This window comes from Anomaloglossus baeobatrachus, chromosome 3, assembly GCF_048569485.1.
Source record: "Anomaloglossus baeobatrachus isolate aAnoBae1 chromosome 3, aAnoBae1.hap1, whole genome shotgun sequence".
Taxonomy (NCBI): domain Eukaryota; kingdom Metazoa; phylum Chordata; class Amphibia; order Anura; family Aromobatidae; genus Anomaloglossus; species Anomaloglossus baeobatrachus.
The window spans coordinates 341,050,172-341,338,529 of NC_134355.1; positions in this window are offsets into that span (position 1 = coordinate 341,050,172).

A 288,358-nucleotide genomic window follows, 5' to 3' on the forward strand; every position below is an offset into this window, starting at 1 on the left:
GTGTGTGTTCAGTGTATACATGCGGAGGGCGGAGTGCAGGGGGGGTGGAGCCGAGTTATGCTGGTAAACATGGTACACAATCGGGTAACTATGCAAAGCGCTTTGCTTAGTTACCCGATGTGTACCATGGTTACCAGCATACGCCGACTCCCAGCACGATCCCAGCAACGCAAGGGTATGTCTCGGATGGGTTGCCGGTGTGTGCTCCCGGGAATGCAGCAGTCACTTGGGAGTTGGGGCTCCATGCAGGTGCAGTGAAAAATGTCGGGCGTCGTCCTGTCACGCCGTAGTTCATGCTGTTCACTTAGCTGAGCCGTTGGTCGCAGGCTCTTTAGCGCATGCGCTGTGGCGACGGTTGTCACTGTAATTACGTCATTTTGGAGCAAGACAGACAGACAGAATAAGACAATTATATATAGATGAGATTATCAACAGGGAGAGGGAGGAGCCAGAGGCAGAGGGAGGAGATAGAGGCAGAGCTCCTCCCTTCTCCTCTCCCTCCTATCTAGATATTGTCTTATCAGTAACAGCTTTCATCTCCTATCTCAGTAATGGGAAAGTCTTCACCGAATACAGATTTTACATTAGCATTGAGAATTTTGATCATGACTGATGCATTCTGGCAGAGAAAGAAGCAGATTTGTCTGATAAGATATATTACACAGTTGCTTATTTTCATGTGCACTATTGATTTATGAAATAAAATTATGTCATTTATACGTTAATGAAAATTTCACAAAAGTTTATATCAATTGAGATTGCTTACAAGATTAAGAAATATGCCATTCAGTAAGAGATTTTTTTTCTCAATATAAGCCCCATACAAGATATTCTTAGAAATGTTTGTAGACTCTCCCTGGATGTGTCCTTGCCCATTTTTAAGCTGTCTGATTACATACAGTAGGTGGTTAAACATAGACATTCTAACATAGTGGATGCCAAGTCAGAGATAAACCCTGCTATTATATAGGCTGAAAGCACACCTATTGCTGATAATACCTTATTGTTATCTTAATCCCTTTTGTATTTTCTTCACAGGTAGAGTTTTATGCCTGTTTCACCCTTTTCTTTCCCAGCACATCACTTTAGGAAAAATCAATAACCCAAGCACACATTTTATTCGTCTGACATCTGCATTTACATGTACTGCTCAATACTTTTATATAGGTGTCATTATATTGTTGTCCTTGTTCTTTTTTACTTGTTATAGACAATTGGAAAGTAGAAAAATACATAAAGAGACATTAATCACGTTTAAGTTATTCTCAATCAATGTACTCTAAGCGCCTTTTACTTATCTATAATTATTTCCTCAGGATCTATAGGATTTATACTGGCTTTGAAGACAAAAGAAATCAGTCATAAACCAAAATGCTTGCTCAGCACACCTCCTATCCACAATATTATAAAGACAATTAGATTTGTCAAGATAGGAATCTGCGCTGTCTTTGTGTCGGCTGGTCTGCTTTTATCCATGATCTGTGATCTTTTAAATGACCATATGATGAACTGAAGCACACACTTTTAATAGGCTTTTATAATTACATCAGCACTTGGCAAGTTTATGGACATTTTGTTGAATGGTAAAGTGATATTTCTAAGATTATTATTGATTAGCTGAAGAACAATGTATGTACATGAAATAAAAATAAAATCCTGACTTTATGGGATAATGCAAAAATCAAACACTTATAAATGAGCAACAGTTTAAATTACTTTAAATAAATGCTATTAAGATTACATTAGTAATATTTGCTTTAGCTTTTATTTCAAGTTCATTTTATGAAGCATATGCATGCAGGTAAATTCTATGAAAAAGGTTTAATTATTTGCAACAATATTTCTATTTGACGTACCTATTTCTTATTACTTCTCCGGAGTGGACACAGACAGAAAAGGGCCCTTTATGAAAGATCAATTTATGGGCCCTTTCCAGTCCAATAGCTCTTCATAAGTCAGAATTCCACTCATTTTTTAGCTGATTTGGGTCACCTTATTTCTTTTGCTCCTCTTGCACCAATGGTATGTCCGCCCCTGCCACTACTCATTCCTATGATGAATAATGAAAAATGCAAATCTTAATTAATTGGGCCCTATGTGTTTTTGAAACGTATTAAAAGCTAGCTGTAGTACCCGGCGTTGCCTTGGATAGTAACCATTTGTCTCCTTCCCCGCCTGTCCCCTTCCCCGCCTGTCTCTTTCCCTGCCTGTCTCTTTCCCGCCTTTCTCTTTCCATAAAAATAAAAAAAAATACATAAAAATGTTGATTTTTTAAAAATTATTTAAAATTATATTATCCATATGGTAAATGCTTTAAAGCATTAAATAATTGAATTGCTTGAACTTCCATTATTGAGCTGCAACTTCACAGAAAATTAAAGGAAAGGCAATCAAAACACTTTGCATCTGTGCCTCTTCATACGGATGGAAGACTGCACCACGGAAGACTTGGTTTCTACTCAGATGTCAGAGAATGTCTTGACAAGAGAATCGGCCATAGGATTGTCGAAGGTAAGTGCCACTAGGATCAGGATTCTGGGTCATTGTCCATTATCTGAAAAGGAAACTTGGCAGACGATTCACTGACGTGATTGTTATATGAGAATTCCGCTAAAGGAAGGAACTTGACTCAATCACTGTGATGCTCATTGATGAAGTGCCAGAGGAAGTTCACCAGGATCTGTTTCACCCTTTCCACTTGGCCATTGGACTGTGAATGGTAGGCCGACGAGAAGTCCAAGTTGACATCCAGCTTGCAGGTGGCTCTTCAGAATCGTGAGGTAAACTGCACCCCTCTGTCAGACATGGTGTGGAGCGTTAGACCGTGCAGCCAGAAGATGTGCTAAATGATGATTGGTGCAACGGGCAATCTGGTAAGAGGAGTGAAATGGGCCATTTTTGAAAATCTGTCTACCACCACCCAGATGGTGGTGCAATCGGAGGACTTTGGCATGTCAGTGATAAAGTCAATCCCAATATGCTGCAAAGGAGCAGTGAACCAGCAAGAAGCCTTGTTGCAGGCACATGAGGGACAGGCTAAAACAAACTCCGGGACATTTTGTTGTAGCATAGGCTACCAATAATGCCAAGAGATCTGCTGCAAGGACTTCTTCTGTCCAGCATGGCCGGCCAGCCTGGAAAAATTACCCCACTGAAGAACTCGCCTTTTGTTTGCTTCAGCAATGAACGTTTTACTGGAAAGAAACTTTAACACATCTGTAAGAGCCACCATCACTATCCTGAAAGGTTTGATAAGGTGGTGAGACTATTCCTCCTGATCGGCAAACAAAAACGACCCCGACAGCACATCAGCCTTAACATTCTTCTCAGCTGGGCAAAAATGCAGAATAAAGTCAAAGCAGGCAAAGAACAGCGACCTCCGGGCTTAACATAGATTCAACCTCTGAGCCAACAGGAGATAGAACAGGTTCTTGTGGTCAGTGAAGATGAAGACTTGATGCACCACTCCCTCCAGAAGGTATCACCACTCATCCAAGGCCAATTTGATCACCAGTAATTCTCAGTTGCCAATTAGAGTTGAGCGCGGTTCGTGGTTCGAGGTTCTCCAGTTCGCGGCTCGAGTGATTTTGGGGGCTGTTCTAGATAGAACTAGAACTCGAGCTTTTTGCTAAAGCTCGATAGTTCTAGATACGTTCGAGAACGGTTCTAGCAGCAAAAAGACCAGCTAATTACTAGCTGGCTTTCCGCTGTAATAGTGTAAGTCACTCTGTGACTCACACTATTATGAAATTTCAGTGTATAGTGTGCGGAAACAGCGCATTCAGATCACTGGTGTATGGATAATGGCGATCACCATTTTTTTTTTTTCCTTGTCTTCCTTCCATAAGCACGCGCGTTTAGTGGGGCGGGCCAGCATGTCAGCCAATCCCAGACACACACACATCTAAGTGGACTTTTAGCCAGAGAAGCAACGGCATGTGTGATAGAATGTCCATGTCACATGTCCCTGCATTATAAAACCGGACATTTTCCTCCAGCACGCTATTATCTGACTTCTGCGTCCTTTGTGTCAGTCATCACTAGCACTTTCTATCAGTCCTTTTAAGGGCTCATACCGGCAGGGTCAGAGCCATAGGTGACAGGTCCGTGAAAACAGTGTTTAACAGCTACACAAGATGACAGCGTCTGTGTAGCTAAGGTCAGGGATTTCCTCGCTGCATTTCCCCATTAGGAGGGATAGAAAGGCAGGCTTCCTTTCCTCTACCCAGAGACCCACAACCCTGCCTGTTACGGTTGCTGCGAGCACTAGAGACTAAGTCCAGATTTCTTGCTACTGCACATGTGCGAGCGCTGGAGACTAAGTCCAGATTTCTTGCTACTGCACATGTGCGAGCGCTGGAGACTAAGTCCAGATTTCTTGCTACTGCACATGTGCGAGCGCTGGAGACTAAGTCCAATCTTGGAGCCATTGCACATGTGCGGGTGACATCATCGCTGACACGAGGTCACATGTCTCTGACACCTTCTATGCCGATTGGTCGCTGGTCATGTGCTTGTGACGTCTTGCTCGGTGATAGGCCAGCATGACGTCACTCCTGTCGTTCTGGCAGCGGATTGGCTCTGGTGTCCTCCATCTTGGATGAGACACAGAGTCTATATAAGACCCTGACACACGCCGCATGGTGCTCAGTCCTCTTGGTTCATGCATATGAGTAGACGCTCTGTGCGCGTTCCTCTAGGCATTCCTCTGTCTATGCTAGGTGAGCGCTACCGGCAGGGTAGCGTTCTTATACCTTACAGCTTCGGCTGCTGTCCGTATCCTTACCTCTTAGGGGAGCGGACATAGGCAGGTGCCTGAGGCACATGGTCTGGCTGGGCCTTGTGATTCTACTCGTAGGTGGACGTTGCCGCTAGGGTAACGTTCCTTATACTGCGTCTGGCAGTTGTTCGTATCCTCGCACACTAGGGGAGCGAACAGAGGTAGGAGCTTTGTGCGGCTTACGCTGCTGTTCGTCTCTTTTGCACCACTAGAAGAGCGGACCTAGGCAGGTGCCATATCTAGTGGTTCGTGTCCTCGCACACTAGTGGAGCGAACGCAGGTAGGAGCTTTGTGCGGCTTACGCTGCTGTTCGTCTCTTTTGCACCACTAGAAGAGCGGACCTAGGTAGGTGCCATTTCGCACACATTGCCTTTGTCTCTGTGATTATTAACAGAGATCATTCCACACACCCTCCAAGTAAGGGAGGAATTGCTTTACTTACTTATTATATCCTTCTGTGAGTTAACAGAGGTATTGCACTCTGCCATAGTCTGCAGCAAAGTCTTTGCACGGTGGACCCTGACTGTCTGATACTCCTTTCAGTTATTATCAGACAGCCCCCCGTAACATTAGGACTGAGCCAAGGGTCTGGCAGTTATGGCAGAATATCAGCAGTTACACCGTTACATACAAGTACTTGAGTCACGGCTCAAGAGTATAGAGGATAAACCTCAGACCATGGTGACATCTGCACATGATCCTCGACTTGCTCTGCCAAACAGATATTCTGGCGATGCCAGATCATGTCGTGGTTTCATTAGTCAGTGTCAGATACACATAGAGGTCAACTCTTCTCGCTTCTCTACGGAGAGGTCCAGAGTAGGCTTTATCATCTCCTTACTTCAGGACAAAGCCTTAGAATGGGCGACTCCCCTATGGGAGCGCTCTGATGTGGCTACTCTTAGACATCAAGACTTTCTTGATGCTCTTAAGGCGGTATTCATGGGTCCGCAGGTTACCCATGATGCGGCCCTGAGACTGTTAGATCTATCTCAGGGTTCGTTATCCACTAGTTCTTATGCCATTGCTTTTAGAACTCTGGTGGCAGAACTAGATTGGCCAGAGAAGGTGTTGATTCCTATCTTCTGGAGAGGGTTGGCAGGCTATGTCAAGGATGCCCTTGCTACTCGTGAGGTCCCTGCTTCTCTGGAGGACTTGATCACAGTAGCAACGAGGATCGATGTACGCCATAAGGAACGTAGACTCGAGGTCTCTTCCTCACGCCCTAAGCATCGGGCTATTCCAGTTGTTGAGGGTCCACTACCATCTTCCTCAGCATCTGAAACATCTCCCACTCCTATGGAGTTAGGTCATACGTCCTCCAGACTACGCAAGTCTGGTCCTCCTATATGTTACGTATGTCGTCAAGCTGGGCACTATGCCAACAAGTGTCCTAGTCGTCAGGGAAACTCCCTGGCCTAGTAACCATTAGAGGGGGGTTACTAGAGACGTCTTCTGCACCCTCTAAGTGTTGTATCCCAGGTCAGCTCTCGTTATCTGAGAATACATGGCCTATTATGGCTTTTGTGGATTCCGGAGCTGACGGGATTTTTGTGTCCTCAGGATTTGTAAAGGGACACAATATTCCCTCTATCATGTTAGAGGCGCCTATTCCTGTCCGTGTTGTTAATGGAACTATGTTGTCTGACTCCATTACATTGAGGACAGTTCCCTTGCGCCTTTCCCTGTCTCAGGGTCACATAGAGGAGATTTCTTTTCTTGTTTTGCCTGAGGGTATAGACGACGTCCTTCTGGGTCTTCCATGGCTTCGGACTCATGCTCCTCACATTGACTGGGAGTCTGACAGCATTATTAGTTGGGGTTCGAAATGTCAGTCCCGATGTCTTCCCTTACCACCTAAGGTCGTTGCGGTTGCATCAACTGATCTCTCTCCCATACCTACACCCTATTTGGATTTCGCTGACGTGTTCTCCAAACAGGGTGCTGAGGTTCTTCCACCCCATAGGCCGTATGACTGTGCCATAGACCTTATCCCAGGTTCGGTTCCACCTAAAGGCAGGGTTTACCCCCTGTCGATACCTGAGTCGGAGGCCATGTCGACCTATATAAGAGAGAGCTTAGAGAAGGGGTTCATTCGTAAGTCTGTCTCTCCCGCGGGAGCTGGGTTTTTCTTTGTTCGGAAGAAAGAGGGTGATTTGCGTCCCTGCATAGATTACAGGGGTCTCAACGCAATCACAATAAAGAGCAAATACCCATTACCTTTAATTTCGGAGCTCTTTGACAGACTGAGAGGAGCTCAAGTTTTTACGAAGTTGGATCTGCGGGGTGCGTATAACTTGGTACGAATTCGAAAGGGTGACGAATGGAAGACCGCTTTTAACACCCGAGACGGTCACTATGAATACCTCGTCATGCCTTTTGGGTTATGTAATGCACCCGCAGTATTTCAGGACTTCGTAAACGATGTGTTCAGGGATTTACTGTTATCCTCAGTAGTGGTGTATCTGGACGACATCCTGATTTTTTCTCCTGATCTGGAGACTCATCGTCAGGATGTCGTTCGTGTCCTTTCCCGTTTAAGGGAGCACTCATTGTTTGCTAAACTCGAGAAATGTGTATTCGAGCAGTCCTCATTGCCTTTTTTGGGTTACATTATCTCACAAGAGGGTCTGGCTATGGATCCTGCGAAGCTCTCTGCTGTCCTGCAATGGTCCGAACCTCATTCCTTGAAGGCGGTGCAACGCTTCTTAGGATTCATAAATTATTACAGGCAGTTCATACCCCATTTTTCTACTTTGGTGGCCCCTTTGGTGGCCTTGACTAAGAAAGGTGCTAATCCCAAAGCCTGGTCTACTGAGACATCTCAGGCTTTTGAGGCAGTAAAAAGACACTTTTCAACTGCTCCCGTTCTTCAAAGACCCGATGAGAGTAAGCCCTTCCTCTTAGAGGTTGATGCCTCTTCAGTGGGTGCTGGTGCGGTCTTGTATCAAAAGAACGGTGCAGGTAGAAAAAGGCCGTGTTTCTTCTTTGCTAAAACCTTTTCACCGGCAGAGAGAAACTATACCATTGGGGATAGGGAACTGCTCGCCTTGAGATTAGCCTTGGAGGAGTGGCGTCACTTGCTGGAAGGAGCGAAACATCCTTTCCAGGTCTATACAGACCATAAGAATCTGACGTACTTACAAACCGCTCAGCGTCTGAATCCTCGCCAAGCCCGCTGGTCCTTGTTTTTCTCCCGCTTTCACTTCTCCATCAACTATCTGTCTGGGAGTAAGAATAACAAGGCAGACGCCCTGTCTCGCTCTATGCTTTCTACCCAGGAAGAGATTGACGAACCTCGTCTTATCCTTCCCTCCAGGGTTTTTCATACGCTCTCCCCTGTGACGTTAGACCAAATCCCACCGGGCAAGACCTTTGTTCCGCCTGATCGACAGAATGATATACTGTCATGGGCCCACACCTCAAAGGTGGGTGGGCATTTTGGTATTAGGCGGACACGAGAGTTACTGGAGAGGTGGTATTGGTGGCCACACTTAGCCAGCCACGTCAAGAGATATGTCAGTTCCTGCTACTCGTGTGCTCGCAACCGTCCATTACGGCAGAGACCGGCTGGGCTCTTGCATCCTTTACCAGTGCCAGATAGACCATGGGAGGTGGTAGGCATGGACTTTGTGGGTGATCTTCCATGTTCACAGGGACATAGATTTGTGTGGGTCATTACGGACCATTTCTCCCGGATGGTTCATCTCGTACCGTTATCGAGAATCCCATCTTCCAGGGTACTAGCCAAACTATTCCTCAAGCATGTCTTTAGGCTTCACGGGATGCCAGATCGTATCATTTGTGATAGAGGCCCGCAATTTACTTCCCGTTTCTGGCGAGATCTTTGTAGCCTTCTGCAAATTGAGTTGAATCTCTCTTCGGCATACCATCCGGAGACTAATGGTTTGGTTGAACGTACCAATCAATCTATGATTATATACCTTCGACACTTTGTTGCTGAGAACCACGATAACTGGTCCTCCCTCCTACCCTGGGCAGAATTTGCCCTTAACAATTCGCTGGCTGAGGCCACTGGGCAGACACCGTTCGTACTCAATAATGGGCAACACCCTAGGGTACCAGTACCGTTTCCCGCTGCTGCACCTCCTCCTCTTGTGGCCGACTGGGCAACTAATGCCAGAGAGGTTTGGGATCGGACTCAAGAGTCGATCCAAGCAGCTAAGGACCGTATGAAGACGGTGTCCGATCGGTTTCGTCGCCCGGCTCCTGTCTTTTCTCCAGGGGACTTTGTGTGGCTCTCTGCAAAACACGTGAGACTTAGAGTGAGCTCTGTCAAATTTGCTCCTCGCTTCCTGGGTCCTTATGAGGTTCTTCGACAGGTAAATCCTGTAGTCTATCAATTGAAGTTACCTGTCCATCTTAGGATTCATGACAAATTCCATGTCTCACTGCTAAAGCCGGCTATTTTACCTCACGCTCGTGAAGTGCACTCTCCTGCCTCTGATTCCTCTCGCTCTAGCTATGAGGTACGAGCCATAGTTGGTTCTAAGATGGTTAGAGGGCGCAGGTTCTTCTTGATAGATTGGGAGGGCTATGGTCCGGAACATCGCTCTTGGGAGCCTGAGGAGGCTGTCCATGCTCCCGACTTAGTTGCCGATTACCTGCGTCGCCGGGAGGGGGGCCCTTGAGGGGGAGGTACTGTTACGGTTGCTGCGAGCACTAGAGACTAAGTCCAGATTTCTTGCTACTGCACATGTGCGAGCGCTGGAGACTAAGTCCAGATTTCTTGCTACTGCACATGTGCGAGCGCTGGAGACTAAGTCCAGATTTCTTGCTACTGCACATGTGCGAGCGCTGGAGACTAAGTCCAATCTTGGAGCCATTGCACATGTGCGGGTGACATCATCGCTGACACGAGGTCACATGTCTCTGACACCTTCTATGCCGATTGGTCGCTGGTCATGTGCTTGTGACGTCTTGCTCGGTGATAGGCCAGCATGACGTCACTCCTGTCGTTCTGGCAGCGGATTGGCTCTGGTGTCCTCCATCTTGGATGAGGCACAGAGTCTATATAAGACCCTGACACACGCCGCATGGTGCTCAGTCCTCTTGGTTCATGCATATGAGTAGACGCTCTGTGCGTGTTCCTCTAGGCATTCCTCTGTCTATGCTAGGTGAGCGCTACCGGCAGGGTAGCGTTCTTATACCTTACAGCTTCGGCTGCTGTCCGTATCCTTACCTTTTAGGGGAGCGGACATAGGCAGGTGCCTGAGGCACATGGTCTGGCTGGGCCTTGTGATTCTACTCGTAGGTGGACGTTGCCGCTAGGGTAACGTTCCTTATACTGCGTCTGGCAGTTGTTCGTATCCTCGCACACTAGGGGAGCGAACAGAGGTAGGAGCTTTGTGCGGCTTACGCTGCTGTTCGTCTCTTTTGCACCACTAGAAGAGCGGACCTAGGCAGGTGCCATATCTAGTGGTTCGTGTCCTCGCACACTAGTGGAGCGAACGCAGGTAGGAGCTTTGTGCGGCTTACGCTGCTGTTCGTCTCTTTTGCACCACTAGAAGAGCGGACCTAGGTAGGTGCCATTTCGCACACATTGCCTTTGTCTCTGTGATTATTAACAGAGATCATTCCACACACCCTCCAAGTAAGGGAGGAATTGCTTTACTTACTTATTATATCCTTCTGTGAGTTAACAGAGGTATTGCACTCTGCCATAGTCTGCAGCAAAGTCTTTGCACGGTGGACCCTGACTGTCTGATACTCCTTTCAGTTATTATCAGACAGCCCCCCGTAACACTGCCACTGTACCCTCCTGCCCGTTGCACACTCAAACTCATTGTTACTAAGCCATTATACTAGCAAACACTGAGTGAACTTAGTGGCATCCTAAACGTGGCTGTTGGACTTCTATATCGTCCCACAAGTGCAAAGATATTTGCAAGCACCTCTGCCTGCATTGGACACTCAAACTCATTGTTACTAAGCCATTATACTAGCAAACACTGAGTGAACTTAGTGGCATCCTAAACGTGGCTGTTGGACTTCTGTATCGTCCCACAAGTGCAAAGATATTTGCAGCACCTCTGCCTGCATTGCACACTCAAACTCATTGTTACTAAGCCATTATACTAGCAAACACTGAGTGAACTTAGTGGCATCCTAAACGTGGCTGTTGGACTTCTGTATCGTCCCACAAGTGCAAAGATATTTGCAGCACCTCTGCCTGCATTGCACACTCAAACTCATTGTTACTAAGCCATTATACTAGCAAACACTGAGTGAACTTAGTGGCATCCTAAACGTGGCGGTTAGACTTCTGTATCGTCCCACAAGTGCAAAGATATTTGCAGCACCTCTGCCTGCATTGCACACTCAAACTCATTGTTACTAAGACATTATACTAGCAAACACTGAGTGAACTTAGTGGCATCCTAAACGTGGCTGTTGGACTTCTGTATCGTCCCACAAGTGCAAAGATATTTGCAGCATGTCTGCCTGCATTGCACACTCAAACTCATTGTTACTAAGCCATTATACTAGCAAACACTGAGTGAACTTAGTGGCATCCTAAACGTGGCTGTTGGAGTTCTGTATTGTCCCACAAGTGCAAAGATATTTGCAGCACGTCTGCCTGCATTGCACACTCAAACTCATTGTCACTAAGCCATTATACTAGCAAACACTGCTGCCAGTTTAAGGACCGTAGTTGCATTGTCAGTGATAATTATTGTTGTTTATTCTGCTGTTAATAAAGATAGACCACCGCTGCAATCTACACCACCTCTCAATTTTTACTACCACATTTTAAGTGCACAATCTTGTCGCAATCAAAATGAGTGGCAAAATGACAGATGCTGGTGGAAAGGGTAAGAGGCGTGTTGGAAAAGGAAAAAAAGGGTTTGTCCGTGGGGAAGGTGGCAAAGCTCCATTAACATCTGCTGAAGATAGACCATCTTCCAGCAAAAGTAAGATGTCTACTACTTACCGTGGACAATCCGATGTGCTCCCTTTTTTACGGACACGGACAACTGGAACAAAGGTAGATGATGGCCAAAAAAGGAAAATGTTTGAATGAATCTCAAGTGGTCCAACAAGTGCCCTCTCCGCCACCTCAACTACCGCATCCAAAAAACACCAGTCCTCTGAGTTTTCATCCCAATCAAACTTGCTTTCTCCCAGCTCTGAAGTCTCCATCCGCCTGCACAGTATGGTGGAACTGAGATGGCTGAGTCTGCAGAGCTGTTCAGTCACACTATAGCCTGGGAATCAGAGGTCTGCTCCCAAGCTACAGTGAGTACAGACCAGGAAATGGTCTGCAGTGATGCCCAGAACCTTTGTGACTCTGATTCAGGCCGTGAGGATCAAGTTTCTGAGCATAATGTTGACCCTTTGTCACAAACTGTAACACCTGTGGTTATAGACAATGAGGAACATTCTGATGAAGATGAGACGCAGATACCCGATTGGGATGACAACTTAAATATTCGGTCAGGGCAAGAAGAGGCTCGGTCTGAGGGTGAGGGGAGTGCAAACACAACAATTGATGAGAAAGTTCTAGATCCCACCTACTGTCAACCCACAGTCAGGCACTCGAGGAGGTCAACAGAAGTGGTGGAGGAGGATGCAACTGATGACGAAGTTACCTTGCGCCTTCCTGGACAGAGTCGGAGTACTGGTAGCACGTCTACAACTGCATCCTCAGCGACCACTCTGCCTCTGAGCACTAGTCGGGGTGGATCAACAGGTCGCATGCCCTCTAAGCCTTGCCTAGCCTGGTCCTTTTTTGACATAGCAAAAGATCGCCCAAATTATGTGATCTGTAAAATTTGTCATGATTCTATTAGTAGAGGTCAAAACCTCAGCAGTTTGACAACTTCTTCCATGAATCATCTCATGAATAAATATCATATGTCCCAGTGGGAAGCTCACTGTGCTGGAATGCGGCCTAGCGGAGCGAACCATCCACCGCCTGCCCCTTCTAGTGCATCCGCGCGCTCTTCACCTTCTAGGACTGTGGGGACAGCTGTCACACCTGGTTTTTCATGCACAACTTCCACCACTGTAACCGCAACAGGGACTTTGCTTGGTAGGTCGTCAGCTGGTTTGGAAGGGGAAACAAGTGCGTGTGTACAGCTCTCTCAGCCATCGATAGCACCAATGTTGGATGAAGGCAACATCATGTCTACGCCTGCACTTTCCTTACAAAGCTGCATTTTTCCAGGGACACCGTACTCAACACCGTCTACACACAGCAGCCAGATCTCTGTCCCTCAGATGTGGACAAATAAAAGGCCATTTCCTGCGACCCATGACAAAGCTAAGAGGTTGACTTTATAACTCTGTAAGCTCTTGGCTACCGAAATGCTGCCTTTCCGCCTGGTGGACACACAGGATTTTAGAGACCTTATGTCTGTTGCTGTGCCCCAGTACCAGATGCCCAGTCGCCACTACTTCTCTAAAAAAGGTGTGCCCGCACTACACCAGCATGTCGCACACAACATCACCGCTTCCTTGAGAAACTCTGTGTGTCAACGGGTGCATTTCACCACCGATACTTGGACCATAAGCATGGACAGGGACGTTACATGTCACTGACTGGGCACTGGGTAACTATGGTGATAGATGGTGAAGGGTCTGCTGCACAAGTCTTGCCGTCCCCACAACTTGTGTGTCAATCCTCTGTCTGTCCAAGTTCCGCCACTGCTTCTGCCTCCTCCACCTCATCTGTGTCCTCCACCTCCGCCCCAAGCCTGCCTGGTCAGGCCACCAGCGATCTCACTGCGCAGAAGGAATCACGCACCCCTCATTACTATGCTGGCAGCAGAGCGCAACGGCATCAGGCGGTCTTTAGCTTGACATGTCTTGGGAATAAGAGTCACACAGCGTAGGAGTTGGGGTCAGCTCTGCGGTCTGAGTTTAATAAATGGTTGTCTCCACTCAACCTGCAGCCTGGTAAGGCCGTGTGCGACAATGCTGCAAACCTGGGTGCGGCCCTTCGCCTGGGCAAGGTGACACACGTGCCTTGTATGGCTCACGTGTTGAACCTTGTTGTCCAGCAATTTTTAACACACTATCCCGGCCTAGATGGCCTTCTGACCAGGGCACGAAAACTGTCTGCTCACTTCCGCCGTTCAACCGCCGCAGCTGAGCAACTTGCATCGCTCCAGAAGTCTTTCGGCCTGCCGGTTCATCGCCTGAAATGCGATGTGCCAACACGCTGGAATTCGACTCTCCACTTGTTACAGCGACTGTGGCAGCACCGCCAAGCCCTGGTGCAATACGTCATGACGTATAGCCTGGGCCAACGAGATGCAGAGGTGGGGCAGATCACCCTGATGGAGTGGTCTCAGATCAAGGACCTATGCAACCTTCTGCACAGTTTCGACATGGCGACGAATATGTTTAGCGCTGACATTGCCATTATCAGCATGACAATTCCAGTCATTTACATGCTGGAGCACACGCTAAACACTATTCGGAGTCAGGGGGTGGGACAACAGGAAGTGGAGGAACTACAGGAGGATTCATATGCGCAAGGGACAACAACATCACCAAGGTCCAGACGTTCATCATCACCAACGCGGCAGGCATGGGACCATGGGGGACAGGGATCAACAAGGGCGCATGGTAGCAGGCGAAATGTTGAGGAAGGTGCAGGAGACCATGAAGAAATGGATGACGAACTGTCCATGGACATGGAAGACTCAGCGGATGAGGGAGACCTTGGTCAAATTTCAGTTGAAAGAGGTTGGGGGGAGATGTCAGAGGAAGAAAGAACGGTTAGCACCTCTATGCCACAAACACAGCGTGGACTTGGTCCGCATGACTGCGCAAGACACATGAGCGCCTTCTTGCTGCACTACCTACAACATGACCCTCGTATTGTCAAAATTAGAAGTGATGATGACTACTGGCTTGCCACACTATTAGATCACCGGTACAAGTCCAAATTTTGTGACATAATTCCAGCCATAGAAAGGGACGCACGTATGCAGGAGTATCAGCAGAAGCATTTACTCGATCTTAGCTCGGCTTTTCCACCAAACAACTGTGCAGGTGCAGGAAGTGAATCTCCCAGTTGTAACTTGACAAACATGGGACGGTCTCGTCATCGTCAACAGTCTACCCGTACCAGTAGCACCGTATCTGGTGCTGGTAACAGCAATTTTATAGAATCTTTTCATAATTTTTTTAGACCGTCCTTTGCAAGGCCACCAGAGACAACAAGTCTGACACATAGTCAACGGCTGGAGAGGATGATACAGGAGTATCTCCAAATGAACATTGATGCCATGACTTTGCAAATGGAGCCTTGCTCATTTTGGGCTTCAAATCCTGAAAAATGGCCAGAGCTCTCCAGTTTCGCCTTGGAGATTTTGTCGTGTCCAGCTGCCAGCGTTGTCTCTGAACGTGTCTTCAGTGCTGCTGGGTGTGTGCTGACAGATAAGCGCACGCGTCTGTCCAGTGACAATGTGGACAGACTAACGTTCATCAAAATGAACAAGTCATGGATCCACAAGGAATTTACTACCCCTGTGTCATCCTGGGGAGAGTAAATGCTTGTGGATTTGGAATGTGCTTGATGCAAATCAAAACATCCTGTTTGCAACTAGGGCACAAGTGCTGCCACTGATGGGGTGTCTGTGTGGCCCAATTTTTTAAAAAAAGGGAGACTCCGCTTGGAGTAACCCTTGCTTACAGTGTTTTTAAAAAGGAGCCAAGATAAACAAGTCATGGTTCAGCAAAGACTTTATCTACCTACCCCGGTGTCATTCTGGGGACGGTTAAGAATGGCGTATTTTTGAATGTGCTTGATGCAAATCTAGCTGTGAAGTGTACAACTGGGGCACAACTGCTGCCACTGAAGGGGTGGGTGTGTGTGGGGCCCAATTTTTGGAAAAAAGGGAGACTCCGCTTGGAGTAACCCTTGCTTACAGTGTTTTTAAAAAGGAGCCAAGATGAACAAGTCATGGTTCAGCAAAGACTTTATCTACCTACCCCGGTGTCATCCTGGGGACGGTTAAGAATGGCGTATTTTTGAATGTGCTTGATGCAAATCTAGCTGTGAAGTGTACAACTGGGGCACAACTGCTGCCACTGAAGGGGTGGGTGTGTGTGGGGCCCAATTTTTGGAAAAAAGGGAGACTCCGCTTGGAGTAACCCTTGCTTACAGTGTTTTTAAAAAGGAGCCAAGATGAACAGAGCTGGGATCAGGAAATACTTTGCTACCTACCCCGGTGTCATCCTGGGGACGGTTAAGAATGGCGTATTTTTGAATGTGCTTGATGCAAATCTAGCTATGAAGTGTACAACTGGGGCACAACTGCTGCCACTGAAGGGGTGGGTGTGTGTGGGGCCAAATTTTTGGAAAAAAAGGGAGACTCCGCTTGGAGTAACCCTTGCTTACAGTGTTTTTAAAAATGAGCCAAGATGAACAAGTCATGGTTTAGCAAAGACTTTATCTACCTACCCCGGTGTCATCCTGGGGACGGTTAAGAATGGCGTATTTTTGAATGTGCTTGATGCAAATCTAGCTGTGAAGTGTACAACTGGGGCACAACTGCTGCCACTGAAGGGGTGGGTGTGTGTGGGGCCCAATTTTTGGAAAAAAGGGAGACTCCGCTTGGAGTAACCCATGCTTACAGTGTTTTTAAAAAGGAGCCAAGATGAACAGAGCTGGGATCAGGAAAGACTTTGCTACCTACCCCGGTGTCATCCTGGGGACGGTTAAGAATGGCGTATTTTTGAATGTGCTTGATGCAAATCTAGCTGTGGAGTGTACAACTGGGGCACAACTGCTGCCACTGAAGGGGTGGGTGTGTGTGGGGCCCAATTTTTGGAAAAAAGGGAGACTCCGCTTGGAGTAACCCTTGCTTACAGTGTTTTTAAAAAGGAGCCAAGATGAACAGAGCTGGGATCAGGAAAGACTTTGCTACCTACCCCGGTGTCATCCTGGGGACGGTTAAGAATGGCGTATTTTTGAATGTGCTTGATGCAAATGTACCTGTGAAGTGTACAACTGGGGCACAAGTTCTGCCACTGAAGGGGGTGGGTGTCTGTGTGGCCCAATTTTTGGAAAAAAGGGAGACTCTGCTTGGAGTGCACCTTGCGGTGTTTTACATGATTTTAGAAGGGCGTGCCATGCCTATATCTGTGTCTCCTCCTCTTTTTCCTTGTCTAGCTCTTTTGTTTTCGCATGAGTATATGTCCTTGTCACTTTCCCATGTGTTTGTGTTGTGTTGTGAGTTGTTTGTCACCTTTTGGACACCTTTGGGGGTGTTTTCTAGGTGTTTTTATGTGTTTGTGAATGCCTGCCATTGTTTCCTATGCGGTTTGAGTTCGGTTCGTCGAACGTTCGACAAACCGAACTCGAACGGGACCTCCGTTCGACGAACGGAACTCGAGCCGAACCACGACCGGTTCGCTCATCTCTATTGTCAATCAAGTAATTTCAAAAAAATAGTAACATCCACCTCCTGGATAAACTGCTTGTTATTCTCTGGTCTATACAGTGCCAGGGCCAAAGAGAAGGCCTGCTGAAGTGAGATAAAGGAGTCTACCGTGGGAATAACTTCCTGTACAATTGGCGATGCCAAGAAACAGCGGGATTTCTTTCAGACTATGAGGATGAGGCCACTTTATTACTGCTGGCAACTTGTCCGGATCCACCCTTAGGCCAGTATCTGAGATAACGTAACCTAAGAAAGACAGAGAGGACTGCTCAAAGAGACACTTCTTGTATTTGACATATAGACGATTCTCCCTTAACCTCTGCAGAACCCAAAAGGCATTACCCGGTGCTCATAGTGGCCATCACAGGTGTTGAAGGCCGTCTCTGCCCAACCATATCTGATCCAGATTTGACGCACCATGGAGGTTGAGCTTAGAGAAAATCCTGGAACCTTGGAGTCAGTCGAATAATTCCTGTATATTGGATATTTGTTCTTGATAGTGATTAGATTGAGACCCTCAAGGGACCGTCCTTTTTCTTGACAAAGAAGAAACCGGCTCCAGCCAGAAAGGAAGACTTTCGGATGAAATCTATTTCCAGATTTACCTTTATGTACTCGGACATAACTTCGGTTTCGACCTGAGACAAAGGATAAATACGACCGTGGGTACGAGCAGTTGTATAGTATGTGTTTGGTGGCAGTGTCTCGGCCTCTTTTCTTGCAAAGATGTCCACATAGGACCAATAGGCGGACATACCTGGGAGGTTAGAGGGTCTCACAGGTGGCCAAGTAGGTTGCACGGAAAAAAGACACAGCTTTAATGGCAGGAGTGACTCCTCCTAAGCAAGTCTTCAGATATCCAGTTCAGAACTGATTCATGCTTCTGGAGCCATGGCAGGCCCAGCAACAGCGGATGCGACATTTCAAGTAAAATGTGGAAGGCGATATTCTCTGTATGCCGCATTCCCACACGAATATCAACTTCCTCAGTGACGAACATGATGGGCTTGGCCAGAGGCTATGTATCCACCGACAGCATTATAATGGGAGTTTGCAGCTGAAAATCTGGAATCTGATACCGATCCACAACAGCCAGTTGAAAGAAAATCCAGTCCGCACCAGAGTCCAGTAAGGATGTTTAGGAATTAAGGAGCAAGGCACAATGACATCTTCTCCCGGTCCATCTCTCTCAGTGTTCTTGGAACTGATGGTCGATGCGTATAGCTGGTGATACAAGTCGTCCAGAGAAGATGGGACCTCTCGACTCACCAGCTTGTCCTTTATTCTTCTAGACAAACCTTCCCAAAAGATAGTCTCCTGTGCTTCGTTATTCCAGCCCAGTTCAGAGGACCGGGTGTGGAACCAGATAGCATATTGGCCTATGGTAAGACTCCCTTTGTGGAGTCTGAGCAGTGAGAATGCAGCTGAAGAGACTCAACCAGACTCATCGAACACCTTGCGGAAGCTCTCCAGTAAAACCTGTAAGTTGGAGGTAACTGGACCATCACTCTCCCATAACAGATTTATCCAGGCTAAAGTTTCTCCTTCAGGTGGGACATGAGGAAGGCCACTTTGGCATGATATAAGGTGAAGTGGTGAGGGAGAAGCTTAAAATAGAGCGAGTATTGATTCAGGAACCCTCTGCATAACTTCAGATCTCCATTAAACCGATGAAGTGCCGCGAGACGGAGCCCGGAGGCCGACGCAGGACTGACTATCAGAGCTGGAACTATGCCCTGAATGGGAGTTGGAGAGCTAGTGGCTTGCAGACTCTTCAGGCGCGTATCAGCTAATGCAATAAAGGTCTGCATACGGGTCTGTGTCTTATGTTAGCAGTCAAGCTCCCATAGTACTCTGGCCAATTGGACATCAGTGGGGTCCATGGCCAGGGCAAACTGTTATGTTTTCAAAGTGTACAAGAGATTAGCAGACCTACTGGGCTACAGCACACAGAAAACCCAGAGGGTCTTGACTACGGAACCACATCTGGTTTTCCCCATAATAATAATAATAATAATAATAATCCCCAAGCTTCTAATGGTGAAGGTGTTGGTCTGGAGGTGTGAGACTGTGTGACACTTGGGAAGACTGATGCTGTGATGGCTAGCCCCAGGGCTATAGGGAAAGTGAGTCCCCAAAGGTAGGAAGGGCAGTTTCAGCCGGAGTCGTGTTTCAGCTGGGATGGATATTATAGCACTGGCTGATTAGGATACTTGCGGCAGCGGGTACAGTGGTAGGCTCCAACAGAATTCAAGAAAAGTGTTGTCCACCACCATCCGATTTGACTTTTTAATCCACGTCAGACTTCTTCATTTCATAAGAAATAACTTTCATTGTGTATATTTAAAATCAGGCTTAAAAACACGTCTTATCTTACGCGTTTCAAGCTCCTAAGAGCTCTCACTCATAGCATAGACTAACATCAGGACTGCAAGGAATTTGAAAGAACTAACTTCACTATGCGGGAGGGGTGCAAGACAGCACGGGGATGCTGTTACACCTATTTAGGGATGTCAGGGGATCCATAGGCCAGCAGTAGGTTTTACCAAAGGTCACCATCTTCCCCTTACCCTGTTTTCTCTCTCCCTCTCTTTCACAGTTTGTCTGGTATTCCTTCATACCTAGCATGACACCCCGAGACAAGCCATTTTTACTTTCCCCCTTGGATTGTTTTATTGAACCTGTGTGATGTCTTTACAGTTTTAATAAAGTAATAAAATTAAAGTTTTACAGCATTTATATGTCCATTTGGTCCAGTCTTTCTAGAGATGAAGTTTTGTTCAGTCTTATTAATTTCCAAAATGGGGACAATTGAGGGGAGGTTCTGCTCTTCTGACACCTCATCACTCAGCAAATTGAGTCTGCAAACTATTCTAGGAAAATATGCACTCCAAAAGTCAAATAGCATTCCTTTACTACCAGATCACTGCCGTGTGGTCAAACAGTACTGTATTGTCACATGTGGCATATTGCCACGTTCAGCACAAATTCCATGACAATTTTTTTTTGCCATTTTTACCTATCCTCTTGTGAAAATTTAAAATCTGGGGCTAAAACTAAATTTTTGTCTTGAAAATGTGACGCAACAAATTGTACCATCTGTTTTCTCCCATTAGCCTTTTTTTAAAAAAAACTTGAGGCTAAATCTATATTGCAGTGGAAAAAAATAACTAATTTTCACGGCCCAATGTTGTACAATTTTGAGAATCATCTGAGAAATTAAAAATGATGACTAGACTTGTAGATGAATTCCACAAAAGGTGTAGTTTCCAAAATGGTGTCACTTATGGGGGCTTCTTTTGTTTTGACATCTCAAAGTGTCTTCAAATGTGTCAAGCATGGAGTAGGATGTGTCCGTATACACAGCATGACAGTTGAGTTCAGACCTACAGAGGTCTGGTAAACAACAAAACACACAATGTCCAAGGAGGACAGTGGGGACACTAACAATGGTGGACCCTGTTGCTAGGAAAGGGGAAGATGGGATACTTCTTGCACTCATCTGCAGCTGTACCTTGAGCTCCCTAGCAAGCCCTATAGGGGTTCTTTAACTCCGTCACCGAACAGAATATCTTGGGCGCCTTGTAAGCCCTGTACTCACCTTCACTAGTGAGATGACCAACGAGAAACACTATTCACAACCATGAACTAATAACACATGAAAGGGAGGAAGACAGACAGAGGGAAAAAAGATACCGACACAAACTCCATGGCTGCAGCCAGACTCCGAGGCTGCAGATGGAAGGGCTCAGGTCAGAACCTCAGCAGCTCCTATCACTAAGGTGGTCTGAACAGCACTGAATTTAGTGACCATCAAAGGCTTTTGGGTATTGTGCCTACTTGGTGATAGGCGTGGTCACAGAGAGGCAGAATTTGAAACAGACTGCAAAAAAGCTTCTGGCAATAAAACTGACATTAATTCTTCATTCACCAAAGGAAATGAAAACACATGACAAAATGTCCCATGGTGTTTGCAATCTATTCCAGCCAAAATAGCACTCCAAAATTCTAAAAATGCTCTTCCTTTCCAAGCCCAGGTGTTTGCCCAAACAGTAGTTTCCAATCACATGGGTATTGGTTTCTGAGCCCAACTATGGTCCAAAACTGTAGTTTCTGACCACCTAGACCGTAGAGTATCATTGTACTCTATAGGAGAAATTGCACAATAAATTAAAAGGTCCAGTTTCACCTATTATCTTTGTAAAAATAATAAAATTGGGGTAAAGCATCCTTTTTGTTTAAAATAACTACATTTTCATTTTTTGTTTCCACTTTTTTCATTCTTGTGAAGCACGTGAAAGTTTAACAGAGTTTTTAAATGTAGTTTTAAATACCCTTTAAGAGTGCAAATTTTTAAATAGGGTCACTTTTTGGTATTTTTTGACAAATAGGTCCTTAAAAGTCCCTTCAAATATGAAATGGTACAAAAGAAAATAGGTTAATTTGCTGGAAAAATGATTAATCACTAATAAACATTTAACTCTTCTATATTTCTAGCAAATGTAAAAAAAAAATCAAAATGATGGCAATGTAAAGTAGACATGTAGAAAATTTTACTTACTTTATTTTTAGTGGCATAAAAATTCAAAGTTCAAAATTGCACATTTTTTAAAATATTAATCAAATTTTAAATGTTTCATAAATAAATGCAAATTATATCCAACTAATTTACCACTAGCATGAAGAACAATGTGTCAGGAAAAATAATCTGAAACTCACTGGTATATATGAAAGCATTACAGAGCTATCACCACACAAAGTGACACTAGTCAGAATTGAAAAATTTTGTCTGGACAGTAAACTGAAAACAGGCTTCAATGGTAAAGAGTTAATAACAGTCTGCCCGTAATATCGGTATGGCATGTATAAGTGTAAGTTGAAAAACTGGAAAATTAAAATAGATATGCAGAAAGTAAAACTTGTGCAACCGTGTATAGTTTTCTGTACATTTTTTTGGGAGGGGGAAATAAATATTTTTTGCCCCCCTCCCATCACTTAACTAAAATTGTTTAAAGGGGTTTTCCCATTAACAAAAGTAATTTTAATGAATAGATCTTAGAATGTTAATAAGTTTAACAATTGGATGTGTTTACAAAAAATGTTCCTGTGCTGAGATAATCTTTGATCTGTCTCCCTATTATGTACTGTGTAATGGCAGTGTCTGCCTGTGCAGGGACATGGTCTGATCATACCACAGCTTCTTGGCAGGTTAGGAAGTAAAAAATACACAGACAATACAGCAGAGATCAGCTGATTGCTGGGGTGGATATTCATAGTGATTCCCGCACCCCTGTCTATCCATCCTCCCCCTGTTCTTTATATTACAGAATTCGTTTACTATCTAACTAGAAGGACCTGTGCTGATATCATACTCATGTGACCGGAAGGGGCGGGGCCTCAGCCAACATAGTTGATACCAGGAAGTAATATTTTTTTCTGTTGGCTAAGGCCCCGCCCCTTCTGGTCACATAGGTATGACATCGGCACAGGTCCTTCTAGTCAGATAGTAAAACAATTCTATAATAGAATTAGCACAAATAACAGATAGGGTGAAGAACAGGCAGGTTGGCAGGAATCGCTATCAAAACCCATCCCAGCTATCAGCTGATCGACAACTGCTGTCATTCAAAAAGCTGATCATTATACAAACTTTACTTGCTTGTGTTTCAAACCTATAAATCCGAGCTGACAACTAAAGGTAGATATAGAATCAGTCTGCTAGTGCCAGTATAGTACTGGCTTTAGGTTATATAGGAAAATCCCGGTGATTGATACACTTTAACTCTGCGGCATGATAAATCCTCATCTCCCCCTGCTGCTCTTCTGCTTCTTCCACCTAATCCTTCCATTGACTTCCGATTCACTAAGAAATCTAATTTCAATTACTCACAATGACCACAAGGTTGTCCATAGTTTCCTACTCTCTAAAGTAATCTACTGCTATTCTCATATGCCTAATCTCTCGTCCTCACAAGGCCTCCTTCTCTTCTCTGGTCTCATGTGTTCCTCATCAAAGATTTTTACTGAATATACCCCATCTTCTAGAATTCAGTGCCTGAACATGTCCGATTGTCTAACACATTTAGAACCTTCAGCCACAACCTAAAAACCCATCTCTTCAGAAAAGCCAACAACCATAAACATTCTCGCTGCCACCTCACTACCATCGGAGGTGCTGCCCTACTTTCCCACCCTACTTTATCCTTCCTCATAATCTGAAGATGGTAAGTTTATGAAGACATGGTCCTCTTCCCCTAAGTATCAGTCTCTTTTGATCATGGTAATTCATATGTATTTTATATGTAAACTCGCACAACATGTACTGCACCATGGAATCAATGGTGCTTTAAAAAGAAATAATTAGAATAATTTGCTTCTCTACAAGGAGACTAAATACATTCTTTTTATTCCCTTAGAAGCAATAATGATTGGCTATGCATTTTAACATTGATACAATCATTATTCAATGATGTGTTGCACGATGGAAATGTTGAAATTAATTACTGGCCTTAATGCACTTTTGTGTCTTGCCTAAATCTTTAAAGTTGGTAAAACATTTAATTTTATTGAGCCTCATATTTTTAAATGGAGGAAAAAGATTCTAGACTTTATGTAGTGATTTCTTAAATGAGAGTATTAATGGCAAGGACATTGAGTAAACATTCTATTTTTATTAGTTTATTTTCTGTTCACATTTTCTACAACATTGGGTTTGATGAACAACTGCAGCTTAGTTAAAACGATACATGCAGACTTTCTCTGTAATGAAGACAAACTAAGCTCTACAAAGGAAATTCATTATTTGGATGTTTGTGTGTTCAATTCAAGTTTTCTTCTAATCTAGGATGAAAAACTTATTATAATCATCATCAATGCAGAATATGCTTTATTTATGTGATGAAATGGTGATTTTTTTTAAAGTTATTTTTATTTTGCTGCAATCATAAAATTAATATTACTAACAGCTGGATAACACCTAAATTGCGTGTTCTATGTGATGCCAAACACCCAGGTGTAATGAGACACTACGCCACTAGGTATCGCCAAACACACTAGTGGAGGATATCTGCAGGGGATTTACACTAGGTGTCGCTAGACACACTAGTGAGGGATAGTGGAAGAAGCCATTAGTCAGAAGCTGTGAGGTAATGTCAGTGATGGACGGAGAAAGATAAGCTGAAGTCTAAGTGAGAGCTGAGAGTCTGTAAACTAGAAAATCACGTCAAGAATGAGAAAGAAAGCGGAGCCAGAGTCAGGGGACGAACCGAGGTTGGGAAGCCAACAGGAAAAGTCAGGTACATGGGAGCAAGAGGAGCCGGGGTCAGGAAACAAGCCAAAGGTCAGGGAGACAGTGAGTCAGGTCAGAGTCGGAGAGTAGATGGGATGAGGTATGAAGAACTAAGTAACGGAAAAAGATCAAGTCAGTCACTTACAGGAAACAGAGACGTACACTTCTGAACAAGAACTATCACTGGCAGCGTTCCGGGGTAAACCACTCCCAGATAAAGCAGAGCAATCACTCGGAACAAGGCTCCAACGAACTGGTCCCTCTCACACAAAACAGGACTAAACTGGGAACCAGAGGGAAATATGAGGCCCAGCATATGTTCTGCAGGATAACAGGGCCCCGCTAACCAGAATCATGACATTCTGGTTTTGTTCCAAGTATAGTATTATTTTTCTATTAACCTCGTAAAAACTTCCGTTACACTTTTTTATAGTGATTTCTCCTCAGTGCTGCCCTTTTAAGAAGTTGAGAAATAATTAGATAGAATCCCTGTCAGCTGTACAGCTAATACCCTAGTGCAACTGCCATGACTGGTGAAAGCACTGATCATGATCATGTAACCCCCCTAGATGCTACTGTCAATAGTGTCAGCAGCATCTAGATGGTTAACAGAGAAAGTGGGTCCCCTATTTAGCTCATTAGCAGCTCCACTATGTATTGGTTATTATGGCAGACTGGGGCCAAATAATGGCATCTGAGTCAGCCAGCAACAGAGGCTTGGCCCTGTCAGAAGCATACTGTACACAACAGTTCCAGCAAATTAATTCATATGCATGTACCTACCTGACAGCATAGTTTTTTAATTAATGTACATGTTGCAAGATTTTTAGGCAGTGTTCCTACCATCTGGGATTTGTTGTCACATGTTTCATTGTGGGTGGTAAGAATTAATCTGCTTTACCCAAAAATCTTCGGCAAATTGAGAAATTTAAAGGGAACTTGTTAACAGGTTTATAGACTCCAAACTAATGTCGTCTATCTTAAATCCCTGCAATGTCCCTGTAATGTTGATTACATCCATATTTTATAAATCTGTTTCACTCTTCATATAAATTCAGTGGCAAATTTTTATGCAAATGAGTAAAAAGTGCAGGAGCTTGCCACTGCACTTAAAACTATCTGACCTCTCACCTTGTTTCCCAGCCTGTCACCGGGCTCCTGTCACTAACTGACAGTTCACTCTTTTTATTACATGTTGCCAAACCTGAGATTTCATGACAGAGCTGTCATTACTGAGGTGTATCATGCATACTTTGATTACATATGGCTGGAGGAGATGGAGAACACGATTCTAACAGTGAGGTGTGCTGCTGGCTTTGTAAGCCATGGTGGTAGGAGCAGGGACAGTAGTAGTAGCACTGTTATGTAGGGCAAATCTTGAGGTGCAAATCAGGCAGAAATGGAAGAACAGAGGCATCTACCAGTCGAATCAAAGATAACCATAATGATAATGATGATTCCGTGGTGGAAAAGTTCTGGGAACCAGAAATGGGTACCAAGGATGTGATGTCATCAGAAGAATATGTTATTGTCCTTGGCAAAACACAGCACAAGCGACATATGGCTGAAATATACTTCTGGGGTAAAATCTGCTTGTTCTAACGTCAGCTCTGAAGCATGTAATGTTACACTAGTTGTTGGTATAGAAAGCTCAGCAGGGCTTAAAAGTTGAAGTGGTGGCCATGCTGGTGGTGATTCCTATGGCATCTCAGGTGTGGGATTTTTTTTACAAGATGCAGGAGGACTAATCTACTGCAATATTCTGGATACGACTGTAGAAATTTATGTATGTCCTGGCCCACAGTGACAAGGAAGTACTCCATCAACACATCTATTGTCTTAGCCTGCTCATGTGAGGAAAGCAAACAGACCAGTATGTTGAGCAAAGGTAAAGCTTTCTATCTTCTCCTCATTGTTATAATTTTTACGGTAACCAATTCACACCTGAAAGTAGTGACTTGCTATTGTCAGCAGCCTCATTGTAAAGAAACCAGCAGGGGGACCTGGAACACCAGGAGAGTGCTAGGAAGAAACTCTAAACTAGAAGGCACTAGATTGTAACAAACCAGCAGGGGGAGCTGGAGCACCAGCAGGTGTCAGGCAGAAACTCTCCACCAGATGGCACTAGTCTCAATAGTGGAAGGAGTGGAAGGTCATACGGGCTGAAGTCAGAGCCAGGAGGTCGACGAGGTACTAGGGATCAGACAGAGTCCAGGAAAAGCCAAGTCAGAAAACCGAGAGAGAGTGTCAGAGACCGGGGGAGCGCGGAAATCAGAGTTTAAATACAAGCCAAAGTCAGGAACCGGGAGAGCAAATAATAGCAGAGAATACAGGACGATGGAACAACAGGATACAGGAGGGAGAACAGGTGTCAAAAAGGTACGGAGACTGTTAGGACTGGAAACAGGGAGGACAGACAGCGAGGATGGGAGGTAGGGAGAACGTACACAGTCAAGATGGGAGCAGGGGGAAACAGACACAGTCAGGATGGGAGGCAGGATCAGAACTTACAGGGACCAGTGGCACACTGCAGAGCAGAATTATAACTGGCGCCACATGAAGGGAAATGCCCAATAGATAAGGCGCCGTGATTCTGGGAATGAAGCATGGAGGGGGACCCCTCCCACCGGTCACGCTCCGGGGAACCCTGACAGCCATGAGTCATGACACTTATTATCATCATCTACTGTTTTTCATACTATTCCTCCTCAGCTTCTATTGTGTGGTCAGTTAGGTATTTGTGTATCTAAGATACATCCATCTAGTTGTCTGAACGGAAACTGGACTTCCACATGTCCAAGTTCACCACAATTGATGCAAACCACCTTGATTGTACTGGGGAGACCCCTGCTGTTTTCTAAAAAAATTTCTTAAAATATTTAAAAAAATCAGCTTGGGATCATCTCTATTTTACAAAACCAGTCAAGGTCCAACTGACAGCTGAGGGTTGCGGCCCACAGCTGCTGGTGTATCTGTGTGGGTATGAAGACCCCTCATGATGTTTTTTCTTAAATTATTGATTAACTCTGCTAAATAGCAGTACAAGCTATTTATCCATCTATCTGTCTAGCATTTATCTATCATTTTTCTAGCTTTGCACATCATTTACACATAAAAAAATATTGATTTCAGTATCATGCATTTTATTTCTGTAACACGGATATTTCTCATGGATGTTATATTAAGCATGTGCTGTAGATAAATTACACATATAATGTGCACCACATACGTAGCAAAAAGGCAGAAAAAAAGCGACAAAAATTTCCAGAGTGAACATAGCCTTATACCTGTTGCTTTTTAGAATCCTCACAAATACTATATCTGATCTGGACATTTGTTAACGGCAATTTAAAATGCATAGTTATTTCACTGGATAATATAGGATAAAAATAGCAGTTTCTGAAAATACATTTTGGGACATACACTGACTTTTTATTGATCAAGTAATTCCTAATCTGCTGAATATACTGAATATGCTGCATTGTATAACTTGTTAATAGGAAACTTTTCAGATGAGTGTCAAGATGTAGAGCTGCCAGTCAATGATGTAACATCACTAAGATTTGCTCCTTTGTTGAACTGACAAAATTGAATCACAGATGGAATCACTTGTGGCTTCAAAAAATGTGCTGTGAGAAGGACTTGTGAAGGAAATATAGCCTAAAACTTTTAGGAGAACAGGACAAAGTACATATGTCAAATTGTTCAAAGTACACATGTCATAAGTGTCAAATAATCTGAAAAGAACAGCATTTTGTAGAAGTTTTATTCAGGCTTAGTACAAGAGGGCAGACATAGGGGCTCAGAATAAAACAAATATCAAACAGCATCTAATATATACCAAGCTAATCCACCAATATAAAAAGGGTATGACAGTGCTTGTGCATTTGACATAGCATGTTTGTAAAGGGAGTTACAGATTTAAAGAACATAATAGTGTTAGTAAAAAAAATTAAGTACTCCATATTTTAGTAGTACAAAATTATTTATATTTAACTATTTACAGTATATCAGAAAAGTCAGACAATTTGACAGAGAATGCTTATGGCTGTTACTCAATGTATACTGAGCAGTGACTGTATCCATGTCAGAATGCCTCTATGACTGAAAGCCGGAGGCTGCTGGGAGGAATAAAGTTCATTTCCTCTTGAAAGCCATGCTTTTACTATTGGTGGCCGCACAACTATGTAATGTTATTAACCTGCAGACTGACCCCATTCTGCAAGTTAGTAGCATTAGTGTACATGACAGGGTTCCCTCTAAGTGTTTCATGATCCAGGACCGGTATTCTCCACTCCAGAGTTTCACAGACCCGGCCTGGTCATGTCAGGTGTTAACTCCCATCAGCCTCATGCTGGTTTCAGGAGACACTATATATCCTGTCTGAACCTGCATTCCTGTGCTGGTATAGTTTTGCTCTGCAGCCTGTGACTTGCTCTGGTGAGATTTTCTGGTTTATCTGACTCCTTGTTGTCGTGCCCTGACCTGTACCCTCTCTCGTTCGTCCATCTGTCCCAGTCCCTGACTTCCCGCTCCTGTCTGTTGTTTGTATTTCCCTCTGCATACTTGATCTCCTGGCTTCTGACTTGGTTGTGTTTTCTGTCTTGATTTTGATCCTCCCTTTGCAGTGACTTGACTTTCCTGGCAAAGACCCTGACTGTTTGAATACTCTATTGCCTCCTGGTGGTTCGCCTGGTACCTGCCTGCTGAAGTTACTCTGCTGTACTTCAGCTGCCTTTCTGTTACAATGTTACTGTGCTGCCACCTAGTGGGGAATACGCTGTACTACATCTTACTAGCACTTTGTACAGCGTGACATTGTGTCCAGTTATGATGACAAAATTCAATAAATGATGCAATGCAACAGTAATGTTAACCATATAGCAACCAAGAGCTGTAAATTAACAATGCTTGTTTCTGGGTTCATTTCTTGGGTTTGATTAGTTGAAGGTGAACACTGTAATGTGACCTTTTGTACAGGCAGTGGAACAACACTGATGCCGGGTTGGTAAACTTGTGTTAATAGTTTCCCACGATAGCTGTTTCTGTAAGTCTAAAAAACGCAAGGTACCTTTATTGGACAAAGTACCACTTGGAGGAGTCGACAAAGATGTTGTGAATGTCTATCAGCCCTAAAAGAAAACAAGGTTTGACACCACTTTTATTTTGGTATTGTTTTTTGGCACTCAGACTGTGTTTTAGTAGCAGCAAGCCACTATCTAGGTTCTGTAAGATATGAATGAAACACCAGGATGCTAGGTTGGTGCTAAAACGGTATTTGGCTTCAGGCAGAAGTAGAGCCACTGACACCGTGTATTAATTAAAACTTTAACACTGACACTGTGTTTTAGTAGCAGCAGGCCACTTTCTAGGTTCTGTAAGATATGAAGGTGCCACCACCAGGATGCTAGGTTGGTGCTATGACAGTATTTGACTTCAGCAGAACTACAGGCTGTGACAGCAATTTTTTTTTCTCACACTTACACTATTATTTTATGCAGTAGGATACTATGGAGTTTAATGTGCGCTATGAAGCCAACACAAGGACGCAACTGTGCTGGTATGAATTGAGATGGTGGCTGAAAGGCACTACACTACACCTGAACCCGTTGTTTTGGAAATTTTTGGACCTTTTTTAGGAATTTGCCATACCTATCCCTAGTCTAACAGACACAAGGGATGTAGCAGTGCTGAAATTGTGGATTAATTAGTAGCAGATGTTAGAACAGCTTTAAATCTCTTCCTGCCTTTGAAAAAGCTCTCCCTATATAAGACATTGCACTAGCATACCATATGCAGCACTTATAAGAGGATTTTTTTTTTGTTTAAAGATGGATCGCTCTCACCTAACAAAGCACTGCACCAACACTGGCCCTATAGCTGGGTCCGCATTCACTGTTTTGCAGCCTGGCAATTTATGGATCTGCTAGCAGCTACTGACTACTAACTTCAGTCCTTACAAGGACTATTTAGAAATTTGCAGCAGGAACGCTACTGTGACGCCCTGGTAAAACCAGGTAGTCACAGAAAGAGTTAATCCTCCTTGGCAGCTACACAATCCACACACAGATGTACAGCAGCAAATCAGGTCCTACTCACCCCCTCCCAAGGAAAAGGTAGGGGGCGAGGGGAGTTAAGGAAGTGACAGAGCAGAATTTAGTTGAGTTGTGCTGTAGCCAGTGGAAAGCTGACAGGGGAAGCTTGCAGCTCCCTGGAGAAATTGGTAGCCGGGGTTGTAGCCCTGGACTACTGGACTAGGTAGCTGTGAGGGCCATAGGCAACGGAGATCTGGCAGCGGGGAACCTGAGGCGACCGGGACAGGGTTGTAGCCCGCCGCTGCCAGGAGAGGGACCCAATCCAGAGCCCGTTCAAATGGACTAGTCCAGACAAGAGAGAGACAGATGGAGAGTGTGAAGGAAGGGCCCCTGGCTGTACATCTGGGTGTGGGACCCGAAGACACCTGCCAACGGTGACCGGCCATTTGGCAAGTTGGTTTACAAAGGACTCTGTGTTTTCTGACCACACACATCAGCCTAGTTTCATCCAACACCAAGACAACCAAATGGTGAGTTTCCTGCTCCCTGCAATCCCTGCCACCACCACAACTCCCAATAGGGCCCCGGGACTACAACTCCCCTACCTGTGGAGGGGATCCCACCTTGCTGTCCCACACCATCAGTCCCGGGCACTGTCCCCAGAGGCAGCGGTGGTGCCACCATCTCATCACCGAAACCCACGGGTGGAGTCACAAAAAATCCCCCTTTACTTATTCCCCTTTTGTTGTGGAGCCTGGGATCACAGACCGGGTCACGCCACTGTGATACCTACAGAAGCGACCCCTTGGCCCGGATCTGAGTACCCCCTATCCCTGGGCGACACACTACCACCTACAAGGCACTGCACTAACACTGGCCCTATAGCTGGTTCTGCATTCACTGTTTTGCAGCCTGGTGATTTATGGAGCTGCTAGCAGCTACTGGACACTGTTTTCAGCCCTTACAAGGACTATTTATTAGTTGGATCTAAGAACGCTCTCCCGCACACAAAACAGTCTATCTACACCGCCAGCTCCCTATGACTGCGTGTTCACAAAATGGTCACTGGCTTATATAGCCCTTATGACGCTGTGCGGCCAAGCCAATCACAGTAACACCACAACAAAGATAGCTGCGGCGTTACTGTGAGGGCAAGCAACATCAGATGGGTTCATTGGCTGGAAAACAGGCGCCAGGAAGTCAGAAATGAAAATTAAAGTATCGCAGCGTATGCTGTTATATTCGTCAGAAACTGAATGGTGCGAATAGCCTGTTATCTGTCGGATACCAAATAGTGGCGAATACATTTGCTCATCCCTAATTATAAGCACAAATACCATTAAATCCTGGAGAAGGTCTGTAACAGGAGAAAAAATAAATCTTCTCAACTGACTGAGCAAGAAGGATTATTTCTCCAACCTCAGACTTCCATGTGCAGTGAATTGATGAGAAGATGTATTGCTTCTTGTATCATACACTTTTCTGGCAGCTCATCAGTATGTGTACTTAGTATATAGCTCCTCTGTCAGTTGAGACACAGATCTCAAGACTTTTGATTATTCAGACAGCAACACGTCCTCTCACGTGACTAAGATACATTTCATGATGGGGACTGTTTAATTACATTCTTAGTGAACCACTTTGTGAATATATGCATGCTAAGTATAGTTAGAATAAAATGCTTCAGAAAAATGGCAGGAGTGTTTTTCCTGAAATGTCTTCTTTGGTGTTTTTTTTTTTTAATTTTTGCAAGGAATTTTTTACGGAAGAGTCCATCTGTAACCCATCAGAAAAAAGCGCTAAACAATGTCATTAAGAATGAACATCTGCACAGCAACAACAAACCAACTTGCTGTGTGTATGTTCATTATTTCGTAGTGGTTTTTAGCACTTTTTCTTGTGATACAAAGAGTTTTCTCTGCTGTAGATGAAGCAGAACTCAGAAAGATGACCCCGCTAACACCACTAATTAGCAGATTTCTATGTAGAGTAAATATTGAGAGTGATCTGCAAGTCAGTGGTGGGGGTACGCTTGAACCAGTAGGCACGAAAAGCTGCTAGATAGTCAAGCAGTGATAATTTCATGCTGATAAAACAATTATTGCATTCAAACAGCAGCACACAGCCTTAAAATTTACACATCACTGAAATCAATGTCTCAGCCCCCACCTCATGGTGCCCTCAAATTTCATAACAAAAACCTTCTGACAGATTTCCCTTAAGTCCGTGAACATGTGTCACATAAAATAATAACATACACAATATTTGCAAGGGGCTGGATGTTATATGCTGTTTAGGTAAAGTAAAATAAAAAATGCCCGATTTTGACATTCAGCTATTGTGCAAAATATTAATGTATTGCAAGTCTAATAGAAAGTTTTTTACTGATCCTTTAATGAGAACTACTTCATATTTCCTTTGCATAATTCATGTTACAACATTTGAGTTTCTTTCAGTCAGTGAATGTATTCAATTCTGGAAGCAGAAGACTAAAATTGTCCTATTTTAATTAGTTTTAGATCAGACTTAGTTTTGATTTATGAAATAGAGATAACCACAATGAACTGAAGAAATAGGAACTACAGCCTGCTCCACAAGCAGAAAGTATATTGGTAGTTACTAGTAAAGAGACCATACAGTTATATGATCTTCCTGTCATTTAAAGTGTTTTCTATTTATTTTTGCTTGACTGCCTTATAATTTGGCTCAATTAGAGTGCATCACTGACCAGCTTACTGTGACGCCCTGGACTAGCCAGGTAGTCACAGGTAGAGCCCCGCACTACACCTGTCCCCTAAGAAGGAGTCATCAGCCAACCACAAAAACTCTAGTCACCTCCCTCAGTGCTTAATGGACACACCAGGGGGGCAGAGCAAGGCGGTTGGCATGCCCACCGAGGAGTTCAGAGGGCCTGAGGCAGGAAAACACAGTTCAGTTGGAGTGAGATGAGTTTTGAGTGTTGAGGAGTAAGGAGGTGAGGCCTGTGAGACAGGTCGGCAACAGTCTGTCAGGTGTGGTGAGGATCGTAGCCCGAACACCTTGGCTAGGAGGCAAGCGGAAGCGGTGGCCTCAGCCTGCAGGAGCCGGGAAGACGGCTCGGTGGAACCGTGGTGGACCGGGACAGGGTAGTGGCCCGCCGGTACCGACCCCGGGAACCGACATGGAAACCGGAGCACACAGGGGGGTACTCAGACCCTGAACCGAGGTCCAGAATCCACGGGACTGAGTTAATTAACTGATTGCGGTCTGGACTATAGGTCCTTTACCACCCAAGTCCCGACTGAAGACAACAGCCCACCGAGGGGGATAGAAAGCCACCGCACAGGCAGAGAGATCCCACAGGCCAGCGTCTGCGGGCAAATGGGCTCTCCCGACATACACACAGCCGGGGAGCAAACTACCGTCGTTGAAGCGCAGGCAGTCTACATCTACACAACACGGTGCAGGAGAAAGGCAGAGACCACCACCCGGGTGGGGGACCCGACCGCAGCCGGCTGCGGGCACTGACCACCATCAACTTGGTTTACCAGTGACTTGTGTGTGTCAATACCAGTGAGTACAACAGTGCCCTACGGCCACGCACATCGCCCTGCACCGCCCAGCTATCCCCAACGGGTTCCGGGGGCCATTATCCCTGCCCACAGAGGGGTTAACATCTGGCTGCACTACCATCTCCCCTGGATGCCCGCAAATGCAGCAGTGGTGTCTACCTTCACCACATCCTGTGGGTGGCGTCACGAACTCAAGCGCGGCTCCGGCCGTGCACTTACCTAACCCCCCACCGAAAGTGCCAGCATCCCCCTTTCAGAGCGACGTGACCCCGGGTCCGGAGGCGCTCGAGCCACCCACCAACGAGACCGGATCCGAGCGGCTCGGCTGCGGCCAAGTGCGGGGCGGTACATTACCAATGGAAGACTAGATTAGTCTTAAAAGGAACCATTTATATATATAATGCTATTAACCTGCTGATAAAGAGTTAATCTGAAGCTTAATTGTGTTCTGGAAACATGCGGCCACTGCACTGAGAGCCCCGCTGACTAAAAAATATGAAAGCCTTGGTCTGGCAGTCATAGGGGCCTGACTAGTGTGGTTTCAGATACCATAGTGAGCAACGGCTGTAACCACACCCCCAGGACTGCTAATGGTCAGCATTGTATTAGTATAGTGTTAGTTTTAAAGGGAATCTGTCACCAGGTTTTTGCCACTTAACCTGAGAAAAGCATAATGTTGGGGCAGAGATCCCAATTCCAGCGTTGTATCACTTTCCGGCCTGCTTAGTGTGATTTTTATAAAATCACTGTTTTACCACATTAGATTATCATTAGAGGGCTACTTGGCCTGCTGCCTTGTAGTTCAGCATATTCATGACCTCTGTATAACTGCTAGATTTGCAGCAGAGAAACACTGATGTTATCAAAATGACAGCAAACAGCTCAGTAAGTGACACAGCGCTGGACTCAGGGTCTCTGTTTCTACATTATGCTGCTCTCAGATGGGGGAGCAAAAACCTAGTTACAGATTCCCTTTAAGAGTGGAAGGCTATGTTCACATGCAGCATCTTTGCAGTGTTTTTTATGCAGAAAAGAAGCTACAATTTACAGTAACAGCAAAAGCTATGAGATTTCAGAAATCTCATGCATAAGCTTGGTTTATTCTTCCTTTCTGAATTTGAGCACTATGTTTTTCATATCTACAGTATGTCATTTCTTTCAGCGTATTTGCAAGATTTTTTTTCACACATAGAAAGCAATGTGAAGGTGCAGAAACTACACTGTGTGCAGATTTATTAGGCAAGTTGAATTTTAGAGGATTTTTTTTATTATTGATCAACAACTATGTTCTTAATCAACCCAAAAGACTCAGAAATATCAAAGCTTAATATTTTTGGCAGTTGGAGTGAGGTTTTTTTAGATTTGGCTATTTTGTACAGGTAACTATTACTGTTCAGACTTATTAGGCAACTTAATAAAAACCAAATATATTCCCATGTCACTTGTTTATTTGCACAATGTAAACCAATATAACTGCACAAAATTTCGAAATAAACATTTCCGACATGCAAAAACCAAATCCCCAAAAAATAGTGAGCAATATAGCCATTCTTTATGATGACTCTCAACAGCCTACCATCCATAGATTCTGTCAGTTGCTTGATCTGTTTACGATCAACATTGCGTGCAGCAGCCACCACATCCTCCCAGACACTGTTCCGAGAGGTGTACTGTTTTCCCTCCCTGTAGATCTTACATTTTATGAGGGACCACAGGTTCTCTATGGGGTTCAGATCAGGTGAACAAGAGGGCCATGTCATTATTTTTTCATCTTTTAGACCTTTACTGGCCAGCCACGCTGTGGAGTAGTTGGATGCATGTGATGGAGCATTGTCCTGCATGAAAATCATGTTTTTCTTGAATAATACCGACTTCTTCCTGCTTGAAGAAGTTGTCTTCCAGAAACTGACAGTAGGTCTGGGAGTTGAGCTTCACTCCATCCTCAACCCGAAAAGGTCCCACAAGTTCATTTTTGATGATACCAGCCCATACCAGTACCCCACCTCCACGATGCTGATGTCTGATTCGGAGTGGAGCTCTCTGCCCTTTACTTATCCAGCCTCTAGCCCATCCATCTGGCCCATCAAGAGTCACTCTCATTTCATCAGCCCATAAAACCTTTGAAAAATCAGTCTTAAGATATTACTTGGCCCAGTCTTGACATTTTATCTTATGTTTCTTGTTCAAAGGTGGTCGTTTTTCAGCCTTCCTTACCTTGGCCATGTCCCGGAGTATGGCACACCTTTTGCTGTTTGATACTCCAGTAACGTTGCAGCTCTGAAATATGGCCAAACTGGTGGCAAATGGCATCTTGGCAGCTTCACGCTTGATTTTCCTTAATTCATGGGCAGTTATTTTGCACCTTTTTTTGCCCAACACGCTTCTCTCGACCCTGTTGGCTATTTGCCATGAAACGCTTTATTGCTTGGTGATCACGTTTCAAAAGTTTGGCAATTTCAAGACGGCTGCATCCCTCTGCAAGACATCTTACAATTTTGGACTTTTCAGAGCTTGTCAAATCTCTCTTCTGACCCATTTTGCCAAAGGAAAGGAAGTTGCGTAATAATTATGCACCCCTTATATAGGGCATTGATGTCATTATACCACACCCCTCCTCATTACAGAGATGCACATCACCTGATTTCCTTAATTGTTAGTTGGCTCTCAAGCCTATACAACTTGGAGTAGAACAACATGTATAAAAAGTATCATGTGATCAAAATACTCATTTGCCTAATAATTCTGCACACAGTGTATACAGCATGCCAGAATGCTGTATAAAAAAGCCCACTGGTGGTGGCCGCAGCTTATAGGGCAAAAAAATGGTGACAGGTTCCCTTTATTACCAGCTTTGTATTCTCAGATGGTACTAAGACCGAAATTCATGGTGTCACACCAAATTAGACATGGCCACCATGAATTTCTAATAAACAGTAAAAGAAAAAACCAACACAGAGAAAACATTTTTTATTAGAACTAAAACAAAAAAAACATTTAGAGACTCCATCTTTATTATAAAAAAAATCAGTAGTCCACAAGTACAGCAATGTCATCTCTGCTTCATCACTCTGTACAGACAGTCTATACAATGTGAGACGACTTGAATATAACAAATGGCACTTCCTTGAAATGGAGAATATTGTGTAGATGGAAAGGGGTGCACTTAGTAGGTTCCAAAGCCAAGAAACTAAGTATAGACACAAGGCACTCCCAAAATTCTTGATGCTGTGATTTTATTTATCAGTGGATGTGCATAAATAACGTTTTTGGTCACAGAAGACCTTCATCAGTTGCACTATATACAAAAGATTAATAAATAAAAAAATTTTAAATAAAAATTTCAAAATACATGATGTCAATAATACAAAAATGTATACAATAAAGAGGAAAATGGACAGTGCAGAATACAATATATATACATAAAATGACAAATATATACAAAAAATTAATTTGATTTATTGCACAATTGTGCGGCGAGAATAAGAGGATAAGAAGCAGAGAAAGAAGAAAAGGGGAAAAAAAAAAAAGTAAATGATGAAAGGTATACTGAGGAAGTAGGACTGGAGAGTTATGGGGGAGACAAGAGGTAATCAATGAGATGTGACTAAGTGCAGGAAAATTAAATGTAAAGAAGGGAATAATATAGGAGTAAGGAGGAACCAATATCCCAATTCCAGAGGATAAAACGCATAGTCACAGATCAAGACACTTTACAAATTAGGTTGAATGAAATGGAGAGTAAATTCATTGAGAGAGGCTATCCATCTGTGTTACTTAAGGATAGTCAAAAACATACGGTCAATCCAAATAAGAGAAATGATAAGAGAATTCCGTTCTCACATACATTCCATCCGTTTGCTGTTAAGATACACAGGGCCATCCGTAAAAACTGGCATATATTAGCACAAGGCTACCCCAAGATACCAGAATTTCAGGTACCTTTTCTACCTTGTCATAGGAGACCTTCAAACATCAGAGACAAGCTGATTAGAGCGGACATAGGCCCCATATCTAAAACTCCTAGACAGAGATTTCTGGGCACTCCTAAATATGGCACATTCCCATGCCTAGGTTGTCCCCAATGTAATAATGTTCTAAAAGGAGATTACTTTTTTTTTTTTTTTTTTCCCCTTTTCTTCTTTCTCTGCTTCTTATCCTCTTATTCTCGCCGCACAATTGTGCAATAAATCAAATTAATTTTTTGTATATATTTGTCATTTTATGTATATATATTGTATTCTGCACTGTCCATTTTCCTCTTTATTGTATACATTTTTGTATTATTGACATCATGTATTTTGAAATTTTTATTTAAAATTTTTTTATTTATTAATCTTTTGTATATAGTGCAACTGATGAAGGTCTTCTGTGACCGAAAACGTTATTTATGCACATCCACTGATAAATAAAATCACAGCATCAAGAATTTTGGGAGTGCCTTGTGTCTATACTTAGTTTATACAATGTGAGAGGCAGAGAGAGCAATGAGCAATATCAACCCTGCTACATCACTCTGTACAGCAGCATCTATACAGAGTGAGATGCAGGCTGACATTGAGGCCGGAGCAGCCGGACTGATACTCTCCAGACACGAGCGCCGACCACTCTTGTCAGGAGAGTGTGCGCCATACCGTGTGATGCTGATGCGACACTCACACAGTGATAGTCAAAGTTCAGTTAGCAGGACATTCGAGATGTCATCATCATGTGACCAGTCTTTAGCCAATGAGGTAATACAGCATTTACACATGACTAGGTCACATGGCTATGACGTCATTGAAGATCCTTTAGTAGTCAGTGCTGGATACCGGTCGGCACAGCAATGATCGGACGGACGCAGAAGTAGAAGCGCCGGGAGGCAGAGTCTGCAGGACGCGTCGCGGGACCTATAAGTATGATCATAATGTTTTTTAATAATGTGCATTTTTTTCAGTCCCTGGACCCGATTTAAACCCGATCTGGACCCAATCTGTAACACGCGCTTCTCAGGAAAGCTTGTGATCGGGCTCATATACATGATCACTATGTGATCGGCACGATCCCCGATCTTAACAGATCGGGATCGCCCATCCCTAGTAAAAAGCTCCATGGAGTGTCCAAGTATAGGATCACTTGTCTACTGGGACTAGCCATGGTGGTAGGGAGGATCAGGGTGAGGATGACATGATACAAACTCTTGGCTAGTGTGACTGGACCATGTGGAAGATAGGTGGTGGTGAGAAACACAATGGAAGCATAATCTGCTATGCAACCCACTACCTGCTCCGCCTATTCTGGCTTCAACAGTTGTGTCCCAACCCCCATCTGCAAAGTGGGAAAGGAAGCTAGGTCTAGATGATGCATGTGTTTGGTGCGCTCCCACAGCAGGCTTAGTTTGCCCTCGCCCATGGCCTCTGCATGCACCCCCATCAGCGGGACATCCACTCCACCATCCATGCATTCTAAATTGTGCATTGTAAATTATGTAAGCAGCTAAAAACTGTATTATTAGAGAAAAGAATGTATTTAAATTAGCCCTGAAAAGGACTGTTGTTTATGAGTGGCAGCATCAAGCACTGTAACACAATGTGAACCCTGTCTAAATGCCAATAATACACTATTCAAACTCTATCAGCTAACCCTATGACTCGCCCACCCCAGGGCTATGGGACACCCGGTGCCGGGCCGGACTAGTCCGGTGGTAGTCAGTGGTGGCTGGGCCCGGCTCCGTGGCCCTGGTGGGTGTCAGTAGAATATGTGGCTTGCTTGTTAATGGTAGTGTTCGTGACGCCACCTGTGGTATGCGGCTAATAAGCCGCCGCTGCTGTGTGAGGCCACCGGGATGATGTGATGGCAGCTATGGTGGTACTGCTCCCCACAGGTGGAGCAATGCCCGGGGCACAGTTGGTGCTTGTGAATGTCTATGCAGATGAAATAACTGAGGCAACTTCAAGGGTGCAGTTCCAGTTCTTTACTCACAGTTCTTGTCAGGGCAGCAGGACCCTTGGACCGCTGGAACCTCTGTCAGGGACCTCCGCCTTCTGGGTGATTCAGAGTGTGAAATCCGGTACCCTTCTCTTAGTGTCTCCTTCTCTGCTGTCTTCGCTAGCCTTGCCTTAGTTAGGATGGACCTGGCTTGGCCTCCACTACAGCCTCCAGGCTGGGGGGTCACCTGTCGGCTGATTACCCCTTTTCTGGACGTCCGCTATGGGTTCTGGCCCTGGGAGCTTACAACGTCCCTGGGCCTCGGTTTTTACTGTTTGGAGATTGTCTTTGCACTCCTCCAGTCTCTAGGGACCGTCCCCTGTCGCAGCTTAATCACTCCACCGATGTCAATGTGGAACAGGCCACCGCAGCCTGCAACTACCCGTGGCGCCTCTAGGCCCTCTCTTCGGTACCTAACAAGGACTACTCGTGGTACCTACAGGACTACCCGCGGCCCTGCGACTCTTTCTTTCTTCCTTTTCATTCTCCTCCTTGCCTGCCTCCAGCAGACCTCCTCCTCCCTCCTTTCTCTCGTTCTTCTCCTCCAACTACATGCTCACTCTTTACTCTCTCACTCCCTGAGGTAACCGACTAAACTTGACCTTCCTCTCTGTGTCTGCTCTCAGATGGCTCCTCCCACCTCCCCAGTTGCTAAGCTACCACCCTATGGGAGCAGGGATGGGTCTTACAGCCCCTCTCAGCATGCAGCATGGGAGGGTTGCCTGCCACTTTCCCTGGTCCTGTGTGTCCCCAGCAATGGGTGTAGTATGGATTTACCAGGAGACCGGAGTTCACCCTCTTCCTCTCCCAGAATGGGGCATCACACCGCTGATGGGGTGTAATGACCTGTGGCGACGGAAGCCTCAGGGGCGCCACACCTACACTAATTGCAGCTAAGAGCAGTATTATTAGAGAATATAATGTATTTAAATTAGCAATGAAAAGGACTGTAATACAATGAACCCTGCCTAAATGAGTCTATACAGTATCCTAAAGGCCGCTTTACACGCAACGACATCGCTAATGAGCAGGGGCGTAACTACCGCGGTCGCAAAAGTGGCGACTGCGACCGGGGCCGGCAGCTTAGGGGCCCGGTCTGCAGATCAGCAAGCAGCTCCTTTCTGTGAGAGGAGCTGCGCTGATCTGGCGCAGACTACGCAGCTGATATATGACCCGATGCCGCCGCCGCTGACACCGGGCCCCCCTGCCCGTTGTCAGCGGCGGCACTGGGCCCCCCTCCCCCGTCATCACACACAGAAACAATGAAGAAGCGTGGAGTGGCCCATGCAGCTCCACGCCCCTTCATTCTCCCTCTGTGCCCGCGCGGTGACGTCACTCCTGTGCGTCCGCTGTGCTCAGAGCACAGAGCGCAGGGCGTGAGGTCGCCGACCGTAGCTGCAGAGGAACGGAGGACAGCTGAGGATGGAGCGGAGCAGCGGGGAACAAGGACACGTGAGGACAGCAGCGGGGAACGAGGACACTTGAGGACTGCAGCGGGGGAAGGAGGAGAGAGGTAAGAACTTGTTTGTTTTGGGCTTTTTTTTGTTTTTAAAATTAGTGCATACCCGGGGGCCGGGGGAGCATGGGGGAGCTGCTAGCAGTATACGGGGAGCATGGGGGAGCTGCCAGCAGTATACAGGGAGCATGGGGGAGCTGCCAGCAGTATACAGGGAGCATGGGGGAGCTACCAGCAGTATACAGGGAGGATGGGAGAGCTGCCAGCAAGATACAGGGAGCATGGGGGAGCTGCCAGCAGTATATAAGGAGCATGGGGGAGCTGCCAGCAGTATACATGGAGCATGGGGGGCTGCCAGAAGTATACATGGAGCATGGGTGGCTGCCAGAAATATATATGGAGCATAGGGAGGCTTCCAGAAGTATACATGGAGCATGGGGAGGCTGCCAGAAGTATACATGAAGCATGGGGGGCTGACAGAAGTATACATGGAGCATGGGGGGGCTGCCAGCAGTATACATGGAGCATGGGGGGGCTGCCAGAAGTATACATGGAGCATGGGGGGCTGCCAGAAGTATACATAGAGCATGGGGGGTTGCCAGAAGTATACATGGAGCATGAACCGCTGCCAGCAGTATACATGGAGCATGGGGAGGGTTGCCAGAAGTATACATGGAGCATGGGGGGCTTGCATTATACATGGAGCATGGGCGGATGGCTGCATTATACATGGAATATGGGGGGCTAGCTGCATTATACATGGAACATGGGGGGCTGGCTGCATTATACATGAAGGCCTGGGGGGCTGGCTGCATTATACATGAACACCTGGGGGGGCTGGCTGCATTATACATGAAGCATGGAGGGCTGGCAGCATTATACATGGGGGGCTGGCTGCATCACACATGGATGCCTGGGGTGAATTATAATATATGGAGGACTATGGGGCGCAGTATAATATATGGAGTACTATGGGGTAAATTATACCTGGAGAACTATGGGAAATGCATTATAATACATAGAGGACTATGGAGCTGCATTCTAATATATGAAGTGTTATGTGGGACCTCTTATACTATATAAAAGGCTATGTAGGGGCTATTATAGTATTTGGAGAATTATATACAAGGGGTGACAAAGATACAAGCAGGGGATGGGAACGTTTTGTGCTGAGGGAAAAAGCTCTTTCCCTCAGCACCCAGCTTTCCCATGCTCTGCTATACATCTCTCAGCACCCAGCTTTCCCATGCTCTGATGTGGGAAATCTAGGTGCTGAGGGAAAGATGTATAGCAGAGCATGGGGAAGCTGGATGCTGAGGACAAGATGGATATCAGAACATAGGGAAAGCTGGGTGCTGAGGGAAAGAGCCAAGTGTCAGCGTCATTATCCCATACCCCAAGTGTCGGTGTACATAGAGGGGGGCCCAGGTCCAAACTTTGCACCGGGGCCCATGAAACTCTAGTTACGCCACTGCTAACGAGATGTCGTTGGGGTCACGGAATTCGTGATGCATATCCGGCCTCATTAGCGACGTCATTGTGTGTGAAACGCAGGAACGACCGTTAACGATCAAAATTACTTACCTTATCGTTGACGCGTCGTTCCATTCTCAAATATCGTTGCTGTTGCAGGACGCAGGTTGTTCGTCGTTCCTGCGGCAGGACACATCACTATGTGAGACACCGCAGGAACGAGGAACAACCTCGTACCTGCGGCCGCCCGCAATGAGGAAGGAAGGAGGTGGGCGGGATGTTACGTCCCGCTCATCTCTGCCCCTCCGCTTTTATTGGGCGGACGATAAGTGATATCGCTGTGACGCCGAACGAACCGCCCCCTTAGAAAGGAGGCGGTTCGCTGGCCACAGCGACGTCGCTAGGCAGGTAAGTATGTGTGACGGGTGTTAGCGATGTTGTGCGACACGGTGTTACGAACCGGCGCCGCCATAGCCGCAAGCAGCCTGCTGTGGTTCCTGTTGCGCCCAGGCACCGGCTGCCGTTCTTGGCCGTGCCTCGGGTCATCCAGTTGGCTGTTCCTTCCACCACGTCTAAGTGTGGAGAGGCGGCTAGTGCGCATGCGTGCGCCGATTTACCCCAGCCAAAGTTTAAGCCCGGTGTTTTGCCTAGTGAGCATGCTCAGCCTGATTGTGTTATGTCTGAGACTAAGTCATCAGTTCAGGCTACTGAGCATGCTCCCACAATTAACCCTAACAGCCTCTTTGCACAGGTACTTGGACTTCGTGCTGTGTCTAAGTTCTGGGATGTGCCTACTGAGCATGCTCAAACTGATAGTCTGCTTTCTGAGCCTGTTGCTCAGGCTACTGGGCATGCTCAGCCACTTAGTGCACCAGAGGCTAGGTCCGGTAAGGACCTCACTGAGCATGTCCGTGAGGTGGCAGGCCCTGATAGGGCAGAGGGTGTCAGATGTCCTGATGACGTGGCAACTCCAAACTGGCTCGCAGAGGCCCGCCCCTATGATCTGGCACCTCAGTATTGGTCGTCAGACGATGACTGGTGAAGTGTTTGGGGCGTGGCTGCCATAAGGTCATCAATGACGTGGCGGTTCCGGATAGGTCGCATGTGACGTCACTGATGACATGGCACTCTGCTATTGGACCTTGGTGGTTCCACCCTGGGTTTGGGGCGGACCCAGGTTATAAAAGGGGCTGGAGACAACATGGAGGTGCGCAGTCTTCACTTTTGCTCAGTCAGAGCACACCTCCATGTTAGAGCCTCATTGCGGCATAAGCCTATGTTAGGAAGCGGTAGGTAGGGTTAGGCGAACGGTGCCTGTCACGCCAAGATTCGTGGCTCGGCACATCAGGGTCAGGCGCCGTGCTTCCCTCCTGCCGTTCCAGTCTTGCTATAGCAGCCCAGTGGCGTTAACTGGGCTGCGGCTGCTGTGCTTCCTTTCCGATTGTGCTCCCTACGCACACGGACAACGCACCTGCTGCGCCACCTGTCCGATTGTGCCCCCTACGCACAGGGACAATGCACCTGCTGTGCCACCTGTCCGATTGTGCCTCCTACGCACACGGACAATGCACCTGCTGCGCCACCTGTCCGGTTGTGCCCCCTACGCGCACGGACAGCGTACCCCAGGACCCCTGTGGAGTTAACAGGGTGTTCCTTATCCTCCTCGGCTTCCCGGTCAACGTTACTGGTGTACCCATCTGGCCTGACGTGTCCTACACACACGTGGCCAGTAGAGAAGTGGCCAGAAACGCTAATCGGAGGACCGCTCGGCCTGACGTGTCCTACACACGTGGCCGACAGGGCTCTTTCATGGCGGTCTTCCGGTCAACGCTACCTGGTTACCACCCGGCCTGACGTGTTTCCTGCACACGTGGTTTGTGTAGCGCTAGGTGCACCAAAACGCTAATCGGGTTGTCGTCCGGTCTGACGTGTCGCAACACACGTGACCGGTTCCCAGAGTTCCTGGGTTATCTCAGAGCCATCCAGCTCTATAGTCTCCGCCTAACCCTCAGGTGCCAGTAGCTCCTTTGTCATCTGGAGCACGGTGGGCCCCGACTGGCGATTAGGATATATACCCCCTGGCCCTAATCTGCCGGTCCCCCCGTAACAGTAAGACTGCGCCAGGGTCTGGCTGGCATGGCGGAGATGGAGCAGCTACGTCAGTTCATGCTGCAGCTTGATGCCAGAGTGAGGTCTCTGGAGAAGTCTGCTCTTGCTGCTGATATGAATGATGTGGTGGCTCAAGCGGCTGCAATGGTGTCAGTCACCAAGCCTACTCCAACCCTCCCTCACCCCTCGCTGCCCAACAAGTTTACGGGGAACAGCAAGGCATGTAGGGGATTCGTGAACCAGTGCTCAGTCCATCTAGAGCTGTTGGCTGCACGGTTTCCTACACAGAGGTTGAAGGTGGGGTTTATCATCTCCTTGCTCTCTGATAAAGCACTGGAGTGGGCTACACCATTGTGGGAGAGGAATGACCACGTAGTACAGGACTCTAAGGAGTTTTTGGAGTCCTTGCGACAAGTGTTCCTGGGGCCTCAGGTCACTCACGACTCGGCCCTACAGCTACTGACTTTGGGGCAGGGGCGTACCTCCTCAAATCAATATGCTGTGAGTTTCAGGACACTTGCTGCAGAACTGGGGTGGTCAGAGAGGACTCTCATTCCACTGTTCTGGAGGGGATTAGCCTCGCACGTGAAGGACGCATTAGCGTCGCGTGAGGTACCAACTACCCTTGAGGGCCTCATGACTCTGGCTACCCGCATTGACCTGCGGACCTCCGAACGTCAGCTGGAGCGCAGGTCAGAGGGCCGTTCAGCCACTGTAGTGGTCTCTCCTACTGCACCTCCCTTAGAGGACATCTCTGTCCCTATGGACATCGCTAGGGTTGGTGTTGCTAGGTCTTCGAGACGCAAGGGCATTTCCTGTTTCGCTTGTGGGCAGTATGGTCATTATGCCAACCGTTGCCCAAAGCGTCAGGGTAAGCGACCGCGATTGGTGACCATAGCTGAAGGTAGACTGGACTCTGTGTCATCCATTAGGGTGACGTTTCCCGCGTCCATTTCCTTTAAGGGGTCAACATGGTCCACAAGGGCAAGTGTGGACACAGGTGCTGGGGATAGTTTCATCTCCTCCTCTTTTGCCCGGCGGCATGCCATCCCACTGGTGCAAATGCCAAGGCCAGTGAGAGTCCGTGTATTGGATGGGTCCTTGTTGCCCAAGGTAATTCACCAGCGGACAGTGCCCATTACCCTTGCCATGTCATCTGGGCATAGGGAGACCATTTCATTTCTGGTTCTCCCTAAGGGTGCAGATGATATTCTGCTGGGTATTCCTTGGTTGAAGCAACATTCCCCACATATCGACTGGTCGTCTGGGGTGATTACGCGGTGGAGCGAGTCTTGTAGCTCCCAATGCATGTCTCCATCTTCCGCCCATCGCTCAGTGGTATCTGTGGCGACTATAGACCATTCGAATGGGAGGGCCGCTAGAGGGGGGGTACTGTTAAGAACCGGCGCCGCCATAGCCGCAAGCAGCCTGCTGCGGTTCCTGTTGCGCCCAGGCGCCGGCTGCCGTTCTTGGCCGTGCCTCGGGTCGTCCAGTTGGCTGTTCCTTCCACCACGTCTAAGTGTGGAGAGGCGGCTAGTGCGCATGCGTGCGCCGATTTACCCCAGCCAGAGTTTAAGCCCGGTGTTTTGCCTAGTGAGCATGCTCAGCCTGATTGTGTTATGTCTGAGACTAAGTCCTCAGTTCAGGCTACTGAGCATGCTCCCACAATTAACCCTAACAGCCTCTTTGCACAGGTACTTGGACTTCGTGCTGTGTCTAAGTTCTGGGATGTGCCTACTGAGCATGCTCAAACTGATAGTCTGCTTTCTGAGCCTGTTGCTCAGGCTACTGGGCATGCTCAGCCACTTAGTGCACCAGAGGCTAGGTCCGGTAAGGACCTCACTGAGCATGTCCGTGAGGTGGCAGGCCCTGATAGGGCAGAGGGTGTCAGGTGTCCTGATGACGTGGCAACTCCGGACTGGCTCGCAGAGGCCCGCCCCTATGATCTGGCACCTCAGTATTGGTCGTCAGACGATGACTGGTGAAGTGTTTGGGGCGTGGCTGCCATGAGGTCATCAATGACGTGGCGGTTCCGGATAGGTCGCATGTGACGTCACTGATGACATGGCACTCTGCTATTGGACCTTGGTGGTTCCACCCTGGGTTTGGGGTGGACCCAGGTTATAAAAGGGGCTGGAGACAACATGGAGGTGCGCAGTCTTCACTTTTGCTCAGTCAGAGCACACCTCCATGTTAGAGCCTCATTGCGGCATAAGCGCAATGTTGGGAAGCGGTAGGTAGGGTTAGGCGAACGGTGCCTGTCACGCCAAGATTCGTGGCTCGGCACATCAGGGTCAGGCGCCGTGCTTCCCTCCTGCCGTTCCAGTCTTGCTATAGCAGCCCAGTGGCGTTAACTGGGCTGTGGCTGCTGTGCTTCCTTTCCGATTGTGCTCCCTACGCACACGGACAACGCACCTGCTGCGCCACCTATCCGATTGTGCCCCCTACGCACACGGACAACGCACCTGCTGCGCCACCTGTCCGATTGTGCCTCCTACGCACACGGACAATGCACCTGCTGCGCCACCTGTCCGGTTGTGCCCCCTACGCGCACGGACAGCGTACTTCAGGACCCCTGTGAAGTTAACAGGGTGTTCCTTATCCTCCTCGGCTTCCCGGTCAACGTTACTGGTATACCCATCTGGCCTGACGTGTCCTACACACACGTGGCCAGTCGAGAAGTGGCCAGAAACGCTAATCGGAGGACCGCTCGGCCTGACGTGTCCTACACACGTGGCCGACAGGGCTCTTTCGTGGCGGTCTTCCGGTCAACGCTACCTGGTTACCACCCGGCCTGACGTGATTCCTGCACACGTGGTTTGTGTAGCGCTAGGTGCACCAAAACGCTAATCGGGTTGTTGTCCGGTCTGACGTGTCGCAACACACGTGACCGGTTCCCAGAGTTCCTGGGTTATCTCAGAGCCATCCAGCTCTATAGTCTCTGCCTAACCCTCAGGTGCCAGCAGCTCCTTTGTCATCTGGAGCACGGTGGGCCCCGACTGGCGATTAGGATATATACCCCCTGGTCCTAATCTGCCGGTCCCCCCGTAACACACGGGCAGCGATTTGCCAGTGATGCACAGCCAACGGGGGCGGGTACGCTCACTAGTGATATCGATAGCAATATCGCAGCGTGTAAAGTGCCCTTTACTCTATAAACTAACCCTACACTAACTGTAGACTAAGAGCGATGTTAGAGAATATAATTTATGCAAATTAGCTCTGAAAAAGACTGTTGGTTGTTTTTGGCAGCATCAAAGACTAGAGTTGAGCGCGGTTCGAGGTTCTCCAGTTCTAGGCTCGAGTGATTTTGGGGCCTGTTCTAGATCGAACTAGAACTCGAGCTTTTTGCAAAAGCTCGATAGTTCTAGAAACGTTCGAGAATGGTTCTAGCAGCCAAAAAACAGCTAATTCCTAGCTGGCTTTCCGCTGTAATAGTGTAAGTCACTCTGTGACTCACACTATTATGACATTTCAGTGTTTAGTGTGCGTGAACAGCGTCTTCAGATCACTGCTGTTTGTATAATGGCGATCGCCATTTTTTTTTTTTCCCTTGTCTTCCTTCCCTAAGCGCGCGCGTCTTGTGGGGCGGGCCAGCATGTCAGCCAATCCCAGACACACACACAGCTAAGTGGACTTTTAGCCAGAGAAGCAACGGCATGTGTGATAGGATGTCCATGTCACATGTCCCTGCATTATAAAACCGGACATTTTCCACCAGGACGCCATTATCTCTTCTGCGTCCTTGGTGTCAGATATCACTGGCGCAGCTCCGTCCTGACTGAGTCCTATCGCCGATACTGCTGTATACACAGCGCTGGACAGCATAGGGATAGCACTTTCCATCAGTCCTTTTAAGGGCTCGTACCGGCAGGGTCAGAGACTCAGAGCCATAGGTGACAGGTCCTGAAAACAGCGACAGCGTCTGTGTAGCAAAGGTCAGGGATTTCGTCGCTGCATTTCCCCATTAGGAGGGAATAGAAAGGCAGGCTTCCATTCCTCTACCCAGAGCCCCACAACCCTGGAACTGTACCCTCCTGTCCTCTGCACACTCCAACTCATTATAACTAAGCCATTATACTAGCAAACACTCAGTGTACCTAGTGGCATCCTAAACGTGGCTATTTGACTTTGCTATAGTCCCACTAGTGCAAAGACATTTGCAGCACCTCTACCTGCATTGCACACTCCAACTCATTATAACTAAGCCATTATACTAGCAAACACTCAGTGTACCTAGTGGCATCCTAAACGTGGCTATTGGACTTTGCTATAGTCCCACTAGTGCAAAGACATTTGCAGCACCTCTACCTGCATTGCACACTCCAACTCATTATAACTAAGCCATTATACTAGCAAATACTCAGTGTACCTAGTGGCATCCTAAACGTGGCTATTGGACTTTGCTATAGTCCCACTAGTGCAAAGACATTTGCAGCACCTCTACCTGCATTGCACACTCCAACTCATTATAACTAAGCCATTATACTAGCAAAACCTCAGTGTACCTAGTGGCATCCTAAACGTGGCTATTGGACTTTGCTATAGTCCCACTAGTGCAAAGACATTTGCAGCACCTCTGCCTGCATTGCACACTCCAACTCATTATAACTAAGCCATTATACTAGCAAACACTCAGTGTACCTAGTGGCATCCTAAACGTGGCTATTGGACTTTGCTATAGTCCCACTAGTGCAAAGACATTTGCAGCACCTCTACCTGCATTGCACACTCCAACTCATTATAACTAAGCCATTATACTAGCAAACACTCAGTGTACCTAGTGGCATCCTAAACGTGGCTATTGGACTTTGCTATAGTCCCACTAGTGCAAAGACATTTGCAGCACCTCTACCTGCATTGCACACTCCAACTCATTATAACTAAGCCATTATACTAGCAAACACTCAGTGTACCTAGTGGCATCCTAAACGTGGCTATTGGACTTTGCTATAGTCCCACTAGTGCAAAGACATTTGCAGCACCTCTGCCTCTATTGCACACTCCAACTCATTATAACTAAGCCATTATACTAGCAAACACTCAGTGTACCTAGTGGCATCCTAAACGTGGCTATTGGACTTTGCTATAGTCCCACTAGTGCAAAGACATTTGCAGCACCTCTACCTGCATTGCACACTCCAACTCATTATAACTAAGCCATTATACTAGCAAACACTCAGTGTACCTAGTGGCATCCTAAACGTGGCTATTGGACTTTGCTATAGTCCCACTAGTGCAAAGACATTTACAGCACCTCTGCCTGCATTGCACACTCCAACTCATTATAACTAAGCCATTATACTAGCAAACACTCAGTGTACCTAGTGGCATCCTAAACGTGGCTATTGGACTTTGCTATAGTCCCACTAGTGCAAAGACATTTGCAGCACCTCTACCTGCATTGCACACTCCAACTCATTATAACTAAGCCATTATACTAGCAAACACTCAGTGTACCTAGTGGCATCCTAAACGTGGCTATTGGACTTTGCTATAGTCCCACTAGTGCAAAGACATTTGCAGCACCTCTACCTGCATTGCACACTCCAACTCATTATAACTAAGCCATTATACTAGCAAACACTCAGTGTACCTAGTGGCATCCTAAACGTGGCTATTGGACTTTGCTATAGTCCCACTAGTGCAAAGACATTTGCAGCACCTCTACCTGCATTGCACACTCCAACTCATTATAACTAAGCCATTATACTAGCAAACACTCAGTGTACCTAGTGGCATCCTAAACGTGGCTATTGGACTTTGCTATAGTCCCACTAGTGCAAAGACATTTGCAGCACCTCTACCTGCATTGCACACTCCAACTCATTATAACTAAGCCATTATACTAGCAAACACTCAGTGTACCTAGTGGCATCCTAAACGTGGCTATTGGACTTTGCTATAGTCCCACTAGTGCAAAGACATTTACAGCACCTCTGCCTGCATTGCACACTCCAACTCATTATAACTAAGCCATTATACTAGCAAACACTCAGTGTACCTAGTGGCATCCTAAACGTGGCTATTGGACTTTGCTATAGTCCCACTAGTGCAAAGACATTTGCAGCACCTCTACCTGCATTGCACACTCCAACTCATTATAACTAAGCCATTATACTAGCAAACACTCAGTGTACCTAGTGGCATCCTAAACGTGGCTATTGGACTTTGCTATAGTCCCACTAGTGCAAAGACATTTGCAGCACCTCTACCTGCATTGCACACTCCAACTCATTATAACTAAGCCATTATACTAGCAAACACTCAGTGTACCTAGTGGCATCCTAAACGTGGCTATTGGACTTTGCTATAGTCCCACTAGTGCAAAGACATTTGCAGCACCTCTACCTGCATTGCACACTCCAACTCATTATAACTAAGCCATTATACTAGCAATTGATGCTGCCAGTTTAAGGGCCGTAGTTGCATTGTCAGGGATATTTATTCTTTATTATTCTGCTGTTAATAAAGCTAGACCACCGCTGCAATCTACACCACCTCTCAATTTTTACTACCACATTTTAAGTGCACAATCTTGTCGCAATCAACATGAGTGGCAAAATGACAGATGCTGGTGGAAAGGGGAAGAGGCATGGTGGAAAAGGCAAAAAAGGTTTTGTCCGTGGGGAAGGTGGCAAAGCTCCATTATCATCTGCTGAAGATAGACCATCTACCAGCAAAAGTAAGATGTCTACTACTTACCGTGGACAATCCGATGTGCTCCCTTTTTTACGGACACGAACAACAGGAACAAAGGTAGATGATGGCCAAAAAAGGAAAATGCTTGAATGGATCTCAAGTGGTCCAACAAGTGCCCTCTCAGCCACTTCAAGTACCGCATCCAAAAAACACCAGTCCTCTGAGTTGTCATCCCAATCAAACTTGCTTTCTCCCAGCTCTGAAGTCTCCATCAGCCCTGCACAGTATGGTGGAACTGAGATGGCTGAGTCTGCAGAGCTGTTCAGTCACACTATAGCCTGGGAATCAGAGGTCTGCTCCCAAGCTACAGTGAGTACAGAACAGGAAATGGTCTGCAGTGATGCCCAGAACCTTTGTGACTCTGATTCAGGCCGTGAGGACCAAGTTTCTGAGCATAATGTTGACCCTTTGTCACAAACTGTAACACCTGTGGTTATAGACAATGAGGAACATACTGATGAAGATGAGACGCAGATACCCGATTGGGATGACAACTTAAATATTCGGTCAGGGCAAGAAGAGGCTCGGTCTGAGGGGGAGGGGAGTGCAAACACAACAATTGATGATGAAGTTCTAGATCCCACCTACTGTCAACCCCCAGTCAGGCACTCGAGGAGGTCAACAGAGGCGGTGGAGGAGGATGCAACCGACGACGAAGTTACCTTGCGCCTTCCTGGACAGAGTCGGAGCACTGGTAGCACGTCTACAACTGCATCCTCAGCCACCACTCTGCCTATGAGCATTATTCGGGGTGGATCAACAGGTCGCATGGCCTCTAAGCCTTGCCTAGCCTGGTCCTTTTTTGACATAGAAAAAGATCGCCCAAATTATGTGATCTGTAAACTTTGTCATGGTTCTCTTAGTAGAGGTCAAAACCTCAGCAGTTTGACAACTTCTTCCATGAATCGTCACATGAATAAATATCATATGTCCCGGTGGGAAGCTCACCGTGCTGCAATGCGGCCTAGCGGAGCGAACCATCCACCGCCTGCCCCTTCCAGTGCATCCGCGCGCTCTTGATCTTCTAGGACTGTGGGGACAGCTGTCACACCTGTTTTTCCACGCACAACTTCCACCACTGTAACCGCAACAGGCACTTTGCTTGGTAGGTCGTCAGTTGGTTTGGAAGGGGAAACAAGTGAGTGTGTACAGCTCTCTCAGACATCGATAGCACCAACGTTGGATGAAGGCAACATCATGTCTCCGCCTGCACTTTCCTCACAAACCTGCATTTTTCCAGGGACACCCTACTCAACACCGTCTACACACAGCAGCCAGATCTCTGTCCCTCAGATGTGGTCAAATAAAAGGCCATTTCCTGCGACCCATGACAAAGCTAAGAGGTTGACTCTATCCCTCTGTAAGCTCTTGGCTACCGAAATGCTGCCTTTCCGCCTAGTGGACACACAGGATTTTAGAGACCTTATGACTGTCGCTGTGCCCCAGTACCAGATGCCTAGTCGCCACTACTTCTCTAAGAAAGGTGTGCCCGCGCTACACCAGCATGTTGCACACAACATCACCGCTTCCTTGAGAAACTCTGTGTGTGAACGGGTGCATTTCACCACCGATACTTGGACCAGTAAGCATGGACAGGGACGTTACATGTCGCTGACTGGGCACTGGGTAACTATGGTGATAGATGGTGAAGGGTCTTCTGCACAAGTCTTGCTGTCCCCACGACTTGTGTGTCAATCCTCTGTCTGTCCAAGTTCCGCCACTGCTTCTGCCTCCTCCACCTCATCTGGATCCTCCACCTCCGCCCCAAGCCTGCCTGGTCAGGCCACCAGCGTTCTCACTGCGCAGAAGGAATCACGCACCCCTCATTACTATGCTGGCAGCAGAGCGCAACGGCATCAGGCGGTCTTTAGCTTGACATGTCTTGGGAATAAGAGTCACACAGCTGAGGAGTTGTGGTCAGCTCTGCGGTCCGAGTTTAATAAATGGTTGTCTCCACTCAACCTGCAGCCTGGTAAGGCCGTGTGCGACAATGCTGCAAACCTGGGTGCGGCCCTTCGCCTGGGCAAGGTGACACACGTACCTTGTATGGCTCACGTGTTGAACCTTGTCGTCCAGCAATTTTTAACACACTATCCCGGCCTAGATGGCCTTCTGAACAGGGCACGAAAATTGTCTGCTCACTTCCGCCGTTCAAGCGCCGCAGCTGAGCGACTTGCATCGCTCCAGAAGTCTTTCGGCCTGCCGGTTCATCGCCTGAAATGCGATGTGGCGACACGCTGGAATTCAACTCTCCACATGTTACAGCGACTGTGGCAGCACCGCCGAGCCCTGGTGCAATACGTCATGACGTATAGCCTGGGCCAACGAGATGCAGAGGTGGGGCAGATCACCCTGATGGAGTGGTCATAGATCAAGGACCTATGCACCCTTCTGCACAGTTTCGACATGGCGACGAATATGTTTAGCGCTGGCAATGCCATTATCAGCATGACGATTCCAGTCATTTACATGCTGGAGCACACGCTAAACACTATTCGGAGTCAGGGGGTGGTACAACAGGAAGGGGAGGAACTACAGGAGGATTCATATGCGCAAGGGACAACAACATCACCAAGGTCCAGACGTCCATCATCACCAACGCAGCAGGCATGGGACCATGGGGGACAGGGATCAACAAGGGCGCATAGTAGCAGGCGAAATGTTGAGGAAGGTGCAGGAGAACATGAAGAAATGGAGGACGAACTGTCCATGGACATGGAAGACTCAGCGGATGAGGGAGACCTTGGTCAAATTTCAGTTGGAAGAGGTTGGGGGGAGATGTCAGAGGAAGAAAGAACGGGTAGCACCTCTATGCCACAAACACAGCGTGGACTTGGTCCGCATGGCTGCGCAAGACACACGAGTGCCTTTTTGTTGCACTACCTCCAACATGACACTCGTATTGTCAAAATTAGAAGTGATGATGACTACTGGATTGCCACACTATTAGATCCCCGGTACAAGTCCAAATTTTGTGACATAATTCCAACCATAGAAAGGGACGCATGTATGCAGGAGTATCAGCAGAAGCTGTTACTCGATCTTAGCTTGGCTTTTCCACCAAACAACCGTGCAGGTGCAGGGAGTGAATCTCCCAGTTGTAACTTGACAAACATGGGACGGTCTCGTCATCTTCAACAGTCTACCCGTACCAGTAGGACCGTATCTGGTGCTGGTAACAGCAATTTTATGGAATCTTTTCATAATTTTTTTAGACCCTCTTTTGCAAGGCCACCAGAGACAACAAGTCTGACACATAGTCAACGGCTGGAGAGGATGATACAGGAGTATCTCCAAATGAACATCGATGCCATGACTTTGCAAATGGAGCCTTGCTCCTTTTGGGCTTCAAGTCTAGAAAAATGGCCAGAGCTCTCCAGTTACGCCTTGGAGATTTTGTCGTGTCCAGCTGCCAGCGTTGTCTCTGAACGTGTCTTCAGTGCTGCTGGGTGTGTGCTGACAGATAAGCGCACGCGTCTGTCCAGTGACAATGTGGACAGACTGACGTTCATCAAAATGAACAAGTCATGGATCCAGAAGGAATTTACTACCCCTGTGTCATCCTGGGGAGAGTAAATGCTTGTGGATTTGGAATGTGCTTGATGCAAATCAAAACATCATGTTTGCAACTAGGGCACAAGTGCTGCCACTGATGGGGTGTCTGTGTGGCCCAATTTTTGGAAAAAAGGGAGACTCCGCTTGGAGTAACCCTTGCTTGCTGTGTTTTTAAAAGAAGCCAAGATGAACAGAGCTGGGATCAGGAAAGACTTTGCTACCTACCCTGGTGTCATCCTGGGGACGGTTAATTAGGCCGTATTTTTGAATGTGCTTGATTCAAATCTAGCTGTGAAGTGCACAACTAGGGCACAAGTGCTGCCACTGAATGGGTGGGTGTGTGTGGGGCCCAATTTTTGGAAAAAAAGGGAGACTCCGCTTGGAGTAACCCTTGCTTGCTGTGTTTTTTAAAAGGAGCCAAGATGAACAAGTCATGGTTCAGCAAAGACTTTGCTACCTACCCCGGAGTCATCCTGGGGACGGTTAAGTATGGCGTATTTTTGAATGTGCTTGATGCAAATCTAGCTGTGAATTGTACAACTGGGGCACAAGTGCTGCCACTGAATGGGTGGGTGTGTGTGGGGCCCAATTTTTGGAAAAAAAGGGAGACTACGCTTGGAGTCACCTTGCGGTGTTTTACATGATTTTAGAAGGGCGTGCCATGCCTATATCTGTGTGTCCTCCTCTTTTTCCTTGTCCAGCTGTTTTGTTTTCGCATGAGTATATGTCCTTGTCACTTTCCCATGTGTTTGTGTTGTGTTGTGAGTTGTTTGTCACCTTTTGGACACCTTTGAGGGTGTTTTCTAGGTGTTTTTATGTGTTTGTGATTGCCTGCCATTGTTTCCTATGCAGTTCGAGTTCGGTTCGTCGAACGTTCGACGAGCCGAACTCGAACGGGACCTCCGTTCGGCGAGCCGACCTCGAGCCAAACCGGGACCGGTTTGCTCATCTCTTTCAAAGACTGTAACGCAATAAACCCTGCCTAAATGTCTCTAATACACTATCCCTACACTATGCTAATTGTAACTAAGAGTGATAATAAGATAGAATAGAATCTCTTTGAATTAGCGTTGAAAAATACTGTTTATTTAATGTTGCACCACCAGGAACTATAATGCTATAAAACACTGTCCCTTCTCCAGCAGAAACTCTTCCTACACTATTTCCAGGTACAGTGCATGGTGTCACAGAGTCTGATATAGAACGGATGACGCTATGCGTACAGCCAATCACAGTAATGCCAATATCCAACATGGCTATGACATTACCATGATTGGCAGGCAATCCCCACATGTTTAGTGACTGAAAAAAATCTGCGAAATATGGGGGTCAGGGATTCTAGCAATGGTGCCCAATTTGCAGAATACTCGATCAAGCATCGAGTGTCTCGAGTACCCTAAGGGCTACTTTGCACACAGAGATAAATCTGCGGCAGATCTGTGGTTGCAGTGAAATTGTGGACAATCAGTGCCAGGTTTGTGGCTGTGTACAAATGGAACAATATGTCCATGATTTCACTGCAACCACAGATCTGCCAAAGATTTGTCTGTGTGTGCAAAGTACCCCTAATGCTTGACCGAGTACCGAGCATTGCCAAGCACGCTCGGCAATTGCTAAAAATAAGCCCTAGTGCATCTTTTGGAGCAAAAATAATACAAAACCCTGCCTTATTTTCCGGTAAACATGGTATTAGGCTAAGTTCACATGTCCTGCTATCATCCGTTAGAACAGCTCCTGCAGAGATCCATTGGCAAAATTAATTTTTCCGGATCCGTTTTTTGAACATTGAAATCTATGGAGAATTGGTGCATTCATGAATTGCTATTTATCTTCCATTTGAAATGGATCCTATAAGAAAAAAATGGATCCATTTCCCAATGCAAGAAAAATGGATGACTAAATATCAATCTGTTAACGGATCCATTCTCCATAAACTCCAATGTTAAAAAAATGGATCTGGCAGACATCAAATATTTAATAACGGACAAAACAGTTGTGCTTGCACAACTTTTCACCCAATGGATCTCTGCGGGATCCATTCTAACGGATGATTTCTGGACATGTGAACTCAGCCTTAGCAAGATTGCTACAGTGTGTGTCATGACAGGTGCATTTTAGTCATGAGAACTATATTTCCACTAGTGGTGTGAGATGAGCTGCTGTGACATCATTGCCGTGAATTTGTCTCGAAAATTGCTATTATGTAAAAAATGGGTTTCATGTAGAAAAATGTCCTTCACCTTTTTTGACAACACTAGTGAGCTAAAGTGATGTAAACTGAGTAATGCAATGCTTGTACTGTAACTGTTCAATGTTATCTATTATCAATCATGGATTATTATTAAAGCCTCTTCATTTTCAAAGCTGAGATGACTTCTGATTAACTATTTATGCTGATAAGAGATGTGGAAAATCATAACTGGAAGAACATGGAAGAAAATTGATTCAAGTAAATAATCTAGAGTGCCTAATAAATAATTACAGCTTTGATATGTTTTTGGATGGTATAACTTTTAGCTAAGTGCTTGTAATGGGTGATGTCCAGAAAAGCCCTTAGTAAGAAAGAATATATATTTAGCACTTGGCTTTGCACAAATGTTCTTTATTGAGTGATATTTGTCAACTCAGAGAAATAAAGGCACTCATGCTGCAATCAGTCATGGAAATGTACAAAAATGGCTCAAGTGCCAACAGTAGTCCACTTGTCTTATGATTTTTTAGAAACTTGTAAATGTAAAGTTCAATGTAAATTTGCCCTTGACAAAAAATGTCACCTTCATTGCTTCTTGTGTATTTCTTCACCTGTGTTACTTGCTGTTCAAGAAAAGGGAAATATATACGAACAAAAGATGCAAAAAACCAAGAATCTCAGAGGTGTTTTGCTATTGGCTTTAGCTTGTCCATTAAAAACCCAAAATGTTACCCAAAATCCTTGATTCTGACTGGGTATATTTGGGGTCATGGGCATTTCTCATGATACCAAATAGCTTAACATTATCCTCAGCTACAATAAATACAATAAAGAATTTAGAGTGAATTCTCCAACTGATGAGCTGCCAAGGTCCTGATTCAAGTAATATATTTCTGGAAGAGACAAAGGCGCAAATGGTGTCTTATCCTGGTGGAACCAGAATAAAATGCACAGAAACTCTCACCTGGTGGAGTTATAAGGATCACAACTACCATGGAAGCAGAATTGGTCACCACGTTGGCTGCCGCAGACCCAGATGATAATTGGTGTACATAGAGTAGAGGAAAGGGTTAACCCGTGCTGCCATGTGGATGGAATAAATCACTCCGGAGAAGTAATCTTTGTGATTTTATTATTCAACGCATTTCAGAATCTATATAACTGATTCTTCAGGAATCAAAATCATTGATGTACACCTTGATGTAGATTCAGATTCAGAAAAGGGGACTCCTCCATTCTTCACAGTTGGTGTCATATTATGGTGAAATGCCACTTTGCGTTTCCAAAAACAAATCCTCTGCCACTGTGACCAAGTAACTCTATCTACGGTATGTCTAGTTTGTCTAAATTATAGTTACCTCTGTGTCTAGGGGAACAGTTTACTACCTTCTGGGTAGCTGAATTATCTTTCTAGTTCCCACAATGAGTATTTGCTCCATGTTTGAGGCTTTAGATTTTCTGCAGTATTTTTTCCAATTATCTTAAGTATTTTTTATTACTTTTTTTCTGTATTCCACATGCATTTTTATCTTGCTTTTCAACTGCAGTTTTCGTCTCTTTTTGGTTTTTCATATTTTAAATAAAAAAAAATTCTGTTACCTACCTTTACTAAACCTTTGTTGATAAAGTCATGTGCAGATTGAATGCATTTTTACTGAGTTTAAAGTGGTTTAAAGCACTAAAAACCAATATCCATCTCTTATCTGAATATTTTTTGCATTTTCTTCACATTTGTTTAGAGCTATGCAGCAAGTGGAAGAATTGACTTACCAATGGCTCTTCTATATGCCTCTGTTACAGTGGATAAATGCGCAATAAGAAGAAAAATTGTATTTCACAGATATTTTTTATGATCTCTAGAAGGGCAAATTATGTAAAAAAAAATACATCTGAATATAAATAAATTACCGTACATATTATTATACATGTATCTCAAAACAGTGCTAAGGTAATTATACAATTTGCCATGCATGAAAAAGCCTGATACAGCAAATGAAAAAAATGATGGTTTCTGCAAAGAGGAGAGGCAAAAATGAAAAAGTTTGGCCAGTCATTCAGGCATGGACACTAAGGCCTGATATTTATGTTATGTTCTTATGCAGCACAATTCATTTTCACAGCACTTTGCAGATATCATTACTGTTCCCATTATGGATCCCATTCTAGATTCTCTACCATTATGTCTGTGTGGGAGAGAAAACCTGAGCAAACACGCAGAGGAAATATAAGCTTCTTGTCAATGCTGTTCTAGGTAGAATTTGATCCCAGGACTACAGATCTAACTACTGAGCCATCATACTGTCCTACTGCTATAGTGATGAGATCTACAGCTATGTCCACCGTAACCTTTGTATGAAGGACCACAGTTTAAAAATCTCAGGAATATATAAACTAGATGAAATTTGCATTCAATAATACTCTTCTGTGTAGGTTTTCAGTCCATTGACTATAAAACAAAATGATTGGAGCTATGTTCACAATTATTCACATGCCTATGCTGTGTTTTAATTTTCCCTATCAACAATGGTGTATACCTAAACATTATTACAATGTCCAATAAACTCCTATACACCCTATAGGCAAGGAAAATGGAAACAAAAAAGGGTTGTCTAAATTTAGAAAATCTTGCTTCCCAGGCACAGTTTGTTATAAAAAAGAAACAAAACATAGTTAGGGCTGGGTGAACCCAGGCTGTAAAAAGTCCAGATCCATGCGGTTTCAAAGATGCCCAGGTGCCGGTGTTTGACCTGGATTCGGCACTCGAGAAATTAAAAAAAAAAAAAAGAAGAATGAAGCGAGTGTCATAGATGCTGCTAATACTCTATTACTAATCTAGGGTTTAGTAGCAGCTGTGGGTTGCTATTAACCCTTGATTACCCTGATTGCCACCGCACCAGGGAAGTCGGGTAGAGCCGGTAAACCGCCAGGCTTGTTGCATCTAATGGATGCGACAATGCCGGGCGGCTGGAGGCTAATATTTTTAGGCTGGGTCTGCATCAATTGTTTTATTTTTTTTTTTTATACCACAATACTGACTGTAGAGGCTGGGTTTCTTCCAGTAAGATGTAATTTCAAAACGCCCCCTATCACATGATAGGGGCATGTTCAAAATGCCGTCCGATGTTTCCAGCCAGAATAAACATTCTTTTTCTTACTCCACATGGGCATGGAGCTGTTTATAATTGAAGCGGGGGTCTGGAGGTGAGACCCCTAGATAGGGGCAGTGCAGGGGGTTGAAGCTCCCCCTTGCATAATTATGGTGGACGAGAGGAAACATCACTAGGCCCACTAAACAAGCCAGTCACACCCACTAACCTGGAATAAGCCCATACATTCTAGGCTCACGGTAGATGATAGAATATAAGGGCGCCTTCGGTTACACTGCTTTCCCCGCTCTCCGACTGTCCTGGTACCAGTGATTGAATGCAGTCAGCTGACATTCTGACACTTAGGGTAGGGGTGCATCTGACTGTAATCAGTGTCCCAGGCAGTGAATGCGAGGCCTGTGAGCAGCATATAGCCATGCCGGAGCCTTGGAAAGTCCACCATGCGCACTCCCATTCCTCTATCCCTTCTACTACCATTTTTAATCTGCGGATTCTGATCCCCATAGACTTATATGGGGGCAGATTCTAGACCAGATCCAATATTTTTTAAAAAGAGAGCAGGTTCTGGTGTTTAACGAGTCCGCCCAACTCTACTCATGGTCGCTGATCCACCACTGAGCCTCTGCCACTGCTCTTGGTATCCGGTATTGGATGCAGTGGTGAATAGTGAAGTCATGTCAAAAGTGGGCCAGCCAATCAGTGAGCTCAGCAACTATGAGTTGATTAGTCCCTTACACACTCACAGAGATGTTGAGCTCGGTGATTGACTGCAGTGCTGTCAACATGTCTTCAGTGCCACAGCCAAAACCAGAAAAAGTGAGCAGCAAGGGAGACTCAGCTGTGGATGTGAGTAAAGTGCATTTTTGTTTTTTAGAACAAATTGCACCAAGGGTCCAAGATTTCCAGAAAGGGGACAAGTTGATGACAACCCTTTTCACTGTTAATATATTTGGAAATGTATTTCCAAGAGGAATAATTTAGAAATGAAGACCTTTAAGAAAGATACTGCAATATTGATTTTATAAGTATTTATCAGACATGTCAGGATGGATGGTAGTAGAGTAGACCCTTTTTAAATAAACATTCGCTTTTCTTCCTATTCTCTTTAATATTGTTTTTCACTACTACATCCTCCATTACACTGTACTGCCACTTACATTTTTCTATAACTGCGCATAGGACAATATGTGACAGTCAATCTTTCTTAGTAATGGCATCCATTTAATTATGACTTTTTAGTTTTCAATGACTTCCATTTTAAAGGTGCACTTATCTTAAGAGAATGATATTCCTCTGTCATCAGCCACTGTTCAATAAGTCACTGTCCTCTCTCTGAAGCTCCTCATGGGGTTAGCGCTGTGGTTCCTTAGCCATAAATGATGTGTTGTAAAGTAGCAGTACTAAAATGAGAATCTGCTAAAACAATGACACTTCCATTCTTGGGTTATGAATATAATGGGTAACATTTTAATTTGGTCATAGATCAATAAATGTTAACTCTTACCTCTAAATTAAAGTAATATGCAATGTGTTTACAACCGTCAGACATTTTTCATTGGCCTCGCTATCTGTTACACACACTCGGATCAATATCCTTTGAACACATTGAATAGAAATCTAATTCCCATGGGAAGCTGTCCTTTTCCATTTCACACTTTCTGTCTCTTATGCTTTAGGAGTCTCTAAACAGAAATTAGAAATCAAAGAGGAATCCCTTCAGAATCAATTTCACTTAGAAATAATCTGTAAAGGATGTTTTCAAGTAACTCGGCATACGTCTTCATCCTCTGGTATTTGCACAGTGTAAGATATACTGTTTAATCAGACACTTGACCTGACAATTCCTTCATAAAATGAACTGAATCTCTGTATTTAGTAGCTATTCAAAAGCAATGTCCCAATAGGCATTGGGAAGGTTTTGATGAACCAGATATGTAATATGCTTTTACCTCTATGTTTTACATTGTCAGGATCACTATGAAACTCTATCCTTAAAGGACTGTGCTTGAAATACTTCATATCTCCTAACTTTTGAAGAATGGAAAGAGGGACAATTTGTGCGGCACGCACATCATATCGCGGCAATTTGTAACCACACCAATAGCCAGCGCCACACCCCAAGCCGCATCTTTTAGCAGCGAGGGACTGCAGGATGTAGACCCAAATCTGGCACTGTCCGTCAACATACAAGACGGTTGAGACCGAAGAAGAACAGATCGATTCATAGGACTCACACACGAGTATGGAAGGTTTGAGACAACACTGCATTTGCAGCTGCTCCTGACTGCAGCATTCATTCTGGCTGTGACTATTTATGTCTCTTGGATACTACAGGCCATTATCCTCTGCAGTTACTTAACCCCTTAACGACCGCGGGCCGTAAAATTACGTCCTAAATGACATAATCTTACTGCCCGCGGTCCTCCGGCGGCAGCATGCCGCGATCGGCACACATCTCAGCTGATTTTCACAGCTGAGATGTGTGCCTGCTAGGCACGAGCAGAATCGTTATCTGCTCGTGCCGATTAACCCCTTATATGGCGCTGTCAATACATGACAGCGCCATTATAAGCGCGATCGCGGTAAAGTTTTACTTACCGCCGAAACCGGAAGTCACGTGACACGATCACGTGACTCCCGATAGTTGTCATGGTAGCACAGGGTCATGTGATGACTCCTGTACTACACCTGACTTAGTTTCACTTTCGCTGTGCCCGGGGCACAGCAAAAGAGAAAGAGAGCGTATCTGCTGTTTACAGCCTTGCAGCTGTGATCAGCAGATACTGCAGAGCGATCGGAATGCTGATCGCAATAGCCCCCTAGGGGGACTAGTAAAATAAAAAAAAAAAGTTAAAAAATAAGTTTTAAAAAATTAAAAAAAAACAAAAAAACCTAAAAGTTCAAATCACCCCCCATTCGCCCCATTGAAAATTAAAGGGTTAAAAAAATAAAAAATATACACACATTTGGTATCACCGCGTTCAGAAACGCCCAATCTATCAAAATATAAAATCAATTAATCTGATCAGTAAACGGCGTAGCGGCAAAAAAATTCCAAACGCCAAAACGACGTTTTTTGTCGCCACAACTTTTGCGCAAAATGCAATAAGAGGCGATCAAAACGTAGCATCTGCGCAAAAATGGTACCGTTAAAAACGTCAGCTCGAGACGCAAAAAATAAGCCGTCATTGAGCCTAAGATCCCGAAAAATGAGAACGCTACGGGTCACGGAATATGGCGTAAAACGTGCGCCACTTTTTTCGGACAAACTTCCGATTTTTTTTTAACCCCTTATATAAAAGTAAACCTATACATGTTTGGTGTCTACGAACTCGCACTGACCTGAGGCATCACACCCACACATCAGTTTTACCATATAGTGAACACAGTGAATAAAATATCTCAAAAACCATAGTGCTATCGCACTTTTTTTGCAATTTTTCAGCATTTGGAATTTTTTTGCCATTTTCTAGTACACTATATGGGAAAACTGATGGTTTCATTTAAAAGTACAGCTCGTTCTGCAAAAAATGAGCCCTCACATGACCATATTGACTGAAAAATAAAAAAGTTACGTCTCTCAGAAAAAGAATGGCGAAAAAAAAAAACGGAAAGCGAAAAATCGGCCGGTCGTGAAGGGGTTAATATATACAGTGAGGTGCCATGATGCGTGTTGATTTGGATAATTTTTTTCTATTGCTGCAGTTTTCCTGAATAACCCCACTAGTGATGAGCTGGATACGGAACCCTATTGACTGGTTACTGCTACATTAAAATATCAACTCTACCCGATGCAATTAATTGAGCAAGAAAACCCACTGGAGGACTTTTTCTATAGCATATACTTAGATATAGGTCTTTTTGATATCTCTCCCACAGTTGTTTCTGACCCTCTATTTATTACAATTTTGAAAAATAATTATCAGTGTTCTAGACATACCACATGGAAAATACCCCTGATGAACCTCCAAGTATAGGAGGGGAAACCTGTTGGGTATACTGCCGGGTATATTATCACAATATTCATGTGGCTTGTGTTTTGGATCCCAATAGGGTCCTTGTGTGTGTGTTTTGTGTCTCTTTTGTCTGTTTTCTTGGCTCATTATTTAGGTGTATATTATCAACGAAAAACTGACAGTGATGGAATGACTGTAATATATCCAGACACAAATTTGACTGACTAACATTACAAGACATATCAGACAATCTAAAATTCTCTTTAATAGATATTAACACTTGGGAATTATTGCATTGAATATATGTTAAGTGTATGCTATAAAATTGTGAGATCTCATATAAGTGAATCGGTATAGTGATATAAGTACCTGTTTTTCAGTTCTACCCCCTACCTGTCTACTGAAAACCGGCTGGTTTGTTACTAGCATCACATATGTGTCCTTTCGGTAACTTATGATACCCATTGGGTTGATTTTGAAATGTTTTTAAATTTTGTATGAATAAAATCTGGATTTTAGGAGTTTACATTTCTATGTACAGTAAATGTAGCACCACTGATGCCATCAGGGAGCTACCAGGTACTGTATCCCCACCAGGATGCAGGGCCTACCCCCAGGAACCCAGAAGACTAGTGCCGGTAACAACACTAACATTCCAGTTAATCCCTTTTTTTTCCCAAATTCCCCATAGACTGTTACCAGGCTAGGGTTGGACCAATGGATGTCCGCCTAGAGGAGGAGCCAATCCAGTCCACTAGATGACCAGGTAGGAGGGGCAGACAGTGGACAGTCAGTCAGTGAGTCGGTGACAGCGAGAGAGAAGGAAGGACTGCCAAGAGTGTAACGGTGACCTGGGGGCCCAGGTGTTTGGTTGCCGGTGGAGTATGGTGGAGTACCTCCTGGAGCCAAGCACCAATGGGGTACAGAATCGTAGGTCAGGCAAACGCTCCAGGTAGACCTGATAAAATCTGCACAATGAGGGGACCATCAAGAACCTCACTGACCTTGAAGTTCGAGACACAGTAGTAAAGGAAGAAGCGGGGACCAGGACCAGAGACTCCGACCCCACAGGGTTCACGTTACCATCATACGGACTACCGTTAAGAGACTACCAGGAGGGGACCCCCATCCGCTCCAAGCCACGGGGACCCACCAACCAAAGACAGATGCACCAGGTCATTAAACTGGCACTGGGACTAAGGAGACCAGCGGTTGAGACCAGCCGGCCTCGGTTGACCAGTTTCCAGCTTACTGTGAGTAAAGGAACCAGTTACACTGCAACCCCTTGTGTGGCCTACTTTCTTTCAATACCCATCCCCATCACCTATCCTCTGGGGCTTGGCCCTGCTTGCGGAGGGCCTAACATCCAGGCTTCCACTAACACCAGCCCCAGCAGTGAGAACTGTGCAGCGCCAGCACCATCCCCATAGTCGCAAACCGCAAGTGGCATCACGTTATAAACTTTCCTTTAAACTCCCATGTAAATATAACCTCCTTTTAAAAAGCACCCAGGGCATGGAATTGGGCATCGGCCACCAAAGTGACATTTCCCCAGTTATACACTGCTCGGGACCGAGTACCGCATAAACCTGGGCGACACGACACATAAATGTTTTTGCTTGTTGATACTCCAACTTATCTCTACTTTGGTGATTTATTTACAGTTGTATTTTAATCTTTATGTAGACTTTACTATATGACACCTGGCTTTTTGTGTCTCTAAGGCTGTGTTCATACATTGTGTATTTGATGAGTTTTTCACACTCAGTATATGTAAGGCCACGTGCACACATTGAGTATTTGGTGAGTTTTTTTGCAATCCAAAACCAGGAGTGGAACAATCAGAGGAAAAGTCTAATAGAAACAAGGGCACCACTTCTGTATTTATTACCCACTCCTCATTTTGGCCTACAAATACAGAGGTAAAAAACTCTCAAATACTCAATACATACACTCAGCCTAAGGCCATGTTCACAGATTGCATAAATACTGTGTATTTTTTTATTTCTGCAGGTGACCACACCAAACTATGCAACATTAATCTTCCCTGGTTAATGAATTTTTGCACCATTTTTTATGTTTTTTCCCCTGTATTTGATACATTTTGATGCAGATGTGAAGCTGCGTTTTAATGTGTTTTTTATAGTACAGGAAAGCTTTGATTCTGCACATAAAAAAGTATGTACAGTTTTTTCCATGCTTTTTTTAGACTCCACATAGAAGCCTCTAGAGAAAAACAACACCAAATCCGTTCAGCAGCGTCATTAGACACACAATGGGATACGTTTTCATTAAATCACATCCACTTTGATTGGACAGTTAAACACACCAGATTTTCTGCACAAAAATACACCAGAAACAAATTCAACATTTACACTACATGTGAACATGGCATAAATATGTAAGCAAAGTGGATGTTTTATCATGAAATATCCACCCTCAGGGCATCTTTTTTTTCTCTGCAAACTTCTATGCTGTAGCATTTTTAAACTCGGGATCAAAGCTTTTATGTAGTACTAAAAAAAAGCATTAAACTCACATTCGCATCTTCACCAAAAACACATCAAACAAGGGTGAAAATTCACAAAGACATCAGGTAGGTGCTGTTTGAAATCATGGGTTAGTTCTGCTTTTAAGGCCGGCTTCTCACTTGCGAGTTTCTCGCAGTAGTGCAATGCGAGAAAATCTCGCATTGCACTCGGACACTCAATAAATTAGCTCCCATCTGCTATTTTTTTCTCACTCCAAATCGGACTGAGAAAAAAATTGCAGCAAGCTGCTATTTGAAGAGTTTCTCGCGCGAGTCTCTCCAATGCAACTCTATGGGAGCGTGAAAAAAACTCATGTCACACGGACCGGCACTCACACCATCCTAGTGACAATCGTTTTTCTAAATACATTAATCGCATCTTTCTCAAAACACTGGAAATGAGTGGGGTCTCACAATGTCAGTCAGTCATAGAGATTGACCGACATTGTGAGACCTCACTCATTTCCACTGTTTTGAGAAACATGCGATTAATGTCAGTCGGTCTCTCCCTCTCGGTCTCTCTCTCTGTCGGTCTCTCTCTCTCTGTCCATGTCGGTCTATTCCTTTCCCCCCCTCTCTCATACTCACTGATCCCCGATCACCGGCGCGGCGCTGCACGGCGTTCACACTGCTTCGGCGGCTTCTCCTCTTTTGAAAAAGCAAGCCGCTCATTATTCAATCTCGTATTCCCTGCTTTCCCCACCCACCGGCGCCTATGATTGGTTGCAGTCAGACATGCCCCCATGATGAGTGACAGCTGTCTCACTGCAACCAATTACAGCTGCCGGTGGATGGGTCTATATAATGCAGTTAAAAAAATAAATAAATAAAAATTAAAAAAAAACACCGTGCGGTTCCCTACAATTTTAATACCAGCCAGGGTAAAGACACACGGCTGCAGGCTGGTATTCTCAGGATGGGGAGCCCCACATTATGGGGAGCCCCCCACCCTAACAATAACAGTCAGCAGCCGCCCGGAATAGCCGCATCCATGAGATACGACTGTCCTGGGACTGTACCCGGCTCTTCCCGTTTTGCCCTGGTGCATTGGCAAACGGGGTAATAAGGAGTTAATGGCAGCCCATAGCTGCCAATAAGTCCTAGATTAATCATTGCAGGTGTCTATGAGACACCCCCAATGATTAACCGGTAATTTAAAGTGAATAAACACACACACAGTGAAAAATCCTTTATTTGCAATAATAAACACGAACAAATACCCTTGTTCACCAATTTATTATGCCCCAAATACCCATCCAGGTCCAGCGTAATCCCCAGAGGTCCCACGTCGCTTCCAGCTCTGCTACATGAAGGTGACAGGAGCGGCAGAACAACACCGCCGCTCCTAACAGCTCCATGCAGCAACTGAGGTGAGCCGCGCGATCAACTGTGCTGTCACTCAGGTTACTCGCGGCCACCGCTGGATCCTTCAACTGTGACAGCAAGTCGCTCAAGTGACAGCGATGAAGTCACAGGTGAGTTGCGGTCACGGGGGGAGGACTCCAGCTAGCCGCTAATCGCGCTGCTCACTTCAGTCACTCAGGGGATTAGCAGTCACCGGTGAGTCCTTCATGGGTGACCACTAATCAGTACGCGACACACAGACAGAGCTGCGGGATGACAATGAAGTCGGGTGAAGTACATCCAACTTCATTCTGATCGTGCGGCTCTATCCGTGTCTGCTGTCAGCGACTATTCAGCTCTGAATAGGCAGATGTCATAGAAAAAAGGGATCCCATACGCATCAAACACGCATTACACACGCTCTGCTAGTCATTAAATAATTTAAAAAAAGCATCGCACTTGCATTGCACACTGACCTAACGTGAACTAAAATCGGACGAGTTTTTTTCACGCAAGTCGGACCGATTTTACACGCATAGGTGTGTTTCCAGCCTAATGTGTGAGGCCGCATGGCACCCATTGATCACAATGAAATGTGTTAGCGTAGGACTGCACCACGGAGATTTGCCTTGGCGAGGCGGCATGGCTCAAAGGATTGCAATTTTTTGCCAAAAATCTCCATTTATTAATTAGTACAGTATGGAACAGTGCTGGTTTTTTTTCTATTTTTTTGGCAGGTGGTTAGCCTCCACCAGGCCGTGCACCCTATTTTGGTCATTCTATTTGTCTTCTTTTGGCGAGTGGTGGCTGTTCACACTCAGCTATCAGCCCTGCCTTCCAGGCTATTTTTATCCGAGCAGCACTTGCCTGAGCCTGTCCCGCCCACAGCCATGATTCAGTCATGGGTACAGGACTGAAAAGACATCAGGTAGGTGCTGTTTGGAATCAAGGGTTAGTTCTGCTTTTAATTTAATGTGTGAGGCCGCATGGCACCCATGAAATGTGTTAGCTTAGGACTGCCCCACGGAGATTTGCCTTGGCGAGGCGAGGTGGCTCAAAAATCTCCATTTATTAATTAGTACAGTATGGAATAGTGCTGGCTTTTTTTTCTATTTTTTTGGCAGATGGTTAGCCTCCACCAGGCTGTACACCCTATTTTGGTCATTCTATCTGTCTGCTTTTGGCGAGTGGTGGCTGTTCACACTCAGCCATCAGCCCTGCCTTCCAGGCTATTTGATCCGAGCAGCACTTGCCTGAGCTTGTCCCGCTCACAGCAATGATTCAGTCATGGGTATGAGACTGAAAAGACATTAGGTAGGTGCTGTTTGGAATCAAGGGTTAGTTTTGCTTTTAATGTGTGAGGCCACATGGCACCCATTGATGACAATGAAATGTGTTAGCGTAGGACTGCCCCATGGAGATTTGCCTTGGCGAGGCGGGGTGGCTCAAAGGATTGCAATTTTTTGCCAAAAATATCCATTTATTAATTAGTACAGTATGGAATAGTGCTGGCCTTTTTTTTCTACTAAAAAAAGCATTAAACTCACATTTGCATCTTCGCCAAAAACACATCAAACAAGGGTGAAAATTCACAAAAACAGCAGCAAACACACAATTATCAGAGAAGATTATTATTGCATTGTGTGGTGCAAACACCTGCAGAAAAAAGCAGTAAAAAAATTGCTGCATTTACGCTACATGAAAGCACAGCCTCAGCATTACTTTTTTATTAAATTGTTTATGGATTCAATAGAGAAAAATAACCAATATATGCCATGTTTTTACTCCATTTACCGATCACCATGAATAATCTGATCACTGTGTTGTTCAGTATGTTACAATTAAAGGGACACCAACCATTCCATGTTAGTTGCTGATTTGTGAAATTTATCTATATCTTCTGGCAATAAAAATGCATCAAAACGCGATGCGGTTTTGATATGTTTTTTTTCCCCAAGAGATGCAGATTTGGTGCATGTATTTGTGTATATATACTCAAACTCCAAATCTGCATCTCCTTCCAAAAAAAAATGACAGTTCTCTGCCAGGAAATGCAGGTCCCATTGAACTCAATAAGTTCACTTAAAGTGAGGTCACTGAGTTCAATGAGTTCACTTGAAGTGAGTTTACCTGTGCTGACAGGTGGGGTAGCGTTGTAATCTGCAGCTGTGACCGCAGGAAAACTCAGTGGCATCACTGGTCACAGTTGCAACTCAGTCAGTGTCTGCCTAAAGCCGCAGCAGGCGGTCATGTTCTGTAATGTGCCCACGAGCTGTGACATCGATATGTAGCAGAGCCGGGATCATTCTGGGACATCGTGGTGTAAATTACATTGGACCTGGGTGTTTTGGGGTTTTTCTGTGTTTTATGTTTCTTTTTATTTTTTTTTTTACTTACAGTATTACTAATGGGGGGACTCATAGATCCCTACCTAATACTTATCCAGGGTTTAGTTGCAGAGCTTTGATTTTTGACAAATCACAGCTGTCATTAACCCCTTATATTACCCCGATTGCCACCGCACCATGAAATTCGGGATGAGCTGGGTAAAGTGCCGCAATTGTCACATCTAATGGATGACATAATTCTGGGAAGTTGTGGGCTGCTATTTTTGGGCTGAGAGGGGACCCAATAACCATGGGCCTCCCCAGCCTGAAAATACCAGCCCCCAGCTGTTGGCTTTAATTTGCAAAGTATCAAAATTTAAATAATTTAAAAAAGTTGCATAGGGTCCCTTACAATTTGATAACGTGTACAGCTGGGGCTGCAGCCTGTAGCCGTCTGCTTTATCTGTGTTCAATATACAATCAATATCAATATACAGGAGATCTTTTGTCATTCTTTTATTCACTTATTTTTACACTCCATTGGGGGACCAAGACAACCTCTGTGAGGGAACCAATCAGAGGCTCTGGCACACTGGCAGTCTGACTGCAATCAATCATAGACATTATCACAGACGCTGGGCGGGGAAAGCAGTGAATATGCATGAGAAGTAATGAGCAGACTCGGAAGCAGTATGACAGCAGTGTGCACGGAGACTGGTAAGTTATCTCCTCCCTCATCAAACACCTCCCCCTGTTCATCATGCAGTCATATTAAGGGAGAAAAAAGGCATTCGTGCAAATGTGAAGAGTTACTGAAGAATGGCTGAATTTTGCTGATTTTTTGAAAAGTCTTTGGGAATTCGAATCAGGATCCGAATGGGCAAGGCTTGTGCCAGATTTCAGATTTCCAAACTTTCAAACAATATCGCTCATCTTTAATGTTGAGGACAGTATGGAAATTATGCAATGTGAGGGGACACTGAAGATGAAGTCAGTGTGGAAGAACAGAATAGAGGCAATATTGGAGGGAACAAAATAAGGGCAAATAATGGAAAGGGACATGTGCGTATTGGGGATGGTGTGGAGGCCATAATTTATAAGGGCAGACAATGTTTTAGATTTAATACATAAGAGCAGACAGTGTAAAAGTGATGTACCATAAGTAGAGATAAGCGAGCCTCTGAAGGCTCGAGTTCGGTTCAGTTTGTCGAACGGAGGCCCCGTTCGAGTTCGGTTCGACGAACCGTTCAACAAACCTCTCAAACCCCATTGAAACCAATGGCAGGCAAACACATAAAAACACATTATGAACGTACACATACAGTTAATAAACATTGCCATAACACTTACAGGTCCCCGCGACGCGTCCTGCACTCAAACTCCCGCCGCTTTTCCTTCCGATAATTGCGGCATCCTCCCGGTAACCAGTACTGATGATAGGACCTATCGTGACGTCAAAATAGCATGTGACCAGTCACATGTCTATTATCTTATTGACTACAGACTGGTCACATGGCTAGACGTCATTGATAGGTCCTGTCAGTGCATCTCTCCGGTAAGTGGTGCACGTTTGAGCATGTCCTTTTACCGGCGAGATGCTCTGGCACATGATCGACTTCCCCGTCCATGCATGTCAATGCCCTTTACAGAGTCAGCCCCCATGCAGAGACTAGATGCCACAACCGGTGAATAGCGGCACTGGGAAATCACGTCATCGGAGCACCGTTGCTATGGTAACCCATCTGTCAGCGGTGACGTCACCGCTTATAGCACGCAGCTGCTGCTCACTCACTGAGTAAATAGACTGCACGGGGAGCAGCAGCATTTTCCTTCCATTGCTGTATGATGTAGCAGAGCTGCATGGGTTGAAGGAGAAAGAAGACAAAAGAGCAGGATCGTGGAGGGCTGACAGGGAGTAATAAACATAGAGTCTCTAATGTGTCTGTGTATTTATTTCTATTAAAGTATTTTTTCTCTGTGTGGTGTCTTTTTTTTTTACCAATTTATTGGAGATTCTTAAAAGCCGAGTCAAACTTGGCTGACATTAAGAATCTCTGGCTTAATACTAGCTAGTAAAACAAAGCTAGTATTAACTCATAATTACCCAGCAAGCCACCCCCAGCTGCCTATTTGTACCCGGCTGGGAACCAAAAACATAGGGAAGCCCTTTTTTTTTTAATTATTTCATGAATTTCATGAAATAATTTAATAAAAATGATGTGAGGTTCGCCCAATTTTTGTGTCCAGCCAGGTAGAACTAGGCAGCTGGGGATTGGAATCCGCAGCTCAGGGTGCCCAAGATTTCTTGGCACCCCTGCTGCGAATTGCAGTCCACAGCCCCTCCAGAAAATGGCATCTTCTGGCGCTGTATCCAACTCTGCCCTAGTGACGGGTGGCTCGCTGGGTAATAATGGGGTTAGGGCTAGCTGTATATTATCAACTGGCCCTAAGTCCAAAATTTATGGTGTCGCGCCAATATTAGACATGGCCACCTTGAATTTCTAGTACAGATAAAAAAAAACACAACACACAGAAAGATATTTTTATTAGAAATAAAACACAACACAATTAGTGACTCCATCTTTATTGAAATAAAGAACCCCCCTCCACAGTAATCCTGGGTCAAGGGTCCCGCGCCGTCCAATCTGGATCCAATATCATCTGATCGGTTTGCTGGAAGGCAAAGCGATCAGATGATGTGTCAGGTTCAAGGGCCTGAATCACATGACACAGCAGCTGATTGTATAAACGGCTTTTATACAATCAGCTGATGCATCAGTGCAAAAAAACCCCAAAAAACTACACAATTCTGTGCAGACTCCTGTCCAACAGCAGCAGCTGATAGTTTAGCCGGCCTGGCGGTAAAACTCCGGCCTCACCGCTCGACTTATAGTGTCAGCTGATTCCGTCAGGTGACCGCATCAGCTGATCATCGCCAGGTCTGAGAGAAAGAGAGAGAGAAAGAAGAGAGAGAAAAAAGAGAGATGAGAGAGAGAAAAAAGAGAGAGGAGAAAGAGAAAAGAGAGAGAAAGGAGAGAGAAGAGAGAGAAAAAGAGAAAAAGAGAGACTGAGAAAAAGAGAGAAAAAGAGATAGAGACTGAGAGAGACTGAGACTGAGAGACTGAGAGAGACTGTGACTGAGAGACTGAGAGACTGAGAGAGAGAGAAGAGAGGAGAGAGAGAGAGGAGAGAGAGAGAAGAGAGCGAGAGAAGAAAGAGGAGAGAGAGAGGGAAAAAGAGAGAGAAAAAGAGAGAGAGGAGAGAGGAGAGAGGGAACAAGAGAGAAAGAGAGACTGAGAAAAAGAGAGTGAGAAAAAGAGAGAGAGAGAGACTGAGAGAGAGAGAGAGAGAGAGCAATGCAGACTCATTACGTGAACTGCTCCAATTTTAGGTGTGGCTCACAGCTGATGTCCGGCTTCTCCCCTCAGTACATAATTAAATTAAATTATAATGATAAATAAATAATTCTAATTTAAAATAAATTAGATTTTTTACCTGGACTAGAACTCGTGCATTAATGCTTCTGAGTAAAGCGCTCTAACCATTGAGCTACTGGCTCTAATGAAAAACATAGGCAGATTTAGTAATCTTGACTTCTGCATTGCAGACTGAAGTCTCAGATTACAGCGCGGCTCACTTCAGGTGCTACATGGAGAGGACACAGAGCGCTCCCTGTCATCTTCATGTAGCAGAGCTGACAGTGTCATGTGGATTACTTCGGACCTGGATTGTTGTTTTGGGATTAATAAAGAGGTAAATGAGGTGTTTTTTGTCTTTTATTCCAAATAAAGGATTTTTCGTTGTGTGTGTTTATTTACTTTCACTTACAGTTTAATCATGGAAGGTATCTCGGGGAGACGCCTGGCATGATTAACTCATTATTACCCCGATTGCCACTGCACCAGGGCAATTCGGGATGAGCTGGGTGGAGGCCCAGGACTGTTGCATCTAATGGATGCGGCAATTCTGGGCGGCTGCTAGGTGATGTTGTTAGGGTGGTGGGCTCCCCATAATGTGGCGCTCCTCATCCTGACAATACCAGCCTCCAGGCCATGTGGCTTTATCCTGGCTGGTATCAAATATGGGGGAAACCGCATTTTTTTTTTATTTTACTGCACCATATAGAACTGCCTGCTGGAGGCTGTGATTGGTTGCAGTGAGACAGCTGTCACTCATCGTGGGGGCGTGTCTGACTGCAACCAATCATGGGCGCCAGTGGGCGGGGAAAGCACGGAATAACTAATTGAATAATGAAGTGGCAGCCATTTTCAAAAGAGGAATAGCCGCCAGAGATTTGTGACAGCCATGCTCTGGGGAAACTGATGTCACTTTTCCTCGTGTCTGTCCCTAAATTTTGGAAATGTGTTGACTCCAAGTTGGGTCTCCAATGTGTATGTTGTCTGTAGCAACAGGAATATCCGAACACCAGGCCTACACCGGTCACTCACTCACCTGTTAATTTTAACTTAATTTTAAAGTGGTAAATACTGGCACAGACCCTGTCTCATGCATGGCCCAGGCCTGACTGGTTCACAATTATAGTATTTGTACTCTGGTGTAATTGATGCCACTTTCCTGGAGTCTGCCCCTAACTTTGGTAAATGGTGATGATGACTCATAGTTGGGTCTCCTTGTTCTGTGTTGTCTATTGCAGTAGGACTCCCAGATTAGTAGGCAGCTACCTTTCACTCATATAGCTTTCTTACTATCCTGATTTGTGTCTAGCAATAACAGTCTATGAAGCTAATATTGATGCCCTATGAGTGTGGCTAAGCAGAAAAGCAGTTTGAGCTCTTGCATGAGGAATGAGGACTCCCAGCCAACCAGGCCTACATCTGTCACTCATCCATCTCAGTATTTCTTATGCTAATAGTCTAGGAAGCTAATGGCTATGCGACAACAGTGTAGCTCCACTTTAAAACAGTTTCAGCTGTTTTGGCAACTTTGGCCTCCCTAATGGTGTTGTCTATGCCTTTGTTTTTGCCTCCCATTGAATTTAATGGGATTCGGATATGTTTATCAAACTGTTAGTCGAACTCCTCGGTGAACACAGGTGAATTCGGCAAACACGGACCAATCTGAACCTTGGGAGGTTTGCTCATCTCTATCTTTTACAGCAGATTCTGGATGGATTAAATTTACAAAGTAAGGATACAAATAAATTACCAACTAGATAAGTAGATGCTTCAGTAAAGCCCGCTTTACACGCTACAATATATCTTACGATGTGTCAGCGGGGTCACGTCGTGACGCACATTCAGTATCGTAAGGTACATTGTAGTGTGTGACAGGTACGTGTGATTGCGATTATACGTTAAAACGTTCATCGCATACACGTCGTTGAATCCTGAAAAATTGAACGTCGGGTTGTTCAATGTGATAAGTGAAAACAAAAAAACAGCACATGATGACAAATGGCATATATATGTGTATATATGAAGGATATACTGTATACCATCCATAGTATGAGATAACGTAAGCAATGGATCATAAAATGATGGAAGTGAAGAAAGAGGTAAGGCACGATAAAATAGTAAAAGTTGGTTAAAGAGAATGAAGTGACGTACCCGGTGAGGGGTTATACAAATAATGTGAGGGTCCTGTGTACATGTACGTGGGTGAGAAACGGTCTAGAAGAGAAAATATTGGTTATAGACAGATATCTATAAATTAAGGGCATTTAGAAGGATATATTAAGAGGAAAAAAAATCTTATGACTTACATGTCATGTTAACCCTGAATGAATATGGATCAGAGAATGGTTTTATAACTATGAATGCCTCAAAAGAGGAAGTAAGTATAAAATACTTAGGCTGGAATGAAATAAAAGAAACAAACTTAATGTAAAATCATGATAAATGGTAATAGAAACTAATATGGCTATATATACCAATATATACTATGCCATAATGAATGAACAAAACTAACTCTCCAATATGATGTGGTGAAGTCACACTGGTATTAATAGACTAGAAATAGAGGTATAAACGTGGTAAAAACATCAGGAAAAATACCACCAGAAATTTTTTTTGTATATATATATGTGTGACGCCCTGGCCTATCAGGTCGTCACAGGGTATTGTGCAATCTGCCCTTCTGCACAGTATCAAATCCTCCTTGGTTACGGGTCCTGGTCCTTTGGTGTTGCTAAGAGCTTAGCCAGTCAAAACCCTAGAAACACTTTACATCCTACTCACCAGACACACCATTGGGGGCCTGAAGGGAATAGGGCCGCCCACTTGGGGGGTTGGTAAGGGAAGGTGCAAAAGTGAAAGATGAACTGAAAAAGTAGTGGAAGGAGTAGGAGGTAGAGTGGTGACTCTCTGAGAGGGAGAGGTCACCGGGTTGGAGCAGGGCTCCTTGAGTACTAGGTGGCAGACGTTGGTCTGGGCCTGGTAGGATCTGGAACCCCGGTCACAAGGGATCATGTCAAGGGGAATGAATTGCTGAGGAGGGCAGCCGACGGCCTTGAGACACCTCCAGGCATTGGCCAGGGCACGACGGGGTACGCGGACCCTAGGCCGGGAAGTAGCTTCGAGCGTCCTGGTAATTTACCCGACGGGGGTGAAGCCTTCAAGATTCAACCCTCACCCGCTCCAAAATCGGGCTACTAGCGCACTGATGGGATAGGACTTTCTCTGACACAGTTCACCAAATCCCAAGCGTGAACCCTGAGAGAAAGCTCACTCCGTTAGCCATACGGGTGAGTGGGACCCGACTAGTTCCACACTAAAGGGTCCAAACAGTGAACAAGGTGCCACGGAAAAGATCACAGGCTAACAAGCAACATCAAGGACACGGACCCAAGCGTGCTCCCTCCTGGCTGCAGCGGTGCTCAGAATTCTGGTTTACAAGCTTTCGGTGTCAGTATTTTTGGACTGAGTGAGTACCCAGAAATCCTTCCTTTTCCCAATGGAACCCCACACCTGCACTACCAACACCAGGCTCCGGGGCACAAACCCCCTACCCACGGAGGAGTTAAACACCTTGCTGCCACACCATCGCCACCGGGCTCCCCCTTTTCCCAACACGAGCGGGAGTATCCCACCTTACCACCCACCGTGGATGGCGTCACAAATTTCTAACTTTCCTGTACATACTCCCCTTTTCAAACTCGAGAGTCCGCACAAACCCCCGGCTCCGGAGACACCTCGAGCTACCACGGTTCCGGATCCGAGCGGCTCGGCCGCTGGCACAAGGGCGGTACACCTCTATATACTAAATATATCTCTATATACAGTATATGAATGTGGCATACCAATATAGTTGACAGGAAGGCTTTACTGAATAAAATGGTCCGACCTCAATAATAATAGGATGTGGCCAGGTACATGCAGGAGGTAGATAACCAGATTGATGTGGGATACATTTAGATCATGGGTCCCCAATTCCAGTCCTCAAGGGCCGCCAACAGTGCATATTTTTAGGATTTCCTTAGTATTGCACATGTGATAATTTAATCACCTGCACAGTTGATGATTCCAACACCCATGCAATGCTAAGGAAATCCTGAAAACATGCACTGTTGACGGCCCTCAAGGACTGGAGCTGGGGAACCCTGATTTAGATAGTGAACTTGGCAATGGAAAAACAAACAACATAGTATAATGAGTACCTCTATGTATAAGTATTAAAAAATGGAACATTAAAGTCAGCAAAACATACCTAATGGCTGAGGATAAAGTTGGGAAAGTCCCAAGGTAAAGCCTGTAATAGGGTTGTAATAACATATAAATATAGTATTGTAGAGGAAAATATGTAGAGGGAGTGCCCTTTTTATGCCAGTAACAAATAATGTGTATCTGTTTCCGGCATGATGATGAGTAAAGATAACGTGTGACGCATGCACATTGCGCTGAACCCACACTGCCTTCCGGTAGTTGGAATGCAGGCGAGTGACACGCAATGTACACATGCGCAGTGAGTCATAAGGAGTGAGACAAAAGAGAAGAAAGTCCGTGCAAGCGCGCTACAGACAGGCTGATATTTTAGTGCCGAGGTGCTTGTAGTCAATCAATACAGTGATATTTTTTTTATTTGCTTAAAAAGTTGTTTTTCTCAGGAACTCAGACATGTTTTCCTCATCTTCATGCACTCTGTGTCTGTAAGGCTATGTTTAATGATGAGCGGACTCGTGAATGTTCGGGTTCACTGGCTCTGGGTGGCGTTTAGTTTGGATTGGTACTTGACACTTGACCCCGAACCTATATAAATCAATAAGGACTCAAACTTATTTTCTTAAAATGGCTATAAAATGGTAAACAGACTCTTAGCTGTACTTTGCACATTGCGACATCGCTACTGCGATCTCGTCCCGGTCAAATCGAAAGTGATGCACATCCAGCGCCGGTAACGACGGCGCAACGTGTAAAGCCTAGAAGCACCGATAAACGATCGCAAAAGCGTCGAAAATTGGTGATCTGTGTAGTGTCGGTCATTTCCATAATTTCGCTGCAGCGACAGGTACGATGTTGTTCCTCGTTCCTGCGGCAGCACACATCGCTGTATATGAAGCCGCAAGAGCGAGGAACATCTCCTTACCTGCATCCCACCTGCAATGCGGAAGGAAGGAGGTGGGCGGGATGTTTACGTCCCACTCATCTCCGCCCCTCCGCTTCTATTGGCCGCCTGCCGTGTGACTTTGCTGTGACGCCGCACGACCTGACCCCTTAGGAAGGAGGCGGATCGCCGGCCAGAGCAACGTCACAGGGCAGGTAAGTGCGTGTGAAGCTGCTGTAGTGATAATGTTCGCTACGGCAGCTATCACAAGAGATCGCATCTGTGACGGGGGCGGGAACTATCGCGCTCGGCAACGCTACAATCGGCTTGCGATGTCGCAGCATGCAAAGTTCCCCTTAGGGGTACTGTGACGCCCTGGACCCCAGGGGTCACAGGTCACAACATCACCACATACACCCCCCCACACTAGAAAGGTACCATCAGTCAACCACAAAGACCTGATTGCCTCCCTCAGTGTTAGATAGGCACACCAGGTGGGCAGAGTCAGGCGGAAAGACACGCCCCCCGAGAAGTCTGCTGGCCTGAGGCAGGAAAACACAAACAGTTGAGTTCAGTGCAGAGTGCAGTGCAGGACAGTGGAGTGGAGAGTCGGTCCAGAACAGTCAGGCAGGCAGACGGCAGTGGCCGCCTGCAGAAGATCGGGAACATGACCAGCGGAACCATAAGAAACCAGGACAGGGTAGTGGCCCGCCGGAACCGAACCGGGGAGCTAACAGGATACCGGAGCACAAGGCAGGGTACTCAGACCCCGAACTAGGCTCTATGCCACCACTATAGTCGAATTAACTGATTGCGGTCTGGACCTCAGGGGTTCATTCCCACCAAAGTCCCGTTTGACGGCAACAGCCCAACCCATCCAGATAGTAGCCACCGCCAAAGCCCAGAGATCCAAGGGCCAGCACCGACGGGCAAAAGAGCTCCTCCAACATCTACACACTGGGGAGCGGACTACCAGTGCTCAGGCACAGTGGTCAAACTACAACATAGGTGCAGGAGAAAGGTGGACATTGCCAACCTGACTAGGAAGCTGCAGCCGGCTGCGGGCCCCGTTCATACCTTCGTTTGGTTTACCAGTGACTCTGTGTGGTTTAATCGTGAGTACACTAGTGCCATCAGGCACCGCACCGCACTGCACCGCAACCCTGTGCCCTGCACCCCGGCCCTCGCACAACCAGGCCCCGGGACCATTATCCCCTACCCACGGAGAGGTCAATACCTAGCTGCGCCACTACACCGCTCCCGGGAGTCCCCGTACCTTCACCGCAGTGGTGGTGTCCACCATCACCACCACCCGTGGGTGGCGTCATGAACAATCACCCCAAAACCAAACACCCTCATTCCCCCGTGTGTAACGCCAACCACCTTGCACAGCGACGTGACCCCCGGGTCCGTGAGATGCTCGAGCCACCACCCGTAGAACGCAAGCAGGGATCCGAGCGGCTCGGCGGCTGCAGCCGAGGTCGCGAAGCGGTACAGTACTTTACACGCTGCGATATCGCTACCGATATATTGTCGGGGTCACGTCGTTAGTGACGCATATCCGGCACCGGTAGCGACATCGCAGCGTGTAACACTAATGAGCGACAATCAACGATTGCAACATCGTTCCAAAATCGTGATCGTTGACACGTCGTTCATTTCCTTAATATCGCTGCTGCCATCGCTATGTGTGACACCGCGGGAGCGACGAACATCTCCTTACCTGCATCCACCAGCAATGCGGAAGGAGGTGGGCGGGATGTTACGTCCCGCTCATCTCCGCCCCTCCGCTTCTATTGGCTGGCCGCTTAGTGACGCCGCAGTGACGTCGCTATGACGCCGAACGCACGTCCCCCTTGAGGGAGGGATTGTTCAGCGGTCACAGCGATGTCACTGACCAGGTATGTGCGTGTGACGCTGCTGTAGCGATAATGTTCACTACGGCAGCGAGCACCAAATGTCGCACGAGTGATGGGGGCGGGAGCTATCGCGCTCGACATCGCTAGCAATCACTAGCGATGTCGCAGCGTGTAAAGTACCCCTTAGACTTTGCCAAACCTGCTTCATGTGACCATGCCCTCAAATTAAAATGAGATTAATTCCTTTCTTGAATTTCTACAAGACTGACTGTTTTATGACAATATAGAACATTATGCACACTAACATACTGTGAGGACAACTATATTTTCTGTTTAATTTCCAGATTTATGGACAACTGTTAAAAGATGAAAAATTCACTATGAGAATTTGCAGTTTCTTCTATATATACTTCGTTTTGCACATAAAATCAGTACAATGAATAAACATACATAACCCAAACTTTGGTTTCACAATTAAATATTGGGTCTGACAAATTACAGTAATTCTATAACAAGTTAATTTCGTATTTAAACAGCTAAAAGCAGGGGCATACATAACAATGATGGGTTCTCATATGAGAAGATAAACCCCCTCTCATAAAATAAATTAATTAATATTCATCTGGGTCACATAAGAACATATCTCATAACTTTACAGGTTTTACAAAGTATTTTTCTTACTATTGAGGCCCCTCAATTTCTCTTTCATAGCACCCATAAATAATGATGCCAACAAATGGAGCCCACAAATATTATTATTATTATTATTATTATTGCATCCCCCACAGTGACCTCCACAGTACCCTCCCCACGCACAGTATTATGACTCTACTGTTCCCCCATCTTCCTCGTCAAATTATGGTGACCTGAACACAGTATGATCCACAACTGTGACCCCCATAAAGCCCACCATGCAGTATAATGGGCCTACATACAGTATAAATGCCCCCACACAGGTATCTGCACAGTAAGATAGACCACCATACAAGCCTTCACACTGTATTATTGCTTGCATAAAATATAATGCCCAACAAATAGACCTCCATAAAATCTAAAGATTTCCTCGTTACCCTCCAAATATTATAATGGCCCCACATAGCTTTTCGTATAGTACAATTGGCCCCACATAATTCTCCATATATTATAATACATCCCTATAGTCCTCCATATACAACCCCTGGCAAAAATTATGGACTCACCTGGCTTTGAGGATGTTCATTCAGTTGTTTACTTTTGTTTAAAAGAAGCAGATCACAGACATGGCACAAAACTAGTCATTTCAAATGTCAACTTTCTGGCTTTGAGAAACACTAAAACAAATCATGAAAACATGAGCTAGCCAGTAGCTGTTACTTTTCAAGACCAAACAGGGGGAAAAAATTATGTAACCACTCAATTATGAGAAAAAATTATGGAATCATGAAAAACGAACAAACAAAAGAAACTCCAATACATCACTAGTATTTTGTTGCACCGTTTCTGGCTTTTAGAACAGCTTGCAGTCTCTGAGGAATGGACATAATGAGTGACAAACAGTACTCTTCATCAATTTGGCTCCAACTTTCTCTGATTGCTGTTGCCAGATCAGCTTTGCAGGTTGGAGCCTTGTCATGGATCATTTTCTTCAACTTCCACCAAAGATATTCAATTGGATTGCGATCCAGACTATTTGCAGGCCATGCCATTGACCTTATGTGTCTTCTTTCAAGGAATGTTTTCACAGTTTTTGCTCTATGGCAGGATGCATTATCATCTTGATAAATTATTTCATCATCCCCAAACATCCTTTCAATTGATGGGATAAGAAAAGTGTCCAAAATTTGAAAGTAAACTTGGGCATTTATTGAAGATGTAATGACAGCCATCTCCCCTGTGCCTTTACCTAACATGCAGCCCCATTTCATCAATGACTGTGGAAATTTACATGTTCTCTTCAGGCAGTCATCTTTATAAATCTCATTGGAACGACACCAAACAAAAGTTCAAGCATCATCACCTTGCCCAATGCAGATTCGCAATTCATCACTGAATATGACTTTCATCCAGTCATCTACAGCCCATGATTGCTTTTCCTTAGTCCATTGTAAACTTGTTTTTTTCTGTTTAGGTGTTAATGTTGGCTTTTGTTTAGCTTTTCTGTATGTAAATCCAATTTCCTTTAAGCGGTTTCTTAGGGTACTGTCTCACTAAACGACGTACCAGTGATTCCGACCATGATATGACCTGGTCAGGATCGCTGGTGCGTTGCTACATGGTCGCTGGTGAGTTGTCAATCAGGCATATCTCACCAGCTACCAGTGACCAGCCACCTGCCCACAGCGACTTGTGGAAACGATGCTGCGCTTGGTAACCAAGGTAAATATCGGGTAACTAAGCAAAATGCTTTGCTTGGTTACCAGCGCACACCGCTTAGCCCTGGCTCCCTGCCCTCGTAGCCAGGGTACACATCAGGTTACTAAGCAAAGCGCTTCACTTAGTTACTCGATATGTACTCTGGCTACGTGTGCAGGGAGCCAGCACTGGCAGCCTGAGAGTGGCGTACGCTAGTAACCAAGGTAAATATCGGATAACCAAGCAAAGCGCTTCGCTTAGTTACCCGATGTGTACCTTGGTTACAAGCGTCCGCAGCTTCCAGATGCCGGCTCCCTGCTCCTTGCAGATTCAGATCGTTGCTCTCTCGCTGTCAAACACAGCGATGTGTGCTTCACAACGGGAGAGCAACAAGCAAAAAATGAACCAGCACTGTGTGTAACGATCAGCGATTTCGCAGCAGGGGCCAGGTTGCTGCTTAGTGTCACACACAGCGAGATCACTGATGAGGTCACTGGTACATCACAAAACCTATGACTCAGCAGTGATCTCGCTATGTGAGAAGTACCCCTTACAGTTCGGTCACAGACATTGACTCCTGTTTCGTCCCATTCGTTCCTCATTTGTTTTGTTATGCATTTCCTGTTTAGGAGATATATTGCTTTAAGTTTCCTGCCTTGATGCTTTGATGTCTTCCTTGGTCTACCAGTATGTTTAACAATCTTACCATTTTGTTTGTATTTGTCCAGATTTTAGACACAGCTGACTGTGAACAAACAACATCTTTTGAAACATTGCAGGATGATTTGGGCGGCACGGTGGCTCAGTGGTTAGCACTGCAGCCTTGCAGCGCTGGGGTCCTGGGTTCTAGTCCCACTAAGGACAACATCTCCAAGGAGTTTGTATGTTCTTCCCATGTTTGCATGGGTTTCCTCCCACACTCCAAAAACATACTGATGAGGGATTTAGATTGTGAGCTCCAATGGGGACAGTGTTGCCAATGTATGTAAAGAGCTATGGAATTAATAGCGCTTTTTAAATGAATAAATATATATATATATATATAAATGAATAAATAGATATATATATATGATTTACCCTCTTTTAAGAGTTTGATAATCCTCTCCTTTGTTTCAGTTGACCTCTTTCATGTAGGAGCCATGATTCATGTCAGTCCACTTGGTGCAACAGCTCTTCAAGGTGTGATCACTTCTTTTTAGATGCAGACTTACGAGCAGATCTTATTTGATGCAGGTGTTAGTTTTGGGAATGAAAATTTACAGGGTGATTACATAATTTTTTTCCTCATAATTGAGTGATTCCATATTTTTTTACCCCTGCTTGGTCTTGAAAAGTAACCGCTACTGGCTAGCACATTATGTTTTCATTATTTTTTTAGTGTTTCTTAAAGCCAGAAAGTTGCCATTTCAAATGACTTTAGTTTTGTGCCATGTCTGTGATTTGTTTTTTTTTAAACAATAGTAAACAACAGAATGAACATCCTCAGAGAAAGGTGATTCCATCATTTTTGCCAGGTTTTGTAGCATAATGCACCCCGTAGACCTCCATTTAATATAATGCACTTCCATAGCCCTCCATATAACATAATGCACACTCCATAGTCCTCAATATGATACTGTGCACTCCCATAGTCCTCTATATAGTATTATGCACCCCATAGTCCTCCATATATTATAATAAATACCCCTATAGCTTCCATAAATTATAATGCACCTACATAGTCCTCCAAATAGTATAATGCACCCCATTGTCATCCATATATTATTATAGCCATTGGCCAACAGTGTACTCTCTGACTTAAAAAAATGAATAAATACTCACCTCTCCTCTTTCCCTAGCTTCTCCGGGTTCTGTAGTGACATCTGTTCTGCAGCTCTGCTTATCTCAGCACAGCCAGCATGCAGTAGAGAAGTCATTGTATCTGCTGCACTGATACATCAGAGCACAGACACAGCGTGAGAATGATGAAGGGGAAGCGAAGTCCTTCCTCATTTATTATTGCTTTCAGCTGTATCTGCATCTGCAATATCAATACAGTTGAAAGTGCGATGCCGAGTGGGGAGAGAGTCACAGTGTTGGTGCTGGCACCGGGGCCCCCCAACTCATGGCCCCATAGCATCCATGTGGTCTGTTGCCATTAACGTTATGCCACTAAATATTGGCACATCCAGCGTAAAATAATTTCTGTCTTTATTTTCACATGATATTAAAAAAGTCCATCCCTATTAGAAGACCCTGACGCATTTCCGACGCAAAAGAGCGTCCTTAATCATAGGCTAACATATTTTAGCAAGCTCTAAACATTTATAGGCAGAGATCAACAATATAGTTAGAAACAATTAGTAGCACATGTTTTAAAATTACTTGCTAAAAACAAGAATATAGGATTGGACTGAAAAAAGGAGGGAAGGGATTGTGAAACACCGTGGTGTGAAATCTCATATAAAGTACCATTAGTAATATCTCAACAACATGCAATAAGTCATACTGACTCTCATTATAATTGCAACAAACTATGTGACTGAACACATTGGATGGAGAAATTGAAACACATTAGAAAGAGAAAAAAAAAAATCCCCCTCCCTTATTTCATATATGTAATACAAATGATTCCTATAGTTTATAACTTCTGGAAATTTGTTTTTTAATGTAAGAATCCGAAAAGCCTCTCTCAAGGCTAAATTTTTTATGCTATTGTTGAGATATTACTAATGGTACTTTATATGAGAGTCCACACCACGGTGTTTCACAATTCCTTCCCCCCTTTTTTCAGTCCAATCCTATATTCTTGTTTTTAGAGAGTAATTTTAAAACATGTTACTAATTGTTTCTAACTATATTGTTGATCTCTGCCTATAAATGTTTAGAGCTTGCTAAAATATGTTAGCCTATGATTAAGCACGCGCTTTTGCGTTGGAAACGCGTCAGGGTCTTCTAATATGGATGGACTTTTTTAATAGTACGTGAAAATAAAGACAGAAATTATTTTACGCTGGATGTGCCGATATTTTTCCTTCTATGTAAGATATAGTCCACCTGGCGGACTTCATATCGTTGCACTCCCTGGATGTGTGGTGACCTTTTCCATTGGGCGTGTCAAGCTTTCCTTCACCCTGTTTGTTGCTATGCCACTAAATAATAGACTTTGCTGGTTCTCCGTACAGGTAAATATTCCCATTCATTCTTCATATATATGTAACAAAATATTAATTGACAAGAGAGCCTAAATTTACAATTTATAGCTGAAGCTCCCAGACTCAATGCTAAAGTTAAAAACTGCAGAATGTGTTAATTGTAGCCTACATTATCTGTATCTTCTTGTTTTAATACACTTACAAAAAAATACTGACAATAATGGATACCAAGGGAACCAAACTGCCAAATAACAGATTAAAGGCATCTGGAACATTGTCAAAGTCCAACACAATATAAAAAATTCTGTGAAAGTGTTCAGAAACACCTAATCATCTTTAGCTGAATTGGTTTGACAGGTAGGAACACTGACAAAGTGTTAAAATAAAGATTTCAAACTCACCCAGTTGCCAAGTACAGCTAAATCAAAAAGAAAAAAAGCAGACACTGCAACTTTTTATAAGCATTCCAGGCCAAATCTTTTGGAGCCAAACAGAAGCAACATCAAATGATAGTGCTTAAAAAAAGAAAAAGAAACAACTAACTGTAGTACAAACAGAAAGTGTAATTATCCCTTACAATAGCTCAAAAGACTCTGTTCTTGCCAGTATAGCCTAGTATATTCTTTAATATATTTCTAAGGAAAATGTATTTGAAAACTAGGTTATACAAAGAGGTCAATAGCTTATTGAACCCTTGTTTTACAACATGAGCTGAGAACAGACTGCTCCATTTTTTTGGTAATTGCATATAACAGCTGTAATCTTGCTTCTCATTGTCTATTTTCTGGCTTAAGAAATACCATTTATTTAGTGTCTCAAGACATATTTGTGTAAATGGATTGTAGCCTATGTTAATTGTTAATGTACTGCAGTAATTGTTTTAAAGTTTTGAGTGTATGCAATGTTGTTACCATGAAGAAGATAGTTTAAGGTAAAGATGGCATCTCAGCTCTTCTGACATTTCTTCTCTAGTAATTTCTTCTATTCTTCTTTTTATTATTATTTATATTCTCTGTTTTATTACTAGTTGGAAATGTATGAATAAAGACAACTTGGTGGTCCTTTTAACACTAGAAGTCCCAGAGAGGGGTCATTTAACATTTCTACCTTTGGAACCCAGAGACGGGTCAAATGACCTGAAGGATTTTAGCTAACATCCTATAATCACTGTCTTTTGTTCTGTAATTAAGGCCATTACTGTCGCACCACAGGAGGTTGTTGTTTTCCATTGAGTTTAGCCATTTAGTTTCTAGTTAGTTCTATTCAGTTTGGACTCAGGGTCATTTGACCCTCTTTCGGGACTTCAGGGGGAGCTCGAAATTTCTGGGATTTCAAGTCTTAACCTTCACAAAAAGGTATGAATGGACTGTGTCAATGTGTGTAGGGCAACAAGGAATCATAGAACCCAGTTCTCTATACAAATTTTTATACATTTCCATAAGTGGCAATAGAGAAACAGCTGAATGCAGAGTTTATACTAGTATATGGTGAATACAAGTATTTGCTTAAAAAAAGAAGTAAGGAGAAGTGACATGACGTCTTTAAGCAGAATGCTGTAATACCAGTTAGAATAGAAAAACACTGGGATTGGAGTATAGGACACTAAGCGTGCGTGTCACTTAGATAAGTATCCTCTATAATGCTAAACATAAGGGCACTGTATCCCAAAATAAACCATTCCTATTATCAGACAGCTGGAAAATTGCTTGTCATATATACTCCTATTCTTCATTCGACCTCATGGCCTTTAAGTTAAATTTACAGTGGAATATATGATATATTAGAAATAGTAAGAGTCCATTGAAGAGATGATAAAGGTAAGAATAAGATGGTCTGAATGCTAAGAACCCCCATTACTATCTAGAATTGGGAACGTCTGTGCCCAATTTTTCTCACTAAGAAGGACAAAGTAGTAAAAACTTGCATAAGGCGGTAACAAAGAAACAAACATTTTCAAAAGAATTGAAAATATAATAGTTATGCATTTGTTTTGCCTGGATTATGTCTTGAAAAGAAATTTGAGAAAAAGAAAGGTAATAGAATAATAGATTCTCTTACAGCAGCAAAATCAATATATAATATACTGATTCGATTGTAAGAATGTTACATCTCACATGAAAATCCCACATCTAATAGCTCTTGGAAAGAAGTCTTTCACTTTCCTGTGGTCAATTAATTCCTTTGTGGCATCTAATGACCTTATAATGTAAGTAAAAACTACACTAAATAAAATCTAACTTGGAAATAATATATCATTTTCTAATGATATTGGAGGAAATTGAATAATAGATTTTTAGTATATTGAAGCAGCTGGCTTAATTCACATCTTGCCTAAAGACCTTTGGGATGGATTTTTACCGGCAGCTGGCATGCAGGTTGACAGTTTTCTAGTACTTGTAATCCACAGTTATCGTTAAGAATAAAACTGTAATTCTTCAGAAACTATATAGTACCATGAGCAAAAAAATACAGTAAGTTATTGCAGTTACTAAAAAAATATTAAGTGAAAAATCTTATCTATCTCATGATATGGCTATTTAAAAACTATGGTATAGAGTTGCTTCCACTTACCAGGTTTGGGAAGTCAAATTCTCACTGACCTTCAAGATAATAAATATAAGAAAATTAAGAAGTATCATCAAATTGTAAAAAAGGGATTAGGGGACACAAAAGAAGCCTTTTCTGGCTAGAAAGATGTTCATTTTTTATTTTTTTTAAACAAATGTTATCCACACTATAATAGAGGAAAGTTCATCTCTCCAAAAAAAGGAAAATATAGTTATCTTCTTCTCCTAGTATGAGTTTCCGTCTGATAACACTCATTTGGACTTAACTAAACTTAAATCATTTGATTCCAGATACTTTAATTGCTAATATCTTCTCAACAAAGTGACAACATTAAAAAAAAATGTTTTATGTCACTCTGCATCCACTATATTACATTGTGTGTCCAGTTCAACATTAAATATTTAGTGAAAGACCCTCTATAAGCCTCATTCTAAACATTCTGTTATGGCAGAAGGGACCCTTGACTGCTGTAGCCAATCACTAAACACATCAGTGATTAGTACAAATTTGATGGGACCTGTAGATTTCAGAAAATTCAATTCATATTTAATGCAAGTAGAATTGATTGTTTATATTAATGCCCCAAATCCAGTTCATATCTGGTCACAGACGCATATATTATCCTTTCTAGTAGATATGCATGAAATCTGATTATATTCAGTTTAAGCCATTTGCGGTAGGTTCCTTTGAATCTTTTTAACCTAAGCATAAGAGATTTTACAGAACAGTAGCCCAAATATGTGTCTACAGAGGATGTCTACAACAAATAATAACCCGAACCAAGGCCAAAGTCATGTTATACCCAAGCTAAGGATATGATGCTGTCTAAATAGTGAAGAGTGAGCACAAAAGTACTTGCATGCTCAGTATTTGAATTGAGCATGTCGGACTCTTGGAAATGCTCAACTTGAGTACTGAGCACAATAAGAGTCAAAGGGTGAATCGAGCATATTTTTCCCAAGTCCATGATCCGTTACCTGGCCTGACATAGACCCTGACCAACACAGTCTCCATCATCCGCAGGCAGCGGACATCGCCGAGCAACCTCGGTTCATCTTCTCGGCCACCACAGTCCCAATCACCCCGGAGAAACTGGCGTCGCCATAAACTTTCATTCTATGTGCACCATCCAAATGTTCCCCTCCCCAGCCAAAGAACTGTGCGGTAAGTTCCACTCAAGTAACGGTTATGGAAAAGAGACAAAGAAATTTATTTTCCAGAACGGGGACTTGAGCTCAACTAACCACACAGTTACTTTGCCAGGGAGAATATTTGGATGGTGTACAAGGAATGGAAGCTGCCGTGAGATTCCAGCAGCACCCAAATGATAGGGACTGCTGCCAGGAAGATGGAAAGGAGGTTGCCGGGAGATGTCTTCTGCCTGCAGATGATGGGTACTGTAGTGGCCGGGGTCTGTGTCAGGGCAGGTAACAGAATTGGAAGTCAATTTAGCACCGAGCGTTCCGAGCACCTGATGCTCAATCAATTACCAAGCAGTGTCGAGCACGCTCACTCATCACTATGTCTAAACTATTAATGAATAGTAAGTGATTATCCCAAGATTTTTCTGCGAGTTTACAAATATTTTTAACTCTATGATTATTAATACTATTTCAATTTGTAGCACTATATAGTAAGCATCAATAAAAGAGGAAAAAAGAAGTTACATTTGAAAGTATAATAAGCAAAATAAGAAATCAGATGAGCTTTTCTAGTTGTGTACTGTTAGCTGTTTGTTTTAATGTGTTTAAGTGGCCTAAGTAAAGTCACATACAAACGTTGAGTGTTTGTTGAGTTTTTTATCTCAGTATTTATAAGCCAAAACCAGGAGTGGGTAATAAATACAGAAGTGGTGCCTGTCTTTCTATGATACTTTTCCTCTGATAGTTCCACTCCTGGTTTTCGCTTACAAATACTGAGGCAAAAAACTCACCAAATACTCAATGTGTGCACGTGGCCTTACAAATACTGAGGTAAAAAACTTACCAAATACTCAATGTGTGCAAGTAGCCTAAGTCAGAAGTCAGATGCATGAGTGAGAGAGAGATAGAGAAGCAAAAGCACAATTCCTGCATGTGAACTTTCTGTCAATCATTATGTAAAATGTGTGGAGAAGGGTAAGGAAAAGTTAACTAATTTGAATGTCTAAAAAAACCCCATAACTTTTAATTGTACATTTAATAAAACCAGAAATATAATAACCCTTAAAAACTATAAACTTTATTCTAAATTTTGTTGTTTGTTAAGCACTGTTTGCATTTTATCAATAAGCATGAGCACTTTTCATATCTGTTGTTAGGGTGTGGTAGGGCAGATGAGGGATAGTCGTTGGAGAGTGGGGGTGTCATATTGTATATTATTAGGGTGCCAACCTTAGCGTGAGGTAGTGGACACGAGGGAAGTATATCATAGGGTGTAATTAAGTAACCCTCCTACCTTTACCTTTACCTTTGCACTAGAATTGTCTGATATATAGCTTCAGTTAATGCTGATTTGTTTGAGGCGAAGCAGGGGCCAGGGGCGTATATACGGCTCGATTGAACAATTAGTATACTTATTGACTATCCCGTTGACTAATTTTTCTGCCCTTTTTTGTTTAGCAATGTTTGCATTTTTTCATTAGGCATGAGCACCTTTCATATCTGTTGTTAGGGTGAGGTAGGGCAGTTTAGGGATAGTCGTCGGAGAGTGGGGGCACCATATTGCATATTATTAGGGACAGGAGGGAGGTATATCATAGGGTGTTATTCTGTAACCCTCCTCCCCTTACCTGTGCCCTAGAATTGTCTGTTTTGTAGCTTCATTTAGTGCTGAGGTTTTTTTTAATTTACAATGAAGTTTATAGTTTTTTAGGGTTATTATACTTCTAGTTTCATGATCCAACATATCCCATTCTTGTATATATTCTTTTTCTACAGTTAATAACAACAATTATCAAATATTAAAATGTCCCTATTCCTGACCAATATTATCCCATAATTTATGGAAGGGGAGTGAAAAAATACAGAGCTCCCCACTTTATTTTTATTCCGAATCAATTGAAGTAACATGAAGAAAGATGTCATTGTGTTTTGGGCTGTGTGATGGGCGCTTTGAGCTGTGTTGAGAGAGAAATGTAGAAAGAAAGACACAATCAACTACAACGTGTAAAGTAGTGATTACCGTAGTATGGAGATTTGCATGACTTGAATTGCACATTGTTCAAATTTAATGGAACCTACAGAATTTAGGAAATTCTAATTGAATTCTATTTTCATTTAATCAATTTATCATCTACTTGGAGATACTTTAATCTTTTACTTTAGACACTTTTTACATAAGAAAAACAACTCATGTATTGAGGGTATTTGTACTCATATCACTAAGCTGCCCTCATAACACTTTGCTTCCTTCTTAATGACGTTGCATGCTAATCAACTTAAAATAATACAATTTATAGATCTAGAAAGCATTGCAATGATGGAAGGAACATGAAAGGCTGCGTCTCCCAGGAGCAATAGAGATATAATTGATTCATGATACAATGAGCACAGTCCCGTACACATTCACATGGTTGCCTGATGATGATTGAACCACATATGTAGCTGATGGCATGACAACAGTAATGTGTCATAAAAAAACAATACAGTTTCATTTGTCTGCCATTGCACTTTCACTTATATTTATACACCAATAATAATGGAACAAGTATAGCTAACACATGAATTCACAACAGACAATATATTGGTAGAAATTGTTAAGTGATTGAGATATATATATATATATATATATATATATATGTATATAAATATATATATATATATATATATATATATGTATATAAATATATATATATATATATATATATATATATATATATATATATATATATATATGTATAGAAATATATATATATATATATATATATGTATAGAAATATATATATATGTATAGAAATATATATATATATATATATATATGTATAGAAATATATATATATATATATATATATATATATATATATATATATACAGTTAGGTCCAGAAATATTTGGACACATTTTTGACACAATTTTCGCGAGTTGGGCTCTGCATGCCACCACATTGGATTTGAAATGAAACCTCTACAACAGAATTCAAGTGCAGATTGTAACGTTTAATTTGAAGGTTTGAACAAAAATATCTGATAGAAATTGTAGGAATTGTACACATTTCTTTACAAACACTCCACATTTTAGGAGGTCAAAAGTAATTGGACAAATAAACCAAACCCAAACAAAATATTTTTATTTTCAATATTTTGTTGCGAATCCTTTGGAGGCAATCACTGCCTTAAGTCTGGAACCCATGGACATCACCAAATGCTGGGTTTCCTCCTTCTTAATGCTTTGCCAGGCCTTTACAGCCGCAGCCTTCAGGTCTTGCTTGTTTGTGGGTCTTTCCGTCTTAAGTCTGGATTTGAGCAAGTGAAATGCATGCTCAATTGGATTAAGAACTGGTGATTGACTTGGCCATTGCAGAATGTTCCACTTTTTTGCACTCATGAACTCCTGGGTAGCTTTGGCTGTATGCTTGGGGTCATTGTCCATCTGTACTATGAAGCGCCGTCCGATCAACTTTGCGGCATTTGGCTGAATCTGGGCTGAAAGTATATCCCGGTACACTTCAGAATTCATCCGGCTACTCTTGTCTACTGTTATGTCATCAATAAACACAAGTGACCCAGTGCCATTGAAAGCCATGCATGCCCATGCCATCACATTGCCTCCACCATGTTTTACAGAGGATGTGGTGTGCCTTGGATCATGTGCCGTTCCCTTTCTTCTCCAAACTTTTTTCTTCCCATCATTCTGGTACAGGTTGATCTTTGTCTCATCTGTCCATAGAATACTTTTCCAGAACTGAGCTGGCTTCATGAGGTGTTTTTCAGCAAATTTAACTCTGGCCTGTCTATTTTTGGAATTAATGAATGGTTTGCATCTAAATGTGAACCCTTTGTATTTACTTTCATGGAGTCTTCTCTTTACTGTTGACTTAGAGACAGATACACCTACTTCACAGAGAGTGTTCTGGACTTCAGCTGATGTTGTGAACCTGCAGATTTAGCAGGTTTGATAAGATGCAAATAAGTTAGAGCCTGCAAACTTCAAACAAGAGCAGGATTTATTAACAGATGCATAAATCTTACAAACCAACAAGTTATGTTGCTCAGTTAAATTTTAATAAATTTTCAACATAAAAGTGTGGGTCAATTATTATTCAACCCCTAGGTTTAATATTTTGTGGAATAACCCTTGTTTGCAATTACAGCTAATAATCGTCTTTTATAAGACCTGATCAGGCCGGCACAGGTCTCTGGAGTTATCTTGGCCCTCTCCTCTATGCAGATCTTCTCCAAGTTATCTAGGTTCTTTGGGTGTCTCATGTGGACTTTAATCTTGAGCTCCTTCCACAAGCTTTCAATTGGGTTAAGGTCAGGAGACTGACTAGGCCACTGCAACACCTTGATTTTTTCCCTCTTGAACCAGGCCTTGGTTTTCTTGGCTGTGTGCTTTGGGTCGTTGTCTTGTTGGAAGATGAAATGACGACCCATCTTAAGATCCTTGATGGAGGAGCGGAGGTTCTTGGCCAAAATCTCCAGGTAGGCCGTGCTATCCATCTTCCCATGGATGCGGACCAGATGGCCAGGCCCCTTGGCTGAGAAACAGCCCCACAGCATGATGCTGCCACCACCATGCTTGACTGTAGGGATGGTATTCTTGGGGTCGTATGCAGTGCCATCCAGTCTCCAAACGTCACGTGTGTGGTTGGCACCAAAGATCTCGATCTTGGTCTCATCAGACCAGAGAACCTTGAACCAGTCTGTCTCAGAGTCCTCCTAGTGACCATGAGCAAACTGTAGATGAGCCTTGACCTGACGCTTTGAAAGTAAAGGTACCATACGGGCTCGTCTGGAACGGAGACCATTGCGGTGGAGTACGTAACTTATGATATTGACTGAAACCAATGTCCCCACTGCCATGAGATCTTCCCGGAGCTCCTTCCTTGTTGTCCTTGGGTTAGCCTTGACTCTTCGGACAAGCCTGGCCTCGGCACGGGTGGAAACTTTCAAAGGCTGTCCAGGCCGTGGAAGGCTAACAGTAGTTCCATAAGCCTTCCACTTCCGGATGATGCTCCCAACAGTGGAGACAGGTAGGGCCAACTCCTTGGAAAGGGTTTTGTACCCCTTGCCAGCCTTTGGACCCTCCACGATCTTGTCTCGAATGGCCTTGGAATGCTCCTTTGTCTTTCCCATGTTGACCAAGTATGAGTGCTGTTCACAAGTTTGGGGAGGGTCTTAATTAGTCAGAAAAGGCTGGAAAAAGAGATAATTAATCCAAACATGTGAAGCTCATTGTTCTTTGTGCCTGAAATACTTCTTAATACTTTAGGGGAACCAAACAAAATTCTTGTGGTTTGAGGGGTTGAATAATAAATGACCCTCTGAATAAACTTTTCACAATTTAAAAAAAAAATAAAAAAAGAAATAACATTCTTTTTTGCTGCAGTGCATTTCACACTTCCAGGCTGATCTACAGTCCAAATGTCACAATGCCAAGTTAATTCCGAATGTGTAAACCAGCTAAATCTGCAGGGGGTTGAATACTACTTGTAGGCACTGTATATATATATATATATATATATATATATATATATATATATATATATATATATAAACTGTTATGTGCAGTGTATTCCATACATTATATAACATTATCTAAAAAGACCTTTCCCGTTTTAGCTGAAACAACATTACTGAAATTATTTATATTTGCCAAATGCCAGAGAGAAAGAGAGGGAGAATGTTTTACGGCATTTTATTACTTTCTGCAAGGCCAAAAGTTTATGTACATTTCATTAGTTTTGTTGTACCAAATCAGGCTTTTTCCTGGCATAGTGTCCTTTCAGCCCATGTTGATACAGTACTTGTTTCAAAGTCTTTGCCAGCATCTGCACAAGGTCTTTTGCTTTTGTTCTTGGGTTGATATGCACATGTCTGACCAAAGAACATTCGTCTATGGTGCACAGAATTAGTCACCATCCTGAGTAGTATAATGGCTGGACATTCCCATCTTGTTTGAACTTACATACAATTGTTTGTACAGATGAACTAGGCACTTTCAGGAATCTGGAAATTGCATCCAAGGATGACCCAGACTTGTGCAAGTCCACAGTTCTCTTCCTGATATCTTGGCTGATTTCTTTTGACTTTCCCATGATGCTACTCAAAGAAGCAGTGTGTCTCAGGTGTGCATTAAAATATATCCACAGGTGCTTCTCTAATTAACTCAGATGTTGTCAATAAACCTATCAGAAGGTTCCAAAGACATGACATCATCATATGGGCTGTCACATATTGTTTAAAGGCATAGTACTCTAAAGGCCGCTTTACACGCAGTGACATCGCTAGCGATGTTGCTAGCGATAGCACCCGTCCCCGTCGTTTGTGCGTCAGGGACAAATCGCTGCCTGTGGCGAACAATATCGCGGGTACGCATCACACCAACATACCTTACAAATGTTGTCCCTGTGGCCACCGAACAACCTCTTTTTTAAGGGGGCGGTTCGTGCGGCGTCACAACAACGTCACACAGCAGGACACCAATTGAAGCAGAGGGGCAGGGATAAGCCGCATGAACGTCACTCCCACCTTGTTGCCGGAGGACAAAGGAACGCTGTTGTTCGTCGTTCCTGGGGTGTCACACGTAGCGATGTGTGCTACCTCAGGAACGACGTACAACCTGCATCCAGAACGAGGAACGATATTTGGAAATTGACCAACGTGTCAACAATCAACGATTTGGTAAGTATTTGGGAACGTTATCGATCACTTGTAAGTGTCACACGCAATGATGTGCTTCACAAATTCCATGACCCCAGCGATATCTCGTTAGATATGTCGTTGCGTGTAACAGGGTCTTTAGTGTATGTAATCTTTTGACTTTGCAGAAAGTAATAACAATATTAAAACATTATTATTCTGGCATTTGGCAAATATAAATAATTTTGGTAATCCTCATTGACCTAAAACGGGAAAGATTTATTCTGATTTCATGTCAGATGGTGAAAAAAACATGCAGATGTATTTTTTTAGATTATGTATGTAAGCATCTGGTTTCAACTGTATATGTTATGTGTACAGCATATATATATATATATATATATATATATATATATATATATATATATATATATATATATATAGATATAGATATATAGATATGTGTGTGTGTGTATATACTGTACACAGTATATCATATATTAACCTGGGATCCTAAATAAGAGGCGTCCCAGTACCCATCAAGAGTCTGACTACTAACCCCAAGCTGAGTTCTCGACACTGTTGCGTGATAGATAAAGAAATCGTGCAGCATCAGACCCCTGGGAAAACCAGTGACGAGACTAACAAGTTGGTTAAAGAGGGAGTCACAGAGCCCTCAGAGCAGAGACCGAGAAAGAAACAAAGAAAGGTTACCTCAGAGAAAAAAACTCTGTCATTAAATCTCCTCCGAAACTTGTGACCATTGGCCTTCTGGTAACCGAACTGTTGCTGCTGTGAATTGTGCAAAATAAACCAGATGCTAGTAAAAAGGACTTGTTTAAGCTGATGTGGACTCTCCACCGTTCTACAGGACCTTTCAGAGAAGAAGGCAGCCATCACCGCTCGGTCGCTTCCCTCCTGGTCAGCGACCCGTCAACCTGAGGTAAGAAATCTCCACCTGTGGGGAGCTGAGAGATCTTAAGCTGCCGTCACCATCGCCTCAGAGGTCGGCCACGGGCAGCGATGGTATATCCTGCTTACCAGACACCACAGGTGGCATCACGTATATCCCCAAAATCATCCCTGAACCCCATTCCACAGCCGCAGGGTCTTTTTTCAACCTAAGTAACTATGTAACTATGTAAGAGTGAGTTCCCAGGGACCGAAGCCGGGACCGACCACCTGTGATAACGCCATCGAGAGTAAAGTATCCGTAGTCCCGGCGCCAGAGTATTCCTACCGAAAACCCTGATGGTCGACTCAAGAAGATATAAAAAAATATTTACAAAAATGTGAGGGGTATATTCAGTTTTGTGATAAACTGTATGTATTCTCTGTTGTTCCATTTTATTACTGTGCACGGCAGTAGGCTATTATTTTCAAATGCAGTTATTCCACTTATAAAAACTTTAGTTTTAATTAAAATGAAGTTTGTCCATGAATCAGAGTTGTCAGGTGAAGCACTGAGCATTGTCATTAGTTTTAGCTCAGTTGTGCCTGCAGCGTATAACATCAAAGGAGCTAAATATTCCTTCCATTTAAAAAGCAATTTTATAATCTCCAAATGCCACTGCTTTCTTGCAAATGTAGCGATAATTATTTTAAACTGCCTTATAATATCCCCAGACAAACCAGAAAGCAATTGTGTTACATCTAAGTTTATACTTCTCGAGCCCATCTGCCCTAGGGCTGTCCTTTTTATGAAAATATTGACGACAGATTTGATTTCTTATCTCAGCAAATACAGTTCTAATACATATGTGCATATGTTATGACAAACACACATTAGACAGCATTGACTTTGTTCATTCTAGATTTCATTTTCAGATGACCTCAAATACTGCTGATCCTAGCAGTAATGTTTACTGAAATAAGCAAAGTTTTGCTCAATTAATAAGTAATTACAAATTACAGCACAACCGGACTTGTAACTACTGCACAGTTGACCAGTCAGCACTACATAAATGTAATTTTGCATGGCACAACAGCTTTTTCTTATGAGATATTGTTATACTTGTTGTCCTAAAAAAAATGAATAAATTATGTACTCAGGAATACAATTATCTACAAAAAAATTGAGTTATTAAAAGCGGAGGATTTTGTGGAAAATAAATTAAGTAATAACAAATTCTTTAAAGAGAAAATGGAGGGCAGAGTAATATTGTATAACCACTGTAGACTTTAACCGTTATTGAAATAACTCACTGCTGTAATGCAAGCCACTACTTACTGGTAGTACAGACAGAAGAGTTTTCAGGAAAGCCGGAGTCTGATAACAGAAGGACACATATGGACACAGGGAGAATTCAGGTGTAGAGAGGTCATGATCCGAAGTCAGTATTCCAAAAAGACACGTAATAACTTCAGGGAGAAATGTGAGACGTAGTCAGATAACAGTCAAAAGCCAAGAAGTCACGACAGGAACAGGGAGCAGGCAAAGAGAAGTCAAGCAACAGTCCGGGGTCAGAAAACAGAGATCAGGATAAAGCAAAGACATAGGTTAACACCACAACTACCAAACCAGAATGTACGACTGGCAAGATTCTGGGGGAGCATGCTCAGTAAAGAAACAGAGCAATTACCAGAAAAATGAAACACCTCAGCACACACCTCCCAGAACCAGAATGGAATCTTGCACAGTCAATCAACCTGCCAGCTCAGCAGTCCAGAAAACACAGTAGAGAATCTCTTAGTGTAAGATACTCTGCACAGAGGAATCGTGACAAGTGCCATATAGTATTAATAATATTCTTGCTTGTTTACATATCGCCATGAATTCCAGAGCACTTTACAGACATCACCATTGCTGTCCTCACTGGAGCTTACAATCTAAATTCCTTATCAGTATGTCTTTGGAGTGTGGGAGAAAACTGGAGAATAGGGAAGATACCCCCCAAAAGCATGGGGAGCACATACAGCTCCTTGCAGATTTTGTCCATGATGGGATTTGAGCCCAGGAAACCAGTGCTGCCAATCAAAAGGACTAACAACTGAGCCATCGTGCTGCCCCTCTTCGATTTTTTTACTACTTTCTGATACATCAGTTCCTTCTGTGATTACTTTTGTATTTATTAGCTCTCTCAAAAAATTATAATTATTTTTGGTGTTTTTAGGACAAAAAAAGTTTTGCTGGAGTCTTTGAGTCTCACTTAAGAAACAGATGGAGTTGAATGTGGAATCAATGTCAGTCTGAATGGGGAACTGACTATTGTGACCCTTATTAATGACTGAAAGGAAGTGGATTTGGCTTAATATGGGCAGTCTTAAAGGGACGTCAAAGTGGAATAATGATTTTCAGCTACTTCTAGTGATCTGAGATGTCACATGAGTCAGACATTACTGATCAAATATTGATGGAATATCAAACTGGTGTGCCATTAATTTATTTAATAACATAACCCCCTTAAATGGAAACTGTTTGCAATTTTTTTTTCATTTAGAAGTAGTAGTATGGCAACACAGGTGCTTGTTTCCCAATAAAAATGATACTTATTTGGTGCCAATCATGAGACATCTGGCTTGGAAACAATATAAAAGTAAGGTAGTGCACAGGGGTTTTTTGAGTGCACTTGGACTGCTTCTTCTTTCAAATGCATAGACATGTCCCAGTGCACTTCCAGCCTGATGTGTATATAGCTTTTATTCTAAAATGTTATTTATTAGAGGACAAGCACATATACAGCCATACCATACTATACCATATATGTAAGAATGTGCTGAAAAGTTGTCTTTAAGGCTGTTTTAATATCTGCGTCTAAACCGCCATTAGGCTCCATCAGAGATGCTTCTGTAAAAAAAAGACAGAAAATAATTAATGCAGCAAACAGTGCTATTCTGTACATCAGGGGTGGGTAACCTTTTTTCTGCCGGGGTCATTTGGATATTTCTACCAAGCTTCAGGGGCCGCACAAAATTATCAGCTTGAAAATTACCCTAATATATTTGGTCAAAAAATTGATTAACTCACCCCTACACCTCTAATGTGGTGGCTGGAGCTGCTTTCTTTGGTGTGGCTGTGATGTTCGATGATATTGATCATGTTGCTTCTCACAACTGCTTTTCCAGGTTTGTCTCGGTCTGGAGCACAGTCAGATTGGTAAATCATATGCACCACAGGAAACGCTGGGGGCACATACATCACAGGAAAGGTTGGGTTGCATATATACATCACAGGAGGGACTGGGGACATACAGTATATACATCACAGGAGAGGTTGGGGCTCGGACATGACTGGGGGGCACAGACAGTACTGCCAGGCACAGACAGCACTGGCAGCCACACGGACAGCACTAGAGGGGCATGAACACGACTGAAGAACATGGATAGGACCTAGGGGGCAGAGACATCACCAAGGGGTTTCTTGTAGCTCCTTTTGTTATACCCTTACCATTACTTGTGGCCATCCCCGGGTGCAGTTTATTGGTGTGTAGTCCCCTGGGTGGCAGGGACTTACTGTAGTTGTTAAGGCCTGGACAGGAGAAAGGGCTACGCTGGTGGCTCGACCCTGAGTACCTCTAAGTCTACCATCGGGATAAGGAACATCACAGGATCCCCAGACTTAGGGTCAGTCTGGTAGTCCCAGTTCCATCTATACTATCCCACTACACCTACATGACCAGCTTCATCCTGCTGAATCCTGGCTGCTATAGATTTTATTCCACAGACAGGTACAAGGTACTTATGGTGAGTGCTAAATTTGTTTATCCCAAAGCATTCTAAAATCCTACTCCTCCTGGAAAGAAAATTGTTATCACCATGATGAAAGCTGAACAGAACCCATTATAATCAAACGGGTTTGTGTGGCACATTCATGTGTGCCATATAACGGATCAAACATTTGTTCTTCTAGTTTTTCAGTTCCCATAAATATTAGGAAAACCTCTTGGATAGTAGGTGACTCCATGAATCTCGTAGGACGAACAGTTAATGACTTAGGATAGGAAGCGTTATGACACGGGACTGATTTGATGCTGGATAGGTGGGAGATTTACACAGAGACCTAGAAAGGTTATGACTCGATTTCACAGCATCATGCCACCCCCCATGGTCAGTCATTGATTACTGCTAGCAAAATGTAGCAAAACAATGTTCCAATGTATACCCCATTCTAAGCAACACAAACACGATACGGTGATGAAAAGGTAAGCTGGTCTCTGAGATTCAGGCTTGTAAACCCTGTTAGGTTCCTGTGGAATGACCATCAATGTGTGACCAGAACAAAATCCTACTTAAACATGTCACACCTTTGGGAACGGTTACAGAGAACGTTGGAAGACATTTTTTCAAACGATCATTATGATCTGATAATATTAAAAAGTGTAATTTCTGCAAATTATGGATTTTTTTGTGTGTAAGGTGTGATGCATAGTGTATTATGTTATATAAATTACATGTGTGTGTTATATGTGTGTATAATAGTTATATCAAATCAAAATAATGATGGCTATGAATTCTGATCGATATAATATATGTTATTTTGTATACATTATATAGTATTTCGATATGACTGTCATATAACATTTTGAGAACCTAATAATCACATCTGTTGTATCTGAAAAATTTTGATCCCGCTGTTAGATTTTTGCCATTATTTTTTACATTTGTCTCATTTTTACATTTTTATCTGTATGAATGGTTGTAATAACACAGTGAGAGTAAAAATATACACAAAGTTACTCTTAATAATGATATCCTATAGAGTTAAATATTAATGTTTGAGGTGTAGATGAATGAGGCATATGTGTTCCTTAAACTTTACTATCACTGCAGAGAATTGCTGGTTCCGCATGATGAGATAGATATACACAATAATTATTCTCTATCAGAATGAAGATATAAAAACAGTGATTCAAGGAAGCACACAGGCAGAAGATGTAGCTGTGCAAATAGTGTTTAAACAGTCACACTGTCATTTTGCATATAATTTATCATTCATTGTATATGCCCACGCTTAGCCTGACTGCAGCCCACCTCAGTCCATTATTTTTTCATCTTTTCAAGCAATTAAACAAGATTTTGCAACACCTTTAAGAAATATTTAGCTCAGTTACAATAGATTTTCAAATATAAAATCTGATTTCAAACATTAGTAATAAAGCAAATCAATCATCCTAAAATGAAAAAACATAACAAACACCTACCCTCAAGCATTGGGGTGCTCGGTTACACTCGTTACTCGGTATCCCTTGTGCTCGAGTCCCAGCCCCACATGTTTCATGGCTGCTAAACAGGCAATCGCGTAGCCATGTTGGGAACTGGCATTACTGTTATTCGCCTGCCACATCGCCCCATCAGGTCTTATGTAAGACCTGGTGATGCAATGCTCGGCACACTGCTCTCCAGAAGCAGTTCGGGGAAAGTTGATTTAGGTGGAGAGGTTAGATTAGAGCAAGCATATAGGCAGTAGATGTATACTGTTGTTGCACAATTAAAACAAAAGTCTATTTTAGGGCTACATAATGTCCTTTTGCTATTAATACTGCTATTACCTGCATTCAGTGTAGGGATAGTTGGTGGAGGAGGAATAGTTTTAGATTAGAGTCATATAGGCAGGATTTATTGCCTTACAGTCATTAAATAGGTATACTGCTGTTGCAACCTAAAAACAAAAGTCCTTTTCAGGGCTACATTATTTATTTTCCCTATTAATACCATGCAAGCAATATTATATACCTAATTTAAAATGTGCAAGGCATGCGGTAAGGGACGGGTAAGTGAATGTGCTGCTCATGGTGCATGCAGGAGCCAAGGCAAAGCGCCAGAGGAAATTGAGCCTGCTGTGGGAGAACAACAAACATGCATATCCACAAGGCTGTAATGCTTACACCACTGGACATAGTAAGGCGGCAAGCAGAAGGGAACCTACTGGACCATAGGGGGGACCCGGGCTTACCTTTTAGTGGGAGGAGCTTGACTAAGCGCCTGCCATAAGGCAGATGCCAGGTGCCACTCCCAGGGCTGTGACTGGGACAGTGGTGACACAGGTTCAGACAAGCAGAGTTTAGTATAGACAGGGACTACCAGGATGGCTAAGGCAGATAGCATGGCCAGGACGAACAGGAAGATTCACTAGTATACACAGGGACCACCAGGATGGTTGAAGTATATAGCAGGGCCAAAATGGACAGGCAGAGTCACTAGTAAACACATGGATTACCGGGATGGCTTAAAAAATTGTTTAAAAGAACTGAAGTCCTCAGTGGTTGATACCTTTTAAGGGCTAACTGAAAAGATGGTAATAATAGCAAGCTTTCGAGACTTAGTAGTCTTGAAAGCTTGCTATTATTACCATCTTTTCAGTTAGCCATTAAAAAGTATCAACCACTGAGGACTTCAGTTCTTTTAAACAATTTTTTATCTCTACTGGTTAACACGGTACAAAGATATATTTTACCTGTATCGGGATGGCTTATGCAGATAGCGAAATGAGATGAGAAATAAGAATAGGAAAATGTACACTGGTACAGACACAGAAGTGGACAAGTTTACCTAAAAACTAGCTAGATAGGGAACAGACCACTAACTAACTATGTTACCATGTTGCTCATGTAACTCACCTACTGGGAGAGTGCCATGAGTTCCCAATGTCTCTCAGCGATAGGCTGAGTGGCACTTCTAGGAAATGGCATGCTGGCCTTTTAAGAGAAGGGCAGCTGTGGGCACGCTTCCTAGGCGCACTCCTGTAGGACCTGTGCTGCGTGAACAGGCCCCAGGAGAAGGAATCAGGGAACACCCACATGGAGGACCATGGTGAAGCCAGGTGGGATAGTGAGGGCCAGCCGTGCCGGTGAGTAAGATGGCATGCCTGCTGAGGAGAGGAGTGCAGGGATGCTGGCGCTTACAGAGACCTAGCTTCTTGTCCAATTTGCAGGGGGTGCGAAACACCACTCTTGAAGCCAGAACAGTGTAAATAGGTGGTCTGTTGGATGGCAGATAATGCTTCCAATATGTATTCTAGCATTACCCTGTCTTCTACAGAGTCCAGTCACACTAGCCAAGAGTCTGAACCACATAATCTTTACCCTGATCCTCCTTCCTCTCACCATGGCGAATTCCAGGAGACAAGTGATTCCACACTCTGACACTCCAAGAAGCTATTTACATTTACATTTATTGATGCTGGCTCTTTACCTTGCACATTTCAAGAGGAACATGAGGAGATCATCTGTAGCAATGATCTCAAATATATGGGATATTTGAGCAGCTACAGTCAGAAGACAACGGTGGGTAACGGACATTAGTGTCTCAAGAGGTAAGTGATGTAGAGACAGACTTTCCAAGAAGTGATGTTGTTAAGTCAAGAAGTCAGGAGGAGGACCAGAGTGCGGAAGTTGAAGACAAGGTGGTAGATGATAAAGTCACTAACCCAACCTAGGAAGGTGCCATGCAGAGTGAGGACAGCAGCACAGAGGGGGAGGGAACTGCAGCACTGCAACAGGCAGGAAAAGGCAGTAAGGTTGCCAGAGGGCAAAAAAGTGTAGAGGATAAAAGAATGATCATTTGCAACCTGTGCAGTACCAAGTTCAGCAGGGGCCTGATCACTAACAGCAGCATGCTCAGGCACATATCATCAAAGCACTGGAATAAGCTGACCAAATGCCTAGGTACACAATCAGAGTCTTCGGGTCACACAACTGCCCTTCCATCTGCTATGCACTTGTCAATCCTCTGTCCAGGATGAAGGCACAGATGCCTCCCATGCTGAACATTCGCAAACACGATCAACAACCACGTCCGATTTTTTTTTCCCAGAGCAGGATTCAGCAATCCCTATTTCAGGCCTTGGAAAGCAAACATAAATACCCAGCCTCTCACCCACAGACCCAAACACTAAACTGGCACATGTTTAGACTCCTTACCCTGGAAATGTTGCCGTTTAGGCTTGTGGAACCTGAGGCTTTCAGCAACCTTATGCTGGTGGCTGTTCTTAGGTACTCGGTCCCCAGCCCCCATTATTTTTTCTGGTGTTCCTTCCCCACAGTGAACCAGCAAGTATCCCATAACATCACCCATGCTCCGACTAAGGCCCCTTTCACACATCAGTGATTCTGGTACGTTTGTGCTTTTTTTTAAACGTACCAGAATCACTGACATACGCAGACTCATTATAATGAATGGGTCTGCTCACATGTCAGTGATTTTTCACTGCACGTGTCTCCGTGCAGCGTACCCACGTGTGCGTGATTGCTGCACGGAGACATGTCCATTTTTTTCTGGCATCACTGATGTTCCACGGACCACGCAGTGGTGTGGTCCATGAAACAGGTGCCAGAAAAAAACGTGCATTTAAAATAATAAACATTTTAACTCACCCGGCGTCCAGCGATGTCCTCTGCAGCCCGTGCAGCTTGCTGCTTCTAAGCCGTCTGATTACTGTCGCACATATTTATTATGCGCGACACAGCCGACCCGGAAGCAGCTGCTGCAAGGGTCACCGCCGGCCGGATGCTGCACCACGGGAGGATTCAGCACCATGGACAGCGGGAGCGGGCGCAGGTGAGTTAATTTCTAAGTGCAATCACGAGCCACGGAGAACGGAGCCTGGATTGCACTTAGACAACCCACGTGTGCCGTGATTCACGGCACACGCAGGGACATGTGCGTGTTTTACACGCCAGTGAAAAACGTCACTGTTTTTCACTGATGTGTGAAACGGGCCTAATGCAGTTACTGGGAAGGTCCACTTAAGAACCGACATGTGAACAAGTACTTGTGGCCATGGATTTCCCTGATGGCACACTGGGTGAATTTTGTGGAGGCCGGGATTGAGTCAGACCTAGAACGGCACACATGCTACTGATGCTGAGGATTCCTGGGCCCTAGTTCCATCAGGGTTTTCTGTACCTCCTAGACCAGTTTCTTCACATCCTCATTTCCATCTCCAAATTGTCATCTCGAAATATGTCGTCCACGTCAGTCATAAGCTGGAAGCATGGCAGGTACTGCTGAAACTAATTTGTTTAGGAGACAAACAGCAAACCGCTGCAGAGTTGTGGAAATCTATAACACACCAGATAGATCTGTTGCTCCTGCTGCTGGACCTACCAATCCATAAAAGCCATAAAAGTGAAGTAATACTTTGACAACATTGTTCCCAGCAGTGACCTGGAAGTCAGAGATGCCTCCAGGCATCTTCCCCATGTGTTTATCATTCCTTTTGAGGGCTGTTAACATACATTTCAAGGATTTTCTAGCCCCACAACTTTCTTGTTAGGGTCTTCTTTAAAAATGTTTGCGTTTCCCATTGACTTCCATCATACCTGTTACTCGAGTTGAGCACTACTATTTACCTGCTTGCTGTGCCCAACGCTGATTGCTACTGGCTTGGAGATGTCACATGCAGCTCCATATGGCTATTCAGCAGCTTCTGCTGATGTCACTTTGACAGAGCAGGTGCTTCTCTTTGTCTCTGCTCTGTTGGCGAAGTGTGGCTGCTGACATCATTCTAACTGCAGTGATCTGGATGTCATCGGCAGTCATGTCCCATTGCCAGAGTAGGGAGAACTACTCTGTTGACATACAGGACAATGTGGGAAGGGGTTTATACTGTTTATCCACAATGTTATACTTTTTCCTTTAGGAACAAAATGGTTCTGTGTTGTAATACAACATGCACCACATACCTATAAAGGTGTAATAAATAGGAGCATTATGGCTATATGTAAGAAATATATCTTTCTCAGAAACGAAGAATTAAAAATTTTCACAAGTACATTTTCACAGTATAAGCTAAATGGAAAAGTGCTAGATGTCAAGCAGGATGAACACCCATATGCATTTAAGGGACAATAAAGTGCTAGTAGTCATGAAAAAAACCAGGAAGTCTGAATGGGCACTATAGCATATAAAGGACCATATAGGTTATCCGCTGCAGCTATGATAGGGTAAAAGTTTTTCATTATTATTATTGTAAAACTCACATAAAGCCAAATAGATAGGGCTTAATTTTTATAATCCCCCTATAATGACCATATTGGTCTAATGCTACAGCAATAACAAAAGGGGTCACAAAATAATCAAAAAAATTGCCCAACAGCTTACCCATAAATCAAAAGTTAATGCTCTAGTGCCTCACAAGCATATAAAAAGAACCCTCCAACGCACGTTTCGTGGAAATGGATGTCAACTTCTTCAGGGAAAAATTCCATGTCAATTTAAAAGGGTACTATTCAGTGAGATAAAAATACATTTCTATCTACATTGAATCTCATGCCCCTCTGTCTGTTCTTATATGAAACTTCATGTGATGTTAGTATTTCTCACTTGACCTCATGTCATAAAACTACTGCTGTTGAATGCTGTTCGTCCCCTCTGGAACACTGCATCAGAGATCATGGTACATGGATTTTGTCCTGCTGCTTATGCCGTCTGTCCCCCAGATCAAGGCTTATCACAATGTGTGTTAAGGTTTGATGCCTCCTTCCACCTCACTCACATTTAGCTTTGCATGTCTACATCTTCATGACTTGTATATGACCTGTTATTTCCTTGTTTCTGCAGTTTTCGCTCTGTGCTTCTTGACAGATCACATAAAAGTTGTACAGGTGCAGCCAGGTAGTACAGAAAAATAATGAAGGGAAGGAGCAAACCTGTACAAAGACTGAGATAACCTTTAGTCTAGGGGTGGCTTACAAAATAAGCAGCAATACATAAGCAATGACTCTTGATCCTTTACATAATGTCCCCAAAGGGGAGGAAAAGCATATAGGAGCAATAACTCTGCTGTGATATGAAGTCATATAGAGAGATAGTAAAACTCCATTAAGTTGCATATAATAGCAGGCATAAGGATATCAAACCTTCCAATTGTTGAAGAACAGAAAGAGGGAGAAAGTATGCAGCATATTTTGACCACGCCCCTTAGTTACACCCCCAAGCCACACCCATTTGGCAGTGAGGGATATTAAGCAGATGTCCCTGACTGTTCATTCATTCACTGTTGAATGAGTCAGAACTTTCTCATATTTATGTCAGCTTCACTATATGACATGTTGCTTGTTTGTGCCTGTAAAGCCGTGTTCACATGTTTTTGTTTTCTGACACCAAATTACACAATAACAATCTTCTCTGAAGCATTTTTGCTGCATTTTTTTATGCCTTTTGCCCATTAATTTATGTGTTTTTGGTGCAGATGTGAATCTGCGGTTTTGTTATTATTATACAGAAAAACTTTGATTCTGCACTTAAAAAGTCACTGCAGCTTTTTCCATGCGTGTTTTTAAGCTCCAAATAGAAGCCTCTAGAGAAAAAAAAAGCACCAAAACTGCAGAGTTCAGCGGCGTCTTTTCATGGAATCACATCCATTTTGCTTGGACAGTTAAACACAGCAGAATTTCTGTGCAAAAAAGCAGCAGAAAAACTCAGCATTTACGCTACATGCGAACGAACACGAGCTAAATGACCAAACAAAGTGGATGTAATTTCATGAAAGCTCCACTCTCGGTGCATCTAAAGACGATGTGGAATTGTGCGGCTTTGGTGCTTTTTTTTCTTTTATAGGCTTCTTTGAGGAGCCTGAAAAAAATGCAAGTTAAAAAAATGCTGTTGCATTTTTAAACTCAGAATCAAAGCTTTTCTCCAGTATTAAAATGCATAAAAAACCCGAATTCACATCTGCACCTAACATGTATCAAATATCTGGGAAAACGCATAAAAAACGCAGCAAACATGCAATAATCAGAGAAGATTGCTATTGTGTTGAGTTGTGCAGACACCTGCAGAAAACATGCAGTATTTACACTATGTGTAAACTCGGCTAATGCGTTACATTTTTATTTATTTTTTATGAGTTTAATAGAGAAAAATAATCAATTGTTCATTTTTTTCTGCCATTTACCGCTCTCCTTAAACAATTTGTGTTGTTTGGGTCGTTACAATTACAGGGACACCAAATATGTCCATGTTATTTGTTGATTTGTAATATTTATTACTGAAAACGCTCCCCCAAATTACATTATTCTGTTTTTTTGTGGATTTTTAGTAGTTTTAGTGAAGGGAAAACTCTTTCATTCGCCTTCTAGAACACCGGACACAGAGATGCTGCTCTGTACAATGAATCTCTATGCCCAGTGTTATCTGATGTTGAGTCAGATGCTACAATGCAGCTCCAAGTATAGAAAATCATCCCACTGACTTCAGCAGAGCTTGTGGCACAACAGCTAGTGTTGCTATAGCATGTTTGAAAGCTGCTAGCTGATTCCAAGGTGGAATGAATTTTTTTTTCTCATTTCTTTATAGTAGTTTGATAGGAACAAAATAATTTTACTTTGTCCTACACCTACATAGAGATGCAGTGTATATCTATCTATAGCTCTATGTAGCTGATTAATCTGCTTTCTGGCTTCTCTGCCTGCAATACAGGTCAAGATTACCAAATTCTCTTATGCTGCTTAGTACAGGCAGTGGCTTGATGGTAGAGCTGCTGTCTATGGATGAAGAGCAAGCAAGCTCATGAGTTCTAGATCCATCAGGTAGACTAGAGAGAATTTAAATTATGTACTGCAAAGAGTTAATTTATTCCCTGAACTGAGTTAATTCACTGTACTGGGAGGAGGAGCCGGGACAAGAACAGTGGGACTACGGGGGTGATACCTCAAGGCAGGACAGTCCCGCTGAATCCTGGACAGTTAGGAGGTATGGGGTATGTGTCTCTATTTTTTTTAATAGAGAATGTAGCTTGAAATGCATTTTTATTTTCATAAAGGGCTTGCTTTAGATCTCTGCTTTGCATCCTCCAGCATTAGTACAAAACCACTACATGTTGGCGACTGAGGAGATTTTCACTCTTATTGACATCATTTGGTCAACACTTTGATGACTTTTTCTTCACTTGCATGTAATATTTTAATTATATTGCTATTGATTCCCAAGTCTTCTTTTCAGCAAAAGATCTCAGGACTAATTTGAGTTTAGTTTTCAGAACTGAAAGATCTTCACCAGAGCTGATGTAATTAAAAGTGTCTTGGTTATTGATGCTTCTTCGATGCCTCCCTTCCATCTTTTCTAGATGTTCGTTTCATCAGTTATGATTTGACATTGTTCATCATGTACATTCCAGGCTTTTTAGTTCAAAGATGTTCAGAAAATCATTCCTTGGTTTCATTGTTTTAGATTGCAATACTTTTACAGATATGTTATATTATTGGACATTATTGGTCCTGGCAGCGTTTTAGAACCTTCAATTCCATTAGTTTAAAGCTTTACTTTGTTTATTATATTATTTAATTTAATATTTTTTTTATTTATTTTTTTCTATTTTTATGATGGTTAATCTATTAATCTTGCAATTGAACAGTATTCATAATCATAGAGGTTAAAATAATTGTAAAGCTTGCAGAATAATCCTGGGATAATCACTTACTAGTCATGAATAGTTTAGACTAGGGGTCTCAAACATGCAGCCCATATGGACCCACATGGACCATGAGGCTGCTTCACGTGGTCCGCAGGCACCATAGACCCCTTGGTGATCATGGCTCAGTCTAGGGAGTCACTGACTTCACTGCTTGCTGGCCTCTGATAGACTGGCATTTGGCAAAACTGCAGACAGCTTGTCTCAACTTGATAATACACTTACTTTAAATCTGCATCCAAGGATGCAAATTCAGCTGAAATTAAGCGTTGATATCTGTGGCCCCCTGTATCAAGCCTTGACCATCAAGGGACCTAAGGTGCCTACATGTGCAGAAAAAAAGGACGCAGAGGGAACAGATGACATGTGAGAAGAATCTATTTTTATGTGTATGTGAAGAATGGCACTATAGGTTACATTACTAAAGGATGGGGACCAGGATGGAGACATTGCTAAAAGATGGGGACCAGGATGGGCCCATTACTACAAGATGAGAACCCGGAAGGGCTTCACATTATTGTAAGAAGGTGACCATGATGGGGCATTACTATAAGATGAGAACCAGGATGTGGTCACATTATCGCAAGAAGGGGACAAGGATGTGGTATTACTACAAGATGGGGACCAGAATGGGACATTACTTCAAGATGGGGACCAGAATGGAACATTACTACAAGATAAGGACCAGGATGGGTACCAGGATAGGGGACCTTATTACAAGAATAGGACCAGGATTTAGCATTACTACTAGATCGGGAACAGGATGGGCACATTACTGCAGGATGGGGAAGAGGATGGGCACATTACTACAGGATGTGGAACAGGATGGGGATATTGCTACAAGAATATGGATGGAGCATTACTACAAGACGAGCACCAGGATGAGTACATTGCTACAAGATGAGGAGGACCAGGATAGGGGACAAAACTTCAAGATGTTAGCCAAAATTACTATATGGTGCTAAATGTAATTTTACATACAAGAAGGGATAAAATGTAGAAAAAAAAGTGAAAAGAAAATTTCAAAATAGTTTTTTTTACCACTAAAAATGCTGTTTTATATATAAAATCAAATAAATCAAGAAGTGTACATTTGTTATTGCCACATTCGTAACGGGCCAAGCTATAAAACTACCAAAACATTTATGATGAATACCATTTAAAAAAAATCACAAGAAAAACTTTCAAAGAAATGATCAAAAGGTATGTAGAAAAAAATGTGGTATCACAAAAAGGTCACTTTGTCCAGCAAATAATGCTGCCTGCCAAATTATTTTTTTTCTATGTGTGGTCCATATACATAGCTGGGTTTGCGACACTGGGTTAAGACTGTATCATATGCCTAGTTTGAGTATAACATAGCTTTGGCCATTTTGGCATGAGGTACAGGTTACGGTTTGTAGCAGTCATGCACCGTAGACACATACTCATGTTGATGTTGTGTAAACTCTCATACCCTACCTTTAAGAAAGCTCCAAAGAACCCATCACGAACTGGCTGAAACTGTGTATAGCCAGAATGCATATATAGCTGGCAAAAAGGATGATATATGCTTCCGTGACACCATATGAATTGTATCCAGGGGTATTATATATGTTTTGCTGGATTGCTGGCTAGTTCATTTTTAAAGGACCATTAATTAGCTGAGGTACTCACAGATAGACACTGTATATGTGTAATACAGTGGTAAGCACGTCATACTGAGATGCATGAATGATTAGTAGTTTCCTGAACTAGCATAGTGTAAAGATGGCCATATGCATATTAGAAGGCTGTCAGTCAAACGATGCCTTGGCAGATTGGTCAACTGGCAACCATCTCAGTAGACTATTCCATAAACTGGAGTACTCGTTCGGTCGATCGCTTTTGTGTTCTCTATGGGAAAGTCGCTGACTGACACATTGGTTGGCGACTTATCTCTAGGAGAACAATAAAGATCAGTAGTCTGAAAACAATCCACATCTCCCCAAACAATCAGTCAGCCAACACCCTCATACAGACTAGCTAGTAGGTTGAAAGAATCAATATCGATGGGGTCAGCCAACTTCACTGTGTAAAGGTTGCTTAAATCTGGGGGTACAATTTGGTTCATCATTCTAGAAGAAAAGAACATATTGACCATTTGCTGCCTTAAAATATCAATGCCAAGAAAACACCAGACGATGAGAATTTTTTGTGCACATGAAGCATGAAAAGGTGTGCTGCTATAAACTGTATCATGTGCTGAGATTAACTATGTGGAGTGTAGCATGGGCTGGAATTAGATACATGGAGTGTATCATGCTCTGGGATTAGATACACATAACTGTATCATGTCCTCGGGTTAGGTACGGGAAGTGTATCACATGCTGCGATTAGATACGCATCACTGCGTGCTCTATCCCACATTATAGGATTAGATATGCAACACTGCGGGCTCTATCAAACATGACTGGATTAGATACACAGCTCTATAGTCTACTATACAAATGATGGGGAACACATACTCAGTATCGATGGACTGTATCATACATGATGGAGATTAGATACGCAGCTCTAAAGGCTCTATCACACATGCTAGGGATTAGATATGTGGCATTGTGAATTGTATCACCCATGATGAGGAATAGGTACGCATCTCTGAGAATTGTATCACAAATGATGGGGATTAGATACTTGGCTCTGCGAACTGTATCACGCATGATTGGATTAAAAACACATCTCTGCTATGTCAGTGTAAGCATCCTTCATTTATGTGTAAAGCAGGGCCATCTAAATGAAGATTACACAGACACAGCAGAGGTCATTCAGTGCTTGATGATTAAAGTCATGGCCAAAAGTTTTGAGAATGACACCAAAATTATATTTTCACATGATCTGTTGCCCTCTGGTTTTTAATTGTGTTTGTCTGATGTTTACATCACATACAGAAATATATTTGCAATCATATTATGAGTATCAAAAGGTTCTATTGACAGTTAGAATGAGTTAATGCAGCAAGTCAATATTTGCAGTGTTGACCCTTCTTCTTCAGGACCTCTGCAATTCTCCCTGGCATGCTCTCAATCAACTTCTGGACCAAATCCTGACTGATAGCTGTCCATTCTTGCATAAGCAATGCTTGCATTTTTTCAGAATTTGTTGGTTTTTGTTTGTCCACCCGTCTCTTCATGATTGCCCACAAGTTCTCAATTGGATTAAGATCTGGGGAGTTTCCAGGCCATGGGCCCAAAATCTCTGTTTTGTTCCATGAGCCATTTAGTGATCACCTTTGCTTTATGGCAAGGTGCTCCATCATGCTGGAAAAGGCATTGTTGGGCGCCAAACTGCTCTTGGAAAGTTGGGAGAAGTTGCTCTTGGAGGACATTCTGGTACCATTCTTTATTCATGGCTGTGTTTTCAGGCAAGACTGTGAGTGAGCCGATTCCCTTGGCTGAGAAGCACCCCACACATGAATCGTTTCAGGATGCTTAACAGTTGGCATGAGACAAGACTGGTGGTAGCGCTCACCTCTTCTTCTCCTAATAAGCTGTTTTCCAGATGTCCCAAACAATCGAAAAGGGGATTCATCTGAGAAAATGACTTTACCCCAGTCCTCAGCAGTCCACTTCCTGTACCTTTTGCAGAATATCAGTCGGTCCCTGATGTTTTTTCTGAAGAGAAGTGGCTTCTTTGCTGCCCTCCTTAAAACCAGGCCTTACTCAAGCAGTCTCCGCCTCACAGTGCGTGCAGAAGCACTCACACCAGCCTGCTGCCATTGCTGAGCTAGCTCGGCACTGCTGGTAGTCCGATCCCGCAGCTGAAACAGTTTTAAGATACGGTCCTGGCGTTTGATGGTCCTTCTTGGGCGCCCTGGAGCCTTTTCGGCAACAATGGAAGCTCTCTCCTTGAAGTTCTTGATGATGCGATAGATTGTTGACTGAGGTGCAAACTTTGTAGCTGCGATATTCTTCCCTGTTAGGCCATTTTTGTGCAGAGCAATGATGGCTGCACGTGTTTCTTTAGAGATAACCATGGTTAACTGAAGAGAAACAATGATACCAAGCACCAGCCTCCTTTTAAAGTGTCCAGTGGTGTCATTCTTACTTAACCATGAGTGATTGATCGCCAGCCCTGTTCTCATCAACACCCACACCTGTGTTAATGGAACAATCACTAAAACAATGTTAGCTGCTCCTTTTAAGGCAGGAATGCAATGATGTTGAAATGTGTTTTGGGGGTTGAAGTTCATTTTCTTAGCCAATATTGACTTTGCAAGTAACTGCTGTTAAGCTGATCACTCTTTATGACATTCTGGAGTATATGCAAATTGCCATTAGAAAAACTTAAGCAGTAGACCTTGTAAAAATTAATATTTGTAGCATTCTCAAAACTTTTGGCCATGACTGTACACTGATGTGCTCTGAGCATTGTGGTGACAGCGGTGAGGAGCAGTGATCAGCAAACTGACATTGTACTACTGTCAGGTTCCTGCACTGTTCTCACCACTGGCAGAAGTCTCCACTCACACTGTGTGCTCGCCACATCTCTATTTGTCACATACTGGCATATCTTGCTACCGCTGGCACTGATATATTTTAGGAGATGAAAGGAGGCAATTATAGCTCACAGTGCATCTGTGGGCTACAACAAAATGGTGCCTGGCTCCCCTCACAACTGTAATCTGCACAGCCTAGGTGGCATTCCTAGGTCACAGCTGGAGAAAACCAGAGTGCAATAGATGTGACTTTCACTGTTCTCCCTGAACAACTGTACACTTTATGTGTGAGGAAAAAAAGGTTTTGCCAGTCAAATTGTGGTATCAGTCACTTACTCACAGGCAAGTATTGAGTAAGAGGAGATGGATGTTCTGGGGTCACATACCAGAGACCTAGTTGTGGATGCTAGGGGTAAACTGAGAGGTAACAGTCCAGTAACAGTCTCTATTGTGGGAGGTCCTCAGACTTGAGCCTTTCCTTTCTCTAATCTAGCCAGGGCCACCATCAGGGCATTACAACCGTGACTCCTGTATGGAGCCTGATGAGCAGAAGTACAGAGGGGGGCCCACCGCTGACAGCCCAGGCCCCTCCCCTTTCATTTTTCTGCCCTGGGCCCCAGGGAATGGGACCGCCATCAGGGCAATAAGGGGGCCTGGACCACTCACAGAGAGATGCATTCTCTCTTCCTACTCTGCACTGATTCACTGATCCATGTAATCAGTGTAGAGCAGGACAGGAAACTTATTGGACCAGAATGGAGGCTGTAAGAGCTGAGAAGGTGAAGGACCTTTGAGGTCATTTGACTAATCATGTGCCTGATCACATGACCAGAAAGGTGAATTGGAAGTTCCTGTAGCTGTTCAACTGCTGCAGCCTCCGTGCAGATCTTACTGGCTCCTTTCATGCTCAGCACTGATCACGAACTGCAAGATGAGGTAATGTATAGTGTGTGTAAAGAAATGTGCCTATTGTAGGGCTGTGTTTGTATATGTGCATGTAGTCTGCGTGTTGCAGAGCTGTTTGGCTATAGGTGCATGTAGTAGAGCTGTGTGTGTCTATAGAGCACGTAGCAAAGCTGTGTTTGTCAATAGAGCATGTAGTAGAGCTGTGTGTGTCTATAGAGCATGTAGTAGAGCTATAGTTGTATCTATATGTGCATTTTTGTGCATGTAGCAGAGCTGTGTGTGTCTATAGGAGCATGTAGTAGAGTTATATGTGTCTATGGGTGCATGTAGTGTGCATGTACAGAGCTGTGCTTGCCTACAGGAGCATGTATTGTGCACGTAACCAAGCTGTTTGTGTCTATATGTGCATGTAGTGTGCATGTAGTAGAGATTTGTGTGTCTATAGGAGCATATAGTGGAGCTTTGTTTGTCTATAAGTGCATGTGGTGGAGCTGTGTTTAGTCTGCCCAATTCCTACCCAGCTTTGCTGAAGCATCCCCAGATTATCACCTATCCTCCACCAAACTTCACAGTGGATGCAAGACACTGTGGCTTGGACGCCTCTCCAGGTTTCCGTCTAACCATTAGACGACCTGGTGTTGGGCAAAGCTGAAGATTAGACTCATCAAAGATTACCTTAATCTAGAAATTGGGCAGATTATCTTTGCGAAGGATGTATGAATCAAGCCGTATATATATATATCTATATATATATATATATATATATATAGAGGTTATCCTGGAAAAACAGTTGCTTCCTTCTGCTCAGGCAATATTCCCTAACTCTGAGGACTGTTTTTTTCAGCAGGGCAATGCGTCATGCCACACAGCTAGGTCAATCAATGTGTGGATGAAGGACCACCCCATAAAAACCCTGTTATGGCCAGCCCAATCTCCAGACCTGAACCCCATTGAAAACTTCTGGCATGTAATCAAGAGGAAAATGGATAACCACAAGCCATCAAACAAAGAACTGCTTAAAAACTGCTTAAATTGTTTGCACCAGGAGTGGCATAAGGTCACCCAAAAGCAGTGTGAAAGACTGGTGGAAAGAATGCCAAGACGCATGACAGCTGTAATGAAAAATCATGATTATTCCACAAAATATTGATTTCTGAACTCTTCCTGAGTTGGAAAATATAGGGAAGGAGGGCACTACACCACCACATGGGATGACTTATGGCAAGAAAACAGAATCAAAATACCGAAAAAAAAAGTATGCCATATAATAAGGATCACCATTTGAATACAAAAATACAACAGGGCTGGCACATGGAGACATACAAAATTTAAAAACAATCAAAAGGCATAAAAAATGCTGACTAGGCATCCACAAGGCAAATATATAAATATAAATAGTGACTATCATTCCATGCAAAGTAGATGGTTGACTAATTAGAACATACTAACAATAACATCTGACCCACTACTCACTATATATATACACAAAACCCACGCACCATAATCATAGAAACAGATTACCCTTAAACGGATTGTATGAAGAAAAATGCAAAACCAATTAACCATAAATATATCAATGCTGATGTAGCCTGTAAGCAAAGATAAAAAAGCGGGGTAAATAATACCAACTGTGCATACAATACCATCAGATTATCAATAGGCTGTATCTAGGAAAAAGATGGAATAAACGCCATTAAAAAGACATAGAAAGCCATGCATGTGATGAAAAGCCTGGGACTGCCTTCCACACGCATATTGCGGCTTTCTCAAGGGCAAAAAAGGTACTGACATGCAGGCCAACAAACACACATACAGTATATATATATATATATATATATATATATATATATATATATATATATATATATATAAAATCAAACAATGTAGAAAACATATAGCCAGCTCACCATAAAGGAGTTCCTCTTGATGCAGTGGTCGGTGTTCACCTTATATTCTGCAGGGATCCAGGCAGGGAGTGTGCCCAAACTAATAGAAATGTAGGAGAATTAGGATCCAGCAAAAGGATGAAATTTCACCAGAATTTTAAAAACTTCTTTATTAATCCATTGAGTCATATAAAGTATGAGGAACTCCAATCAATTAATAGCACTCCAGCAAGGGACTACATGTTTCAGCACTATGTGCCTTCTTCACGGTCCTACTTGAACTGAGCTCCAACACTGACAATATATCCTCCTTTGTGGAACATATTCAAATAACCCTTAATTAAAAGCAGTGGAACGGGACAATTAAAAACATCTGAGTAGATGGTTGAGACTCAGTTCAAGAATATTGCTAGAAAAATACATATATTGAACATGTTTTATACATAGACAAATAATATATACATTTGATAATAAATAAACAATGATATAGGATAACCGCAATAAGATAGTTATACATATATATATGAAAAATACATCCTGCAGCAAGCAAGATCTGTATATTAGTGACAAAAACCGATATGGTTCACAGGTTTGGTTTTTTTTGTTTTTTTCTCTTTTCCTTTTTCATTTCCCTTCTCCTTCCTTCCCTTCTCTGAATCCTCCTCTGTTCTGTTTTCCTTCCTCTCTCTCCTCCTCTCCCCTCCTCCCACCTTTTAGAAGAGGAAAAAAAAAACCCTTTCCCCTCCTTTCCTTCTTAAGATTGTGTAATTAGATCCATTCTGCTGTTCAGTCCGTCAGGAACTCTAGTCTATAGTAAAAAAATCCACCTACTTTCTCTAGATAAGATTTTACTTTTATAATCGCCACCCCTGTGTGGTTTTGAAACCACCTCTATTCCCCTAAAGGAAAAATGTTTTAAATCTCCTTTATGCACAATTGCAAAGTGTTTAGATACCGCAGAGGCTCCTGCAATGGGCAGATTCACTGAGTCCGACAAATGTTTTTGCATACGCTGTTTCAATGAGTTAGTGGTACAACCAACGTATTGAAGTCTGCAAATATTGCAATCGATAAGATATATTACATTTTCTGTATTACAATTAATAAAAGAAAAAATCTCAAAGTTTTTTCCATTTTTTATAGAAGAAAATGTTTTAGTTTTAACAATATACTTGCAACACTTACAGATTTTTGCACCACAACCATAACAGCCTACAGTTTAGCACATTGTTTAACTCTAAAATGTCATTTCGAGGATAATGTTGGCACTGATAATTTTTGTTCTACAGAAAACAGGGATGTTGAAAAGTTACTTACGTTTAAGGAACAGGTGGGTTTGTTTAATCTGAGACAACTAAAATCTAACAGTTCCAAAGAATACCAGGTCAATTTAAACAATTCATGTCATGTAAAGAATACAAAATTTTACCCACTCAAATCCAGACCTCCTATGTTGGATGTTTTTCAAGAAGCGGTGGAAAGAGATTTGGTGGAATTAAATAACAGAGTGGAATTGACCCATCATAACCTGACATTTCATGAGCATAAAGCTCTAAAGGAATTGAGCAAGAACAAAGATCTAAAAATTGTTCAGTCAGATAAGGGTGGAGCAATTACCATTCTGGATGTTGGCTTATATAAAAAACTCAATTCAACCGCATTGGAAAGCTCCAGTGTGTACAGGGAACTAAATGAAAATTCCACCCTCCCTTTCAATGAGGAAATGAAAAAACTATTGCAGGAAGGTGTATTTACAGGAGCTATTTCAGAGAAATTGAGTGACGCTTTGTATTGTGACCATCCTATTACACCTATCTACCACTCACTTCCCAAGGTGCATAAAGAAATGTTTCCACCCCCACTGAGACCTATCATTTCAGGGATAGGATCTTTCAGCGAAAGCCTTGGGGAGTGGGTGGATCATTATTTACAACCCCTTGTGGCTCTAACTCCTAGTCACCTGAGAGATAGCAGAGCAGCTATTAATATGGTAGAAAAAATTGAATGGGGGAATGACTATTTGTGGCTCTCATGTGATGTTATTGGATTATATCCATCAATTCCACATTCTGTTGCATTGGAGAGCCTCAGATATTATTTATCCAAATACAGTGAGTATACATTTGAAATCCAACATTTTTTGTTACTTGCAACTAATTTTTTTTTTACCCATAATTATTTTGTTTTTGATGAGAAGTATTAATTGCAGATACAGGGAGTGAGCATGGGAGCCAAATTCTCACCATCTTTAGCAAATCTAACTATGTCAGTATGGGAGGAGAGATATATTTTTCATTCCAATTATCCATTCAGACACAATATTTTTTGGCTGGGACGCTTTATTGATGATTTGGTTTTTGTTTGGAGGGGGAAGAAGGATTTTGCGTCTTCCTTTTTTTCATATTTAAACAACAATAGTTTCAATCTTAAATTTACATGTCACATGAACAAGCTATCAATTAATTTTTTAGATTTGACCTTCAATACAGATCCAAATCGAAAGAAGGTGTTGGTAGAACCCTATCGTAAACCCACAGCTGTTAACAGTATACTGATGGCAAATTCATGTCACGCCAGTCATGTCATCAGGAACATAACCACTGGTGAATTGATTCGAACTAAAAGAAATAGTACTGAAAAAAATACCTATATGAAAGAATCTGAACTGTTGGTAAAAAGATTAAAATCTAGGGGCTACCCAAACTGGTCTCTACAAAGAGCAAGCGGCATAGTAGATAATTTAAGTAGACAGGATTTGTTGGAATATAAAAATATCAAAGAAAAAAACAACGATCTGAGTATAGTTTTCAGTACTAAATTTAGTCCGCAGTATCAACAAGTAGTCTCCATTATTAAAAAACATTACCCATTCTGAAACAAAGTGGTGAATTGAAAGAATTACTTAAAAAATACTCAATTAAATTTGTTGCTAGGAGGGCTCCTACCATAGGATCCATGTTGACGGCAAGTTTATTCACTGATCCAGACAAACAATTGAAACAAAATTGGATGAAACCTGTAGGCTGTTATGGTTGTGGTGCAAAAATCTGTAAGTATTGCAAGTATATTGTTAAAACAAAAACATTTTCTTCTATAAAAAATGGAAAAAACTTTGAGATTTTTTCTTTTCTTAATTGTAATACAGAAAATGTAATATATCTTATCAATTGCAATATTTGCAGAATTCAATACGTTGGTTGTACCACTAATTCAATGAAACAGCGCATGCAAAAACATTTGTCAGACTCAGTGAATCTGCCCATTGCAGGAGACTCTGCGGTATCTAAACACTTTGCAATTGTGCATAAAGGAGATTTAAAAAGTTTTTCCTTTAGGGGAATAGAGGTGGTTTCAAAACCACACAGGGGTGGCGATTATAAAAGTAAAATCTTATCTAGAGAAAGTAGGTGGATTTTTTTACTATAGACTAGAGTTCCTGACGGACTGAACAGCAGAATGGATCTAATTACACAATCTTAAGAAGGAAAGGAGGGGAAAGGGTTTTTTTTTTCCTCTTCTAAAAGGTGGGAGGAGGGGAGAGGAGGAGAGAGAGGAAGGAAAACAGAACAGAGGATGATTGAGAGAAGGGAAGGAAGGAGAAGGGAAATGAAAAAGAAAAAGAGAAAAAAACAAAAAAAAACCAAACCTGTGAACCATATCGGTTTTTGTCACTAATATACAGATCTTGCTTGCTGCAGGATGTATTTTTCATATATATATGTATAACTATCTTATTGCGGTTATCCTATATCATTGTTTATTTATTATCAAATGTATATATTATTTGTCTATGTATAAAACATGTTCAATATATGTATTTTTCTAGCAATATTCTTGAACTGAGTCTCAACCATCTACTCAGATGTTTTTAATTGTCCAGTTCCACTGCTTTTAATTAAGGGTTATTTGAATATGTTCCACAAAGGAGGATATATTGTCAGTGTTGGAGCTCAGTTCAAGTAGGACCGTGAAGAAGGCACATAGTGCTGAAACATGTAGTCCCTTGCTGGAGTGCTATTAATTGATTGGCGTTCCTCATACATCTAATTCTCCTACATTTATATACAGTATATATATATATATATATATATATAATAATCAATTAAGTGAAGTACCTTACTTATTTAGCGAGAGGCAAAGCATGTGTGGTGGTGATCTCTTTAGACGCCGAAGAAGCATGGCGCGTCACCCGGAAGTGACTATACTGGCTTCAAATTCTCAATGCGCATGTCTGCTGGCTGTATCATGAATATGCATACCGCGTCACCCGGAAGTGACTATACTGACTTCAGATTCTCAATGCGCATGTCTGTTAAACATATTGCTACTGCGCATGCGTGAAAAAAATCAATGCTAAAGCGCAGTAAAATCGCTATGTTATATCTAATATTTGAGTGGGATCATGCGCATGAGTAGATATACAAAGCCATAGTGCTTGTATTGAACAGGTATGAACATAGAAATTAGCTTCCTTTGCTAAATTTATTACAACACTATGAAAAAATTGACACAAACACGTCACAAATCATGTGACCAAGCATATATATATATATATGTATATAAAGCTGAATGTGTGTGTGTGTGTATGTGTGTGTGTATGTCCGGGATTGGCATCTGCACCGTCGCAGCTACAGCCACAAAATTTTGCACACTCACACGTGTGGACCCCGAGAGCGTCATAGGCTATGTTTTGAGGGGAAATTTTAACCCCGCGCTTTACAGTTATTCACCAAAAAACCTGCCTCCATTAAAGAGAATGGAGCTGGGAGCCACAGTGCAGCCAAAACTTCAGAAGAATGCGCAGCCAGGCCCTTATATAGAATGTTGGCGTGTCACAATGCAGCCAGGGAAAGAGACAGATGCAGACAGGGAAAGAGGCAGACACAGACAGGGTAAGAAACAGACATAGACAGGGTAAGAGACAGACACAAAGAGACAGACTGACAGGGAAAGAGACAGACAGGGAAAGAGAGGGAAAGAGAGAGACAGGTTAAGAGACAGACACAGACAGGTAAAGAGACAGACACAGACAAAGAGACAGAGACAGACAGAGGGAAACAGACAGACAGGGAAAGAAAGGGAAAGAGACAGACAGGGTAAGAGACAGACAAAGAGACAGACACAGGGAAAGAGACAGACAGGGAAAGAGACAGACAGGGAAAGAGAGGGAAAGAGACAGACAGGGAAAGTGACAGACAAAGACACGTAAAGAGACAGACAAAGAGACAGACACAGGGAAAGTGACAGAGGGAAAGAGACAGACAGGGAAAGTGAGGGAAAGAGAGGGAAAGTGACAGAGATAGATAGACAGACAGGGAAAGAGATAGATAGACAGACAGGGAAAGAGATTGAGACAGATGGAGAAAGAGACAGAGACAGACAGGGAAAGAGACAGACAGACAAAGAGATAGAGAGAGAGAGAGACAGAGAGATATATACAGAGGGCGAGACAGACAGAGATTCGGAGAGAAACAGAGAGACATTTACTATCCCGGGCAGCGCTGGGTGCTATGTTGTGAGGCGAAATTTTAACCCCGCAGGTTCCAATTTAACAATCAATTTTTCCCCTATCTACATAATGGGGAAAAAGTAAAACGAAAAGTGTTGGGGGCAAATTGATAGCTGCCAGATATGAACAAGGGGGACTTAAAGAATGAGAGTGATGGCGCCAAAGAGTATATACCGTACAGTTGCTAAGGTGGGGCCCCGACATGGGATACTCACCACACTCAGGGATATGAACACACACACAAAATTCGCCACACGCTACCACATACTTGAACACATATAACACCCTCAGCACACATTTCACCACACATACACCAACCTCGCCACATAATCGCCCTAAAACACACACAATACATTTTTGTTAATACATTCTATTTTGTTAACAGCAGTTATTAACCCGGGCGAAGCTGGGTAGTACAGCTAGTATATATATATATATATATATATATATATACGGTATATATAAAGTTGAGGATGTATCCAGTGTACCAAACACGCATGTGTACACATACAAAATCATAAAGTTTGCAGTTGAGTAAATATAAGCATAATAATAGGTTTAGTTAACCATATTTACTAAGAAGTTGCAAAGGAAAATCTTTTTCATAAATATGTCACCATTTAATGTAAGCAAACAATCATGCACACCAATAACAAGCCCAATCCACCAAATTCATTAGCTAACCAGGAATATGTATACATATTTAAATAATCTATGAAAAAAATACTATAACAATTTTATTGTCAGAAAAATATTCATACAACCTATCTCAGAGTTGTATCAAATCCCTCAATGTATAAGGACATATCCTAAAAAGGAAATGTGAAGCCTAAATAAATAAGACAACCCTGATTATGGAACAATATGTTATAGGTACATCAGCATTGATGGAAAAAAAAAAGTTTCTAAATATATATACTGTATATAATGTTCTTCTGAAATAGAACTAATTCCAAAAGGGTCAGCTTGTCTTTTAAGTTTAGATGGCAATTCTTTTAATAATTGAGCTTTCTTGGAAAAGAGTTGAAACTATCCGTATATGTACAAGCAAGGCATTCATCAAGATTGGTGAGCTCCATTTCTGGTCAGAATGTCCCATCAAATCGAAGTCACTTATAAGGCTTATGTGGCGCCCCAGGACCTGGTCGCCACAACAGCATTGCCCTCCCAAAGGGTTAATGCTGAGCCTGGAGGTAATTGGGAGATCTATTGGCCAGTAAGTTAACACTCAACACAATTCTCCCTCCCTCCAGCAGAGGGAGCTCTGAACCTGGAACTTCAGGGAGGATTCCTTAAGTCTGGCTGAAGGGAGTCAGTGGTAGTTAGTCTGGAGACAGGAGTGAAAGAGTGCAGACGCAGGGTAGTGCTGTCTTGTGGAACTGGGGCCTGGAGCTGGAGTAGCTTGGCCCAGTGAAGCAAGGGGAGCAGAGAGGCACAGCAGAGACTCGGACATCGGAGTCTGTAGCTGCCAGGGCATAAAATCCATCCCTGGTAGCTGAATCCGGAGGGCAGGAGAGCTGCAAGCCCCCTGTCCCAGAAGCAATCTGAAGGTACAACTGCATCCCAAGGGCCTGGTGTGGGCTCCAGCAGAGAAGCACCAGAGAGGGCCTGCGCAGTCTACCACACAGAAAAGGGGACGAACAACAAGTCCCAGCAGCAAGAGGGCAATTGCAAACCTAAAGTGCAGTGTCCTAAAACAGCAGAGAAAGATTAAGGAGTAGGCCTCATACTCAACTGGCCAAAGATCACCCCAGGCACTTCCAGGCCGGCCGGACCACCTTTACCATCTGTGACGGTCTCCCTGGACTAAGTTTCTGCCGAGTAAAAGAGGAGAAGGTAAAGAGACTACTGTTTGTGCCTGTTTCTTTCATTGCTTGTCGGCCCTGCACCGTGGTAGTCACACAGCACCATAGACTTCCACAAGCACCAACTGTGCCCCGGGCATTGCTCCACCTGTGGGGAGCAGTACCACCATTGCTGCTATAACATCATCCCGGTGGCCTCACACAGCAGCGGCGGCTTAATAGCCGCAGACCACAGGTGGCGTCACGAATACAAACTTAAAGTCATCCGCCACATATTCAACTGACACCCACCAGGGTGAGCCGGGCCCAGCCACCACTGACTACCACCGGACTAGTCCAGCCCGGCACCGGGTGTCCCATAGCCCTGGGGTGGGCGAGTCAACTTTTGGCGTCACGAACAGGATTTCGTGCCCGGTCACACCGGGTACTGTGCGCCTGCAGGAATTGTGCTTAAAAGACTGTGTACTGTCTGTAAACCGCCGCCGCCATTAGCCTCGCCGAGCGCAGGAAGAAGGGGGGCGTGCCTGAAAAAGAGCGCGAAGGGAGCGCGCCATCAGAGCAGAGCGCTGTTAACCCCGCGCGACCCAGAAGGGAATTTGAAAAGTGAACGGAGCCTGGTAAGGTTCACTAAGGGGGAGGAAGATGTCCGACTCAGAGGGAGAGCAGGTGGCTGCCATAGCCCGAGGCGCCGCAGCACCGGCCGAAGCAGTCCCAGTCGCCGTCGCCCCGGCCCCCACTGTAGCGCCGGTAATGCCGATCACCATGCCGTACATACCGGGAGCAGAATGGCTGCCGCAGTACTCCGGGGAGTCCCATACCTTGAGTGACTTCAGAGAAAGCCTGCACAGCTTATTCCGGGTGTATCCGCTGACTGAGAGCCAGAAGGTGGGCATAGTAATGGGACAGCTAGCCGGCGCAGCCCAGCGTGAAGCGAAGTCCTGGCCTGATACAGATAAAGGGACAGCAGCCCAGATACTGGCCAAGCTAAAGAGTACGTTTGACACCCGCACCGCAGCAGAGATAAAGATGAGATTCTTTGGGTGCAAGCAGCGGGCCACAGACAGCATAAGGGACTATGCCTTAAACTTGCAGGAGGCCCTGAAAGCAGTTAAACAGGTGGATCCAGAGAGTGTACGTGAAGAAGACAAACTCCTAACTGAGCAGTTCATAGAGGGGCTCCTGTCAGACGCCCACAGGACCCAGCTGCGTATCCTGGTCCTGCAGAACCCTGCTCTGGACTTTGCCAAGTTTAAGGACCAGGCCATCAGGGTACTGAGAGAATCTACACCGAATGACCCAGTACCCCTCCGGCCTCTTGCTATCACGTACCCCGGGGTGGTGCCTGCAACCCGAGCCACTGCAGGGGCTGAGGCGCAGTCCCTGGATAAGGATCCCACTGCCGAGCTCAGACAGCAGTTCCAGGAGCTGACCAAGACTGTGGCTGCCCTTGCCAAGACCGTGCAGTCTCTACAAATGACCCCCTCGCCTGCAAAAATCGAGTTGGCCTCCAGCCCAGAGGACGTCCCATGGATGCGACAGAGGAGGATTCCGCCGACCCGACGCAGAGACACAGACCGGTATGATTCAACAGGACAACCGATCTGCCGCCACTGCAACCAGGCGGGCCACATTGCACGACGCTGTCCTTTAAATGGGCTGAGCCTGGGGCCAGGAGCCAACCCCCAGGTGTAAGGAAGCCCGGCTCAAACCCCAGCCGCAGCAAGTATGTGGGAGGACGACCGGTCCTTCCCATTGTGCTGGATGGGATCCCTTTGAATGCCCTCCTGGATACGGGGTCCCAGGTAACAACCATCCCCCACAAACTGTACAAAAGATATTGGGCTGATTCAGACATTGACCATGGCCCAGATGATGATTTAACAATTGTGGCCAGTAATGGTCAGCCCTTACCTCAAATTGGGTACAAAGAAGTAACCATTAAAGTGGGGCGGGTAGAATTGCCGTGTCAGGGGATGATAATTGTAGATATTGATCGCAAAGAATCTGAACCACTGCTAACCATTGGTACAAATGTGATAGAAAATTGTATTGCCGAAGTGATAATTTTGTTGCAACAGGCGTCTGAAACTGCCAGCTCCGGGCAGCAGCGTGCCCTACAGAGGGAGATCAGAGCCCTGATGAGGAGGCAGCAGGTAGAGCTGGCCGGAGGAGAAATTGGCAGTGTGAGGGTAAGTGACCCCCTCCCCATTGTAATACCCCCAAGAAGTGAAATGTTGATATGGTGTCGGGCAGCAATAGGCCTCAAGGGTCAGGATTACCATGCCTTGGTAGAACCGGTGTATTCAGACAGTAGGCCTGGAGTCCTGATAGCCAGAGGGGTAGCGGACGTCCGCAAGGGGAGAGTGCCCGTCCGTGTCTTGAATTGTGGGGAGGAGGAGGCCAAATTGCCCCGCTACGCCACTGTAGCAAAACTGTACACTGTCAGCAACAATACCATTAAAGCAGTGGAACCCTTGATCCCGTCCGACCAGGCGGAAGACAATGGCTCCAAGGGGCAGCCGGAAGACTGGTGCCAAAAATTACATGTAGGCACCGACTCCACCCCCTCGCACCAAAAGCATGGGGTTTACCGGGTGGTACAGGAGTACGAGCGGGTCTTCAGCAAACACCCCCTAGATTTTGGGCAGGTGAAAGGGGTTAAACATCAAATCCCCACGGGTGATCATCACCCCATTAAAGAGAGATACCGCCCTGTACCCCCCGCACAGTATCAGTGTGCCAAGGAAATGTTACGGGAAATGAAGGAGGCTGGGGTTATCAGAGATAGTTGTAGCCCCTGGGCAGCTCCACTAGTGCTCGTAAAGAAAAAAGATGGTACGATGAGAATGTGTGTAGATTACAGGCAAATTAACCGCATTACACATAAAGATGCTTATCCACTGCCCAGAATAGAGGAGTCACTAACAGCCTTAAAGTCAGCTAACTATTTCTCCACCTTGGATCTCACCAGTGGGTATTGGCAGGTTCCCGTGGCAGAGGCGGACAAGGAGAAGACTGCATTCACGACACCAATGGGCCTCTGTGAGTTCAATTGTATGCCATTCGGGCTCTGCAACGCCCCAGGGACATTCCAAAGGTTGATGGAGTGCTGCTTGGGCCACCACAACTTTGAAACCGTGCTGTTGTACCTGGATGACGTCATAGTCTACTCCAAGACTTATGAGGACCACCTGAAGCACTTAGCAGAAGTGTTTGAGTCCTTGTCGAAATATGGCCTGAAGATCAAGCCGTCCAAATGTCACCTCTTGAAGCCAAAGGTACAGTACCTGGGTCATGTGGTCAGCGCAGAAGGTGTGGCACCTGATCCGGAGAAAGTCACTGTAATCAAGGACTGGCCAAGACCCACCACAGTGAAGGAGGTGCGGCAGTTCCTTGGACTGGTGGGCTACTACCGAAGGTTCATTGATGGTTTCACCAAGATAGCAGCGCCCCTTCAAGATCTCCTGGTGGGCCAGCCAAAGCAGGCTAAGAAGCAGAGCCCTCCATTTGAATGGAGCAGCCAACTGGAAACATCCTTTGTCCGGCTGAAAGGGGCTCTCACGGGAGAAGAAATTCTGGCCTACCCTGACTACAGCCAACCGTTTGTACTGTATACAGACGCCAGCAACGTGGGACTGGGAGCAGTTCTGTCCCAGGTACAGGGAGGCAGAGAGAGGGTGATAGCGTACGCCAGTAGGAAGCTTCGGCCCACAGAAAGGAATCCAGAAAACTACAGTTCCTTCAAGCTGGAGTTCCTCGCTATTGTTTGGGCAGTGACTGAACGCTTCAAGCACTATCTGGCATCGGCCAAGTTCACCATCTTCACGGACAACAATCCGTTGACACACCTGGCAACAGCCAAGTTAGGTGCGATGGAACAGCGATGGATGGCCCGGCTGTCTAACTTTGACTTTACCATCAAGTATCGGGCTGGCAAGAAGAATAACAATGCTGATGCGCTGTCCAGAATGCCTCACTTACCCGAGTCTGGAGAAGACCTGGATGAACTCGAAGAGATAGAGTTACCGGCTTTCCATCACCAAGGTGTTTCCCAGTGTGAGCATGCTGTGGGAGTGAAGCGCTCAAGCCAGCACGAGGTCTCGGTCAACCCATTACTCCACCATAATTGGGAAGAAACACAGAATGGTGACCCGGCCGTGCGATTGGTCAAAGAGAAGCTAGCGCAAGCTGAGACCCATCTTGGCCCAGACGCTCCAGAGGAAGCCCAGCAGCTGTGGAAGGAGAGGGGACGACTGTTCACCTACCAAGGCAAGCTCTGCAAGAGATATGTCAACTGGCGAACAAATGAACTTGTCTGGCAGATAGTGGTTCCGCAGAGGGATGCTCCAATGGTCCTAGCAGCGTATCATGATAACGCAGGACACTTCGGGTGGAAGAAGTTGGAGGCCCTACTCCGTGATCGGTTCTATTGGGTGCACATGAGAAAGATGATCGAGAAGTGGTGCCGAGACTGTGGCCCGTGTAACCTGAGGCGGAAGGATGATGCCAGCCAAAGGTCTCCCCTACAGCCAATTGTCACGAAGCAGCCCCTGGAGTTGGTGGCCCTGGACCACGTGAAGCTAACACCAAGCCGGTCAGGCTATGTGTACGCCCTCACCATTGTGGACCATTACTCTCGTTTCCTGGTAGTAGTGCCTGTGAAGGACCAGACAGCCAGGACAGCAGCTAGAGCGTTCCAGGCATCCTTTTGTCGACCTCACGGCTATCCGGAAAGGGTACTGACTGATCAGGGTCCTGCATTCGAGGCTGAAGTGTTCCAAGAGTTCTGTAACATGTACGGTTGTAAGAAAATCCGAACCACACCGTACCACCCCCAAACCAATGGACTGTGCGAGAAAATGAACCATGTGGTTATTGATATGCTGAAGACCCTACCGCTGGAGGAAAGGAACCAATGGCCAGAAAAGTTGCCAGATCTGGTAGACCTGTACAACCATATCCCAGTGAATTCGACCAACTGCAGCCCCGCTTACCTGATGCGAGCCAGGCCTGGCAAGTTGCCTGTAGACTTTGAGATGGGGACTGTGTCGCCTGAGGCGGTTCAAGAAATAGAGGATTGGGATACAGAACAGCAGCAGCGGTACCGTAAGGTCCAGGAGTGCGTAGAGAGGAGCCTGTCTCAAGCAAGAACGAGACAAGAGCAGCATTACAATCAAACAGCCCCAGCAACTCCCTTAGCACCTGGAGAACAAGTCCTCAAGAAGAAGCGGAGGACGCATAAATTGGATGATCAGTGGGAAAACGAGCCCTACACCATTATCCCCTCCAACTTTGACAATAGTAAGGTATGCCTCATAAGCAAGGATGAAGGCAAGACCTATCAAGCAATTTCCCGAGACCGCCTGAAAGCGTGCCCTGAACGGTGCAGAATCCAAAGAGAAATGGAAGGAGTACAAGGAAGTCCCCAAAGTCAAGAGAAAGAAGGGGAGATGATTCAAACCATCCTTGGAAAGTTCCCCAAAACTTGGACCCGAATAAACAATGCTATAGTGGTACCAGTTTTGACGTTTCCGCAGTTGGTCGAGCCAGAAACAGAAGAGGTTCCGGATCCACCTAAAGAACCGTCCGCGCCAGCACGAGATGACACGCCAGCAGTGGAACAGGAGGATCAACCCCCTGTCAGTGGTGAACCTGTCATACCCTTGGCGACTCTTAGCCCACAAAGGCAACCATCACGCTTACCTATTGGGGTTAGGCCAACCTGTAGTGCTGAGATAGAAGACGCACCACGTAGTCAGGGGCAAACACCAGAGCTACGTAGGTCCCAGCGCAGCACTCGGGGACAACCCCCTCCAAGGTATAGAGAGTCAACTGTATAAGGGAAAAAGAAGGAGTATTTATTAGAATGTACATAGTTATGCAAAATGTCTGTAAGGTTGTGTACAAAATGTTTTTCTTTTCTTTGATTGCGAAAATGGACAATTGGGCCACTGGACTATGGGTGGCCAACACCTAAATTGTTCATAGTTAGCACCAGTGTGCTCGACACCCCTGAAGAAAAACCCGTCCGGCGTGCATAGAGTGGGGTCATCAATGCTCTGACGCACGCCCAGAGCCTACGTTGGGGGTTTGATCGCGGCGGGTCCCCCATGGAGCAGTGTAATGGACACCCGGCAGGGAGCCACACTGGACTCTTATAGTAATGTTTAAGTTTGTAACGTTAAAGTATTTGCGCCTCCCATAATGGGATGAAATGTTCTAACATGTCATGTTTGTTTCTACAGTCCGGGAGTACTGAATTTAACTAAGGGGGAGTGTGGCGCCCCAGGACCTGGTCGCCACAACAGCATTGCCCTCCCAAAGGGTTAATGCTGAGCCTGGAGGTAATTGGGAGATCTATTGGCCAGTAAGTTAACACTCAACACAATTCTCCCTCCCTCCAGCAGAGGGAGCTCTGAACCTGGAACTTCAGGGAGGATTCCTTAAGTCTGGCTGAAGGGAGTCAGTGGTAGTTAGTCTGGAGACAGGAGTGAAAGAGTGCAGACGCAGGGTAGTGCTGTCTTGTGGAACTGGGGCCTGGAGCTGGAGTAGCTTGGCCCAGTGAAGCAAGGGGAGCAGAGAGGCACAGCAGAGACTCGGACATCGGAGTCTGTAGCTGCCAGGGCATAAAATCCATCCCTGGTAGCTGAATCCGGAGGGCAGGAGAGCTGCAAGCCCCCTGTCCCAGAAGCAATCTGAAGGTACAACTGCATCCCAAGGGCCTGGTGTGGGCTCCAGCAGAGAAGCACCAGAGAGGGCCTGCGCAGTCTACCACACAGAAAAGGGGACGAACAACAAGTCCCAGCAGCAAGAGGGCAATTGCAAACCTAAAGTGCAGTGTCCTAAAACAGCAGAGAAAGATTAAGGAGTAGGCCTCATACTCAACTGGCCAAAGATCACCCCAGGCACTTCCAGGCCGGCCGGACCACCTTTACCATCTGTGACGGTCTCCCTGGACTAAGTTTCTGCCGAGTAAAAGAGGAGAAGGTAAAGAGACTACTGTTTGTGCCTGTTTCTTTCATTGCTTGTCGGCCCTGCACCGTGGTAGTCACACAGCACCATAGACTTCCACAAGCACCAACTGTGCCCCGGGCATTGCTCCACCTGTGGGGAGCAGTACCACCATTGCTGCTATAACATCATCCCGGTGGCCTCACACAGCAGCGGCGGCTTAATAGCCGCAGACCACAGGTGGCGTCACGAATACAAACTTAAAGTCATCCGCCACATATTCAACTGACACCCACCAGGGTGAGCCGGGCCCAGCCACCACTGACTACCACCGGACTAGTCCAGCCCGGCACCGGGTGTCCCATAGCCCTGGGGTGGGCGAGTCACTTACATTATGTGTTCCACTTCAAGGAAAAAATCTTAAGTAAAGGGAGAGACAAGACAGTTATTATAGGGCTTTATAAAAGCCAGTATATAATAGTTCCTCATTAATACCAGAGGGGGCCAGACTATTAAGTTGGTAAATCCATCGTGCTTCTCTACGGAAAAGATCCTTTGTAATATCACCCCCCCCCCCTAATACTTACATTGGCAGCATCCACTACCATGATTCTAGTTCCTCTTGGTCTTCCCTTATGAAACTGTAAAAAATGTGTAGCAACCGAAGAAAGGGTCTTACCTTTTAATTGATCATTTCTTGCTGTGGTAATATTGGACAGGTGTTGCTGAATTCGTCTCCTTACTTCTTGTATTGTTTGACTGACATACAATTTGGGACAACTACAGATGAGAACATAAATCACATTGGAAGAATGACAATTAAAGTATGCATTTGATTGAACAAATATTTCAATCTCAGGAAGAAGAAGCCTTTCAGTGGCAGCCATGGAGAGACACACGGTACAATTACCATAAGGACATGTACCCCGGAGTATAACTCCTCTCCCCAATTTGTTTGTAGGTCTTTTGAAGTTTCTTGCCCTTCTCGCAATCATTTTCGGTTGTGGTGAAATCAAAAGTTCCAATTTAGGTTCGCTCTTCAAGATTTCCCAATTTAGTTGTAATTTGTTGTACACATCAGACCATTGATTATGGTAGGTAGTTATGAGATTTTCAGTTTGAGGTGTAGCACGAATCCTTGGATGAAACTATTCCTCATGGTTGGAGCAAGCAGCATGTTTGAATGACTGAAATAATTTGTTGTGGATATCCTCTAGGTTTAAACCTTGATGTATATTCTTTAGCCTGTAGATGAAAATCATCACGTTTACTGCAATTCCTTCTGATTTGGATAAACTGCCCCCTAGGAATACCATTCCGAACATGTGGGGGATGAAAACTGCCATAATGTAATAGGCTATTTGATGATGTTGACTTACGGTATACCTTCGTGGTGATGATAGAGTCCTCAAGAATACATTTTAAATGTATTAATTCAACACTAGATTCTGATTTGTTAGCAGTCAGTTTGATGTTCCACACATTTTCATTTAATGTCTTGATAAAAAGATGAGTCTGCTGAAATTCCTGTCCAAAACAGAAGAATGTCATCTATAAAGCGAAACAAACCTTTAACATGTTGTTGATAAGCATCCAAGGTCCATATATATGTGTTTTCCCACCATCCTAAAAAACAAATTTGCATAGGATGGTGCACACCTTGCTCCCATCACGGTTCCCAAATTTTTTTTTTAGTTAAAACATTATTAGTATTGTTGATTCTAAATTATGAGCTTGTTTTCTGTGCATTATTTGAGGTCTGAAAGCAATGCATTTTTTTGTTATTTTGACTATTTCTCATTTTCAGAAAATAAAAAAAAAATTATTGCATGGAAATTCGGAGACATGTCAGTAGTTTATAGAATAAAAGAACAATTTACATTTTACTCAAAAATATACCTATAAAGAGAAAAATCAGAAAAACTGACAATTTTCCAGTGGTCTCTTAATTTTTGCCAAGGTTATATATATATATATATATATATATATATATATACACAGTACAGACCAAAAGTTTGGTCACATCTGCTCATCTCTAGAACAACTGTTAAGAGGAGACTTTGTGCAGCAGGCCTTCATGTTAAAATAGCTGCTAGGAAACCACTGCTAAGGACAGGCAACAAGCAGAAGAGGCTTGTTTGGGCCAAAGAACACAAGGGATGGACATTAGACCAGTGGAAATCTGTGCTTTAATCTGATGAGTCCAAATTTGAGATCTTTGGATCCAACCACCGTGTTTTTGTAGAAAAGGTGAACGGATGGACTCTACATGCCTGGTTCCCACCATGAAGCATGGAGGATGAGGTATGATGGTGTGGGGGTGCTTTGCTGGTGACACTGTTTAAGATTTATTCACAATTGAAGGCATACAGAACCAGCATGGCTACCACAGCATCTTGCAGTGGCTTGCTATTCCATCCGGTTTGCGTTTAGTTCGACCATCATTTATTTTTCAACAGGACAATGAGCCCAAACACACCTCCAGGCTGAGTAGGGCTATTTGACTAAGAATGAGAGTGATGGGGTGATACGCCAGATGACCTGGTCTCCACAGTCACCAGACTTGAACCCAATTGAGATGGTTTGGGGTGAGCTGGACCGCAGAGTGAAGGTAAAAGGGCCAACAAGTGCTAAGCATCTCTGGGAATTCCTTCAAGACTGTTGGAAAACCATTTCCGGTGACTACCTCTTGAAGCTCATCAAGAGAATGCCAAGAGTGTGCAAAGCAGTAATCAAAGCAAAAGGTAGCTACTTTGAAGAACCTAGAATATAAGACATATTTTCAGTTGTTTCACACGTTTTTAAGTATTTCATTCCACATGTTTTAATTCATAGTTTTGATGCCTTCAATGTGAATCTACACTTTTTAGAGTCATGAAAATAAAGAAAACTCTTTGAATGAGGTGTGTCCAAACTTTTGGTTTGTACTGTGTGTGTGTGTGTGTATATATATATATATATATATATATAAATATATATATATGTATACATACACACACAGTATGTTGCACAGTACTATTTCTCTTGTCTATTATACTGGGTGTAAATCTCAGTATCTGTATTATTCTGTAAATATAAATAAACACTGCACAGCACCACTTCTCCTGTCCTATGCACTGGGTGTAATTCTCAGCATCAGTATTATTCTGTAAATATACACTGCGCAGTACCCTTCTCCTGTCCTGTATGCTGGGTGTAATTCTCAGTATCTGTATTAGGCCTAAGCCACATGGCGAGAAAATCGGTGCGAGTGGAGTGCGATAAAACATCGCATTCCCCTCGGACCAATTCTAGCCTGTGTGACAGCACACATGAGCGATTATTTTCTCAGCCCTAATCGGACCGAGAAAACAATCGCAGCATGCTGCGATTGTAATCCGAGACTCTTTCTCTCGCACCCATTCAAGTGAATGAGGTGAGAGAAAAATCGCACTGCACTCGCGGTACACCGGTGTACCGTGCGTGCAGAGCGAGAATGTCTATAGCCGGCTACGCAGTAGAGAGGGAGAGAAATCCCTCCCTCCCCTCCTGAGTGCTGGCCCGCCCCCCGCAGCTGAGGTCTGCTCGCACGAACGGACCTCAGTTGCAAGGACACAAGCATGAGACTCGGCTCTGCTGTACTGCCAGCACGAGCCGAGTCTCATGCAAGGGGATCGCAGTAGTCCCCGTGTGGCCCCAGCCTTACTATCTCTATATAATTTGCACAGTACCACTTCTTTTGTCCTGTATACTGGGTGTAGTTCTCAGTATCTGTGTTATTTTCTATATATACACTGCATAGTACCACTTTTCCTTTCCTGTGTACAGGGTGTAATTTTCAGGATCTGTATTATTTTGTAAATATAAACTGCAAAGTACTACTTCTCCTTTCCTGTATACGTGGTGTAATTCTCAGTATATGTATTATTCTGTATCCCTAGTGCACAGTACACTGTCCCATTTACCGGGTGCAATCCTCAGTATATGTATTATTTTGTATATATACACTGCATGGTATTACTTCTCCTGTCCTGTATACTGAGTGTAATACTCAGCATCTGTATTACTCTTTGAATGTACAATGTACAGTACCACTTCTCCTGTCTTGCATATTGTGTGTAATTCTCAGTATTTGTATTATTTTACATACATACACTGCACAGTACCACTTCCCCTGTCCTGTGTCCTGGATGTAATTCTCAATATCTGTATTATTCTGTATATATACACTGCACAGTACCAATTCTCCTTTTCGGTATACCGGGTGTAATTCTCAGTATCTGTATTATTCTGTATATATACATTGCACAGTACCACTTCTCCTTTTCGGTATACCGGGTGTAATTCTCAGTATCTGTATTATTCTGTATCGACAGTACACAGTACACTGTCCCATATACTGGGCTGGGTGTAATCCTTAGTATATGTATTATTCTGTATATATACACTGCACAGTACCACTTCTCCTCTCCTGTATACTGAGTGTAATACTCAGTATCTGTATTACTCTTTGAATGTACAATGTACAGTACCAGTTCTCCTGTCTTGCATATTGTGTGTATTCTCAGTATCTGTATTATTCTGTATATACACTGCACAGTACGACTTCCCCTGTCCTGTGTACTGGATGTAATTCTCAGTATCTGTATTATTCTGTATACACAATGCACAGTTTTATATGCTATCTCTGGTGGTGGTGACCCTTACAATCACATAAGGTGAGTGTACATTACTACACATTCCCCATTTATATATCTGGTAAGACCCTGCACTTTTTTTTCCCCAGTCTGTAACATCAATTTTCTGGTATAAGGTATTTGATGAATACTGGTCTTGGTATGTTGTTCAATTCTTGATGAACTTGTTTATTTTTTCATATTCAAGTATAAGGTCATATGTAAAATACAGACACCGACTATCTATGGAAGAGAGCTATAGGAGAGAGAGACTAAGTGTTAGGCTCACCTGGTGAGGTGAATCCTCCAAGTCCAATATCCGGGTGGACACATGGGCCACAGACGATAGTGCAGCAGACGGGTGAAGCATGCAGGACATGAAAATCTTAGGGACTGAAGTCCGCAGGCTAGTAGGAGACATCCTGAAGACCACAAATGTGGCTGTTATTTACATACTGCTGTCAGGCAGGGTACACCCAGAAGACCACAGACATGTGGATGAAATATGGAAAACACTAGCAGGCAGATGTCCAGAAGACCCCAGACAGGTGGGTGTAATATGTAAAACACTTGCAGGCAGGTACAGAGTAGGTTGAGGGGCACAGAGCAAACTAGAGTCTTAGAACACTGAAGTCTCAAAGCAAAAACACGTGTGTGTGTGTGTGTGTGTGTGTGTGTGTGTGTGTTTTGATGAGCCTTATCTAGGCTCAGGTGAAAGATCACATAGGATCATACCAAGTCATCTACAAACCCTGACATGGAGCACAAAAGAATTTACTAAACTGGAGTGAGGATATCAAAGCATGGACTCAATATAGATGCAGAACACTAAGGAAGAGCGAAATTGAGAGAAAACCTGATTTTTTTTATTATTACCTTTTTACTTATTACAAATAAGAGTTTTTCAAATTACACATATTTAAATAATTCCTCAATTCCCTTTCAACTTTGATATCTCAAGAGATAAAAAAACATTTCTTCTACTCTTTAGTAGAATTTTTGACCAATGGTCCGGACATCATGGACACACTCTATAAGAAGTTGGTATGTTCTCTTTGTGTGGATTTACCCCAGGAAGTCCAATTTTGTCCTACACTCCAAAGACCTACTAATAGGCAATTTAAATTGTAAGCCTTAATGGGGATAGGGATGATAATGTCTGTAAGGCGCTGCAGAATATGATGCGCTATATAAGCAAAGCATAATAAATAAATAAATAAAATCAAAACTTTCTCCAATGTGGCCACATTTTTGTGTCAGTATATGATGTGATAATGGCAAAATGTTTTCTTCACAGAGTATGAGAAACATGGATTTTATTTTTTAAATACATGGAATTTAACAGAATTAATACTTCTAATGAAAAGAGGACTAAAAAAATAATATGTGTGATCCTTTAATTCTCTTACACAAATGGAAATGATCTACTCAAATATTGAAATGTTGTAGTAAGGTATTCCTTCTTAAGTGTTTACATCAATGCTTTCTTCATTTCTTTGGTGGAGGTAATATAAGTAGACGTTTCCATTTATATTCTTTTTTTCTGTAACTATACTTCTATCCTGATAATGGCCCATTTTGGAGATATAATATATCTATAGTACTGTATATGTGCAGGAAGGTGTAACTACACTACTGAATATTTACACAGTAAAGTACATACAATTGATGTTTTTGTAAAAGTAAGTTAAAATGTCCCATTTGTCATAGTTAAGTTATTGAATGAAGACTTTGCTATAAAGTGTTGCAATGGAAAATCTCATACTTTTATTAAAATAAAGCACATGAAACAATAAACAAGGAAAAATGAATGCTTTGCTTCAGTTTGTCTCTTGTTATGTTTTCTGCACTCACACTGTGGTTGCCAAATGATGGAAAAATAAAAATATTTCCATCATATTGAAAACCACTCTTACCTGGAAAAAAAACAGGCTCTCTAGTCATGAAATGCACATTAGAGAAGTGCAGCACTATATCTGGTTTATGTCTCATGTCTATGCAGACAGCAAACCATAGGTGCAGGAACATATTTATTCACTGCCTGCTCTAAGAGTAAATGTTCCTGTATTCACACAGGAAAAATGTACCCAAATATTTAACTTCTCAAAACTGTATTGAATAAAAGTACTGATTAAATTAGGAAAATAAATAGTAATAGAATTGTCAGGCTTCCACCAGGGGCCACAGAGAAAAAGTAATCAGCAAGCCTAAGTCTAAACCGGGATGTCAAGTCAATGCAGGGGGGAGCAAGCAAGCCGTCAACAGGTGGAAAAAAAAGGGTCAAAAGCCGAGAAGTCACATCAACAGCCAAACAGTGGAAGCAGAGCCAGGTCAGAAAACATTACCGTTGTCAGAGGTTGGGACAGCAAGTCAGTAGAAGGAGGGGAGGAGACCAAGATACAGAATGGGACCAGGGTCAGGTAGACAGAGTGGACAAACAGTACAAGGGAATGGAAATGGAAGTCAGGGAGAGGAAAGCTGGGACAGATCCGGGCTGACTCTCAAAAACCAGTTGCGCATGCTGCAGAGCAGGAACTATTACTGGTGGCGTTCCGGAGGAATCCACACCATATAAAGCGGTGTGAGCCCCGGAAGGAGGCACAACTGAGCAGACCCCTCCCACCAGAATTAAGCCCGTCAGCATCCAGCTATAGTCATGACAGAATATAATATTAATTGTCCCATTACGCGTTGGGCCATAAAGATAACATCCTTGCCTAATAGCGGTTACGTCACACGCAATTTGTTTTCCATTGTCAAGCTTGGAGCTAGAAAAATTGAGATCATGTAAAAAAATGAGAGTAGAAATACAGAAAAAAATATGTACAAAAATTGTGTATTATTTAAAAATAAAAAAGCTACGAGTATGATAACACATTTAAAAAATAGCAGTTTCTACTAATCAACTGTGTAGGGAATTTTCCAGGATCTTTGAATTGTTTCTATTGGGAATAAATGGTAAAAGTGAAGCAATATTCACCTATTTCTGCCAGAATCTGTTTACTTTGACTCCAGCGACTCACAGCCAATTTCTAGCCTCAGTAGTCGTGTGTCATACATATCGGCATTTCTGCCAAGGCCGGAGAATGATTGTAACAGTCACAGGCATGTATAGTATGTGACTGCTGTAGGCAAAGTAATCAGAGTCCAGCAGGGAACAATGTAGCAGTAGAGCAGGAGCGGTTGTGAAATTAAGAGATGAGTATTGCTTTTTTATTTTATTCCATTTCCTGCTGCTAAAATAAAATGTTCCATGCTGGATCCTGTTAATGTGCAAGAATATTACTGGCAATACTAACCTTTACATTGAACATTAGCACACTAGAACACTACAGATGATCAAATCTTTTGAAATTTAAATTCGACTTCTCAAAACTGCAAAGTCTTTAATTGCCCTGAAAATAGGTGTAAAATACTATAAGGTCTCTAAGAGTATTGAACTCCTTTTAAGCTTTTAGTACAACACAGTTTTATTAAAGGGCCTCTGTTAGTACAGAATATTTATTCAAACTAAGTGCATCATGGTACGGCCAAACATTTAAATACACCTTCATACCTGCATGTTTTCCCAGCTATTTTCACCCTTCTCTGGCTCTATGAAGCCAATGATGTCAATCAAAGAAGAGGGGGGTGGAGATAGAGGGCATAGAAGAAGGTGAGAAGGTGAACTTAAATGATTAGCCCTGCCTTGATGCACTGAACATCAGTACTTGTGTGGTAACCTCATGTGTTGCACTGCATGGGTTGTGCTCCCGGCAGCCTACAAACCGCCTCACAATGGCTGGGCTTATTGTCACTGTGGAACCCCTCCAAGTCGCAGACACACAAAGTTCTTCAATAAAAAAGGAATGTAGCCATGGGACATAGCATTTTTTACTGTAGATGATGGTTTCAAGTAGAGTCTGATGGTTATGACAGTTGTTGGTGCAGTTAATCTTCAATCTTAAAACTGCTATGTCTTTGGAATGAACAGATTTTTTACTAATGTCAACAAGATGTATAACTATATACAGCTAGTAGGTAATATCTGGTCAATGATTTCTGCACTTAAGGTGGAAAATAGACCCACACATGCAGACAGACCTCTGAGGGAAACTTTCCTTATCAGATCTTCTCACTGGTTTGTAGGCTTTCTCCCTGGTAATTCTCACTCACTACTCTATCCTTTAGGCTAAGCTGTGCTTCTCCTCTGAAGGAATATATCCTTATAGTGATGCATGAAATCCTCCCAAGATGGAGGCTGCCTGCTATACTTCCCCTCTCAACTGCTGTGTCTCAACTGACTCAATTTTTTCAATGAGTAGCCAGAATTAGCTCCTTTCACTGGCATGTCACTGATACAGTGGAATTTATTGACTGATTGGACAGGAGAAGCTTAACCCTCTGAGTGCTGTGTGTCAGCAGGGTTCACAATATGTAACAGCATAAGTAGAAAATTACAGCATTTGTATGGAACACACTATACTTCTAGTATCCCATGGAAATTGGCACTTTGTTGGATACTATACTTGGTTTGAACAGTGTCGTCAACCTATCAGGCTAGCGGAAAACAAATGGTAACTGATGTTTGTTTATTTTTTTATGTTATCATCCCCTTTGCCACAAACAAATCTAATGTACATAACTCTAAAGACCGGTACTTTGTAGATACATGCATGGAAAGTAATATGTTTGGCATGTATGAATCTTAAATTTGTCTAATAAAACAGTTGTAAAACTTTAGCATTTTTGTTTTTTGCTTGTTTTATTTTTTTTATTCATCCCTCTGCAAAAAAAATGCAATGAATGTAACATTAAAATGCCATGTTACCAGATAGGTATGCACACAGTAAATAATACTCACCATCAGCCAGCAGTAATGTTTTTGTGAGGACGGTTGTTAAATTTAATTACGTAATGTTTTTGATCTTTTACTTTATTTTTTTAACGTTATCCATCACACTTTTATCAAAAATGTAACGTAACCCAAAATGCTACATTGTAAAAAAAAAAAAAATCACCGCTTGTACTTTCCAAACAATGAATGGGACCAGAAAATCTAATTAATTTTGCCTCCAAAAAGGGCCTGAAATAGACCACTGTATTTGGGACGTGATCAGGAATGATGTTAGACTACTACAACAAGGAATCCTTTTAAAATAAATAAATAAATAAAGATTTTAACAACACGAACACTTTATAAGGTTGACAGTTGATTTTATTTCTAGATTCTGGTGATTTGTGATTCGTATTTAAAAAAAAACAAAAAACTTATGACACTCTTGCTTATAACACACAAGCCTAGGTTTCAGGATTTTTTTCAGTTATTTACAAGATGAGTTTTTGACACTGTGTATTTTTGCTGCACAGAAAAATGCAGTGTCTTATAGTTCCATCAAATTGAGTCGAATTTATAGAAATCTTATACCCACTGTATTTTTTTTTTACTCAGCATGTTAATTCCTCTTGCAAGTATGTTGAGTTTTATTTGTGGATTTTCCCCATTGATTTGCATTAGATGTGGAAATTCCAGAGGTTAAATGCACATTTGAATTTTTAGTGCATTTCCACTGCAGAAACACGCTAAAAACATGTTATGCACACATGACTGTATCAATTATGCTTTTTCAAAGCCAAACAACACAAGAAATCATCAAAAAGAAAGCAGCTTAATATACAACATACAGTAACACACAAAAAAGAGCTAAAAAAACAATAAGAATGCAAATGAAAATTGTACTTAAACTAAAACAAAATACAAAATGCAAGTAACCTAATTTAAGTATTAGGTGTAGAAATTCTGCAACATCAAAAACTGGCCAAATGCTCATCATGGGAACATAGCCTTATGCGGGTGTCACACGGTACGATCTATTGTGCGATCGCACGAGCGATCGTACCTGCCCCCGTCGTTTGTGCGTCACGGGCAAATCACTGCCTGTGTCGCACAAAGTCCTTAAGCTGCCGTCACACGTACTTACCTGCTGAGCGACCTCGCTGTGGTGCCGCGGGACACAGGTAAGCTGCAGTTCATCGTTCCTGGGGTGTCACACGGAGCGATGTGTGCTGCCCCGGGTACGATGAACAACCGGCACAAAGAAAAATAAATGATTTTTTAAAAATAAGCGTGGTGTACATGACTCACGATTTGTAACCGATTTGCGAACGTTCAGCGTCGCTCGGAGGTGTCACACGAAACAACGTCGCAAACGATGCCGGATGTGCGTCACGAAAACCGTGACCCCCGACGACATATCGCACGATAGATCATCTCGTGTGACGCCCGCATTAAGGCTCATTCAGAGGCTCATTCAGAGTCAGATATCAGGTTTTTCTTGTATATACAAGTGCATCTCAATAAATTAGAATATCATCAAAAAGTTAATTTATTTCAGTAATTCAATACAAACAGGGAAACACGTTATATAGAGTCATTACAGACAGAGTGATCTATTTCATGTGTTTATTTCTGCTAATGTTGATGATTATGTTTATGTATTTCTCATGGATAGCACTCGTACCTTTGATGATCCATAAGGCTACAGGAATCTTTGGATTATTATTCCCAAAATAACTATAAGTTCCATTTTCAATGTGCTTCAACAACATTTGTGCACTATGAAGAACAGAATCTAGTTTTGGTCTTTTACGATAATGCTGTAAAAGCATAAAATAGCAATGCACTTATTGGCTAAACCACGTGAAGTGATAGCTGCAGGGGGTAATGGTGTTGGGCATTATTTTTTTGTCTGATGAGTGCAAGTCATATTGCAAACTCTTTGAATTTTAAAGTCATAAAATTTGACCTGAAGGTGATTCTTTGTGGCTTGCTTTGATCATCTCTGTTAAAACAAAATACAGATGTAGCATATCAACATGTCCATTGGTGTGCTGTGTAAACCCCTTCTCAATATTGTATGTACCCCATATATCCTGGTGGTTAGTGCGTTCTTGACCAAGGACATACAGGGTACGTATGTCGATCTTGTGGTCACAGGAGCTGTGCCTATGCAATCGCCACTGGGAGCTTGGCTTTCATGACAGCTGAGCCCCAACTCTCACAGCCAGGAACAGGCCCATGCTGTCCCTGGCTATTTAACTTACTACATGCAGTCATCAATATTGATGTAGGGGTCTGAAAAAGTGATCACGCTCTCTCTCCCCTGTAATCAGTGCCCTCACGATGTGATCACGAGGGCCCGATCATTGCCATGGTGATCCATGATCCATGACAACCTCTGGGTCACCAACCTATAAAAAGCCTCTAGAATTATGCTGGGAGCATGATCCTAGAGGCTTCTGTCAATATTGCACTGACAATATAATGTATTGCAATGCTAGTGCATTGCAATGCATTTTACCTGCAATAAGAACAATACAATTTAATGTCCCATATAGAGAGTAAGTAAAAAAAGCCTGCAAATGTTTTTTTAAAAATCTGAAAATAAAAAACAAAAAATTAAAAAAAAAACAATCAATATATCCATAAATATGTATATTTATGAAAAGAAGGAAAAAAAAATACACGTATTTGGTATAGCCGCATTTGTAACCATTCGATTTATATAACTGTCACACTAGTTAACCCCTTCAGTAGACATCGTAAATCACACAAATGTAGCAAAAACTATGTGTTTTCATCATACAGCTGACAAAAAGGAAAATAAAAAGCCATCAAAAGTCATAAATAAATATAAATGGTACTGCTGAAAACAATCTTGTCTCGCAAAAAACAAGCCCCAAAATGGTCCTGTCAGTGAAAAAATAAAAAATGCTATAGTTCTCAGTATACAGCAATCTATAAACATTTTTTTTCTAGAATATAGTATTTATTGTGTGAAAGCTTCAAAAAAACAAAACAAAACTATAAAAATGTGGTACTCCTGTATTCATACTGACTTGAAGAATAAATCTGTGTTATCACTTTTATTACACGGTGAACGACATTAAAAAAACAAAACAAACAAACAATTTCTGAATTGATGTTTCTTTTTGATTTTGCCTCACAAAAAGTGAAATAGAAAGCAATACAAAATAATGTAACCCAAAATGGTAGCAATAAAGCCTCCACCTCATCCAAAAAAAACAAGCCCCCATATGACTCTGTTTGCAGAAAAATAAAAAAAGATAGCATTCAAAATTTGGTTATGCAAAATACATTTTTGGTGTGCTAGTAGTCAAAACTAACATAACCATATAAATCTGATATTGCTGTAATCATACTGCAAGAGCATCGGATGTGATATGCTAATGACCCCCGGCTCAGGCTCTGCTGCGTGCATGAGCTGAGTGTCATGCGACTGTGACCTGATCTTGCAATCAGGTCACATCTGCGAAGCTGAGGGCAGGCACAGCGGAGGAGAGGGAGGGGTTAATCCCCCATCTCCTCCATTGTCAGCCTGTGTGTATATCACACTGCACTGGGATAACATCCGAGTGCAGTCCAATGTTTCTCTTGCACCCATTCACTTAAATAGGTGCGCGGGATACGGCCCTAACAGAAAATCACAGTATGCTGCCGCTTTTCTCACATCCAGAATCTGGATGCGAGAAAAGCCGACCAACTGCCCTCCCTCATTGACTAACAATAATCAGAGTGCAATCCGAGATTTTCTCGCATTGCACTCATCCATTTTTCATGCTCGTGTGAGCGTACCCTTAAGGGCATAAAAATTCAAAGTTTAAAAATTGGAAAATTTTCTATACTTTTGCAAAATTTCCAATATTTCACAAATAAACACAAAAAATTATCATCCTATATTTACCACTATCATGAAGTACAAAAAGTCCTGAATTTTTTTTCTCAGAATCACTGGTATATGTTGAAGCATTCCAGAGTTATTACATCATAATTATGCTGGTCAGAATTAAAAAAATTGACTTGGTCATGAAGGTGAAAACAGTCTACGGGTGAAGGGTTTAAAGGTGTTATCGAGGCCTTTCCTAAAACTATGGAGGGAGTTTACCTTGCTAAGTCCAGTGTGTAATATAATTACTGATAGAATTGCATTCTGTTTTACACTAAAAAATCGCAGAAAAAAAGCAGCCATATTTACTTACGCAGGTCACAAAATGAGGCAACACAGCTACAAAATATTGCTGAAAGAACCACTCACAACATAACAATGCATGGAAGGGGTGGTTACATAGTTTTAGAATTGCACACGGATCAGGTTGTATAGGACGCTGATCATACAGACGTAGTGCATAGAATCTGGCTTACAGCCTATAATTGATGCTCATACTATTATATTAGGAGGGATGCCTAGTACTATATAAGTGCACCCTAAAGACAAAGACAAGGTCAACACTAGTTTGCAAGGTCAACATTGAAGGGCCTGGCTGCACTCTGCATAAAGATCAAAAATGTGCAGTAAAATAATGTATATAAAATATATATGAGGTATTGGTGAATTTTTTTGCCAACATTCGCAAGCTCACAACTCACAGGACTGAAATCAAAAGCAAAAAATACAGTGAAAATGGACAAAAAAAAATTTAGCAAAAAAAAGATTTTTTTGTTTCTCACTCCCACCAGTTGGCACGTAACTATCTCTCTATATTTAATTCTCTCAAACTATTGAAAGCTATTCTATATGCAAAACTCACATCAAGGTATTTTTCTGCATTGAAAATGATGAATGATAACCAGGTTTATTGTAAAATATTACATTTTTTATTATAATCATATTAAAATTAGAAAAATTGCGGTGGATGCAAAAACAACAGGTAACACAAAAGAAATATATACATCCGGATAATGTCATGGTGATAAAATGATGTTATATTCATATATATATATATATATATATATATATATATATATATATATATATATATATATATATGTATATATATATATATATATATATATATATATATATATATAAAAAAATAATGGTATAGTATCATTTTTCAAAGGAAAATGAGGTACATCTAAAATAGTCATATGCAATAATCGATACAGAATGATGGTAAAAACATATTACATACCATATAAAGTCATTGACAATCACCAAATGAAGGTCTACAGACCCGGATGCATATTTTGCACAGAGCTTTTTCTCTAGTGTAGGTTTTACCTTTTCTTTGTGAAGTATATTTTTCCGCATTGTTGAATAATTAAAGGGAAGGTGTCGTCAAAAATTTTTTTTCAATACCTGCAAATATATATATTATTGTTTTAATGTTATGTTTAAAGAATATTTATTTTTAATTGAGAAAAATGTCCCATTGGCCCCTTCCCTATGCCCCGCTGGCTGTTTCCCTATGCCCCGCTGGCTGTTTCCCTATGCCCAGCTGACTGTCTCCCTATGCCTTTCTGTATCCCGTGCCCCCATATACTGTGCCGCCGGCCAGAATTGGAGGTCTGAGGAGACATGCGGCGAGGAAGGGTGATCTGTAGTCTGAGCGGCACTGCACTACAGATGTCACGCTGCTATCACCGCTCCCAACCGCATGCACTCACCTCAGACCTGCACCCCTGGAAGCTTGTCCTGTCAGTATGAGCAGTGGAGGCCCAAGGTGAGCACACGCGGAGAGGGGGGTGAGCGGAGAGGGAGTGAGTGGAGTGGTGGGGTGTGCGGAGTGGGGGGTGGAGTGTGTGGCAGAGTGTGGGGGGTGAGCGGCAGGATCAGTTACATCCATCCCGGCAGGTGACAGGGGATAAGATGAGAACACAGCATACGCTGTGTGCTCCACAAAGATGGCAGTGATCTCCACCCTAAGCTGTGACCTGGACAGCCCAGGGGGCACGTCCATTTCACAGCAGATGCTGTCTCTGTATTAAGTATAGGGTCGGAGTACCACCCTGGGCGCTGCCATAAAGAAGGTGAGTAACTGTCGTTACTCACAGCAAGTAACTGTCGGTACTCACTTACCTTTAACACTAGAACGCATACCTGGGGCCTCACAGGCCTGCTAGCTTACTTGTTTTCTATTTTCTGCAAGATTACTTTTAGTTAGAATTTTTAAACTCTAGGTATTCCTCAGGTATATAGTTGTTAGTAATTTTCACTCGTTCATATATTTTTTTTGTCAGCAGGCTTGACAAAGAACACAGGTAGTATTCGAAACGCGTTGCTGCACATGGGCTCCCTATTTTGTCCACTTGTAACAATTTTTTTTTTTATGCCCTCTAAAATAAAGTTTGTAGAAGATTTTATAGTATTCCGGAAGCTGGATTATTTTTCTTTTCTGTTACATTAGAAGATGGCATAAAGATGTTGCAAATTATGGCACACGCCATATGTATGCCATACTTTAATTTTATCTGCCACTCACAAGTTTTCTAAAAGTGCAGAGCTTAACAGAAGAACGGCGCCATTGGTGGTCTAGTAAATTCACTATAATTTATGCAATACAGGGGAGTAAATTGTGCAAATCTACACCAGCTAATGGGGTGCTTGATTGTTGCACATATTTATAAGTGTTGGATAAACAGATTATGTGATCTCTCTTACTCTATCTATAAAAGGCATTACAATCATAACCAGGGTCAGAATGGGGTGCCTGGGGTTGAAAGGTAGAATGGCTTGTACATACCCACATTAGTACAAATATCTGTTAGACATTATCTCTACTAGAATGGAGTGTCAACTATGAAACAAAGGTGGCTCTTGCACATCCAGTGTATCCACACCATAACTGTAATGTGCATTTACAGTGGTTAACATGAAATAAGTTCTTAGGAGTAGAGCAGTTATCACTAGAGTTGAGCGCGGTTCGCGGTTCGAGGTTCTCCAGTTCTAGGCTCGAGTGATTTTGGGGCCTGTTCTAGATCGAACTAGAACTCGAGCTTTTTGCAAAAGCTCGATAGTTCAAGAAACGTTCGAGAACGGTTCTAGCAGCAAAAAAACAGCTAATTCCCAGCTGGCTTTCCGCTGTAATAGTGTAAGTCACTCTGTGACTCACACTATTATGACATTTCAGTGTATAGTGTGAGTGAACAGCGCCTTCAGATCACTGCTGTTGTATAATGGCGATTGTCATTTTTTTTTTTTCCTTGTCTTCCTTCCCTAAGCGCGCGCGTCTTGTGGGGCGGGCCAGCATGTCAGCCAATCCCAGACACACACACAGCTAAGTGGACTTTTAGCCAGAGAAGCAACGGCATGTGTGATAGGATGTCCATGTCCATGTCACATGTCCCTGCATTATAAAACCGGACATTTTCCTCCAGGACGCCATTATCTCTTCTGCGTCCTTGGTGTCAGACATCACTTGGGCAGCTGCGTCCTGAGTCCTATCGCTGATACAGCTGTATGCGCTCCATACACAGCGCTGGACAGCATAGGGATAGCACTTTCCATCAGTCCTTTTAAGGGCTCGTACCGGCAGGGTCAGAGCCATAGGTGACAGGTCCTGAAAACAGAGACAGCGTCTGTGTAGCAAAGGTCAGGGATTTCCTCCCTGCATTTCCCCATTAGGAGGGAATAGAAAGGCAGGCTTCCTTTCCTCTACCCAGAGCCCCACAATCCTGGCACTGTACCCTCCTGTCCTCTGCACACTCCAACTCATTATAACTAAGCCATTATACTAGCAAACACGCATCATAAACGTGGCTATTGGACTGTTGTCTAGTCACACTAGTGCAAAGACATTTGCAGCACCTCTGCCTGCATTGCACACTCCAACTCATTATAACTAAGCCATTATACTAGCAAACAGTCAGTGTACCTAGTGGCATCCTAAACGTGGCTATTGGACTTTGCTATAGTCCCACTAGTGCAAAGACATTTGCAGCACCTCTGCCTGCATTGCACACTCCAACTCATTATAACTAAGCCATTATACTAGCAAACACTCAGTGTACCTAGTGGCATCCTAAACGTGGCTATTGGACTTTGCTATAGTCCCACTAGTGCAAAGACATTTGCAGCACCTCTGCCTGCATTGCACACTCCAACTCATTATAACTAAGCCATTATACTAGCAAACACTCAGTGTACCTAGTGGCATCCTAAACGTGGCTATTGGACTTTGCTATAGTCCCACTAGTGCAAAGACATTTGCAGCACCTCTGCCTGCATTGCACACTCCAACTCATTATAACTAAGCCATTATACTAGCAAACACTCAGTGTACCTAGTGGCATCCTAAACGTGGCTATTGGACTGTTGTCTAGTCACACTAGTGCAAAGACATTTGCAGCACCTCTACCTGCATTGCACACTCCAACTCATTATAACTAAGCCATTATACTAGCAAACACTCAGTGTACCTAGTGGCATCCTAAACGTGGCTACTGGACTTTGCTATAGTCCCACTAGTGCAAAGACATTTGCAGCACCTCTGCCTGCATTGCACACTCCAACTCATTATAACTAAGCCATTATACTAGCAAACACTCAGTGTACCTAGTGGCATCCTAAACGTGGCTATTGGACTGTTGTCTAGTCACACTAGTGCAAAGACATTTGCAGCACCTCTACCTGCATTGCACACTCCAACTCATTATAACTAAGCCATTATACTAGCAATTTTTGCTGCAAGTTTAAGGGCCGTAGTTGCATTGTCAGGGATATTTATTCTTTATTATTCTGCTGTTAATAAAGCTAGACCACCACTGCAATCTACACCACCTCTCAATTTTTACTACCACATTTTCAGTGCACAATCTTGTCACAATCAACATGAGTGGCAAAATGACAGATGCTGGTGGAAAGGGGAAGAGGCGTGGTGAAAAAGGCAAAAAAGGTTTTGTCCGTGGGGAAGGTGGCAAAGCTCCATTATCATCTGCTGAAGATAGAGCATCTACCAGCAAAAGTAAGATGTCTACTACTTACCGTGGACAATCCGATGTGCTCCCTTTTTTACGGACACGAACAACAGGAACAAAGGTAGATGATGGCCAAAAAAGGAAAATGCTTGAATGGATCTCAAATGGTCCAACAAGTGCCCTCTCAGCCTCTTCAAGTACCGCATCCAAAAAACACCAGTCCTCTGAGTTGTCATCCCAATCAAACTTGCTTTCTCCCAGCTCTGAAGTCTCCATCAGCCCTGCACAGTATGGTGGAACTGAGATGGCTGAGTCTGCAGAGCTGTTCAGTCACACTATAGCCTGGGAATCAGAGGTCTGCTCCCAAGTTACAGTGAGTACAGAACAGGAAATGGTCTGCAGTGATGCCCAGAACCTTTGTGACTCTGATTCAGGCCGTGAGGACTAGAGATGAGCGAACCGGTCCCGGTTCGGCTCGAGGTCGGTTCGCCGAACGGAGGTCCCGTTCGAGTTCGGCTCGTCGAACGTTCGACGAACCGAACTAGAACTGCATAGGAAACAATGGCAGGCAATCACAAACACATAAAAACACCTAGAAAACACCCTCAAAGGTGTCCAAAAGGTGACAAACAACTCAAACACATGGGAAAGTGACAAGGACATATACTCATGCGAAAACAAAAGAGCTGGACAAGGAAAAAGAGGAGGACACACAGACATATGAGTATATGCAAGGAAACGTCGACTCCATTATTGTGCAACTTGAGCCCTGCTCATTTTAGGCTTCCAATCTTGATAAATTGCCTGAGCTCGCCACGTACGCCTTGGGGATCTTGTCGTGTCCTGCAGCCAGCGTTCTCTCGGAACCTGTCTTCAGTGCTGCTGGGGGTCTGCTGGCAGATAAGCACACGTGTCTGTCCACTGACAATGTGGACATGGCTCTCAGAGGACTTTTCTTCCCCTGGGTCAGCCAGGGGACGGGAAAGGCACGCGTATTTTTGAGAGTGCTTCATGCAAAGCATCTTTTTCTTTTTCAAAAGGGGGCTCCACCGATGCCAGGCAAGTGGGGTGTGTGTGGCCCAGTTAGTGGAAACGAGGGAGACTGTGGTTGGAGTCCCCTCGCTGTGTTTCTAAAAGAACCAAGATGAACAAGTCATGGCTCTCACAGGACTTTTCTTCCCCTGGGTCAGCCAGGGGACGGGAAAGGCACGCGTATTTTTGAGAGTGCTTCATGCAAAGCATCTTTTTCTTTTTCAAAAGGGGGCTCAACCGATGCCAGGCAAGTGGGGTGTGTGTGGCCCAGTTAGTGGAAACGAGGGAGACTGTGGTTGGAGTCCCCTCGCTGTGTTTCTAAAAGAACCAAGATGAACAAGTCATGGCTCTCAGAGGACTTTTCTTCCCCTGGGTCAGCCAGGGGACGGGAAAGGCACGCGTATTTTTGAGAGTGCTTCATGCAAAGCATCTTTTTCTTTTTCAAAAGGGGGCTCAACCGATGCCAGGCAAGTGGGGTGTGTGTGGCCCAGTTAGTGGAAACGAGGAAGACTGTGGTTGGAGACCCCTCGCTGTGTTTCTAAAAGAACCAAGATGAACAAGTCATGGCTCTCAGAGGACTTTTCTTCCCCTGGGTCAGCCAGGGGACGGGAAAGGCACGCGTATTTTTGAGAGTGCTTCATGCAAAGCATCTTTTTCTTTTTCAAAAGGGGGCTCAACCGATGCCAGGCAAGTGGGGTGTGTGTGGCCCAGTTAGTGGAAACGAGGGAGACTGTGGTTGGAGTCCCCTCGCTGTGTTTCTAAAAGAACCAAGATGAACAAGTCATGGCTCTCAGAGGACTTTTCTTCCCCTGGGTCAGCCAGGGGATGGGAAAGGCACGCGTATTTTTGAGAGTGCTTCATGCAAAGCATCTTTTTCTTTTTCAAAAGGGGGCTCAACCGATGCCAGGCAAGTGGGGTGTGTGTGGCCCAGTTAGTGGAAACGAGGGAGACTGTGGTTGGAGTCCCCTCGCTGTGTTTCTAAAAGAACCAAGATGAACAAGTCATGGCTCTCAGATGACTTTTCTTCCCCTGGGTCAGCCAGGGGATGGGAAAGGCACGCGTATTTTTGAGAGTGCTTCATGCAAAGCATCTTTTTCTTTTTCAAAAGGGGGCTCAACCGATGCCAGGCAAGTGGGGTGTGTGTGGCCCAGTTAGTGGAAACGAGGGAGACTGTGGTTGGAGTCCCCTCGCTGTGTTTTACATGCTTTTAGAAGGGCATGACATGGCTTAGAGGTTGACTTTCAGCATCTGGAAACTGTTGGCTACCAAAATGCTGCCTTTCCAACCTTTTTAACCGAGGATTTTCGAGACCTTATGCCCATCGCAGTGCCCCAAGAACCGATGCCCAGGCGCCACTCCTTCTCCAACAAAGGCGTGCACGCGCTACACCAGCATGTCGCACTAAACATCACTGATTCCTTGAGAAACTCTGTGTGACAGGGTGCTTTTCACCACAGATAATTGGCCCAGTAAGCATGGACAGGGGCGTTACATGTCGCTGACTGGGCAATGGGTTACTGTGGGGAGAGATGGAGAAGGGTCTGCTGTACAAGTCTTGCCGTCCCCACGAGTTGTTTCAATCCTTCTTCTATATGTAGAAGTTAATACACTGCTTCTGCCTCTTCAACCTCGTGTGGGTCCTCCACCTTGGCGCAAACCCTGTGTGGTCAGGCCACCCTTCCTTGTAACTGCGCACAAGGACTACCACACACCTCCTTGCTATGCTGGCAGCAGAGCTCAATGCCATCAGGCGGTCAAAGTTTTACTTTGAAATGTATGGGAAATGTGAGTCACACCGCTGAGAAGTTGTGGACGGTTAGCTCTGGAGACCGAGTTTCATCAATGGTTGTCTCCACTCAACCAGCAGCCAGGGAAGGCCGGGTGCGACAATGATGCAAACATGGGTGCGGCCCTTCGCTGTGACAATGTGACACACGTGCCTTGTGTGGTTCACGTGTTGAACCTGGTTGTCTAGCAATTTTTAAAGCACTATCCTGGCCCACATGGCCTTCTGCAGAGAGCACGGTGTAACGCCTTCCTTGATCCACACACTCAGATGGGCTGTAAATGATAGGCTAGAGGGAAGCCACTCACCAAGCAGGACCCCTAGAACCCTGAAACTGTTTAACCCCTATACAGGGATTAGGAATTGCACAGGACCCAAGGTGATTAATACCTGTGGAAGGCTGCAGTTCCAGAGAATAGTAGTCAGGCAGGGTCAAAACATTAATTGAGGAACAGGAACAGAATGGGACGGCCAGGACTTAATCAGAAAACAAGCAGAGGTGAAATGCGGATCGGCCAACAAGGTACATAAACAGCAAGCAGGAAAAGTAGTCAGGTAACAAGCACACAAAATCATAAAACTGAACTGGGGGTAAAAGCAGAGCTATGTCTGGCAGTGGTCTGCAGACAGGATGGGCATAAAAAAGGGTGTGGTGTCTTCCCATTGGTTGTAGCTGAATGATGGTATTTCATCTGTGAGATACCCACCAGCTACATTCAGCCAGAGATTTTGCATCTGTAAAGGTAATGCAGCCCAGTGGGTGAGCATAACCTGCGCCCACCTGCGCCGCTGGCATCGACTGCTCTCCCATCATCAGCACTATTCATGAAAGGAACACGTTGTCACCTGGCGACCGGAGTACAAATTGACGGAGCGGACTCCGTTGGTGACTTAACAGCCGTTGTGCGGCAATGATGCAAACCTGGCTGCGGGCCATCGTCAGGGCAATGTGACACACGTGCCTTGTATGGCTCACGTGTTGAACCTAATTCTCCAGCAATTTTTAAAACACCATCACGGCCTACATGGCATTGTGCAGCGTGCACGCTCGCTATGTGCTCACTTCCATCGTGCGCACACAGCAGCTCAACAACTTTCGTCGCTACAGAAGTCTTTAGGTCTGGTGGTTAAACGCCTGAAATGCGATGTGCCCAAACGCAGGAATTTAAATCTGCACATGTTGCAGCGTTTGTGGCAGCACCGCCGAACCCTGCTCCAATACGTTATGACATATAGCCTGGGATAACTTGATCCAGAGGTGGTGCAGATCACGCTGCTGGAGTGGTGTCAGATCAAGGACCTATGCACCCTGCTACACAGTTTACAAATGTCGACGAAGATGTTTAGCACTGGCAATGTCATTCTCAGCGTGACAATTCTGGTCATCTACATGATGGAGCACACTGTAATTATTATTCGGAGTCAGGTGTTGGGACAAGAGGAAGGGGAGGAAGTACAGGAGGAGTCATATGTGGAAGGGATAACAAGATCTACGAGGTCCAGATGGTCAGCGGCACCTATGCGGCAGTCATGGTGAGGGAGAGGGATTAACAAGGGCGCATAGTATCAGCAAAAAGTGTTGAGGAAGGTGCAGGAGCCCATGAAGAAATGGAGGACGAACTGGCGATGGGCATGGAAGACTCAGCAGATGAGTGAGAACTTGCTCACATTTCGGTTGTGCGAGGTTGTGGGGAGAGGGCAGAGGAAGGAGGCACGATTCTCACCTCTCTGCCACCAACACACCAAGGACTTGGTCCTCCTGGATGCACAAGACACATGAGCGCCTTCTTGCTGCACTACCTACAACATGACCCTCGGATTGTACGAATTCAAAGTAATCCAGAATACTGGGTTGTCACACTGTTAGATCCCTGGTACAAGACAAAATTTGGCAAAATAATTCCTGCCATAGAAATGGACGCACGTATAAAGGAGTATCTGCAGACTGTGGTACGCAATCTTAGATCTACTTTTCCACTAAATACCAGTGCTGCACAGAGTGAATCTCAACGCTTTGTCATGGATAGGAGGAAATGGTCTTTTACTTGTCCACATCTGAGGGACCGAGGGCTGGCTGCTGTGCTGAGATGGCGTTGAGTACGGTGTCCCTGCAGAGTTGCACTTTTGGTCATATACCAAAATGAGTTGAAAAAGGACAGATGCTGGTGGAAAGGGGAACAGGTGTGTTGGAAAGGGGAAAAAAGTTTTGGTCCGTGGATTTGGTGGTTAAGCAACAGTAACATTTGCTGAAGAAACACCATCTGTTACAGTGGGACTGGCAGATTTGGATAAAGTGGTATATACTATGTTACCGCTATATAACGAAAATTAATAAGAAAAGAAAGAGGAAGTTATATATCCCCATCAGCAGTCAGTGTCCACCGTGCTCCCAGTTGGAAAAGGAGAGGTTGGCAACTGGAAGGTTTGGTGGAGGATACAGAGCTGTGTGGCTATGAAACTAATAGTAGCCTGAACCGAGTTAGACGCCATTCGGATCTGGAGACTGTGAGCCCTGTTAGCGTCACAGGGTCCACATGCCCACCCAGCCCAGGAACTCCCTGTTAACAACACAGGGGCCATTGAGTACGCTGACCGTGTGCGTAGGGGCACACCTGTGGACAGCAGGCGCATCAGCAGCAGCAGGCCTGTTAATGCCACTGGGCTGCACAAGCAGGACTGGTAGGACAGGAGCTGGTCTTAACCGTTCTGCGTTACCAACTGTGGTGGTGGCCTGCATCGACACCCTATCCTTGCCTACCTATGGCCTAAAGCCGCAATGGGTTCAACACATGGAGGTGTGCTCTTTCGGAGCATAATAGAAGACTGTGCACCTCCTTGTTGGCTCCAGCCCCTTTTATAACCTGGGTCCGCCCCAAACCAGGGTGAACCACAATGCACCTCCTGGAGACAAAAGTAGAGTGACACGTCATGAGTGGCATAACTAGCGTCCTATTTGGAACCGCAACTTCAATGATGACCTCATGGCTGCCATGACCCAAACACCTCACCAGTCATCATCCGACCATCAATAATGCGGTGACAAGTCATAGGGGTGGGCCTCTGCAAGCCATTTGGGAGGACACCTGATGCCCTGTGGTCTATATGGGACCCCCACATCAGGGGCAGGGCCAAAGAGTTCTTTACCGGACCTAGTCTCTGATGCAGTAAGTGCCTGAGCATGCTCAGTAGCATGAAATACAGTCTCTGAAAAAAGACTATCAGCTTTAGCATGGTGTCTAGGCACAAAACAGGACTTAGACCCGGCACGGAATGCAAGCACCTGTGCAAAGAGGCTTTTCACACTTAGTGTGGGAGCATGCGCTGTATCCCGAAATGAAGACTTAGCGTCAGGAATAGCACAGTCAGGCTGAGCATACTTACTAGGCGAAACACTGTAGTTAGGCTGCAGCTGGGGTAAATCGGCACACGCATGCACACTAGCTGCCTCTCCACACTTAGACGTGGAGGGGAAATTGCTCTTGGAGATGCTGTCTATGAACAGAAGGAAAAGCTAAAGGAAGCCTGACTTTCTATCCCTCCGAATTATCAAATGCAGCAATGAATTCCATGAGTTTGCTATAACATTAGCGTAGCAAAATGTGCATGAGGGTGTCATGTAGAGGTGCTATAAATAGCTTGGCACCAGTGGGGCACTAATGGAATACAACAGCCAGTTCTATGATGCCACTAAATGGCAGTATTTTTTGCTATCATTATAGCTTATTAAAAACAGAGCAGGAGGGTGTCCTGCACAGGTGCTAGAAATAGCTTGGCACCAGTGGGGCACTAATGGAATACAACAGCCAGTTCTATGATGCCACTAAATGGCAGTATTTTTTGCTATCATTATAGCTTATTAAAAACAGAGCAGGAGGGTGTCATGCACAGGTGCTGCACATAGATTTGCACTAGTGTGACTAGACAAAAGTCCAATAGCCACGTTTAGGATGCCACTAGGTACACTGACTGTTTGCTAGTATAATGGCTTAGTTAAAAAAAGTTTGAGTGTGCAATGCAGGCAGAGGTGTTGCAAATATCTTTACAATAGTGTGAATAGACAAAAGTACAATAGCCACGTTTAGGATGCCACTAGGTACACTGACTGTTTGCTAGTATAATGGCTTAGTTAAAAAGAGTTTGAGTGTGCAATGCAGGCAGAGGTGCTGCAAATATCTTTACAATAGTGTGAATAGGCATAAGTACAATAGCCACGTTTAGGATGCCACTAGGTACACTGACTGTTTGCTAGTATAATGGCTTAGTTAAAAAGAGTTTGAGTGTGCAATGCAGGCAGAGGTGCTGCAAATATCTTTACAATAGTGTGAATAGACAAAAGTACAATAGCCACGTTTAGGATGCCACTACTAGGTACACTGACTGTTTGCTAGTATAATGGCTTAGTTAAAAAAAGTTTGAGTGTGCAATGCAGGCAGAGGTGCTTCAAATATCTTTACAATAGTGTGAATAGACAAAAGTACAATAGCCACGTTTAGGATGCCACTAGGTACACTGACTGTTTGCTAGTATAATGGCTTAGTTAAAAAGAGTTGGAGTGTGCAATGCAGGCAGAGGTGCTGCAAATATCTTTACAATAGTGTGAATAGACAAAAGTACAATAGCCACGTTTAGGATGCCACTACTAGGTACACTGACTGTTTGCTAGTATAATGGCTTAGTTAAAAAAAGTTTGAGTGTGCAATGCAGGCAGAGGTGCTGCAAATATCTTTACAATAGTGTGAATAGACAAAAGTACAATAGCCACGTTTAGGATGCCACTAGGTACACTGACTGTTTGCTAGTATAATGGCTTAGTTAAAAAGAGTTTGAGTGTGCAATGCAGGCAGAGGTGCTGCAAATATCTTTACAATAGTGTGAAAAGACAAAAGTACAATAGCCACGTTTAGGATGCCACTACTAGGTACACTGACTGTTTGCTAGTATAATGGCTTAGTTAAAAAAAGTTTGAGTGTGCAATGCAGGCAGAGGTGCTGCAAATATCTTTACAATAGTGTGAATAGACAAAAGTACAATAGCCACGTTTAGGATGCCACTAGGTACACTGACTGTTTGCTAGTATAATGGCTTAGTTAAAAAGAGTTGGAGTGTGCAATGCAGGCAGACGTGCTGCAAATATCTTTCCACTAGTGTGACTACACAAAAGTACAATTGTCACGTTTAGGATGCCACTAGGTACACTGACTATTTGCTAGTATAATGGCTTAGTTAAAAAAAGTTTGAGTGTGCAATGCAGGCAGAGGTGCTGCAAATATCTTTACAATAGTGTGAATAGACAAAAGTACAATAGCCACGTTTAGGATGCCACTAGGTACACTGACTGTTTGCTAGTATAATGGCTTAGTTAAAAAAAGTTTGAGTGTGCAATGCAGGCAGAGGTGCTGCAAATATCTTTACAATAGTGTGAATAGACAAAAGTACAATAGCCACGTTTAGGGTGCCACTAGGTACACTGACTGTTTGCTAGTATAATGGCTTACTTAAAAAGACTTTGAGTGTGCAATGCAGGCAGAGGTGCTGCAAATTTCTTTACAATAGTGTGAATAGACAAAAGTACAATAGCCACGTTTAGGATGCCACTAGGTACACTGACTGTTTGCTAGTTTAATGGCTTAGTTAAAAAGAGTTTGAGTGTTCAATGCAGGCAGACATGCTGCAAATATCTTTCCACTAGTTTGACTACACAAAAGTACAATAGCCACGTTTAGGATGCCACTAGGTACACTGACTGTTTGCTAGTATAATGGCTTAGTTAAAAAAAGTTTGAGTGTGCAATGCAGGCAGACGTGCTGCAAATATCTTTGCACTAGTGTGACTACACAAAAGTCTAATAGCCACGTTTAGGATGCCACTAGGTACACTGACTGTTTGCTAGTATAATGGCTTAGTTAAAAAGAGTTGGAGTGTGCAATGCAGGCAGACGTGCTGCAAATATCTTTCCACTAGTGTGACTACACAAAAGTACAATAGTCACGTTTAGGATGCCACTAGGTACACTGACTGTTTGCTTGTATAATGGCTTAGTTAAAAAGAGTTTGAGTGTGCAATGCAGGCAGAGGTGCTGCAAATATCTTTACAATAGTGTAAATAGACAAAAGTACAATAGCCACGTTTAGGATGCCACTAGGTACACTGACTTATAATGGCTTAGTTAAAAAGAGTTTGAGTGTGCAATGCAGGCAGAGGTGCTGCAAATATCTTTACAATAGTGTGAATAGACAAAAGTACAATAGCCACGTTTAGGATGCCACTAGGTACACTGACTGTTTGCTAGTATAATGGCTTAGTTAAAAAGAGTTTGAGTGTGCAATGCAGGCAGAGGTGTTGCAAATATCTTTACAATAGTGTGAATAGACAAAAGTACAATAGACACGTTTAGGATGCCACTAGGTACACTGACTGTTTGCTAGTATAATGGCTTAGTTAAAAAGAGTTTGAGTGTGCAATGCAGGCAGAGGTGCTGCAAATATCTTTACAATAGTGTGAATAGACAAAAGTACAATAGCCACGTTTAGGATGCCACTACTAGGTACACTGACTGTTTGCTAGTATAATGGCTTAGTTAAAAAAAGTTTGAGTGTGCAATGCAGGCAGAGGTGCTGCAAATATCTTTACAATAGTGTGAATAGACAAAAGTACAATAGCCACGTTTAGGATGCCACTAGGTACACTGACTGTTTGCTAGTATAATGGCTTAGTTAAAAAGAGTTGGAGTGTGCAATGCAGGCAGACGTGCTGCAAATATCTTTCCACTAGTGTGACTACACAAAAGTACAATTGTCACGTTTAGGATGCCACTAGGTACACTGACTGTTTGCTAGTATAATGGCTTAGTTAAAAAGAGTTTGAGTGTGCAATGCAGGCAGACGTGCTGCAAATATCTTTACAATAGTGTGAATAGACAAAAGTACAATAGCCATTTTTAGGATGCCACTAGGTACACTGACTGTTTGCTAGTATAATGGCTTAGTTAAAAAAAGTTTGAGTGTGCAATGCAGGCAGAGGTGCTGCAAATATCTTTACAATAGTGTGACTACACAAAAGTCCAATAGCCACGTTTAGGATGCCACTAGGTACACTAACTGTTTGCTAGTATAATGGCTTAGTTAAAAAGAGTTGGAGTGTGCAATGCAGGCAGAGGTGCTGCAAATATCTTTACAATAGTGTGAATAGACAAAAGTACAATAGCCACGTTTAGGATGCCACTAGGTACACTGACTGTTTGCTAGTATAATGGCTTAGTTAAAAAAAGTTTGAGTGTGCAATGCAGGCAGACGTGCTGCAAATATCTTTGCACTAGTGTGACTACACAAAAGTCCAATAGCCACGTTTAGGATGCCACTAGGTACACTGACTGTTTGCTAGTATAATGGCTTAGTTAAAAAGAGTTGGAGTGTGCAATGCAGGCAGATGTGCTGCAAATATCTTTCCACTAGTGTGACTACACAAAAGTACAATAGCCACGTTTAGGATGCCACTAGGTACACTGACTGTTTGCTAGTATAATGGCTTAGTTAAAAAGAGTTGGAGTGTGCAATGCAGGCAGACGTGCTGCAAATATCTTTCCACTAGTGTGACTACACAAAAGTACAATTGTCACGTTTAGGATGCCACTAGGTACACTGACTATTTGCTAGTATAATGGCTTAGTTAAAAAAAGTTTGAGTGTGCAATGCAGGCAGAGGTGCTGCAAATATCTTTACAATAGTGTGAATAGACAAAAGTACAATAGCCACGTTTAGGATGCCACTAGGTACACTGACTGTTTGCTAGTATAATGGCTTAGTTAAAAAAAGTTTGAGTGTGCAATGCAGGCAGAGGTGCTGCAAATATCTTTACAATAGTGTGAATAGACAAAAGTACAATAGCCACGTTTAGGGTGCCACTAGGTACACTGACTGTTTGCTAGTATAATGGCTTACTTAAAAAGACTTTGAGTGTGCAATGCAGGCAGAGGTGCTGCAAATTTCTTTACAATAGTGTGAATAGACAAAAGTACAATAGCCACGTTTAGGATGCCACTAGGTACACTGACTGTTTGCTAGTTTAATGGCTTAGTTAAAAAGAGTTTGAGTGTTCAATGCAGGCAGACATGCTGCAAATATCTTTCCACTAGTTTGACTACACAAAAGTACAATAGCCACGTTTAGGATGCCACTAGGTACACTGACTGTTTGCTAGTATAATGGCTTAGTTAAAAAAAGTTTGAGTGTGCAATGCAGGCAGACGTGCTGCAAATATCTTTGCACTAGTGTGACTACACAAAAGTCTAATAGCCACGTTTAGGATGCCACTAGGTACACTGACTGTTTGCTAGTATAATGGCTTAGTTAAAAAGAGTTGGAGTGTGCAATGCAGGCAGACGTGCTGCAAATATCTTTCCACTAGTGTGACTACACAAAAGTACAATAGTCACGTTTAGGATGCCACTAGGTACACTGACTGTTTGCTTGTATAATGGCTTAGTTAAAAAGAGTTTGAGTGTGCAATGCAGGCAGAGGTGCTGCAAATATCTTTACAATAGTGTAAATAGACAAAAGTACAATAGCCACGTTTAGGATGCCACTAGGTACACTGACTTATAATGGCTTAGTTAAAAAGAGTTTGAGTGTGCAATGCAGGCAGAGGTGCTGCAAATATCTTTACAATAGTGTGAATAGACAAAAGTACAATAGCCACGTTTAGGATGCCACTAGGTACACTGACTGTTTGCTAGTATAATGGCTTAGTTAAAAAGAGTTTGAGTGTGCAATGCAGGCAGAGGTGTTGCAAATATCTTTACAATAGTGTGAATAGACAAAAGTACAATAGACACGTTTAGGATGCCACTAGGTACACTGACTGTTTGCTAGTATAATGGCTTAGTTAAAAAGAGTTTGAGTGTGCAATGCAGGCAGAGGTGCTGCAAATATCTTTACAATAGTGTGAATAGACAAAAGTACAATAGCCACGTTTAGGATGCCACTACTAGGTACACTGACTGTTTGCTAGTATAATGGCTTAGTTAAAAAAAGTTTGAGTGTGCAATGCAGGCAGAGGTGCTGCAAATATCTTTACAATAGTGTGAATAGACAAAAGTACAATAGCCACGTTTAGGATGCCACTAGGTACACTGACTGTTTGCTAGTATAATGGCTTAGTTAAAAAGAGTTGGAGTGTGCAATGCAGGCAGACGTGCTGCAAATATCTTTCCACTAGTGTGACTACACAAAAGTACAATTGTCACGTTTAGGATGCCACTAGGTACACTGACTGTTTGCTAGTATAATGGCTTAGTTAAAAAGAGTTTGAGTGTGCAATGCAGGCAGACGTGCTGCAAATATCTTTACAATAGTGTGAATAGACAAAAGTACAATAGCCATTTTTAGGATGCCACTAGGTACACTGACTGTTTGCTAGTATAATGGCTTAGTTAAAAAAAGTTTGAGTGTGCAATGCAGGCAGAGGTGCTGCAAATATCTTTACAATAGTGTGACTACACAAAAGTCCAATAGCCACGTTTAGGATGCCACTAGGTACACTAACTGTTTGCTAGTATAATGGCTTAGTTAAAAAGAGTTGGAGTGTGCAATGCAGGCAGAGGTGCTGCAAATATCTTTACAATAGTGTGAATAGACAAAAGTACAATAGCCACGTTTAGGATGCCACTAGGTACACTGACTGTTTGCTAGTATAATGGCTTAGTTAAAAAAAGTTTGAGTGTGCAATGCAGGCAGACGTGCTGCAAATATCTTTGCACTAGTGTGACTACACAAAAGTCCAATAGCCACGTTTAGGATGCCACTAGGTACACTGACTGTTTGCTAGTATAATGGCTTAGTTAAAAAGAGTTGGAGTGTGCAATGCAGGCAGATGTGCTGCAAATATCTTTCCACTAGTGTGACTACACAAAAGTACAATAGTCACGTTTAGGATGCCACTAGGTACACTGACTGTTTGCTAGTATAATGGCTTAGTTAAAAAAAGTTTGAGTGTGCAATGCAGGCAGACATGCTGCAAATATCTTTCCACTAGTGTGACTACACAAAAGTCCAATAGCCACGTTTAGGATGCCACTAGGTACACTGACTGTTTGCTAGTATAATGGCTTAGTTAAAAAGAGTTGGAGTGTGCAATGCAGGCAGACGTGCTGCAAATATCTTTCCACTAGTGTCACTACACAAAAGTACAATAGTCACGTTTAGGATGCCACTAGGTACACTGACTGTTTGCTAGTATAATGGCTTAGTTAAAAAAAGTTTGAGTGTGCAATGCAGGCAGACGTGCTGCAAATATCTTTGCACTAGTGTGACTACACAAAAGTCCAATAGCCACGTTTAGGATGCCACTAGGTACACTGACTGTTTGCTAGTATAATGGCTTAGTTATAATGAGTTGGAGTGTGCAGAGGACAGGAGGGTACAGTGGCAGGATTGTGGGGCTCTGGGTAGAGGAATGGAAGCCTGCCTTTCTATTCCCTCCTAATGGTGAAATGCAGCGACGAAATCCCTGACCTTGGCTACACAGACGCTGTCTCTGTTTTCAGGACCTGTCACCTATGGCTCTGACCCTACCGAATTGAGCCCTTAAAAGGACTGATAGAAAGTGCTCTCCCTAAGCTGTCTAACGCTGTGTATGGAGCGCATACAGCTGTATCGGCGATAGGACTCAGGAGGACGGAGCTGCGACAGTGATGTCTGACACCAAAGACACAGAAGAGATCATGGCGAACTGGAGGAAAATGTCCGGTTTTATAATGCAGGGACATGTGACATGGACATCCTATCACACATGCCGTTGCTTCTCTGGCTAAAAGTCCACTTAGCTGTGTGTGTGTCTGGGATTGGCTGACATGCTGGCCCGCCCCACTACATGCGCGCGCTTAGGGAAGGAAGACAAGGAAAAAAAAAAAAATGGCGATCGCCATTATACATACAGCAGTGATCTGAATGCGCTGTTCCCGCACACTATACACTGAAATGTCATAATAGTGTGATTCACAGAGTGACTTACACTATTACAGCAGAAAGCCAGCTAGGAATTAGCTGTTTTTTTGCTGCTAGAACCGTTCTCGAACGTTTCTAGAACTATCGAGCTTTTGCAAAAAGCTCGAGTTCTAGTTCGATCTAGAACAGGCCCCAAAATCACTCGAGCCTAGAACTGGAGAACCTCGAACCGCAAACCGCGCTCAACTCTAGTGAGGACCAAGTTTCTAAACATAATGTTGACCCTTTGTCACAAACTGTAACACCTGTGGTTATAGACAATGAGGAACATACTGATGAAGATGAGACGCAGATACCCGATTGGGTTGACAACTTAAATATTCGGTCAGGGCAAGAAGAGGCTCGGTCTTAGGGGGAGGGGAGTGCAAACACAACAATTGATGATGAAGTTCTAGATCCCACCTACTGTCAACCCACAGTCAGGCACTCGAGGAGGTCAACAGAGGTGGTGGAGGAGGATGCAACTGATGACGAAGTTACCTTGCGCCTTCCTGGACAGAGTCGGAGTACTGGTAGCACGTCTACAACTGCATCCTCAGCCACCACTCTGCCTCTGAGCATTATTCGGGGTGGATCAACAGGTTGCATGGCCTCTAAGCCTTGCCTAGCCTGGTCCTTTTTTGACATAGAAAAAGATCGCCCAAATTATGTGATCTGTAAAATTTGTCATGGTTCTCTTAGTAGAGGTCAAAACCTCAGCAGTTTGACAACTTCTTCCATGAATCATCACATGAATAAATATCATATGGCCCGGTGGGAAGCTCACCGTGCTGCAATGCGGCCTAGCGGAGCGAACCATCCACCGCCTGCCCCTTCCAGTGCATCCGCGCGCTAGTCATCTTCTAGGACTGTGGGGACAGCTGTCACACCTGTTTTTCCACCAACAACTTCCACCACTGTAACCGCAACAGGCACTTTGCTTGGTAGGTCGTCAGTTGGTTTGGTAGGGGAAACAAGTGAGTGTGTACAGCTCTCTCAGACATCGATAGCACCAACGTTGGATGAAGGCAACATCATGTCTCCGCCAGCACTTTCCTCACAAACCTGCATTTTTCCAGGGGCACCCTACTCAACACCTTCTACACACAGCAGCCAGATCTCTGTCCCTCAGATGTGGTCAAATAAAAGGCCACTTCCTGCAACCCATGACAAAGCGAAGAGGTTGACTCTATCACTCTGTAAGCTGTTGGCTACCGAAATGCTGCCTTTCCGCCTAGTGGACACACAGGATTTTAGAGACCTTATGTCTGTCGCTGTGCCCCAGTACCAGATGCCTAGTCGCCACTACTTCTCTAAGAAAGGTGTGCCCGCGCTACACCAGCATGTCACACACAACATCACTGCTTCCTTGAGAAACTCTGTGTGTGAATGGGTGCATTTCACCACCGATACTTGGACCAGTAAGCATGGACAGGGACGTTACATGTCGCTGACTGGGCACTGGGTAACTATGGTGATAGATGGTGAAGGGTCTGCTGCACAAGTCTTGCCGTCCCCACGACTTGTGTGTCAATCCTCTGTCTGTCCAAGTTCCGCCACTGCTTCTGCATCCTCCACCTCATCTGGGTCCTCCACCTCCGCCCCAAGCCTGCCTGGTCAGGCCACCAGCGTTCTCACAGCGCAAAAGGAATCATGCACCCCTCATTACTATGCTGGCAGCAGAGCGCAACGGCATCAGGCGGTCTTTAGCTTGACATGTCTTGGGAATAAGAGTCACACAGCTGAGGAGTTGTGGTCAGCTCTGCGGTCCGAGTTTAATAAATGGTTGTCTCCACTCAACCTGCAGCCTGGTAAGGCCGTGTGCGACAATGCTGCAAACCTGGGTGCGGCCCTTCGCCTGGGCAAGGTGACACACGTACCTTGTATGGCTCACGTGTTGAACCTTGTTGTCCAGCAATTTTTAACTCACTATCCTGGCCTAGATGGCCTTCTGAACAGGGCACGAAAACTGTCTGCTCACTTCCGCCGTTCAAGCGCCGCAGCTGAGCGACTTGCATCGCTCCAGAAGTCTTTCGGCCTGCCGGTTCATCGCCTGAAATGCGATGTGGCGACACGCTGGAATTCAACTCTCCACATGTTACAGCGACTGTGGCAGCACCGCCGAGCCCAGGTGCAATACATCATGACGTATAGCCTGGGCCAACGAGATGCAGAGGTGGGTCAGATCACCCTGATGGAGTGGTCTCAGATCAAGGACCTATGCACCCTTCTGCAGAGTTTCGACATGGCGACGAATATGTTTAGCGCTGACAATGCCATTATCAGCATGACGATTCCAGTCATTTACATGCTGGAGCACACGCTAAACACTATTCGGAGTAAGGGGGTGGGACAACAGGAAGGGGATGAACTACAGGAGGATTCATATGCGCAAGACACAACAACATCACCAAGGTCCAGACGTTCATCATCACCAAGGCGGCAGGCATGGGACCATGGGGGACAGGGATCAACAAGGGCGCATGGTAGCAGGCGAGATGTTGAGGAAGGTGCAGGAGAACATGAAGAAATGAAGGACGAACTGTCCATGGACATGGAAGACTCAGCGGATGAGGGAGACCTTGGTCAAATTTCAGTTGAAAGAGGTTGGGGGGAGATGTCAGAGGAAGAAAGAACGGTTAGCACCTCTATGCCACAAACACAGCGTGGACTTGGTCCGCATGGCTGCGCAAGACACATGAGTGCCTTCTTGTTGCACTACCTCCAACATGACCCTCGTATTGTCAAAATTAGAAGTGATCATGACTACTGGCTTGCCACACTATTAGATCCGCGGTACAAGTCCAAATTTTGTGACATAATTCCAGCCATAGAAAGGGACGCACGTATGCAGGAGTATCAGCAGAAGCTGTTACTCGATCTTAGCTAGGCTTTTCCACCAAACAACCGTGCAGGTGCAGGGAGTGATTCTCCCAGTTGTAACTTGCCAAACATGGGACGGTCTCGTCATCTTCAACAGTCTACCCGTACCAGTAGGACCGTATCTGGTGCTGGTAACAGCAATTTTATGGAATCTTTTCATAATTTTTTTACACCCTCTTTTGCAAGGCCACCAGAGACAACAAGTCTGACACATAGTCAACGGCTGGAGAGGATGATACAGGAGTATCTCCAAATGAACATCGATGCCATGACTTTGCAAATGGAGCCTTGCTCCTTTTGGGCTTCAAATCTAGAAAAATGGCCAGAGCTATCCAGTTACGCCTTGGAGATTTTGTCGTGTCCAGCTGCCAGCGTTGTCTCTGAACGTGTCTTCAGTGCTGCTGGGTGTGTGCTGACAGATAAGAGCTGGGATAAGGAAAGACTTTGCTACCTACCCCGATGTCATCCTGGGGACGGAAAAGAATGGCGCATTTTTGAATGTGCTTGATGCAAATCTAGCTGTGAAGTGTACAACTGGGGCACAACTGCTGCCACTGAAGGGGTGGGTGTGTGTGGGGCCCAATTTTTGGAATAACGGGAGACTCCGCTTGGAGTAACCCTTGCTTGCTGTGTTTTTAAAAGAAGCCAAGATGAACAGAGCTGGGATCAGGAAAGACTTTGCTACCTACCCCAGTGTCATCCTGGGGACGGATAAGAATGGCGTATTTTTGAATGTGCTTAATGCAAATCTAGCTGTGAAGTGTACAACTGGGGCACAACTGCTGCCACTGAAGGGGTGGGTGTGTGTGGGGCCCAATTTTTGGAAAAAAGGGAGACTCCGCTTGGAGTAACCCTTGCTTGCTGTGTTTTTAAAAGAAGCCAAGATGAACAGAGCTGGGATCAGGAAAGACTTTGCTACCTACCCTGGTGTCATCCTGGGGACGGTTAATTATGGCGTATTTTTGAATGTGCTTGATGCAAATCTAGCTGTGAATTGTACAACTGGGGCACAACTGCTGCCACTGAAGGGGTGGGTGTGTGTGGGGCCCAATTTTTTGAAAACAGGGAGACTCCGCTTGGAGTAACCCTTGCTTGCTGTGTTTTTAAAAGAAGCCAAGATGAACAGAGCTGGGATCAGGAAAGACTTTGCTACCTACCCCGGTGTCATCCTGGGGACGGATAAGAATGGCGTATTTTTGAATGTGCTTGATGCAAATCTAGCTGTGAATTGTAGAACTGGGGCACAACTGCTGCCACTGAAGGGGTGGGTGTGTGTGGGGCCCAATTTTTTGAAAAAAGGGAGACTCCACTTGGAGTAACCCTTGCTTACTGTGTTTTTAAAAGAAGCCAAGATGAACAGAGCTGGGATCAGGAAAGACTTTGCTACCTACCCCGGTCTCATCCTGGGGACGGATAAGAATGGCGTATTTTTGAATGTGCTTGATGCAAATCTAGCTGTGAAGTGTACAACTGGGGCACAACTGCTGCCACTGAAGGGGTGGGTGTGTGTGGGGCCCAATTTTTGGAAAAAAGGGAGACTCCGCTTGGAGTAACCCTTGCTTACTGTGTTTTTAAAAGAAGCCAAGATGAACAGAGCTGGGATCAGGAAAGACTTTGCTACCTACCCTGGTGTCATCCTGGGGACGGTTAATTATGGCGTATTTTTGAATGTGCTTGATGCAAATCTAGCTGTGAAGTGTACAACTGGGGCACAACTGCTGCCACTGAAGGGGTGGGTGTGTGTGGGGCCCAATTTTTGGAAAAAAGGGAAACTCCGCTTGGAGTAACCCTTGCTTGCTGTGTTTTTAAAAGAAGCCAAGATGAACAGAGCTGGGATCAGGAAAGACTTTGCTACCTACCCCGGTGTCATCCTAGGGACGGATAAGAATGGCGTGTTTTTGAATGTGCTTGATGCAAATCTAGCTGTGAATTGTACAACTGGGGCACAACTGCTGCCACTGAAAGGGTGGGTGTGTGTGGGGCCCAATTTTTTGAAAAAAGGGAGACTCCGCTTGGAGTAACCCTTGCTTGCTGTGTTTTTAAAAGAAGCCAAGATGAACAGAGCTGGGATCAGGAAAGACTTTGCTACCTACCCCGGTGTCATCCTGGGGACAGATAAGAATGGTGCATTTTTGAATGTGCTTGATGCAAATCTAGCTGTGAAGTGTACAACTGGGGCACAACTGCTGCCACTGAAGGGGTGGGTGTGTGTGGGGCCCAATTTTTGGAAAAAAGGGAGACTCCGCTTGGAGTAACCCTTGCTTGCTGTGTTTTTAAAAGAAGCCAAGATGAACAGAGCTGGGATCAGGAAAGACTTTGCTACCTACCCTGGTGTCATCCTGGGGACGGTTAATTATGGCGTATTTTTGAATGTGCTTGATACAAATCTAGCTGTGAATTGTACAACTGGGGCACACCTGCTGCCACTGAAGGGGTGGGTGTGTGTGGGGCCCAATTTTTGGAAAAAAGGGAGACTCCGCTTGGAGTAACCCTTGCTTGCTGTGTTTTTAAAAGAAGCCAAGATGAACAGAGCTGGGATCAGGAAAGACTTTGCTACCTACCCTGGTGTCATCCTGGGGACGGTTAATTATGGCGTATTTTTGAATGTGCTTGATGCAAATCTAGCTGTGAATTGTACAACTGGGGCACAACTGCTGCCACTGAAGGGGTGGGTGTGTGTGGGGCCCAATTTTTTGAAAACAGGGAGACTCCGCTTGGAGTAACCCTTGCTTGCTGTGTTTTTAAAAGAAGCCAAGATGAACAGAGCTGGGATCAGGAAAGACTTTGCTACCTACCCCGGTGTCATCCTGGGGACGGATAAGAATGGCGTATTTTTGAATGTGCTTGATGCAAATCTAGCTGTGAAGTGTACAACTGGGGCACAACTGCTGCCACTGAAGGGGTGGGTGTGTGTGGGGCCCAATTTTTGGAAAAAAGGGAGACTCCGCTTGGAGTAACCCTTGCTTACTGTGTTTTTAAAAGAAGCCAAGATGAACAGAGCTGGGATCAGGAAAGACTTTGCTACCTACCCTGGTGTCATCCTGGGGACGGTTAATTCTGGCGTATTTTTGAATGTGCTTGATGCAAATCTAGCTGTGAAGTGTACAACTGGGGCACAACTGCTGCCACTGAAGGGGTGGGTGTGTGTGGGGCCCAATTTTTGGAAAAAAGGGAAACTCCGCTTGGAGTAACCCTTGTTTGCTGTGTTTTTAAAAGAAGCCAAGATGAACAGAGCTGGGATCAGGAAAGACTTTGCTACCTACCCCGGTGTCATCCTGGGGACGGATAAGAATGGCGTATTTTTGAATGTGCTTGATGCAAATCTAGCTGTGAATTGTACAACTGGGGCACAACTGCTGCCACTGAAAGGGTGGGTGTGTGTGGGGCCCAATTTTTTGAAAAAAGGGAGACTCCGCTTGGAGTAACCCTTGCTTGCTGTGTTTTTAAAAGAAGCCAAGATGAACAGAGCTGGGATCAGGAAAGACTTTGCTACCTACCCCGGTGTCATCCTGGGGACAGATAAGAATGGTGCATTTTTGAATGTGCTTGATGCAAATCTAGCTGTGAAGTGTACAACTGGGGCACAACTGCTGCCACTGAAGGGGTGGGTGTGTGTGGGGCCAAATTTTTGGAAAAAAGGGAGACTCCGCTTGGAGTAACCCTTGCTTGCTGTGTTTTTAAAAGAAGCCAAGATGAACAGAGCTGGGATCAGGAAAGACTTTGCTACCTACCCTGGTGTCATCCTGGGGACGGTTAATTATGGCGTATTTTTGAATGTGCTTGATACAAATCTAGCTGTGAATTGTACAACTGGGGCACACCTGCTGCCACTGAAGGGGTGGGTGTGTGTGGGGCCCAATTTTTGGAAAAAAGGGAGACTCCGCTTGGAGTAACCCTTGCTTGCTGTGTTTTTAAAAGAAGCCAAGATGAACAGAGCTGGGATCAGGAAAGACTTTGCTACCTACCCCGGTGTCATCCTGGGGACGGATAAGAATGGTGTATTTTTGAATGTGCTTGATGCAAATCTAGCTGTGAAGTGTACAACTGGGGCACAACTGCTGCCACTGAAGGGGTGGGTGTGTGTGGGGCCCAATTTTTGGAAAAAAGGGATACTCCGCTTGGAGTAACCCTTGCTTGCTGTAATTTTAAAAGAAGCCAAGATGAACAGAGCTGGGATCAGGAAAGACTTTGCTACCTACCCTGGTGTCATCCTGGGGACGGTTAATTATGGCGTATTTTTGAATGTGCTTGATGCAAATCTAGCTGTGAATTGTACAACTGGGGCACAACTGCTGCCACTGAAGGGGTGGGTGTGTGTGGGGCCCAATTTTTTGAAAACAGGGAGACTCCGCTTGGAGTAACCCTTGCTTGCTGTGTTTTTAAAAGAAGCCAAGATGAACAGAGCTGGGATCAGGAAAGACTTTGCTACCTACCCCGGTGTCATCCTGGGGACGGATAAGAATGGCGTATTTTTGAATGTGCTTGATGCAAATCTAGCTGTGAATTGTAGAACTGGGGCACAACTGCTGCCACTGAAGGGGTGGGTGTGTGTGGGGCTCAATTTTTTGAAAAAAGGGAGACTCCACTTGGAGTAACCCTTGCTTACTGTGTTTTTAAAAGAAGCCAAGATGAACAGAGCTGGGATCAGGAAAGACTTTGCTACCTACCCCGGTGTCATCCTGGGGACGGATAAGAATGGCGTATTTTTGAATGTGCTTGATGCAAATCTAGCTGTGAAGTGTACAACTGGGGCACAACTGCTGCCACTGAAGGGGTGGGTGTGTGTGGGGCCCAATTTTTGGAAAAAAGGGAGACTCCGCTTGGAGTAACCCTTGCTTACTGTGTTTTTAAAAGAAGCCAAGATGAACAGAGCTGGGATCAGGAAAGACTTTGCTACCTACCCTGGTGTCATCCTGGGGACGGTTAATTATGGCGTATTTTTGAATGTGCTTGATGCAAATCTAGCTGTGAAGTGTACAACTGGGGCACAACTGCTGCCACTGAAGGGGTGGGTGTGTGTGGGGCCCAATTTTTGGAAAAAAGGGAAACTCCGCTTGGAGTAACCCTTGCTTGCTGTGTTTTTAAAAGAAGCCAAGATGAACAGAGCTGGGATCAGGAAAGACTTTGCTACCTACCCCGGTGTCATCCTGGGGACGGATAAGAATGGCGTATTTTTGAATGTGCTTGATGCAAATCTAGCTGTGAATTGTACAACTGGGGCACAACTGCTGCCACTGAAAGGGTGGGTGTGTGTGGGGCCTAATTTTTTGAAAAAAGGGAGACTCCGCTTGGAGTAACCCTTGCTTGCTGTGTTTTTAAAAGAAGCCAAGATGAACAGAGCTGGGATCAGGAAAGACTTTGCTACCTACCCTGGTGTCATCCTGGGGACGGTTAATTATGGCGTATTTTTGAATGTGCTTGATACAAATCTAGCTGTGAATTGTACAACTGGGGCACACCTGCTGCCACTGAAGGGGTGGGTGTGTGTGGGGCCCAATTTTTGGAAAAAAGGGAGACTCCGCTTGGAGTAACCCTTGCTTGCTGTGTTTTTAAAAGAAGCCAAGATGAACAGAGCTGGGATCAGGAAAGACTTTGCTACCTACCCCGGTGTCATCCTGGGGACGGATAAGAATGGTGTATTTTTGAATGTGCTTGATGCAAATCTAGCTGTGAAGTGTACAACTGGGGCACAACTGCTGCCACTGAAGGGGTGGGTGTGTGTGGGGCCCAATTTTTGGAAAAAAGGGATACTCCGCTTGGAGTAACCCTTGCTTACATTGTTTTTAAAAGAAGCCAAGATGAACAGAGCTGGGATCAGGAAAGACTTTGCTACCTACCCTGGTGTCATCCTGGGGACGGTTAATTATGGCATATTTTTGAATGTGCTTGATGCAAATCTAGCTGTGAATTGTACAACTGGGGCACAACTGCTGCCACTGAAGGGGTGGGTGTGTGTGGGGCCCAATTTTTGGAAAAAAGGGAGACTCCGCTTGGAGTAACCCTTGCTTGCTGTGTTTTTAAAAGAAGCCAAGATGAACAGAGCTGGGATCAGGAAAGACTTTGCTACCTACCCCGGTGTCATCCTGGGGACGGATAAGAATGGCGTATTTTTGAATGTGCTTGATGCAAATCTAGCTGTGAAGTGTACAACTGGGGCACAACTGCTGCCACTGAAGGGGTGGGTGTGTGTGGGGCCCAATTTTTGGAAAAAAGGGAGACTCCGCTTGGAGTAACCCTTGCTTGCTGTGTTTTTAAAAGAAGCCAAGATGAACAGAGCTGGGATCAGGAAAGACTTTGCTACCTACCCCGGTGTCATCCTGGGGACGGATAAGAATGGCGTATTTTTGAATGTGCTTGATGCAAATCTAGCTGTGAAGTGTACAACTGGGGCACAACTGCTGCCACTGAAGGGGTGGGTGTGTGTGGGGCCCAATTTTTGGAAAAAAGGGAGACTCCGCTTGGAGTAACCCTTGCTTGCTGTGTTTTTTTAAAGAAGCCAAGATGAAAAGAGCTGGGATCAGGAAAGACTTTGCTACCTACCCCGGTGTCATCCTGGGGACGGATAAGAATGGCGTATTTTTGAATGTGCTTGATGCAAATCTAGCTGTGAATTGTACAACTGGGGCACAACTGCTGCCACTGAAGGGGTGGGTGTGTGTGGGGCCCAATTTTTGGAAAAAAAGGGAGACTACGCTTGGAGTCACCTTGCGGTGTTTTACATGATTTTAGAAGGGCGTGCCATGCCTATATCTGTGTGTCCTCCTTTTTTTCCTTGTCCAGCTGTTTTGTTTTCGCATGAGTATATGTCCTTGTCACTTTCCCATGTGTTTGTGTTGTGTTGTGAGTTGTTTGTCACCTTTTGGACACCTTTGAGGGTGTTTTCTAGGTGTTTTTATGTGTTTGTGATTGCCTGCCATTGTTTCCTATGCAGTTCGAGTTCGGTTCGTCGAACGTTCGACGAACCGAACTCGAACGGGACCTCCGTTCGGCGAACCGACCTCGAGCCGAACCGGGACCGGTTCGCTCATCTCTAGTTATCACCTATCCATAGATATCACCATATGTATATTGTTGATCAGTAAGGGTCCACTTCTTTCATTCTCTATGGGGCTACCATAAAATGTCTAGTGCAGCACTCAGCAGCCACATAGGAAAAAAAGAAGCAATGATCAGACGTGAGCCTCCATTTTAATTTTTTTCATCTGAGAATACATTCAAGTGCATCTGTGCCAATGTATAATAATTAGGGATGATCGAATACTTTGATTATTTGGCTTCACGAATATTTTCCGAATACCTCACCACTATTCGACTATTCGCAAATATTCAATGCGCAATGTAAGTCTATGGGAAACCCGAATAACAACTATTCGGGCTTCCCATAGACTTACATTGCACATTGAATAGTCGAATAGTGGTGAGGTATTCGGAAAATATTGACGAAGCCGAATATTTGAGGTATTCCATCATCCCTATAATAAATCACATGAGAGGGCAGAGCTAAACTTCCAAGTATTTATGGGTAGTTTGACAGCTTCCCCTTATCTCACAAACAAGTAAAATGTCTTTATCCCACTGTTTCTTCTACTTCCCTTTTCTTTTGTTTTTTATTATAATCAAATCGTTTATTTAACTTGGCCAAGAAATGGGGGAAATGTAATTTATTAACTATTTTGTGTGGCAGAACTCTGGGATTTATGGTCATAAAAAAAATTGGAAAATTGTGAAATTTTTAAAATTTTCATCAAATTACCAATTTATTCACAAATAAATAGATGCAAAAATTATTGTCCTATATTTACCACTATCATGAAGTACAATATGTCACAAAAAAATCAATCTCAGAATTATCGAGATCCGCTGAAGTGTTCCAGAGTTATAACCTGTGAAAGTGACACTGGTCAGTATTGTAAAAAATAGCCTGTTCATTAGGTATAAATCTGGCTTTGTGCTTTAGGGGTTAACATTACCTCATTTTCCCACCACCATAACATAGCCTAAGCTCACCTTATTTACCTAGCATCACATCATTTTGCCTTTTATCATTTATCAGCCATAACTGTAGCTCCGACTGAACCTAAAACCAAAGAATGACATAGCTTTGCTTTACCTCAATTCACAAGAATAAAATAACCTCAAATTGTCTTTCTCACTTTTTCAGCATGTTCTTTACTGCCTGAACAAAGATATCAAAAACTATGTGACACTTATATGCAGCCTCAGGATAAGCTTAAATGTGATTAATTCAAGTAATTTTGTTTATCTTTATACTACAACATTTCCTCTTTGTGGCCACTTTTCTGATCTTAGGAAATGTATCTCCCCTGGGCGAGCAGCTGGGCTGCTGCCGCCACTTAGATACGGATCCGCGGTGGCTCGAGGGGTCTCCGGATCTGGAGGTCGCGCGGCCACTCGATTAAAAGGAGTGGGGGAGGTATGTACAGTGGGATTTTGGAAAGTTCGTGACGCCACCCACGGTGCGTGGTAATATGAGGGACCACCACTGCCATTGGGGAGCCCGGTAACGATGGTGTGGCAGCCTGATGTTTAGGGGGTTGGTGTCCCGGGGCCCGTTGGTGTTGGATGGTGGAGTTTGGGTGCCATTGGGGGATAAGTGCAGAGGGGGTTTCCAGTGTACTCACTCAGTCCTAGAATAACCACACTGACAGCTTGTAAACCAAAGTTCGGAGCACCACCGTAGTTTGCAGGGAGTATGCCTGGATCCATGCCCTCGGTGTTGTTGTTGGTCTGTGGCCCTATCCCTGGCACTTTAGTCTCACTTGGACCCGTTGGTATGAAACTCGGGTCCCGCTCACCCATATGGCTAACGGAATGAGCTTGCTCTCACGGTTCGCACCTAGGATTTCTTTGGACTGTAGTGGGAAAGTCATATCCCATCGGTGCGCTAGTAACCCGATTTTGGAGCGGGTTGGGGATGACACTTGAAGTCTTCACCCCCGTCGGGAAAATTACCGGAAGCGTGAAGCTACTTTCCGGCCTGGGGTCCACGTACCCCGTCGTGCCATGGCCGCTGCCCGGTGAAAGCTCAAGGCCGCTGGCTGCCCTCCTTGGCAGTCTGTGCCCCTTGACACTGTCCCCTGTGACCAGGCTTCCAGCTCCTACAAGGTCCAGACCAATGTCTGCCACTTAGTACTCAGGAGCCCTGCTCCATGACCTCTCCCTCCCGGAGAGTCACTTCACCTCCTTCACTCTCCACTGTCTCAACTCAACTCTCTTGCTCGACTGCCACTGTCCTCACTTTCTCCTTACCAACCCCCCATGTGGGCGGCCCTATTCCCTTCAGGCCCCCAATGGTGTGTCTGGTAGGTTCAAGTGGGAAGAGTTCCTAGGATTTTTATTGGACTAGCTGTCAACAACACCTGAGGACTGGGATCCGTTAACCAAGGAGGGTGGATACTGTGCAGAAGGGCAGGTTGCACAATACCCTGTGACGACCTGATAGGCCAGGGCATCACAGGAAACCTTTTTAATGTTTGTGTTTGCAAACACTCTATAGACATAAAGTTATGATGTTGGGTAATGTTCTCTTTTTCTGTCAGTACCTGATCCATAGAGTAATAGTATGACTGAATAAAATGGATAAATTAATTCTTGGCAATTTTTTGTTGATAAAATATTAACCTGATACTCACAGTGCCTATATACAGTATATGTATATAGATAGATAGATAAATTTGAGCATAATTGGCACGATTAGCCTATTCTTAGCACAGCTATGACTACGTTATACCAACCTGCCTATATTATGTTCTGATTGTCCCTAAAAGTAAATGTCTGTGAAAAAAAAGTATCAGACTTACTTCTCATTCTACCCTACTGTCACATCTGTGTCTGAACATACTGTAACACTCGCCCCCTAGTCACTAGGTGCCAAAGCAATGGCACCACAGTTAATGATGGATGCCCACAGTGTGTGGGTGTTTGGGTTCAGATTGCTGAGACTAGTTTCCCCTATTGCTATATTTTTGTGTTTTGCTGCATTGAGGTCATAGTTAATTAGCTCACTTCTTGGAGCCATGGGCGGGACTCCCTTCTATATAAACCCTAGCAGTCTTTGGCTGCCAGTTATTAGTATGATTAACCAGCACTAGGCTCTCTGACTTGGCTCAGACTTGGCTCTCATGGTCTGTTTTGTATTTCCTGTGTTCTGACTCTAGGTTAAATTTTGACTACTTGGTTGTCTTCTGATTTTGTCATTGGTGTGACTTCTTAGCTTTGACACTTTATTGTGACCCTTCCTGCCTCTGTTTTGAACTTCAGGATGGCAGCCCTTCTGTGGAAGAGTGGTTGCAGTTTGTCTGGAGTCTGCTAGAAATAGAGGCTTGTGCCAAGTCAGTCTGAGGTAGCTTTTTTGACTCTGTGGCCTCTAACAGACATAACACCTACTCATTTAGAACACATGCACACTCAACTGAGTAAAGCATGCAATTGCTTAGAGGCGGGGTGGAGTGAAGAGAACTATCCGCCAAACAAGCAATAAACAGACATATATGGAAGATGTAAAGTCACCATTACAGTTCATGCACATAGTATAGCTGTTAGTACAGACTGTAGAACATTACAAAGAATCCCTAAAACCTATATTAGAGACCCTTATGGGTACTTTGCACACTGCGACATCGCAGGTGCGATGTCGGTGCGGTCAAATCGAAAGTGACGTACATCCGGCGTCGCTGTCGATATCGGAGTGTGTAAATCCTTTTTGATATGATTGACGAGCGCAAAAGCGTCGTAATCATATCATCGGTGTAGTGTCCGAAATATTCATAATTTCGCTGCAGCGACGGTACGATGTTGTTCCTCGTTCCCCTGCGACAGCACACATCGCTGTGTGAGAGGTCGCAGGAGCGAGGAACATCAGCGTACCTGCGTCACAGTGGCTCACGCCGGCTATGCGGAAGGACGGAGGTGGGCGGGATGTTAACGTCCCGCTCATCGCCGCCCCGCCGCTTCTATTGGCTGCCTGCCATGTGATGTCGCTGTGACATAAGAAGGAGGCGGGTCACCAGCCAGAGCGACGCCGCAGGGCAGGTAAGTGCATGTGATCACAAGATATCGCTGCTGCGCAGGGGTGGGGACTATCGCGCTCAGCATCGCTGCCACCGGCTTGCGATGTCGTAGTGTGCAAAGTACCCCTTAGGCATTTTATGTGCTGACAGATGACACTTCAGGATGGTACTGTATAACAAAGCTGAGAGAGTAAGGGAATTTCAATAAATGTAGACCTGTCATACAAGAACCCATATACCCATATATGTTAGTTCCTAATAGTCAATGTCAACAGTCCATCTATATTGGGTATTCTACTAAGTTAATTTTATATCTAAACGATTTTGCCCTTGCTTGCAACTCATGTTAAAATGAATCCTGTATATTCCTCTTTCCAAATTATACTGCCCTCGTTCTAATGTTTTCTGTTGATATGGAAAAAACCTCTCAATGAAAATGAAAAAAAGGTTGATCCCAAAATTTGAAAACACAAATGACGCACCCTAAGGCTTTGGGGTACTTGGTCCCGGGCCTTGTATCATGGGGTTGTATTACAGGTGGCCGGTGCCTGATTCCATGACCTTGGTGGTCGCTTAAAAAGGGGATGACGCACCCCAAGGCTTTGGGGTACTTGGTCCCCGGCCTTGTATCATGGGGTTGTATTACAGGTGGCCGGTGCCTGATTCCATGACCCTGGGGGTCGCTTAAAAAGGGGATTAAAAAGGGAAAAATAAAATGTTTTTCGTGATTACACTTTCGGTATGGAATCAATGTTGCTTTATAAATAAATATTAATAATATTAATAATATGCGGCTATTTGGGGAATGCCGCCGCAGCAAAGTCTCTCACTGCTTGGGTTGGTGGTATTGGGCATGTTATGGCTCTCCGCAAATAGAGCTGGGCCCCAGGGGAGGATGATGGTGGTTGAACTATGGCAATGCAGAGGTGTAGGAAGAATTCAGACAACACGGAGGCTGTGGTTTAACTTGTACTTTTCTCACTGGTTCAGAGTAGCTGCAACCCGGCTGGTGCTGGTCTCTACCAATCTGGGCCTCAGGTGATTCAGTATCCCCTTGATCCCAGTGCTGGTGTAGTGACCTGGTGAGCATTACTTCCTTGCACCCATCTGTAGTTGGTGGGTCCTCATGGCCTGGAGCGTTTTTGGGTCCTCTCCTGTTGTCACAGTCCTGGCCCCCTATGGCAGACAGCTAGAACCTCTCTTGGGTCGGACCTCTATCCCCGTTCCTGGGTTCAATCTTTGCTGCTGTGACCCGGACACTAACGTTGGTAAGGAACCTTGATGATTCCCTCACCGGGCAGATTTATCAGGTCAGCTTGAAGCGTTTTCCTGAACTAGGGCTCTGCAACCCGCCAGTATTCGGTCCCGTGAGTACTCACACCGTACTCTCCCAGGCGACCGTACTCCTTTAGCCCAATCAGTCACTTTACTCTCTTTGTCTGAGCATTGACTTCTGACTGACTTGATGTCTTACTCACTGAACGTCTTCCGACTTAAGGTCTGACAAGGTGTCTGTCTCCGGTCAACTGCACTGACTAGCCCCTCCTCCTCCCAGGTATCTGACTAGTGGATTGGATGAGTTCCGACCAATATTTGGCCATCCTATCCATCAGATCCGTCTCTAGTCTGTTACCCAGTCTGGGGAAAAAGGGCATGTATGTGTGTGTTTGGATGGTATTTACCGGCACTGGTCTTCCAGGAATCCGGGGTTAGATGCAGTACTCTGTGGCACCTGACGCCTTAGGGGCGCCACACAAAGATACATCCATGTTTATGGAACATGTTCTATTCATTGTCAAGATATTGATTTCCTCATGTTTATAATATCATAAATATTATTTTGAAGTCATATTATTATTTTGGGTGGTGAAGAAGATGGCTCTTATCATCAAATCATAACCGTGAGCTGAAAACTGGGCTGACACCAACATGGATCATTTCCATCTTTTCTTTAAATATATGTCTTCTTTACTCTTTAAGCCATGTTTTCTCTAAAACACGAGCCACAATCAGCAGAACATCTGCAGGCATTTTAAATGTACAACTGATGACAAAGCTAGGTTTACTAATTTATGGGAAAAATTAAAGCTAAAACAGGTGATGATTTTCAGGAGTGCATCATATTGATTTTTATTACTAACTACATTACTTGTATTTGCTTTGTATTAGTGTACAATTTACTGGCTGTCAGATATTCCTGTAAAATCTGAATAAATTCAGTTTACTGCTGAGAAAGCAAATGAATGTGACTTCTCCCCCCCTCCCCTAAACTGTGCAGAGCTGTCATTTGCATACATAAATACATTTATTCCTTTTGCAGATCAAGCTTCGGCATTAAAAGTCAAAAGCAAACATCAGAAGACTCAGAACAGATCTCTATTCTATCCCTGGAGTTGCAGGAAAAGCATCTGTCCTTAACCCAATTTTTCTAACCCACCACCGGTGTTATTAAACGGAACACAATATTTCCTATCTAAGAGCACCTCATCATTTTCAGTGTCAGATGCTTTAGCTAGATGTGAAAACACTGCACCAGCTGTAAATCCTCTGTCTTTCGCAATGGCTATGTCATGTACCAGTTTTATTAGAGCTATTTCAGTGGAATGAGCTTTTCTAATGCCAAATTGGAAGAGTGTCGTGCTCCATAAACTTAGTCGTTGTTCATGCATTTTTTTTTACCAGTTAGTGTAAGAACAGAAATTAGGTTAGTCAAATGTTTTAACTTCATTTTTTACCTTGTTCAAAATACCTCTTTACAATTTCTAGTTTGAAAATAATCATATTAATGACAAGCAGTATATATTTTATATAGCATTATTAAAATATATATGTAGTATTGAAATCTACAGTTTTCACTGGATACATATGAATTATTTGAATTTAAAACTCACTAATCTTCGATTACTTTTTGCGGAGAATAAATTTGCCATAATCCAATACTACTAGGCCCCTAACTGCGGCTTTAAGAGCTTCCCGGCATGAAGAGCCCAATGATGCCAATGTAAAGTGATCATAGGGTGCTGATGGTTTTCTATAAGAAATGGGCGAGGACTAAAATGCTTGAGTGCTCAGTACTTGAGCCAAGCAGTTAAGATGCTTCGAAAGGGCTCGATGCAAGTATTGAGCATGGACGTCATGATTGGGCAGTCCAGCTCTCACCCCATATTCAACCAGCCATAAACAGAGCATTTCTGTGGGGAGGAAGGGCAAGGGTGTTTTTTTATTGGATATACTACACTTGGAAACATTGTTTCAACCCCAGTCAGATCCATTCAGAGACTGATAATGTTTCTCACCAGAGTGCCTGCACACATCATGCAGTGAAGTGAGCCTGTGCTTTGTGGTTGTTTCATGGATTACACATCCAAGCAGCCACGATATTCGGTTGCAAGTACCCATGCACACCAATGCTTGATTGAGTACTGAACAATGGCGAGCACTCTCGCTCAACACTAGTTGCTATGAAAGTTGACAAAAAGCTCTGTGCCTGGCATCACAAAGCTCCTTTGAAGCCTAGTCCATGGCAGGGCTTCAAAGAAGAGTGGGAGTTTTTACTATCCTGTGATATTGCTGAATGAAGTACAAGCAGTTGGACAATTGAAGATTCTACACCTTAAAGGGGACTCAAGTTCAGTAAAAACAAATGTTAAGAAAATATGAAAAAAACTCTCTAAAAACATAAAAGTTAAAAATCACTCCATTTTCCACCCATGAAAAATAAAGATATTAAAACATAAAAAAGATCATATATAGCATTATTATGTCCAGAAAACTCAGATCTGTCAAAGTGTAAAATTAATTCATCTGAACGTTAAACACTGTAAATGGAAAAAAAAAGTGAACGTGGCAAAAAAATGTGGTCACCATAACCAAACAAATAAGTGCAGTAAGCAGCAATCAAAGTAATATAGGCATCCCAGATTGGTACCAATAAAAACATTCTTGTTACCCGCATTAAAAAAAAAACTTTTACACAGCTACAACTACAAAATTAAAATCTTATGGTTCTTGAGAAATGGTAAACATAATTCCAAACGTGTTTGGGGACAAATTTCAGAATAAAAATCAGATTTTTTTTCACTCCTAAAATAACTTAAAAAAAAACTTGACAAGTTTGGTATTGCCAGGTCATTCCTACCCACGCAATGTATGCTTTAAATACAATTCCAAAAACATGATGTCAGAATTGCATATTTTAAGCAATTTCACCACACTTGGAATATTTTCCCGTGCTCTAGAACTCTATTTAGTAAAATGAATGCTGTTGTTATGGCAATCAACCAAGCCACAAGCCACAAGCCACGTGCCCAATGAATGGTGTCAATGGCGGGAAGACAGGAAGCCAGCTCTGACAGATGTTTGATTCTCCACTGGGCAATGCCAGGAGGGTATATTTCTTGAAAAGCTTTAACATGCAAGTCTATACACTCCAACATATTGGTTACTTTTCAATCCTCACATAATGATTGGTTACACCCTTGTTTGTGCGTTATACTGATTGGTTCTTCGGACTTTAATATATAAAGCTATGTGTATGTGTGTATGTATGTGTGTGTGTGTGTGTGTGTGTGTGTGTATGTCCGCTAAAGGAATCCGCACCGTCGAATTTCCAATCATAAAATTTTGCACAGACGCCTCATGGGACTCAGGGAACGTCATAGACTATGTTTTGATGGGAAAATTTAACCCCACGCTTTAGTTACTCTCCAAAAAAACTGCCTCTGTTAAAGTCAAAGGAGCTGGGAGCTAGAGGTCAATATTAGGAGCTGTGATTAGTTGCTATAGGTAACGAAGGACATTCATAGTATAAGAAGCTTATGTGTGAAGTAATATGATATCAGTGAGGAGATGGATAGAGAGAGACAGACAGGGAAAGTGAGAGAGAGAGAGACAGACAGGGAAAGAGACAGAGAGATAGTGACAGACAAAAAAAGAGGTAGACAGACACAGACAGGGAAAGAGACAGACAGTCAGCAAAAGAGACAGACAGAGAGACAGACAAAGGCAGACAGGGAAAGAGGCAGACATAGAGGGAAAGTTACAGGGAAAGAGACAGAGACAGGGAAAGAGAAAGAGACAGGGGAAGAGACAGAGACAAAGAAAGAGACAGGGAAAGAGACAGAAAAAGGGAAAGAGACACAGACAGATGGGGAACGAGACAGACCTGGAACAAGACAGACGGAAAAAGAGACAGACAGGAAGAGAGACAGACGGGGAAAGAGACATACAGACACAGAGATAGAGAGACAGACAGACACAGACAGACACAGAACTAGAGAGAGACAAACAGACATAGAGATAGAGACAGAGAAAGAGACAGAGAGATAGACACAGACAGAGAGGGAAAGAGACAGACAGAGAGATAGACAGAGCCAGACAGGGGAGGAGACAGACAGAGATACAGACACAGAGACACACAGAGACAGACAGGGAAAGAGGCATGTAGAGAGACAGGCACACAGAGACACACAGAGACAGACAGAAACAGACAGACAGACAGAGACAGACAGACAGAGACTGGGAGAGAGACAGAGAGACAGTTACTATCCCAGGTAACGCTGGGTACTACAGCTAGTATTGCATAAATTTGAAATCACATGACACAAATGGATGCCAAGGTAATATTTTTGACATGGTGTACATTCCTTAAGGTCCTTACATAAGTCTAGGGGCTTTTAACATCATGTTATGTAAATATGGAACATGCTAATTCATGCTATGTGTATCGGAAGCCAATCTATGAGATAATGTCTTATACATATTGCAATGTGCCTACACTACAAGTTTATATTTAAAGGCACTCTATAATATGCACAGATGGCTTCCACATAAATCAGAGTGCAAGGTGTAAAAAATTCAAAATATAATAATAAAATAATAAGGATGTCCAGATTAATTCCCTAACAGTGTCATTAAAAAGTTCAACTCATCCCACAATAAAACAAACCTTAATCTGTCTATACAGACTGAAAATTAAAAAAAGTTATGGCCAATGAAATAAGTGGAACAGAAAATGCAAATGCAAAAGTGGAAATTAGCCATGTTAAACCCCTTTTGAGATTTTTAAAGGGAACCTGTCACTTTGGAAAATGCTAGTTACCTGCAGACATACAGTTAATCTACAATTAAAAAGCATTGCAAAGTTTCTGTTAATTCTGTAAGCACACCTCAACACTGTGATTGATAGCCTGCTCTGCAGCTGCGTGTGTGCAAAGCAAGAGTGTAAAAGTGCTAGTGCAAGCTTACAGCTGCCACTCACTATATTGCAATCACATGAGTATGGCTCTGTAACTGATATCTAGTGGCTCCTTTGAGGAAATAAGTTAATTTTTTTGCGGAACTCGTGCTTTCGATATGATGGCCAGGCAGCATTGTCACACTATTTATTGGCAGATTAACCCTAAATCTGAAGGTAAATAGCCTCTTCCAAAATGATAGGTTTTATTTAATCCAAACATAACCTTGGTAATATCCAAGTGACTTTGAAATATTTAACAAGAGGAAATGGATGGTGATCAGAAAGCAACCAACAAATCATTTAACAACAAGGCAGTAAGAAATGTTTCTGGCTGCTTAAACTATAAAATCAATAAAAAAAATAACCCTTTTTGAGGGCAGGTACTTGCCTTGCTCTTATTTGTGCAAAAGCAGTACTAAAAGAAGATGCCATATACCAAGGAAAACGGGATAAGAAAAGCTAGGAAAATTAACGCCCCAATAGCCGGCACCTACAAGTCTCTTGTTTTGGGTGATAAGTACATGTATAGGGCTGATATATTATTAAAAGTAAATAAGCAAGAAAATGTAAATATATACATTTCTGGAATGCAGAGATTTTATTTAAAAACAAAATAAAAAAACAAAATAATATATAGCTGATGGCTTGTCCATCTCATAATCCAGGAAGTACACTTCCTTAAGCACACAAGCCTTGGTTTCAGTTATTTTCTTCAGTAGCAAAATTAGAACAAAGGAGTATTAAAATGCCTTCCATGTTTGCAGCCTATCAAAAATTGTATTGACTTTGAAAGTCCTGCAACTCTCTATCACTTGAATCTTTGCATTAATATTCACATATGGAGAGAACCACTTGTTCAGTGTAATCGCTGTCGCAGTTAAAGTTTACTCACGACCCGACACCGGAAATCACCTGACGTGATCACATGGATCCGACGTTTGTCATGGTAGCACAGGGTCATGTGATGACTCCTGTAACATACATGACTCACTTCCTGTTTCACCTCGCCGGGAGCTGTGTGAGAAAGGAGATGAGCATATCTGGTGTTCACAGGTGTGTAGCTGTGATCAGCAGATATGGAAGAGCGATCAGACTGCTGATCCTTATAGTCCCCCAGGGAGACTAGTAAAATAAGAAAAAGTAAAAAAACAAGTTTTGAAAATTTAAAGAAAATAAAAAAACCTAAAAGTTCAAATCACCCCCTTTTTGCCCTATTGAAAGTTAAATGGTTAAAACAATACACACATTTGGTATCGCTGTATTCAGAAATGCCTGATCTATCAAAATATAAAATCAATTAATCTGATCGGTACAGGGCGTAACAGCAAAACAATTCCAAACGCCAAAATTACGTTTTTTGGTCAGGGCAAATTTTGCACAAATTGCAATAACAGGCAATCAAAACGTAGCATTTGTGCAAAAATGGTGCCTTTAAAAACGTCAGCTCGAAACACAAAAAAAGAAGCCAGCACTGAGCCCCAGATCACGAAAATTGAGAATGTGACAGGTTGCAGAAAATGGCACAAAACATGTGCCACTGTTTTTTGGACAAACTTCTGATTTTTTGAACCCCTTAGCTAAAAGTAAACCTATACATGTTTGGTGTCTACAAAGAATGGCAAAAAAATGGGAAGCTCAAAATAGGCCGGTAAAAAAGTGGAAAGCTCAAAATAGGCCGGTCATGAAGAGGTTAATAGTCATTTTGAGTAGAAGGAATCAGCAAATGACTAAAATTTAACTTTTAATAAATACTCATAAAATTGTAACATCTCAACAGACACACATATACCAAAAAGCTCCTAGGGAGGTAATTGTTGAGAAAATAATGACTGACCCCAGGGCCATAAATCATTAGTTTAAGCCATTCAGAAATCTTGGCCAAAGCCTTCTAGGACGCCACTAATTTATAAAAACAGAATAAACAGAACAAAGCAAACAGTAAACAAAAAAATGTGTTATTTCAATCCTTAGGAGATAGATAATGGTTTTCTCACACCAAAAAAAGAAAAGAGAAAACACAAAATACTTAAATGAAACATGTTCTTTAACAGTGACAGTGGTCAACTATGTAAGAAATTGAGTAAAGAAATGGAGCCGTCTCACCAAGTCCATATAATCCAGAGTGCATGGATATTTCCACCAGGACGAGGTCCTCCAGTTACCACAGATGGAGCTAACCCTAACCTACCCTGAGGAGTTTACATCCTTTACTAGCACCTATAGACTCCCATCCTACCAATGACCACAACTGGTTCTGCTAAACTAAACCCCTACAATGACCCTTGATGTGTCCCATGTAAGATTGTAAGCCTGTGATGAGTCCTCTCCCCCTTAGCACCAGTCTTTCACTTCTAGCTTATATTTATTATTCTTCCTTGTATTTTATTTTTCATGCATTATATTTGCGTAAACCCTTTACATATGTACAGCACTCTAAAAATAATGGATTTTTAAAGCATTGTAATAATAATAAAAATCACAAATGACTTTTCAGAATAATTTATCAGTGAATAGAAAAGTTTAGATCTTACAAGACTTTCTTTGATGTCTGCTATCTTCACCCAGATGTCATTATCAACCCCCGATGGTTTCCATAGCAGTACAGATTTGCTCACATTGTCATTTTTTTCCAAAAATCACTGAAATATATGACAATTACCTAATGTATATTGGCATGAATCATGTTATAATCTTCTACTCTCAGCTGATTTTGAGCATGAAAAACAAAATGCCATTGGGAATATTTAAAACATAATGTGTACAGTGTTTATTTCCTACCGTTAACTAGCAACAAAATTCTATTTTCTTAATGGAAGTAAAAATCAAGTTTTTAAAGTTGAGCAGAAAAAAGTAAGTTTATTTTAATAATTTAATACTTAAAATGTCATCAAAACTTAAATCTTTTTAGTCCTAGGAAACTTCTATAATGAATATAAGCCTATATCCCACTTAGACAGTACAAAAATCACTACAAATATATATATATATATATATATATATATATATATATATATATATATATATATATATATACAGTGCTGGCCAAAAGTATTGGCACCCCTGCAATTCTGTCAGATAATACTCAGTTTCTTCTTGAAAATGATTGCAATCACAAATTCTTTGGTATTATTATCTTCATTTATTTTGCTTGCAATGAAAAAATACAAAAGAGAATGAAACAAAGATCAAATCATTGATCATTTCACACAAAACTCCAAAAATGGGTCAGACAAAAGTATTGGCACCCTTGGCCTAATACTTGGTTGCACAACCTTTAGCCAAAATAACTGCGAACAACCGCTTCCGGTAACCATTATTGAGTTTCTTACAATGCTCTACTGGAATTTTAAACCATTCTTCTTTGGCAAACTGCTCCAGGTCCCTGAGATTTGAAGGATGCCTTCTCCAAACTGCCATTTTGAGATCTCTCCACAGGTGTTCTATGGGATTCAGGTCTGGACTCATTGCTGGCCACTTTAGTAGTCTCCAGTGCTTTCTCTCAAACCATTTTCTAGTGCTTTTTGAAGTGTGTTTTGGGTCATTGTCCTGCTGGAAGACCCATGACCTCTGAGGAAGACCCAGCTTTCTTACACTGGGCCCTACATTATGCTGCAAAATTTGTTGGTAGTCTTCAGACTTCATAATTACAGTTGAGCGCGGTTCGTGGCTCGAGGTTCTCCAGTTCTAAGCTCGAGTGATTTTGGGGGCTGTTCGAGATCGAACTAGAACTCGAGCTTTTTGCAAAAGCTCGATAGTTCTAGATACGTTGGAGAACGGTTCTAGCAGCAAAAAGCAGGGCTTTTTACAGCTACAGTGTGCAGGAGCCATCGCTGGCAGCTTGCCAGAAGCTGGTAACCAAGATAAACATCGGGTATCCAAGCAAAATGCTTTGGTTAGTAACCCGATGTTTATCTTAGTTACGTGCAGGAAGCCCACACTTCCCCGCTCAGCTCGCTCCGCCCCCTCCTGCCCGCGGCATGTACACATACATACACACACACACACAAACACACACACATGGTCCCGCTCGGCTTACCTGCGGTGATGAAGTCCCGCCATCCCGACCTCAGCGCTGTCACTGTCCTCCATGGCCGCCGCTTGTCACATCACCTTTCGCTTCCGACCCGAGACTGACTAGCGGTGACGTCACGGGCCTCTCGCGATACTTGATGTGAAGGCGCCGGTCATTGACCTCAGTGACAGGTGCTGTCAGCAGTGCAGGAGATCAGCGCAGGTAATGTACCTCACTGACAGCAGCACTTGTCATGCCCTGCAGTGACCTGGGCTGACCCATTGATGTTAGCTCAGGTCACTGCACTGCTCTCCCAGCCAATGGGGAACATTCTGCTCTTCATTGACTGGGACAGTGTGGATCGTCATGGCAACCCCTTGGATTACACCAGACCTGGATTTGTTTTTCATTCTAATAAATTGGTTAAAGAGGGAATGTTTTGGGGAGTTTTTTTTCAAATAAAAATGTGGTTGTTGTCTATTTTTTTTTATTACTGACTGGGTTGGTGATGTCGGGTATCTGATAGACGCCTGACCTCACCAACCCCAGGGCTTGATGCCAGGTGACATTACACATCTGGTATTAACCCCATATATTACCCCGTTTGCCACCGCACCAGGGCGCGGGATGAGCTGGGGCGAAGCACCAGGATTGGCGCATCTAATGGATGCGCCACTTCTGGGGCGGCTGCAGCCTGCTATTTTTAGGCTGGGGAGAGTCCAATAACCATGGACCTCCCTAGTCTGAGAATATCAGGCCCCAGCTGTCTGCTATACCTTGGCTGGTGATCCAATTTTGGGGGACCCCTACGTGTTTTTTTTTAATTATTTATTTAATTTAAAATAACAGCGTGGGGTGCCCTCAGTTTTGGATTACCAGCCAAGGTGAGGTTGCCAGCTGTGGTCTGCAGGCTGCAGCCGTCTGCTTTACCCTAGCTGGCTACAAAACTAGGGGAACCCTACGTCATTTTTTTTTCATTTTTTTGGGTAAATACAAAGCTAAGCACCCCTTAGTGCCACATGAAAGGTACCAAAGGGTGCTCCACTTTTTCTCCATTTTTTTCTCCACTTTTTCTCCACTTTTTCTCCATTTTTTTCTCCACTTTTTCTCCACTTTTTCTCCTCTTATTCTCCACTTTTTCTCCACTTTTTCTCCTCTTATTCTCCACTTTTTCTCCACTTTTTCTCCACTTTTTCTCCATTTTTTCTCCACTTTTTCTCCACTTTTTCTCCATTTTTTTCTCCACTTTTTCTCCACTTTTTCTCCTCTTATTCTCCACTTTTTCTCCACTTTTTCTCCTCTTATTCTCCACTTTTTCTCCACTTTTTCTCCACTTTTTCTCCATTTTTTCTCCACTTTTTTCTCCACTTATTCTCCACTTTTTCTCCACTTTTTCTCCACTGATTCTCCACTGATTCTCCACTTTTTCTCCACTTTTTCTCCTCTTATTCTCCACTTTTTCTCCACTTTTTCTCCACTTTTTCTCCATTTTTTCTCCACTTTTTTTCTCCACTTTTTTCTCCACTTATTCTCCACTTATTCTCCACTTATTCTCCACTTTTTCTCCACTTTTTCTCCACTTTTTCTCCACTTTTTTTCTCCATTTTTTTCTCCACTTATTCTCCACTTATTCTCCACTTTTTCTCCATTTTTTTCTCCACTTTTTCTCCACTTTTTTTCTCCATTTTTTTCTCCATTTTTTTCTCCACTTATTCTCCACTTTTTCTCCACTTTTTCTCCACTTTTTCTCCATTTTTTCTCCACTTATTCTCCACTTATTCTCCACTTATTCTCCACTTTTTCTCCACTTTTTCTCCACTTATTCTCCACTTATTCTCCACTTTTTCTCCACTTTTTCTCCATTTTTTTCTCGACTTTTTTTCCACTTTTTCTCCACTTTTTCTCCACTTATTCTCCACTTTTTCTCCACTTTTTCTCCATATTTTTCTCAACTTTTTCTCCACTTTATCTCCACTTTTTCTCCATTTTTTTCTCCACTTTTTTTCCACTTTTTCTCCACTTTTTCTCCATTTTTTCTCCACTTATTCTCCACTTACTCTCCACTTTTTCTCCACTTTTTCTCCACTTTTTCTCCATTTTTTCTCCACTTTTTCTCCACTTATTCTCCACTTATTCTCCACTTATTCTCCACTTTTTCTCCACTTTTTTTCCACTTTTTTTCCACTTTTTCTCCACTTATTCTCCACTTTTTCTCCACTTTTTCTCCATTTTTTCTCCACTTATTCTCCACTTATTCTCCACTTTTTCTCCACTTTTTCTCCACTTTTTCTCCATTTTTTTCTCGACTTTTTTTCCACTTTTTCTCCACTTTTTCTCCACTTATTCTCCACTTTTTCTCCACTTTTTCTCCATATTTTTCTCCACTTTATCTCCACTTTATCTCCACTTTTTCTCCATTTTTTTCTCCACTTTTTTTCCACTTTTTCTCCACTTTTTCTCCATTTTTTCTCCACTTATTCTCCACTTATTCTCCACTTTTTCTCCACTTTTTCTCCACTTATTCTCCACTTTTTCTCCACTTTTTCTCCGTTCTTTTTCTATGGTCGGTCTACCCATTAGCTCTGCCATGCATACTGTAGCTCTACACCTACTGCACATGTTACTTTATGATTGACATCTCTTTCGTACCAGAGCTGTCTAAGTCTACTCTGACCCCATATTTGTCATTACTATATTGTCCTTGTACTGTATTATGACATTTGTATCATGTGTTTCATTTCTTGCTGTGTTGCAATTTTTTTGCTGCATCCCAATTGTACCTCTACATTGTTCGAGTTTATGTTATTGTTCTCTCACTCTTATGTGATACTGATTATTGTCATTTTTCATGATTACATGCAGATAAGTCCAATCTGACGAAGGCTCAGGCCGAAACGTCATTTGTAACTTGTTTTGGACAAAAACATATATGCTTATGAAAAAAAAAATTTTCTTAATACGGACCAATAAAGAGTGATTTTGCATTACTATCCGTTGTGACTTACTGACTTAGTCTGGGAGATTTAGAGTGCCGAGGTTACTCACTAATTTTATCTATTATTACCTCTGAGCACCTATATACCAGTGAGCAGAGCTTCCTCTGCAGTAGTTCTCCTGATTAGGCATGCCCTTACCTCATGAGCAGGGCATTGCAGCTTTGGTAGCAACCATTACGACATGGACTCTGCTGCTGTGGACCCGGGGAGAGTGAGTGCAGATTCATTGCACCCACACTCCTCACATGAAGGGTCCGCACTCCTAGAAAATGGGGGATACGTTCCCTGAGTGTCTCCCCCCCATATTCTAGACGGTCCAGAGTCGTCGTGGGACCCCTTTATTTTTTTTCTTACAATAAATTGGTGAAAGAGGAAATGTTTTGGGGACTGTTTTTTCAAATAAATTTCTTTTGTCGATTTTTTGTTTTTGTTAGTACTGACAGTTTATGATGTTGGGTATTTAATAGACGCCATGACATCAAAAACTGCTGGGCTTGATCTCAGGTGACTTTACAGCTAGTATCAACCCGATTTATTACCCCGTTTGCCACTGCACCAGGGCACGGGATGAGCTGGGGTGAAGTGCCAGGATTGGCGCATCTAGTGGATGCGCCACGTCTGGGGTGCCTGCGGCCTGCTATTTTTAGGCTGTGAAGGCCCAATAACTATGGACCTTTCCACCCTGAGAATACCAGACCACAGCTGTCCGCTTTACCTTGGCTGGTGATCCAATTTGGGGGGGACCCTACTTTTATTGTGTAATTATTAATATTTATAAAATAATTATAAAAAAGAGCCTGAGGGGACCTCCACATTGGATCCCCAACCACGGTAAAGCTGCCAGCTGTGGTTTTCAGGCTACAGCCGTCTGCTTTACCCTAGCTGGCTATCAAAAATGGGGGGACCCAATGTCATTTTTTTTTTTAACTATTTTTTAAATAGAAAAAATTAATGGGCTTCCCTGTATTTTGATTGCCAACCAAGGTAGCGGCAGGCAGATGGGGTTGGCAACCCATAGCTGTCTGCTTTATCTGCGCTGAGAATCAAAAATACCGTGGAGCGCTACGTCATTTTTTTAAAGATTTATTTTTACAGCACTGTGATGTCCAGCAATCAAAATACAGGGAAGCCCATTTTATTTTTAGTTATTTAAATAAATAATTAAAAAAAATATATATGGGCTCCCGCTGCATTTTTTGTATTGCTAGCTAAGGGTAATCCAAGCAGCTACTGGCTGCTAACCCCCACTGCTTGGTGTTACCTTCACTGGCAATGGAAAATCCAGGGAAGCATTTTTTATTTTTTTTGCCAAAAAACTACAAAAAAAAGGACGTGAGCTTCGCCATATTTTTGTATGCTAGCCAGGTACAGCAGGCAGCCACGGGCTGCCTCCAACCCCCAGTTGCCTATTTGTACCCGGCTGGGAACCAAAAATATAGGGAAGCCCGTTTTTTTTTAATTATTTCACTTATTTCATGAAATAATTAAAAAACAAATGACGTGGGCTTCGCCCCATTTTTGTGTCCAGCCGGGTACAACTAGGCAGCTGGGGATTGGAATCCGCAGCACAGGTTAGCCCGAGGTTTCTGGGCGCCTCTACTGCGGATTTCAGTCCGCAGCCGTCCCAGAAAATGGCGCTCTCATAGAAGCGCCATCATCTGGCGCTGTATCCAACTCTTCCAACAGCCCTGGAGCCGGGTGGCTTGTTGGGTAATCATGAGTTAATACTGGCTTTGTTTTGCTAGCCAGTATTAAGCCAGAGATTCTTAATGTCAGGCACGTTTGACCCGGACATTAAGAATCTCCAATAAAGGGTTAAAAAAAACACCACACAGAGAAAAAATACTTTAATAGAAATAAATACACAGACACATTAGAGACTCCATCTTTATTACCCCCTGTCAGCCCTCCACGATCCTGCTCTTCTGTCTTCTTTCTTTCTAGTGTAGTAGTAGTGACGATTGTAGTGAGGATGAGGTGCACCAGCCCATCATGGGCTGGGGCATCTCATCCTCACTACAATCCTCACTAGTGTAGTAGTAGTGACGATTGTAGTGAGGATGAGATTCACCAGCTCATCACTTGGGGCTGGGGAACCTCATCCTCACTACAATCGGGAAGCAGCGTGCAGCCTTCACTCCGTGAGTGATCAGTGCTGGCTGTCAGCGGTAACAGCGGTAACGCTGACAGATGCGTTACCATAGCAATGGTGCTCTCGGAGCCGCGGTTAGCGGTGACATCACCGCTAACCGCGTTGCTATGGCAACGGTGATCTCCGTTAATGACCGGCTGTGTCAGCCGGTCCCTAACGGAATGGGGAGTCGACCGTGTGCTAGAGCATGTCGCCGGTACACGGCGATACACATATGTGCACCGTGTACCGGAGAGATGCACTCGCAGGTCCTACATGACGTGTCATAGTCATGTGACCAGTCTGTAGCCAATGAGATAATAGCCACGTGACTGGTCACATGGCTATTTTGACGTCACGATAGGTCCTGCATCTCTGCTGGCAGTGCCGTCACCGGGAGGATTCAGCGATCATCGGATGGAATAGCGGCAGGAGACAGAGTGCAGAAGGGATCGCGAGGACCGGTAAGTGTTATGGCAATGTTTATTAACTGTTTGTGTACATTTATCATGCATTTTTATGTGTTTGTGATTGCCTCCCATTCTAGCCTATACGTTCGAGTTCAGTTCGTCGAACGTTCGACGAACCGAACTCGAACGGGACCCCCGTTCGGCGAGCCGACCTCGAGCCGAACCGGGACCGGTTCGCTCATCTCTATTCATAATGCCATGCACACGGTCAAGCAGTCCAGTGCCAGAGGCAGCAAAGCAACCCCAAAACATCAGGGAACCTCCGCCATGTTTGACTGTAGGGACCGTGTTCTTTTCTTTGAATGCTTCTTTTTTTTCCTGTAAACTCTATGTTGATGGCTTTTCCCAAAAAGCTCTACTTTTGTCTCATTGTCTCATCTGACCAGAGAACATTCTCCCAAAACATTTTAGGCTTTCTCAGGTAAGTTTTGGCAAACTCCAGCCTGGCTTTTTTATGTCTCGGGGTAAGAAGTGGGGTCTTCCTGGGTATCCTACCATACAGTCCCTTTTCATTCAGACGCCGACGGATAGTATGGGTTGACACTGGTGTACCCTTGGACTGCAGGGCAACTTGAACTTGTTTGGATGTTAGTCGAGGTTCTATATCCACCATCCGCACAATCTTGCGTTGAAATCTCTTGTCAATTTTTCTTTTCCTTCCACATCTAGGGAGGTTAGCCACAGTGCCATGGGCTTTAAACTTCTTGATGACACTGCGCACCATAGACACAGGAACTTTCAGGTCTTTGGAGATGGACTTGTAGCCTTGAGATTGCTCCTGCTTCCTCACAATTTGGATTCTCAAGTCCTCAGACAGTTCTTTGGTCTTCTTTCTTTTCTCCATGCTCAATGTGGTACACACAAGGACACAGGACAGAGGTTGAGTCAGCTTTAATCTATGTCAACTGGCTGCAAGTGTGATTTAGTTATTGCCAGCACCTGTTCAGTGCCACAGGTAAGTTACAGGTGCTGTTAATTACACAAATTAGAGAAGCATCACATGATTTTTCAAACAGTGCTAATACTTTTGTCCACCCCCTTTTTTATGTTTGGTGTGGGATTATATCCAATCTGGCTTTATGACAATTTTTTTTTTCATTATAGACAAATTAAATGAAGATAATAATACCAAAGAATTTGTGATTGCAATCATTTTCAAGAAGAAACTAAGTATTATCTGACAGAATTGCAGGGGTGCCAATACTTTTGACCAGCACTATATATATATATATATATATATATATATATATATATATATATATATATATATATGCAGTATATATATATATATATATATATATATATATATATATATATAATATATAAAGCTGAATGTGGTATGTATGTGTGTGTGTGTGTGTATGTCCGGGATTGGCATCTTCACCGTCGCTGAAGCACTGAAACCCTTTAACCCCTATACAGGGATTTGGAATTACACAGGGCCCTGGTGATCACTACCTGTGGAAGGCTGCAGTCCGATGAGAGTAGTAGTCAGGCAGGGTCAAACCAGGAATTGCGGAACAGGGACAGAATCGGCAGGCAATGACGTATTCAGCAAACGTAGCAGAGGTCAAATCCGGATCGGGCAGCGAGGTACAAAAACAGTAGGCAGGAGGGTAGTCAAAAAACACGCAAAAGTCAGCACACAGGAATAACCAAACAGAATAGGACGTAACAGGAGCCAGGAAAATCAGAACTATCTCTGGCAGTGGTCATGTGACAGGAGGGAGAATAAGAAGGGTGTGGTGTCTTCCCATTGGCTGTAGCTGAACGCTGGCAACTTCAGCTGGAAGACACATGCCACCCACAGTCAGCCAGCAGTACTGCAGATCCCAAGATAACCCAGCCCAGTGGATGATCGGAGCCTGTGCCCACCAGTGCCGCTGGCATTGACTCCTCTCCCATCACCAGCACCATCCACGGCAGGAACACGGCGTCGCCTGACGAGCGGAGCAGAAGTCTCTGGAGCAGACTCCGGCGGTGACGTAACACACAGACAGGAAAAGAGGCAGACACAGACAGGGTAAGAAACAGACATAGACAGGGTAAGAGACAGACACAAAGAGACAGACAGACAAAGAGACAGACTGGCAGGGAAAGAGACAGACAGGGAAGAGAAAGACAGGTAAAGAGACAGACAAAGAGACAGAGACAGACACAGGGAAACAGACAGACAGGGAAAGAGAGGGAAAGAGACAGACAGGGTAAGAGACAGACAAAGACAGGTAAAGATAAATGTGAATCATGGTCTAATAGAGCGCTATGAAGGTCAAGCCTCCATTTATGTAGCTCTTGCCATGGACCCCGGAAGGGGGAAATGGGTATCAATAAAAGTGAATCATGGTCTAATTGAGCGCTATGGAGGTCCAAGTTCCCTGTTTTCACTTCTTACAAAGACAGGTAAAGAGACAGACAAAGAGACAGACACAAGGAAAGACACAGAGGGAAAGAGACAGACAGGGAAAGAGAGGGAAAGAGACAGACAGGGAAAGAGAGGGAAAGAGACAGACAGGGACAGTGACAGACAAAGACAGGTAAAGATAAAAGTGAATCATGGTCTAATAGAGCGCTATGGAGGTCAAGCCTCCATTTAAGCAGCTCCTGCCATGGACCCCGGAAGGGGGAAATGGGTATCAATAAAAGTGAATCATGGTCTAATAGAGCGTTATGGAGGTCCAAGTTCCCTGTTTTCACTTCTTTCAAAGACAGGTAAAGAGACAGACAAAGAGACAGACACAGGGAAAGAGACAGACAGGGAAAGAGAGGGAAAGAGACAGACAGGGAAAGAGAGGGAAGGAGACAGACAGGGACAGTGACAGAGATATAGATAGATAGTCAGACAAGGAAAGAGATTGAGACAGACGGAAAAAGAGACAGAGACAGTCAAAGACAGACAGACAAAGAGATAGAGAGAGAGACAGAGAGATATATACTGTGGGGGACACAGACAGAGAATGGGAAAGAAACAGAGAGACAGTTACTATCCCGGGTGTTAATACATTCTATTTATATATTCTATCCCGGGAATGTTAATACATTCTATTTTGTTAACAACAGTTATTAACCCAGGCGTGTGTATGTATGTGTGTGTATGTATGTATGTATGTATGTTCGGGATTGGCATCTGCACCGTCGCAGCTACAGCCACAAAATTTTGCACACTCACACGTCTGGGCCCCGAGAGCATCATTAGCTATGTTGTGAGGCAAAATTTTAACCCAGCGCATTCCAATTTACCAATCAATTTTGCCCCTATCTACATAATGGGGGAAAAGGGAAACGAAAAGTGTTGGGGGCAAATCACACGTTCCAATTTACCAATCAATTTTGTTCCTATCTATATAATGGGGAAAAAGTGAAATGAAAAGTGTTGGGGGCAAATTGACAGCTGCCAGATGTGAAAAAGGGGGACTTAAAGAATGAGAGCGATGGCGCCAAAGAGTATATACTGTACAGTTGCTAAGGTGGGGCCCCGACATGGGATACTCACCACACTCGGGGACATGAACACACACAAAATGCGCCACACGCTACCACGTGCTTGAACACATATACCACCCTCAGCACACATCTCACCACACATACACCAACCTCACCACATAATCGCCCTAAAACACACACAAGTCTGGTATTATCCTTCAAAAATAAAAATCTGATTAATAAGCAGCCAAACTACAAGAACAGCAAATGTACCATATAGGAAATACGGCAGCTGTGAGTCACATGACCTGTCAATTATGTGTATGTGTGAGTTAATATATACTGTCAGGGGGAGGGCTTTCTGTTGCCTGGAGATTTATAAGGCTGCCAATAGCAACCAATCACAGCTCAGCTTCTTATTTGCTACAGTTAATTAATCTGAGCTCTGATTGGTTAATATAGGCAACAAAGGACATTCTCAGTATAACAAAGCTTGTGTGAGGTCATAGGATGTCAATTAGGATGTGTTGGTGGAAAGGCTGATGTCAGTCACATTACCTCTATGTGACAGGATATAGAAACTATCAGTTACAGACTATTTTTACCACAATAATGCCTCATAAGAAAAGGAATTCCTTGGCACGAATATCAGCTGATGCGAAAAGAAAAGCTTTATTACGGGCCAATGAAAAATGTGAAGACCGAGAAACAAGGCTGACACACATGAGAACAGCAGCTGCTTCCTCAAGAGCCAATGAATTTTCTGACGAGAGGGAAGCAAGGCTTGCAGACATGAAAACAAGAGCTACTTCCTCAAGAGCCAATGAACTTTCTGAGGAGAGGGAAGCAAGGCTTGCAGACATGAAAACAAGAGCTGCTTCCTCAAGAGCCAATGAGCTTTCTGAGGAGAGGGAAGCAAGGCTTGCAGACATGAAAACAAGAGCTGCTTCCTCAAGAGCCAATGAAATTTCTGAGGAGAGGGAAGCAAGGCTTGCAGACAAGAGAACAAGAGCAGCATTCTATTTGTTAATAGCAGTTATTAACCCGGGCGAAGCACAGCTAGTATATATATATATATATAAATATATATATATATATATATATATATATATATATATACACACAGTTACTAGACCCAGTAATAACAAAGATACTTCAATATAGTCACAGACAAAAGTATTGCAACACTGTCCTTAATAGTTTTTTCATGCAACACCATTGCCACAGGTGTATGAATTTAAGCACCTAGCCATGACGTCTGCTTTTTCCAGTATTTGTGAAAGAAAATCATTCTATAACACTCCATAACCTCCATTGTAACAAATGAGTTCATTACATTTTTTCCCTCCTAAAATTTCCAGGATCATCTGTGAGTGGTGTTATTGAAAAGTAGAAGCATTTGAGAACTACAGGTACCAGTACCCAGTCACAAAGTGAAAGACCAAATAAAGTTACAGAGCAGGGTCATCGAGCGATGAGGCACATAGTCCATAAAAGTCATTCTGCTAACTCAATGACAGGAGAGATCCAAGCATATTCTGCCATTAACATCAGCACAAAACTGTACTCTGAGTTTCCATGGTCAAGAAGCTGCATACAACCTTTATATCACAAAGCACAATTCCACACACCGGTTAGAGTTGTATAAGCATAATGGGGAGATAAGGTATGCACACCAGTGACTATGTAAATGGAATACATGTAATAGCAGAAACTGCTGTGTGAATACTGACTTGAAAAATCCAATAGCTATATGCAAGAGTGAAAATGTGAAAAATGGATTCTGCATTACTGCCAAGAACATATGAATCAAGAGAAATTTAGCTACTGAATTTATCAATGCAATAGAGCCCCAACACTACGCCAAAGTATTTCTCTACGTTGGGGTCCCTAGCTTGTGTGTGTCCTCTCATGCTGTTAAAAAACTTACCGTGTATGGGAAGCTGAGACCCAGGCTATTTATGCATATGATATGGATTGGCAATAGGAGTGGTTGGGGAGGGTTCACAAACGAAAAAATACTAACAAATAGGAATAACGTTTGGAACACCATTCTAAGTCCGAACTGGGTGCAAAAACCTAAAAAAACATCACCATGGGGAGATAAGGTATGCACAGACTGGCTGGCGGCTCTCCTCACTTGAGCATGACAGCTGAATAGAAATACACACTGACATGCTCGGGTCAGAAGAGCCACCGTTCAGTTTGAGCATTGCAATGCTATCCTCGGGCAGTAGTAAGTCTGAGTGAATCATTGATGCCGCCACAGAGGAGTGGGTGTAATCATGGGTGGGCAATAGAGTTGAATATTAATTTGCCATTAACACATTTTACAATTACTGATGGCGGCGCAGAGGAGTAGCCAGGGGAAATGGGTGAATATTAATTTTGTTTTAATGGACCACTCAGTCACTGATGCCAAAACAAAATATAAGACATCCCCTGAAAATAAATCCTAGTGCATCTTTTGGACTCAAAAATAATATGATACCTTATTTTAGTTTCAGGAAAACACAGTATATATAGTGGTCTTCATCCTAAACACTCACTACAGATATGAACTGTGTGATGATAGGCCCTACTTACGGGTAGTAGAGATGAAAGAGTAGTCAGACAAGCCGGGGTCAGGAAACAGGAAGACACGACAGGACACAGGGAGTAAGCAGAAACACAGTCAAGTCATAGACCGGGGGTCAGAATTTCAGGAAAGTAGGTATTAGATTCAAGGAGCAGACAGAGATGTAGTCAAGGAACTGTCTAAGGTCCAAAGCCAGGAGGTAATGACAAAAACAGGAGCGGGCTGAGAGGAATCAAATAATGGTCCAGGGTCAAGAAACGTAGATCAGAACACAAGCACAAACACAAGCCAAGAGCACAACTGTAGAACCAGAGAGTACGGCTGCCGAGGTTCTGGGAGAGCATGCCCAGTAAAGAAACAGAGCAATTACCAGAAAGGTAAAACACCTGAGTAATCAGCACCTCCCAGAACCTACATGGAATCCTGCGTTGTCAAACAACCTGTCAGCTAATGCTCAAAGAAACACAGCAGAGCATCTTCAAATGCAAAATGCTCTGCACAAAGGAAACATGTCAATACCGGCTCTGTAGTTCAGGAAGGTGCGGCAGAGCATCACAAGTGTACAAGATGCTCTGCACAGAGGAATAATGTCACTGCCAGCTCTGTAGTGCAGCACAGTGTCACCTGTGTGCAAGATGCTCTGCACAGAAGAATTGTGACAGGCTGCTATTGAAAGGGTGTTTTGAGTAGAAACTGATTGACAGGATCAGCGTTGGCACATCTGTATTGTTAGCATGCTTAAAAAAGGGGGCATTGTTTTTGGAATATGCTGCCTCCGTTACTACTACATGGTGCGTATACCAATTATGAAATTAATATAACTTTGTTGGTAGAATTAATTGCAGCACAATATTGTTAAGTGCATATTGATACCGTTTTTGTGCATTAATTTTTTGAAACCTGAGTACATGGATGAGAAGACTCTATGAATGCCTGTGTTCATTCAACTTCATTTGTACCTTTCCATTTTTTATACACTGAACAAAAATATAAACTCAACACTTTTGTCTTTGCTCTCATTTTTCATGAACTGAATTCTATGATCTAAGACTTTTCCTGTATACACAAAAGGCTTTTTTCTCTCAAATATTGTTCAAAAATTTGTGTAAATCTGTTAGGCCTGTTTCCGATGTCAGTAAAAAACACACATGTTTTTCACTGACTTGTTAAAAACGCGTCCCTTCGTGTGCCGTGAATCATGGGTTGTCCATGTGCAATTCGTGATACGTGCTCCGTTATCTGTGATTGCACATGGACTTTGGACTCATACTCACTTGTCCCCGCTCCTGCTGTCCATGGTGCTGAACTCTCTGGCTCTGCTGTGTTTCCGGCTGGCACTGACCTCAGCTGGAGCTACTTCTGCGTTGGCTGTGGCTGCATAAATGAATATGCATGCAGTAATGAGCCGGCTCTAAAGCAGAGGTAGCTGAGGCTGGAGGCAAGCATCGCTGGAGAAGGTGAGTTAGAAATGTTTATCATTTTCAATGTCCGTGTTTTTCTTGTACGTGTTTCATGGATCACAGCATAGTGTGGTCCGTGGGACATCAGTGATGCCAAAAAAAATTAACATGTCTCCGTGCAGCAATCACGGACACGCGTGTACACTGCATTGAGACACGGTCAGTGAAAAATCACTTATGTGTGAGTAGACCTATTGATTATAATGGGTCTGCATATGTCAGTGATTCTGGTACGTATAAAAAAAAGCACAAACGTCCCAGAATCACTGACGTGTGAAACAGGCTTTAGTGAGCACTTCTCTATTGCCGAGATAATCCATCCACCTCACGGGTGTGGCATATCAAGATGCAGATTGGACAGCATTAGAGATGAGCAAACCTCACAAGGATCGATTCGGTTCATGTTCGCCACATTCACCTGTGTTTGCTCGACAAACATATCCGAACCCCATTGAACTCAATGAGAAACAAAAACAAAGGCATAGCCAACACCTCTAGGTGGCCCAAAAGCTGTCCCAACAGCTCAAAGAAAAAGTAATCAGCTCACCGTCTGTGCTATTAATGTTCATATGCTGGTAATGAATGTCTGGACTGTGTAGTTGATGCACGGATCCACATGGCTGGCTTCCACGGAATGCAAAGAGGAAGAGGAAGTTTTGTATTCAGCACCAATGAGAAAACTCTTGGTTATTTCAAAATTTGAAAAACTGGTGGGATGAAAAACGCATACTGAGTACTGACGCATTTTGGACACAGTCCTTAATCATAGATATTGCTCTCTTTGAACAAATTAAATATTTATACATTTAGGGACGGACATGGAAGGGAAAAAATAAGTGTGTGACTTGGGCGGCTCCCAACATCTAATTAACAATTAACCATTTCCATGGCAGCTAGAATTAAATTACAGCATATGTACAATACAAATAAAAAACTATGAAACAGAAATTAATTGAAAAACATTACTATGTTGCAAAATTTCAATAAAGCAGCATATATGTACTTACAAATAAGTGCTTTGATTATAATTAGAGTTGAGCGCGGTTCGCGGTTCGAGGTTCTCCAGTTCGAGTGATTTTGGGGGCTGTTCTAGATCGTACTAGAACTCGAGCTTTTTGCAAAAGCTCGATAGTTCTAGATACTTTTGAGAACAGTTCTAGCAGCAAAAAGCATGGCTTTTTACAGCTACAGTGTGCAGGAGCCATCGCTGGCAGCCTGCCATAAGCTGGTAACCAAGATAAACATCGGGTATCCAAGCAAAGCGCTTTGGTTAGTAACCCGATGTTTATCCTAGTTACGTGCAGGAAGCCCACACTTCCCCGCTCAGCTCGCTCCGCCCCCTCCTGCCCACGACATGTACACATACATACACACACACACACACACACACTCTGCACACATGGTCCCGCTCGGCTTACCTGCGGTGATGAAGTCCCGCCATCCCGACCTCAGCGCTGTCACTGTCCTCCATGGTCGCCGCTTGTCACATCACCTCTCGCTTCTGACCCGAGACTGACTAGCGGTGACGTCACGGGCCTCTCGCGATACTTGGCTGTGAAGGTCATTGAACTCAGTGACAGGTGCTGTCAGTGTGCTGGAGATCAGCGCAGGTAATGTACCTTGCTGACAGCAGCACTTGTCATCCCCTGCAGTGACCTGGGCTGACCCATTGATGTTAGCTCAGGTCACTGCATTGCTCTCCCAGCCAATGGGGAACATTCTGCTCTTCATTGACTGGGACAGTGTGGATCGTCATGGCAACCCCTTGGATTACACCAGACCTGGATTTGTTTTTCTTTCTAATAAATTGGTTAAAGAGGGAATGTTTTGGGGAGTGTTTTTTCAAATAAAAATGTGTTTGTCGTCTATTTTTTTATTACTGACTGGGTTGGTGATGTCGGGTATCTGATAGACGCCTGACCTCACCAAACCCAGGGCTTGATGCCAGGTGACATTACACATCTGGTATTAACCCCATATATTACCCCGTTTGCCACCGCACCAGGGCGCGGGATGAGCTGGGGCAAAGCACCAGGATTGGCGCATCTAATGGATGCGCCACTTCTGGGGCGGCTGCGGCCTGCTATTTTTAAGCTAGGGAGAGTCCAATAACCATGGACCTCCCTAGTCTGAGAATATCAGACCCCAGCTGTCTGCTTTACCTTGGCTGGTGATCCAATTTTGGGGGGACCCCTACATGTTTTTTTTTAAAATTATTTATTTAATTTAAAATAACAGCGTGGGGTGCCCTCAGTTTTGGATTACCAGCCAAGGTGAGGTTGCCAGCTGTGGTCTGCAGGCTGCAGCCGTCTGCTTTACCCTAGCTGGCTACAAAACTAGGGGGAACCCTACGTCATTTTTTTTTTTCATTTTTTTGGCTAAATACAAAGCTAAGCACCCCTTAGTGCCACATGAAAGGCACCAAAGGGTGCAAAATTACAAAATGCAGGAGAGTGGGACATTATGTGTCTTTCTGCCATTATAATGACAGAAAAGACTGATATGAAGTGCACAAGCACAAGAAAATCACCAGAGCGCTCTACGCTGTGAAAAGCAGTAGAAAATGGCACTGGAGTGAACATGTGACCGCCTCATGTAGGTTGAAGCTATGGATCCTGGGTAAATTTATGCATTTACCCTCCTTCAGTTTTTTTGCAGTACACAAAAAAAACGGAAGGCACACGGATGACAAACAGATGACATACGGACCGTCTACGGAACAGAAACGGATGCCACACGGATGCACCCGTGAAAAAAACGGACTGTTTTTTGCAGACTGCAAAAATGGATCGGTCATGTTAATGTAGCCTTAGTCTGATCTGCCATTTATAAACATCAGGCATAAATAAGTGAATAATGCCCCCCGGCGTCAGAAAATCTCCGGGGTTTCAGGGCTAGCTGAGACCCTGGAGATCATGATTCAGGACGGTTTTTCCGGTTCCCGCTCACGTGATCACAGGTATACACCGTACACCGATGATCACGTTACAGTAAATGACAGCGCCGGTAAAAAATTATTTATCTCCCATCTGGCATGAACAAACACTTCTTCTCCACCTTTTCTCCACTTTTACTCCACTTTTTCTCCACTTTTTCTCCACTTTTTCTCCACTTTTTCTCCACTTCTTCTCCACTTTTTCTCCACTTTTTCTCCACTTTTTTCTCCACTTTTTCTCCACTTTTTCTCCACCTTTTCTCCATTTTTTTCTCCACTTTTTCTCCACTTTTTCTTCACTTTTTCTCCACTTTTTCTCCATTTTTTCTCCATTTTTTCTCCTCTTTTTCTCCACTTTTTCTCCACTTTTTCTCCACTTTTTCTTCACTTTTTCTCCACTTTTTCTCCACTTTTTCTCCACTTTTTCTCCACTTTTTCTTCACTTTTTCTCCACTTTTTCTCCACTTTTTCTATGGTCGGTCTACCCATTAGCTCTGCCATGCATAGTGTAGCTCTACACCTACTGCACATGTTACTTTATGATTGACATCTCTTTCATACCAGAGCTGTCTAAGCCTACTCTGACCCCATATTTGTCATTACTATATTGTCCTTGTACTGTATTATGACATTTGTATCATGTGTTTCATTTCTTGCTGTGTTGCAATTTTTTTGCTGCATCCCAATTGTACCTCTACATTGTTCGAGTTTATGTTATTGTTCTCTCACTCTTATGTGATACTGATTATTGTCATTTTTCAGGATTACATGCAGATAAGTCCAATCTGACGAAGGCTCAGGCCGAAATGTCATTTGTAACTTGTTTGGACAAAAACATATATGCTTATGAAAAAATTTTTTTTCTTAATACGGACCAATAAAGAGTGATTTTGCATTACTATCCGTTGTGACTTACTGACTTAGTCTGGGAGATTTAGAGTGCCGAGGTTACTCACTAATTTTATCTATTATTACCTCTGAGCACCTATATACCAGTGAGCAGAGCTTCCTCTACAGTAGTTCTCCTGATTAGGCATGCCCTTACCTCATGAGCAGGGCATTGCAGCTTTGGTAGCAACCATTACGACATGGACTCTGCTCCTGTGGACCCGGGGAGAGTGAGTGCAGATTCATTGCACCCACACTCCTCACATGAAGGGTCCGTACTCCTAGAAAATGGGGGATACGTTCCCTGAGTGTCTCCCCCCCATATTCTAGACGGTCCAGAGTCGTCGTGGGACCCCTTTATTTTTTTTCTTACAATAAATTGGTGAAAGAGGAAATGTTTTGGGGACTGTTTTTTCAAATAAATTTCTTTTGTCGATTTTTTTTTTTGTTAGTACTGACAGTTTATGATGTTGGGTATCTAATAGACGCCATGACATCACAAACTGCTGGGCTTGATCTCAGGTGACTTTACAGCTAGTATCAACCCGATTTATTACCCCGTTTGCCACTGCACCAGGGCACGGGATGAGCTGGGGTGAAGCGCCAGGATTGGCGCATCTAGTGGATGCGCCACGTCTGGGGTGCCTGCGGCCTGCTATTTTTAGGCTGTGAAGGCCCAATAACTATGGACCTTCCCACCCTGAGAATACCAGACCACAGCTGTCCGCTTTACCTTGGCTGGTGATCCAATTTGGGGGGGACCCTACTTTCTTTGTGTAATGATTAATATTTATAAAATAATTATAAAAAAAGAGCCTGGGGGGACCTCCACATTGGATCCCCAACCACGGTAAAGCTGCCAGCTGTGGTTTTCAGGCTACAGCCGTCTGCTTTACCCTAGCTGGCTCTCAAAAATGGGGTGACCCAACGTCATTTTTTTTTAACTATTTTTTAAATAGAAAAAATTAATGGGCTTTCCTGTATTTTGATTGCCAACCAAGGTAACGGCAGGCAGATGGGGGTGGCAACCCATAGCTGTCTGCTTTATCTGCGCTGAGAATCAAAAATACCACGGAGCGCTACGTCATTTTTTTTAAAGATTTATTTTTACAGCACTGTGATGTCCAGCAATCAAAATACAGGGAAGCCCATTTTGTTTTTAGTTATTTAGATAAATAATTAAAAAAAATATATATGGGCTCCCGCTGCATTTTTTGTATTGCTAGCTAAGGGTAATCCAAGCAGCTACTGGCTGCTAACCCCCACTGCTTGGTGTTACCTTTACTGGCAATGGAAAATCCAGGGAAGCATTTTTTTTTTTTTGCCAAAAAACTACAAAAAAAGGACGTGAGCTTCGCCATATTTTTGTATGCTAGCCAGGTATAGCAGGCAGGTGCTGGAAGAGTTGGATACAGCGCCAGAAGATGGCGCTTCTATGAAAATGCCATTTTCTGAGGCCGCTGCAGACTGCAATTCGCAGCAGTGGGGCCCAGAAAGCTCAGGCCAACCTGTGCTGCAGATTCCAATCCCCAGCTGCCTAGTTGTACCTGGCTGGACACAAAAACGTCATTTGTTTTCTAATTATTTCATGAAATTCATGAAATAATAAAAAAAGGGCTTCCCTTTATTTTTGGTTCCCAGCCGGGTACAAATAGGCAACTGGGGGTTGGGGGCAGCCGTACCTGCCTGCTGTACCTGGCTAGCATACAAAAATATGGCGAAGCCCACATAATTTTTTCAGGGGGCAAAAAACTTCTGCATACAGTCCTGGATGGAGTATGCTGAGCCTTGTAGTTCTGCAGCTGCTGTCTGTCTGTATGGAGAAGAGCAGACAGCAGCTGCAGAACTACAAGGCTCAGCATACTCCATCCAGGACTGTATGCAGAAGTTTTTTGCCCACCAAAAAAATGACGTGGGCTTCGCCATATTTTTGTATGCTAGTCAGGTACAGCAGGCAGCCACGGGCTGCCTCCAACCCCCAGTTGCCTATTTGTACCCGGCTGGGAACCAAAAATATAGGGAAGACCGTTTTTTTTAATTACTTCACTTATTTCATGAAATAATTAAAAAAAAATTACGTGGGCTTCGCCCCATTTTTGTGTCCAGCCAGGTACAACTAGGCAGCTGGGGATTGGAATCCGCAGCACAGGTTAGCCCAAGGTTTCTGGGCGCCTCTGCTGCGAATTTCAGTCCGCAGCCGTCCCAGAAAATGGCGCTCTCATAGAAACGCCATCATCTGGCGCTGTATCCAACTCTTCCAACAGCCCTGGAGCCGGGTGGCTTGTTGGGTAATCATGAGTTAATACTGGCTTTGTTTTACTAGCCAGTATTAAGCCAGAGATTCTTAATGTCAGGCACGTTTGACCCGACCATTAAGAATCTCCAATAAAGGGTTAAAAAAAAGACACCACACAGAGAAAAAATACTTTAATAGAAATAAATACACAGACACATTAGAGACTCCATCTTTATTACCCCCTGTCAGCCCAATAAATCCCCAATAAACCAGCACTGATAAGAGGTTTTTAATAGAGGCTTAAATTATAAGCAGCAATTTCAGCGTTCCAAGTGCCTTTAAATGAATTTGAAGAAACTGCACTTCAGGATTGTAGTGAGGATTGTAGTGAGGATGAGGTGCCCCAGCTCATCACTTGATGAGCTGGGGCACCTCATCCTCACTACAATCCTCACTAGTGTAGTAGTAGTGACGATTGTAGTGAGGATGAGGTGCCCCAGCCCATCACTTGATGAGCTGGGGCACCTCATCCTCACTACAATCCTCACTAGTGTAGTAGTAGTGACGATTGTAGTGAGGATGAGGTGCCCCAGCCCATCACTTGATGAGCTGGGGCACCTCATCCTCACTACAATCCTCACTAGTGTAGTAGTAGTGACGATTGTAGTGAGGATGAGGTGCCCCAGCCCATCACTTGATGGGCTGGGGCACCTCATCCTCACTACAATCCTCACTAGTGTAGTAGTAGTGACGATTGTAGTGAGGATGAGGTGCCCCAGCCCATCACTTGATGAGCTGGGGCACCTCATCCTCACTACAATCCTCACTAGTGTAGTAATAGTGACGATTGTAGTGAGGATGAGGTGCCCCAGCCCATCACTTGATGAGCTGGGGCACCTCATCCTCACTACAATCCTCACTACAATCGGGAAGCAGCGTGCAGCCTTCACTCCGTGAGTGATCAGTGCTGCTAGCGGTAACAGCGGTAACGCTGACAGACGTGTTACCATACCAACGGTGCTCCCGGAGCCGTGGTTAGCGGTGACGTCACCGCTAACTGCGTTGCTATGGCAATGGTGATCTCCGTTAATGACCGGCTGTGTCAGCCGGTCCCTAATGGAACGGGGAGTCGACTGTGTGCTAGAGCATATCGCCGGTACACGGCGATACACAAATGTGCACCGTGTACCGGAGAGATGCACTCGCAGGTCCTACATGACGCGTCATAGTCATGTGACCAGTCTGTAGCCAATGAGATAATAGCCACGTGACTGGTCACATGGCTATTTTGACGTCACGATAGGTCCTGCTTCTCTGCTGGCAGTGCCGGTCACCGGGAGGATTTGTGACGCCCTGGCAAAGCCAGGTTGTCACAGAAAGAGTTAATCATCCTCGGTAATCTGATCTCACACCGGTGCAGCAGGACAAACCACATCCTCCAGGGTAAGAGAAAAGCAGAGCAGAGGGGAGGGGCTGGAGCAGAGTGTTTGGAGAGGCAGACAGAAGAGAAGTCTGGAGTTGTAGCTCCCAGGCTGGAAGTGAAGCGTGCTCCGAGAGGGCCGGGACAGGCTGTAGTGAGGAAGGGGCCAGAGGTAGCCGGAGCAGGGTAGTGGCCCGTCGGTACCTAGGGTGACCCGGATCACTACAGGGGAGTGGATTCCCCATTCCCGGCTGAGGAGAAAGAGGAAGAGAGTGGAGAGAAAGGCATCTGGCTGCAGGGAAAGAACAGGAGCTGTTGCACCGTGTGTGGGACACTAACACCCCCGTACCGAAGACTGCGGACACTGGCAATTCCTAGTTTACCAGTGACTCTGTGTGAAATGTTTGTGAGTACGCCCGTGCCCTCGGGCACCGCACTGCAGCACTGCGCCCTGCTCCCTGCTTACCCCATCACCGGGCCCCGGGACAGCCAACCCCCTACCCACGGAGGGGAGAAATAACATCTAGCTGCTCCACACCATCGTTCCCGGGATCCCCGTCCAGAGCAGCGGTGGTGTTCCAACCTCACCACAACCGTGGGTGGCGTCACGGACAATCTCCCTTACCAAATCCCCTTTTACTGTGGAGCCTGGGATCACAGACCGGGTCACGTCACCGTGATACCCACAGAAGTGACCCTGTGGTCCGGATCTGAGTACCCCTGGTCCCCGGGCGACACAGATTCAGCGATCATCGGATGGAATAGCGGCAGGAGACAGAGTGCAGGAGGGATCGCGGGGACCGGTAAGTGTTATGGCAATGTTTATTTACTGTATGTGTACATTTATAATGCATTTTTATGTGTTTGTGATTGCCTCCCATTATAGCCTATTGGTTCGAGTTCGGTTCGACGAACGTTCGACGAACCGAACTCGAATGGGAGCTCCGTTCGGCGAACCGCCCTCGAGCCGAACCGCGACCGGTTCGCTCTTCTCTAATTATAATGTATACAAAATATATGAAATAAAGACTGTAATGAAAAATGATGAATTAAACAAGTAAATAAGCTCCATTAGATAAGTAAGTAAGACGCATTGGGAAATAAGATAAGACCCTGCATTCAATGTAAATGTATGCATGCCGGGAATTATACACAGTCAAACAAATTATTATAATCCAAAAGAAAAGAAAAAAAGCATAGATTAGCATCAAAGCATACATGTAAATATATATAATCAGTATAAGTCACAAATAATGCGCAATAAAAATCCCAATCATGGCATATATTCATCAACCCATGAAATTGTAACAAGCTAAATAAATGCCTGACACAGATACTCAAATCATATTCGCATACCGTGTAGGTCTCTGAGAGAAGGCATTTTATATACCATATATTAATGAAATATTACAATGTAAAGATGTAACCAAGGAATGGAATCACTAGTAAATGCTCACGCAGAGGTCCTGCACATGGGCTTCAAAAGAAATATGTGAGGTCATGTCTGAAATTAGGTCCCTGCATAACACGAGGATTTAATTGTAGGATCCAATAAGCCTCCCTTGTGAGCAGAACCTTAAATTTGAATTTTTTTTTTTAAAAACCAGTCACCGCCTCTGACTGGTCTCTGACTCGCTCTATGCCTTTAATCTGTAGGGAACTGATGTCACCCTGATGTAGGTCCCCAAAATGTTTAGAGATGCTAGATGAAAATTGTGAACCGGTAAGGGTTTCGGGGGAAGCTGCAGACATATGTTTGGCTATCCTTTTTTTTCAAACAGCGCATTGTGTATCCAATATAGTAATTATTGCAGTCTAGACATGTGGCCATGTACACCACATGTGTGGTGCTGCAATTAATAAATGATTTTGTTTTTGAGCTGGACAACAGATTTGGCATTATTTATTTGCTGAAATAGCAATTTTGAGCTTAACAACAAAATTTGGCACTATTTAGATGTTCAAATAGCAAATTTGAGCTGGACAAGAGATTTGGCACTATTTAGACGCTGAAATACAATTTGGAACTGGAGAACAGATTTTGCATTATTTAGATGCTGAAATAGCAATTTGGAGCTGGACAAGAGATTTGGCACTATTTAGACGCTGAAATACAATTTGGAACTGGAGAACAGATTTTGCATTATTTAGATGCTGAAATAGCAATTTGGAGCTGGACAAGAGATTTGGCACTATTTAGACGCTGAAATACAATTTGGAACTGGAGAACAGATTTTGCATTATTTAGATGCTGAAATAGCAATTTGGAGCTGGAGAACAGATTTTGCATTATTTAGATGATGAACAGCAATTTTGAGCTGGGCAACAGATTTGGCACTATTTAGATACTGAAAAAGTCATTTTTGGATGTACCACACAATTAGCAATCTCTAGATTATGAAATGCCGATTTGTGGTCCACAACATTCCCTTCACTGCATTCCCCTGTACTTCCATATTCTACACAATTGCCCTCCTAACTATCTCAACTAGCTAAAAATAAACTTATTAGCTAAGCTAACTGTCTAGCAGCAGCAGCAGCAGCACTGTCACAAAATAATGTCAACATCGAATGTCTGCATTTTATAAACAAAGGGACATGTGACCTAGGCAGCCAATGACATAAGCCCTTGTGTCTGAATGTTGTGGATGCTTTCTGTGCCCTGATTGGCTGAGAAAGCATCCATATATGTTAAGAAAAAAAACAGTCTGCCATTCTTCTGACCTCTCTCTTCCCTCTCCCCTCATTAAACACAACCCCATGCTCATCACACAGCACCACAATCCTAGCCAAAGTGATAATATGGTAGAAGAAAAGCATTAGTGCAATTGCGAACAGTTACCAAACAAAACCAATCTTTGCCGATTTTTGAGAAAAGTGATCGTGAATCTGAGCCCCAGGGAATGAGCTAAGGCTCATAAAAAATTTAAAATTGGCAAGCCACAATAAAAAGGTAACTCTAAAATGTGCAGTTTTACAGTTTTGGGGAGGTCCTGTAGGTAAAAAAAAAACACTCAGTATCTGGTGTGGCCACCATTTGCCTCATGCAGTGCAACACAACTTCTTCGCATAGAGCTGATCAGGTTGCTGATTGTGGCCTGTGGAATGTTGGTCCATTCCTCTTCAATGGCTGGGCAAAGTTGCTGGATATTGCCTCTAACTTGAACATGCTGTGTTATATGCCTATCCAAAGCATCCCAAACATGTTTAATAGGTGACATGTCCCGTGATTGTGCTGGCTATGCAAGAACTGGGATATTTTCAACTTCCAGGAATTGTGTACAGATCCTTGCAACCTGGGGTTGTTTATTATCATGCTGCAACATGAGATGATGGTCGTGGCTGGATATCACAACAATGGGGATCTCGTCAGAGTATCACTGTGCATTTGTGTCGCCCCGAGATAGGGGGTACTCAGATCCGGGCCAAGGGGTCACTTCTGTGAGTATCACAGTGGCGTGACCCGGTCTGTGATCCCAGGCTCCACAGCAAAAAGGGGATTAGGGAAGGGAGATTGTCCGTGACGCCACCCGTGGGCACCGCCACTGCCTCTGGGGACCGTACCCGGGACTGATGGTGTGGGGCAGCAAGGTAGGATCCCCTCCACAGGTAGGGGAGGTGTAGTCCCGGGGCCCAGTTGGGGGTTGTGGTGGTGGCAGGGATTGCAGGGAATAGTACACTCACAGTTCGGTTATCGTGGTGCTGGATGAAGCTGGATTGATGTGGAGGGTCAGGAACGCAGATGGAAGAAATACTCAGAGTCTTTTGTAAACCAAATTGCTGGTAACTGGTGCCCACAGATGCTGTGAGGTTGGGTCCCACACCCATGCGGGTAATTCAGGTGTTGTTCTCCTGCCTGATGTCTGTGTCTGTTTTGTACACAGGTCCGGACTGAGTCCCGACAGTCGGCACCAGGGGGCCACTACCCTCTCCCGGTCCACTTCAGGTCCCACAAGTGGCTGGCCTATTCCTGAGGCCCTTACTGCCACTTTTCCTAGCCCCACACAGGGGCTGCTTCCAGACCTCTCTCCTCCTGCAGACTGACTTCTGCTCAAACTCTGCTCTGCTCTTTCTAAGCTCCTCTCACCCCCTCCCTTTTCCTGGGGAGGGGGTGAGTGGAGCCTGATTGGCTGATGTGTATCAGTGTGGGAAACTCCCCAAGGGAGAGTGAGATCTGCATCAAAAAGATGGATGCAGACCTCTGTGACACCCTGGTTTTGCCAGGGTGGCACACATTCAAAGTAACATCAAGAGAATGCACCTGTGTTCATTGTTCATAACATATGCCTGCCCATACCATAGTTCCATGACCACCATGGGACACTCAATTCACAACATTAATATCATTAATTTTCTCACCCACACAACACAAAACATGCAGTCTGCCATCTTCCCTGTACAATGAAAACCAGGATTCATGTGTGAAGACAACACCTCTCCGACATGCTAGAAGCCATAGAATGTGAGCATTTGCCCACTCAAGTCAATTATGTCTATGCACTGCAGTCAGGTGGAGATCCCAGTGAGGATGACGAGCATGCAGTTGAGCTTCCCTGAGATGGTTTCTGACAGTTTGTGTCAAATTCTTTGTTTATGCAAACCAATTATTGCAGCACCTGCCTGGATGGCTGGTCTCAAACGATCTTGGAGGTGAAGATGTTGGATATTATGGTCCTGGGCTGATGTGGTTACATGTGGTCTGTGATTGTGAAGCCGGTTGGATGTACTGCCAAATTCTCTGTAATTAATTTGTGGACCACTTTTGGTAGAGAAATTAATATTCAATTAATGGGCAACTGCTTTTATAGACATTCCTGCAGACAGCATGGCAATTGCACACTCCCTCAAAACTTGCAAAATCAGTGGCATTGTGCTGTGTGATAAAACTGCACATTTTAGAGTGGCCCTTTATTGTGCAAGCCTAAAGCCCACTTTACACTCTACTATATATCTTGCGATGTGTCGGCGGGGTCACGTCGTAAGTGACGCACATCCGGCATCGTAAGTTACATTGTAGCATGTAACAGCTACGTGCGATTGTGATTGAACGGTAAAACGTCCATCGCATACACGTCGTTCATTTCCTAAAAATTGAACGTCAGGTTGTTCATCGTACCCGGGGTAGCACACATCGCAGTGTGTGACAGCCCGGGAACGATGTACAGATCTTACCTGCATCCTGCAGCTTCCGCCGGCAATGCGGAAGGAAGAAGGTGGGCAGGATGTTTACGTCCCGCTCATCTCCGCCCCTCCGCTTCTATGGGCCGGCTGCAGCGTGACGTCGATGTGACGCCGAACGTCCCTCCCACTCCAGGACGTGGATGTTCGCCGCCCACATCAAGGTCGTATGGAAGGGTAAGTACGTGTGACTGGGGGTTATTCGATTGTGCGACACATTCAACAAATTGAGCATGTCGCACATACGATGGGGCGGGTACGATCGCATACGATACCGTATGCTTAATTGCAAAGTGTAAAGCGGGCTTTAGGCACACCTGTGTGTGCAATCTTGCTGTGTAATCTGCATCATTTTATGTTACACCTGGGAGGTGGATGAATTATCTCAGCAAATGAGAAGGGCTCATTAACACAGATTTAAACAAATTTGTGAACAATATTTGAGAGAACAAGGTATTTTGTGTACCTAGAAAAAGTCTTTGAAATTGAAAAATGAGAGCAAAATCAAAAGTTTTGTGTTTATATTTTTGTTCAGTGTATTTCCAGATTCCCTTGTGAGCAGAACCTTAAACCAGTCACCGCCTCCAGTAATTTGTGTACCCGCTCCAAGTGGTAGTAGTGAATTTAGGCCATCAGTAGAAACAACACAGTTCAGCATTTTTTTTAATTCCTGGGTGACCAAAAAGAAGAATGAGCCCAAGATAACATTTTCCAGAGGAGTGCTTTTGAGATAGGAACATTTTAGGTGAAAATATGTTAGCAAAGATACATTTAGGTTCAATTACATGTGAGGTTGTATCTTTAAAACTATTACATGAGTAAAAGGATATGAATAGAGTGTCAGTTCTGTGATTCTCATCGGCAGAACAGTAGGTGAGAATGACGTCAAACTGCTAGAAGAAGACAGGACACAAAGCTTGGCGAGGATTCATCTTATATGTTAAATGAAGATATTTCAGATATATGTGGACAGTATAGATGGTCACCAAAATTTAGCTTCTTCAAGTAGATGTCACATTACCTTAAGTGTTAATTTTATAGCTAAGAGCTCATAGATACTAATAGAATAATTCTATTCTGCTGGAGAAAATTACCAGGAGAATAATCCAGTAAAATGATTTATGACTCTAGAGGAATATTGTTAGTAAAGTGCTTCTACACCAATAGCAGAGGCATCCACTTAAAGGTAAATGGTCTGTCAACATCAGGATGGTGTAGGTCATGAGAAGAAAAGTGAGATTTAAGTTTTGGAAGGATTTAATAATCTTTCTTTTTTACAATGAAAAAGCCTATACTAGCTGAAGTTGAATTTTTTTGGATAAACCCCCATTAGAGTTTCTATTTAATGTAGGTTGACATAGCCTAAAGGGGGTGTTACACGCAGCGATATTGCTTGCGAGCATACCCGCCCCCATCGTTTGTGCGTCACGGGCAAATCGCTGCGCGTGGCGCACAAAATCGTTTGGAGCCGTCACACGTACTTACCTGGCTAGCAACGTCGCTGTTGCCGGTGAACGGCCTCCTTTCTAAGGGGGCGGTTTGTGAGGCGTCACAGCGGCGTCATTAAGCGGCCTCCCAATAGAAGGGGAAGGGCGGATATGAGCGGGACGTAACATCTCTCCCATCTCCTTCCTTCCGGATTGCCGGCGGCCGCAGGTAACCTGCAGTTCGTTGTTCCCGAGGTGTCACACGTAGCGATGTGTGCTGCCTCGGGAACGACGAACAACCTGTGTGCTCAACAATCAACGATTTTTTTAGTTCAATCTATTTTTATTGAAATTATTAAGCAAAATAACAGAATAAATTCAAAGACATATGTAGAAAGCAGCAAGCAGATGTCCAAAATCATGAAGCATATCAATTATCAGTTATCGTCATACCTACTGAAACATGTATGAATAATCAAAAAAACTCTCTGTTACTGAAAAACAGATACTTATACTCAAATATTCAAAAATTGTGCCAACACTCAAGTTGCTAGTACTGAGAAAGGCAATCTGAGGAGCAGAAATTACCGTATATAGAATAGGAAAGAACAAGCAAAGCAATTCCTGTGCTCTTGAGTATAATATTACAATCAGAACTCATCAAGATTATGTTATTCCTTGTTATTCTTATTTATAGAATTAGAAGTAAATATTATGAGCATTAAGTGTATAAGGATATGAGAGAGAGAGAGAAGGCATAGAGTAGATAGCAAGAAGAGAAGAGAAAGAAGGGGGAAAATAATAAAAAAAGGGGGGGGGAGATGAGGGGCCTGAATCAAGGAAGGTAATTATAGGTTAAAACAAGTTATAGAAGAGTAAACTCGGGACCTGAGAGAACCGAGATTGGGAGGCGGGGAGAGGGAAATATTGGGGTAGGAAGGTCAGGGGTGGAAAAAGGAAGGGGGGGTCCTCTGAGATCTACCTTATTAAAACAGTTTATGAAAGTCTGGTGAATCCCTAAACAATATCCATTCGCTCTGGGTCCTATAAAATTTGTCCCTAGTGTCGGCGGTGTCGGCAGAGAGCTCCTCCATCCTACAAATATTTGCCATCTCCATGCACCACTCGGAAATAGGAGGAGTTGTGGGAGTTTTCCAGTATCTTGGGTTGATGGAGTGCACCGCCATCAGGCAGAAACGTAGGATGTCTCGCTTATGGTATGTAATTGAGTGAGGCAGGACGGAGAGGAGTGTTATCCTGGAACAGTTCTCTACTGTATTCCCAGTCATAAGCTGGTAATTCATGAGAACTTTCTTCCAGAACTGCTTCACTCCGTCGCACTCCCACCAAATATGCGTCATTGTACCAACCTCCCGTCCACATCTCCAACACAACGCTGATACCGAGGGGAATATTGAATGAAGCTTAGATGGAAATTGGTACCATCTCATTAAAATTTTAAAGTTTTTTTCCTGTGCGGAGCATATAGCTGACAATTTATGTGTAAATAAAAAGCACTTTTCCCATTCAACCGATGAAATATGTTGTTTCAACTCACTTTCCCAAGCCAACTGGTAGCCTTGTTTGCCCGAGATCCCAACTCCATTAAGAACACTGTACAGCAGGGAAACCGGATGTTCAGGCTGGACCTCCTGCACAAACAAGTCTTCAAAGGCACTACAGGTATCTCGAACTTGGCCATTGGACCCCAGCGCGGAGACAAAGGCTGCAGCTGGAATAACCTCCAACCCCTTCATTCCTCTGCCTGGGCGCTGAGTTCGAAATACTTGAAAGGTAGGTAACTTACCATCGATCAGAATGTTCCCCAATCGGATATCTTCCTCTGCCCTGCAGCCGAAAAAGCCTCTTTGTTTGTATCCTGGGCGGAATGATGGTGTGGAGAATAAAGGTGGGAGGGGACCGATGGGTTGTGAGGGAGATATTTTATTGGATATTGTGTGCCAAACCCTAATTGTATCTTTGGTGAATTCTAAGTACGGTCCCACTTCCGGGAGGTCAGTGAAGGGTAGCCATGGGAGGTGTCTAAGTGGTATCTCCAATCCCTCCTGCTCCACCTGTATCCACTGCTTAGAGTCCTTATTAAAATGCCAGTCTACTAGGCGGGTTAAAGCCACGGCTTGCAGATAGCCCTTAAAATTGGGAAGACTAGCTCCACCACATGCCTTAGGAAGGGTCACAATGTGAAGGTTAATCCTAGGCTTCATCCTACCCCACACAAACTGAATGGTGGCAGATTGAAGATTACGGAAAAAACTGGTGGAAGGTGAAATGGGGATAGTCTGAAAATAATATAGGAAGCGTGGCAGGATGTCCATTTTTATGACGTTCATCCTGCCCATCCATGATCATTTCAGCCCGCCGTAGGACTTGAAGTTCTTGATTGTACTTTCAAGCAGTGGTAAGTTGTTGAGCGTGTAGAGCTTGGAGATATCCGCCAGTATTTTTATGCCCAAATATTTGATAGCTAAAGGCCGCCATTTAAATGGAAAGTTCATCATTGCCCTTGTAACTTCATCTTGGGGCAGGGAGATATTTAATGCTTTGGACTTTATAAGGTTAACCTTGAAATTACTAAGGAGGCTGAATCTTTCAAACTCTTTCATTATAGCTGGGCACAAAATATGGGGTTGGGAGACGTATAATAGCAAATTTTCTGCGTATAATGCAATTTTATGGTGTATCTCACCGACCTGAAGCCCTTTAATGTCTATATTTCCCCTAAGTGCATTGGCTAAATGCTCCATGACCACTATGTATAAAAGAGGGGATAAGGGGCAACCTTGTCTGGTCCCATTTCTTACCGCGATGGACGAAGATAATGCTCCATTGATCCTGACCTTGGTTGATGGGTTGTCATACAGAGCACTAATCTTCTGTAAAAGCTGGGGTCCCAAACCCAATTGCTTCAAAGCCGCCCTCAAAAAGCCCCAATGTACCCTGTCAAAGGCCTTCTCAGCATCGATACTCAGAAGGCCCATTGGGATCGATTCATTCTTAGCCCTGGCAATAAGGGATAGGGTTTTGATCGTATTATCTCTTGCCTCACAGCCCTTAACAAACCCTACCTGGTCCGTGTTGATAACAGAGGGCAAAAAGGGGCTCAGTCTGTCAGCTAGTATCTTGGAGTAAAGCTTAAGATCTATGTTCAATAAAGATATAGGTCTGTAGTTCGCGGCTAGTAAGGGATCCTTTCCCGGGTTAGGGATCACACTAATATGTGCCTCAAAAGATTGCGGTGATAACCGTGTCTCGTCATCGATTGAGTCGAACGTTTTGGTCATAATCGGGGCTAATTGGTCTTTGAATATTTTATAAAGGGCCAGAGTAAACCCGTCCCGACCAGGGGACTTTCCTGAGGGGGTATTCTGTATTGCATTGCAAATTTCAGATTCCAGAATATCTCCCTCTAAAGCCTCAACAACAAGATTATCTGGGGGGGGGGGGTAAGGCCGTCTCCTGAACATATCTCTCAATTTTCCCTGTTAAAAACCCCGGGCTGTAATTCCGTGTACTGCGCTTTGATATTATAAACGTCTTCATAATAACATCAGAAGACTTCCAATATTTATGTCGGGTCATGAGATTTTTTGTTGCCTCTAGTGGTAATACAGGGAATGTAAGACGTGTTGGCCCGAGGGTGTAAAAGTCGTGCCAGAGGGCGACCGCATTTGTCAGAAGATTCGTAATAATAGCTTTGGAGTCTCTCTCTATGCCGGGAATATTTCTGATCTAGCAGGGCTCTAAGAGTTGTCCGTTTAAGAACTACTTCGGCCAGGACCATTGAGGTACGTGTTAATTTGTGTAAATTTTCCAGCTTGTGGATCTGTGTCAACAACTCCTCCACTTCTTTTGCTCTTTCCCTCTAATCCTGGAGCCATGTTTGATCAGTAATCCACGTAGGACACACTTCAGCGCTTCCCATTGGGTAGGCAAAGAGGTCGGGTCAGAGCTGTATATGTGTAAAGGAGTCAATTGAGGCTTTCAACTCCTCCAGGTAAAGATTGTCTTTAAGTAGATTATTGCTGAGCCGCCAGGTCCATGAGTGTTGGGGAAAAGATGAAACCTGTAGGGACAAGTTGGGGCATGGTCGGACCAGAGGATTTCTCCTATTTCTGCACTTGGATTCCAAGCCAGGGTCCCATGGCTTACTAAGAAAAGATCTATCCTGCTATATGTATTGTGTGGTGGGGAATAGTACGTGTAATCTCTACCTTGAGGATTTAGGATTCTCCACACATCGATCAGCCGGAGGGCATGAAGAGTCCGATTCAGGGCACGTAATTGTTTGATACGAATGGTGTTCCGTCCAGATGATGAGTTCAAGGCCGATTTCATTGTGAAGTTGAAGTCACCACCAATTACCAACGTCCCCTCTGCAAATTTAGAGAGTAATGCTGAAAGGGTTCTGCAATAAGAAACCTGATTAGTGTTGGGAAGATACCAGTTTGCCAGTGTGAACAGTGAGTTTGCCATTTTCAACTTTAGGAAAACATATGGTCCCTGCTCATCAATGCTTGAGTCAACTATAGTATGTACCAGTTGTTTATGGAGTGCAATCGAGACCCCTTTAGATCTCGATTCCGGGTTAGTGCTATGGAACCACACCGGAAAAAATCTATCGCAAAATGTGGGTACATGATCTTTCTTGAAATGTATCTCCTGAACCATAAGGACATGAACTTTTTTCTTGTGCATAGAGTATAAGACCTGTGAATGCTTTTGAGGGGTATTAAAACCTCGTATGTTAATCGAGTAACAACTAAGTGTAGTCATGTTAATCTAGGGACCTCAGAGGTCGAAGGGAGGGAAACAAAGGATAGAGGGGGTACGGGTAAAACACTAGGAAACGGAGAGGAAGAGAGATCTAGTGGGTTGAGCTCAGGTAAGTAAGTTAGAAAGAATGGAAAAGGAAAAGAAAGAGAAGAAGAAAGAAAGAGAAAAGGGAGAGGAGAAAAAAAAAGGGGGGGGGAAGTATAGATAGATATATATCCGAGCACTGTATTTAACAGATGAGCAGATGGAAAGGAAAAGAAAAAATATTGAAGATTAGAGGATGTAGAATATATATATATATATATATATATATATATATACATATATATATATATATATGATATTTATTTATATATATATAAGGGGGTCACTAGTATCTACTTCTGCCTGCTGAGCAGAGACCCAAAGGGGGGAGATGGCCTTTCCACTAGGGACCTACTCCCCGCCGCACCAGCCCCAAACCCAAATGCTTAATATGGTAGACATTTATCAGGTCATGAAAACATCACCTGCAAAAAGGTAAGCAAAAGCATAAACAAACAAGCCAGACAGCCTGCAATGATAATGCATATTTGGTAGAATATTACGGAAACCATTAGGAAGTGTATGGTTCTTGAAGAAACTGCCATCATAATGTCGAACAATCAATGCAGGCGATATGAAGATTGTCCAAAGAAGCCCTCTTCCGGATCTTATTATTGGAAAAGTTCCTCAGAAAAAATCATCGGACGTCCAATTAGTGTATTTCATCTCTGAGGCGCGGATGAGGTGTTAGGTCTCCTGATTCCTCCCCTGCGAGAAACATCTCTTCTCCTCTGATCACGGGCTCATTGCAGGAGCGGAGGCATCGGGGCAGACGAATTCTCAACCCTTCTATGTACGCAAGGCCAGTCCACTGGAGGAATGTGAACCAAAGGGATCCTAAAGCGGGCTTTACACGCTACGATATCGTTAATGTTTTATCACTGGGGTCACGTTGTTTGTGACGCACATCCGGCGTCATTAACAATATCGTAGCGTGTAACAGTTATGTGTGACTTAAAACGATAGGCAAAAGTGGCAAAAATCGTTTGCCGCGGAGAGTTCGTCCTAAAACAAAAAATCGTTTACCTCTCATTAGCGATGTTGTTCCTCATTCCTGTGGCAGCACACATTGCTATGTATAACACCGCAGTAGCGAGGAACATCTCCTTACCTGCCTCCACCGGCTATGCGGAACGAAGGAGGTGGGCGGGATGTTTACATCCCGCTCATCTCCGTCCCTCCTCTTCTATTGGCCGCCTGCCGTGTGACGTCGCTGTGACGCCATACGACCCACCCCCTTAATAAGACGGTCGCAGGACAGGTGAGTCCATGTGAAGCTGCCGTAGCGATAATGTTCACTACGGCAGCTATCACAAGTATATTGCAGTTGCGACGGGGGCGGGGACTATCGCGCTCGGCATCGCAGCATCAGCTTGCGATGTCGTAGTGTGCAAAGTGCCCCTTAGTATTCTGTTAGACTCACATAGAGAGATGGACTCATAAAGCCACAGGTCAGAGTAAGTACACAAATCCAGAGTGTTGGCAAGTCAGTTACAGGGCATATGGGAGAGGGAGGACAATTGATGAAAAATGGAAGCAAAATTTTTAAAACATCACAATATGTTCAATATTAAAATGAGCTCTAAATGCAAAAACCCATGCATATGCACTTACTTACCTTGGCATAGTATCAATGAGGTCAGAGTGTTGACACTCTGAATGCACTTGGAGCGGGTACACAAATTCAAGATCTGATGGTAACAGCAACCTGAGGGGTACTTCTTACATAGCGAGATCGCTAGCGAGATCGCTGCTGAGTCACGTTTTTTGTGACGCACCAGTGACCTCATTAGCGATCTCGCTGTGTGTGACACTGAGCAGCGATCTGGCCCCTGCTGTGAAATCGCTGCTCGTTACACACAGTGCTAGTTCATTTTTTGGACGTTGCTCTCCCGCTGTGAAGCACACATCGCAGTGTTTGACAGCGAGAGAGCAACAATCTGAATGTGCAGGGAGCCAGCTTCCGACAGCCTGCGGTAAGCTGTAACCAAGGTAAATATCGGGTAACCAAGCAAAGTGCTTTGCCTGGTTGCCCGATATTTACCTTGGTTACTAGTGTATGCCGCTATCAGGCTGCCAGTGCCGGCTCCCTGCTCCCTGCACACGTAGCCACAGTACACATCGGGTACATAAGCAAAGCGGTTTGCTTATTAACCCGATGTGTACTCTGGCTAGGAGTGCAGGAAGCCAGCGCTAAGCGGTGTGCGCTGGTAACCAAGGTAAATATTGGGTAACCAAGCGAAGTGCTTTGCTTGGTTACCCGATATTTACCTTAGTTACCAAGCGCAGCATTGCTTCCATGCGTCGCTGGTGGCTGGGGGCTGGTCACTGGTCGCTGGTGAGATCTGCCTGATTGACAGCTCACCAGCGACCATGTAGCAACGCACCAGCGATCCTGACCAGGTCAGATTGCTGGTGGGATCGCTGGAGTGTCGCTGAAGTGTGACGGTACCCTTAGTAGCTGAACAATAATGTACCAGATGTGTTTGATAGGAGAAAAATCCAGAGACACCACAGGCCAAGGTAGCACATTTTGACCATGAAAACAGTAGAACAAGCAATATACAACATGGCATTTTTGTGTTGAAACATGGCTTCTTGTACACTTTGAAGAAATGGCTGTACCACTGGTTCTACCAGCAAATCAATGTAACGCTGAGCTGTGTACCTGAAGATAAGTCTAGAGGGTCCATCTAACATACATTATGACACTCTATACCATAATTCTGGGAGTGAGACTAGTGGGATGTTCTCTTATGAAGGCCTCTTGGCATTCCCCATGTGTTCACAATATAGAAACTGGAAGATGGAATGAAGCAATGCAAGTTTGAATAGAGGTCTATCCTCTTCAGTGGTTAGTGCCACAATGGATGAAATGATAGCTAGAGAAAGGTCTGGAGACTACATGACTTTCAGGATTCTATTCATAGGATAATGGTGTGGGGTGATATAACTTATGGTCTTCATTCCAGGTACACAGTTCAGTGTCACATTGATTTGGTAGAGGAAACACTGGTCGGAACATTTCTCCAGTGTCCTAAGAGCCGTTTTCAACAAGTTGCTCTTGTTACTATTAGTGGCCTAAAATGTCTCTGGATTAGTCTCTTTTAAAATACATCTAGGAAGTAATTGGTTGGCAAGTGCATTAATAACCTAATTCATAAACTGCAATGGCATGAAAGCGCACATATTACTACATGTGATGCTCATACTCAAGACTGAATAAATCAAAATACTTTGAAGATTTTTTCCATTTTCTAATCATGTGCATAACAGTAAAATGTCTATTGATACCATGATTTTCAGAATTCCATTAAAGAATGCATTTAAAAGATTGCAAAAAAAGGTAATATTTTGCATATCTTCTTTACTATTCCAATTTAACAACAGTTTCCAATGAAACAATACTGCTGACTGTTGTTGCCTCCTTCCTTTCCATGTGTGTATCTACCAACCAAAGTAGCATTCTTGGTTATCGTTTTTGGGAAGGGGATATTTTAATATAAAAAATTAAACACATATTTTTTATTTTTTGCATATTGGTGTTCATTGTCCAATTTGGCAACCATACACCCCACAACTATATTGCTGACTGTTGCTTCATTTGCAAACCTTGTAGCGACCTTCTGGCATTTGTTTTTATGTCTTCCTTTTGGCCAGGGAGATCAACAAATCTTCAAAGAAATGATTACAAGTCTATACACTTAACATAACTGGTCTGTTTTGGCAGACCTATTAGTCCCCGTAAGAATTGAGCCACTTTTGCCCTTAATGAGAAAGTCCAACTTTTGAACTCTCACATGTGTCACTTTATGTGGTAATAATTCTGTAATGCTTCTACATATCCTCGTAATTCTAAAGCTGGCTTCACATGCAACGACATCGCTAACGAGATGTCGTTGGGGTCATGGAATTTGTGACGCACATCCGGCCTCGTTAGCGACGTTGTTGCGTGTGAAACGCACGAACGACCATTAACGATCAAAATTCTAAAGTTCTAAAGTTCTAATCCCGATTATCGTTGCTGTTGCAGGACGCAGATTGTTCGTCATTCCTGCGGCAGCACACATCGCTACGTGTGACACCGCAGGAACGAGGAACATCACCGTACCTGCGGCCGCCCGCAATGAGGAAGGAAGGAGGTGGGCAGGATGTTCCGCCCGCTCATCTCCACCCCTCCGCTTCTATTGGGCAGCCACTTAGTGACGCTGATGTGACGCTGAACGAACCACCCCCTTAAGGAGGCGGTTCGCCGGTCACAGTGACATCACTAGGCCATTAAGTACATGTGACGGGGACTAACGATGTTGTGCGCCACGGGCAGCGATTTGCCTGTGACGCACAACCGATGGGGGCGGGTGCTTTCACCAGCGACATCTCTAGCAATATCGCTGTGTGAAAAGCCCGCTTAAAGGTATGTGATTATGTTCAGTATTTGAAGCAGATTTTTCTGCTGAGAAAACAAATCAGAAAATACAAATTTTTGTCGGATTCTTGTCGTGTTTTTAGTGCATATTTGCATGGGTTAAAAAGGTTGCAAAAACACTAAAAAAATTGACATCCTGCAAATTTGAAAATATGCTTTGAATGTTTAAAGTGCATCAACATTGCAATTAATGAGTCCATGAACTCTAATATTGCTGTAAAAAATAAAAACGTAAGGTACTTAGCGTTTTTTATCAAAGAGCAACAATGTCATGGTGTGCCTTTTTTTTTAAGCATATATTTTTATTTAGTCAACACATCGACAAAATTTACGAAATTTACGATCGATTATACATAGTAGATTACAGCTGTAATACATCTAGATGCCAAAATGTACAACTTGATTTCAGTAATATAACTTCATAGATTAAATATCACACACAGGTGACAATCCCACCATAGGAAGTAAGGATGGGTAGGGTAGGTAAAACTGGAAAAGGTGTACCTTTTAATATGGTTGGTCCCTAATCACTAAGTGTCCTACCTCTCTATGTGCAGACCCAACCTCCTCTGAATAAGGAGTGAAAAGGAGACCAGAACGAGCTTGCAATGAAAATCTTGTGTGGGAAGGATGGGTAAATAAGGGGGCAGAGCCCTGAAGGAGGCCAGTCTCCCTGATATGTATTAATGAAAAGAAAAAATAGGGCTCACATACCTTTAGTATTAAATTAATGTACAGCTGCACAAATCTGGCCAATATTCAGACATATACATATACAAGCAGTCTGTGTCTGTAAGGCCGGGGCCACACGAGAGCTAATGCAATCCTGGCATGACACTCGGCTCACGCTGGCAGCACAGCGGGAGCCGAGTGTCATGCGAGTGTCACTGCGACTGAGGTCCGATCATGCAATCGGACCTCAGCTGGGGGGACGGTCCGACACTGAGGAGGGGCGGGCCGGCTCTGAGGAGAGGCGGGCCAGTGCTGCGGAGGGGAGGGAGGGATTTATCTCCCTCTCTCCTCTCTAGCCGGCTATTGCCATTCTCGCTCTGCACTTGTGTACCGCGAGTGCAGTGCGATCTTTCTCTCGCCCCATAGACTTGAATGGGTGCTAGAGAATCTAGGATGCTGCGATTGTTTTCTCGGTCCGATTAGGGCTGAGAAATAATCGCTCATGGGTGCTGGGACATAGGCTAATATTGGTCCGAGTGGAATGCGATGTTTTATCGCATTCGACTCGGTCCTAATTTAATGCCATGTGGCTTAGGCCTAAATGTATCTGTAAATCTGATTTTGGCTCTCAGATTCTGGCTATTTCACAGGTAACTGAATTTACCAACCTTACCCATGTAAGACAAGTCATTCATATACACTTGTAGGCTCAGGTTTCCAACATCTTAAAGAGATATTCTCAATTGTGGAAATTATCTCCTATCCTGGTTGCTGGCACTCCAACCACCTCTCTATTTACACTGGTCTTTTCAGTAACGTATCAGTGAGGGTCCCAGCAGTCAGACTCTCAGCAATCGAGAAGTTATTTTCTATCCAATGGACAGGGGATAAAGTCAAAAACTTGAGAAACTTGAGGAAAAACCCTTTAAGCAATTAGGTCTCATCACAAACTACAGTATGCTAGCACAACCAAGAAATCTAACATAAAAAGTGGATAAAAGCACGCTTGCAATTGTTAAATATCTCAAATGCATAAAACATCAAAGTATCAAGGTACATCAAGGGGATTTAAATAAACAGATTTAAATAATTATAACCATACTTCAATAAACGGAATGACTGCTAGAAGAATGTATTAAGGCTAAATTCTATAGGAATGTCAGTCATCACTGAGATTTTGTATAATTTTATGCATTACCTTTTCCTGTACCTTTCTTACTTTTAATATACAAATCTATTGAACACAATCATAACAATATGCTATGTATAACTTAGGACGATTTTATATGTAACATTTGGGATAATAAATGCTTATGCGGATATAGGAAGCCATTGCATAGCTACCAGAGACACACAAAAAAACCCAAAAAACATTTTTTACTTTTATTCAGTGAAAAGCAGATGACAAAAAGCATTTTTTCTCTACATCATGGCCCAAATAATGTAATAATTATGTTTTTATGCAAACCATACAGAGAGTAAGTAACATTTTACAGTGCATAGCCATAAACGCCAAATTCAGGCGTATTAGTAAATATTTTCTGCTGCTCAAGAGAAGCTATGAAAACATGTCAAATGCACTGTCAGTTTTATTAAAATCTAGTGCAAGTAACTGGGAAACAGGAGAAGATGACAACTGGTATAGCTCATGCTGCGGGACTAACACTGAGAATACCGTGTAAACATGACTGTGAACACCATACTCACCCTGGAATATGTTATTTTAGGAATTCTGTAGTAGTTCAGGTCAGATCATACCTGTACAAGACCATTTAACAACATAATACCCTGAACGTACAAGTACTAACAATTGACCTGCATCTCTGTGTGCTAATGTACTTCTGCCACTTACATTGTCAGCCTTCAGAACCTGGAGCAGTGATAGCAGGACTGTAATCCCACGATCAACTAGTAAACAACTACATGCATACCAAATAAATATATTCATATATGCACACATGCCTAGAGTATAAAAAAACAGAATAAACAGCAGGAACACAACAAATTGCTGCTACGTTTTATGTTAGGATTGAGAATATGGCAGAAATTCAATGAGTATTTCTCAACTACTCATACTAAAAATGTTAATTTGTCACATTTCGGCACGATGAAGAAAGATTCAGGAGCAACAACAATCAAAATATGACACAAGAAAATCTTAAAGAACATGAACAATGTTGTGAGAGCATGATGGTCATAGCATACCTGTAGTTTCAAGTGATTGTTCAGAATAAGCAGAATAAGCAGATATGTGTGCAGATATGGAATAACACTATGGTTTTTAAATGCTTTGTGCACAGGATTTTTCATAAATTTTCCCTTTGCAGGCTATATATAACTAATCTTTAGTTGTCGCTAAGCTAATGCCTGGAGACTTGCTGCTATTATGTTTTCCATACACAGAAGGACTCTAGGTACAGTAGCACAAGTTAAGCAGCACAAGCACGGAAAAAATATGCAGCAGTACTGTGTAGTGTACCTGTGTATCCAACACACAGCAGAGAAGAAATTATGAAGCAATACTGAGCAGTGCACCTGTGTATCTAAGACAGCACAGAATAAAATATGCAGCAGTACTGAGCAGTGTACCTGTGTATCCAACATGCAGCAGTTGTAGAGCTGTAGGGGGAAAAAGCGCAATAGGGTCTTACCCGGTATGAGGGTAGAGAGACAGAAAGAGGTACACTCACCTGGTAGGGTTGTGCAAGTCACAACTCCTTATGATCGCATGTGAGTGCCTTTTTGTGATTTAGCAGCGGCCCCGGAATGCAGTATATAAAATATAGGTCAGGTAAAGAGAAAACCGGTTTAAATGCCGCGCTAAAAACCACTGATGTTGTAGATGAAAAAGATTTCCTTTATTTCATAATTCTACGCGTTTCAGAGACATCTCCGTCTCCTTCCTCAGGAAAATAAATCATATTACAAAAAAGGGGCAACAGAGCCTATATAAAGGAAGACCAGTAGCCACATATGCATTTGAAAAGTGAACAGCCCATATGACTCAGAGCCGATGACTCAGCGCCGCATGGAGAAGAGAAAAAAAAAAAAAAAAAAAAGGGGAAAGCACACATTAAATCAGCACAAATGAACCGAAGGAATTACCGTGAAATAACATGAACATCTCAAGGAGAAAATTAGTGGATCAGTGAAGGATCAATAAAAAACATAAAAATAATAATTATTGCGTGTTATTTAATAAAAGAGTATAAAAAGAAAAAAGTGGGGACGAGGATAAAAGAAAAGCAGATGGTGTGCGAACCCAGAAAGTGTAGGTGATAGCACGGAGGCCAAACCTCTACACTAAACAGGAATATGGTTACTGTGGATTTGTACTTGGGGAAAGTGAACATAAATAATATGTGGAACAGGCACAAGGTGGTGGAATTAAAATACATAGAAAGTGCATATTTGCTAAAATAAATCTCTCTTATGTGTCTTTTGAATATATAAAAACGGCATATTTACATGTGAGAGGGACAGGAAGAGAAAAAAAAAAAAAAAAAAACTTTTTTATTATTAAACTTGAGTTGCAAGAAAAAATTATATACATATATATACATATATACACACTTATATATATATATATATACATACATACATACATACACACAAAAAATATTAGTGGTGTATAGGGAATCGCTAGATTAAAAGTAATTGATATTTAAGGGCAAAGAATCCACTCCACTATGGAGCGGTTCTATAGAAAGGGAAAATTGTTAAAGCGTATGCGTGGGGAAGGTGACAAGAGTTTAATAGACTGAAAGGTAATGAAAAATCATAACCGTGGGAAAAAAAGCTCAATACACCTGTGCTCAGCAGGTAGAGAAGAGGAGCGGTTCCCTGTGAAAGAGAGAGGACTGCTAGAGTGTGTGCATGATGGGGTGATGTGAGTTCGAAACAGTAAGAAGTGCAGGAGTTCATACCCGTGAAAAATAAACTTACTGCACCTACGTTAAACAATCGCAGAAAAATAATAATTGCTTCCTTATAGTGCACGAAAGCACACAAATGAGTATGAAAAAAGGGAAGAAAAAAAAAAACAAAACATGGAATACTATAGAGTAAAATCTACAGTGATTCAAATGAAGGTGTTGGGGATGTGTAGACAATAAGCTGGAGGAAAGAGAAAGGAATAGATAAAAACGCAATAGAAGCATATGATAAAAACATGAATAAATACAGGGCTGTCATGATATTAAAATTATATGTAATATTATAGGTTGATATAAAATGGTATAAAAGACCAATGAGTGTTAATGAAACAACACATAAATGAAGAGGGGGGTATTAAAAAGGGAAAAATATATACATATATATGTATATATATATATATGAATAAATAAACATATGTATACCATAAAAACATTCATGAAGATGCATACATATATACGTATATAAACATTTTTGCAGTGGTCGAAACACCATTATAGGAACCTAAAAACAAGAAAGGGCAGCAGGAGAAGAAACCAGTTCAATAAAACAAATCAGTGACCTCATTTAGGCCCAGGGGTTTCAAAGTGTTTAATTTATGGATCCAGAAAGTTTCCTTTCTGCTTAAGGTTTCCATTCTATTGAGAGCATCGGGGGCTACCTGTTCTATCGGTGTAATATTAAAAGCCATCTCTTTATTGTGCTTCAAGGCACAATGTTTTGAAATACCGTGTAGCATATAGCCCTTCTTCACATTGTGCCTGTGCGAGTTCAGCCTGTTATGAAGAGATTGGATAGTCCTCCCTACATATTGTTTGCCACACACACAGTCCACTAAATAGATCACAAAATCTGACTCGCATGTAAGTCGGCTTTTAATGGGGAAGTTCTCTGAACCCCCTTGAGAGCAAAAAGTGGTCCTTTTATGACAAATACTCTTACAGCACAAACAGTTCCTTGATCCACATTTGTAAGAGCCAATTGCATCACCCATGTAATTTTTCTTAACAAGGGGTGCCCTCAATCTGCTGGGCGCTACAATATTTTTAATGGTCGGTGCCCTCCTGAAGGTAACCCTAGGGCCACTAGGTAACATACCTTTGAGAATGGGGTCACTTAATAATATCCCCCAATGCCTAGAGAGGATGTTCCTGATGGTATTGTTATCACTACTATATGTGGTGATGAAGTTAATAGAGAAATCTTTTTTTACAACAGCAATATCAGTCCCTTCAGTGTCTAAAAGGGGTGAAGCTATTTTGGGTTTTAACAAATCTGTCTGCTTCAATTTAACCGTTTCCTGAAATGCTTTCTTAATCAGTGATTTAGGATAATTCTTCTCTACAAAACGATCCCTCAATAATCCAACCTGTTCTCTGAAATCAGCATCCAGGGAGCAGTTTCTCCGGATCCGCTTATACTGATTTATGGGGATATTGTTTAGCCACTTAACGTAATGCTCACTCTGGTTGTGGATATAACTGTTGGCGTCAACCCTCTTAAAATACGTTTTTGTTAGGATTTTCTGATCTTGGTGAAAAATAGTGAGATCTAGAAAGTGTATCTCATTCTTATGAATAGTGGGTGCAAATTTTAGACCCCAATCAATGTTATTCAGATTGTCAAGGAAGGATTCTAAATCAGCATGATCACTGTCCCAAATGAGGAACAGGTCATCTATAAACCTTTTATAAATTATGATTCCACTACCGAAGATCCCATTCTCTATGTGTAGTAGCTCAAAAACCCCCATAAATAAGTTTGCATACGAGCATGCAGCCTTAGAACCCATGGCTGTGTCAAGGCGCTGATGATACAAATTGCCATTGAATGTGAAGTAGTTATTGTTGAGGATAAAACTCATTCCCTCCAACAGGAATTCTTTCTGAGGATGTGGGATTCTGCTATCACTTTCAAGGAAATGTGATAAGCAAAACAGCCCTAGGTGATGATGAATATTTGAATACAGGGATGCTACATCTATGGTAAGAAATGTGTAAGAATCTTTCCATTGAATGTTTTTTAGAAAATCAATGAGATGAGCTGAATCCCTGAGGTGGCTTTTTAAGCCAAAAACATGTGGTTGCATGAGTTGGTCTATGTAATGGGCCAAGTTTGCTGTCAGGGAGTCTATGCCCGATATAATGGGCCTCCCTGGGGGATTTTCCAGATCTTTATGTATCTTTGGCAGGTGATAAAAAAATGCCATCTTTGGGTCCTTGATTTGTAAAAATTTATTTTCGGATGGATTTAAGATCTCCAGGTCTACCGCCTTTTGTATTAAAACCTTATAGTTTAATACGGCTGATTCATAATCATTTTTACCTGCTGCTTCATAGTACACTGGGTCAGATAATATCCTGGACGCCTCTTTCAAATAGTCAGTCCTGTTTTGAATCACAATCCCACCCCCCTTATCAGCTGCCCGTATAACAATATTGGGATTCTCCCTGAGATTATCTAGGGCTCTCCTTTCGATATTTGTGAGGTTATGATTCAGTCTCCTGCTGCTATTCATGACCTCCTTTAGGTCCGTTAGAATTAGATCACTAAAAGTTTTAATGAAGTGCCCCTTGCTTCCTGTGGGGTAAAATCTAGACTTTGGTCTGACGTTAGTGTGACAAAAGGGGGTAGTTTCTTTTGTGGAGGTCGTGGGGGCATCCCCTTTTAGCAGGAAATGCCTCTTAAGGGTCAGCTTCCTAATGTAGCTTTGAACATCCAGAAATATGTCGAAATCCCTGGATCTATAGGATGGGCAGAAGGAGAGACCCTTATTTAGTACCTTAATTTCTCCTTCATTTAGGATATAATCAGAAAGGTTAAAAATATTGCTGGTGGACCCATTCATATTAATTTCATTAGTCAGGCACCCCTTTTTTCCTTTTTGTTTATGTTTGTGCCCTGCTCGGGTTCCTCTACTGTACTTTTTCTTTTTTTGGTGGACTTTGGTATTAGGAAATCCGTTATCATCCCTCCTTTCAAAATCTTGGCAGGGGGTAAAAAAGGTACCAGGGGCATTATTTTATTCGTATTGTCAACAATTATTTTATCACTGGTAGTGGGTATATCAGAGGAAATGGTCATATTTTGTGTTTCGGGAAGGGGGATGTATTCATCATGTGTGGACAGATCCAGCAGGTCAATAAAATCTTTATCCTGCATAGTGTCATTTTCTCTTAGAGTGTTGTTCAAAATAGGTGTCAAGAGTGCCCTCTCATTTCTAATCTTTTCTATTTGTGACCTAATCCTGGCCAAATGTTCCCTGGTCTCCTCTATGGTTCTAGGATTAGACTCCATATTGGGAGGTTCAATGTGATACCTAGAGGTGGAGGATTGAGAGGTAGTGGTTTCCTTGGTGTGAGAGGCTCTGTCTATATTAGATTGTGAAAAAACCTCATCCACCAATATGTCGATTTTATCTGGGGGTTTGCTGGTGATAATGGAATTTTTCGTTAATTGGGATATAGATGGGCCGTCCGTAGGGTTAATGTCAGCATTTCGCTGGTTCTTATTTTGTTTATGGAATCTGCTATTGACAAAACTCCTATTGTTGTTGAAGTTATTATTAGCGGAGCTATGTCTCCTGAAACTCTTTTTTCTGGCTGGAACTCCTTCTGCAGGGAGGGATGGAAATACCGAAGTTTTTTCCTGTCTGTCCCTTTGGATCTTCCTAGATTTCCTAATGATGGAATCATGCTCTAATTGTAAGAGCCTGGTGTTGATACTCGAATTTAAATTTCTATATTCAGGGTGTAGTATATAGTGGGTTAAGTCCTCATATAGTTCAGAAATTTTTACAGTAGCTGCTATAGCAATATTGGATCTCTTATCATGCAGGCACAGCAACATACCTTGCATACAGTCCGTGAAAAGTCCATCCCATTTGGTTGTGAAGGTTGGATCCTGTGGAAAGGGGGAACTGCGGTGAATTTGCAGACCCCTGGGACAAAGTTTCTCCTCCATGTAAATGGACAGGAAACGAGCATCCAAGCTGTAATGCAATTCCTCTTTTAGGAGGTCCTCAAGGGAATGAAAAAGTTTCCTCATAGTAGCGGTCTCCTCTTCTGTGAAGATGATGCCTGAGTCCATAATGGTGTCATCAATAGTATTCTCTGAAGATCCGACCGTCTGCAAAATCAGCCTTTCTCTGGAAGATAGGCGATTATTGAAGTAATCCATGATGTCCACGGGTGATGTTGTAGAGGACCCTCTGCAGCCGATTTTCCCACAAGGGAGGATTGGGTCAAACGCCAAATCCCAGTGTCCGGAGAACTTGTAGAGCTGTAGGGGGAAAAAGCGCAATAGGGTCTTACCCGGTATGAGGGTAGAGAGACAGAAAGAGGTACACTCACCTGGTAGGGTTGTGCAAGTCACAACTCCTTATGATCGCATGTGAGTGCCTTTTTGTGATTTAGCAGCGGCCCCGAAATGCAGTATATAAAATATAGGTCAGGTAAAGAGAAAACCGGTTTAAATGCCGCGCTAAAAACCACTGATGTTGTAGATGAAAAAGATTTCCTTTATTTCATAATTCTACGCGTTTCAGAGACATCTCCGTCTCCTTCCTCAGGAAAATAAATCATATTACAAAAAAGGGGCAACAGAGCCTATATAAAGGAAGACCAGTAGCCACATATGCATTTGAAAAGTGAACAGCTGACTCAGCGCCGCATGGAGAAGAGAAAAAAAAAAAAAAAAAAAAGGGGAAAGCACACATTAAATCAGCACAAATGAACCGAAGGAATTACCGTGAAATAACATGAACATCTCAAGGAGAAAATTAGTGGATCAGTGAAGTATATTTTATATACTGCATTCCGGGGCCGCTGCTAAATCACAAAAAGGCACTCACATGCGATCATAAGGAGTTGTGACTTGCACAACCCTACCAGGTGAGTGTACCTCTTTCTGTCTCTCTACCCTCATACCGGGTAAGACCCTATTGCGCTTTTTCCCCCTACAGCTCTACAAGTTCTCCGGACACTGGGATTTGGCGTTTGACCCAATCCTCCCTTGTGGGAAAATCGGCTGCAGAGGGTCCTCTACAACATCACCCGTGGACATCATGGATTACTTCAATAATCGCCTATCTTCCAGAGAAAGGCTGATTTTGCAGACGGTCGGATCTTCAGAGAATACTATTGATGACACCATTATGGACTCAGGCATCATCTTCACAGAAGAGGAGACCGCTACTATGAGGAAACTTTTTCATTCCCTTGAGGACCTCCTAAAAGAGGAATTGCATTACAGCTTGGATGCTCGTTTCCTGTCCATTTACATGGAGGAGAAACTTTGTCCCAGGGGTCTGCAAATTCACCGCAGTTCCCCCTTTCCACAGGATCCAACCTTCACAACCAAATGGGATGGACTTTTCACGGACTGTATGCAAGGTATGTTGCTGTGCCTGCATGATAAGAGATCCAATATTGCTATAGCAGCTACTGTAAAAATTTCTGAACTATATGAGGACTTAACCCACTATATACTACACCCTGAATATAGAAATTTAAATTCGAGTATCAACACCAGGCTCTTACAATTAGAGCATGATTCCATCATTAGGAAATCTAGGAAGATCCAAAGGGACAGACAGGAAAAAACTTCGGTATTTCCATCCCTCCCTGCAGAAGGAGTTCCAGCCAGAAAAAAGAGTTTCAGGAGACATAGCTCCGCTAATAATAACTTCAACAACAATAGGAGTTTTGTCAATAGCAGATTCCATAAACAAAATAAGAACCAGCGAAATGCTGACATTAACCCTACGGACGGCCCATCTATATCCCAATTAACGAAAAATTCCATTATCACCAGCAAACCCCCAGATAAAATCGACATATTGGTGGATGAGGTTTTTTCACAATCTAATATAGACAGAGCCTCTCACACCAAGGAAACCACTACCTCTCAATCCTCCACCTCTAGGTTTCACATTGAACCTCCCAATATGGAGTCTAATCCTAGAACCATAGAGGAGACCAGGGAACATTTGGCCAGGATTAGGTCACAAATAGAAAAGATTAGAAATGAGAGGGCACTCTTGACACCTATTTTGAACAACACTCTAAGAGAAAATGACACTATGCAGGATAAAGATTTTATTGACCTGCTGGATCTGTCCACACATGATGAATACATCCCCCTTCCCGAAACACAAAATATGACCATTTCCTCTGATATACCCACTACCAGTGATAAAATAATTGTTGACAATACGAATAAAATAATGCCCCTGGTACCTTTTTTACCCCCTGCCAAGATTTTGAAAGGAGGGATGATAACGGATTTCCTAATACCAAAGTCCACCAAAAAAAGAAAAAGTACAGTAGAGGAACCCGAGCAGGGCACAAACATAAACAAAAAGGAAAAAAGGGGTGCCTGACTAATGAAATTAATATGAATGGGTCCACCAGCAATATTTTTAACCTTTCTGATTATATCCTAAATGAAGGAGAAATTAAGGTACTAAATAAGGGTCTCTCCTTCTGCCCATCCTATAGATCCAGGGATTTCGACATATTTCTGGATGTTCAAAGCTACATTAGGAAGCTGACCCTTAAGAGGCATTTCCTGCTAAAAGGGGATGCCCCCACGACCTCCACAAAAGAAACTACCCCCTTTTGTCACACTAACGTCAGACCAAAGTCTAGATTTTACCCCACAGGAAGCAAGGGGCACTTCATTAAAACTTTTAGTGATCTAATTCTAACGGACCTAAAGGAGGTCATGAATAGCAGCAGGAGACTGAATCATAACCTCACAAATATCGAAAGGAGAGCCCTAGATAATCTCAGGGAGAATCCCAATATTGTTATACGGGCAGCTGATAAGGGGGGTGGGATTGTGATTCAAAACAGGACTGACTATTTGAAAGAGGCGTCCAGGATATTATCTGACCCAGTGTACTATGAAGCAGCAGGTAAAAATGATTATGAATCAGCCGTATTAAACTATAAGGTTTTAATACAAAAGGCGGTAGACCTGGAGATCTTAAATCCATCCGAAAATAAATTTTTACAAATCAAGGACCCAAAGATGGCATTTTTTTATCACCTGCCAAAGATACATAAAGATCTGGAAAATCCCCCAGGGAGGCCCATTATATCGGGCATAGACTCCCTGACAGCAAACTTGGCCCATTACATAGACCAACTCATGCAACCACATGTTTTTGGCTTAAAAAGCCACCTCAGGGATTCAGCTCATCTCATTGATTTTCTAAAAAACATTCAATGGAAAGATTCTTACACATTTCTTACCATAGATGTAGCATCCCTGTATTCAAATATTCATCATCACCTAGGGCTGTTTTGCTTATCACATTTCCTTGAAAGTGATAGCAGAATCCCACATCCTCAGAAAGAATTCCTGTTGGAGGGAATGAGTTTTATCCTCAACAATAACTACTTCACATTCAATGGCAATTTGTATCATCAGCGCCTTGGCACAGCCATGGGTTCTAAGGCTGCATGCTCGTATGCAAACTTATTTATGGGGGTTTTTGAGCTACTACACATAGAGAATGGGATCTTCGGTAGTGGAATCATAATTTATAAAAGGTTTATAGATGACCTGTTCCTCATTTGGGACAGTGATCATGCTGATTTAGAATCCTTCCTTGACAATCTGAATAACAATGATTGGGGTCTAAAATTTGCACCCACTATTCATAAGAATGAGATACACTTTCTAGATCTCACTATTTTTCACCAAGATCAGAAAATCCTAACAAAAACGTATTTTAAGAGGGTTGACGCCAACAGTTATATCCACAACCAGAGTGAGCATTACGTTAAGTGGCTAAACAATATCCCCATACATCAGTATAAGCGCATCCGGAGAAACTGCTCCCTGGATGCTGATTTCAGAGAACAGGTTGGATTATTGAGGGATCGTTTTGTAGAGAAGGATTATCCTAAATCACTGATTAAGAAAGCATTTCAGGAAACGGTTAAATTGAAGCAGACAGATTTGTTAAAACCCAAAATAGCTTCACCCCTTTTAGACACTGAAGGGACTGATATTGCTGTTGTAAAAAAAGATTTCTCTATTAACTTCATCACCACATATAGTAGTGATAACAATACCATCAGGAACATCCTCTCTAGGCATTGGGGGATATTATTAAGTGACCCCATTCTCAAAGGTATGTTACCTAGTGGCCCTAGGGTTACCTTCAGGAGGGCACCGACCATTAAAAATATTGTAGCGCCCAGCAGATTGAGGGCACCCCTTGTTAAGAAAAATTACATGGGTGATGCAATTGGCTCTTACAAATGTGGATCAAGGAACTGTTTGTGCTGTAAGAGTATTTGTCATAAAAGGACCACTTTTTGCTCTCAAGGGGGTTCAGAGAACTTCCCCATTAAAAGCCGACTTACATGCCAGTCAGATTTTGTGATCTATTTAGTGGACTGTGTGTGTGGCAAACAATATGTAGGGAGGACTATCCAATCTCTTCATAACAGGCTGAACTCGCACAGGCACAATGTGAAGAAGGGCTATATGCTACACGGTCTTTCAAAACATTGTGCCTTGAAGCACAATAAAGAGATGGCTTTTAATATTACACCGATAGAACAGGTAGCCCCCGATGCTCTCAATAGAATGGAAACCTTAAGCAGAAAGGAAACTTTCTGGATCCATAAATTAAACACTTTGAAACCCCTGGGCCTAAATGAGGTCACTGATTTGTTTTATTGAACTGGTTTCTTCTCCTGCTGCCCTTTCTTGTTTTTAGGTTCCTATAATGGTGTTTCGACCACTGCAAAAATGTTTTTATACGTATATATGTATGCATCTTCATGAATGTTTTTATGTATACATATGTTTATTTATTCATATATATATATATACATATATATGTATATATTTTTCCCTTTTTAATACCCCCCTCTTCATTTATGTGTTGTTTCATTAACACTCATTGTCTTTTATACCATTTTATATCAACCTATAATATTACATATAATTTTAATATCATGACAGCCCTGTATTTATTCATGTTTTTATCATATGCTTCTATTGCGTTTTTATCTATTCCTTTCTCTTTCCTCCAGCTTATTGTCTACACATCCCCAACACCTTCATTTGAATCACTGTAGATTTTACTCTATAGTATTCCATGTTTTGTTTTTTTTTTTCTTCCCTTTTTTCATACTCATTTGTGTGCTTTCGTGCACTATAAGGAAGCAATTATTATTTTTCTTCGATTGTTTAACGTAGGTGCAGTAAGTTTATTTTTCACGGGTATGAACTCCTGCACTTCTTACTGTTTCGAACTCACATCACCCCATCATGCACACACTCTAGCAGTCCTCTCTCTTTCACAGGGAACCGCTCCTCTTCTCTACCTGCTGAGCACAGGTGTATTGAGCTTTTTTTCCCACGGTTATGATTTTTCATTACCTTTCAGTCTATTAAACTCTTGTCACCTTCCCCACGCATACGCTTTAACAATTTTCCCTTTCTATAGAACCGCTCCATAGTGGAGTGGATTCTTTGCCCTTAAATATCAATTACTTTTAATCTAGCGATTCCCTATACACCACTAATATTTTTTGTGTGTATGTATGTATGTATGTATATATATATATATATATAAGTGTGTATATATGTATATATATGTATATAATTTTTTCTTGCAACTCAAGTTTAATAATAAAAAAGTTTTTTTTTTTTTTTTTTTTCTCTTCCTGTCCCTCTCACATGTAAATATGCCGTTTTTATATATTCAAAAGACACATAAGAGAGATTTATTTTAGCAAATATGCACTTTCTATGTATTTTAATTCCACCACCTTGTGCCTGTTCCACATATTATTTATGTTCACTTTCCCCAAGTACAAATCCACAGTAACCATATTCCTGTTTAGTGTAGAGGTTTGGTCTCCGTGCTATCACCTACACTTTCTGGGTTCGCACACCATCTGCTTTTCTTTTACCCTCGTCCCCACTTTTTTCTTTTTATACTCTTTTATTAAATAACACGCAATAATTATTATTTTTATGTTTTTTATTGATCCTTCACTGATCCACTAATTTTCTCCTTGAGATGTTCATGTTATTTCACGGTAATTCCTTCGGTTCATTTGTGCTGATTTAATGTGTGCTTTCCCCTTTTTTTTTTTTTTCTCTTCTCCATGCGGCGCTGAGTCATCGGCTCTGAGTCATATGGGCTGTTCACTTTTCAAATGCATATGTGGCTACTGGTCTTCCTTTATATAGGCTCTGTTGCCCCTTTTTTGTAATATGATTTATTTTCCTGAGGAAGGAGACGGAGATGTCTCTGAAACGCGTAGAATTATGAAATAAAGGAAATCTTTTTCATCTACAACATCAGTGGTTTTTAGCGCGGCATTTAAACCGGTTTTCTCTTTACCTGACCTATATTTTACAACATGCAGCAGGGAAGAAATGATACAGCAGTACTGAGCATTGTACCTGCGTATCCAACACACAGCAGGGAAGAAATTTTAAAAAAAAAAAAAAAAAACACAAAAAACTGAGCTGAAACAATGTTCAGTAAACATGCAACATTAAGCATGTGAATTGCAGCCTAAAGACTAGAAAAAAACCAAAGAGAAAAATTGCATGAAAAATACCCTGAATATAAATAAATAAATTGCAAGTGCTTAATAACAGGGTACTTAGTGTATACATTTTTGCAAAAAGGTAAAAAGCTGTCTCACCTCGTCACGGTGTACCCATCTGAGACAGTCCCTAACCTACTGAAGTTAAAAACATTATCAATACCTGACTTGTGTCATGTCAAACTCCAAAATGAATGGTGGCAAGTGGTCAGCTGTGTCCCAGATTAAATACACAGTGAAGTGAGACGCAATTAGTTGTTCAGTCTCAGTATTAGGAGGGCTGCGCCCCCAACTTGCAAAAAAGCAAGATAACATACAAAAAACACAAAAAACTGAGCTGAAACAATGTTCAGTAAACATGCAACATTAAGCATGTGAATTGCAGCCTAAAGACTAGAAAAAAACCAAAGAGAAAAATTGCATGAAAAATACCATGACTATAAATAAATAAATTGCAAGTGCTTAATAACAGGGTACTTAGTGTATAAATGTAGGTTAGGGACTGTCTCAGATGGGTACACCGTGACGAGGTGAGACAGCTTTTTACCTTTTTGCAAAAATGTATACACTAAGTACCCTGTTATTAAGCACTTGCAATTTATTTATTTATAGTCAGGGTATTTTTCATGCAATTTTTCTCTTTGTTTTTTTTCTAGTCTTTAGGCTGCAATTCACATGCCTAATGTTGCATGTTTACTGAACATTGTTTCAGCTCAGTTTTTTGTGTTTTTTGTATGTTATCTTGCTTTTTTGCAAGTTGGGGGCGCAGCCCTCCTAATACTGAGACTGAACAACTAATTGCGTCTCACTTCACTGTGTATTTAATCTGGGACACAGCTGACCACTTGCCACCATTCATTTTGGAGTTTGACATGACACAAGTCAGGTATTGATAATGTTTTTAACTTCAGTAGGTTAGGGACTGTCTCAGATGGGTACACCGTGACGAGGTGAGACAGCTTTTTACCTTTTTGCAAAAATGTATACACTAAGTACCCTGTTATTAAGCACTTGCAATTTATTTATTTATAGTCAGGGTATTTTTCATGCAATTTTTCTCTTTGGTTTTTTTCTAGGGAAGAAATTTTGCAGCAGTACTGAGCAGTGTACCTGTGCTTCCAACATCCAACAGGGAAGAAATCATGCAGCAGTACTGAGCAGTGTACCTGTGTATTCAACACACAGCAGGGAAGAAATGATACAGCAGTACTGAGCATTGTACCTGTGTATCCAATACACAGCAGGGAAGAAATTTTGCAGCAGTACTGAGCGGTGTACCTGTGCTTCCAACATCCAACAGGGAAATCCAACAGGGAAGAAATCATGCAGCAGTACTGAGCAGTGTACCTGTGTATTCAACACACAGCAGGGAAGAAATTATGCAGCAGTACTGAGCAGTGTACCTATGTATCCAACACGCAGCACAGAAGAAATTATGCAGCAGTACTGAGCAGTGTATCTGTGTATCCAAGACAATACAGGGAAGAAATCATGCATGATGCTAAGCAGTGTTTACTGTGTATCCAACATGCAGCAGGAAATAAATTATACAGCAGAACTGAGCAGTGTACCTGTGTATCCAACATGCAGCAGAGAAGAAATTATACAGCAGTACTGAGCAGTGTACTTGTATCCAACACACAGCACAGATGAAATTATGCAGCAGTATTGAGCAGTGTACGTGTGTAAACAACATAAAACAGGGAAGAAATGATGCAGCAGTACTGAGCAGTGTACCTGTGTATCCATTTAGCAACAGGGAAGAAATTATACAGCAGTACTGAGCAGTGTAACTGTGTATCCAACACGCAGCAGGTAAGAAATTATACAGCAGTACTGAGCAGTGTACCTGTGTATCCAACACTGAAGTGTGATAATCACTAACTAGTAAGCGATAGCAGGGATCTGTGTCTGGGCGTCTCACTTTCATTATGCTTCTCATGCACCTCCTCCCTTCTTCTCTCTCTCACACTCCAGAGACAACGGTAGGTAGAATAGTCTTATACCTCAATGAGCTGGCAGTCTGTCTTATTTTATTCAAGAACATTTTTTGTTGTTTTTCAAAATGAATTTTCCCATTTTTCTATCCTCATGTTGAAAAACCATTAAATGGCGATATTTGACCAGCCCCCATCTTTTTAAATTGTGTCAGTTCCCCCTCATTAGCTTCACTAGATCTTGTTATATGGGAAGCTTGCCAGGGCCGTACCTGCCATCATCAGCTCGCTCAGTGACTCTTCACAGGTGTATGAAACTGTGCCAGCCATGTTTTCTTTCTGTTCTGTCAATTTGCACAAATCAATTCACAAACTGTTCAAATTTGTTGAAACGTGAATTTTAGGAAATTTGTATCAAATTAATTTTTTTTCAATTCGATTCTCTCATCTCTACTCTTTTAGAATGTCAGGAGAAAATTGATTGATTTTGCAGGGAGATTCACTAGCTTCTTTACCCGGAAAAATTGCTGTAACTTATGAAAGAGAGATGATCTGTCACACTGAAATTTAGACTGTACTTTGGTTCATGAGAAACTGATGTTTTAAAGCAGGCGTTGTAAATGTCCACCATTCACATCCAAGTACATCGGCACCTACCATTCCATATTGTTAAATGTACACCGCAGGACGTCTGGGGTCATAGCCTGAATTTCTTCCTGTCTGTTCTCCCGGAGTGCCTTTAATGTTCATGGTTTCTTATTGGACACCCAACCTTTGAAATATCTCCATTAAAAAAAATCCGGTGCTGTTAAAGTAGGCGATCTTGGCGATTACTCTACTATCAAAGAAGGCTTCAATCTCTGTCAAGATGACAATATGTGACACATTGCACCATCCTGAAAAGATTGGAAAAAGGTAAAAGCTCACCAACCATGCTTGTGATCATAGTAGAAGTTGGGAATTTTTTCATATCTGGTAGGTTCTGTCTCCAGCTGGTGAAGCACAGCAATAAGTGAACATTATGCAAAAGGAAAGTCAGCACTGCCATCCGGCTAGAAAAAAAAAAATCTTCTTTATTGGTTATCCATTAAAAAACAGTATGCATAGGATTCCATGGCATCATAGGTTAAAAACTTTTTCTTACTTGTTTCTGGCTACAAGGGCCCTTAAGGCTACTTTACACACTGCGATATCGGTCCCAATATCGCTAGTGTGGGTACCCGCCCCCATCTGTTGCGCGACACGGGCATATCGCTGCCCGTGCCACACAACATCGCGCAGACCCGTCACACATACTTACCTGTCCGGCGACGTCGCTGTGACGGGCGAACCGCCTCCTTTCTAAGGGGGCGGTCCGTGCGGCGTCACAGCGACGTCACTGAAACGTCACTGAACCGCCGCCCAATAGCAGCGGAGGGGCGGAGATGAGCGGGACGTAACATCCCGCCCACCTCCTTCCTTCCTCATAGCGGCCGGGAGGCAGGAAGGGAGAGCTTCCTCGCTCCTGCGGCGTCACACGCAGCGATGTGTGCTGCCGCAGGAACGAGAAACAACCTCGTTACTGCTGCAGTAACGATAATTGAGAATGGACCCCCGTGTCGCCGATTAGCGATTTTGCACGGTTTTGCAACGATGCAAAATTGCTTATCGGTGTCACACGCAATGGCATCGCTAATGCGGCCGGATGTGCGTCACAAAATCCGTGACCCCAACGACTCCGCATTAGCGATGTCGCAGCGTGTAAAGCCCGCTTTAGTTATAGTATTGCACCATTCTGATGGAAGTAGCCTATTCTAAGTTCCTTATCTTCTAGCTGATTGATGAGGATTTGGAAGATTTTCATGTACACTGCTGTTGTCACTGTTGCTTCAAAAAATATGGAGCCAATTATGCACAGCCTGGCTGTAACCCCAGACGTCCTGTGGAATACATTCAACAATATTAAATGACATTCACTTCTCCACAATGTCTTCAATAAAATGACATTAGAGATCATGATACAGGCATGCGCTGACTCTAGAGTCATTTTAATGAAGACATCAGTAAACTAGTAATGCGCATGCGCTACTAACAGTGGTAATAGCGGTACAGCGCTAAATTTAAATAAAGAAAAAGGGGCAAGCAAGGAAAATTCAGGCGGAGGAATATGTATAGAGGACCCGACTCACAAAGACCTTCCCCACTGCACATGTGACGCCCTGGACTATTCGGGTCGTCACAGGGTTCTGCACAATCTGCCCTTCTCATGCAGGACTCAAACCCCCATGGTTCTGGGCACCTAACCTGCAGTACTGCCTCCACCAGCATTCACAAATCCTAGATACACTTTGCACCACACCTGTCAGGCACACCAGTGGACTGCTTAAGCAGGAATAGGGCCACCCACCTAGGGGCCAGACAGGGAGGTGGGAGGTTTCAAGTCAGTCGAGTAGGAACCCTCGAGCCGTGAGGAGCTCTGAGGAAGCTGGGAGTTGTAGCTCCCAGGGGAGAAGCAGACTAGGTTGCAGACGGTGGTCTGGACCTAGAGGAGTCGGACCCCCGGTCGCAGGGAATTGAGGCTAGATGCCTGGAACCCGTCAAGGAGGATGGTCAACAGCCTGATCCTATCACCGGTCAGGGGCCTGAAGGCATGATGGGGTACACGGACCCTAGGTCAAGGAGAAGCTTCAGCCGACCCAGCAATTAACCTGTGGAGGACAGGGCATTTATGGACTGTTCCCACGAAGCTCAGAGATTGGGGGCACTAGAGCAACAAGGGGGATAGGGCTTTCCAAACAAGCGGCCCACTGAAATCCCAACCGTAAGCTCCTGAGATCAGGCTCCGTCACTTAGCCACAGTGGGGAGCGGGCCCCAGAAAGCTCCAGACTACTGGGCCACAACGGACAATCTAAATTGGTGCAAGGAGGCAGGTTATGGACCACCAGGCAGTGCTGCAGGGGACGGGACCCGGACGAGCTCTCCTCAGGAGACAGCGGCAGTCAGAGACTTGGTTTACCCTTTTGTCAACGTCTGCTTTATTGCTGAGTGAGTACCCGATTGACCCCTGCACTGCACTCCCCACATCACCATGCAGAGTCCCAGGGCCTACCCCTACCCGTGGAGGGTAACGTCATCTTGCTGCCCCACTCCATCACCCTGGGTACTCCCAACGGCAGCAGTGTTACTCCCAATTATCGCACACCACAGGTGGCGTCACGAACTATACCTTTTCCCCTGTAAATAACCCCCTTCTACATTTGAATGTGGCCCATAGCCCCTGGGTCTGGAGACCCTCGAGCCACAAGTAATCATCACCCCCGGATCCAAGCGGTTCGACCGCTGCAGGGGCGGCACACCTCAAATTACTGGCGTCATGAACAGGATACGAACTGGGCCCACAAACCTGGGTGATGTGCACCTTGAAACATGAAGCTGCAGTGTCAAAGTTCCGTTACCGCCACGTTCCGCCATCTTTGGTGCCAAAACGCCATCTTCCAGACCAAAAGCGCGCGAAGCCGAGGCCCCGCCCTTCGTCCTCAGAGTTTGGCTGGAACCGGAAGTTCCCAGAGTGTCCCAGCGTGGAAGTGAGTGGCTGGTGAAAACCGAGGGGGCGTGACGGTATGTAGCAGCGGAAGTGGAGCAGGGACGCCAGGACGCTGCCACAACGTTTCTGGGCACCGCAGAGGCAAGATGGCGGCACATGACTGGTCACCAGAGCACGCTGCTCCTGGGACCGCGACCTGGATTGAGCAAGAGACTGAACAACTCTGCAGGACGATGCAGACGCAATTCCTCTTTATCCTGGACCATTGGAGGGAAGAGATGAGGAGTCTGGCAATGGCGGTGCGAGCCCGTGAGATTGAAGTCCCACACGCGGAGCGGGTAAGCAGCTGCCCAGCCCCGGTTGACCCAGCCTACATGGCTGTTTGGTCCAGTCTGCCCCCTCCCACTGCAAGTGCTCCACCATCGTCACCCTCATCCTAGGTGGACATCGAGCTGCCTACCCCAACACCGGCAGCGGAACCTCCAGTCCTCATTTGCAAAGAGCGAGCTGCAGAGCTGCAGACCCTACCACCCGACCAGGCCACGACAGCGGTCACCCCAACACCGGCCCGACTGGACTTAGCCGCATCACCGGGCCCGTACCATGATACGGAGCACCCGAACTCTGCACCCCCGGTTGTGGAGCAGTCGGTTCCTTTGTCTGCCAGGGCGGAGCCTGTGGAGATGACAGCTCCACCGCCACGTGGCTTCCCAGTGGCTGCTGGGGCAGCAGAAGTATACCTACGACCCATACCAGTAAGGGAGGCGAGGCCGGACGCTGACGCCCTCTACTGGGAGCGACAGCAGCACAAGCTGCATCTGGAGATGACAACACGAGATCAGCGATGATGGGAAATTGCTGCCCGTACCGAAAGAGAGAAGAATCTGAGAAGTGCCGCCTTCAGTGTCAGAGGGCCGCGGCACCAAGGTCTTTTTTGACCACAAACGAGGATGGGGGTTTGTTTGGGAAGCAGGCCTCACGGCGGGGGTGTTTGTCTCCCGGACAGATGTAGAGGAGCATCTCCCGAGGTGGCACCCGGGCCTGCCCTGGAACCAGGAGAGGTGGTGTCGTACACCCGGCACTGTGAAGAGAGGGGCTGGTATGCATTGGATGTGAAAAAGCTTGTTATGATCAATGAGCAGGTCATGCCAGCCTCCGCTGTGGGTTACAAGCATTGATGGTAATGGTACCAGGCTTTCTGAAGTTAATATGTTAAATCTGTGTTTTCTTTTACAGTTTTTCTTAGTTTGTTATTTTCTTAAAAATGATAAGTAATGTTTACGTGAAAAATGATGATTACCTGGTTTTAATCAACTGAGTACCTCACCTGATTGAAGAAGTTAGTATAATGTTTGCACCTGGTGCTTGGACTTCATATTTTAGTAGTAAGAATGGACCATGGCTGCGGGACTGGTTGCGGCCAGCACGAACTTGTGCTATTGTAAATTAGTTGCACCTCCTGTGCCTACCAGAGTCATCCTTTTAAATCCGGGACTTTAACCCTGTCATGGACCCCAAGTAGGAATGCGGCAGGTCAGGTTTGTTTGGGTGGTGGGTTAATGGGATCCGGGACGTTGGAACTGGACTGTCGCAGGAAGGGGCTGCAACGGAGCAGGTTGAGCCACCGCTATCAATACAACCGGTAGCGTTCCAAAGGTTTTACAAAAGATGAACTCTAAAAGTTTTTTTATGGTTAAAACGTTTATGTAATATGCCTCCCCTGTGGGGGATGAAAAACAAAAATGCTAATAAAATGTTATTTCTTTTACTCTTTTAGTTACAGAATAAACCTCTGTATGTCCTGTAGGTCGGGGACGAGCTACGTTTAACCAAGGGGGAATGTGATGCCCTGGACTATTCGGGTCATCACAGGGTTCTGCACCATCTGCCCTTCCCGTGCAGGACTCAAACCCCCATAGTTCTGGGCACCTAACCTGCAGTACTGCCTCCACCAGCATTCACAAATCCTAGATACACTTTGCACCACACCTGTCAGGCACACCAGTGGGCTGCTTAGGCAGGAATAGGGCCGCCCACCTAAGTGTCGGCCAGGGAGGTGGGAGGTGTCAAGTTAGTCGAGTAGGAACCCTCGAGCTGTGAGGAGCTCTGAGGAAGCTGGGAGTTGTAGCTACCAGGCGAGAAGCAGACTAGGTCGCAGACGGTGGTCTGGACCTAGAAGAGTCGGACCCCCGGTCGCAGGGAATTGAGGCTAGGTGCCTGGAACCCATCAAGGAAGACGTTCAGCAGCCTGGTCCTATCATTGGTATGGGACTGAAGGCACGACGGGGTACACGGATCCTAGGTCAGGGAGAAGATTCAGGCAACCCAGTAATTAACCTGCGGAGGACAGGGCATTTATGGATTGTTCCCACGAAGCTCAGAGATCGGGGACACTAGCGCAATGAGGGGAATAGGGCTTTCCAAACGAGCGGCCCACTGAAATCCCAAGCATGAACTCTTGAGAGCATACTCCGTCACTTAGCCACAGTGGGGAGCGGGGCCCGGAAAGCTCCAGGCTATCGGGCCACAACGGACAATCTAAATTGGTGCCAGGAGGTTATGAACCACCAGGCAGTGTTGCAGGGGACGGGACACGGACGAGCTCCCCTCAGGAGACAGCGGCAGTCAGAGACTTGGTTTACCCTGTTGTCAGCGTCTGCTTTATTGCTGAGTGAGTACCCGATTGACTCCTGCATTGCACTCCCCGCATCACCATCCAGAGTCCTGGGGCCTACGCCTACCCGTAGAGGGTAACATCATCTTGCTGCCCCACTCCATCACCCTGGGTATTCCCAACGGCAGCGGCGGTACTCCCAATTACTGCACACCACAGGTGGTGTCACGAACTATACCTTTTCCCCTGTAAATAACCCCCTTCTGCATTTGAGTGTGGCCCCTAGCCCCTGGGTCCGGGGACCCTCGAGGCACAAGTAATCACCACCCCTGAATCCGAGAGGTTCGATACGCTGCAGGGGTGGCACACATACGCTAATCAAAGAATGTACCAATTTCTGGACCTTTAAGATTGGAGCTTTGCATAAAAAACAATCAGAAAACTGAAGGTATGATTTTATTCATCATGCTAGCGCCAGTATGGCACTCCATTTACTTTATATGGGAAAATCCTGCTGGTTGGTTCCTTTTAAACAGGATATCTTGATTACAGAAATATTCTTGACTATGGGGTTTTCACGCAACTGAGCTCTAGATGCCTGTAAATATCTTGGGTTTACCATACTAGATATTGAAGGATTAGCAATTTCTACTTTTTCCAAACTGAGAAAGGGTATGACAAATGAATTAAAACCATGCTGTGTAAAATGTGGCCACTAGTGATTAGCGAGTACTAAAAAGCTCGGGTGCTCGAGGCTTGGGCCGAGCATCCCAAGATACTCGTGTACTCGGCCCGAGCACCGAGCCCAATGTTATCCTATGGGAGACCCGAGTATTTTTGTGAAATGACCCCCGGCAGCATGTAGAAACCCTAAAAATGGCACAAAAGTCTCAGAAGAGTGCTCAAATGACATGACAACAGCATGGGGAAGACCCCTTGAAGCATTTATCACTCAAAAGTCACAGCTGTGAACAATTTTGTCTGCGTTTTACGCCATTTTTACGGACTCACCAGAAAACCTTCAAAAATGACACCAAAATGAATTTTCATGGCGGAAATGTTAAGGGCACATACCCAATAGTGAGATAGAGCTAATGTATGTTACTTTTTGAGATTAATACATGAAAGATTTTACGTAAAACATTGTGTGGCACTCCGATGTCCCTGAGAAGAGACGTACATAAAGGCCTCTGAGTCTAATGTGCCCATTTTGAGGAAGTGAGTCTTTGTAGTATTTTCCTTTGCCAGGGCAGTCCAAAATTGTGAGGTTCACCAATGCCCCTGCATACAGACGTGCATATGGGCCTGTAAACCTGAAGTGCCTATTGGAAGGAAGTGGGTCTATTGTAGTATAGCCCTTAGGCAGGGCAGCCAAAAATTGGGAGGCTCCACGTTGTCCCTGGATAGAGACGTGCATGAGGGCCTGTAAACCTGAAGTGCCCATTGGAAGGAAGTGGGTCTATTGTAGTATAGCCCTTAGGCAGGGCAGCCAAAAATTGTGAGATTCACCAATGCCCCTGCATACAGACGTGCATGAGGGCCTGTAAACCTGAAGTGCCCATTGTAAGGAAGTGGGTCTATTGTAGTATAGCCCTTAGGCAGGGCAGTTAAAAATTGGGAGGCTCCACGTTGTCCCTGGATAGAGACGTGCATGATGGCCTGTAAACCTGAAGTGCCCATTGTAAGGAAGTGGGTCTATTGTAGTATAGCCGTTAGGCAGGGCAGCCAAAAATTGGGAGGCTCCACGTTGTCCCTGGATAGAGACGTGCATGATGGCCTGTAAACCTGAAGTGCCCATTGTAAGGAAGGGGGTTTATTGTAGTGTAGCCCTTAGGCAGGGCAGCCAAAAATTGGGAGGCTCCACGTTGTCCCTGGATAGAGACGTGCATGATGGCCTGTAAACCTGAAGTGCCCATTGTAAGGAAGTGGGTGTATTATAGTATAGCCCTTAGGCAGGGCAGCCAAAAATTGGGAGGCTCCACGTTGTCCCTGGATAGAGACGTGCATGAGGGCCTGTAAACCTGAAGTGCCCATTGTAAGGAAGTGGGTCTATTGTAGTATAGCCCTTAGGCAGGGCAGCCAAAAATTGGGAGGCTCCACGTTGTCCCTGGATAGAGACGTGCATGAGGGCCTCAAAATATTAAATGTCCATTGTCAGGAAGTGGGTGTATTATAGTATAGCCCTTAGGCAGGGCAGCCAAAAATTGGGAGGCTCCACGTTGTCCCTGGATAGAGACGTGCATGAGGTCCTCAAAACATTGTTCCCATTGCAAAGGAGCGGGTCTCCTGTCGTTGTAATGTCCATTCTGCAAAGAATGGGCGAAAAAATTTACCACTGGGGGTATACCTGAAACAAAGGCCTAACTATTGTAGCGGTCATCATGGTGGCGCTTGAGGAGAAGGAGGAGCAGTCCAGCGATTATCCAAAGTCTAGAAGTGTGTACCCATGGGTGAGTGGAGGTACATGGCAAATTCCCGTTACAAACTTTAAATTCCGCTCTCATTTGCTGGTGGTGTGGTGAAGTCTGGCCCAATCCAACCCTTGTTCATCTTGATCAGAGTCAGCCTGTCAGCATTTTCAGTTGACAGGCGGGTGCGTTTATCTGTAATGATTCCACCTGCGGCACTAAAAACACGCTCTGACAAAACGCTAGCGGCAGGGCAGGCCAGGACTTCCAAGGCGTAGAGAGCCAATTCATGCCACGTGTCCACCTTGGATACCCAATAATTGTAAGGCACAGAGGAATGTCGGAGTACAGTTGTTCGATCTGCAAGGTACTCCTTGAGCATCTGGGCAAACTTAGGATTTCTTGTGGCACTACCCCGCACCTCAGGGGCTGTGGTACGTGAGGGGCTGAGAAAACTGTCCCACATCTTAAAGACTGTTCCCCTACCTCTGGCGGATTGGACTTGTGCCTCTCTCGGCTGTACGCCTTGGTTGTCCACTGATTCCTGACCTATGCCGCTAGCGTTTTGTGAGGGGAATGCTTTGCCTACTTCCGTGACTATGGCCTTCCGGAACTGCTGCATTTTGGTTGACCTCTCCGCCTCGGGAATAAGAGACATAAAGTTCTCCTTGTAGCGTGGGTCTAACAGTGTTACTAACCAGTAATGATTGTCGGCCAAGATGTTCTTAACGCGAGGGTCACGAGACAGGCAGCTTACCATAAAGTCAGCCATGTGCGCCAGACTCTTAACAGCCAGGACTTCAGTAGCCTGACCAACACGATGACTGAACATGCTGTCCTCCTCCTCCTCCTCCTCCTCCTCATCTACCCTGTCCTCTGGCCAGCCACGCTGAACCGAGGATATGACTGGTGTGCATGTCATATCCTGAATTTGGCCAGAGAGTTGCTCCATGTCTTCATCCTCCTCGTCATAGTCCTCCACTGCACGTTGTGATGAGACGAGGCTGGGCTCTGTGTTATCACCCACACCCACTACTGTTTCTTGCTGCAACTCATCGCGCTCCGCCTGCAATGCATCATGTTTGTTTTTGAGCAGAGACCGTTTTAGAAGGCAGAGTAGCGGTATGGTGACGCTAATAATGGCGTCATCACCACTCACCATCTTGGTGGAGTCCTCAAAGTTTTGGAGGATGGTACATAGGTCGGACATCCATCTCCACTCCTCAGGTGTTATGTGTGGAGTTTGACCCATTTCCCGACGGCTTAGGTGATGCAGGTACTCAACAACTGCCCTCTTCTGCTCACATATCCTGACCAACATGTGCAGAGTTGAATTCCAACGCGTGGGGACATCACACACCAGTCTGTGAGCCGGAAGATGCAAACGGCGCTGAAAGCCGGCAAGGCCGGCTGAAGCAGTAGGTGACTTTCGAAAATATGCAGACAGGCGGCGAACTTTTACCAGCAGATCAGACAGCTCTGGGTATGACTTTAGAAACCGCTGAACCACGAGGTTGAGCACATGGGCCACGCATGGAACATGTGTCAGCTGGCCTCGCCTCAAAGCTGCCACCAGGTTCCGGCCATTGTTACACACGACCTTTCCTGGCTTTAGGTTCAGAGGTGTGAGCCAGTGATCTGCCTGCTGCTTCAGAGCTGTCCACACCTCTTCTGCATTGTTGGGTTTGTCACCTATGCAGATTATCTTCAGCACAGCCTGTTGCCGCTTCGCCGAGGCAGTGCTGCAGTGCTTCCAGCTTGGGACTGGTGTGGAGGGTAAAGTGGATGAGGATGCGCAGGAGGAGGAGGAGGCTGAAGAGCATGACATTCCGGAGCTGTAGAGTGTGGGTGAAACCCTGACTGAGGTAGGGCCTGCAAACCTTGGTGTGGGAAGGACGTGTTCCGTCCCTCGCTCAGACTGGGTCCCAGCTTCCACAATATTAACCCAGTGTGCCGTCAACGAGATGTAGCGGCCTTGCACACAAGCACTTGTCCACGTGTCTGTGGTTAGGTGGACTTTGGGTGAAACAGCGTTGTTCAGGCCACGTGTGATGTTTTGTGACACGTGGTTATGCAACGCGGGGACGGCACACCGGGAGAAATAGTGGCGGCTGGGGACCGAGTAACGTGGGACAGCTGCCGCCATCAGGTCGCGGAATGCTTCTGTCTCCACCAGCCTAAAAGGCAACATTTCCAGCGCAAGCAGTCGCGAAATGTTAGCATTTAGAACTGTGGCATGTGGGGCGTTGGCAGTGTATTTGCGCCTGCGTTCAAAGGTTTGCTGAATGGATAACTGAACGCTGCGCTGGGACAAGGACGTGCTTGATGATGGTGTTATTTCTGTGTAGGCAACTGCAGGTGCAGGACCGGAGGAGGCTTGTTTGCAGGCAGCATGGACAGGGGATTGGCTCGCATGCACAACCAGCGAAGACGTAGCAGTGACATCAGCAAGCACTGCTCCTCGACTCTGTTGTACTTCCCACAAAGTCGGGTGCTTGGCTGACATGTGCCTAATCATGCTGGTGGTGGTCAGGCTGCTAGTTTTGGTACCCCTGCTGATGCTGGCACGGCAGGTGTTGCAAATGGCCTTTTTAGAATCATCTGGAGCCAACTTAAAAAACTGCCAGACTCGGGAAGACCTAACATTTGTACAGGCACCTTGTGTCGTGTTGTTGTTCCGGGGAACGGTTGCCTGACTTCTGCCTGGAGCCACCACCCTGCTTCTTACTGCCTGTTGGGATGCTACGCTTCCCTCCCCCTGTGCACTGCTGTCCTCGCTCTGCATATCCTCCTGCCAGGTTGGGTCAGTTACTGGATCATCCACCACGTCGTCTTCCTCTTCCGCACCCTGCTCCTCCTCCTGACTTCCTGACAATTGTGTCTCATCATCGTCCACCCCTTGTTGAGACACGTTGCCAACTTCGTGAGAACGTGGCTGCTCAAATATTTGGGCATCTGTACATACGATCTCCTCATGAACCACTTCAACATGAGCTGGCGAGAGGCCAGAATGTGCGAATTGAAACGTGAACAGCTCTTCCGAGTGTCCAAGTGTGGGATCATTAATGTCCGAGGACGTGTACTCAGCCTTGTGGTAGGAAGGAGGATCAGGTTCTGAAATGTGCGGTGCAGTATCACGGCTACTGACACTTGACCGTGTGGAAGACAGAGTGTTTGTGGTGGTTCCAATCTGACTGGAAGCATTATCCGCTATCCAACTAACAACCTGTTGACACTGGTCTTGGTTCAAGAGCGGTGTACTGCTGCGGTCCCCAAGAATTTGGGACAGGACGTGCGAGCGACTAGATGTGGCCCTTTGTTGTGGCGAAATTAGAGCTTGCCCACGACCTCGGCCTCTGCCTGCACCACCATCACGTCCACTTCCTTGTTCCTTGCCAACGCCCTTGCGCATTTTGCAATGCTGTGCTGACGTGTATTCACTAGACTTGTGCGTTATATCCAAGTTTGTGCAAATCGTGCACCTGTATGCTGCCACCGACAGGCACACACGTGCGGTTTTTAAATGCAAGCACGGACGCACTAAGAACCTAACAGGTTTTTAGGAGCAAAAATTACTGAGAAGTCTGACACTATCAGCCACTGCTGACTGACGTGTATTATACACTACACTTGTGCGTTATATAATAGTTTGTGAAAAACGCACACAAGTGCACCTGTACGCTGCCACCGACAGGCACACACGTGCGGTTTTTAAATGCAAGCACGAACGCACTAAGAACCTAACAGGTTTTTAGGAGCAAAAATTACTGAGAAGTCTGACACTATCAGCCACTGCTGACTGACGTGTATTATACACTACACTTGTGCGTTATATAATAGTTTGTGAAAAACGCACACAAGTGCACCTGTACGCTGCCACCGACAGGCACAAACGTGCGGACTGTTTTAGACTGTGTACACCAGCCCCAGATATGATGAAGGCTGGTATACGGTCACCACTAGGAATGGCTATATACCCTGCCTGCCTGCCTGCCTGTATACTGCTACAGTAGTCCTGACAAGGACTCTTCTGGTCACTAGCCTGTATTCCGACCTGGCTATACCCTGCCTGTATATAGCAACAATAGTCCTGAGAAGAACTCTGCTACTGTACTCCGACCTGGCTATACCCTGCCTGCATGTATACAACTAGAATAGTCCTGAGAAGGACTTCTGGTCACACTGTTTGCAGCCCTGCTATGGAAATAGCTATAAAGGGCCGCAAACCTTTCCCTGAAGCAGCAACACTCTCCCTGCACTGACTGTCTGGATGGCTGTGAGCAGAGCACAGCGCGCCCGCCGGTATAAAGGCTCGGTCACGCTGTGCGGGCCGGCCAATCACTGCAATTCCACAACTAACAGGGCTGTGGCATTGCAGTGGTCTGCCAGCCAATCCCTGCATGAGGGCTCGCTCTCAAAAGAGCGCCAACATGCAGGAATGAAGACCACGAGTACAGCACGAGTATCGCGAGATTACTCGGTCCCCGCCGAGTAGCCCGAGTACAGTGATACTCGTGCAAGTACCGAGTAGTAACAAGCATGCTCGCTCATCACTAGTGGCCACTAAACACAATGAAGGATACTAGTCTGGAAGAAGCAGTACTCACTCATCAATCATCTCAGGGAAATATCTTTACAAACAATGCTAAAACAGAGTGTTATTTCATAAAAGTGGCCTCAGAGAGAAAAAGGGATTTTTCTATTTCAGCATGTCAAATGTCTCCTGAAGAATTGCAGTGTTTGATGTAAAAAGTCTTTCCCAAAAAGTAAAGTTTTTTAAGGCATCAAAATAAGACATCATTTTTCACATGGATTTGCAATAAAATTCTTATTAGTCAAATATGGTCCTGATATTTGAGTTATATTAGTTGAAATCTACAGAGGAGACAATCTTTTTTAAAGAGAATCTGCCATCTGATTCATGTTGCCCATCATGAATCAGATACTGGCTGTGTTACTCCATCCGTATGTTTTATTCGGATACACTGCTGAGTTTTTAGGCAAAAAGCAGCTCTTGAACTATGTGCCTCAGATGGCTAGTCAGAGGCGGGTCCCCCGTAGTTTCAGCCAACCCCATGACTGACGTGTATTTCTCAATGTGTGTACAGGGAGAGACCTGTCATTTGGGAGGAACTGTGTAGAGAATTTTAGTGCGCAGCCAGTGTTGTAGCGGTGGCTGGTGGTTCTACTGGGTATTGATCCAAAAAGACTGCAATAAGTAGAGAACAATCGTACTTCACAAAGGTTTGGGTGCAGGAAAAAATCTCTCCATTTATTGAGTGCAATAAAGAATGGCTCCAAAGTGTGATGACATATACGACATAAATAATAGTGACGTTTCAACCCATCATGGGACACATGCACCTACAATCATGCTGTATATAACATATATACTTTGTGAGAAAGGGGATATAGCTCAGCTGGGATCTTTGCTTTGGTCCAAGCAAATGGCTATGGATTCACAGATGACAGCGGCAGACTGGCAGGTTCCACACAGATATGGCCACTGCCGTGTTTATTGTGTACACTTATCTCTCACTGTTATACATTCAAAAAACAGGAAAATAAACGTCTAAGGCCGTCTGGCCACTAACTAACAACAGAATGCTAACTACAAAATAAACCTATGTAACAAACAAAACAGTATTCTCTTACTGTGTTGGTTCCTCAGCACAGCAAGCGGAGTTATGGAGTCTCAGCACCAGCAGCCATGAGCCTGAACTGCTCTCATCAGCAGTCTCTTTGTTCTGAATGCCTCCTGATTATTTCAGCTGAGCCAGTGAGGAATCAAAACCTGGATTGAATGTGGAGAAGGGTGCAACCATTCCCACTGCCATTCCTACTGATTGCTCCAGAAAAAACCGAGCCCAAAATTACACTGAAATAAACAGACTTTAGTGACAAACTTATTGCTGAGCCAGATATAACTTTCCCAGCTTTTCCCAGCCCATTTGCATGTGCTGACTGCTCCACAGTCAGTACATGAAGGCATATGAAATGAACCGAGGGGAAAACATACCTGTTCTCTAGTACTTCTCCCCTCGTCATCGCACATACCCCCCCCCCTCTGTTCGAGCCCGTGGGGTCGGACACAATGACTTACCAAGCAGTGCGTTCTAGACAACGCGTCTGCGTTCCCTTGCGCTTTTGCCTGCTCTGTGCTTCACTGAAAATTTTAAATTTTGTAACGCCAAGAATCAGCGTGTCACCCGCGCATTGCCCTCTTTTGCCTGGGACATCCATGTCAGGGGTGAATGGTCCGTCACTAGCCTAAATCGGCGTCCTAGTAAATAATAGCGTAGGGTTTCCAGGGCCCACTTCACAGCTAAGGCTTCTCGCTCAACCACACTGTATTTTTTCTCTGCCTCCGTAAGTTTTCTGCTTAGATAGCCCACTGGGTGTTCCTCGCCGTTCACTTCTTGTGAAAACACCGTGCCGAGGCGAACACCAGAGGCATCTGTTTGAACAATAAACTCCCGTTTAAAGTTTGGGGTAACCAACACTGGATGGTCACATAAAGCCTTTTTCAACCGTTGAAAGGCGTCCTCTGCTTCTGCGTTCCACTTTATTGAGACAGAGGTTGACCCCTTGGTAAGATCTGTGAGTGGGGCTGCGATGGTAGCAACATTTTTGATGAACCGCCTGTAATAACCAACGATCCCTAAAAAGGCTCTGACCTATCTTTTGATGACCGGTTGTGGTCAATTTTGAATGGCGTCCACTTTTTTATCCTGAGGTTTTATAACTCCCCTACCGATGATGTATCCCAGATAGCGAGCTTCTTCCAACCCCAATGTACACTTCTTGGGATTGGCAGTCAACCCGGCAGCCCTTAGAGAGTCCAAGACAGCTTGTACCTTTGGCAAATGAGTTTCCCAGTTATCAATAAAGATAATGATATTGATTAAATATGCGGATGCATACTGGACATGGGGCTTTAGGACAATATCCATTAGTCGTTGGAAGGTGGCTGGGGCTCCATGCAACCCAAATGGCATATCCCAGTACTGGAACAGTCCCTGTGGCGTAACAAAGGCAGTTTTCTCTTTGGCTGAGTCAGTGAGGGGAATCTGCCAATAACCTTTTGTTAAGTCAATAGTGGATATGTAACTGGCTGAAAATAGTCTCTCTATAAGTTCATCAACTCTTGGCATGGGGTAGGCATCAAATTTCGATATCTCATTTAACTTGCGAAAATCATTACAAAACTGGATAGTCCCATCGGGCTTGGGCACTAGCACGATAGGACTAGCCCACTCACTCCGGGATTCCTCAATAACCCCGAGCGCCAGCATTTTCTTTACTTCCTGGGCAATGGCTTGTCTCCGAGCCTCAGGAATTCGATACGGTTTTAACCGTACTCGTGTCTGAGGGTCGGTGACAATGTCATGTTTAATTAGGTGAGTACGGCCAAGTAGTTCTGAAAAAATATCTGCGTTTCTCTGTACGAACTCCTTGGTTTCTTGTATTTGGGTCTTGGATAGCGTGTCTGCAATACCCACCTCTGGTGGTACTATTGGGGGGTCACTTACCTCAGAAGTTGGTGCCACTTGAGGCCCACTATCAAGGGCAAGGGTAGTCCCCTGCTACCAGACTCTCTCTGTCCCGCCAGGACTTAAGCAAGTTTATTTGGTAGATTTGTTGGGGTTTTCTCTTGTCTGGTTAGTGTACATTATAATTCACTTCACCTATTCTTTCCAGCACCTCGTATGGCCCCTGCCATTTTGCAAGAAATGTATTTTCTACAGTAGGTACCAACACTAACACCTGATCCCCAGGTTGAAAAACTCGTGTTTTAGCCGCCGGTTGTACACCCTGCTTTGGGCGCATTGTGCGCGTTCAAAACATTCTTTGACTATTGGCATAACTGCTGCAATTCTGTTCTGCATGAGTGTTATATGTTCAACTACATTGCGGTAAGGAGTCACCTCTTGCTCCCAAGTCTCCTTGGCAATATCCAACAGGCCTCTGGGACACCGCTCATAGACCAATTCAAAAGGTAAAAAGCCCGTGGAGGATTGGGGTACCTCTCGTATGGTGAACAAGATATATGGCAGGAGAGCATCCCAATCCCTCCCGTCCTTATTCACTACCCTTTGCAACATCCCCTTTAGGGTTTTATTAAAGCGCTCGACCAGACCGTCAGCCTGAGGGTGATACATTGAGGTACGCAGGTGGCAGATTTTTAGTAATTTACATAGTTCTTTAAGTATATGAGACATAAAGGGGGTCACCTGATCCATAAGTATCTCTTTCGGAATGTCTGTGCGAGAAAACATGTTAAAAAACTCCTTTGAAATTGCTTTTGCATTGGCATTCTGTAAGGGTGGCGTAATCCAGTACCACCAAAATGTATTGATGACCCCTGGCAGATTTAACTAATAGACCGACTTTATCCATTGCTATCCTCTCAAAGGGCACCTCTATTATTGGCAAGGGTACCAGGGGGCTTCTAAAATCTGTCATAGGCGCAGTCAACTGGCATGTAGGACAGGACTGACAGTACTGAGTTACATCTCCCACCAGACCCGGCCAAAAGAAACGTTGCAGAATACGGTCTTTTGTCTTTTCTCCAGCCAGGTGGCCCCCCAAGGGATGTTTATCTGCCGGTCTAAAACCACCTGACGAAAGGATTTGGGTACCACTAGCTGTTCCACCACCACTCCTCGCATCTTGTCAGTGTGGTACAGCAGTTGCACTGCCACATGTGGAAACTCATTTTGAGCCCCTGGGTACACTGGGTTTTTATAACGCCTGCCTGGATCAACAGACTCAGGTGGGATGTAATGGACAGACTAGAGGGAAGCCACTCACCAAGCAGGACCCCCAGATCCCTGAAACCCTTTAACACCTATACAGGGATTTGGAATTACACAGGGCCCTGGAGATCACTACCTGTGGAAGGCTGCAGTCCAATGAGAGTAGTCGTCAGGCAGCGTCAAACCAGGAATAGCAGAACAGGGGCGGAATCGGCAGACAAGGACGTAATCAGAAAACGTAGCAGAGGTCAAATCCGGATCGGGCAGCGAGGTACAAAAACAGCGGACAGAAGGGTAGTAAGAAAACACGCAGAAGTCAGCACACAAGAATCACAAAACAGAATAGGGCGGATCAGGAGCCAGGAAATCAGAACTATCTCTGGCAGAGGTGAGCAGACAGGAGGGGAGCTAAGAAGGGTTTGGTGTCTTCCCATTGGCTGTAGCTGAACGCTGGCAACTTCAGCTGGAAGACACACGCCACCCACAGTCAGCCAGTGGTACTGCAGATCCCAAGATAACCCAGCCCATTGGATGATCAGAGCCTGCGTCCACCGGTGCCGCTGGCATCGACTCCTCTCCCATCACCAGCACCATCCACAGCAGGAACACGGCGTCGCCTGGCGATCGGAGCAGAAGTCGCTGGAGCGGACTCCGGTGGTGACGTAACAGTATCCCCCCTCCACGAGGGGCCTCCGGACCCTCAAATCCCGGCTTGCCAGGAAACTGGAGGTGAAGCCGCTGGACCAGACCCTTAGCATGAATATCGCTCGCAGGGACCCATGACCTCTCCTCAGGGCTGTAGCCCTTTGAATGCACCAAATACTGTACCACCCCTCTGACAAAACAGGAATTAAGTATTCTCTGCACCTCACACTCCAAGTTACCTTCAACCAAAACAGGAGGAGGGGGGGCACTGACCGGGTGAATGGGGACACGATACAACTTGAGGAGGGCCTTATGGAACACATTCGATATCTTAAAGGATGGGGGGAGTTGCAGGCAGAAAGCTGTGGGATTAATTACTTCGATTATCTCGTAAAGTCCAATAAATCTCGGACCCAGCTTAGCAGAAGGGACTTTGAGTTTAATATTCCGTGTAGATAACCATACCTTGTCCCCAACTCCAAGGCTAGGGCCCTTGGAACGTCTCTTATTAGCAGAGGAGGCTTGACCAACCTTTGCCTTTTTCAAGTTCTCTTTCACTTCAGACCAGATAGCCTTCAGTTTGTCCACAGTTGATTCAGCCTCAGGAGTATCTACCACAGCGGAAGAAAAAGAACCAAAACATGGATGCAACCCTAAATTGCAGAAAAAGGGGGTAGTCTTGATGGCTTTCTGATACTGATTATTGATGGCGAACTCAGCTAGCGGCAGATATTCTACCCAGTCAGACTGACAGTCAGACACATAACACCGGAGATATTGTTCAAGGGTTTAATTGCAACGTTCAGTCTGACCATTTGTCTCTGGGTGGTTGGCAGATGAAAAACATAGCTCTATATTGATCTTTTTACAAAACACCCTCCAGGATTTCAAGACAAACTGTGTTGGTCGGTCAGAAACAATATTTTCCGGAACCCCGTGTAACCGCACAATATGCCTCATAAACAACTTGCTAAGAGTTTCAGAATTGGGTAATCCGGACAGAGGAACAAAATTACACTGTTTGCTGAATCTATCCACTACTACCCAGATACAAGTCTTCCCTTCTGAGGGTGGAAGGTCAGTGATGAAGTCCATGGAGAGATGTGTCCAAGGGCTTACTGGAGTAGGTAGGGACTGGAGAAATCCGGCAGGGCAGGTACGGGGTGCCTTGGCTCGAGCACAAGTTTCACAAGCCAGTACATATTCCTTACAATCTTTTGCTATGGTTGGCCACCAAAAATTCCTGGTTACTAGTCGGAGCGTATTGCCTATACCAGGGTGGCTTGCAAGCACAGAATTGTGGAATTTCTGGAGTACCCGTAGGCGAAGTGAGGGGGCGACAAACAGTTTATGGACAGGAGTGGTTTCAGGAGCTTGGTCTTGGGTATTATGGACCTCTTCTATCAAATCTAAGAAAACAGAAGACATAATAATGCCTTTAGCTAAAATATGCACTGGTTCAGAGTTTTCAGACTGAGAGGGACAGAAGTGCATCCGCTTTTGTGTTCTTGGTACCGGGCCAGAATGTTACCATAAAATCAAATCTGCAGAAGAACAATGACCACCTAGCTTGCCTAGGATTGAGTCTCTTAGCAGACTCCAGATAAGTGAGGTTCTTATGGTCTGTGATGACTGTGACCTTATGTTTGGCGCCTTCGAGGAAGTGGCGCCATTCCTCGAAGGCCCATTTAATTGCCAACAGCTCATGATTACCAATGTCATAGTTTCTCTCTGTGGGAGAAAACTTGCGGGAAAAGAAGGCACAAGGACGAAGCTGAGTAAGAGACGGAGTACCTTGGGATAGCACCGCTCCCACTCAAACCTCGGATGCATCGACTTCTACAATAAATGGACGCATAAGGTCAGGCTGAACTGAACCAGAATCGGGTCTGAGGAAAAACATTCTTTTAATGTAGAGAAGGCATGGATCGCCTTTGGCTTCCAATTAACCACATCAGCCCCCTTTTTAGTCAAATTGGTGAGGGGTTTGGCAATTTTGGAAAAATCTCTAATAAATTTGCGATAATAATTAGCAAACCCAAGGAAACGCTGCAAGGCTTTCAGAGACTTGGGTTGCACCCACTCTGTAATCGGTTGCAGCTTAGAGGGATCCATGCGGAAGCCTTCTGCAGACAAAATATAACCCAGGAAATTAACCTCTGTCTAAAAAAAACACATTTCTAATATTTAGCAAATAATGAGTTCTCCCTGAGTCTCTGGAGTACAGTCATACATGTTGGACATGTGACGTAGCATCAGGAGAATAAATCAGGATGTCATCCACATATTGACCACAAATATCTCTGAAAATGTCATTAACAAAGTTCTGAAACACAGCCGGCGCATTACTTAACCCAAAATGCATTACCAAGTGCTCATAGTGTCCCTCTGGAGTGTTAAATGCCGTTTTCCACTCATCTCCTTCTCTGATGCGGATTAGGTTATATGCTCCCCTGAGATCCAGCTTGGGGAACCACCGGGCTCCTATGAGCTGGTTAAATAGATCAAGGATGAGTGGCAGAGGGTACTGATTCTTTACAGTAATAGCATTAAGTTCACGGTAGTCAATACAAGGTCTGAGGCCATCGTCTTTTTTATCAACGAAAAAGAATCCAGTGCCGACTGGTGACCTGGATGGTCTGATAAACCCTCTCTGCAAACTGTCTGCTATATAATCTTTCATGGTCTGTTGCTCCGGACCAGAAAGATTATAACTTTTACCCTTGGGGAGTCGGGAATTGGGGACCAAATCTATGGGGCAATCATAATCTGTGTGCGGAGGTAATTTTTCAGATACAGAAAACACATCAGCAAATTCTCTGAATGCATAAGGTATGAAGATAGGTTCAGCTCTAGTCAGGTTAACAGATAACGTCATACACGTCTCCTGACACTCAGGGCTCCAGCGCACAATCTCACCCTGGTGCCAGTCTATGACCGAGTTATGTTTGCGCAGCGAAGGCATGCCCAATACAACTGCAGACATCAGATTCTCAAGAACAAAAAATTACACAGATTCTACATGCAAAGCCCCAACAAGCATGGAGATCTCTGGCGTTACAAAAGTAACCACACCCTGAGTGAGAGGGGTACTATCAATGGCAGATATTCAAATAGGTGCATTCACCCTTAGCAAAGTCAAACCCAGATCTTTTGCTACAATAATATCTATGAAATTAGCTGCAGAGCCACAATCAACAAAGGCCTGCAGCTGTACAGATTTTCCCTGGTGAGACAATGAAACAGGTACCATTAACCTCATAGGGTCTGCAGGGAGTACCTTGGCCCCTGAATGAGTATCCTGGGGCTCACTGAGGTGCTATTGGTGCCTTGGAAGCAATAGCCTCTGAGATCCAGGCACTCCATGTTTGGCTCCACAACGTGATCTGCTCCCTTGCAGTCGACGGGACTCTGGACACGATGAGGTAGGTGCTGCAGGGGCTAGAACCTGAGCAGACCTGAGATCCTACACTTGCTGTGCAAGTCCATGAACAAGGAAAGAAAGGGTGTGCACCTGGTTTAGCACAGCATGGAGAGAATCCCTTTTTTTTCTCTCCTTGTAGATGGGCCAGAGATAATGTAACGCCTGCCTGGATCAACAGACTCAGGTGGGATGCAATGGACAGACTAGTGGGAAGCCACTCACCAAGCAGGACCCCCAGAACCCTGAAACCCTTTAACACCTATACAGGGATTTGGAATTACACAGGGCCCTGGAGATCACTACCTGTGGAAAGCTGCTGTCCGATGTGAGTAGTCGTTAGGCAGGGTGAAACCAGAAATAGCAGAACAGGGGCAGAATCGGCAGACAAGGACGTGATCAGAAAACGTAGCAGAGGTCAAATCCGGATCGGGCAGTGAGGTACAAAAACAGCAGGCAGAAGGGTAGTCAGAAAACACGCAGAAGTCAGTACACAGGAATCACAAAACAGAATAGGGCGGATTAGGAGACAGGAAATCAAAACTATCTCTGGCAGAGGTGAGCATACAGGAGGGGAGCTAAGAAGGGTGTGGTGTCTTCCCATTGGCTGTAGCTGAACGCTGGCAACTTCAGCTGGAAGACACACGCCACGCACAGTCAGCCAGTGGTACTGCAGATCCCAAGATAACCCAGCCAAGTGGATGATTAGAGCCTGCGCCCACCGGTGCCGCTGGCATCGACTCCTCTCCCATCACCAGCACCATCCACGGCAGGAACACGGCATCGCCTGGCGATCGGAGCAGAAGTCGGTGGAGCGGACTCTGGTGGTGACTTAACAGTTTCCCTCAGAGACCTTCACATTTTCCCATGTCCTTGTTAAAGTAGGATCTTGGCGTTGAGCGGTCCCGAAATTATCACGGGCCACTGCAAGACCTGGCATCTCTATAACATCCTCTTGCATGTCCGACTCGCCTGCAAACACAGCCAGAGGAGAGTCTACAGATTCAGGAGCTACCCCATCATCTTGCTCCAGTGGCTCAGGGGCTAGCCCCAGGGTATCATTCACCAGTTTTTCTTCAACTGGGGTGTTCACGTCATTTTTAACGTTCCACAAGTCCCAGAATAAGGGAACGTCTCTCCCCAGGATTGCACTATGCAACATAGTCTTTACGATCACCGCCTGATGTCTTTTGGACCTCAAGGGCGTGGCAAGAGTTACCCAGGCTGTGGGGTAGTTTTTAGTATCGCCATGTATGCAACTAATGCCCACAGTTGAATCTGTTATTGCTCCAGGGTCCACCAAGCTAGCATGTACCAAGGTTACTTGACTGCCAGAGTCTAAGATGGCATTCACACTATAGCCGTTGACATCAATGCAACACACATGTTGTTCATTTCCCGTGAGGATCTCCGCAGCACAGACTGACTGTGCATATAATGACAGATGCCTTGTAGTGTTACAGTCCATCGGCTCTGTAGTTAATGGGCAGTTAGCAGCTACGTGGCCGAGCCCATGACATCGCTAACACTGTATAGGCCCTTGCCTCCCAGTTGGGGACCTCAGTCTGGGCCTGCTGACTTGCCGAGAAATCACACCACTAACATAGTCCTTTGTGAACCTGCAACACCTAGTTGCAACATTCTCTTCTTTTGAAAAAGGAGTAGTTTTAGCAGGACTTTCAGGTGATTTCCTAGAACCCCAGCAAGGCAAATGCGTCCCCTGGAGTAATCTTTCAGAAGCGCTGTAACACTCGACCATATTCACCAACTGGTCAGCGCTAGTTGAGTCACCCTGTCCGAATCAGCTCTGGATCTTAGCCGGTAAGGATCGCAGGTACATGTCTAGGACAACACGTTCCACCATCTGTGCGGGCGTCAAAGTTTCTGGTTGCAGCCATTTTTTCACCAGATGGATGAGGTCATGCATTTGTGAACGAGCTGGCTGATGTGCCAAAAAAGTCCATAGATGTACGCTCTGTGCCCGTACATATGTGTTTACTCCCAGCCTTGCCAGGATTTCACTTTTTAGTTTAATATAGTCTATAGCATCAGCTCCACTTAGATCATAATATGCCTTTTACGGATCTCCGATCAGGAATGGAGCGACCACTTCAGCCCATTTGTCCACCGGTAAGCGCTCACGTTCTGCAATACGTTCAAACACTGCCACATATGCTTCCACATCATCATCAGGAGTCATTTTAAGTAAAGTCTTTTGTACGGCTTTCTGCGCACTGGCAGAGCTTTGTGCACGGTCCTTCGCATCTCGCGGCTGCTGAACCAAGGCATCCTTTATTGCATTTAACTGCTCTTGTTGCATTTGGTGCTGCTGCCCCAGCGCCTTCTGGAGGTAAGTATTGGTCTGTTGTTGCTGGGCATTGGTCTGTTGTTGGTTAATGTTGGCTTGCACCAACTGTTTTAGCAGCTCCTCCATATTGCTGGTCTCTTGGCTCTTCAGCAGCACAGGAGCTTTCAGCCAGGACATTACAAGAGACAATGCCCATAGAACGATTTATCTGCAGTCACAGTCCAATAGCCACTAATGCCTGCATCCTCCACCATTTGTGAGACAGGGGATATAAGCTCAGCTGGGATCTTTGCTTTGGTCCAAGCGAGTGGCTATGGATTCACAGATGACAGTGGCAGACTGGCAGGTTCCACACAGATATGGCCACTGCCGTGTTTATTGTGTACACTTATCTCTCAGTGTTACACATTCAAAAAACAGGAAAATAAACGTCTAAGGCCGTCTGGCCACTAACTAACAACAGAATGCTAACTACAAAATAAACCTATGTAACAAACAAAACAGTATTCTCTTACTGTTTCGGTTCCTTAGCACAGCAAGTGGAGGTATGGAGTCTCAGCACCAGCAGCCATGAGCCTGTAATGCTCTCCTCAACAGTCTCCTTGTACTGAATGCCTCCTGATTATTTCAGCTGATCCAGTGAGGAATCAAAACCTGGATTGAATGTGAAGGGAGCAATCAGTCCAACTGCCATTCCTACTGATTGCTCCAGAAAAAAACAAGCCCAAAATTACACTGAAATAAACAGCCTTCAGTGACTAACTTATTGCTGAGCCAGATATAACTTTCCCAGCTTTTCCCAGCCCATTTGCATGGACTGACTGCTCCACAGTCAGTACATAGAGGCATATGAAATGAACCAAGGGAAAACATACCTGTTCTCTAGTACTTCTCCCCTTGGCATCTCACAATATATGTATATTATATATATATAGATATATATATATATATGTATATTTTTTTATATATGCATATATATATATATATATATATGTTATATACAGCATGATTGTAGGTGCAAAACAGTATTTATAATATACAATACAAAATTCCAGAGTGTAAAGGGCACTTTAAATGCTGCGATATCGCAAGCGATATCGATAGCGAGCGTACCCACCCCTGTCGGTTGTGCATCACGGGCAAATCACTGCCCGTGGCGCACAACATCTCTAGCACCTGTCACACTATACTTACCTGCCTAGCAATGTCACTGTGGCCGGCAAACTGCCTCCTTTCTAGGGGCGTGGTTCATTTGGCGTCACAGCGACGTCACTAAGCAGCCGCCCAATAGAAGCGGGGGGACGGAGATGAGCGGGATGAACATCCCGCCCACCTCCTTCCTTCCTTCCTCACTGCGGGCGGCCGCAGGTACGAGGTTGTTCCTTGTTCCTGCGGTGTCACACATAGCGATGTGTGCTGCCGCAGGAACGACGAACAACCTGTGTCCTGCAACAGCAACGATAATCGGGAATGGAATGACGCATCAACGATCAACGATAAGGTAAGTAATTTTGATCATTAACGATCATTCGTGCGTTTCACACGCAACAACATCGCTAACAAGACCGGATGTGCGTCACGAATTCTGTGACCCCAGCGACATCTCGTTAGCAATGTTGTTGCATGTAAATCAGCCTTAACTGAATGAAGAACAAATTGACAATGCAATTTCTAAGTCCAAACTCATTAAGGTGTTAAATAGATAGGCTTTAGTAAGGTAGGGATTAATCGCAAGCGAGCGTTCAAGTCACTGACCAGTATTCAATTGAGCAGCATTGGGGTGCTTGGGTACTTTAGTTCGGCCGAGCATTGCAGGTGCTTGGATGTGTCATCTGTGAAACAATGACCACTGCTTGATATGTGAAAGCATCTCAGGGAGAGTCTTTGAAAGGCTCTCACTGGGGATAAAACAATGTTTTTGGGTCTAGTGGATCAAAAGAAAAGAAAATCCCTCCCGTGTAAATGCTATGTTTATGGCTGACTGTATGGGGCGGAGTGATGAACTGCCCAATCATTGATTCCATAATACTTGTTACTCGAGTAATAAATTGGTGAATGAGGGATAGTGTGGGGGATTCTTTATTCAAATAAACTATTTCTTCTTGTGTGTTTTTTTTATCTTTTTATCTACTGGGCTAGTACTGGAGTTGTCTGATAGACACCTCTCCATTACTAACCCCATTACACAGCTGGCATCAACCCCCAAAAATAAGCATTTAGCCTGCGGTTCTGATGAGAGTTGTCATCACTAACCAGCACCTGTGTATAGCTGTACTTTACTGCTAATCACAGTTGCAGTAGATGCATTAGTAGATTGTAGACTGCACTGGACAACCTTTGTGGGGACAGTTTTAATAATAAATTGGTGACGAGGAATAGTGTGGGTGAGTCTTTACTCAAATATATTATTTGTGTGTGTCTTTTTTTCTCTTCTTAGTGGGTTAGTAATGGGGTACCTGATAGATGCCGCTCCATTACGAACCTCTGGGCTTGATGCCAGCTGACTTTTACACAGCTTATCAACCATAAAATTATTACACTCACTACTACTACTATACCAAGGCTATTAGGAAGAGCCAGAAAAAGCTCTAGAATTGGCGTACTTAATGGATGAGCCACTTCTGGGGCGACTGTTAGTGGGAATTTTAGGCTGGGAAGGGTCAAATAACTATGGACCTTTCCAGCTTGATATCTGCCCCCAGCTGTCTGCTTTACCTTGACTGGTTATCAAAAGTAGATGGCACCCCACACCATTTTTTCTTAATCCATTGTTATTTATTAACAAGTACAATAAACTATATACACAACGCACTTAGATAACCACTACATATATAATTAGATCTTTGCTTATGTAGTTTACTGTACTAAGTTAATAAGTAAATAAATAAATACATGAATTAATGAAAAAAAAAAGATGTGTGGTTCCCTCTTTTTTTGATAACTAGCCAAGGTAAATCAGACAGCTGCTAGCTGATATTAACAGGCTGGGAAGGTCCATGGAGATTGACCCTTTCCCAGCCTAAAAACACCAATCCACAGCCGCCCCAGAATTGGCTCATCATATTAGATGTAAAAAACAGTCTGAGATCATTAATATTCAATTCCCCTACGAATTCAGACAGTTCAATTTCTGAGCCTTTCCACAAGATAAAGATATCATCTATAAATCTGCACCATAGCAGGATTTTATCTGTGGGAAAGATAGAATCGCCTCCAAAAACCACAGTCTCCTCCCACCAACCCAGGAGCAAATTTGCATACGAGGGCGCACAAGGGCTGCCCATCGCAGTGCCCCTGAGTTGGTGGTAGAACTGATTACCAAATGTAAAGATGTTACGTGTGAGGCAAAATTCCAAAGCTTCCAATAGGAAGGCATTATGTTCATTGAACTGTCTCCCTCGGCCGTTTAAGAAGTGTGCTACTGCTTGTAGACCCAGATCGTGTCTTATTGATGAGTATAATGACTCTACATCAATACTAGCTAGAATGACGTCTCTATCCAAAACGACACCCTCAAGTTTCTTCAAAAGGTCAGTCGTATCTCTTAGGTACGAATTGAGAGAGATAACAAAAGGCTTAAGAAGTTCATCCAGGTAAATTCCCAAATTCTGGGTAAGACTGCCTACTCCGGAGACTATCGGCCTTCCCTTTAATGGGTTCATCCCTTTATGTATCTTAGGGAGACAATAAAATGTTGGAATCACCGGGAATTTAGGAAGAAGGAAGTCAAATTCCCTTTTATCAATTAAACCCTTGTCTCTTGCTCTCAATAACATCTCTCTCAACTCGTCCGTATGAACTTTAATGGGGTTGGTGGCCAGTTTGCCATATCCACTGACGTCATTCAAAATACTAAGGCACATGTCCTTATATCCATCAACGTTCATCAGGACGATATTTCCGCCCTTATCTGACTTTTTTATAATCAGCTCTGAGGAACGCTCCAGGGACAACAAACCCCCCATTTCAGCCTTGGAGGGATTGAAGTCCCGGGACCGGCCTGGCTGTAGATCTTCAATGTTGAGGGTGACCAAATTACAAAAGATATCAATGGCGCTTACGTCACTCATTGGTGGTGGCATTTTCTCACTCTTTTGCTTGAGGTCTGTGAAAGGGCCGTGACCCATAATGTTAGGATCAATTTCACCTATACTATAAAGCAGTCTAACGTCCTCCAAAATTTCCTCTGATATACCTAATTCAGCACTTTGTTTTTTGTTCTCTCTTATAAAATGTTTTTTCCACTTGAGTTTGCGAATGAACAAATTCAAGTCCTTTACCCCCTCAAACTTGTCAAAGTCAGATGTAGGAACAAACCCCAGACCTTTATTAAGGACTGCTCTTTCTGCATCTGTCAACAGATGACTTGACAGATTGATTATCTGGGTTGACCCGGTGGTAGGGGGGGGTTGTTCTGTCGTTGCTTGTTTCTGAGCGGGTAGTGTGTTTGCTCTAAAAAACGATAACCACCACGTCCCTTCCCTTTGTTCTTACCCCTCCCACGGGAAGCTATATTTCTGCCCTCCAGGTCTGATGTTTCTGTATCTGTGGAGGTACTCTCAGGCTCACTCTGTCTGACGGGTCTACTGGAGAAAAAATTGTATGCTTTATTATCTCTAAACTCCTGCAAATCCCTAATATAAAATCTATGCTTTTTTTCTTTAAGATGATATTGAAATTTTTCAATGGTGTTCTGGAGAGTCACCTCTTTATTTACAAATTCACTATCACCTGAAAATTTCTTTGTTATATCTATCTGTTCCTTCAAAGCTAGTTCTAGGGTTGCCAGATTTTTATGTTCTTCCTCCAGCAGATACGTCATTAGTCTGAGTGAGCAATCAGTCACCTCTCTTTCCCACTTCAGGGCTAATTCAGGACTTTTGTACCTGAAGCCAGGTGTAAGAGAAATTCTAAGGTACCTCGGGACAATTTTTGCCTTCAAATAATTTTCCAGTGATTGCACCTCCCACCATGAGGTGGTGCGATCTTTATAAATTCTAGTTAAATCATTAAAGGCCCCATTTAGAGTGGGGGTATATTTTTTCTGGACAAAGTTCCTTTCTGAGAACACCTCTTTTGCCTCTGAGATCCAGTTATTCGTATCTATGCCGGCTGTCAAGAAACCTGCCATATCACATTAAACAATAATACAGCCCCTGGTATGGTATATATGATTGAGGAAACTGAATTACAGCAATAATACCTAAAATATAACTTTTAATAATTCGTCTAAAAATAGGGAAGGATCACCTTGCCTATGCCTAAAATTCAAAAGGTTGCAAAAACCCCCATATCAACTCAGAGGGCTAGCATACCCTGTAAATAACAGTGACATCAACACACAAATTAGTGCTGGAAAATTCATCAAATTTAACCGATGTGGTCAAGATTATTAATGCAAATGCTCACTGAGATCCCATTCACGAATCAAGACAGTGGCATTAATCACAAACAATACCAAAATACCCACAGGTGTATGATTAATATGCTCCACACTCAGCTAAACAAATCAGCATTAACCAGGGATAAAGATAGCCAAGTTGTTAACCTGGTTATGTCTGATAGGGAACAATCTCACCCGATTTGCTGGTGTCTTGTCTCCCAATTTGCGTTCAGTTGGTCCTCCTAATCGGCGTTTCCAAAACGGACCCTCACCATACAGGTCCTGGACCCCCTATGATGGGACCAACTGTCCTCTCCCAGAATCTCCTTCTCCCTTCTCCCGACGCGTTTCCTATATATCATTCATCAGGGGAGTTAAATGAGGAGACAACCTCTTACTGGGTTAATCTAGAAAAAAGTGAGAACATGGGGAGTGAACTGGGGCTCTTTTTATAAATATACATTAGCCCCCAACAGATCTCACCCTATAATGAAGAATCAAAGAGATTATGGCGACTTACCAGACGGTGACAGCAAATGTCTTATCAGCTGTACACCGCTGCCCTGTCAGAGCTCTATTTAAAGCAGTCGCCGCTCTCCTGCCGGCGTCTGACATCACTTCCATGACTACGCCCACCACTTCCTGTTCATGCGGTGGAACGCATCCGTGGAGCGCACAGCGTCCCACAGGAAGTGATGTCACATCGTATCCGGCGCGCTCTTAACACCAAACTCGTGATGTAAGAACCGGGCGCATTAGCGCCTAGCAGCCCGCCCCCTCGACCACATGTGACAGCCCATCGCAATATATCCTACCGCGCATGCGCTTAGTCCGTAATCCGGACATTCTACATGTTGAGTGACAAATTATAGTATCCTATTAACAAATTGGGCGAAAAAAACGCAAATACCAGATGATAAAGGCAGATCTCAGGGGTACATACCAGCACATATACACACACTAAAAAAAGGATCAGATAAAAAAATCTCAGAAATTAAAAAATGACCAGAAAATGTCAGAGAACATTACAATTACTGAAAAACGATTTTAACACTTCAGCTCAGAGAAAGGCACTGGAGAGAGTAAATTCATATACATGGGGCTCATAATTAGGAATAGTAGAAGAAACAACTAACCAACTCCACCACCAACTAAGCTATACTTATGAAACTCACCCTACCTAGTTGCAGGGGTTGGCACCCTAAAGAAACGGTGGTTGGCGCCCCCGCTCGTTCGATGACTATCCCTCCTAACTACCACTAAAGCCTTCACCTATAAAAAGGGTGCATAAGAGATACATTCGTTCAGACCAAGAGAATGAATGGTTTTAAGTCGGAAAATCCACCTACACTCCCTCTGGAGGATTTTTTTGTCCCAATCTCCTCCCCGCCTAAGTGGTGGAACTACATCAATTCCTTGGAAGGTGATTTGATTGATATCTCCCCCATGAAGAGAGTTAAGATGTTTTGCCAGTGGGGTGTCATTCCCAACCCTAACATCTCTCAGATGCTCTCCTATCCATCTTCTAAATTCTCTCTTTGTCTTACCAATGTATTCTAGGCCACAGGAACATGTGACTTTATATATAACACCTTTAGTGCGGCAGTTGACAAAACAGCGGATGTCGAATTCCTTCCTTATGTTGGTGCTCCAGAATTTCTTTCCTACCTTCATTGCACTACAAGCTACACACCCACTACAGCGAAAACAACCCTTAGGACTACTTCTGAGCCAGTCACAGCCTGTACCCCTGTTGTCAACGAAGTGACTATGGGTCAGTCTATCTTGTAGTGACCTAGCTCGTCTGAAGGTAATCTGGGGTTTCTCTGCAACAAATTTACCAATATCATGGTCCATTTTTAAAATGGACCAATGTCTTTCCAGTACCTCTCTCATAGCTTTTGAACCATTGTTGAACGTTGTGATAAAACGGACCAAATCAGCTGTGTCATCCTGTTTCGGTGTCTGATATAAAAGAGCCGGTCTGCTGACCTCATTAATTTCCTCACGTGCCTTTTTAATAACCGTGTTTGGATAACCTCTTTCACGAAATCTTTTTTCCAGGTCATCAAATTGCAGTACACACTTCTCTTTGTCGGTGCAGTTCCTTTTTATTCTCGAAAATTGCCCCTTTGGGATGCCCTTCTTTTGCGACAAAGGATGACTACTCTCCCACCTTAATAACGAATTAGTAGCTGTCTCCTTACGGTGGGTACTTGTAGTAATACATCCTTCATCAGTTTTCTCAATAAGCACATCCAAAAACGGCAACCTAGATCGATTGGCTTCAGATATAAAAAACAGTCCGAGATCATTAATATTCAATTCCCCTACGAATTCAGACAGTTCAATTTCTGAGCCTTTCCACAAGATAAAGATATCATCTATAAATCTGCACCATAGCAGGATTTTATCTGTGGGAAAGATGGAATCGCCTCCAAAAACCACAGTCTCCTCCCACCAACCCAGGAGCAAATTTGCATACGAGGGCGCACAAGGGCTGCCCATCGCAGTGCCCCTGAGTTGGTGGTAGAACTGATTACCAAATGTAAAGATGTTACGTGTGAGGCAAAATTCCAAAGCTTCCAATAGGAAGGCATTATGTTCATTGAACTGTCTCCCTCGGCCGTTTAAGAAGTGTGCTACTGCTTGTAGACCCAGATCGTGTCTTATTGATGAGTATAATGACTCTTGGGTCTCAGCTTCCCATACACGGTAAGTTTTTTAACTGCATGAGAGGACACACACAAGCTAGGGACCCCAACGTAGAGAAATACTTTGGCGTAGTGTTGGGGCTCTATTGCATTGATCAATTCAGTAGCTAAATTTCTCTTTTCATATATTCATGGCAGTAATGCAGGTTCCATTTTTCACATTTCATTCTTACATGTAGCTATTGAATTTTTCATGTCAGTATTCACACAGTAGTTTCTGCTATTCCATGTATTCCCCTTACATAGTCACTGGTGTGCATACCTTATCTCCCCATAGTGATGTTTTTTAGGTTTTTTGCACCCAGTTCAGACATAGAATGGAGTTCCAAACGTTATTTCTTATTTGTTAGTTGTAATCTGAAACATGTTTGTCCTCATGAGCTACAATATGTTTTTAATTTTGTATTATTGATGGCTGTCTATTCCAAGCTTTTATTCTTATTATCAATTAAAGGATATTTTTTAGAAGAACCTTTGCTGGATTTTCTCCCTTCTTTACAGTCTTCCCCTCGATAGCACTATCGGCTTCCATCCATTAGATCTTAAAGCAAGTATGGCGAGCTGACAAATCTTTTTCTGGTATATTTTTTCCTGTGTATTTTTTTTTATTTTTTACTTACTGGGTTAGTAATGGGGTAGGCTGATAGATGCCTGTCCATTACTAAACACTGGAATTGATGCCAGCTGATATTACACAGCTGACATCAATCCTTTAAAATATTACCCTGATTGCCACTGCACCATGGTCATTGGCAACCCCCTGAGCAAACTGCTAGAATTGGGTCATCTAATGGATAATTAATTTTTGGGTTGCAGCAGTCTCGTAATTTTAGGCTGGGAAGAGGCCAATATCTATGGACTTTCATAGCCTAATAATATCAGCGCCCAGCTGCCTCCTTTACCTTGGCTGGTTATCAATAGTAGGGGTCCCCTTGCTGTTTTTTTAAATGATTTATTTATTTATTATGCTAAAAACATCCTTTAGTGCCACATGAAAGGCACTAACGGGGGAAAGTGTACAAACCCTTTTCCAATCTAAGCACTCTGTCCTACATCAACTCTCCATGAACTGCTTCCAGAGGACTGCTTGCCGAACATTACAACCCCTGGTCGAATATAAAATTCGGTCGGCTAATCACAGTAATGCCAGTAGCCAACATGGCTATGACACTACCATAAATGACAGACAATATACACATATCTATTTACTATCTAACAGCCGCAAAACATGTGACAGGGCGGGACTCGAGCATGGCACTCAAGCACCCTCGATACTTTATCAAATAATGACAGTCTTGAGCACCCTAATGCTCACTCATCACTAGCAATCAGTGTATGATTCATGCTGCCTGTGGTTTGGGCAACATTAATCAGCTGATAACTTCCCTTTAAAAATCTAGCTATAAGAAGTTACATATCTATATCATGAACTCACAACTGATGGCCCACATAATGCATTATTTTCTGAAAAGCATGCAATGTCAGCTAACATCTTAAACTAAAAAAAGAATTTTCATTATCATTCAGTTGTTTACAAGGGCGAAAGTCTGTTTTCTTCCACTACACTGATTGAATACATGACTTAAGTGCCAGCCTTGACAGAATACTCATTGTATCAACTGTTATGTTGCATTGTATTTCTGCCAGCGAAATAAATCCTTCTGATACATAAATGCATTGCTAAATATACGTCACTGTAATAACCTGTCAAATTTGAACGATGCTAAGGAAAGTTCATGGTCCATGAATCATGAATTTTAGATGTATTAGCCTCTATGACATTCAGGCACCTGTAAGATGGGCTTGGTGATGATTTTGTATTATGTTATTCATACCGCTGTATCAAGGCATCCTCAGCTACTCAGACACTTTGCATGTGAAGATGTGGTATACTTCCTTACTTATTATGCAAATAAATCAAATTTAGCAATAGTTGCATTAAGCAGATACGTTAAACATAACCAAACTGCCTGACACATTTACATTTAAAATGTTGTACATAAATCCCATTTACTATCTCATAGTTTGTGGATGACAAACATATTGAACTGTATTATTAACTAAGGATAACTAATCTATATATACACAATCAGAGCATACATACCAATTGCTGGCAAATGTTGCATTGCTGTTACTATCCTAGGCTTCCATATTACATTTTCTAGCCCTATAAATATGATGTACAGTACATGTACACTATATATTCATAGATTTATGTCTATATTACTACACTACTGAATGTATATGAATCACTATTTTATACTATTATTCTACTGACATAAGACCGACCAATATATTGTTTTTCTATGATTATACTCTACTCATAGATAAAATTAAATGATTTATTATACAGATTCTTTTCATGGCACAAAATTCATTTTATAGCTAGGGAAAAAACATTAAATTGTGGGTTTCGCATCAAATAGGAGGTGTTCGGGTTTCGAACACTAACACGGACTAAAAAAAGGCTGTGTCCGAGTTCGGAGTTCAGGTGCTGTTTGTATGCTAATACACTTTGTTGAAAGGCTGCAGTGCAGTAAATCAATAAACTTGATTGCAAGGGGAAGATGGCCTGCGTGTTGCTGTGAACAATAAAGACAAAAAAAATTATGTGGGCTACAGTCTATTGTTGATTACCAGCCCAGGTAAAGCAGACAACTGTTGGCTGCAGCCAGGGTCGGTAGTGGGGAATCCCCCGGCAGGCCCCGGGCCCTCAGTGGACCCCTGTGCCTTATTAAGTATGGGGCGGATGTACAGGGCCGCGGGGCCGACTGTTCCTCAGGGCCGGCATTTATTGGTGGGCAGCTCATCCAGGACCCCCACACACTGAGGGGCCCCCAGCATTTCAATCATAAACTTCAGTGATCATACAAGTTCTGTACGATCACTGAAGTTTCTGCAGTTGCAGAAGGACCTTTAGTGACATCACATGTGTGTCATGTGACTCACCAAAGGTCTTAACGCTTCACTGTGGGACTCACCAGGCCTGCACAGATGAGGAGTGCAGGACCTGGAGACCGCGCCACTATTCAAATGTATGCGTGTCTTTCAGGCATGCCTACATTTGTACAGTGCGGCCGGCAACAGGAGGCAGAGCAGCGCTGCACAGCCCCGCACTGTGATGTACCATCATCAACGGGGCCTGGGCTGCAGAGGAGGAGGACACTAGAGGACCGAGACTGAAGAGCTCCGCAATCCCGCACCGACATGCCGCAATCACCAGCATTGCAGCTGCCGAGATGAAGAGGAGGAGGACGCGCAGGCACAGGTAAGCACTCCAGAGGAGCCGAAGAGGACATGTACAATAATTTTACATGACGGGCTGTGGTGGGGGAGAAGCGATGTTATTTTACAAGAGGCATTGAGTAGCGGTGGGGGACTTTATGGAGCATATTATGGTTTAGTGGGGGACTTTATAGGGCAGTGGGGGACATTATAGAGCAGTGGGGGACATTACAGAGCAGTGGGGGACATAATATGGCAGTGCGGGACATTTGAGAGCAGTGGGGGACATTATATGGCAGTGGGGGACATAATAGGGCAGTGGGGGACATATTAGGGCAGTGGGGGACACTATAGGGCAGTGGGGAACATAATAAGGCTGTGGGGGACATAAAAGGGCAGTGGGGGACATAATAGATTAGTGGGGGACATAATAGGACAGTGGGGAACATAATAGTGTAGTGGAGGACATTATAGGGCAGTGGAAGATGTTATCAGACAGTGGGGGACATTATAGGGCAGTGGGGGACATTATAAGGCAGTGAGGGACATTATAGGGCAGTGGGGGACATTATAGGGCAGTGGAGGACATTATTGTGCAGTGAGGGACATTATAGGGCAGTGGGGGACATTATAGGGCAGTGGAGGACATTATTGTGCAGTGGGGGACATTATAGGGCAGTGGGGGACATATTGGGGCAGTGGGGGACATTACTGGGCAGTGGGGGACATTATAGGGCAGTGGGGGACATTATAGGGCAGTGGGTGACATAATAGGGCAGTGGGGGATATTTTGAAGCAAATTGAAACATTATACGGCAGTGGGGGACATTATGAAACAAATTGGGACATAATAGGGCATTATCGGGCAGAGGAGCCGAAGAGGACATGTACAATAATTTTACATGACGGGCTGTGGTGGGGGAGGAGCGGTGTTATTTTACAAGGGGCATTAAGAAGCGGCGGGAGACTTTATGGAGCATATTATGGGTCAGTGGGGGACATTATAGGGCAGTGGGTGACATTATAGAGCAGTGGGGACATTACAGAGCAGTGGGGGACATTATAGGGCAGTGGGGGACATTATAGGGCAGTGGGGGACATTATAGGGCAGTGAAGGACGTTATAGGGCATTGTAGGACATTATACTGCAGTGGGGGACATTATAGGGCAGTGGAAGACATTATAGGGCAGTGGAAGACATTATAAGGTAGTGGGAGACATTATAGGGCAGTGGGGGACATTATAGGGCAGTGGGGGACATAATGTGGCAGTAGGGGACATAATGGGGCAGTGAGGGACATTATAGGGCAGTGGGGGACATTATAGGGCATTGGGTGATATAATAGGGCAGTGGGGGATATTATGAAGCAAACTGAAACATTATAGGGCAGTGGGGGACAGTATGAAGCAAATTGGGACATTATAGGGCAGTGGGGGACATTATAGGGCTGTGGGGACATAATAGGGCAGTGGGAGACATAATAGGGCAATGGGGGATATAATAGGGCAGTGGGGGCATTATGAAGCAAATTGGGACATTATAGATCAGTGAGGGACGTTCTGAAAGAAATTGGGACATTATAGGGTAGGGGGGGACATTATGAGTCATCTAGAAAGGAGATTGTGGAAGGCAGCATTGTATAATGTGGAGTGGGGGGGGGGAATTTATGCAGGGATGTAGTATTGGGGAGATATTATAGAGAGGGCAAATTTTGGGGGGACATTATGGAAAGGGGCACTTTGTGGTGCTATTTTGGAGAGGAGCAGTTGGTGGGGGGGATATTTTTTGCAGGAAGCAATTTACAACCCCTTCTCATTCCACTTGTTTCCCCAGACATTATTAAAGAAAAAGGGGCCAGGATAAGGGAGATAATTACTATAGTATATGGGGCCAGAATGAGGGACATACATTATTAGTTTATGGTGGCATGTGGGGCATAATTACTGTAGGGGCAAATTAGGGGACGTTATTACTGATGAAATATAAGTTAATTTTGAGGATACTGTCTCCAATGTGGGAACAAGAGTCTGACATAGTGTAAAAATTGGAGAAATAGTGTGGAATGGGCTCTGGAAGTGATCAGCTACAGGTGACTGTGTGTTATTTTCTGTAGAGTCGCATCATGGCAGGAAAAAGTGATGGCGATCAGTGCCGGATGAAGAGAAAAAGCGAAGATGAATAACTTCAACTAAAGATGTCACTGGTAAGTCAGTGTGTTACATGTATACACAAATACTATACACTGTATACAGAGATCCTGTGTATAATGTCCCTGGTGAGCACTGTATTACCTACACACTATATACAGAGCTCCTGTGTATTATGGCACTGATGGTAATATTAGTGTTATTAGCATTGTAGTTTTTATTCATGATTATTATTGTAGTATTATATGTCCTTCTGTGGTAGTAATATGTCGTCTGGTCATGTTGTACTGACATTTGTCTCATGTCTGGTATTATTTGGTCATTATGTGGTTATATTGTCACAGTATTTCTCCCTTGTATGTGGTTGTATTCGGTCACTATGAGGTCTAATTATGGTGTGGCGGTATTACTCTCTTGTATGTAGTTATACTCGGTTATTATGTGGTCTGGTCATAGTGTTGCAGTATTTTTTCCCTTTATGTGGTAATATTCGGTTACTATGTGGTCTAATTCTGGTGTGGTGGTATTACACTCTTGTATGTGGTTGCTTTTGATCACTATGTGTTGGTAGTATGTTATCTGGTCATAGTGTCGCAGTATATCTCCATTGTATGTGGTATTATTCGGTCACTTTGCGGTCTGGTCCCAGTGTGGTGGTATTTCTCCCTTGTATGTGGTTGTACTTGGTCACTGTTTGGTGGAAATATGTGGTCTGGTCACAGTGTGGCGTTACTTCTCCCTTGTGTATGGTATTATTGTTTTTGGTATAGTGGATTGTGTCGTGTATGGAGGTCACTTTTTCTCTCTATAAGGGGAAGATTATTTCCAGTAGAGATTAAATACTTGAACATTTAACCCCTCCCTGTCCTGTGATTATTACACTGCAGCAAATATGCACTTACAGAGGTTCTCTGTTCAAAATAAGTAATCGCCCTTTCTAATAACTGAATTTTTATTACATTTTTCAAAGCATACAGAAAAAAATAACATGGATGTGCTCCACTAGCATGTAAGCAATTAGCAGAAGACCATGTATCAGGATACACATCTTATTATCTATTACTGTAAGAAAGATAAGGACTATAACAAGACAAACATTACGATACTAGACAAGAAGACAAGGGGAAAGGAGGTAAAGAGAGTCCACGTGAGTATATAGGATTTCTGTAAAGACCATACAGATCCACTATTCTATATTAGCCCAGTAAGTATCCCAAAAGGACCAAATACTCTCAAAGTGATGTATCATGTTATTTGACCTTTCTGATAGATACTCCATTCTCCTCACTTCTTGGATCCGAGAATGGAGGTCGTTGAGTGAGGGTGGATGAGTTGACCTCCAGCTATGAGCAATTAAACACCTGGCCACTGTGGTTATGTGTAGCAGTAACCGTTTAACTTTCCTGCCCAACTGAACAGGTGGAATATTTAATAAGTAAAACTTAGGGTCCAGGGGTATCTGGAGATCAGTTACTTTATAAATAAGGGATTGTACCGACTTCTTAAAGCACTGGATGTTAGGACATACCCAGAATAGGTGTGGGGCGTCCCCCCCTGCAACTCCACACTTCCAACAGTTATCAGGTATAGCCGGATTTAGTTTGTGTAATAACGATGGGGTGTGGTACCAATACATAAGTAGTTTATGCTGATTCTCCTTGTATACATAGCACGTGAATGTTTTTGAGGCACCATCCCAAATCCGTCTCCACACACATAAGGGAATGGTCTCACCCAGGAAATCCTCCCATTTGCCCATATATGCATGATTAGGCCGTTCGTCTGAATAGGGGGTAACTAGAATACGATATATCTGAGATAAGGCCCTTAGTAGAAACCCCAGCTCTGCATAATCTTTCAAAAAGTTTAGGGGTAGAAACTTCTAGGGATCAGGTGTCTAACTTGTAGGTACCGATATTGGGTGTTGGTAGGGAGATTAAATCTAGTGGATATAGTAGCAAAGGGGAGAAGAACTTTGGAGTGCGAGTCCCCTATGTCAGCATAGCAAAAAAGCTTCTTGTCAAACCACACTTTGGTCATGGTGCCCTGCGTACCATCCGGCATCTTGAGGTTAAAAAGAAATTAAGTCAGAGGGGAACGTTGGGACCTAAGTGGAAACTTTTTAATGCAGCAGTCCCAGATCCTCTAGGTGAAAGCTATGGGGCCTAGAGTATGTGGGTCAGGCCTGCTAGATGAGGTGCCCCAGAGGTAGCAGTTGGGATGTAATGGAGCCAACCATAACTTCTCTATTGCCATCCATTGAGAAGGCACAACGATTGGACCACGCAGGGATGTGACGCAAATGAGTTGGCCAGTAGTATTTAGTTATATTACGGACCACCAATCCTCCCCTCAGTCTGCTGTCAAGCAAAGTTGTTTTCTTAATTCTATGCCTCTTATGGGCCCAGATGAATTGTAGTATAAGGGACTGTATGTTGTGTAACTCTTTGTATGGCACACACACCGGGAGGGTCTCAAATAAGTAAAGTAGCTTCGGCAGAACTGACATTTTCACAGTGGAGATTTGTCCAAATAGAGACAATGGAAGCTTATTCCAACTGAGTAGGAGTCTTTTAAGCTCAGTAAATAAGCTAGGATAGTTATGCTGGTATAGGAGTTTATAACTAGATGTTAATTGTATTGCCAAGTATGTCAAGGATGTATTTTTCCACTTGTAATTATAGCTTTCTCGTAATGTGTCACCCTGGGCAAGCCAGGGGACACAGGTCACACACCACCACACCTTACATCCCAGGTAGGAACACCACAGCTAACCAGAAATCCTTGTTGTCTTCCTCCAGAGGCTGATGATCCACACCAGGGGGTGGGCCAGGCAGTTGGCTCCGCCCACCAAGGAGGTCACAGCTCTTGAGGCGGGAGAAACCAGGCAGTCCAGTGAGGGACATGAAGGAGTGAAGAAGAGATAGAGTTTGGAGGAGGAAGTGGAAGGAGTGGAGGAGTAGTCTAGACAGGGCAAAAGTAAACAGCAAAGGGAGAGTGAAAGTAGAAAAGTGGAAAAAGGAGGAAAACAAGTGAAGTGACAGAAGAGAAAGAAAGCCTGAAGGGTCCAGCTTTGTGTAGGGCCAGATCAGCAAGGTCAGCGACGGCGGTGACTGTCTGGAGTGGGACCGTTTGGAAGTTCCTGGAAGGACCCCGTTGGCTGTGTGCCCGGTGGTCTGGAGCAGTGTTCCGAAGGACAGTCAGCACCAGGGCAGGGGCCTCTCGGACCCCGGCAAGGCTAGGAGTCGCCAAATTTGCCGAATCCGTCAGTGATGGGGACGCAGATCCCCCAACAACCAAGTCCCGACTGAAGGCAACAGCCCAACCTGAAGCAGAGAGACACCGCCACCGCCACGGCACCAGTTTCTCAGGGCCAGCGCCTGCGGGCAAAGTGTAGAGCTCCTCCGGCCCAGATTGTAGTCGGGGAGCGGGTAACCGGAGGGAATCCACCGCTACCACAAGTCAACCATAGGTGCAAGGAAGAGGGACATTACCGTCACCTACCGGGAGTGCAGGTGCAGCCGTCTGTGGGACCGTCCTACCAGCCGTTTGGTTTACCGTACAAACTGTATCCACGTCTCAGGCTGAGTGAGTGCCACAGTGCCGCAAGGCACAGCGCTGCCCCCGCGTCCCTGCGCCCACCAGGCCCCGCACCTCACAAACCTCCACCGGGCCCCGCGATCACCAACCCCTACCCACGGAGGGGCAACACAACACCTGGCTGCTCCGCATCACCATCCCCGGGAGCCCCGTATAGAGCAGCGGTGGTGAAATCACCACAACCGTGGGTGGCGTCACGGACAATAATCATCCCCACACCCAACAACTCCCTTTCACTCACGGGCGAGGAGTGCCGCTAGAGAAACCCCCGGGATCCGGCCTACAGCTCGAGCCACCACTGAGCAGCGGCCGCCGGACCCGAGCAGAAGGGGGCGAGCGCGGTGTGCTGACACCCTCCTCCCCGCCCGCGACAGTAAGGTGGTCACTTGTGCCTGCGGAGTGTTAGGTTATGTGCGCACGTTGCGTAAATACATGCAGTTACGCTGCGCTTTGTAGCTCAGCGTAACTGCATGCGTCCTGCGTCCCCTGCACAGTCTATGGAGATTGTGCAGGGGCCGTGCGCACGTGGCGTTTTAGAGCGCAGCACTTCGGCTACTGCCGAAGCGCTGCGTAAAAAGAAGTGACATGTCACTTCTTTCCTGCGCTTTGCCGGCAGCTCCTGCTTTGTCTATGGCAGGAGCTGCAGGCAGAGCGCATGGAATCGGCTTCACTACGGACATTTCTGCAGCGATTTAAAGCGCACATGTGCTCTTCAGATCGCTGCAGAAATTTCTGCAGTGAACTGTACGCAACATGCGCACATAGCCTTAAGTGGCAAAGCCTCCGTTTTGCTCTGATTGACCTTATATCCCGAGAGCCTTAGTAATCACCTTTTCTAAGGCCACGTGCAGACACTGAGTGTTCAGTAAGATTTTTACCTCAGTATTTGTAGCCAAAACCAGGAGCAGTAAAATCAGAGAAAAAGTATCATAGAAACTCAAGCACAACTTCTGTATTTTTCACCCACTCCTGGTTTTGGCTACAAATACTGATGTAAGATACTGACCAAATACTGAACGTGTGAACATGACCTAAGGATCAGTGATAACTTATTCATTAGTGGGGTCTGATTGCTGGGACCTTCACCGATTGACAAAATGTGCAGCTTTAATCTCCATTAAACTAGAGCTCGTGTCCGACTCGACCACTGACTCATTCATTCCCTCAGTGGTTGTGAGCGCTGTGCTTGTTATTATCTGGCTGCCCAAAAAAAGATGAATGGAGCTGCTATCACACACCCCACCTGCTGCCGCTGCAAAAATGTTCCTCAATCTTCCAATCAGTGCGGTTTCCACTGGTTTGGTTCCACTGATCAATAAGTTATCACCAACCTAACCTGTGGATCGGTGATAACTTGTTTTCCCCAAAGACACCATGTCTGCAAACTACTTTAATTGTACATCCCAGTTATGGTGCACAATATAGATGTGCAGGAGCAGCCTGTGTTTTACAGTCAAAGCATCACAATAACAGGGACAACGGGGTGTTTATATTTAGTAGGGAGGGCCCCTGTAGTCAATTCTCCTGGTGGGCTCCAGACAGCCCAGTCCGACCCTGGCTGCAGCCCTCAGCTAATTGCTTTTTCTTTTGCTGGTTATCAAAAATAAAGGAGAATCCCACAGCGATTTTTAGATTTATTTAAATTATTATTTAACAAATAATCATATGAGCCACCTTTTTTGATCACCAGCCAAGGTAAAGCAGACAGGTGGGGCTAGTATTGTCATGCTGGGAAGGCCCATGGTTGTTTGGCCCTTCCCAGCTTAAAAATAGCCACCCGCAGTTGCCCAGAAGTGGTGCATCAATTGGATCTGTTCATTCTGGCACTTTACCCAGCTCTTCCCAATTCCAATGGTGCAGTGGCAATCAAGAAAAAAACAAAAATAGGGGGTGCCAGCACTGCTTGAGAATGGCATGCAAACAATAAAAGTGAAAATTCACATATTATTCCAACTGTACTATAATGCAAAATGAGATTCTTAGCAAATAATTAATCAATTTTTTGAGCCACCCCTGACACGTCACAGCAAATCTCAATAAGGGGTCCTACTCTATATTTAATATTTACATTGTGCCATGCAGCCTCCTAAATTAATTAAAAGCAGAATCATATTGAAGCAACACATATACAGTCATATGAAAAAGTTTGGGCACCCCTATTAATGTTAACCTTTTTTCTTTATAACAATTTGGGTTTTTGCAACAGCTATTGCAGTTTCATATAGCTAATAAATGATGGACTGAGTAATATTTCTGGATTGAAATGAGGTTTATTGTACTAACAGAAAATGTGCAATCCGCATTTAAACAAAATTTGACCGGTGCAAAAGTATGGGCACCTCAACATAAAAGTGACATTAATATTTTGTAGATCCTCCTTTTGCAAAAATAACAGCCCCTAGTCGCTTCCTGTAGTTTTTAATGAGTTCCTGGATCCTGGATTAAGGCAGATTTGACCATTCCTGTTTACAAAACAATTCCAGTTCAGTTAAGTTTGATGGTCGCCGAGCATGGACACCATGCTTCAAATCATCCCACAGATTTTCAATGATATTCAGGTCTGGGGACTGGGATGGCAATCCCAGAACATTGTAATTGTTCCTCTGCATGAATGCCTGAGTAGATTTGGAGCGGTGTTTTGGATCATTGTCTTGCTGAAATATCCATCCCCTGCGTAACTTCAACTTCGTCACTGATTCTTGCACATTATTGTCAAGAATCTGCTGATACTGAGTTGAATCCATGCGACCCTCAATGTTAACAAGATTCCCGGTGCCGGCATTGGCCACATAGCCCCAAAGCATGATGGAACCTCCACCAAATTTTACTGTGGGTAGGAAGTGCTTTTCTTGGAATGCCGTGTTTTTTTGCCTCCATGCATAACGCCTTTTTGTATGACCAAACAACTCAATCTTTGTTTCATCAGTCCACAGGACCTTCTACCAAAATGTAACTGGCTTGTCCAAATGTGCTTTTGCATACCTTAGGTGACTCTGTTTGTGGCGTGCTTGCAGAAACGGCTTCTTTCGCATCACTCTCCCATACAGCTTCTCCTTGTGCAACGTGCGCTGTATTGTTCACCGATGCACATTGACACCATCTGCAGCAAGATGATGCTGCAGGTCTTTGGAGGTGGTCTGTGGACTTGTCCTTGACTGTTCTCACCATTCTTCTTTTCTGCCTTTCTGATATTTTTCTTGGCCTGCCACTTCTGGGCTTAACAAGAACTGTACCTGTGTTCTTCCATTTCCTTACTATGTTCCTCACAGTGGAAACTGACAGTTTAAATCTCTGAGACAATTTTTTGTATCCTTCCCCTGAACAACTATGTTGAATAATCTTTGTTTTCAGATCATTTGAAAGTTGTTTTGAGGAGCCCATGATGCCACTCTTCATAGGAGATTCAAATAGGAGAACAACTTGCAAGTGGCCACCTTAAATACCTTTTCTCATGATTGGATACACCTGCCTACAAAGTTCAAAGCTCAATGAGGTTACAAAACCAATTTAGTGCTTTAGTAAGTCAGTAAAAAGTAGTTAGGAGTATTCAAATCAAGAAATTGATAAGGGTGCCCATACTTTTGCACCGGTCAAATTTTGTTTAAATGCGGATTGCACATTTTCTGTTAGTACAATAAACCTCATTTCAATCCAGAAATATTACTCAGTCCATCAGTTATTAGATATATGAAACAGAAATAGCTGTTGCAAAAACCCAAATTGTTATAAAGAAAAAAAGTTAACATTAATAAGGGTGCCCAAACGTTTTCATATGGGTGTACCTGTAACATTTCAGAAACCGCTTCCATGTTTTCAAGGAAAGGCAACTGCGAATGAAGGCAATAAAGGTCCCAGCATGTGCAGCGAACGTCACAGTGCCAGATCAGGGTCCATGAATGAAGGCGGAACAGGTGCAAATATAAGGTGCTTAAGTAACGCCTGGTTTTGGTTTGCATATTCCTTCTGTTTCTATCAAAATTAATTTTGGTGGCTGTTCACACTCAGCCACCTCATCCTTTTCCACAGGCATTGTTAATTAAGCACCATTTACTTGGGCCTGCTCCGTCTTCATTCATGGCTGCTGGTCAGGCACTGTGAGGGCCAGTTCTGGCATTGTCCTGGTGTGTGTGGTATCTGCTGCACATGCTGGGACCTGGGCTGCCTTATTCGTAGCTCCTTGTTTTTGCAACATGGAAGCGGTTCTGAAATGTTACAGGTAAATGTTTTGCTTCAATATGGTTCTGCTTTTAATGTAATTAGAAGGCCGCAGGGCACAATGAAAATATGAAATATAGAGTAGGACCCCCGCATTGAGATTTGCTGTGACGTGGCAGGGGTGGCTCAAAATATTGATCAATTGTTTGCTAAAAATCTCATTTTGTATTATAGTAGAATTTGAATAATTTGTGAATTTACACTTTTTATTTCTGGCATGCCATTTTCAAGCACTGCTGGCTCTCTCTCTCTCTTTTAGGGCTCCAACACACATCCGTTAAAACCACGCATGTGTGATACGGGCCGTTTTACGGGTCCGTTTTCCGTTTTTTAGGTCCGTTTTTATGGTATGTGTGGCCTGTGTGTGTATCCCGTATGCTAGCCGTATGTGCGTGTGGAATGTCCGTGTGTGCGTGAGTGAAATAACTGACATGTGTGTGTGTTGTCCGTGTGAAATGTACGTGTGTGATGCAAAATGTCGTTACTACATGTCGGAAGACAGAGTAGCGGGATGAGAATGAACTCGGGTGAACTTCACCTGACTTCATTGTCATGCCGCGGCTCTGTCTGTGTGCCGTGTACTGATTAGCGGTCACCTGTGAAGGTCCAGCGGTGGATCCAGTGGTGGCCGCGAGTTACCTGACTGACAGCAGCTGATCGCGCTACTCATCTCATTAGCTGCG